The 288,358-nt window shown below is 37.2% G+C and overlaps 3 protein-coding genes and 2 long non-coding RNA genes across 16 annotated transcripts in view; 3 read left to right on the forward strand and 2 right to left on the reverse strand.

Moving 5' to 3' along the window:
* Positions 1-36,120: 36,120 nt before the first annotated feature.
* Positions 36,121-38,828, forward strand: LOC140848714 (uncharacterized). Its single transcript, XR_012129825.1, has 3 exons — positions 36,121-36,191; positions 37,510-37,579; positions 38,719-38,828. It is a non-coding gene; the product is annotated as an uncharacterized lncRNA (long non-coding RNA).
* Positions 38,829-74,609: 35,781 nt separating this feature from the next.
* EXTL2 (exostosin like glycosyltransferase 2) lies at positions 74,610-112,537 on the reverse strand. Of its 9 annotated transcripts, none has more exons than XM_073234368.1 (6): positions 112,408-112,537; positions 111,139-111,224; positions 110,709-110,859; positions 79,813-80,240; positions 79,108-79,178; positions 74,610-76,582 (listed from the first exon to the last, which is right to left on the reverse strand). In XM_073234368.1, the coding sequence occupies exons 3-6, from the start codon at positions 110,768-110,770 to the stop codon at positions 76,094-76,096; spliced, it is 1,050 nt and encodes a 349-aa protein (XP_073090469.1). In that variant the 5' UTR covers positions 110,771-110,859; positions 111,139-111,224; positions 112,408-112,537; the 3' UTR covers positions 74,610-76,093. The 9 variants fall into 9 exon arrangements, with proteins under 9 accessions (XP_073090469.1, XP_036874646.2, XP_036874639.2 ...); XM_037018751.2 differs by having other exon boundaries at positions 111,124-111,224; XM_037018744.2 differs by having other exon boundaries at positions 111,139-111,284; positions 112,408-112,536.
* Positions 111,959-198,351, forward strand: SLC30A7 (solute carrier family 30 member 7). Of its 2 annotated transcripts, XR_012130256.1 has the most exons (12): positions 111,959-112,208; positions 112,427-112,528; positions 125,082-125,195; positions 129,319-129,406; positions 130,078-130,204; positions 139,656-139,799; positions 143,295-143,345; positions 147,404-147,539; positions 165,282-165,354; positions 166,155-166,245; positions 182,183-182,332; positions 192,309-198,351. XR_012130256.1 is itself a non-coding variant. In XM_017668570.3 (11 exons), the coding sequence occupies exons 1-11, from the start codon at positions 112,129-112,131 to the stop codon at positions 192,354-192,356; spliced, it is 1,131 nt and encodes a 376-aa protein (XP_017524059.1). In that variant the 5' UTR covers positions 111,962-112,128; the 3' UTR covers positions 192,357-198,351. The 2 variants fall into 2 exon arrangements, 1 of the variants encoding a protein (XP_017524059.1); XM_017668570.3 differs by lacking the exon at positions 165,282-165,354 and having other exon boundaries at positions 111,962-112,208.
* Positions 198,352-203,032: 4,681 nt separating this feature from the next.
* On the reverse strand, positions 203,033-238,792 carry DPH5 (diphthamide biosynthesis 5). Of its 3 annotated transcripts, none has more exons than XM_017668572.3 (8): positions 238,628-238,757; positions 238,275-238,432; positions 231,693-231,817; positions 224,595-224,703; positions 214,950-215,070; positions 212,213-212,252; positions 210,690-210,793; positions 203,034-209,168 (listed from the first exon to the last, which is right to left on the reverse strand). In XM_017668572.3, the coding sequence occupies exons 2-8, from the start codon at positions 238,407-238,409 to the stop codon at positions 208,945-208,947; spliced, it is 858 nt and encodes a 285-aa protein (XP_017524061.2). In that variant the 5' UTR covers positions 238,410-238,432; positions 238,628-238,757; the 3' UTR covers positions 203,034-208,944. The 3 variants fall into 3 exon arrangements, with proteins under 3 accessions (XP_017524062.2, XP_017524061.2, XP_017524060.2); XM_017668571.3 differs by having other exon boundaries at positions 203,035-209,168; positions 238,646-238,791; XM_017668573.3 differs by lacking the exons at positions 210,690-210,793; positions 212,213-212,252 and having other exon boundaries at positions 203,033-209,168; positions 238,646-238,792.
* Positions 238,793-238,841: 49 nt separating this feature from the next.
* LOC108402214 (uncharacterized) overlaps positions 238,842-288,358 on the forward strand; it is a 158,448-nt gene continuing 108,931 nt past the window's right edge. The window contains exon 1 of the long non-coding RNA XR_012130259.1: positions 238,842-238,991. This is a non-coding gene — a long non-coding RNA (uncharacterized lncRNA). The remainder of the gene's footprint in view (positions 238,992-288,358) is intronic.

The raw sequence follows: 288,358 nt of genomic DNA on the forward strand, positions 1-288,358 counted from the left end.
GGGAAATCATTTTCATCTTTTCATATAATGTCCTTTGTATCTTGTGTTTTTTTTTTAATAGTAAGCATTTATTACTTTGGCAGTTCAAAAGTACATAGCAAATTTTAAAATATGTTTCCCCCAGCCAGTTGTCTTCTTTTTAAACTTCCTTTTTATTTTTTTGATGTGTTTTTTATATTGAACTATAGTAATAAACTTGCTTTTTATTTATAGAAGTCTTTTATGTGGTATTTTTACTTTTATTTGTCATTTCTTCATTGCATTTAAGTGCCCCCTATCCACTGATTGGATTATTAGTATGTATTTATGTCTATGTGGTCAGGTCTCCACTCTATGTGGAACAAAAACTGCAGTAAAATACCATCTGGGGTCTGTCAAACAATGTGTTTAAAAGCCCTGTTAGCAAAACAGGATAAAATGACAAAGAATTTAAGAAATGGATGTTTGTGATTATAACTGATGGTTTTGCCCGTGCACCAGTGACCACAGAGCTCCAGCATGCAGTGAGGAGCCAGTGCTCCCCAGAGGAAGGGACTGTTTTAAGGGCATTCTCTGAAAGTCCTCTGCCACACATACCAGGAGCCTCCTTGGGAAATGTCCTGTCACTTGCCCAAGCTGCCGTTAAAAATTGGAACTTAGGGCACACAAATCTACTGATAATTGCTTCTTAATCTCCTCCCAACTCAAATTCTTTTATTACCTAGAGTAGAAATCAAAGAGGACAGCAGAACTCAGAAGTCAGCATTAGAACATGAGAAAAACAACTTTGTTCCAACTATACATTCTGCAGAGTGACCTCTTGTTTCATTGTAAAATTTCTGAGACTTCCCAGATCTAGGGTCAAGCATTTTCCTGCTACTGTTATAACCCTCCTTATCCTGATTCTCTTGCCTTTTATCTTCCTTTCCCATAGTTTCCTTTCCACTATTCTGTGTTTTGCTTTTTCAGTTTGGAGTTCTTTTTGTCCTCTCCACTCTGACCTTCTATCCCCAAGTCACTCTTCCTTTCCTGATTTTCTCTCCATGCCTTATTTTTATTCTGGTTCTTACCTACCAAGTCCCATCACCATCATCCTCACTCTTTTTATATAAATTTCCTCCTCCAATATTCAAATGTATTATCAGTGTTTATATTATTGACCTACTGTTAAAATCAAAGCTCTGTGGTTATTGGATTGTAGGTTTGACCATATCAGGCACTTTTCACCATCAAATGAAAGCACTTCTAGTCATAACTGGGAAGCAATTTCAGCGCCCATAAAGTCAGCAGAGCTGAATTTCTTCCACTCATCAGCTGAAAGATCTGATGTTTCTTTAGAATTATGAGAACTTCTGGTTTTGAGAAGTAGGCCTAATCATCCCACAGAAACTGACAGTCCCACTAGGTAATTAGTTTTGTTTTGCCTGATAATATACAAAGTAGAACTGTGTTTGATATATGTCGATTTATTGATATTTAATTTGTGCCTAAATCTTCAGGGAAAAAAAATTTCACTAATTAATCAAAACAGTCATTGGTTAAAAAAGGTGAAGTTTGTTCTTTAACAATTTCGTTATTTGACCTGTTTTTGCATGCAGGCTACTCCATTCAGTCTCTATCTGTGTATGCATTCAGACCAACCCAGTTACTACCCGCCTTGCCTTGTCTATTTTAAGAGTTTCCATAGATCATATCTAGTAGATTTATTCTTTTTTTCATGTGATATTCCTTTTACCTTAAAGATAGCAGTGATGGGTTTTATAAGGAGGGAGTCCCTCTATTTCTACCTATCCTTCCTTCCTCAAGACACCATTTTGTCTTATTTTATCCATAATACCCAGATAAAACTCTACCTTCTCACTTCTCCCTTTGAAGCCAACCTTAGCACCCTGATGTAATCAAAAGGTCACAAGGACTATCACTCAGACAACCCCTGTGGCAGAATAATATTGAAATATCACACTAACTTTTATTTTGCTTTTACTCCTCTTTCCCTTCCCTCCATTCAGTCTGAGACTTCATACATCTTTGCGCCAGAGGAAGTTTTTGATTGGCAGTTTCTTTCTTACTTCCTAAACCTGATCTCAAAGCAGAGACCTCAGATTTGGTCCACAGATATGTTTTATTGGGTTCACACTGGATTTTTAAAAACCTGAGCTAAGATTTGATACTTTGACTCATTTCACATAGCAATTTGAATACATTTCTGAAAATGATGACCAAGGGCAAGAAAATGAAATTCTTGCACAAAATACAAAATCAGAGCAAGTCTCTGTTTTTAACCCATCACTCCAAGAAATCTTAGTGAGTAGAAAAAATTCTCGGAATACTTACTAATGCCTTCAAATACGTAGAGAAATGAACAGAGTTGAATGTCTTTATCATTTTCCTCTTCTGATTAAGAAATAGTGGAAACAGCTTTCTGGGGATAAATGATTGAAATGGGGAAATGAACATCAGGCAACGAAGAGCTTCATAGCTCTTCCCGAGTCCCAAAGCATGAAGGCCGACCAAGGCGAGACGCTTGTGTCCGTCGCGTTTCCGCTGCCGGGGTGTGTTTAAGCATGGGCGTTTGGTATCACCCTGACCAGACAGAGGCAAGGGAGGGGATTTAAGGAAGATTTCTTAACACAAGAGACAGAAGAACCAAGAAGCCAATAGGCTGGTGAGGCATCCCAGAGGTTAGTAACAGAGGAAAGCCACTGTTGTCCCCGCTGCTGGAGGGATGAAGTGAGCAAGTGACACCATCTAGCCCAGAAGCTGGGACGTGGAGGGCCTGTCCACTGGCAGGCCGGAGGCGCCATTACAGAAGCTCACCCCCAGAAGGAGGGAAGGACCCTGGCTTCTCTTTTCTTTCCCAGCAGAGGAAAGGTAAGGATTGGACTGGAGGGTGAACAGGGAAAGACTTAGCATAAGGAGAATAAGGGAAAGAGAGGAATCAAGTTTGGCTCCTAAGGCTTGGACTCTCTGAGGAAGTGCCATTTTCTGAGATGGGGAGCACTGAAGTAGCAGTTTGAGGAACTAAACTCAGAAACTTTGATTTGTATGTATGAAGACTGAGATGTCTGTTGCATACCTGAGTGAGGCTCTCGAGTGGGCTCTTGTCTGTCCAGTCACAGCAGAAGATTCCCTGAGCCAGGGAGAAAGGAGGCAAAGAGAAAAAGGTAAGAAAAGAGAAAGACAGGGTAGCCAGAGAAAGAGGGTCAAGTGGAGAGAGAGAGAGAGAGAGCAGGCAAGGGAGAGCGGCTTGTTTGTCCTGGAGCAGGCTGACCTAAATATGAGCACTTAAACAGACTCATTTCCAGCAATGCCACAGGAAGATGGCAAGCCCCTACTGAGAGAAATCAGAGCACAGGCAGCTTAACAAAATATTTGTTTCCCAGAACTGAAGCATGGAATCGGGAGACACCTGAAGGGTTCATACCAAAAGGGGTGGATACTCAGGAATCACTTGAGTGGACAAATGACCAGACACCAAAGAGACTCTCCTCTCCACATACTCTCTGGGCACGATAGCACTCCACACATCTGAGGTTATGGGGTTTAGAAGGAAGGCACACAGAAAGGACTAAGGTTAACCTGTCTGCCACCCAAACTATATGGCAATTCAGAGCCAGAAATTTAGCTGCCTCAGAATTCACCTCCTTTCCCCAGGAGACGATTTGTGGACTATAAAATCCCTCACAATGCAATTTTCAAAGATTTATTTATTTGGTGTACCTTAACTCATTGGCAAAGCTCTAACAGGATGGTTCAGAGGAGCTCTGGCTCTCTGAGTATGATCCCCTTTGAAATCTCCCCAAGAGTGTGGGATCCAGAAAAGAAAAAGCCATCTGGTCATCCAGTCCAAGTCAATGAATCAGATACACATGCAGGCAAAAACACCTGCCAAAGACAGATGTTTATTCTTGGAGACAGTATAACCTAGCTCCATGCAGTAAAGAAGGAACATTTTCCTTACATGCAACTGAATCTGTGCAGACCCCTGCCTACAAAAGGAACAGCCCCCTATAGCATAAGCAAAGGTGTTAGTTGCTCCCACTTGCTCCTCATTTTGTTCATCTTCTGGTTTTTAAGCTGTGTCCAGAGATAAGACTGAAAAAAGAAGTGAGCTCCTGTTTCAAATCCATCTGCCATCAAAACCCTGGCAGAAACTGTGAAGTTACCAGTTTTCACCACTTTGGGCCAAATAACATTTCTAAGCAGAGCATATTTGTACTCTGTGAGTTGAAGGGAGAGAGTATGCATTTAGGACCCTGTACATGCAACACCCCCAGGGTAAGTCAGAAGGAATTCCGTTCTTCCAGTTACATGTGTATGCATGCAATTTTACTAATTCAATGGCAAAATGAAGAAGGAGGAGGGGGAGGAGAAGAAGAGGAAGAGAAAAGAAGAGGAGGAGGAGAAAGTGGAGGAGGGCAAACAGAGGGTTCAATCCCCTCACTTTAGGTTAAGAAAGTAATTTTAAAAAGCTCAAGATTAAAAAAATGTTGCTATCTAATTTTCCTGGATTTGTAAGGTAAGCATGCTGACTCCTAGTCCACTACTATTCTACTTTTAATATGTAAATGTTTCAGCAATGCAGCTCTGATAATTCAAACTATATATATAGTAAGATCTACTAAGAATTATTATCAGACAAAAGACACTAACCATATCGTCCATTTTTTAAGAATACACATAAACATATAAAAGCACATATATATTTATATGTATCTTAAAAGGGAAAAAAATATCATCTCCTAATTTTACTTAGCAGGCAACTCTAGCTGTAGTTGTATGCATGAATGTTGTAACATTAAAATGCTGATGAGTCAGCCCAGTTTGGGGGCACATTTTTATATGCTGAATTGATTAAATGACCTCCAAATCATGCTTGCTCTCTAAAACTGAGTGTAGGAATGAAGAGACATAAACATAAAATAAGCCATAATAGCTGTTAGAATTGTGATAATACTTTGTTCTCAAATAGTCTCACCATGTGTGCAGAGGCTATAATCAGCTATCTAATTTTAAGGTTTAATTAGCTAAGTTAAGGCAAACTGTTGATTCTGAACTGCTACAGCAAAATGAGTCAGTCCATATGTCCTCTGTCACTGGAATATGAGCATTTAAACAGACTCATCTACAAAGGGAAATCTCACAGATGACTGATAAATGGATTTTGGCAGTGCACATTCTCATAATTGGCCATCACTGGGGAAATATTGATGATACTAAGTTTTAAACCCCTGATAAGAGTGACTCGGAGTCTACCTCGTACAACTGTAGTTGGGCAGTGGAGGAACTTCTCTGGGCAGATAGATTTCAAATGGGGTCATTATGGATGGGAAAGGATAATAAATGGAAGCAAACTTTTCTAGGACTGTGTCCAAATGACTGTAGATGTGTGTGGTTGTGCGTTCTTGCTGTATGTTTCTTTTTCTAAACAGAGATCGTGTGAGTGTTGATGTTAATGAATATTCATGCACCAAGGAAGAAAAGTGTTCTGTTAATTTAGAGTTATGAAGCTTATATCTCAAAATCTTGTGAGAGGACTATGCCATCTGTGTTCATTTGCCTTGAATCAGGACAATTCACACAATACAGAGGGCCTGCTCCGAGGGCAGTGGGTGACAAGAAGACAGCAGTGGAGCTCAGAGCTTTAATTCCTAAGGCTTCAGGGCCAGCACAGAGCTCATTCTGCAAATGCTCTGGAGGCAAGTGGGAGATGACAAGGTGCCCAAAATAGCAGTGCTGCTTACCTAGGTATTTGTGTCAAAATGCTGCTGCTCGAGAACTGCCTGTTTTGTGACAGTGGACCGCTTGCTAAAATTCAGTTATCAGAAGCTGTAGTTATTGCTATGGGACCACTCTGTCTGCTTCTTATGACTGAGTTATCATTTTGGACTGGCAATTTATACTCTCTCCTTTCTTTCAGCAAACATTTTTGAGCATCTACAGTGTGTCAAGCACTATGCAAGTCGCAGGAACAACACATAAGCTATTCTAGACACTGTTCCCCATTTGGTAGAAAAGAGGGACATAAGAGGGGATAAGTTAGAGCACAGTGAAGTTCATGTCGTGAATGGAAACAAAGTGTTTTGCTCCTTCCCATGAAGAGAGCCATGAACTTTGCCTGGGGCAACTGGGAAAGGCTTTACCAAAGAGCTGACTTTTGAACGGGGTTTAAAGAGTAAGTACAAGTTTTCTAGATAGAAAAGTCAAAGATAATGAACTCCAGCTTGGTTCTCAAATTCATAGACCCCGAAAAATCATGAGATTCTCTGGGAAGAGGGTGAGATTCTGTGATTAACTTGCCATGTTTTGGGGTGGGGGGAATAGGAACAGGGAAAGGAAAGGGGTTTGGAATGGAGTGTCAGGAAAAAATGATCAAGAAGAAATCTGGGACTGGACTGTTAAGAGTCTTCTGTATCAGACTTGATTATTTCCTCCCTGCTGGCAACATAAAAGGCAACAATTTTACAGCATTGGGTATGCACCCTCCTGACTGTACAGCCCTAGCACTTCTCCAGTCTGTGCTCTAAATAGTGTTTCATAGTGTCCAAGCTTCTCCAGTTGCCTGCTTATGTTTTATGGACCTAATGAAGTTAGAAGAAATAATCATCTGCAAAGCAAGATGAAGTGATACTAAAATATTCTTATATGATTACACTCTTCATCTCAGGTACAAGCCAAGTAAATGGGAAGAAAAGATTTAAAGATGCTGAATACAGAGAGGATCATGGGTGGATGCAAAAGCAGCTGAGGTCCAGTGCACAGAAGGAGAGATGCAGATACCTGACCCTCCATCAGTGTGTAATAACTGCTTGTTCAATAAGGTTATTGACTACCCATACCACTGAATGGATGCTATGGTCAGAACAGTGGGGAAAATCTCAGAGGAATCATTTTTACAAAAGGAAATTATTGGCTATGTTTGTTTAGCTTTGCCAGAAGTTTTCACCATTTCATATCAGGAAATGTCTGTGTTAGTCATTTTCCCAACAGATGCAAAATTCCTAACAAGCATAATCCCTCCCCAGCACCTGCCACAGTGCTGACCTGGATATGAATCCCCTATCTGCTCCTAGGCAGTGTGTGTCTTTGGAAAACTTAACTCTGAGTCTCAGCTTCCTTTTCGTGGACTTGCTGTGGTAGATGAATAAGTCAATATATCTGAAGCACCTAGCATAGTATTGTGCACATAAAAATAATAAATTGCCAACATCTCCAGTTCATGAAGATTGTGATGCTTGTCCCATAAGGTCTTAAGGATTCACTGAGAAAATGTTTTAAGTCCATAGCACAATATACTCAGAAAAATAAGTGGATTGTTTTTTACCCACAAGTTTGAGCTCTTGAGTATAAAGATGTATCTTACATGATGTTTGTCTCCACCACGTGCTGAGTGTGATGAATTAAATTTAGAAACTGCAGAAAGTTCACTTCAAGGCATTGGCATATTTTAACCACATTATTTTTAGGCCTTTCTGTTATCTCTGCATAGAGCCCTACTGGGAAGCTGTCTGAGAGGCATGCTGTTAGTGACACACTTAGCCCTGGAGTATGCCTCTATTAAAGGAATCTAAATGCCAGTTTGAGCAAGTAAAGATTACGAAAGTAAAGATTGTAAAGAGCAATGGCCACAATCTCTATGGTCAGATATGCTCCACCTCAAGGTATTTTCCTTCTGTTATATTGCAACTCTGGAGGAAAATCCCGGGGCAAAATACCTTTGAAACTGAAATCAGTCAAAGGGAGAAATAAAGTTAAGAAAACTGTTTATTTCTTACAAGCAGTTGTCCCATCTCTCTCTTGACCAGGCTGCAGCAGAAGAGAGCTCCACCCAAACTCTCCCGTCCAGATAAACCCTCACACGTCCTCGTAATTACCTATTGATATGGGAATGAACTAATTCTCTCCATCTCTTGGAAACAACTATTGATATGCAGATACACTAAAGCTAGGCGAGAGATTCTGGAAATACTGCAATTTTACCCACATACATCCAACTAGTAATTTATAACTTTACTTTTCTATGAGCATAGACATCAGTGGAGGTAGGTTAGAATGACCTGGAGTAACAATCAACCCCAAAAGATCAGTGGCTGACATTAACAAATATTCATTCCTTGCTCATGTTTCATATCCATTTGGGGGCAGTGGGGTCAAGGTGGGGGGGATTCAGTTCACCCTATTCCCTCAGTGATCCAAATTGATGGAACAGTCATTATTTGTATGTTTAAATTATCAGTCACCATGCAGAGGTAAAGAGAAAGATCTGAAAGGTCTCACCATGAAAACCAAGTGTTCTAACCCAGAAATGACACATATCATTTTGCTCTTAACTCTTTGGGCAACATGGTTCCTGGTCACATGGTTCTTTTCTTAGTAATAAGGAGCATGGAAGTGTAAGCCTGCCATGTGCTAGAATGGAGCAGAAACAGGAATATTTGCTAAATAGCACTAATGACGACTGCTACTATTAGGCCTTGGAATAATGAAATAAGTTTGGCCAGTTAGTAGAATCTGTATCTTAAACTAGTTTGCATGATTCTATATGTTTCTCACATTGATTAATCAAACAGACTTTTGAAAAACTTTAAGGCAGAGAGAAATGAGGCCCACCTAAGATAAACAGACCAGTAACTACTTAGCCATGCTCTCCCAGTGCCCCATTAATGGTGACATATTGCAGGGAACAACAATATTTCCCTGAGGAACAATTCTGCAGATAACAGGCCTGGAAATAAAATACTATATGCTGTGCATTTACTGAATACAATGCATCAAGAAAAATCTCTCTGATTACTCTAGATAATTTCCATTGCCTCCAACACCTTAACAGTAGTTTCCACAGCTTTCCATATTCCTAAGTATTAAACCTATGAATACTCCTCGAGGATCTACCAAACAACCACAGTAAAGCAAACAGAACACATGCTGCTAGGAGAAATATGAGAGAATGAGCAGTACCATAGAGGCAACCTGGTATTTCATTAGAAAGACAAAGTCTGTGTTTATAACAGCTATTGGAAAATGAGGGAATGCTGAAGTTCATCTGGTGTTTGCAGCTAATCTGGTTTCTATTTCCCCTATTCCTCTTATTCCAGGTTAGAAACAGAAATTTTTCCATTGGAATTACTATTAGCTACAGTCACTTTAAAGTTTTTTCCAATTCTGCTGAAGGAGCAATTTGTAAAAAAGAACTGATAGCTCCAGGAGCATTCTCAGTGTAGCACCAAGAAAGAGGATGGGCCCACCTCTGCTGCCCAATATCTATGTTCCTTTCAATAGTTCAGTCCAAAGGGGAATGTATCCAGTGAAGACATATCAGATTAGTCACTGTTATTAGAGTGTTCTTGCTTACTTGGTGTCTGGTGACTTTCTTGTAAGATAATTTGATACCATTGACATACTATACTTGCCCAAGAAGATTTTTCTCAGAGACCCTCAGACCTTTATTGCTTTAAAATAATTACGGTAATATCTTTTTTACTTTTATTATTGAAATGACCTAATAAAGTGACTGAATCTGGTATAGACTTTTGGGGGTAAGAGTGTGAAGTTTTTATTGAACTGCAATATTTGTGAATGTTTGCATTCACAGTGTCACTTAGACATGACTTTATTTTTTTATACTGGTATAGCACATGATTTGGTGGGGGAAAAGCAGTTATAAGTTGGGAGAGGGTGAAGAATATTTGACTATGTAAAGAGAGAATAGACTAAAATGTGCAGATAAATTATATGTAATCTGGTTTTTGAAGTATCAAGTATTCTGTAATACGTTTAGCACCTTTTGCTTTCAGAAATGTAAGCCTTGATTAAATTACTTGACTTTAAAACATTCCTGTAGTTTTATTGTTATTTTCAACATGTATTCTGACTCCAAACTGTGTATGATGTAGTCTGTCAACTACAGTCATAGCATGTTTTTTGTTCTGATAACAGTGACCAAGAGTTAATCAAATATGGTTCAGCTGCATACAGTTGTGTGCTTGAAAGGTATTTAAATCACTCTAAATTTCCATGGCCCAAACAGTGGAGGTCTGGCATTTTTTTTCTATTTCAAGTTGGAGTAAATTTGTATTTTTAATCATTTGAGTCATTTGGGGAGCTTGTTCTTTTATACTTTGCTTTATTAACAAAGGAACTTGTAGAAATAATTATTTTTTAAGTGTGAAATATTTTATTCAACTAAATTTTTTTGAAGGAGCCACTAAGATGTTATAACTGGTTTGAAGGAGAATTCAAAGAGTAGATACATTTATGGGCAATCAAGAATGTTGAAGTGAATTTGTTAAACTGATGTAGAATTGATCAATAGCAAGAGGCAATCATAAACAGACAAACACATATTTTACTATGGTTTTTCTACAGGTAACAGAGGTGGGGTTTTTTAATAGTAAATATTTTTTCATTTCATTGAAAAAAACTTTTTAAATTCTGAATTAATACATACTGCACATTTATGAATAGTAATTTCAATGGAAAATAAGCTTTATAAATAACACAAACCAGGCAATGTAAATGTCTCATTATAGAATGAATTTGTTCAAATGCAGAAGGAAATGCCAGCTTCTTGTCTCCTCATTTCATAAGGGAATGTACATGCTTTTATTCAAAAGTTAGCACCTATGAACACTTCAGAAACAAACTACCATGGCAGCTAGTATAGAAATGGTCACTGTGGCCCTTCATGCAGATGCTCTCAGATCCCTTTTATGGTATCCATCTCTGTTTCTGCATACTTTATTCCTAAAGGCTGGCACATGCAACCTTCTTCAGAGAACTATCCTTGGGCTGCTGGAAACTTTTGCCCAGCTTTTCTGAGAACAGAAAGTACCCAGCACCTGTAGTCAATGACTGCCTGGTTCAGGACTCTTTTGCTCAAAGTGATCAATTAGTTCTGGCCACTGGAAGATAAGAGAAGTGATGAGACACAACGCCAGTCATGGCAGGGCAGGTGGAGGCAGGCATGGCCAAGGATTGATTCAGAAGGGAGGGAAATGTCTAGCAAAGTACACTGTTTTACCTCTCCTTCCCAAATGACTTATGGTATCTGTATAATCACTAAAAATGAAGTATCAAGTTAGAGCCATGTTTTCTCAGAAACAGAGGAATCAGATAGATTTTTTAAGTTCCTGAAGAGTCATGCAAGTTGTAGACCTGCAGTTATCACAATATTCAGAAGATCTACTGTCCAAAGAAAAGATTGTAGAAAAGGATTATTGACAAGATCAGGTAATCCACATTAACACACACCACACGCATGCACACACACACACATGCATGCACATTGATAACTGTCAGGTATTGGGGTGCAGAGAGGCAAAAGTTTTGAAAAATCAGAAAGACATGCAATTCAAATCAAAAACACTATGAAACAAACCTTATTTTGAACATATCATCCATGTGGTTATCCTTAGATACTTGACTACCACAGCAGGACAGGTGGGCAGGCCTGTATCACAAACCTGGAGCTCAACCATTGAGATGATGCCTCAGCAAGATGTTACACAATCTCCTACCTTTGAATTCATGAAGATTTGAATAATCACTGAATTGCTAGATACAAGGGGAGCTCTGCAGAGCCAGGACTGCCATGGAGTTTCAGTAATTGTTGATACTTCAAACTTCAGTTGTGTGACACAGTGCATTATGTGGGAGCCAGTATAATATACTGCTTGTGACTGGATTTGTAGAACTGTATTTTTATTCAAATATATTATTTATATTTATAGATTAAATTTTTTTTTTTCTCCTGAGCAAACATGTTAGTCCCGAGCATCATAAAGACCAGATGACCAGATAGTTACTGGTGAGAATCATATTACTTGAGATAATGAACTAATTCCTATTTGAAATAATCTCATACTTATAGCGGGCCTGAACACAAAGATACCAGCACAGGCAGTGTTTAGAAACTAACATCCTCTTCTAGGTGGAAGATACATATGTAAGGGGTAAATATAACCAAGTTTATGGTTTATACAGTTCAAATGAATAGAAGAAAACAAATAAAAATAGACTAACAGAAAGATAAAATGAAAGAAAAGAAACAGAAGGGAGGATATATGCTCAGCAAAGTCATTACCATTGCTACAGTGAGGGTAACTGAGTAGAAAAATAAGACATTTTTAAGTCATATATATAATTGTAATAAAGAAAAAAAACTCATAGGAGCTTACTAATATATATTAAAAATAGGAGTAGGCTATTTCTGTAACACATAAATAGGTTTAGAATAAATCAACTAGTATTCACTGAATCAATTTTTAAATGAGTGGATTCAAATAAATTTGGTAACAACGTAGACTCTGTACAAAGCAGAAATGAAAATCATATTTGTGGCAGATTTTATTGCTTTGTGATATTTCATACTAGTTAAATAAGAAAAAGTAATGATCTGCTAACTAAATCAAGTCAATACAAAATAAACTAGCAAATAAACCAAATATATTTCAAATATGCAGTCCATTATGAAGAAAATTTAGAATCCAGGGAAGAAAATATTAAGACAAATGTTGAGGCTGCCAGGTTAATTTCAAAGAAATGTAATGTCAGAATTTATATCTTTTAGCCATACCATTCAAAATGAGCAATATAATTTAAATGAAGAAATAAGTACTTTATGATCTATGCTTGATTTTTTATTTTGATATTGCTTTCATCTTATTTCATCCTACTAATTCTTCATAGCGTACATTTCTATAGAAGAGATACAAAAAATGAGCTCTCCTGAGTAGAAGAAAAAAGATAATAATCCTTGAGATTTTTGTCTCAAAATACTTTTACAGAATTATAGTATTTACCCATTAAGGACACCAACTGTACTGCCCATGACATTTATATTATCAGAGAAGATTTGGGACAAGATGCCACAATTCCCCATTTATGTACGACACAGGGACCAGCTCTCAAACTGTGAGTTTGCTTTCTCTTCTCACCTCTAATTGGATGCCACATTACATTCTCCCTCTTAGAATCAGAATCCCACCTCTCTGGTATTACTCTATTCAAACTGAGTTAACTAAAAGTCTAAACATTTCATAATTTATGTTCTAAATTGTGAATAGTTTTCATTTTTGTAGTGCATGCTGTCTTAGTAAGCAAAAATAGAGTCTATAATGGGGCAAGTCTTGTTTTTTCCAGAAGTGGTGATGAGCTAATTCTAATCCAGCCCTACCTCCTTACCCAATTCATAGAGTATCAAAGGCTCAGATATCCAAGAGGCCTGAGGTCTAGGGTATAACCTTAATGCAGAGCAGAAGGAAGCTCTAGGGGTTTTAAGAGCAGTGAGGCATTAGTCCACAAGCAGAACTTCACAAATACTGTTCTTTGACCAACAGACTGAAAGGAGACAGACTGGGAGTGGCAATGATGATCATAAATATGCCATTACCACTTTTGGAAAGTAGTGTGTTTAGAAAGCAGTAGAAATATTAATGAAAACACACCAGACTAATCCTATCACCCACATTCTAAATTAATGAAATCTTTAAGAAAGTTCTTTTGTGCAATCATTAAACCTACACCACGAGGGCTGCCTTATCTCACACTCTGTTCCTCATTCCTCTGTCTTTCCTTATTTATCCTCTGCTCTCACTTTCTTCTGTTTTCTTATCCTAATTTCCTTTCTCCTTCCTTCTTCCCCTTTTCTCTGAAACACAAATGTTTCCCCCATTTGGTTTTTGAGAATGCTGCAGCGTCTTTGTAGAGGTGAAATGTGGCAGGTAGTCTGTTAGCCCCTCGTGTCACAGCCTCACACTCACTCTCGGGGGTCGGGAGGACAGGACTTTCTCACCCAGAGGGTGGACCCAGATGGCAGCAGCTTTCACAGAGCTTGTCTTCGGTCTGAAATTCTACTATTCCCTCAACTTCCTCAGCCACAACGTCTTCCCCAGCCATACTCTTGAGGCACAGGTGGTACTTAAAATTAACAGGACATATCTGAACACATGCAGCTCCACAAGATACACATGCCGCTTCACAGAACGTATCTGTTCAGCATTGCCTTTATCTGAATTTTTACCACTATCCTTGCCTTCTCTTGTTTTTCCTGCTTATTTTCTCTCTGTCTATAATTAGGCCATTTTCTGTTTTCATTGTTCTACCAGTGCATTTGAGATGGCTGTTTTCACTGGGACACATACAGTGTTGTAGTTGAGAAGATGGACCAGCTCCATCACTTATCACTATGTGATCTCAGGCAAGTACTTTGATGATACCTGTTTCATACGGCTGTGAGTTAATGTGGGTAAAGTTTTAACATAATACTCAGCACACAGGAAGCAAGCCCTTCATATGTATTGTTAACATTATTGGGACAAAAATTTTGAATTAAGAGACTTAAAGGACTTTGATACTGTAATAAACATGTATACTAGGAAAGGACTGTTCAGATGTAACCCCATGTAAACTGAGTTCAATAAGCAAGACTAAGACTTCAATACCCAGAAGACAGTCTCTACAAGCCAAAGAGAGAGGCCTCAGGAGAAACCAAACCTGCGACACCTGAATCTTGAACTTCTAGCTTCCAGAACTGTGATATAATAAATTTCTGTTGTTTAAGCCAACAAATCTGTGGTACTTTATGGCAGCTCTAGAAAATTAATACAATTCCTTATAAAAATTAATTGAGGATAAAAAAGGAGAGACAAAAAAAGATACAAAATCTTTAGCTGTACTGTCTTAGATCATTAGCCCCACCCATTGAGCTAACAAATAAATTTTAAAAGATACAAAAAAAAAAAAAAGACTTCAATACACAATTTAGAAAAGGAAGCAGAGCCCAGAGGACCATGGAAGGACCCGATTCTAGAACGTGGCATAGATGTGAGGGACCAGGCAGACAGTTTAAAGAGTTACGGAATGTGCAATAAAAGATACTGAAAAAAACATGTGGGGGACACATCCAGATTTTGGAGCTAAACAAAATCCAAGTGAAGAGTCATTCTGGAAAAGTCAGGTAGGGAGACAGAACTAGCCTCAGACCAGCAGAGAACAACCAACAGCATTAAGACCAGCAAGAAGTGAGAGCAAGGTTGAAACTTTGAGGAATTGCTTGAGACCCTGGAAGAATAGCTTCAGCCTCACCTATTGAAGAGGAAGTGGCTGGAAAGGACTCTGAGTTCAGAAACAGTGTTCTTTACAGCATTCCAGCTCTGATACTGCTGTTAATTAGCTACAAGACTATGAGCAATACAAGCAATCATCCTGTGACCCAGTCTCATTATGGGTAAAGTCTCTTCCAAGTGCAGTGTCAGTCATTCACTCAACAATCATGGGTAGAGTGAACCAGGCAGTGAGCTGGGCACTAGGAACATAGCCGTGAACAAGACAAACATTGCCCCTGCTTCCCTAAAGCTCATGGTCCACTGGGAGGGACAGGGCTCCACTTTCAAAGAAGAGTCTGTGATGGGGGGGTGAATGGCCATCGTCCGAGGAAGTTTTCCCTGAGGAAGTGACATTTAAGCTGAGAATGGAAAGCGAGTAGCTTTTAAAGCAATAAAATAGCACCAGGTAGAAAGAGCAACAAATAAAAAGGCCCTGAGACAGAAGGAGCTTGGGATATTTAAGAAATAAAGAAAGCTAGCAAAGAGGGAGCAAAGAAGTGAGGCCTGGAAACAGAGGCAAACAAAGGGATGCCATTAGTTCCTAAAGCTATTCCACCTAAACAGGAAAAGCAGTGGGCTGCTAATCACAGCTTCTAGAAGTGTTTCCTGGCCTCACTTTCCAAATAACTGCCCCAATAGAACTCTAGGAACACCACTGTTAGACAGGTAAGCTGAGGACATGTCTGCAGGATCTCAAAGGCTCCCTAAGTATTTTAGTCTTTATCCTAAGAGCAATGAACATCCATTAAAGTGGTTTAAGCAGGGGTATGAAGTGATCATATTTTCATTTCAGTATCACTTAATTGCCCTGTAGAGCATACAGTAGAAGAGACATAAGACCAATGAGCAGTGCTGCAGAGAAATAAATGATAGTGGTGTAGACAACGATGGTGGCGGTACAACTGGAGAGAAGTAGATGGATTATAAATGGACATAATTCAAGAGGTAAGAGGTTAACTGATTGGGCATGGAAGATATGGGATATAGATGATTCTTAAATACTTTCTGAAGCTTCTGCAAAATAAGAACTTATGTTTTATGAAATTTTTTGTCCATATTAACTCATTCATCACTTTTGAGTGTTCCATATATCTAAGGCATGGTTCTGTAATAGCACACTGATATTAGGTTGGCTGGACTTCAGAGTTAGCTAAACTTAAACTGACCTAGTTTGAGTTTAACATCGGATCACCAAGGAGTAACATTAAGTCCCATAACCTAGGGCTAGAAGGGGGTGGAAGTGCAAAAGCAGGTCTACCTACTATACCAGTCTGACTGAGGTTCAGCATGGCAAGCAGCAGATGGATAGATTCTGCTGCACAGATATTTTAAAAATGAAATATGCCTTCTTAAAATAAAAATTTTTAAAAAGGTCAGTGACTTTGTCTTTGGTCTCATTAATATCCTGATCAAACCAAAATGAGTTAATTAGTCACACCAAGGACTGATTTCAATTTGGACAGTTTCCATTTTAGTGAGCAAGACTCAGCAATGTTTTATTTGGTGAAGACTATCAGGCTAAATCTTAATTTTTAACAGGGAAGATTAAAATAAATGTCTCTAACATCTGACTATCAAATGCAAATCAAAACTTTCAAGTATAAATCCAGCATAATAGCATGGTCTTGTGAAGGGTTTCTAAAGGAGCCTCTGTGATCTTCCTCAATTGATTTTCTTGCTTCCAAGTTGATTCCAAGTGACTGATGGTCTCTTCCAGGGATGAGGCTCCATATGGGGCTCACTTGCTGTCAGGCTGAACCTTTGAGAGTGGCAGTAGCTACATTAGCTGCAACAAGTGGGAGTCCACATAAGCCAGCACACAAGCCTGCATCACTGACAATATATTTACTCCATCTGTGAGTCCACTGCGCCAGCATCAGAGGTTGGATGATATCAACTGGCTGAGTCATTCTGTACCCTTGATAGGTGATCTCTTCTGGGTGTTAATATATGATACAAAGATGTCCATATGTCATGTCCAGTCCCTTAGGTCATCCACATGCTTCTTCCCCAGACTTTTTTATCCTTGATCTTTAAGTATTTCTCTTTCCAGGCCCTTAAATATGCAGCAAAGCCATTCAGCATTACTCATGAGTCTCTCTGTACCCTTATTTCTGGCCACTTCTACACAAACAAAAAATACACACTTCACAAACCTCTGCTTATTGGGGGGATTTCCCCTCACTGCTGATCTTTGGGGCCACCCTTTAATAGGACTACAGTGCTGCAGGAGGCCTTCCTTAGCTTGTACCCACATATGGAGCCAACCCATCCCTAAACTAAGCTTGGCCCTTTTTCTCCTCTATTAGCTCCTTATAAAGGGAACCCTGCCCCTTTCCCTCATCCACCATGACTATAGGTGGAAGGTACAGACGAGGGCCCATACAAGTGTTTACTCATCCCTACTTCCAGATGTTACCACCTTACAGTGACTTGTGCTGGACCCACTTGATCTTATAGGTCTGACAAAATACAGCTTATGATGAGCAATTCGAGTCATTTGGTTACTTGTTGCCCCATAGTCAGGTGCTCCGTCCCTACCCGCATGATTGGTAGTGTGCCTGGAGCTGTTAGTTCTCACTGCCATGGCATGATCTTGCTCTAGGACCCTACAGCTCTATATTAAGGTTCACCTAGCTTTAGTGGAACAACTCATCAGAATAGCCGTAAGGAATATTTACAAACATCTCCTTTGAACCAAAGATACATTAAGTGGTGAGCTTTTTCAAATGTGGATCTCATATTTTACACTTGCATAAGAGCATAGGAACTGGCCACTTTACAGTTAGTAGCATTTCAATGCCTGGAGAGCCTCAGTTAACATGACTTTTAACCTTTGCACAATTAAATTCTTTTTACATACATTTATCTCTTCCAATCTCTGCTTTCCAATCCCATCACTATTACCCACACTACCACCATCACCAGTATACTTAATTTGCTATAAGAGATCTGAAAGTATGGTTTTATCTTGATTTTATGATTCAGTAGTTAGAAACTGGCTTGTCATTTTGTCTTTAACATAGCAATTGTCATGACAATTTGATGTTACTGGTTAGGTGGTGTTCTTTTCTTTGTATATATCTATGGTATGATGGTTGCTATAACAACAGAACAAGGAGCAGAAACCATGGATTTTTAACAAACTGCTGATGCTTATGAAAAGGACTTACAGGGCAAACTTTCACAAAAGAGCTCATAGACTTAATTATTTAAATTGTTGGGTATTTGTAGAAATATACACTGTGACTCTGTTCCAGAAACGTGAAGGCAGTAATCAGTCTGTCACTGAGGGTTGAGAACTCATAGCTCTATTCTAGGCTTATAATTTCAGTTATTTTGTATGATTTGATGGAGTTCCAGTGTTTCAGTACAGGTTGGTCCCTGTTCGTGTGGCGTAGTTTGGATTTTCCTAAGTGATCTTTGAGGATTCTAACAAGATGAAATGAGAAGAGGAATTTTATTGTAAGTAGCTTTCAAAAGAAATGATTCTTCTAGTAAAGTAGGAAGATAGAGAAGCTAAAAGAAAAAGTCACAACATAAGGAAGTGTTTTTTGTTTTATGATGACTCTGATACTCTGTTCTGTGCTAATTTCCCTATACAATGTTTAAAGCATGAAAAGATATATAGAATTTGCCTATTTGAAGAAAACATGATTTTTCAAGGAAATAAATGGGTGTTGGTTACTGATGTATCAGCAAGATCTCTCATTTATGAGGCAGATCACAATTTCTCAAGAGACTACTTTATGTCCTTTTCATGTCACTTGGAGTTCACAATCATTTATCCCTTTTTTCCATCAATTACTGATGACAGAAGTATGGATTTGCTATGTATTGCAAAGTGTGTTAGGTATATGATGTCTTAATTTGGTCAGTAATACCATGGTTCTTAATGTAAATTTTACTAGACAATCAAGTATCTCTGGGAAATACTCCAGAGACATCAAAATTCCATCATTGATTTCCTATAGAAAAACTATGAAGCCCTTATCTTCTATATTCCATAGTGGCTGGCACACACCAAAAAAAGAAGAGAAGAAGAAGAAGAAGCAAAATAAAAAGTTGATGAATTACTGTTTAAGTTAGTAAGAGTTATTATTATGATACTAAAATCATTACAAGTTATTTTAGCACCTAGTAACTCCTTGTTACTGACTGCAGAAGGTTAACCTTGTGATCTGGTGATAGATATGAGATATAGTTTACTGATAACAAAGTAAGGAGACATTCTGTAATTTTTATATCATATCTTAAGATCAAATGAATATAGAGCCTGGAGCCAAGATGGCGGCATGAGTAGAGCAGTGGAAATCTCCTCCCAAAAACACATAGAGCTATGAAAATATAACAAAGAAAAATCTTCCTAAAATAGAGACCACAGGACACAGGACAACATCCAGACCACATCCACACCTGCAAGAACCCAGCGCCTTGCGAAGGGGTAAGATACAAGCCCCGGCCCGGCGGGACCCGAGCGCCCCTCCTCCTGGCTCCCAGTGGGTGGAAAGAAACCGGAGCGGTTCTTTTTCTTTTTTTGGCGAGTGCTTTTTGGAAGCCTTAAAGGGACAGGGACCCCGTTGCTAGGGAGGCAGGGTGGCGGGACAGGTGAGCGGGTGCCTGGGACCAGCGCCTGAGGACAAAGAATATCCTGCATTTTTCCCTGCGGGACCGGTGGGCGGGTGCCTGAGACCGGCGCCTGACAACAGAGGAAATCGCACGTTTTTTCCCTTTTTTTTTTTTCTTTTTTTGGCGAATGCTTTTTGGAAACCTTAAAGGGACAGGGACCCCGGTGCTAGGGAGGCAGGGTGGCAGGACTGGTGAGCGGGTGCCTGGGACAGGCGCCTGAGGACAAAGAATATCGAGCATTTTTCCCTGTGGGACCGGTGGGCGGGTGCCTGAGACCGGCACCTGAGGACGGAGGAAATCGTGCATTTTTCCCCTTTTTTTTCCTCTTTTTGGTGAGTGCTTTTTGGAAGCCTTAAAGGGACAGGGACCCCGGTGCTAGGGAGGCAGAGTGGCGGGACTGGTGAGCGGGTGCCCCGGACCGGCACCTGAGGACAAAGAATATCGCGCGTTTTTCCCTGTGGGACCAGTGGGTGGGTGCCTGAGACCGGCACCTGAGGACGGAGGAAATCGTGCATTTTTCCCCTTTTTTTTCCTCTTTTTGGTGAGTGCTTTTTGGAAGCCTTAAAGGGACAGGGACCCCGGTGCTAGGGAGGCAGGGTGGCGGGACTGGTGAGCAGGTGCCTGGGACCGGCGCCTGAGGAGAAAGAATATCGCGTGTTTTTCCCTGCAGGACCAGTGGACGGGTTCTTTTTGGAAGCCTTGAAGGGACAGGGACCCTGGTGCTAGGGAGACAGGGCAGCAGGACCAGTGAGCAGGTGCCTGGGACTGGCGCCTGAGGACAAAAAAAAAAATCGCGTGTTTTCTCCTTTTTTTTTTTTTTTTCCTGTTCCCTCTCATTGTTGCTGTTGTTGTTTTGGTTTGGAGAGTGCTTTTTGGAAGTCTTAAAGGGGCAGGACAGGACACTTAGACCAGAGGCAGGGAATCTGGGGATCGCTGGGCACTCTAACCCCCTGGGCAGCAGGGAGCACAGAGGCCCCTTACGGAGATAAATAGCCTCCTGGCCACTCCCCCCCCAACGGGGCTCCACCATTTTGGAGCAGCGGCCCGAGCCAAGCCGCGCCCACAGCAACAGCGGAGATAAACTCCATAGCAACTGGGCAGGAAGCAGAAGCCCAGTCTGCACACAGCTGCCCAGCACAAGCCACTAGAGGTCACTATTCTCCCAGGAGAGGAAGGCCACAAACCAACAAGAAGGGAAGCTCTTCCAGCGGTCACGTGTACCAGCTCTGCAAACTATCTCTATCACCATGAAAAGGCAAAACTACAGGCAGACAAAGATCACAGAGACAACACCTGAGAAGGAGACAGACCTAACCAGTCCTCCTGAAAAAGAATTCAAAATAAAAATCATGAACATGCTGACAGAGATGCAGAGAAAAATGCAAGAGCAATGGGATGAGATGCAGAGAAAAATGCAAGAGCAGTGGGATGAAGTCCGGAGGGAGATCACAGATGTCAGGAAGGAGATCACAGAAGTGAAACAATCCCTGGAAGGATTTATACGCAGAATGGATAAGATGCAAGAGGCCATTGAAGGAATAGAAGCCAGAGAACAGGAACGTATAGAAGCTGACATAGAGAGAGATAAAAGGTTCTCCAGGAATGAAACAACACTAAGAGAACTATGTGACCAAGCCAAAAGGAATAATATTCGTATTATAGGGATACCAGAAGAAGAAGAAAGAGGAAAAGGGATAGAAAGTCTCTTTGAAGAAATAATTGCTGAAAACTTCCCCAAACTGGGGGAGGAAATAATCGAACAGACCATGGAATTACACAGAACCCCCAACAGAAAGGATCCAAGGAGGACAACACCAAGACACATAGTAATTAAAATGGCAAGAATCAAGGACAAGGAAAGAGTTTTAAAGGCAGCTAGAGAGAAAAAGGTCACCTATAAAGGAAAACCCATCAGGCTAACATCAGACTTCTCAACAGAAACCCTACAGGCCAGAAGAGAATGGCATGATATACTTAATGCAATGAAACAGAAGGGTCTTGAACCAAGGACACTGTATCCAGCACGACTATCATTTAAATATGATGGTGGGATTAAACAATTCCCAGACAAGCAAAAGCTGAGGGAATTTGCTTCCCACAAACCACCTCTACAGGGCATCCTACAGGGACTGCTCAAGATGGGAGCACCCCTAAAAAGAGCACAGAACAAAACACACAACATATGAAGAATGGAGGAGGAGGAATAAGAAGGGAGAGAAGAAAAGAATCTCCAGACAATGTATATAACAGCTCAATAAGCGAGCGAAGTTAGGCAGTAAGATACTAAAGAAGATAACCTTGAACCTTTGGTAACCACGAATCTAAAGCCTGCAATGGCAGTAAGTACATATCTCTCAATAGTCACCCTAAATGTAAATGGACTTAATGCACCAATCAAAAGACACAGAGTAATAGAATGGATAAAAAAGCAAGACCCATCTATATGCTGCTTACAAGAAACTCACCTTAAACCCAAAGATAAGCATAGACTAAAAGTCAAGGGATGGAAAAACATATTTCAGGCAAACAACAGTGAGAAGAAAGCAGGGGTTGCAGTACTAATATCAGACAAAATAGACTTCAAAACAAAGAAAGTAACAATAGATAAAGAAGGACACTACATAATGATAAAGGGCTCAGTCCAACAAGAGGATATAACCATTCTAAATATATATGCACCCAATACAGGAGCACCAGCATATGTGAACCAAATACTAACAGAACTAAAGAGGGAAATAGACGGCAATGCATTCATTTTAGGAGACTTCAACACACCACTCACCCCAAAGGATAGATCCACCGGGCAGAAAATAAGTAAGGACACACAGGCACTGAACAACACACTAGAACAGATGGACCTAATAGACATCTATAGAACTCTACATCCAAAAGCAACAGGATATACATTCTTCTCAAGTGCACATGGAACATTCTCCAGAATAGACCACATACTAGCTCACAAAAAGAGCCTCAGTAAACTCCAAAATATTGAAATTCTACCAACCAATTTTTCAGACCACAAAGGTATGAAAGTGGAAATAAATTCTACAAAGAAAACAAAAAGGCTCACAAACACATGGAGGCTTAACAACATGCTACTAAATAATCAATGGATCAATGAACAAATCAAAATAGAGATCAAGGAATATATAGAAACAAATGACAACAACAACACTAAGCCCCAACTTCTGTGGGACGCAGCGAAAGCAGTCTTAAGAGGAAAGTATATAGCAATCCAGGCACACTTGAAGAAGGAAGAACAATCCCAAATGAATAGTCTAACATCACAATTATCAAAATTGGAAAAAGAAGAACAAATGAGGCCTAAAGTCAGCAGAAGGAGGGTCATAATAAAGATCAGAGAAGAAATAAACAAAATTGAGAAGAATAAAACAATAGCAAAAATCAACGAAACCAAGAGCTGGTTCTTTGAGAAAATAAACAAAATAGATAAGCCTCTAGCCCAACTTATTAAGAGAAAAAGAGAATCAACACAAATCAACATAATCAGAAATGAGAATGGAAAAATCATGACAGACTCCACAGATATACAAAGAATTATTAAAGACTACTATGAAAACCTATATGCCAACAAGCTGGAAAACCTAGAAGAAGTGGACAACTTCCTAGAAAAATACAACCTCCCAAGACTGACCAAGGAAGAAACACAAAAGTTAAACAAACCAATTACGAGCAAAGAAATTGAAACGGTAATCAAAAAACTACCCAAGAACAAAACCCCGGGGCCAGACGGATTTACCTCGGAATTTTATCAGACTCACAGAGAAGACATAATACCCATTCTCCTTAAAGTGTTCCAAAAAATAGAAGAGGGAATACTCCCAAACTCATTCTATGAAGCCAACATCACCCTAATACCAAAACCAGGCAAAGACCCCACCAAAAAAGAAAATTACAGACCAATATCCCTGATGAATGTAGATGCAAAAATACTCAATAAAATATTAGCAAACAGAATTCAACAGTATATCAAAAGCATCATACACCATGACCAAGTGGGGTTCATCCCAGGGATGCAAGGATGATACAACATTCGAAAATCCATCAACATCATCCACCACATCAACAAAAAGAAAGACAAAAACCACATGATCATCTCCATAGATGCTGAAAAAGCATTTGACAAAATTCAACATCCATTCATGATAAAAACTCTCAGCAAAATGGGAATAGAGGGCAAGTACCTCAACATAATAAAGGCCATATATGATAAGCCCACAGCCAGCATTATACTGAACAGCGAGAAGCTGAAAGCATTTCCTCTGAGATCGGGAACCAGACAGGGATGCCCACTCTCCCCACTGTTATTTAACATAGTACTGGAGGTCCTAGCCATGGCAATCAGACAAAACAAACAAATACAAGGAATCCAGATTGGTAAAGAAGAAGTTAAACTGCCACTATTTGCAGATGATATGATACTGTACATAAAAAAACCCTAAAGACTCCACTCCAAAACTACTGGAACTGATATCGGAATACAGCAAAGTTGCAGGATACAAAATTAACACACAGAAATCTGTAGCTTTCCTATACACTAACAATGAATCAATAGAAAGAGAAATCAGGAAAACAATTCCATTCACCATTGCATCAAAAAGAATAAAATACCTAGGAATAAACCTAACCAAAGAAGTGAAAGACTTATACTCTGAAAACTACAAGTCACTCTTAAGAGAAATTAAAGGGGACACTAATAAATGGAAACTCATCCCATGCTCATGGCTAGGAAGAATTAATATCGTCAAAATGGCCATCCTGCCCAAAGCAATATACAGATTTGATGCAATCCCTCTCAAATTACCAGCAACATTCTTCAATGAATTGGAACAAATAATTCAAAAATTCATATGGAAACACCAAAGACCCCGAATAGCCAAAGCAATCCTGAAAAAGAAGAATAAAGTAGGGGGGATCTCACTCCCCAACTTCAAGCTCTACTACAAAGCCATAGTAATCAAGGCAATTTGGTACTGGCACAAGAACAGAGCCACAGACCAGTGGAACAGATTAGAGACTCCAGAAATTAACCCAAACATATATGGTCAATTAATATTTGATAAAGGAGCCATGGACATACAATGGCAAAATGACAGTCTCTTCAACAGATGGTGCTGGCAAAACTGGACAGCTACATGTAGGAGAATGAAACTGGACCATTGTCTAACCCCATATACAAAGGTAAACTCAAAATGGATCAAAGACCTGAATGTAAGTCATGAAACCATTAAACTCTTGGAAAAAAACATAGGCAAAAACCTCTTAGACATAAACATGAGTGACCTCTTCTTAAACATATCTCCCCAGGCAAGGAAAACAACAGCAAAAATGAGCAAGTGGGACTACACTAAGCTGAAAAGCTTCTGTACAGTGAAAGACACCATCAATAGAACAAAAAGAAACCCTACAGTATGGGAGAATATATTTGAAAATGACAGATCCGATAAAGGCTTGACGTCCAGAATATATAAAGAGCTCACACACCTCAACAAACAAAAACAAATAACCCAATTAAAAAATGGGCAGAAGAACTGAACAGACAGTTCTCTAACAAAGAAATACAGATGGCCAACAGACACATGAAAAGATGCTCCACATCGCTAATTATCAGAGAAATGCAAAGTAAGGATAGCTGCCATCCAAAAGACAAACAACAACAAATGTTGGCAAGGCTGTGGAGAAAGGGGAACCCTCCTACACTGCTGGTGGGAATGTAAATTAGTTCAACCATTGTGGAAAGCAGTATGGAGGTTCATCAAAATGCTCAAAACAGACCTACCATTTGACCCAGGAATTCCACTCCTAGGAATTTACCCTAAGAACGCAGCAATCAAGTTTGAGAAAGACAGATGCACCCCTATGTTTATTGCAGCACTATTTACAATTGCCAAGAATTGGAAGCAACCTAAATGTCCTTCGGTAGATGAATGGATAAAGAAGATGTGGTACATATACACAATGGAATACTACTCAGCCATAAGAAGTGGAAAAATCCAACCATTTGCAGCAACATGGATGGAGCTGGAGAGTATTATGCTCAGTGAAATAAGCCAAGCGGAGAAAGAGAAATACCAATGATTCCACTCATCTGAGGAGTATAGGAACAAAGGAAAAACTGAAGGAACAAAACAGCAGCGGAATTACAGAACCCAAAAATGGACTAACAGGTACCAAAGGGAAAGGAACTGGGGAGGATGGGTGGGCAGGGAGGGATAAGGCGGGGGTAAGAAGAAGGGGGGTATTAAGATTTGCATGCATGGGGGGGAGGGAGAAAGGGGAGGGTGGGCTGCACAATACAGAGAGGACAAGTAGTGACTCTACAACATATTGCTAAGCTGATTGATGGACAGTAACCGTAATGTGGTTGTTAGGGGGGACCTGATATAGGGGAAAGCATAGTAAACATAGTATTCTTCATGTAAGTGTAGATTAAAAATTAAAAAAAAAAAAGAAAAAGAAAGAAAGAAAGAAAGAAAAGGGGGATTACTCCTTGATAGGATAAAACTATTGGTAAATCAAAGATCAACGCATGCTTTAAATATCCTTAATGTTGATCACTTAAAGGGTGTCAGATGATCAGCTATGGAGGTACTCTTTTCTGATAATATTCCTTTCTCTTAATAAAAAGAAAAAAAAAGCAGTTACTGTGTGTTGACCTCCAATGAGTTCTGCACAGTGGTATAGAGGGCATGTCAAAGTGTGGGCAAAGGGTCTGTTTGTTTCTATGCAGAATATCAAGGCCTAGCTTGGATACCCAGAAAATGAACTAAGATATGATATGAGGAGGAGCTTCCGGCATCAGCACTCTCTGGAGGACTTGTGCCAGGGGGGTGATCATCAAAAAGCCTCCACAGGTATCCGGACGATGCTGCGGTTGTGGCTGCATCCAGCCCACTGTCTCCTGGACTTGCCATAGGAATGAGGAGGGAGATGTCTAGGCTGGCATGTGCATACAGTGAGACAACAAATTTGACCGGATCTGTACTGTTGGAACTCAACCAGGAGTTGGGAGGGGTGCAAGTTGTAGCACTCCAAAATCTTATGACTATAGACTATCTACGGTTAAAAGAACATATGGGATGTGAACAGATCCCAGAAATGGGCTGCTTTAATTTGTCTGATTTCTCTCAGACTGTTCAAGTACAGTTGGACAATATCCATCATATCATAGACAAATTTTCACAAATGCCTAGGGTGCCTAAATGGTTTTCTTGGCTTCACTGGAGATGGATGGTAATTATAGATTTGCTTTGTTTATGTCACCGTATTCCTGTTATGTTAATATGTGTGTGCAAATTAGTTAGTAGTTTAAAACCTATACATACTTAAGGTACTCTACAAGAAGATATGTCAAAGAAATAATCAATCCTCCCATGTTTCATTCCATATGCTACCTCTATAGCTTTTCTTCTTCCTTCCTAATTACAACTCTTAAATAGAATTCGTGCCTCATATCGAATTTACCGAGCATCATAATTCCTCCAGGTGGTAAAGATACCTCGAGACAAGTGCTGGGCATAGAAGCCACAGGGCATAAATCTGCAAAGAAGTAGAAAGCGAACCTTTTCAAACAATATGGCTTCTCTCTCACTTACCAACTTTACATTTCCCTGTATGGCCCCGGAAGATGACTGGTTAGCCAGAGACGGGTAAGATTCCTCAAGGGAGGAACAACCTAAGACAGGCACAGTCGCAGGGGGGCCATCAGGTGAGAATTTGGGGATCAACAGAGGTGAGGCTCAGAACCTCACCCCCCCTGCTTTGAGAGAAATCTTCTGCATCCGTGGATGTTTTGCTGCCCTTGTCTAGCCTGGATTAATACTTAGTCCATAGGCACACACCTCATCATCTGATCATCTACATTTGCCCTCTTACAGCACTAAACTATGTTTCCTACCTTTATCTTGCATCTACCTACCACTTCAGCATTTTATTAAAAATAAAAATAATAATAATAATAAAGGGAGAAATGTGGGATCAACATATAAATCAAGTACAAAAATCAAACAAATATTCATATTTGACCTGATTGTTTATAGGTCATAATGCGTGATCAAAACCAAAAGTTTCTGTGATGAATGCCCTTGTACTGTTCACCATGTATGAATTTATTCACTATGTAAGAATTCGTTCACCAAGTAAGAACTTGTTCGTTATGCTTCAGAAGATTGGAGACTGATGAGAATTAGACTTGAGATGGATTAATGATTGTACATTGAGCATTGACCCCCCTATACTGAATTTTATTGTTGTTAACAACCATTTGATCAATAAATATGAGAGATGCCCTCTCAAAAAAAAAAAAAAGATCAAATGAATATAATGTCTAACTTAGCTGGTCATATAATAGGTGATAAAGAGATACCTTTTACTAACTCACTAAATAACTAATAATGTTTCGAAATTTCTCAGTTCAGTCTTTTTTTTGAACATTGGAAAAGATACCTTTTATCTCTTTAGAATCTCCAAATACCTGTCAGCAAGGGAATGCTATACAGTTAGAGAACACTGGAGTTTTAAGCAAGGGGATAGCGTGATCAGATATGTACTTGTGAGAGGAACGTAGAAAATAGATTGGGGAGAAGGTCAGAGACAAAGCAACCAGATAAGAGCCTACTCAAAATGAAAGAGGTTCCAAACTAAAGGGTGGCAGTAATACTGCAGATGAGCAAGTCAAGTAGGGTAAATAAGAGGGCTAAAAAAAAAAAAAGATAAAATGTTGATGAAAACTGCCAGAAAAATGAAATCAGCAACAAGTCTCATAAATCCAGCTTAGGCACAAATGTACAGAAGAATGTCATTGACAAAGGTGGAGTAAACATAGGAAGGAGATGTTTCAGGAAATAAGTTTAAGGCATTTATGAGATATTGTAATAGAAATGCCAAAAGTAGGTACAAAATGCAGGTCTAGAGCTCAGAAGGCATCACAATCAAAGATATAGAGGATGGAGGAGGAGTGGTAGGTGAGGTCAGGCAATCAAGATGTGCACAGTTGTGCCCCAAGGATAAAATGTGGAAGGAAGACCACAATTTTAGTGATATTCAGAATATGGGAGTCTATAAAAAAGACTGAAAATATGTTAAGAGAGAGGTAAGAGGAGAATCAGAAGAGGATGGTGCCATGGAGGCCAAGTAAGAGAGAGGATCAAGCAGACATGATCCATGGTGTCAAATTATGTGAGTAATTTACTTAAGAAAAAAATACTGAAAAATATCCTTTGGATTAACAGCTAAAAGTTTACTGGTCACTGACAGAAGTCAAATTGCATTTCATTTGAACAGTAAAAGGGAAATGAAAAAAGTATGAGCTACTTTTTAAAGAAGTTCAATGTAGAAATAAGGAAGATATAGAACAATGTCCAGAACAGGGCCCAGCAAACATTTTGTAAAAAGCAGGTTGTAGTTTACAATGGTTCATTGCTCATATGGAAATTCTTGATTTTTGTGGGGTTTTTCAAAATTGATTGATTTAAACAATACATTGACCTTTTCTCTTGCAACCTTGCTGAATTCATTAATTCTAATAGGTTTTATTAATTAATTTATTTATGGTAAATTCTTTAATAATACATAGGCAATGATGTTTTTTGAAAATAGAGTTTACTTTTTTCTTATTAATCTACTAATTTTCCTAATCTACCAGTGTAGATGACTATAAAAAGCCATGTAGATTTCATTTCTTTACTTGCTTTATTGTATTGGCTAGGGCTGATAGTACAATGTCACAAAAAAAATTGCTAAAGGCAAACATCTTTGCCTTGTTCCTGAGCTTAAAGGGAAAGCACTCTGCTTTCAGCACCAAGTATGTTATTACCTGTAGGTTTGTAGTAGATGAACTTTTTCAGGATAAGAAAATTGTCTTTAATTACTAGTTTAATGCAAGTGTTTTAAAAATCATAACAGATGTCATACACATTTTTTTCATCTATTAAGATGATTTTATCTTTTTTCCATGTATTAATATGGTGAATTGATTTATTATTTTTTTAATGTGAATACAATCTGCCATTTCCAGGATGAAACCCACTTAATCATGGAGCATTATCCCCAAATATATTTCTAGTTTTGATTTGCCAAAATATGGCTAGGAATTTTTGCATCTATTTTCATAATTAATATTTTTCTATAACTTTATTTCTCATTTTTTCTCTGGTTTTAGATTCAAGGTCTTGTAGGCCTCATAAGGTGAGCTGGGAAGTGTTCTATTTTCTGGAAAAGTTTGTGTAAAATTCATGTGATTTCTTCCTTAGAGATTTGGTAGAATTCACATATGGTGTGAAGTTGTTCATAATATTCCCTTATTTCCTGCTAAAGTCTGTAGGATCTGTTGGATGTCTCTGTTTATTCATTTATTGGTAATTGTGAGCAGTTTGGCTAGGGAAATGTTTCTTAACAGCAGCTCTAGTGACATTTTTGGGGCACTAGTGACATTCTTTGCTGTGGGGGGCTTTCCTGAGCATCATAGGACGTTTAGAATAACTCCTGAACTCTACGGGCCAGTATCATCTCCCCAGACGAGCAAACCAAAGTGCCTCCAGACATGGGTGCATGCCCTATAGGAAGCAAAATTCCATCTGTTTGAAAACCACTGACCCAGAGAATTATCTTTATTGTTTACAAAGAAGCTCTGGCTTCATTACTCTTTATTGTTTACAAAATGAAGCTCCTGCTTCATTACTCTTTATTGTTACTCTTGTCTTTTATTTCAGGATTTCTGTCCTTAAGATTTTTTTCTTTTTCTTCCTTTGGGTTTAAGGTGTCTTTTTTGGAAGTGTAAGAAAAGTGGAAACTTTTATCATTGATTTTTAGATTTTTTTTTCTAATATAAACATTAAATGATGACTTTAGGCTAAGCACTGATTTAGCAGCATCCCACAGATTTTGTGCTTTTGTCTTCTATCAGTTGAAAATATTTTACAATTTCCTTTGTGACTTCTTCTTTGACCAATGGGTTATTTAAAGTATATTGTTTAGTTTCTCAATGTTTGGGGGCAGTTCTCAAGTATCTTATTATCTTCTGATTTAATTCTGTTGTGTCACAGTTTTGTGATTTCAATCTTCTTAAACTTGAGACTTTACTGCCCTGAGTATGGTCTACCTTGCTAAATTCCTGTGTTAACTTGAACAAAAATGTATGCTACTGTTCTAGAAACATTGGAACAACATTCCAGATATGTGAGGTAGGTCAAGTTGGTTAATACTTTTGTTCAAGTCTTTTACATCCTCACTGATTTTCTGTCTAGTAAGAGAAGAGCCTTGAAATCTACAACTGTAATTACGGATTTACGGATTTCTTCCTTTAGCTCTAAAAATATGGCCTGTTTACCATGTAGAATTATTACAGTTTCTTGAAGATTTGACTCTATATCATAATAAAATATTCCTCATTAAATATTCCTTTCTTAAAGTCCACTTTGATATTAATAAAGCCACTCCAGAATTCTTACTAGTGTTTGCATAATATAGGATTTTCATCTATTTTCCATCATTTTAATTTTAACCTATGTATGGCTTTATGTTTAAGCTGATTTCTTTCAGATAGCATATAATTAGCTCTTGCTTTTTTAATCCAATCTAGTAATTTCTGCCTTTTAATTAGCCTTTTACAAATACGAATGTATACAAATGTATACATGTTTAATGTAATCATTTGTATGATTGGTTTTAAGTCTATCTCTTCATTCTATCTGCTCTTTGTCTCTTTTTTTTCCTCTTTTTCTGCTTATTTTGGATTAATTGGTTATCTTTTATGACTTCATTTTATCCACATCTTTAGCTTATTAGCTCTACTGTCTCCTTTTTAGTGACTGATCAGTGGTTTATGATACATTTTTTTAACTTCTCATATTCTACCTCCATATGTAGGTGTAAGAACCTGAGAGCAGCATACATCTATTTTCCTTCTTCAATATTTATGCTATTGTTATCATATATTTTACTTCTACATATACTATAAGTCTCGCAAAGAATTATTGGCCCAATAACTTTTTCTTTAAGCAGTTATCTTTCAAAGATTAAACATTAGAAAAATACATCTATAATATTTACCAAAATATACCATTCTGACACTCTTTAGTCCCTTACATAGATCCAAATTTCCATCTTGTATCATTTTCCTACTGCCTAAAGAACTTCCTATAGTATACATGTGTCTTTACATTGAAAGTGAGCTTCTAATTATTCCATTGCACATACCCTAAAATGAGCCACACTATATATGAAGCCACACTTCATGATTCTAAAACATATCACAAACATTAATGACCAGTGTTCAAATAGAGTTCTTTATATATAGGCAAGTAATAACTTACTAACATTTCCTGATATTAATAATTAAACAAAGGAAGAGTAATTAAATTTTTAAAAGCTGTTTTTTGAGTAAAAGTCACTAAGTTGTGATGAGCAGTTAAAGAATTGTGGTCTAAATGTCAGGGAACAGCTGTGTAACCAGCTGGCCTTGAGCCTTAATTTTCAGGAAAGAGCACTATAGGCCCATTTCTGCAACCTAATTCCTCAGATTCCACTCTCTCTACCCACCCACCTACCCACCCACCTCCACCAACACCACCACACATACAAATGCATTCTAGTAGAACTGGAGTAGAGGTTAGAAAATTCTTTATTCAAGAGAATAGAACCATGGATAAATGAATGAATAGACTCTAATCCAAAGTTAAGAAATAATGAGATGGGAACCCTATTTTCTACCTTCCTGCTCACTCAGAAGAGCTGAGGTCCTGCTTTCTCATGTAGGATGCTAACTTGCCCCTCCATAGAGCAAGGGAGGTAAGCATGGATCTGGGTAGGGGCTAAACCTGAATGGTATTCAGCTAGTTGGTCTACTCATCAACCAAGCCGTCATACAAAAGTATGGAAAGAAGAAGAAAACAGTATCTCCAGAGACAGTATCAACAGGAAAGGAAAAGAAGTTACAGCAATCATTGTTCAGGAAATTAAGGTCCTGATTCTAGTGGCCTTTGTGCATAGAGGCAAGACTGATTCCAATATATGTTAACTAGGAATTCTTACAAGGACACACTGAAGAAATGCAAAAGTACTTACGGCTTGTGCCTGCAGAGATCCTAGAAGAGTAGTCAAAAGAATATTAGTTATTGCTAAGAAAGAGGAGATTTGAGGAGACAATTCTCCTTCAAACCAATTTGTAGATGCTTTACTCATAAGCATTTGTAAAAGGTTATGGGCATCTGTCTCCTGAAAACTAAGTGCACACATATGCACAAGCACACACATGGACACACACTAGTTTGTTTGTCATTTTAGAGGATACATGGAATTCTAGAGGCTCCCTTTCACCAGTGGATCTGGGTTTAGATGCTGAACTGTTCTTCTGGGACATAAAATGGTTTAGGCTTAGTGACTGTTCCCTTAAAACTCAGTTTCTCATCTTAATATTCTTTGCTTTTATCTATCTCTATTCTCATCTATGCTGAAGAGCTAAATTTGGCACACTGTTTCCCTAACTGTAACAATAAACCATGGAAAGAACATAAGAAAAACCTTTCATCTATCTTACTGTGCAGAGTACATTAGCTGGCAGTAATAATAACTCCATACTCTCACAGTCAGGATTGGCTTTCATCTTAAAACTACTACATTACAAAGGAGTAGAGGCATATAAGAACAAAGAAAAGTAGACATGCTGAGTACCACCAGACCACATACAAGGAAGGGCACAGAAGTGAATGGAGAGAATTGCTAAAGATAAAGCTTTAAATTTAACAGTAAGATGTGGGAAAGGTTTTTACGATGTTCATTAAGGTAAAAGGTTTAACACATGTTATGTTGTTTCTCATATCTAACCTGTGGTTCATTGCCATTCATAATACATATTTGCTAGTACACTAATAACTAAAATAACTAAACTAAAAAATAACACTATGACTCAAACTGGTCATAATATGACATGGCTTATCTCCCAAGAGTTAGGGCTTTTATTGTGTTGTGTGGGCTGGCTGATTATTCAAAGAAATGTACACTCATAGAGGACTGATAATGGAAGGCTACACAACAGACATCAGATTCCTGGGAAGAATTTTTAAAATATAGTTGCTTGGGAACCCCTACTCCAGTTAAATTAGAATCACTGTGGGTGGGGCCCATGTGGCAGTGTTTATTTACAGTTCCTCAGGTGATTCTAATGAGTAGCCAGAACTGAACCCCTGTTGTATACCCCTCATATCAACTTTGGATTTAAATGCAGTCATATTAATGGTCTCTGACTGAAGCCAGTTGTTCACCATTAGGAAAATGGTGAAAACTAAATCTAACATCTGATGTTTTCACAATAATTTCTTTAAATTGTAGAGAGATGCTGTGGGCCATCTTACAACTATGTCCTATCCTATCTTCAACAAAGCATGGAGTTTAGAACCCATATGCAAAAATCAGTCTATTTGCATGTGAAGTTTTATCTACTTGAGAGAGGTCTCAAACCCTATCTGCCAATGGGCTGGATTTTGCATATGAGAAGTAATCTGTAAATGAGCTGGTATTCAAACAACTCTTTTGGCTTTCTCTACTTTTCTCTTTCCTGCTTTGATTCTATCTACCACCTAATAAAGTCTTACCATAGGATCTGTATCCTATCATTTTTCATGACATATATTTTCCCTTACATTTAGAAAAAATAATTGTGTTCAATCTCTGTTCATTATTTAGAGTCTATTTCCCTAAAACTCTTTTTTTTTTTTCCCTGAGAGGCTTCACCTACCTCCTTTCTCAACTTAGGTCATTGACATTGTTTGAGTTTTTCTTTATAGATTCTACCTCAAAAACTTCCTATAGGTTAGAGTTAAACATCTCTTATGTACTTGATATCTAATATAATTAATGGAAAAAAATATTTTTGTTCAATTTGTGAAGGCCAAAGGAGTCTATGCTTTAGAGATATTCAGCTTGTTTAAGTGAAAAATAAGTTTTAAATTAGAAAGAAGCCATTACTCTCCAGAATATCAGTCACTGAATGAACCAATAGTTTGCTGTAAACCAAGTTTATAGCCTGATATTGATAATAGGTATAATTGAGATGTCTGTGTCACTAATTCAGGAGAGGCACTATGATACAAAAAAGCATCAGACTGGAGTTGTGTGATTGATTTCCAATTCCCAGAGATTTGCTAGATGTGTGACCTTGGACAAATTATTAACCTTCCTGGGTGCAATTCTTTGAAACAATGAATAGAAATAGGTCTAGATTCAAAGGCAAGTGATTGGGCTCAAGCCATATCTCTTGTTGCAAGCTTTGTGACTTAGATCATGTTACTTAACCTCTCTGTGCTTGTGAAGGATAATACCAATCTTACCTCACTGAGTTGTGAAAAAACTAAATGATATAATAAAGAACTGAGTAGGAATTCAGTAAATGTTTGGGGTTATTTTAAAACATAACTTTGTGGCAACATGTAATAATAAAAAAGGACAGTTTTGGAGTCAAGGAGAACTGAACAGTTTATGATTCTTGGTAAGTTAATTTCTCTGAATCTCTTCTGTCATGAAGATTAAATAAATGTATTATGTGTATAGATCATTTTCCTTGGTCTTAGGTATGTGGGAATGAATGAAGTCAAATTAAGATTGAATTTCACTAGTTTTTGTCCCCACCTGCTTGCTCCTCACGGAACCCAGCCTTTATGGCAGCAGAAACACCACCCGCTCCCCATATTCCCTAGCCCACTTGCAGTTAGGCAAGGCTATGGACTTCTGGTTGTTGACTTGTAAGCAGAAGAGACACAATTGTTATGACCACCTACCGTCTCCTGACTAAAACACACATCTTTTGCCTCCAAACTTTCTAGAAGTAGTAGTGATTTCTAAGAGCACTAATTAATATATCCAGTCAGTTATCATGGGACATCTGGCAGATGCCTTTGCTACTTCATGAGCACCTGCTACCTTCCACCAGAGAGCTATAAACTATTTGTTGGATTGTGATAAATAAGGGGCATGCCCATTTTGGGTTACTCTGCATTAGAGAACCACTGATCCTTTACTGAGTTTTCCTGAAAGTGCTCTTTTAACACATACTCTCTCACTCTCACTTGGCCCTCTCTCCCTGGCACAGAGAGGTTCAACGTCAAGGCATGAACACAATGACACAGGAGTCACTTGAGGAGTGAGTAAACTCAGAATCTCTCCTCTCTTCTCTGGTCTGAAGACTAAGGCGTCGGTATTGGGTTAGGCTCTTGATAGCCGGCTCTTTCTTCCCTTTAGATAAGTTAGTTGCTTTCCAGGAAGATCCTCAGCGCCTTCATGAAAATAGATTTGTCCAAAGCTAGTCAGACACACCTGAGCACCGTAAATGGATGCACTTAGCCTCTAGCTGAGCAATCCAATTCATGCACATAAAGTGTTGTGTATATAAAATACCCACAGGAACATTGGGAAAATGAAGCTCCATAAATGGTGGTGTCACTGGTGGTGAAGTTGGTCACAAGCACGGTAAGTTTATTTCTTCTTGTTTCTAGGATTTAGAAGCTTCTTTTCTTCCTCACCTTCTCTATTTTCCATTCTTTTGTTTCATTAGTCAGAGATGAGTAGCTTTTATTTTTATGCAGAGAAGTACAGCCCTTCCTGGCTACTGCGTCGCATTTATTTTTATATCTGATAAGGATCAGGTCAAAGAAGATAGTTTCAGAAAGTCTCACATCCGGTCCAACTTACCCACTAAGATTTTAAACTTTGTTCTTTCAAAATGTTGATAAACACAATTGTTAGGGGATTTTTCATGAAATCTAAATCTTCAGACTTTTTGAATTTCATGAATGAGGGGAACTTCCCAAGAAAAATGGGAGCTTTTGATGCTGTAAGGATTTTAAAAGAGATTTGATCTTTCTTTCAAAGAACTCATCAAGGTGTGTGGTGTGTTACACTTCCACTTAGCTAATTTATTACTATTAAAGGTGAATTGTTTCATTTCTTTTAGACAATCACCAGGGAAACTTTTTCTGCTGCTTTTAAGTGATAAAAATCTAAAGGCAACATGTCCCAGTATAATAAACTTCTGGGTGTTACTTTTTCCTGTTAACATAATAAACAACTCCATTCACAAACTGCCATTAAATTAAACTATTAATGCCAATGGAATTTGAAACTCAGCAACAGTAATAATTTAATTGATGCTCTTTTCCCTGACATTTTCTGGAATTCTTTGTTAACTGGAAGTTTTATTGCAAAATGGAAGTCTAAATAACAGAAATTTTTAATTAGAAGGAAATTTATGTAACCAAATACCTTATTATATAAGTATTTATATAATATTCTCCATTAAATAAATGGAGAAGCTGAAACCCAGAGAGTTTACATTACACAATAGAAAACTAGTTAATAAAAGACCTGATTTCACAGTTTCTATTTAATAGTATAAAAATAGCTGTTGGCTACAGGCACTGGTTTATGTTGTAAATATTTCTATTCAAGCAAAACATAAGCAAGAATTTTACAAACATTGTACACACACCATGACTATGACTAAGCCCAGTTTAGTTTTTTTGTCACCATTTTGTCACAGCCACAAAAATCCCTTCCTCTTGATAAGAAAGGAAGAGAGATGAAAGTTATAAAAAAAAATACAGTGTTAACACCTGTATTTATGAAAGAAGTGCTGGGAAACTGTCCAGAAAACAAGAAAGACATCCTAAATTTAGAGACTCCAAAAGGTCTCCTGCTGTTGATTTTATGGACTTGGTGGTTTACATTACTAAACTAAAAACATTTCAATTCATTCCAACTTCACATTGACAAGATGTGCTTTTTATAGAAGCAGAAGCATTGGCCTCCTTAACCAAATATGGATATTCAATTGAAACCTGAAATAATCCAAGACTGAGGTAAGGAACAAGCTTTAATGATGAGAAGAGGATGTTACTAACATTTCTTTGAGGACATTGTTCTGCAAAGTTAGAGAACCCCGACTCCTTCCCTTGATATCCCTTCCCTCAATTTATTGGACACTTCCCTAGCATCCAAGACACATTTTTATTACAGAATGAGTTGTCAGACACCTCTCATGTACCACTTTAAATCCTTTCAGTCTCACCTCTTACTCCAGCCACTGTAGCCACTGCCCAGCCAAAATCTGCTCCAGCTAGTTTTGCAAAGGAGCAAATTGACCGTTTCCCCCGTGTACATCTTCCTTCCTGCCTTGCCCTCTGATATGGACCACCTATGGAAACCTGCTCAATATTTGTATCAGCAGGGTTCAATCAGAGGAGTTGAACCATTAGGAGGTTTTACAGACAGTTCTGTTACAAGGGTTTGATCTTAACACAACTGTGGGTGCCGGTAAGCTGCTAGATGGCACATAACACACAGGGCTGCTGTCTGCATGCCAATGGCTTTTATTACTGCCTTTCTGCCTCACTGGGCTGTAGGCTCAACAAAGGCAAGGTCTTCATCACATTTTTGATGTATGCATTTATGTATCACCACCACCAAGAAAGGTATCTGGTAAATAAATATTTGTTAACTAAACACATTAAAATGTTTGAATTGATTAACTGATCTGAAGATCACAACTTAAGGTAGAAACAAACACCAATTTGAGAAGAGCATATACAGTGGTTTTTCAAGGATAAAAATTGGAATTGCTCTTCTTAACATTTTAAGCAGTGATCTGGAAAAAAGAGAACATAGTGAAATGTTCAGAAGACATTTAGCTCTTCCTACTAAAAAATTTAAAAAACAAACAAATAAGTGAAAATGTTAAGGCTGTATATACAAGAAAATTAGCACAATTTTTCCTTATGGACAGATTCCAGATAATGCAATAGAGAAAAACAATCCAAACATAAAGGATCACTGGCCACCAAGGAGGGACCCAGAGTTGCTACAGACTGAACAAATAATACATCATTCCAGTGGACTCTGCGGCCAGAAGGGCAAACTGAAAGCTAAACTTGGTTAGGAAGGAAGTGGGAAACCGTGATGTCATTGATAGGTTACTTGAATTGTTCTGCTTTCTCTCCAGAACAGATGCTTAGTCACAGAGAGGTGAGCCACTTGGCACCATTCTCCAGACCTTGCGGCACATTCAGCAGAGAGGTATGCTTGGCCAGAGGATAAGGCCTGAGATATGGACAGACCTGATGATTCCAATCTCTCCCACCTGTGTGCTGGCTTGCCCTCTCTGGATGATGATGCATATATAGTACCTCATTTGTAATACATTTGAAACAACTTTTCCTTCAATTATGGTGGTCTGGAAATAGCCTTGCAGTTATTGATACCAGATATGAACTTGCTGGTTGGGTATATGCATGACTAGTGGCTGAAAATTTGCTGGGTAATGAAGCTGAAGGAAGAGACAGGAGTAAGAGGAGGAGAAGAAATTTTACATTTATTAAGCTTTTTTCTAGGTGCCAGAAGCTCTGCGAAAAACTTAATAGTTTTTGTTTCACAGTGTTCTCTATGATGGGGGTCACTCTTACACCAGTTTGCAGATGAGGGAGGCAAACCTTAACCTAAATAAACTTGCTTAAGGTGACACACTGATAATCATGGAATAGAGAGACTCAAGCACACAGTCTGTTTCCAAAACGATTTTTAATATCGAAAATTTTAAAATTAAGTAAAAATGCACATGGACATAACAAATACCTGTATGGCTATCATCCATAAGGAACATGCGATAGTTCATCATTTTGGGAGCATTTTAGGCCATGCTTTCCTCAAACATTGTCTGTGTTTCCTTATCTCTCTCCTTCCTTTCTGGGACTCCAATGACCCTGTATGCTAGACATTCTGATATTATTCCATATTATGCCACATTTCCTTATACTTTGCTCATTTTCTAAAATCGTTTTTTTCTCTCTCTTTCTCAGTTTAGATCATTTCTATTAACTTGTTCCTTCACATATAGCTACATCCTAACTGGAGGTCTCCTCAATGAGCTTCCTAACACAATACTATCAGCAGCTACTACAGATTGCTCTTCACTGGATCTGAGATTAAATCCATTTGCCATCTCAGACACATGTCGGAGAATTGTGGCTACAATTCAGAATATTTCCAAGAGGTACTGAAAACTTCTCAAATCAATTTTCACTCTATCAACTAATTATGTGATTCTGAGATGCCTGATTATTTACATATACTCAATCTTGCTTCAGAAAGAATTTAAGATATTAATATATGAATAAGAATGCTATCATTTATTGAACTTATGAGTCAGACACTGCACAAGTTTCTTTATATATTTTTTTAAATTTGTGTAATTCTTTTAATAATATTGTCTCAGTATTATTATAACCATTTCTTACAGATGAGAAATTTTTAAATAGATTTCAATTAGTTTCCTTACAGCTACACAGAGCTCAGATTTTAACTTCCATCTGTTTATTCTAACCTCTAAAGTTAGGAGATATAGCAGTGATGGTCCCAGCTCACTCCTTCAGGGCTTACATGCCCATTTTCCAGCTGCTGGATCAGTCAGCTACTGATGGCTCCTAAACTGCATCTCTCTCTTTCTCTAGGTACTGTCTTACCCAGGGTTATGCCCCTCAGGGAGTGGCCTGACCACTAACTTTGCCCTTGCCTGAATTCAGTACATCTCTGAAGGGCTGTCCCAGCTCCACAGCTCCTCGTAAGATTGACTGAGGAGGCAGTTATAGCTGTATTCCTGGTCAGTTTTTCCTTCTACCATGTTCTGACTTACCGCTTTCTTGTAAGTACATCTCCTGAGAACGCTCCGCAATGAAACTTCTGCAGTGTCTGTTATGGACTGAATGATTGTGTCTCACAAAACTCACATGCTGAAGGTTTAACCCTCGATATGACAGTATTTGCAGATGGGACCTTTGGGCAGGAATTAGGTTTATTTAGATACAGTCATGAAGGGTGGGACCCTCATAACGGCACCAGTGGTGACTCTTCTAAGAGGAAACACCAGTTAGTGCTCGCTCGCTCTCACTGTTGCTCTCTCTCTCCCTCTCTCCCTCTGTCTATCTTTCTCTGCCCTGTGAGTCCACAGTGAGAACTATCCGTACGCCAGCAAGAGGGCCCTCATCAGAACCTGACCAATGCTGTCATCCTATCTCAGACTTACAGCTTCCAGGACTGTGAGAAATTAATGTCTGCTGTTTAAAGCACCCAAACTATGGCATTTTGTCATGGTGACTAATATAGGATCTGTTCTTAGGCAGCCCAATTTAGGACATAGCGATTTGGTATTATAAGTCTTGCTTTTCTACATAGAATAAACTATTAAAAATCGTACAAAAGTAATACAACTATACCTTATATGAAATAAAATAGCAATGTAAAGGAATAATAGAAGTCTTTCTGAACCATTTTATAATTACATGGGTTAACTTCCTTGTCCTTTGCCCTACCTTATTTTTTTTTAAATGTATTCCTTCATTTAAAAAAACTTACGATGTGATATTTTATTGCACAAAAGAAATTGTTACTTGAATTTAAATTGTAAAGTAAAATAATAAAACCAATACCTGTTAATCCCTTATCCAGCCTCAGAATTTCAATATCACCAATATCATTGAAGCCACCTATTTTTTCTCTCCTGATCCCATTTGAAACATTGAAACATTTCCAGAATATCTCGCCTGGCTTTGGTGCATCTGCATATCAATAGGCGTCCAGAGGTGTAAACAAGTAGGCTTTAGTACATTTGCATCTTTCCTCAGGGGTGGGGAAGTTCATCTCCATATCAATGGGTAATTACCTGTGCAATAGAGGGCTTATCTGTACCTGAGAGGTGAGGGGGAGGGCCGGTGATCTGGCTGCTTGAGCTGGAGAGATGGGTCGGACTGCAGTTTTGTAAGCAATAAACGGGTTTTAAACTTTATTTCTCCCTTTGACTGATTTTGGTTTTTAGAGGTATTTTGCCCCAGGATTTCTTTTCTCCGGACTTACACCATTGCTCTCTCTTCCTTCTTTAGAGTTAACCATTATCTTGAGGTTTGGGTTTACTTAGTCCTTCTATGGTTTCACCACAAAATAAACAATGTCTTTTTGTTTTTGAAATTCATAAAGGTGACCTATCACACTATATGAAATTCTATCAACATATCCTCGCTAGAATGGAACTCCATGAGAGCAAGGACTTCCACCCATTTTGTTCAGACGTATCCCAAATGCCTACAACAGGGCATGGCACACGGTAGGAGCTCAACAAATGTTTGTGAATTGAATGAATGAAAATCTGAGTCTCTAAATATGTATTGTCCTCTTCAGATCTGAAGTTTGACAGTTAAGCTTAGCTGCTTAACTGAGTGAGAGCTGATTGTCAAACACTATTTTTGATAGCTTACTCTAGTGCCTGCTACAGATGCTTCACTGGTCAATGCATGAACTAAGCTGCTGTAAATAAACCCATTTCAATAAATATGACTTTCTTACTGCTTATTTGTACTGTCTCAATATAATTAACCCAAGCCAGAAATAATTCTTCTATACAACGAATTTTGCCCCACTCATAGAAGTTCTAGAATAAGACAAAACTATGAATTTCCTTCCTTCTACTACTAAATGTCAATTCTCCTATGCAAAAATATTTATTTAACCCAAAACAGCTCTGGGGCTTATAGGTATGACCAAATATTAGAATTATTACAGTTTTTTAATAAACACCTATGCTGTTTTTCCATGCACCATTCCCGGCATACTTCATGGATGTTTTATGTAATTTACATTGCCTCATTTCCTTGAGTCAAATGATTTACTTACACAGAGAGCTCCTTCAAATATTTTTTTTGTTAATGCTCATTTCCTATGTTTACTATTTCCTTATATGTTTATTATACATATCTTTTCTATTCCTGGCATGGAGTCTTTGTTAGAAGACCTATGTGATAAATCCTCCACGATATGGAATGTTATCAACAGTTGCTTAGGAACTTAATCTTAAAGGCATTTGGAGACAATGTGAAGTTTTTTCATGAGAAAGCTGTGCAGTGGAGGAGAGAAGGCTGCTTTGTGATTGCAGCAGCTCTTTGGCTGAAATAGGGGAGAGAATCTTTGGTGTTTTGTTGTGTTGTCATGGACTTCTATTCATTGACAAGGCATTCTTCTACATTCCGTTTTGCAAAACTGGAAATTCCCTGAGAAATCTCCAAGAAAACTGAATGCCATATAGAAGAAAAGAAACTGAAACCAGGGAATATACTTGTGGGAAAAGAACCTAACGAAGTAGAGCTCTAAAGGCTAACATGAGTTTGAAAGACATAACAATGTTAACTCTTGGACATATTGTTTGCCTTCAATGTCGCTTTTTCTTAGTCTATAGTCAGTGATCAAGCAGCTATGGAATACCCGTATTTGCTTAACACTGCTTGAGACATGGTGGGGTAGCCCAAGGAATAATCTATATAGTCCCTGATCTTCAAGAGCCAACAATTGAGTAGGAGGAATAAATTAACACACTTAAACCACAAGACAAAGTAAGATGGTACTTAATTACCGTGAGTGCTAAATTATGAGGTACGGACTATTAGTGCTGTGAAATTGACTGGGAAGGGACACATGGGAGCAGGGGGCGGGCTTCCAGGGTTCCAGTAATAGTCTGCTTCCCAGCTAAGTGGGTGATTACCTAGGTGTTCTACTTACAGCCTTCTGTTAAACTGTAAGCATAAATTTACTTACTTTTGTTTATAATTCACAATAAAAAATGATAAAGGAGAGAAAGGGGAGGAGACGAATAAAGCCTGAAATAATTGGGACAAAGATGTGGGGAGAAAATAAGGCTTAAAATGGGCTTTAGAATTGAACCAGAGTTGAGAACAGATCATACAAATGCAAACGTAGCAAGGTCGTGGGTGGGCTGTGGGGCAGGCAGGCCAATCAGCGAGGACCTGGAGTTTGTAGGGGTGGGTGTTGAATGGGAAGGTGCAGTCGCTAAACTGAAGCTGGACAGTTTAAAAATCAGGGCTTGAGCATGTTGAAGGAGAGGACCTTGAAATGGAAGCAGAGGAGTTTAGCTTCTGATGCAGTAAGACATTGATACATTGTGGGTTTTAAATTAGGTGACAGACTGATGACAGAGGAGTTTAAGGAAAATTTAGTGTAGCTGTGATATATCTTTTGGATTAAAATGGCATAGAAGCCTGAGTGAGGAAGGGAAGCAGAAATTTAATCAACCAGCAATGAGGGCACCTGTCAGTATCACTGTAGAGGGAGAAGTAGATGTGAGAGGCACTGAAGAGGAGAAATGTGCATTGCTGGGGAGCTGACAGGATGAGGGGATGACCATGAGAAGTTAAGTCAAGTCTCCTAGTCTACAAAGCCTGGGGGAATAATAGTGCCAATGATAGTGGTTGGTAGAAAAGAAGGTGATTTGGTCTTTTCACACATAGAACTTGAGGTGACAAAGACAACTAGGCAGTAGCAATATGGGGACAGATCAAAAGCACTCAGAGAAATTTTGATAAGCATTTTCTAATACAAGCAGAATTGAACCCTTCTCTGGTGTTGTATGACATATGCCATAAAGTACCTAAGGAATACTTCACTCACAGTGAAGATAAGGCTAAAACTGGTCGATTTCCCTTCCTTAACTGTAGTACAAAACCCACCAGTATTTCTGTCCTTTTTCATTTCTGACATTTGTGTGAATACTCGAGTTCAAAAGCAAGACCCGAATATTTTATTGGAGTGAAAAAGCAGACATTCCAGCTGATGGTGATTTCTATGCAAGATGAACCAATCATCTTTACCCCTTTTTAAACCTCTTTGATATTTGCGCCTTTTGAAAAAATTTGGAGAATTATACTATAGAAATGTAAATCTACAAAACTCCAAAGGGCAGATAGAGTCAAGGAGGAAGATTTTGATTCAATTAAAAGAAGCACTTTCTAAAAATGTGAACTACCCATAAATGGAAAAAGTTAATTATATTCCCTCTTCTGGAAATATTTTAGCAAAAGCCTGACTCCCTGTAGAGATTCTATATATAGGATTCTTACTTTGAATCAGTGATTGGACTAAAAGACCCCTGCAAACTTTTCATGCTTATTCCCTTCCTCTCATGTATTGAAGGTAGGTGAGGAAAGGTTCGAATAATACCGATGGATTTGTTCATTTATTCATCCAAGGAGTTCTTGTACTTTTCCTATGAGCCAGGCACTGGGGATGCAACAGTGATATAAACACTGACCCTGACATCACTGGGCTTGTAGTTTAATAAGAGATATAGAGTTAAATGCTACCATAAATGTTAAGTGCCTGGAACTCTAGGAGTGCAGAGCTCACTCTTAAGAGGTCAAAGAAGATGTCTGGGAGAAAATAATATATAATCTGAAACATCAAAAATTACACCAAATCATACTGTTGAAGACAGAAGAGGCTCATTACCTCCATGAGTTTACTTGCCCAATATGCACTCTCTGAACACAATAATTAGATAGTAAAATCTGTTGTCATAAAATAAAGCCTGAATAGAAGGCCTTTTAATATGACACTGTGAATTACAGTCTGAGAAATGTACTTTGGGTTTCCAGAAAACCTAAATCCAGTTGAGACTAAAATATCTCAAAATCAAATAAAAGCTCTACATCATGGGATGATATTGTCAAGTATTATTTTCCCCCATATTACTTTACCCTGAACCTCCCCTACGCAGACTACTAGGCTAGATTGTTCCACTACGCCAAGAAAATGGGTGAGGAAGAAGGGATGGGGAAGGGGTTTCAGCACAACTGGAAAATAAAGATATAAAATTCTTGGCTTTTCAATTAAAAATGCAGAGTTATATGATACAAAGATTAAATGAGTATTTGCTAGGCATTTTCCCTCCCAGCAAGAGATAGATTAAACCTTTTTGGGGTTAAGGAAAGAAAAGGGTTGGAATGGAGATGGAAAACAGGATTGTTAAGACACTGGAGAAGATGTCTAGGAGGGAATCCCTGGACACTAGTTCCCCTTACCTCCCCTGTAGTAATTAGCTTTATAGGGAGAGGAGGGCAATCAAACTCTTGGATAAAGTCAGGGTTCTGAGAATAAATTGTCCTGTATCTCACAGGTGGCTGCTTCACAAATTGTAACGTGTGTGAATCACCTGGGGATTTCATGAAAATGCATTTTTGATTGATTGAGTAGTTCTGGAATGGAGCCAAGATTCTGCAAATTCTAACAAGCTCTCAGATGATCCTAACCCTGCTGGTCTGCAGTCCACACTTTGAATAGCAAGATCATAGAGGATTCCTAGAGGCAAAATTATCCCCAGGAATCCCCTTTACTACCATGAATCAGGCTCACCAGCATAGGTAGTCGTGTAAATGGGTAAGGACAGTTTGAGCCTGAGATGGTTCTACTAAATTTCCTTTAGCCCAATAGCAATGCATGAGGGGAGTTAATTTTCTTATGCCCTAGAACAGGGTGCAAAAACTGGTCAGGAAACTGGTGAGATCCTTGAGAAGAAACAGGCACCACACACCACTGTGGTGCAGGGGCAAACAGGGACACGTCTGTGGATGCCAGCATGGAGGTATGTGCGTGTCTCAGTGTACTAGCACATCTCCATGGAAGCCAATACGAAGGACAGCTGACAATGACAGGATAGATACCCTTTAACCATTCCTATCTGAAGCCATAATACCACAAGCCACTGGAAATTAAATTCTATTTCAGAGACAAGAGAAAGGAGAGAAGACCCTAACTTGACTGAGTTTCTTCACAATTGATAAGATTATTTTATTGGCTACTGAAAAGAAAGAGGATGTTTTGGAGATGGAAACTTAACTTTTGCTACAGAAAAATTAAAGTATTTTCTTAAATTCTCAGATTTGTGATCTGAGAACTCCACACTCATATATATAAGAAATTTGATGGTTAATGCTCCCAAGAAATAATTTTAAAGCATATTATTATAGGTTTATTTTCAGGAAAGAACTAATATTATATAGAGTTTTGTATTCTATGTAGTCCCTAGCATACTCCTTCAAAGAGGGTGTAAGATTTAAAACTTCTTTAAGTTCTTTTGGAAAATGAAAATTTGAAATACTGTGAAAAAGATGGGTCAAAGTTTGTCAGTCCTCCAAAGAAAGAAATTAATTCCTCAGAAAACTTAAAATAGAAATACCCTCAACCCAGTAAGTCCACTTCAAGGAATTTACCCAAAGAAAACAAAATCCCTGATTCAAAAGATATATATTCACCCCTAAACTTATCACCAGATTATTTATAATAGCCAAGCTATGGAAGCAACCTAAGTGTCCATCAATAGATGAGCAGATAAGGAAAATGTGGTACATACACACAATGGAATATTATTTAGCCATTAAAAAAAAGAAATCCTGCCACTTGCAACAACATGGATGGATGTAGAGAGTATTAGGCTAAGTGAAATAAGCTAGGCAGAGAAAGGCAAATACCCTATGATTTCACTTATTTGTGAAATATAAAAACAAAGCAAAACAAAATGAATGAAACAGCAGTAAATTCACAGACACTGAGAAGTGACTGGTGGTTACCATGGGGAAGGAGTCAGGTTGGATGGGTGGGGATCAGGAGGGGGATAAAGGGGCACAAAAATTTTGAATCATAATGTAAGTTGACCATGGAGATAGTTGTTCAACATGGAAAATACAGCCAATGATTCTGTAACATCTTTCCTTGTTGACAGATAGTAACTGCACTAATGGTGGTGAGGATTTAATAATGTGGGTAACTGTTGAACCACTGTGTTGTATATTTGAAAACAGCATTAAATTGTATATCAATGATACTTCAATTTAAAAAGAGAAATAAATTAATGCAGAAAAATGAAAAATGAGGGAAATGAGTTCATGGAGAGAAGGAACTAATATATTCTGATCACCCACTAAGTGCTAAGCATTATAGTGGGTATACAACATGTAATTGCCCTAATCCTCTCCACAGCCCTGTAAAATAGATGAAATTATCCTCTTCTTACAGATAGCAAAAAAAGACTGTGGTGATTAAGTGACAGAGCCAAGGTTTAAATTCAGGTTTATCTGATTACAGAGTCAATGTTTTCTTGTAAAAGATGAAAGAGGCAAAGAATAATAGATGTCTTGGGATCAAAATTGTGGGATTACTGATACCAAGAAATTATTCAAATGCGATAATGAGAATAGCAGTTGTCCGAAAGAGACATGGGAGGACACAGTAGGTCAGGGGAGGAAAGGGATGCCTACCCTGTGTCAGGACCTGAACTAGAGCTTTAACGTTCATGTTAACCTCACTGCAGTAAGGACCTCACTGAGCAATCATTCTGTGTAGATCACACTGGACTAATAGTTTTAGAAAAGAAGTATATGCAAAATATTGAAAGAAAACTGCTCTATTTTGACGTAGCTATTCCAAGTGATACTATCTAATAGTAATTAAATGCTTATTATGTGTTGAATACTTATGTGTATTAATTTATTTAATGCTCACTAAAATCCTGTGAGGAGAATATAATTTTTATCCCCAGTTATGGAATGAGAAATTGGGGCTCAGATAGTTTACATCCTTTGCTCAAGATCACACAGCTAGGGAGTAATGGAGCCAGAGTGTAACTGCAAGAAGTGGCTTCAGAGTATAGGTGTACTGCTGATATCCACGCCCCTTTTACTCATTCATCCAAGTATGGATTATCTACTATAGCCACAAGTCTGCATGAGGGCCTCTGAGACATATGGAAAAGCTGATATATTCTGTGCTCCAGCTTATAAATTAAACTATATTGGTTTAGGTTGCTTTTAAAATTTGTGTGTGTGTGTGTGTGTGTATAATCATTCTGAAGTATGAAAATTTCAGTTGTGATTACCTAAGGCTAAAATTTTAATGGTGTTGGTGAAACAAGACCAGTGTAGCAGGTACCAACACAAGGCTGAATAGGTTAGTTGTAGCAATTAAGATCCATTGAATTATTTATTTTGGACCTATTCAATATGGTTTTATAAGAAGAATCATGTGAATCATAATAAATGGTCAAGTTTATTTACTTATGTTCACAACCAAACTTATTAGCAAAAAATAGACACTTGAAAAAGAATAATTTTTCCAAATATTATAAAATAATAGTAAATAAAATAAGTAGAATGTATCAGATTCACCAGTCTAGCTGTCCTTAATTTTAATATAGTAAGGGACTTTGTGTACATATTTACCAATCCATTTGAAATGAGTTTTGAAAATCACTGAGAACTGGGCTTAATCTAGATCATTAGAAAAAGTAGTACAGCTTCTTAAAAAAGAAAGAAAATATCCTTGGTAATTACTAATCCTCTTTGGATGCTACTGTATTTGGGTTTTGTCATTGAAAACAAAAATAAATATAAGCAGCTAACTGGATGGAAACATGAACAACATAAGCAAAGTGTTATCTCTTAAAGCCCAGGTCTAATGATGGTTTAATGGCCTCAATATTCTTCACAAAGGAGAAAGAGAAGTTCTTTTCTGTTAGTAAGTGGAGAATAAATAAACAGAAGGCCTGAGTAGAAAAATGAAGCTTCTGGGCAGTTTCTGAAGAAAAATGAGAAGCACAGCTAACTCTGACTCCAACAAGGAATATTTTGCTAAGCAGAATTGAGTGCCCAATAAATTTAGGGAACATAACCTTACAGAGGTGACAATTGTATTACAGGGAAACTTTTTTTCCTTAGAATTTAGCTATGTCAATAGAACAGCAGCTGAAGTATTTTTTTAGGGTTTCAGGATTAGGGATTTCTCAGGGAGGGGACGGTCCATGGCAAAGAGGTAAATTAAGACAATATTTCAAATAATTAATGATAAAATTATTCAGGCTGAGAATGAAAGGTCAAGTAGGAATGGATGGACTAGAATACAATGATGGGAACTTTGAAGACCCGGAGGATTCTATGAAGTCAAAAAAAATTCTTTCACTTCTCATCCTCTTAGCAGTTCAAATATAGAGGTCACATAAATTCCCTCTTGTGCCAAAAAAAACCCACCAATGCCCTTTGATATCAAACCAAATTCCTACCACAAATTACCATAGTTTGTAATGGATGCTAAGTGAGTTTATCAAAATGGCAATTTATTTATGCAATATTCAGTGAAAGCTTTGCTACATCAATAGAACACACAGCAAAACTGAAGAAATAATCTGGCTAAAGTCACCATACAAAGATACCTAAATGGAAAAAGCAGAACTATGTGTAAGAAAGGAAGTAGAAAATTTTTCTAATAATCAAGAAAAGTGTCTCAGTATGCCATTTCTTTTTCCAAGTCTGGTAGAAGAAGACTGATCTTTAATGTCAGGCATTTTGGAAATAGTGACCAATAGTGGTCAGTTTTTCATTTCTCTAAGCATAAGTGACCTTATAGGATATACAAGTTAATGTCTGTAGAACACTTTGCCTCATGCGTGTCATATGTTAGGCTCAATAAATATTCTGCCAAATTCCTACTTTAATCTGGTGAAGGAAACTTGATCATAGATTATTCTAGTGACTTTTTAAAAACACAGATCATGCTACACAATTAACCACTTCTTTTTTAATTTTAAAATTATAAATTACAAGGTAAAAAAATTGTAGATGCTGATCACCAAATGAGTAACAAAGTAGTGCTTCTCAAAAGTTTTCTTGCAAAATTTGCATGAATTCAGATGGAAAAAAACACAGTAAAAGAAAATAAAACTGTATACAGTGGCAGGCTTAGTCAATATATTTTAAGGACAAAAGTCAGATATGAAGTTCTTTTTGTAGTTTTCTTTCATTTTAACTCCTCCATTCTGCCAGGTGATAAAACATTTTAACCAGAGTCAGGCGTATTTTGAAACTTTGGGTTTAAATTCAAACAACACTTTTTGTTTTGCCTTCTTAAATATTCTTCGGGATAATATCAAATTTCCAAGTAAGAATTCTCCTGATGAATGACATTCTAGAATTTTCTAACGTTATATCAGTCTTACATTCTTGAAATATTCAACTGGATGATGATATATCATAATCATTTTGTACATTGCACATTGCCAGTTTCATTTTGTTAATATTTATTTTGGATTTTTAAATCTATATGCATAAATAAATTGATCTGTAGTTTTCCTTCCTCATACATTTCCTACCTGGTTGTTATCAAGGATATATTGGACTCAGAATAAGGTAGGGAATATTCTCTCTTTTTCTATTTTCTGAAAGACTTTACAAATGATTCTATCTCTTCCTTGCAAATTTGGTAGAACACATCCCAATAAAACCATCTAAGACTGGGAAGATGTTGTATTACTTTGATGGTGTTTTCAATGGTTATTGAACTATTTCTAATGGTTTGTACATATTTTATTAATTTCAATTTATTGACATAAAATTAACCAAGCATTATTTTATTATCTTTAATAAATTTTGCTAGATATGAAGTTACTTTTCTTTTCCATTAATAACATTATTATTTGTGTTATCTGTAATTTTCTTTATCAATCTTGCAACAGCTTTGTCTATTTTAGTACTCTTCAAAGAAGCAACTTTTGACTTTAAATCCTGTTTATTATATTTTCTGTTTCCTGTCCCATTAATTTTCCTTTTGTTATATTCATTCTTAAAGTGTTTGTTTTTATTCTATTTTTTTCCTAACATTTTAGGTTGCATATACAGTTCATTTATTCTTCCTAAAACAAGAATTTAAGGTTATGTATATTTTTATTTCTAAAGACTACTTTTTCTGGATCCTTTGTTTTGGTATATAATATTTTTATCATTTTTAATTATAAATATTTGTGGTATACATCATAATTTCTCCTTCCCGGGTATATGAGTTGTTTTTTTTTGCTTGTATTTTATTACTGACTTTCCAATTAGTCAATAATGTTCCAGAGAACATGTTTTGTGTGAAAATAATTTGAAATTTGTCTACCTTTGCTTCAAGGCCCAGATGGTAGTCAGTTTTTGTAAATGATCGTTGAGAAATATTTAAGCAGAGTTGTCTAGCAAATTCAAAGTTATGAAAGTTACCTTACTTTCTAGCGAAACACAGTTGCATAATAGGTAAAATATATGTTATATCTGATCACAACGTCCTAAGCATAAATATAGAGCAGAGTAAGGGGCCAGCAGGTTCAGGGATGGCCTCCTGGTAAGGTAACATATGGACAGAGCCCTGAGCAATAAAGAGGATGCCAGCTATGCCAATATCTGAGGGAAAAAGAGACTTCCAGGGAGAGGAAACAGCTACAGAACAGTCCAGATACTGTACCACTAAGGCAGGGTAAACAAGGCCATGAGTGGGAGGCGATGAGATAGGGAGGGGAAGAAAAGGACCAGATCACTTTGGGACTTGCAGGTCACCCTAAGGATTTTGCCTTTTAAGTGAGCCGGGAAGACTCTGGGGAACTGTGAGAAGAAACATGATGTCTTATTTAACATTTTGAAAGCTCCCTCTGGAGGTCATGGCTAGAGGTTTGATGAGAGAAAGGTGAGAATGCTGTATTTAGTTCATTTAGTTTCATCTGGTGCCTTTAGCAAGTGGTACTAGGTGTTAGGAGTTGTGCTAGCTACTTTGCATACATTATTTCATTTAATATTCAACTGTTCTATGAGGGAGATAAAATGAATAATAGCGACATTAACAGTGACCACAACAGCCATCATAGTAACAGTAACAGTTATCAACCAATTATAATGTGCCAGGAACTATTCTATGTACTTCAGTCCTTTAATCTACCTTAAACCAAAAAGATAGGTAAAATTATTGTGCCCATTTCACAAATTTGAGAAACTAAGGAATAGAGAGATTAAATAACTTGTCCAAGGTCACTTGGCTGCATATAGGCAGCTGACCCGCAGAGCTTTGCCTCTTAGCCTCTGCACAATATTGCCTCCCTTTCAATAAGCTTGACTTTAAGGATGAAGAAATTGGGGCTCAATGAGGTTAACAGACTTGCCAAGTTCACATCCTACTGAGTGATGGGTGAATTTGAATTCACTTCCTTCTGACTCCTGAGCCCGGATTCCCTGGTGGTAGATGGTATTAGCCAATGGCCTCTCTGCAAAACCCTATTGGTCATGAGGGGTCAGAGTGAGAGATGGTCAGTGGCATCATCTTAGAATGGAAAAGCCAGAGCATTCTGTAGGTTGTGTGTTTTTTTCCTTTTGTTCCCCTCTACCCTTCAGAGAGAGCTATTTTACCCTCTGTAACATTTGAAATACTTGTCTCTTTCCATTCCTTAAGTACAGTAACCATTTCCTATCCTTCTTTGTATCTTGAGCACCTAACACGGTACTAGGCAGAAGGTGCTTAATAAATGTTTGGGGAAAGCTAAATGACTGCTTAAACTCTTTCCTAGGGAGGAAGAACCAAATTCCTAAGAACTTAAGCTTCAGCATATAAAACAGAGATACTAACTTGCTCAGTGTCCAGTGGTGTGTTCCATCCTAGCCAATGTATTTCATAATGACTGATAAGGTGAGGAAATATGCGGTGAGAACACATAAATTGCTTGAAAGGAGGTCCCCCCCCACCTCAAATAAGTAAATGGTGCTACAGTGCTGAGCTGTAACTGATCTTTCACAAGTATTTAAACAAAGGTGTCAAGAGAGTTAAAAGTTATTTTTAAAAACAGCTTTTAATAACAGGGCAGCATTAGGATGGTTCATGACAAGTGGTTGGTAAATATTACTGAAACAGAGATGCCGAATAAACCCAACTTTCCATATGCTGTACTACTATAGCAATAATGATGCATGTGAAACCATCAAATCTAGCAATTGTCCAGTTCTGTCTTCATCCCCCCCTTCCCACTATCCCTGCAAAAAATAAATAAATAAAAGAAAAACAACAGGTCTTATGTTTTTGTAATTGTTGGAATGAGGGGAGTAAAGAGCATGGCTGACAGCTCTTTAAAATGAAGGAGACTCAGTGGAACATTTTGCTTTGGTGATTCTGACTAGGAGGACCTGTCATATTTTGCATTTCATCTATAGCTCTGCAGTCATGTCAGGAACCACACCGCTGCCAAGAAGCGTAGCCAGCTGAACATGCAGTGGGAGCCAGATTACAAAGGAAAATCTCCATTCTCTCCAAATAATCTCTTGAGGTCTTAAATAACTTCTTTCTCAACCCTCATATCTCCATTTCAACCAAAGCCTGGGAGCTGGGGGAGAAGTAGAATATTTCCTTGGTAGAACCAATTTTGGTCCCTTTTTTAGAATTCCAGACTATTCCGCTGGGGGTTGGAGGCCGAGGGTAAATCACACCCTGTACCTTCTTCTCTCTCCAGCATCTTATTCCTCTCCATATGCCCTCCTCTAGCCTATTTGGATAAACAGGTAAAATTGGATTTGAGTAAGCATCAAGGAGAACTGAAAGAGAGAAATCACAGAGCAATAAATTATAGCAACCAATTATATGCGTTTTTAATTGACCTTAGGTGATAAATTTTTTTCAACACTACCTCCATTTACTCCCACCACTCCTCTTGGAGGTAGAGGCATCTTTGCCTTCTCAAAAGAGCAGGGAAATTCCAAAGTCTTGGGCAGGGCAGTGTTTTTCATTAGCCAAGGTCTGAGTAGGATATAAAATACAAGTTAAGACTATGAGCTTTGGAGTTGACTGACACAGGTTTGAGTACTGTCCTTTTACTGTGTGTTCTTAAACAAATTACCTAATTTCTCTGAGCCCTAATTTCTTGATCAGTTAATTAAGGATTATAATGCCTATCACTTAGGGTTGTTTAAGAGTATGTATATATAGAGAGAGGAAGAGAGAGAAAAAGAGAGAGAGTATTCTGTAAAAGATGATGGATGCTATATTATAAATGATCAAGAAATGGTAAATGTTAATATTATTGTTATTATATCATTTAATTCATTTAATAAAGTTATTTACTATGAATCCATAGTACTGAGTGGGCTCACTCTAAATTTGTGACTACAAATCTTAAATCTCTTCATAACATTCTCTCTTCTCAAATCTCCAGTATCTCCCACATACACACACACACTCACTCACACTCAACTGATACTTATGCACAGACCTTAGTTCATAGAGACAATAAGGCAATTAGATGGGAATTGCCCTCCTTCCCACGACAGACCCATCCACCTGCCTGTATCTCTGCTCATGAACTTTACCTTCCCTCCTTTCCCAGTGGTAGAAGTGTCCCTGCTTCTCACGCCACTATCCCCTGAGCTTGGAGCCCAGGGCCTTCCCCAGTGCCTCATTCTTTCTCATGTGTTGGCTACTTCTTTAATAGGATTTCCCATGTTAGAACTTCCAGTTTCCCAGGGCTCTGCCCAGCCTTTTTTCCCCCTATTTACATTATCCCCCTGAATGATTTCACCCAGTGTCATGGCTTTAAATATTACCTACGCTCTCATGACTAATCTCCAGCATTCCTCATCTCAGTAAATATTACCATCATCTACCTCATTGCTCAGGCCCCAAACCTAGAAGCCCACATCCAATCTGTCCACAAGCCTGTACAGCTTACTGGCAACCTCCAAATATAGCTCAAGTCTAACTACTTCTCACAACCTCCGTTACTACCACCCTGGTCAAATGACCATCATTTCTCTTCAGATCAGGGTTCTCAGCCTTGGCACTCATGACATTTTGGCCAATAATTCTTTGTCATGAGGGACATTGAGGCTGTGCTTTGTTCTATGCATTGAGGCTGTTTAATAGCACCCCTGACCTCTACCAACTACATGCCAATAGCACTCCCCCTCCACAGCTGTGAAAACCAAAAATCTCTCCAGTATTGCCAAATGTCCTTTGGGGGTTAGGAGTACAAAGTTGCCCTTGATTAAGAACCATTGGTCTACATTATTGCTAACAGTCTCTTCTCTAGTCTCCCAGCTCCACCATTGCCCTTCTAAAATCTATACCCCGCACAGAAGCCAAAATGATCTTATTAAGACATAAATCATATTGTATCCAGCCTTGGCTGAAAACATTTCAGTGGCTTCCTTTGCATTTAGAGAACAGTTCAGGATTCTGACATTATTTCCTTCTATTCTCACAGTCAGTCACTGCCCTATAGGCACATGGGCATTCTTGCTGTCCCTTAAACTAGTCAAGGCCATTCGCATCTCAGGGCCATTGCCTTTGATGTTCCCTCTGCTTGAAATTCTTCTCTTCCCACAGGTCCTACATGGTTACATCTCATTTTTCAAGTCACAACTCAAATGTCAACTCCAGCTATCCTTGAACCCCCTGTCAAAGAAGCCCCCTAAAGCTGCTGTCCATCAATTATTCTATTACATTTTCTTTATCTGTGCCAACATTACTTAATTAATTTATTTACTTTTGGGCTGCCTACTGAAATGTCAGTCCCATGAGAGGAGGGGCTTTATTTGGTCTTGTTCAACACTATCTTTAATTTCTTGAAAAGTACCTGACTAAAATAAGCTTTCAGAAAATATTAACCAACAAATTGTTAGCTGACTAATTAATTGGCTGATTAAATACCTATGTGATCCTGTAGCTAGAAAAATGAAAAATGAGACATGGTTCCTGCCCCCAAAAAGCTTTGTCCAAAGGAGGTTTCAGAGAAGTAAAAAGTCACAACATAGGATGGGAAGTGCCGTAACAGGGAGTCAGGGGCCGTAACAGTACTGATGGAAGAGACCCTTACCTGAGACCTGGGGAAGCCAGAGAAGACTGCCCCGGAGGCTGGCATGAATGAACGAGTTGAGAGGGGCGAGAGTTAGCTGGGTGAGTTGGTGTTATGGGCTGAATTGTGTCCTCTTCCCAATTCACATGTTAAGCCCTAACCCCCAATAATCAGAATGTGACTCTTTGGAGACAGCACTGTTTAAGAAGTGATTAAGTTAAAATGAGGCCTTTAGTGTGGGCCCTAATCTAACCTGACTGTTTTACTTATAAGATAGAAGAGGAGATTTGGACACACAGAGACAGCAGAGATTATATGTGCAGAGATAAGACCACGTGAGGACACGGTGAGCAGGTGACCGTCTGCAAGCCAGGGAGAGGCTACAGAATAAACAGCCCTGCCCACACATTGATCTGGGACTTTTAGACTCTGGAACTGTGATAAAATAAATTTCTGTTGTTTAAAGCCCCCAAGTCCGTGGCACTTTGTTGTGGTGGCCTGAGCCGACTAATACCATGGGGTAGAAAGGTGACATGTGCCCAGGAGATGAGAAGCACCTGAGTGTGGAGGACAAGCTGGGCGGCAGCAGGAGGAGAGGCTGGAGACCAGCAGGGGGAGCTCTTGAAGCCCGGGCGTGAGATTTGAGACCAGGGTGAAGGGTCTCCAGAGCACTGAAAGATCACAGGCAGCGGAGTACCGTGATGAGATTTGCTTCTGAAAGAAAGAACTTCAGTGGTACCATAGTGAATAGATTTCGGGAGGGCAGTCTGAGACCCTGAGTGAAAGGAAAGGAGCGACACACAACAGTAATTTACCGGAGAGTTCCGCTTTATTAGGGAAAGGTGCTAGGTTATATAGGATGGGGCATAGGGTGATTGTGGTGTTACTTCTACGGGGCTGTTGGCTGTTGGCTAGGTGCTGGGATTGGGAGGGGGGCGAGAGGTGATTGGGCTTCAGGTGGCGCCGGCGGGAACCGAGGACCCCAAAAAGAAGCCGGAAGTTCGCCATCTTACTGGTGGGGACCCTTCATTCCCCCCTTTCTCCTCTATGGGTTTGTGGATGTTGTTTCCTCTCTGACTGCTTCCTGCTGAACAGGGGCGGAGAAGGGTGTGAGGGTTTGAGGATTGGGAGGAAAGGGTTGATAGGACTCCCCACAGTAAGGATAAGTAGATGTGGACTTCTTCAGGTTGGAAATCAATGAAGGTTCCCTGTAACCATAGGTTGAGGACCTGTTGATTCTAATGATGCCAAGAGGATATGGGTGTCAGGAGCCAGGTGTCTGCGGCCATTGTTTCCAGGAACAGTTTCCAGCGGAGAGAGGGGTCCATCTCAGCATGTGGTGAGGAGGTCACATGAGGGTGAGGGGTCTTCCGTGGCCAGAAGCTGGTAGTTCCTGAGTAAAAGCTGGTTGAAAGCTTGATTAGAGATTTTTCCGACTTGGGATTTGATGAACTTTATTATACAGGGTAAGAAGAGACAGACGAGAAGAATGACTATTATGGGGCCTGCAATGGGCCAGAGCCAGGTGAGAAGGGGGTTTGTTAGTATTGAAGAGAATGGGTTGGAATTGGAAGCAGAGTGGAGGCTGGAGGCAAGGTCAGTGAGTTTGGTGATGTCAGTTTCTACAATGCCGGATTCGTTGATGTAATAGCAGCACTCTTCCTGGAGGAAGACGCAGGTGCCGCCCTTCTCGGCTGTAAGCAGATCTAGGGCCCGCCGGTTTTGAAGGGTGACTTTAGCTAGCGAAGTGACCTGTCTTTGGAGAGAGGCTAGGGAATCGGCAGTGGATGTCAGGGCTCCCTAAGGTTTGGCGTCGAGATCTCTAACTGCCCATAGAGAGTGACCCAAGGCTCCTCCCGAAAACCCCACCCCAATGGCTGAGGTGATTAAAGAGATACCGACCATGATGGGAAGGAAAGCAGCCCTTTTTGTGTGCGAGTGCAAGGGAGGTTGGAGCTCAAGGAATTCTGCCATGCTGTAAAGTGTAAGCTGTGGGATTAGGGTGACGAGAATGCAGGGTGTATCGGAGTTGAGAGGTAGTGAGTTGAAAAGGCTGCCATTACACCAAAAGAAGTGTCCTGGTTGCGTAAAAGTCTTAGAGCCGGAGGTAGGGGTGTAGATAGAGAGGCAGTGAAGTGCACTGGAGGGGGGTGGAGTTGGGCCTACACAGTGGTGGATGGTGAGATTATCTGGGTATTCTGGTTCCCACAGGGGTATGTCTGCCAGGGGACGGAGGGGTTGTCCTTCTGGATGGAAGGAGTAGTTGGAAATATTGAGGGGCACGGCGGCCATCAGTGGGCGCTGTAGTGATGCGCACAAGAAACAATTGGCGGTGTTGAGGGTGTGGTTGAGAAAGATGGTGGTGTCTTGAATGAGCTGTAACCAAGAGTAGGAGGAATAAGAAGATGAAGAGGCGCCGTCAAGAGTTTGGATAATGACTTTTTCGGAATGTCTGCTATCTGATGCAACTTGAGAGATCTGGGAGCGAGAGGGAACATACTCTCGAGAGATATGAAGGGTACCATGGGGGGGTCGAGGACCCCTTGTAGTAAACTGAGGCTGTTACTCCAGCAGCCCATCGAGAGTCCCAGGGATCTGGGATTAATAAGGAGAATGAGCCGTTGGGATATTTCATGAAACGGTTGGAGGAGTAATACTGTGGGTACTGGAAGTCACCCATGTAGTGAATGGTGCAAGACCAGTAGGGGCATCCCCCGTAGGTGTCTTGCCATCGCCTGCAATAGGCTTGTCTTTGGTCATAGAGGAAGCAGAGGTAGGGAGAATAAAGGTAGCTGTAAATGAATACTTCAGTGGAGGGAGGAAAGTGGAGGTACAAAGGCTCAGAGCAGCCTTTCAGAGGGCAGTCTGATGTGGCAATGAGGGCAGTAACTTTTGTTTGATGCTGTGTGTAAGTCTGCTTGACTTTGAATCGCCATACAAAGGAGGGTGGGGCGGCAGGGAAGACAATAGGAATGAGGGAAAAAAGCGAGAGAGCAGTAAAGGAGGAAAAAGTCATGATTCAGGTATGGATGGCAAAGAGGGTGCACGGGAGATGCGGAGCTTCAAGGGATCAGAGGGATGAGGCATGGTAGAGTAGACAGCGTCTTGGGCTGTATCCGAAGGACTCTGGATTGTGACTGATGGGTCTTGGGTGTCCAGAGAAGGTGAGTCTTGGGTATTTGGTTTCAACCTGGAGATATGAATCCAAGGGGTGACAGAGTTATCAGGCAGTGAGAGCTTGGCGGCTGAGGGGGTGCAGAGAATAACTGGGTGTGGACCTTCCCATTTCGGGGTGAGAGAGGGCTGATTTTCTGGTGGCTTATAAAACACTAGTTGGCCGGGCTGTAAGACAGGAGGATTTTGGGAGGCGGATGGATCAGGAAGGAGCCAATCCTGATATTTCCACAATTCAGTGCGGAGGAGAGAGAGTAGTGGAAGGGCTATATTGGGAGGAATTGGTCCTTTGTGGGAAGGGAGCCCCGGGGGTAGAATCGGGCGGTCGTACATGATTTCAAAGGGTGACAAGGAAGGTTTCTTTGGGAGGGCTCAAATGCGGAGTAGAGCTAAGGGAAGTAAGCAAACCCAGTCAAGGTGTAGTTCTAGAGATAGTTTGGTCAGGATGTCTTTTAGAGTCCTATTGGCTCTTTCTACTTTTCCTGAAGCTTGTGGTCAATAAGGACAATGTAAATGCCAGGGGAGCGGGAGCGACTTGGAGAGGTTCTGGATAATTTGGGCAGTGAACTCAGGGCCGTTATCTGATTGGAGGGAAGTGGGCATCCCGAACCTAGGAAAGATCTGGGTGAGGAGGATAGAGGCAACTACGGATGCTCGTTTGTTAGTGGTGGGGAAAGCTTCGACCCATCCTGAAAATGTATCTACTAGCACGAGTAGGTATCTGGTACATCGTATAGGGGGCATGTTAGTGAAGTCTATTTGCCAATCTGCAGCGGGGACATTACCCCTTGCTTGATAAGCTGGGAAGGGTCGGGCTTTGAGGGGGGTATTAGGGTTAGTGCATTGGCAGATGGTGCACTTGCAGGTGATTTGGTTAAGTAGGGTTTTGTCTTCAGGAGAAAGAGGAAAAAAGATTGCAAAAAGTGGATTAAGGATTGGGGGCTGGGATGGAACAGGTCATGTAAGAGGCGGAAGAGAGACTCTTTGTCCTGAGAGCAGAGGGCGTCTTGTGATAAGGCTAAAACTGCAAGGGCAGACGGATTGTTGTCTGGTGCGTTTTCTGATAGGGCAACTGACCGGGCTACTCTGTCGGCCTTGTTGTTACCTCTCGCAATGGGGGAGTCATCTTTTTGATGTGATTTGCAGTGGACTATGCCTAGTCGGTGTGGGAGTTGTGAAGCCTCTAAAAGTTTAGTAATTAAGGCTGAATTAGTTATGGAATTCCCTTTTGTGGTGAGGAGGCCTCGTTCTTTCCATACTGCCGCGTGGGACAGGAGAATGTGGAATACGTACTTGGAGTCAGTGTACAATGTGAGAGACGTGTCCCGGGCCAGAGTGCAAGCTCTGGTGGCTGCAATGAGTTCAGCCTGCTGATTGGTTGTACCAGGGGGTAGGGCTCGTGCTTCAATGACATCTTCGAGGGAGACTACTGCATATCTTGAGTAGTGGATGCCCTCATGTTTAAAGGAGGACCCATCAGTAAACCAGATGAGGTCGGAGTGTGAGAGGGCTCCTTCGGAGATCGTGGAGTGGCACGGAAGGAAGTTGTGAAGGGCTTCCAGGCAATCATGCGAGGGAGTATGAGGAGAGTAGGGCAGAGGAAGAAGAGTGGCCGGATTTAGGGGCGGGCAGGGGAGGAAAGAAATGTTTGGATTTTGGAGGAAAGAGGACAGTAAGGTCAGGAGTCTGGAGAGGGGGAGAGTCTGTAAACTTTTGTAGGTTAAGAGATCTTTTAGGTGATGTGGGGACAGAATGGTAAGGGGCGCTCCGAATGTTAGTTTGTGAGCTTCTTTCTGCAAGAGCTGTCCAGCGGCTAATGCCCGTAGGCAGGGGGCCCATCCCCGAACTGTGGGGTCTAATTGCTTGAAGAGATAAGCTACTGGGGCAAAGGATGGGCCATAATATTGGCCTAGGACTCCTAGAGCTTGACTGGACCTCTCATGAATGTATAATGAGAAGGGTTTTGACAAATCAGGGAGATGGAGAGCTGGAGCTTTTACAAGGGCTTGACGGAGCTTAATGAAGGAGTGTCGGGGTGAGGATGATAATGGTTCTTCAGGGGGGCCCTTGCTGAGGTCGTATAGGGGTCGTGCCAACAGGGAGAAGTTAGGGATCCACGCTCTAAAATACCCAGCCAAGCCTAGAAAGGAAAGGATTTCTGTCTTGGTTTTGGGAACGGGCAGGTCAGAGAGGAGTCGTTTTCTGTCTAAGGTAATGGACTTTCTTTGCTGAGACAGAAGGAATCCAAGGTAAGTGACAGAAGGGGAAGAGATTTGAGCTTTGACAGGGGATACTCGGTAACCTCTGGAAGCTAGAAGGTTAAGTAGAGACGCAGTGTCAAGTTGAGACTGTTCCCACGAGGGACTGCAGAGCAGAAGATCATCTACATATTGTAATAAAGTGGACTCGGGGTGATCATGGTGAAACTGTTTGAGGTCTTGAGCTAGGACTTGTCCAAAAATATGGGGACTATCTCGGAAGCCTTGTGGTAAAACTGTCCAAGTAAGCTGTACAGAATGTCTGGTGTATGGTGGGTCCGTCCAGGTGAAGGCAAAAAAATTTTGGGAGGAGGGGTCTAGAGGAATAGAAAAAAATGCGTCCTTGAGATCTAGGACTGAGAAGTGGGATGCAGAAGCAGGGATCTGCGATAAAAGGGTGTATGGATTTGGAACTAAGGGATGGATAGGGACAACGGCTATGTTGATGAGGCGAAGGTCTTGGACAAGGCGGAAAGATCCGTTGTTTTTTTTCACAGCTAATATGGGGGTATTAAATGGGGAGTGAGTGGGTCTGAGGTAGTTTTTGTTTAAGAGATCTTGAATGATGGGTTGGAGGCCTATGAGGGCTGAAGTGGTTAGGGGGTATTGGGCCTGACAGATATACTGAGAGGGGTCACGTAAATTTGATAGAGGCAGGGGGACATAGGGCCATGGAGGGGCTTGTAATGTCCCAAACTTTGGGATTTACAGGGTGTATAAGGGCAGAACTGGAGCTTTCATTGGGTAGAGGGGGGTTGTCGGCTATGAGGGCCATCAGAAAGGGTGTACTGGGGGCTGTGAGATTGGATATAGTTATGGAAACGTGGAGGAGGGAAAGGATGTCTCGTCCTAGTAAAGGGATGGGACACTGGGGCATAACCAGGAAGGAGTGGGAGAAAGGTATGGGATTGTCTAGGATTGTACATAAAAGGGGGGGGATTTTAATGGGAAAATCTGTTTACCTCCTACCCCGACTATAGGAGTAATGGCTGGCGTGGTAGGGCCCCGGTATTCTCGCAAGACTGAGAAGGTGGCTCCTGTATCTAGGAGGAAGGAGATGGGGTGACCGTCTACTGTTAAAGTAACCCTGGGCTCCTGTTTGGTGATGGAAATGGTCGGGCGAGAAGCTCCCGGGCCCTGTCAATCTTCTTCTGCCAGCCCCAGTAGGGTGGGCTTAGGATGGGGGTTGTTCGTCCAGCCTCCCCTTCGGGTGGTTGGGCAATCAGACCCCCAGTGGCCCTTTTTGTGGCATCTGGGGCATGGGGTGGTAGGAGATCTGGGGGAGGGGCACACCCTTGACCAATGTCCCTCTTTTCCGCACTTGAAACAAGCTCCTGGGGGGGGCTTGTCTGTAGAGGGGCGCCCAGGTTGTGGTTTTATCAGCTGGGCCAACATCTGGAAATTGGCCTGATCAGCTTTTTGTTTACGGCGTTCTTTCTCCTCCTCCCGGTTGTGGAAGACTTTAAAGGCCACTGTTAGGATCTCAGTCTGTGGGGTAGCGGGGCCCTGTTCTAACTTTTTGAGTTTAGCTTTGAGCTAGGAAGTATGTCATAAGGACATGTCTTCCTTCAGGTGTTTCTGGGTCCAGGCTGGTATACTGTAATAGGGCTTGAGTGAGTCTATCTAAGAACTCGGAGGGGGTTTCGTCTCTCTTTTGAATTATGTCTTGGAGCTTTTGAAAATTGACTACTTTACGAGCTGCCTTTTTTAGACCTGCTATTAAGCAGGAGGCAAAAATATCTCGAGAGTGGAGACTCACAGCGGTGTTATAATCCCAGTGTGGGTCCTGTTCGGGGACAGCAGTGGGACCAGGGGGACAGGTGGGGTCAGTCCTGTGGGTTTCGGTAGCATGCATTTGGGCGAAGTCCCAAGCTCGTCTACGCTCCTCAGGGAGGAGAGTATTGGCCAGGAGCATGAAAATGTCATGATGCGTGAGGCTGTAAGACTGGAGGGTCCATTGAAACTCCCTGATGTAGGTCGTGGGATCAGTGGAAAAGGAACCTAGGCGTTTCTCTAGTTGGGCTAAATCTCCTAAGGAGAAAGGTATGTGAACGCGCAAGATGCCTTTGGATCCTGCTACCTCCCGGAGCGGGGCGATAATTTTGGGAGGCCCTCGGGACCGAGTCTGAGGGGAACTGAAGGGTTCTGGCTCAGTCTGTGCAGGGGAAACAGGTAATGGGGGCAAAGCCGTGATAATTTTGGGAGGCTCTCGGGACCGAATCTGAGGGAGCAAAGACGGACAAGGCTCTTGGAACTTAGTTAGAGGGGGGCTGAAAGGCTCAGGCTCCATTTGCGGGAGGGGGGAAGGTGAGGGGGACGGAGGAGGAGGTGGTGAGGTGCAGGAGGAGATGGTGGAGGAGGGGGAAGGGAGAGGGGGGGAGACTTCTGCGGGGGGGTAGGGGGTGGCGGCGATAGAGGAAGGGGGAGGGGCTGTTGTAGGAGAAGAAGGGGAAGGGAGAGGATGGGAAGCTTCTGTCGTGGGGAAAGCGGCAGCGGTGGCGGCGGTAGAGGAAGGGGGAGGGGCTGTTGTAGGAGGAGAAGGGGAAGGGAGGGGAGGGGAAGCTGCTGGCGGGGGGAAAGGGGCAGCAGGGGCGGCGGTAGAGGAAGGGGGAGGGGCTGTTGTAGGAGGAGAAGGGGAAGGGAGAGGGTGGGAAGCTTCTGCCCCGGGGAAAGCGGCAGCGGTGGCGGCGGTAGAGGAAGGGGGAGGGGCTGTTGTAGGAGAAGAAGGGGAAGGGAGAGGACGGGAGGCTTCTGCCATGGGGAAAGAGGCGGCAGCGGCAGCGGAGGGTGGAGGGGTTGTAGGAGGGGGAGGGGCTGAAGGGGGAAGTCTGTATGGCGGAGGCTCGTCCGGGTCAAAGGTAATTGAAGAGGGACTGGGAGTGTGTGGAGGGGAGGGAGACGGCTTGCAGGCTAGGAGAACTTGGGGCGGGGAGCAGGTGGTGCAGAGGCTGGGATTTTGAGCTAGGAGGTGAAAAGCTTCGATATAGGGAATCTCCTTCCATTTTTTCAGGCGCTGGCAGTAGTTAAAGAGATTGCGAGTGATGTTAGGATCAAGAGTTCCCCCTGCGTGCCATTGGTTGTTATTGTCTAGGGGGTATGTTGGCCAATCTTGGGAGCAATATTTACGGAGAAGTTTTGGTTTTATATCAGGCGTCAGGGAGAGGGTAGCTAGATGCTTAAGCAGGCATTCAAGAGGTGAACTTTCAGGGAGGGATGAGGAGGCTCCCATGGCTAAAGGACAGAGAAGGAGACAAACAGGGGAAGACAAACGGGGATCCTTGGACTGGAGGCAGACCACAAGGAGACAAAATGGCTAAAGGACAGAGAAGGAGACAAACAGGGGAAGACGAACGGGGATCCTCGGACTGGAGGCAGACCACAAGGAGACAAAGGGCGTCCCCGATGATCCTTGGTGGTCTGCGGAAACTCGTATACGAGTCGGAATTTCTTGGGAAGTGTGGGTCGTCACCCAGACTTCCCTAAGAAGGCAGAGCGCCGGAGTCACGAGGTACCTAGCGCTAGGCGTTTTCGGCAGACCGAACAGGTTTCGGCGGATGGAACAGAAGGAGGGGGGGCGGGAAAGGGAGCGTTCTCATCCGCAAAGGAGTCACCTCATTTATGGCTGTTGGAGGGGGAGGGGGCAGAGAGTCTGCTGCAGCTGTGAAGGCCTGAGGCGGGGATTTATGGCTGTCGGGGGAGGGGCCTGAGGGTCTGCCGCAGCCGTGAAGGCCTGAGGCGGGGAGCGTTCCCTCCTCGTCCCCAAGCGTCAGGGCCTTGCCGGACGATCACGGTCAATGGCACTGCGATAGCTCAGGGAAGAGTGGCCCACCCCGGGGAAATTTTGCTTAAAAAGTTTCAGCTGAGGCGGGGGTTTATGGCTTTTGGAGGAGGGGCCTGAGGGTCCGCCACAGCCGTGAAGGCCTGAGGCGGGGAGCGTTCCCTCCTCGTCCCCAAGCGTCAGGGCCTTGCCGGACGATCACGGTTAATGGCACTGTGATAGCTCAGGGAAGAGTGGCCCACCCCGGGGAAATTTTGCTTAAAAAGTTTCAGCTGAGGCAGGGGTTTATGGCTTTTGGAGGAGGGGCCTGAGGGTCCGCCGCAGCCATGAAGGCCTGAGGCGGGGAGCGTTCCCTCCTCGTCCCCAAGTGTCAGGGCCTTGCCGGACGATCACGGTCAATGGCACTGCGATAGCTCAGGGAAGAGTGGCCCACCCCGGGGTGGGGGGGGGGACTTACCTAAAGGCCAGAGAGGAGTGGTGAGTGTGATGAGCCAGCGCCGGAAAAAGAGGAAGAGGGCAAGCTGCTGCTGGTGTTGGGGAAAGACGGGGCCCAGTTGGGGTGTCCCGTCTCCTGGGTTTCGGCACCAATGAAAGGAAAGGAGCGACACACAACAGCAATTCACCAGAGAGTTCCGCTTTATTAGGGAAAGGTGCTGGGTTATATAGGATGGGGCATAGGGTGATTGTGGTGTTACTTCTACGGGGCTGGTGGCTGTTGGCTAGGTGCTGGGATTGGGAGGGGGGCGAGAGGTGATTGGGCTTCAGGTGGCGCCGGCGGGAACCGAGGACCCCGAAAAGAAGCCGGAAGTTCGCCATCTTACTGGTGGGGACCCTTCACTGAGAGCAGCAAGGAGGCATACGGCTTTGGAGTCCAACAGACCAATGCTCTGATCCTGACTGCTGTTTAAAAGCCCCATGAACTCGGGCAAGTTCTTCCCCACCGTTGCTTCAATTTCCTCATTTGTAATTTTTGGCATAATAATTCCTACCCCAAGGGGTGATTTGAGGATTAAATAAACAGTATACTTTAAGCACTTGTCATAGGACCTGGCACATCATAAGCTATGAGTGGATGGTAGCAATTAAAATGTCTAAGGCAGTAGTAGATCTGGAAAGAAGGGACAAGCTTAAGATATCTTAAAGCTAGGTAATCTGGAGAACTCAGCAATTAGTTTTATGTTTGAGGGCAAGGGGGAAGACAAAATCAAGAAGAGCTTCCAAATTTCTGACTTGGGAAGCTTTGGATTGCAGTGTCATTCCCCCAGACAGGGCACAAGGAGAAGAAGCAGGGAGGGGAAGCAGGTGAACTTAATTTGGGGTCCATTGGGTTTGAGGGCTACCTGATACATTTAACAGAGTTGTGTCACAGGTAGTCGGATACAGGGTCTTGGGTTTAGGTAAAAGGCTTGGGCTAGAGACACAGACTAGAGCCCTGAGACCATCCAGAGAAAGCGCACAGAGTGAGGAGAGGAGCAGAAGGCAGGGAGAACACTAGAGACACATCCACAGGCAGAAGAAGAGAGAGGACAGGAAGCCCAAAAGAGGTATGAGCGAAGAGGAATGAGTACAAGAAAGAGTTAAACCAAAAGAGGAAATAAATTTTGAAAAGTGCAGTCAACAGTCCAAAAGCCAAAGAGAAATCAACGATGTACTCATTGGCTCTGCTGTGCCTCACCAGCAGGCTTCATGGAGCCTCGGGGGGTACACACCCTGCTGTAATGCAGCACAGATTAAAAGAGCTGAGGAAGCAAGTACTGTGAGCTTTCTGAAGGAAAAACGGAGAGTACCAGTAGAGGGAAAATCCTTTTCTTCCTGCATTCTTCCCAACTCCTTATTTTCCACTACCTACTTCCTTTGGCCCAGGGTTTCTTAACCTTGGGTACACAGACCCTCTCAAGTAGATCATGAACAGAATTTAAGGGATATATATATTTAGAAAGGAGAAAAAAATTACAACTTTAAATTCACTAGCCTGAAATTTAGCATTTTCATCAATTATGAATGTAGGCAAAAACTACAAAAGATTAGCAGTAACTGTGTCAAAAATATATTTTCATATCACATTACAGTTGTCACGGATTTCTCAAAATACCATTTCCACTTACCACTTTTATGAAATTAGTTGTCAAACCTATTGCTAGATCTTACTAACAAATTGTTTAAACGTGTTGAAAACTATATTTAAATGTAATTAGTTTTCTTTGAAATCCTATGTGATTTATTTTTTAAAAAACATCATTCTGAGAAGGCTACTCCAGATGTCAAAAGGATCTTTGGTGCAAAAGAGTCAAGACTTCCTGTTAGTCCATTAAATAAGCCATGTACCTGCTGCATTATCCTCAATTTTTTGGTTTCTGTATGCTGCCATCCTGATTTTGCTAAGCCACCATTATTCCAAATGTTCCTTAAGGGAAAGCAGCAATGTGTCTCCATGTGCTTTTCTGTTGATCAGACCACCTTATTGGTCTTTTCACTCTCCACTGGTCATGGAAACACCACCTGTTTTCAGATGGGAAAATTGTTTCAAGTCCTCATTCACTTATTTGCTCACCACAAATATTGTTGAGCACAAGGCGCTATGCTAATACTTGGGGATGCAGCACGGGCATCTCCTAGAAATTTATAGTTTGTGAAGTGGCCAAAGAGAGGAGAGACAGACCTGTACATAGACATTTAAGGACAACGTGAAAGTTGTTTTATTAGGATATGTGGAGTTTTATGGTATATGAGATGCCAGAAAGGCTCCATGCAGGGGTGACATGGAGAATAAAGAGAATGCCATTAAATGAGCTTTCCAAGACTGGGTAAGGAATGTTCATGAAGTCAGCTCTGTTCTCTAAGAATCTTTGTCCATTGAACATAATGGAGTAAAAGATTTCTTTTCTGTCTTTCATCTATGTATATTTAATTATCATGCTTGATTAACTGAAAAAACAATTGAGGAAAGATAAAATATTTAGGGCATTACCTTCCTCTAAGCATTCACATAGAGAAACAATGCTCATAACAACTACGGATGAAAATATTAGTCAAATATTAATTTAAAAAGCATTCTGCTAGGGAAGACTTGTCATTTCTTCATAGATGAGCGCATGACACCTGCTGGCCAAATTATATAATTTCCCTTTCCAAAGGAATTGTGAATAATAAAGCTAATATTACTAGCTCCGCGTCCCTATTAAAGGAACTGCACATTAGATCTGAACTCCCCCTTAGTGACCAGTAGGGGGAGATCTTTCAGAATGGTGACTCTGGTCCTTTTTTTTGTTTTGCTGGCTTAAGAAGTTCAAGAAGGTTAAAGAATTTAAATATTTAATGCAATTTCTTTAACAGTAAATTAACTGAGATTGGGGGAGAAGTAATGCCTCATTCAAGGTCACACAGAGGTGGGTTGGCCAGCTAATACTAGAGCCCTGGCTTCTCTTCTCCTACATTCCCAAATTAGATATTCTTCGTCACTGGTATATACACAGGCTGTTAACATCTCTTCCATGCCTTGTTATTTGACTCAACTATTCATAACTGTTACTACAAATGACATTAATACTTTGTATGTGTCATTTCTTTCTTCCTCTTGCCTCATTTCTGTGGCTAGGACTTTCAATACTGTGTTGAATAAAGTGGGGAGAGTGGGCATCCTTGTCTTGTTCCTGATCTTAGAGGAAAAGCTTTCAACTTTTTGCTGTTGAGTATGTTATTAGCTTGTCATATATGGTTTTTATTATGTTGAGGTACGTTCCCTTTATACCCACTTCGCTGAGAATTTTTATGATAAATGGAGGGTGAATTTTGTCAAACGTCTTTCACTTTCTTAAAAAGTCTGGTTTACTGAGGTAAAATGTACATAAAATTCACTAATCTAAATGTATGGTTCTATACATTTTGATAAATGCACATCACCACCACCACCACAAGCAAGATCTAGATATTTCTATCAACCCCAGTTTCCTCCATGCCTTTTTGTAGTCAATTCTGTCCTCCTACTGTTAGGCCCTGGCAACCACTGATGAGTTTTTTGTCTCTACAGTTTTGCTTTTTCCGGAATGTCATATATCTGGAATCAAAATGTATGTAGGCTTTTGTGTCTGTCTTCTTCTACTTGGCTTACTGATTTCAGATTCAACCATGCTATTCAGTAGTTTGTTCCTTTTAATTGTTGAATAGCGTTCTACTGTATGAATAAACCACAGTATGTTTATTCTTTAGTAGATGAAAATTTGAGATGTTTTCAGCTTTTGATGATTATGAATAAAGTTTCAGTAAATATTTGTGTATAGGCCTTTGTGTGGATCTATTTTTGTATGTCTTGGGTAAATGCCCAGGCATGAAATTGCTAGGTTATATAGTATGTATTTAACTGTAAGAAACTGGCTTGTGCTTTTTAAAAGTAAGTTTACACATATTTCTTTATTTTGTCCTAGTTCTAATTGTATCCCATATCATTGTAGAAAATATAGCCTGAATTCTAAGTATGGTGAAAAAGTAATGAGAAGCTTCTTCAATACAAACTCATAAAATAACATTCTTAGAGGAATGGAGTATTGCATAAAGAATAGAGTACAGCCTTAGAATCACTTGCTTTCTGTCACTTTGACTTGCTGTGTAACCTTTATTTATTAGGCAGATCACCTACCTTCCCTCTCTGAATCCTCAGATGTGGGTGATAAAGGTATCTACATTGCCGGGCTGTTACAAAGATTATAGAGGATAATGTAAGTAACTGTTCCTCATGTAATATGCACTCCTGTTACTGTCATTAGATTAACAACTTTTGCTAAACGCAAAAGGCTACATTCTAGAAAACAAATTATATCACACTATAGATATTTTAGGATTCATTAGGAATTAATGTGTTTCTTTAGGAGTTGTAAATATGTCACCTGAGGCAAATGAATTTTGTTTGGCTTTTGTGTCTATGATGTGTGAGTTTTAAAAATGCTGTTATTCTTACATTTTACCACAGATTAGCATTTGCAACTTAATCAAGATCACGTCTTTTATGTAAGAAATCCTATTGTCAGATAAATTATTTTCATAATAACAATGTGTTATAACTTATGTGGTATGATTTACTTAGGCCAGGGCCCATTTTAACTTAATAGTGTTTGAAGGGTTGATATTTTTCTAGAGCTCCACTTAAGAAGATATTCTTAATCAAAAACATTGACAAGTTTTTAACTGCTATTTTAAGATTTTCACCCAGTTTACTGGGAGGTATTTAATCTGCCAAACAGGTTAACTAGGCTGCACTGACATCTGCTGGTAAAACAGTAAATCCACAAAAATTGTGCTTGATAAATTTCAGTAGAATCAAACAGTTAAATTTAGTTTTTACAACTTGTATTTGCATTCTGGGTTTAACAAATCAGCAGCTGTATCTGATCATTTCTGATTCATAGTTCAGTCTCATCCAGTGGTTACTCAGCCTGTTGCATCTCCCTTTGGGATTTTCATAAAGGCCAGTGGCAACAGAGGCTGGTTAGGAAGTATAACATCTTTTAAATCAAAACCTCTTCCATTCAGTGTTTACCATTGAATAATGACATCATTATCTTCTTCGTCGCATCATCTTTGTTGCATTTCTGGTCCTATTTCAGCACAAAGGTAGTGTATTTATTAGATTAATATTCACTTTGAGAAAAGACTCATAGGGAGGTAAGCTGAGGGTGTAGGGAAGGTGGTAAACTCCGACAGAGCTAAACTCTTTGGGATTATTTTTTCTTGTCAGCAAGTGTAACATGGCTCCCTTAAAGCCTATCCAATTCTATGCTCTGACTTAGGATCATGGACATTTACATCTGGAAAGAAATTTACTAATCATTTAGTTCACCTTTCTTTTTTGTAGATATGGAAACTGAAAACGATAAATTTACATAAGTTATTACCTAGCTGATATGACAAAAAATATTTCCTAGTCCTCTCATTCCAGGATTCCTTCCTATATAGTCTTTACTAGCTGTTTATTAACTTTACTGTTTAAATAAAAATTACTTGAATACATATAAGTATATACACATAAATGTGATTGAGAATTTATATTTAGCCTACTTTAACTCAACCATCCTGACTCTAACTAGAGATGTTATTAAAATACACATTGCATTACATAATACTGCTCTGTAGTGCTTTAGAAATACATATTTTTTCATAGGTCCTTCTCAGAAACTGAAGCTCAATTGTCTATTTTTTCAGATGAGAAAACAGAAGGAGGCATATGGATCGGAAGAAAAAAAAAACAACCAAAAATAAACCTTAACCAAAGAAATGTCTGGCTCTTTCATCAGATTTGGGGGTCACGACTTCTGCACTAGATATCTCATCAGTAATATAAACACATTTCCCCCCCACCTTTATTTTTTGTTCTAATAGGTGCTGTTTATATAGGATAACATTTCAGCAATGAAACTTGCTTTGTGATAAACTGTGTGATATATAAATTACCAATCAAATGTTCTATAATATAAAGTCTAGTGTATTTCTTTTCAATGTCAACACTATTGACATTGGGACCCTTAATCTTCGTGGTGGGGGTCTGCAGCGTCTTCACCAGATGCCAGGAGCATACCCCCCAAGTGAAACAATCAAATATGTCTGCAGACATTGCCAAAGGACCCCTGGGAGGCAAAATTAGCCCAAGTTAAGAACCACTGCTGTAAGTTAAAGCTGCTTCCCTCAGATTTATATTTTTTAATATTTAAAGTGTTCTGATTAAGAATTTGATGTTTTTTCAAGTAAGAGAAATGTTCACATATGAAAAGAGAAAGAGCCTTGAGTCATCTCTAGTTTAAATACTTCATTGAAATACTCCATTCTGAGCTGAAGCTAATCAAGTGAGTTCCTTAAATTGTTTTCTGTACTTGCATATTTATCCTCTCTTCTTTTTAGGACACAGCTCAGCTAATAATTCACAAACAAGTTTCTTTAACTCTTGGCCAAGCTTCTCTCTCTTATCTGTAATGGCTTTTTAAGAATTCTTGCATTTTCTTGATACTACAAGTTTTCTCTACACATGATGCCCATTGAACCCCAAACTGCCAGTGAAATTTGGGGGCAGGCGTTTTCATCCTTATCCTGCAGATAAGGGGATTAAGTGTAGCCAGGACTTGGTGCCTGCTTCTAAGGTATCAAATGTTCTTTGCATTTCATCCAAAGCTAGTATATTTTTGAAAATATTGGGATTTTATATTGAAAGAGACTTTATGAAAGGAGAAAAGGAGGGAAGAGAGAAGGAATGGGGTTAAAGAAAATGAAAAATTGGAAGAACCTCAGCAAAACAGTAAAATCTGTTTTTTGAAACAGTATGGGATTGAGGATGATCGGATCTCACCATTTAAGCCCTACCATCCAGAACAGAAAGATCTGGCATTTCCATATTCCTCTTCCATCACAGCATTATCCTTCCTTTTCTCCATCCTCCTCCTCCCACTTCCTCCTGCCTCTGCATTAAGTGCATGTAGGTGCACACATGGGAACATGCACACACACACACACATCCACTCCAGAACTTGAGCCACACACACACACACACACACACACATCCACTCCAGAACTCGAGGCCGAAGCCCTAGGTCTTTCCAAATTTTTTATTCCTAGGACCAGCAACACACACACACACACACACACACACACACACACACACACACACACACACACACGCGCGTGCACACACACACACACACACACACATCCACTCCAGAACTCGAGGCCGAAGCCCTAGTCTTTCCAAATTTTTTATTCCTAGGACCAGCAAAGGGTCAGCAACTCATCGCCTGTACTCAAGCCTGGGAACAAAGAGGTTCTAGAAGCACTTCAGAAGCTTCCTGAAGCTTACACTGTCCTCAAATATTTTATTTGACTGTCTATTCAGCCTTCTTAACAGAGTTCTTAGCATAGCTCGAGTCTCTCCAAGTCCTGTAGTATTCAAGTATTTTGTACGTTGAAAAAGAAAGAAAAATTTAAATAACATGTGATGTTGGTTAAGTCTGATGGGAAATGGGTGCCAAGATGTGGTAATAGTGTAGATATGGCAATACTTTTGGAAATATATAATTATGCCTCCAAAAATCTAAAATCATGCATTCTACTAGATAGATCCAGGTATTGAACTTCTTGGGCTTGATTTTAAATCACTATAGATATGACGCCCCAAGATGTCTGTTCAGGGCAAGAATGCTTACCCAAATGTTGTTATAATAGCAATAAATTATCAAATAAAATGGTAATGTTACTGGCTATATAAATAATGTTTTATCCATCAGTGAAATTATGTTATTAAAATATATGTCTAGAAAAGTCAGGAGGAAGAGACACAAAAGTGTTTAGCCATAGTTAATGTGGTGGTAGACTCTATGTTTCTTCTTTATATTGTTCTGAATATGTCAAAATTTAGAATGAATATGTAGCATTTTAATAATAAGATAAAGGGCATCTGAAATAAAGGAAATGAGATGAAAGTTGCCATGGTTCTTTGCCCATTTTTGTGTAGAAACAATATCTAAATATTTTAGCTGGTGCATCCAGAAGCCTTTCTAAAACCTTGGTGACAAGTTGTAGAATTACTTGCACTTACCCATGACACACCCCAACAGCTTTCATTTGACCATTTAAAGTGGGCAATATACTGTGCTCTACTTATACAGGCTATCTCCTTTATTACTTAAAACAAGCCCCTAGGTAAACATTTTTCTCATTTTTGCAGATGAGGAAGCTGAGGCTCCAAGAGGTTAAGTAGGTATGTGATCTAGGAAGGATTTGAGCCCAAGTACTCTACTGGCACACTTAACCCCTAAGCTACCTTGCTTTCTTACACAGTGTAAGCTTGAACATCATCTCTTCTCTGGATTATTTGGAGCAAGAATGAGAGGCATGTAGGAAAAAAGTTTTAGCAGAATTCTAGCCACAAAGCAAGAGTTTTTGTAAAACAGATTCTACTTCACTTTTTTATATTTGCTCTATAATGTCTGAAAATCTTGGTATGTTTACCTTATGGGATACTTAACTTTAAGACCACAAAAATGAGAAATAAAATCTGGGAATAGTTTCCTACCAGAAAATTCCCCTTTATGTAGTTAATGATTCTGACTTACCTTGAGCAAGGTATTATTAACCCATTTAGAAATATGTAAAAATCCTGACCCCAAAATGTGTCTGATTAAATTAACATAGAACACCTGGATGGTAAAAGTTTATTTTATTTATCTGCCAATGGAATCCCAAGAGGCAAAAAATCACTACTAAGGTTGAACAAAGCAGATAATTAACACAGATTTTTAGTGAAGTTCCAAGTTCTATTGGTTTTATCTGACTCCGTTAAGACACATACACATACCAATGTAAAGAACTAACGGCACAGAGACCTCACTGCTGGAACATTAACCGTTATTATTATAGTATTTTCACAGCTTTGCAATTGTGAGAATATAATGCCATTATTGGAGGAGGAGGAGTGGAAAGAGAAGAGACAGAGACCTAAATAAGTATTCCTTGTTACCAGTAGTAAACAAGGACCACAGATAGTGTTATTAGACAGATAGATACCAATTCACATAACAGAGGTGGGCAACTTAATTAGCTGATGCAGACTCCCTATAGAATTCCTCAGCTATGACTCAGTTCTAATTTTTTCTTGTTGTCTGTATAACTGAAATTTCATCATGAATAGCTCTTTTCATCTTTTTTGAAAAGAAAAAAGAAAAAAAAGAAGCTCTGAATACAAGAGATTGACTTTTGTATAATACCCACCACTCTTTAGTACCTATGAGATAACTTATTCTCTAACGATGAAGATCTCTTGATACGAACGGTTTTAACTTCTGCCAGTTCTTTCGGCAGAGTTATTTTACGCATTTCTTAAACAACACATACATTATGTAAAATGTAAGAATTCATGTACAATCTCAAGGTCAGATTCAGTGACAAAATGCACTACCTGAACCCAGTAACACATTTGCTCCTTGCTGTATGTGAGTTGTATGTAAGAAACATAGGCAGATTTTTTGTGATCCATGCAATTTCACAAAAATCAAGCAAACAACTAGATATCCTTCTAAAATCGACCCTCCCAGTTGCAAAGGGCTTATCAACAAAAATAAAAGCACTGATGGCTGCATGCCAGACTCTCAGTCCTGGAAAGGGCTGGTTGGAAGGATTGCAAGGGAAGCGCTGATAGTCACGCATTGCCCACATTTTGTGTGAGATTGAGACGATTCTCTCCTCACATGGTTCTTCCCTACACCACAGACTTGCCACAGAGGCATTTCAGGCCTCAAATGAAAACAATCAACCTTTAATTAAAAAGCTGAGAAATAAGAGTTTCTGTTCCTGGAAACGGACTGCTTTAGGTCCTTAAGGCATATGCCAGGAGTCAAAGAAACTGTAGACAGTCTGAGTGTAAACAATAAAATCACTGACTAAGGAGTTACATCCATGGATGAAAACTCTTCACAAGACCTGTCTGCATAACACTGCCTTCTTGGTTTTTTGAAGTTCATGTGAATTTTATATCCTAGAAGCATTATAGATTTTTTTCCCTTTGTTGAGACTTCTGAATGGATAAATGATCATATTGCTTAAGAAAAACAAACAAACAAACAACCCAACCATAGCATGGAGAAGCTACTCAAATACTAAGCAGTTCTGAGATTTGTTTATTTTACTTTCACATTTTACTTTTGTGGTTGGCATATGGAAAACCAAACTGAGAAATCATAATGTTGGAGTATTTTAAGGGTATGCCATCATAGATACTAACAAGCTTATTTATACAGTAAGACCTCTGCAGAAAGTGCTCAGCTCGATGCCACATCCCAGAATAGCCACTGTTGGTTTCTTTTTCTAAATTACCGATGTTTACAGGTTTCACAAATATCCCTGACGTTTTCCCAATGTGCTTGGCAATGATAAAATTCATGGCAATATCGTCACAGTTTTGCATTTCATCTATTAAAGCATGGACAGCTGCAGGTTGCCTCTGAAAGAGTTCAAGGTATTTGCTATTGAAGAATGAGGCTCCGATCAGCACCATCGAGTACTGGTCACCATTTTCAAACCCTGGTGTTTGCAGTTCAAAACCTCCATAGCTGTAGATACCTGATGAAGTAGAGACATGCTTTCTAGGAACAAATCCTACGATTTGATCAGGAAATTGCTAGAAAAATGGAAAAAGAACAATTAAGTGTGGCATTTCTGTACAGCAGACATAGTGAAAATGGCAAAGATTCATTACAGAGAATTAAAATGATTTGTCAACTGGATTTTGTCTTGGCTTCTACATCGCAATTTCATCTTACTTCAGGCAACTTCATAAATCTATGTCCTGGTATGTTTTAGGGTCAAATTCCATCACAACCCAAATCTCTTAACAAAATTTCTGACCTTACAAATGTTCTCTTAATTCAAATATTGTCTGATATTAAAGATAGAATGTGATAGTTGTGAAAATTGCTTTACTCTCTGATGAGTATATAAAATTATGGATCTACACATATGATTTTACTGTTTCTCCATGTTGATTTTACAGTTCTTAAAAGTCACTGCAGATTTAAAATTTTAAGGTTCTTGAAAGTCGCTGTAGATTTTAAACAATGTTGTATTTTTACCTCCTCTCAGCTTGGTTGTTTCCTTTTTTAAAATCTGAGTGTTTCCTTCTTTAAAATGAGATGTGTTACGATCTTTGAAGAAAGGCTAGTGGTAAAACAATAATATTAAGATGGGAGTAACTAAAAAAATGAAAGAAAAAACCCACCAAAACCTACAAACAAAAGAAAACCAGTGAAGTATGGGAAAGAGGTAAGAACTTGAAAAATTAAATGGTTTAGTTCAATCTCATAAATTTGAGTTTCACTCACTGAATAGGCACTCAACTAAGGACGGACACACACACACACACACTGAATAGGCACTCAACTAAGGACGGACACACACAGCACACACAATGGTTTAGTTCAATCTCATAAATTTGAGTTTCACTCACTGAATAGGCACTCAACTAAGGACGGACACACACACACACACACACACACACACACACACTGAATAGGCACTCAACTAAGGACGGACACACACACACACACACACACCACACACAATGGTTTAGTTCAATCTCATAATTTGAGTTTCACTCACTGAATAGGCACTCAACTAAGGACGCGCGCACACACACACACACACACACACACACACCCCAGAACACCAGAACTTGGTTAAACCCCATTTCAAAGAATTCATAGTCTACAGAGGGTATGACTCAGATATGCAAACATACAATTACCATACTGCCATACTGTGAGAAAGCTGTAAGTGCAGTTGGGTAAATCTCATGAGAGCCTGAGGACAGAAGGGCAACTGTGTTGCTGGAGGTTAAAGGGGAAGGTCAGAGGATGGGGAAGTAAAGGTTGAGAGGATTCAGGGAAGATGCACCATTCATTACATAATCTAGGAGGATGAAAGAAGTTTCCCAGATGGCTAGAGCAGGAAGAGGGAAGGCCCTAATTAGGGAGTGTGTGCAAAGGCACAGAAAAATGTCTGCTCTAATCTTGCTTGCCTCTACACCCCAAATCATTACACTCTGCAGGACAATAGCGAGCCCAGACTTTAGGGGTCAGGTTATATTGGCAAAAGACTGAAATTGTTATGTTTATGAATAAAACTTAAAATTGTATTTATCCATTTGTAATTATGGTTTATTCTGATTGTTCTAATTAAGTTCACCCCTGACATTTCAGGTAAATGATTTTTCACCTGAAACAGAAGTCTCACAGCTGGAGTATTACATTAGAACGTTTTGCCTAAGAAGCTTTTATTTATAGGGCTGGAAAACTGCTGCTATGTTGAATATGTTGATCAGGAGGCATGAAGGTAAAAACTAAGTTTTGAGACTGTTGTATGTGCAGAATACTTATATCTGCAGAATACTTTGACCACTTACGATTAATATCTAATGTTGTTATATCCCCAGTAGTTAATGAAGGAGAGTTGCTATAGTGCAAATTAGACCGTTTCTTGCGCAGTAGAGCGTTAATTATTTGACAGGACTTCAGAATATGTGTATGCAGTTCTGGTGGTAGGTCACTGTAGTGTGGCTTGTGAAAGCCAGCTACGATTAACTCATATTCAATAGGAAAGAGTTGTTTTCATAGAATAGTGAATAATTTATGCCTATTTATCCCAGCTAGAATTTGGGGGTGGGGGAAGGCGAGGGACAACTGCCATCATAATGATGAATGTAGAATTATTAATTTCTAAACAATGTTTTTCAGAATCAGGATTAAATTTTGTAGGTGTAATAAATGCTTTCTTTTAGTGAGAGTTACATACAATATTTATATAAAAATACACTTCTCATTTGAGACACAGGTCTGTAGCCTTGTGGAAAATATTTCTAGATTCTAATCTTTGCTGTACCAAATTATTTCCTCATTGTCCTTTGGGAGGTACATCTATCTCGTCTCCCCAGTACACCAAATATAAATCAAATACAGATAAAAGATGCCGTAACTTTCAGCTTGGCCTGAGCAGAGAAAATCTTGACTACCATATAACAAATGTATCCACCTTATAGATAAATATTATCTACACTGTTTTGGGGGATTCCTGTGGTAAGCCATGCTGTCTCGGCTAACCACTAGGTAAGAATTTATACTGATGATTGGATAAAAGACATAGCAACGTTACCTGCCACACTGAGAAAGCAAAAACAAGGTCTTGGGCGCTAATTAGCATGTCATCATCTACCATTAACACCGCTGTAATGAAAGGAAAAAAATTTAAATCCACCAGTTCAGAAATGAAAACAAAACTAGGTAAGATACAATGGTGTCTACATAGCTCATTCCAATGAAGTACTTTCTGAACAAAATGAGTAAATAAGAAATGTATTTTTGGAGACCTTTGTCTAGCTGAAAATGTTTCTGGTTGAATTGTGATAGATTCTATAACTGCTTGAAGGGAAAATTACCATGTAGTTATCATCCATCATTCTAGAAACTAATGAACCTAAACATGAATAAAACTGAGGATCTTTTAAGCAAATTACAATCTCATGAAACTACTGTGAACAAGAAAGAAAAGGAGGTGGCAGAAGATACATTTAGCATAAGCTAAATGGCATTTTGCTACCTTCTGTGGTGCAAACGCATAATTTTAGCTTATCTTTTTTCACATTAACCTCTGTCACCGATGCACAATGTTATGTGATTTCTTCCCCAGGAAACTGCTTCTTGGAAACTGCCCCTTAAGTTTTTCAAAGTACTTTCATATGACTAAATTTCCCTCTTTTCTCAACAGAGTTAAGACAAGTAGCAGGCCAGAAATCACACCCCCGCCCCCAGCTGTGGTTGGCCACAGCGCTGCCTGCTGAGGGACCCAGAGGCAACTCACCATTGGTTTCCAGCTCAGGAAAGACCTGGAGTCGATTTCTCATCCTGTTTGCTGTCTGTGGCTTGAAGATCACAGGGACAGGGTGAGGCCCTAGAGAATGCCAGAGTTCACCTGGTCCCTTCTCCCCAATATTGTTCCATACCACAATCACCTTGTGCAGCTGTGGCACTGCCTGATAATGATTTAAAAGTCTCAATAAGAGATCCGTTCTGTTGTATGTCTGCATTATGAGAGTAAAGGAGTGCAGGGTGGACTTGCCCTGGGACTTTATCTCCCTACGCAGAGTGAGCATCTTATCTTCTTTGATATTAGGAAGTAAAGTGGTCAGAGCCCCAGCTACCAGAAGTAGCACAAGGATGACCACCAAAGAGAAACGAAGCACTCGAATCCCCATCATTCTTCCAGGAAGTTTGCAGATGTGACAAGACCTGGAGTAGAAATGGAAATAAAATATAGACTAATAGCATTCTCACCATGTTTTAGTTTTTGCTTTTTTGAGGAGGAGAAAGGTGAATCCTATTTTAGTTGACTCAAATTCATTTCTTCCTTCCTCTTTGATAAGGTGATTTGTTGACCTTGGATAAAAAGTACCGTGAAAATAGACTCCAAGAAGAGACTAGGGTTACCAAAGGGGAGGGGTGGGGGATGGTGGGTGGGGAGGAGGTAGAAGGGGATTGTGGGGTATCATGATTAGTGCACATGGTGTGTGTGGGGTCTCGGGGAAGACAGTGTAGCACAGAGAAGACAAGTAGCGACTCTGTGGCATCTTACTACACTGATGGACAGTGACTGCAATGGAGTATGGGGGCATTCGATAATAAGGGTGAATGTAGTAACCACATTGTTTTTCTTGTGAAACCTTCATAAGAGTGTATATTAATGATATCTTAATAATAATAATAATAATAATAGTAATAATAATAATAAAGTACCATGAATAAACTTTCCCTTCTGGACCTGCTTGCTTTGTAGTTGCAGACAAAAAATCATCTACACACTAAATGGGAAGAATTAAGCAATGCGTTTAAAAACCTGTCTTTGTCTTACTACTAAAAATTTGAAACTGAGGTTATTTCTTCAAATGAGATTTTATTTCTCTTAGTAGTGTACTTGCTTTTTAAATAATTTTATTATGATTGATATACACAAATTGTACATATATAAGGTGTACACCTCAATATTCTGATATGTGTATACTTCAGTATACTAACTTTAAACTTGCTTTCTGGTAGCCAGCTTTTTTCCAAATGAAATCATATGCAAAGCCCTAATACATGAGACAAGTAATAATGGTGGCAACAGCAGAGGCTGTAGGGGATAATTACAGTATGTTTATTACTTACTAGGCCCTGTACTGTTCTTTGCATGTCATAGTGTGTACTTATTTACTCAATAAATTAAACAAATAGTTACTGAACATCTATTGAACCTGGCACTGTTCTAGGTTCTGCGACCACAGCAATGAATAAGATGGACAAAGTCTCTGTTGTCAGCTGCAGAGAAAATAGTATGGAAAGACAGATAACAAAGCAAACAAACTCAAAGATAATTTAAGATAGTGTTAATGAAGAGAATAAATCAGAGTGATAGGATAAGCAAGGGCCCAATGATGGGGATCTTGTCAGCCTTGAACAGAGTATGGATTTATTCTCAGATGGGAAGCATTGGAGGGTTTTAATCAGGGGACAGACAGCATGTATTTTACCTTTTACTACTGTTACTCCTATTTAATAGTATGGATGCTTACCAAGGTTAAATATCTTTCTCAAGATTAATCTTGAGTAACTTAAGTAACTTAAGTAAATGGATCTAGGATTTTACATCCAGGAAAATGTGCTGCCACAGGTCAGGCTGTTCATGAACTGGGAGTGTAATGCTGGATTCAAATCCAGGTTGAACTGCATCAGGGCTCTCCAGTTGCCAAAGCAGCCTCTCTAACATCTCTAACAGTACACAAGGATCACAACTTTGGTAATTGGCTATGTACTCTTTTATTCCTCTCTATGCACACTACAGGGTCTGCCTGAGACAGCTAGAGAACAGTCAGTGAACAAATGGCTGGGGATTGTGGCTTGGACATTCACTGTTCAAAAAGTTTTAGCTGATCAAAACTCTCAGTCATGTATGTAAGGAAAGGTTAAATCTCACAGACAGTTTTACAGAGACCCAGAACTCTTCCTGGCTTCCAATAGTTTCATCACCACCCCTGCTGCCACCTTCTGGAGCATGGTTGGCTTTCCATTGTTGCTGTTTTTGCATTCTGCTATTTCTGTTTCTGATTCCAGACTTTCCCTTATTCCTCCTCAAGCCTCCACAAGCTTCTCAGGAATGTCCTGATTTTGTATTTGGGCAGTTGAGCACTCATACACATCTTAGCATACATTCTAGTTCTATTCTACTACTCAGGTACAAAAGTCAGACAGGAGGAGAAAGAATGTTCAAGAAACCTACTTATAAGAAGTCTGAAAACAAAATCACCCAGGAGTTTCTAAACAATATCGTACAAATAATTTTGAGAAATAGAGCTCTTAGAATCACAAAGAATGAGATATTATTCCTGATGACTTTTATTGATCCAGTCTATTCTTTTTTTGATATAATTTCTCTTCTTAAGCTATACAAGAAACAGATATTCTCATCTACTCCTTAACACAGACAAATATGATAAAGCTGGAACAGACTTCTTACCATGAACTCACAGCTGTAGTATGCTAACTGTACAGAGCCACCGCCACTGTTCTTTGTATAGCATTGCCTCTCTGCAGTTTATTTGTGGTTGTCTCCATCTTCTTTAAAAAGCTTGTGTGTGTTTATCTAAGCTCTTGATCCTGCACCTTGTGGTTCAAGATGGGCATTTCAGTTAGGCCATCATTCCACAGGCAGTCCTAAAACTATAGTCTAAAACTTCCTGTCCAGCTGATTAGATTCCAAATGACATCTCACTTTGTTTTCCAAATGACATCCAATCAATCTTTTGTTTTCCACTGATGAGGCTTGGCAGTGGTGGAGCTAAAGTGACAATTACATTCTTGTCCTCTTGTTTCATGCTGTGGGGTGTGTTTTATAATTATATAAACTGTTTCTCTCTGTTTAATTCAGCAAGGACACAGACCATGCCTTTAACGTCTCCCTTTGAAGTTTACGAGAGTGGGGAATGGAGAATTCCACGGGGGCCAGAGGCATTCACTCCATGATGTGATGGCATGCTGAGGCATATGCAAGTAAAGGAAGAGCTTATCCATAAGGGCCAGGGAATGATCATTGCCATTCAGCAGCTCCCACTTTTCAAAAGTCCAGATTTGAAAAGCAATGTTACCTTGTAGAGCTTTCAAGGATATTCTCTCCTGACTTTCTCTGCAGTTTGCTGTGTTAAGAAGGGCAATTTTGTGTTTCCCTTTTCATCACGGCCTCACTCCAAGATGAATAAAATGAATTATTTTTGAAGTAACCTCAGCTTTACCATGCTTATTTTTCAAGAACAGTAACTTTAGGTTTTGGAGTACAATGTTTTCCTTGTATGCACCCTTTTCCTAAAACAACACGTACTGTTAATGTAGTTAACCAAAGACAAACCATTATGAATTAATAATCTTGGTTCAGTAGCTTTGAATATCTTGCTAATACTGAATCCAAAGCAGGCCCTATAAAACATATTTTTCAGTTCTGTATAAAAATGGCTAGTTGTAAGTACTCAGAGTAAAGAATCAACTGACAATTACATTAAAGTATACTCTGATTAAAACCTTTATGTTCATTTTCTACAGCTGAGAGAAAGAGTGTATTGTAAAACAGAAATCTTTCTAGTTCTAAAGCAGATAACTATCTAGTATTTTTAGTCTAGAAAAAGTAATGAAGAGTAATTACTACAGACAACCATAAATATACATTATCAAAGACACTCATGAGTGATGGTTTGTTTTAGCTGTACTTTAAGTAGGAGTTTATCCCCATATTCATCATTGAAATTTCTTTCAGAGATAGCTTCTAATCCTTTATTTCACCCATATCAAGTACATTTCAGGAGATATGAATAATTCATGTCTTTAGAAACAGTATAAATATTTCACGTGTTATTTATTAAATAATGCAGCCCAACAAACTATGTAAGATTTTTAATCTGTATAGAAAAGTATGAAGAGCAAGAAGTTTACAGACTGCAATGCAAGCGGTGCATTATACTCTGAGAACAGGGGAAGCCTGGGACTCCACTGCAGGCCCATTAGAAACAGTTTCGGAGCACTTTGGAGGATAAGGATGACTGCCTGGCTATCTGGATTTCAGTTTATAGCTTTCTTTGGTTCTTTCTCTAGAGAAAAATTTATCATATCATTCACAGTTCTGAGCTTTGAACAGGAGATATGAGAAAGAACAAATCTGGATAACCTATGTCTACCTTGGAAAGAACTAAAAGGTAAACGTAGGCACCTCCCAGTTATCTTGCCCTCAATTACTGAACCTTCCTCTTAGGTTTTGTTTTTTTCCTTATTTCTTTTTTAAAATTATGCTTGTATATATTTAATGACACCCTGTCTCACTCCAAAGAGAACCCAACAGCTCTTAGTGTATCCCCTTTTCTGCTCATCTTCTATTCATGACTACAGATAAAATAGGGATCTGATTAATATAGTAAATGTTAGCAAAACAATTCTTCTAATCATCTGCAAAATCAAAGATACCCCAAATGATATTTTTTGCACATGTTAACTTATTAGTTCTTCATAGGTAGAGAGCACATAGTTTTAGTTATTTCCAAACTGTTATTCTAGCATCTTCTACACTCATGGGTTTTAAACCGTGGACAATTCTGTTCTGCAGGAAACATTTGGCAAAACCTGGAGACATTTTTGACTGTCGGCTACTGCTGGCTAATGGGTAGATGTAAGAATGCTGCTTCACACCACAGACAGGGCAGCCACCACAGTGAAGAATTGTCCAGCCTAACACGCAGTAATGCCAAGGTTCAGAAACCCTGCTCTGCAGACACTTTACTTAACAAGACATACTTGGACATGACCGGGGATGGACTGCCAGCCAGGTGGCCCCTGAACTCCAGATCTAGGCATAAGGAACCTGGACAAGCTCATGCAGCCAGCCAGCAGCAGAGCTGGCACACCAACCTCCTAAGTGCACAGCCTATGACTCTCGCTACTGTTATGGTAACTTCTGCAAGAAAGTGTCAAAAAAATTAGTACATGAACAGGCACTAAGGTATCTCTAAGAGACTGTAAAGATTCATACTTGGGTTTGCTGGTTGTTTTTTTTTTGTTTGTTTGTTTTACAACTTCATTGAGATTTATTTCATATACCACAAATTTCACCCAAAGTATACGTTAGGTAGCTTTTACTATATTCACAGAATTAGGCAACCACCACCATAAGTAATTTTAAAACATTTCAACACCTCAAGGAGAAACCTCAGGCCCATTCCTTAGCAGTCACGCTCCATTCCCGTTTCCCCGACCCTCTATCCCAGCACCAGACAACCACTAATCAACTTACTGTCTCCATTATTTTGCTTATTCTGGACATTTCATGCAAATGGAATCACAAAATACGTGGCCTTTGTGTCTGGCTTTTATCACTTAGCAAATGTCTTTGAGGTTCATCCATGTCATAGTGTTTACCACTACCTCATTCTTCTTTTTAATTGCCAAATAAATTTCCATTTTACAGATGTACTGCATTTTGTTTATCTGCTCACCAGTTGCAGGACATTTGGGTTGTCTCCATATTTTGCTGCTATGAATAATGCTGCCATGAACATTCATGACCAGTGTTTGTGTGAACATATGTTTTCATTCCTCTTGGGTATATACCTAGGAGTGGAATAGCTGGAATTTTTAAATATCTGAGAATTAAAGTAGCTTTTAGAAGATTATTATTTGAAATTTTAAGACATTTTCTTGAATGTGGACACAAAGTAAGAAAACAAGTAATACATAGTCTAATGCATGTTTTTACATGGATCAGGCAATTTGAATTTTCAGACACCTGTTATTCAGTAATTCACTACATCATCTATCAAAGTTCCCTCAAAGCAACAGTGTTGAATGAAGAATTCTTTTCTCTGAGCTAGTTTCTTCTGACTGAAAAAGCAATAATTATTGAGCCAGAAGGTGAAAACAAATATGCCAGAGCATAGTATGAACAAAGATTAGCTCTGTCCTCTGACTCATCAGGCAGAAAAGCAATGAGCAGCTTGACGGCATACACTGAGAAGCTGTCATTTTCTTTTTGATGCCACAGATGGTGGAAAAACAATAACTCTGCCACTTCACTACTAGATTTGCCTCATATTATACAGACTGTTTTCTCCTCTGTACATCCTCCAAAATATGTACTTGTCTCAAAACTGATTATTATAGACTTTAGATACTCAGAAAAGGGCTCTTAGCTGCCAAGACATAAAATCATTTCCAAGGTGGAACAGAGAAGCTAATTCAGAACCTGGGCTTTCCTTCCATGAACAAGCAAGAAGAGTGGGAAGAGACAGCTTTATAACTGAGGGGCTGTTTCCGGCCAGGTTCATGGCAGGCAGATGACACACACTGCTCAATCTGCAAATGGCCATTTGGTGCCAAATTCCAAAAGGACTTTCCTTTTCTGGTACCTGTAGCCAAGATGCCGATCCATGTCTCCATCGGCTGGTATGTGCTATTTTCTGCACCTACAAAGCCCTTCCCTCTCTTCCCCTGACAAAATTCATCAACATCATCCACCACATCAACAAAAAGAAGGACAAAAACCACATGATCATCTCCATAGATGCTGAAAAAGCATTCGACAAAATTCAACATCCATTCATGATAAAAACTCTCAACAAAATGGGCATAGAGGGCAAGTACCTCAACATAATAAAGGCCATATATGATAAACCCACAGCCAACATCATACTGAACAGTGAGAGGCTGAAAGCTTTTCCTCTGAGATTGGGAATTAGACAGGGATGCCCACTCTCCCCACTATTATTCAACATAGTACTGGAGGTCCTAGCCACGGCAATCAGACAAAACAAAGAAATACAAGGAATCCAGATTGGTAAAGAAGAAGTCAAACTGTCACTATTTGCAGATGACATGATATTATACTTAAAAAACCCTAAAGACTCCACTGCAAAACTACTAGAACTAATATCGGAATTCAGCAAAGTTGCAGGATACAAAATTAACACACAGAAATCTGTAGCTTTCCTATATACTAAGAATGAACTAATAGAAAGAGAAATCAGGAAAACAATTCCATTCACAATAGCATTAAAAAGAATAAAATACCGAGGAATAAACCTAACCAAGGAAGTGAAAGACCTATACCCTGAAAACTACAAGACACTCTTAAGAGAAATTAAAGAGGTCACTAACAAATGGAAACTCATCCCATGCTCCTGGCTAGGAAGAATTAATGCCGTCAAAATGGCCATTCTGTCCAAAGCAATATACAGATTCAGTGCAATCCCTATCAAATTACCAATAGCATTCTTCAATGAACTGGAAAAAATAGCTCAAAAATTCATATGGAACCGCCAAAGACCCCGAATAGCCAAAGCAATCCTGAGAAGGAAGAATAAAGTGGATCTCGCTTCGCAACTTCAAACTCTACTACAAAGCCACAGTAATCAAGACAATTTGGTACTGGCACAAGAACAGAGCCACAGACCAATGGAACAGAATAGAGACTCCAGACATTAACCCAAACATATATGGCCAATTAATATACGATAAAGGAGCCGTGGACATACAATGGGGAAATGACAGTCTCTTCAACAGATGGTGCTGGCAAAACTGGACAGCTACATGTAAGAGAATGAAACTCGATCACTGTATAACCCTATACACAAAAGTAAATTCGAAATGGATCAAAGACCTGAATGTAAGTCATGAAACCATAAAACTCTTAGAAAAAAACATAGGCAAAAATCTCATGGGCATAAACATGAGTGACTTCTTCATGAACATATCTCCCTGGGCAAGGGAAACATAGGCGAAAATGAACAAGTGGGACTATATTAAGCTAAAAAGCTTCTGCACAGCAAAGGACACCATCAATAGAACAAAAAGGTATCCTACAGTATGGGAGAATATATTCATAAATGACAGATCCGATAAAGGATTGACATCCAAAATACATAAAGAGCTCATACACCTCAACAAACTAAAAGCAAATAATCCAATTAAAAAATGGGTAGAGGAGCTGAACAGACAGTTCTCTAAAGAAGAAATCCAGATGGCCAACAAGCACATGAAAAGATGCTCCACATCACTAATCATCAGAGAAATGCAAATTAAAACCACAATGAGATATCACCTCATACCAGTAAGGATCGCCATCATCGAAAAGACAAACAAAAACAAATGTTGGCGAGGTTGTGGAGAAAGAGGAACTCTCCTACACTGCTGGTGGGAATGTAAATTAGTTCAACCATTGTGGAAAGCAGTATGGAGGTTCCTCAGAATGCTCAAAATAGAAATACCATTTGACCCAGGAATTCCACTTCTAGGAATTTACCCTAAGAATGCAGCACTCCAGTTTGAAAAAGACAGATGCACCCCTATGTTTATCGCTGCACTATTTACAATAGCCAAGATATGGAAGCAACCTAAATTTCCATCAGTAGATGAATGGATAAAGAAGACGTGGTACATATACACAATGGAATATCACTCAGCCATAAGAAAAAAACAGATTCTACCATTCTCAACAACATGGATGAAGCTAGAGGGTATTATGCTCAGTGAAATAAGCCAGGTGGAGAAAGACAAGTACCAAATGATTTCACTCATATGTGGAGTATAAGAACAAAGAAAAACTGAAGGAACAAAACAGCAGCAGAATCACAGAACCCAAGAATGGACTAACAGTTACCAAAGGGAAAGGGACTGGGGAGGATGAGTGGGAAGGGAGGGATAAGGGCAGGGAAAAAGAAAGAGGGCATTACGATTAGCATGTATAGTGCGTCAGGGGGCACGGGGAGGGCTGTGCAAAACAGAGAAGAGAAGGAGTGATTTTACAGCATCTTACTACACAGATGGACAGTGACTGTGAAGGGGTATGTGGTGGAGACTTGGTGAAGGGGGGAGCCTAGTAAACCTAATGTTCTTCATGTAATTGTAGGTTAATGATACCAAAAAACAAAACAAAACAGGGATAGCAGACACTGAGCACCGGTGTCTGCATTTCCCTACTCAACCCCACCCGATTATCCAAAGCAAAGGGTGCTGGTCAGTCCTGGCATTTTGTTTCCTCCTAAGCCTGTGTGAAGTTACTATATTCTTTCTCAATACTTCTGCAGGCAGCTACTATTATCAATTATTAGATTTGTTTTGCTACCATTGATTTAAGAGGAGATAAGAACTAAATATCATGTGTAAAGTCTTTTTAAAGCACTGCCTCCTTCAATCTAGCCATTTGGAACTACCCTCCAAGTGCATGGGTCTCAAGTACGCTAGATATAAGTTCCTTTTTGCCTTGCCTCGCCTCTTTCTCCTGGAATGGCCAAGTAATTGTTATTATAATGATAATGACGATGCTGTTTGCAGATGACCCATCCCACGACATGTATTAAGGTAGGAGTAGGAATGGCCTCATTCCTAAGAGGAACATTCCATGACTTGTAAGAATCCAAGGAGTCAATGCATCCTAAGGAGAAAGCCTAGAAATAGAAAGGCATTTTTAGCTCAGTACAGTGCTATGCAAAATTAGTTCCAAAAATGGGTTAAAAAGAAATCAAGTACATTTGCAAATATATTATTTTTACCATTCCAGGATACTGAAGCTTTTCATTTGAATTCCTCTGCCTTAGTCACAGGAAACTAGAGGGAAGGTAAGATTGTTAGCCAACAGATGCCTGGAATACCCTATGGAAAGATCTTTCTTCTACATAATACTGGTTTTCAGCAATAAACTCACATTCCAAAATTGCTTCTCTAAAAAAAACAGATTTCATACATACAAATTATGACTTACAGTTTTGACATTAAACCTAACATAGAAGCAATCCGAATTCATATGAGCTTCTTAACTTTATTAGAAGAAGGTCAAAATAACCATGGTAGATATCTGAACAGCAACAAATAATTAGAGGTGGTGTGCCCTGTACTGGCAGGCACTAGGGATGGTAATGAGCAGGACCACACACTTACTGCCTTCGCAGAGCTTAGCAATACTAATGGCAGTTGTCAGACCCCTTTCCCCTTTATGTTACATAATATCACATAAAACTGGCAATCTTCCTAATCTTTAGAGAGAGGGGAATTAAAATATATCCACCCCGTTTTGTAGACAGTGTAATGGAGATTGAGAATATTAATTATTTTTCCTGTGCCACAGAAAAAATGTCATGACAAACTCCTGAGTCGCACACTTGGGCCACTTTGTATTTTCAGGGTCTTCTGCACAATCTCTATTTTCAACTTTGTTCTAGTCTACAAGAATATTTCACCTTTATGGGTATTGACTTTATTCTATAATCTGAACTACTATTTCAATAGATAAGACTTAAAAGAGGCCTTACAGCATGTTTTAAACAGACCCTGGCTCAAGTTAAGAACCTTTATTTCCAAGGAAACAAAACACCATTGTAGGAAATAATTTTTCTCAGATATAATTATTGGTACTATACCTTCATTCACAGCAGCATTTGTCACAATAGCCAAAAGCTGAAAGCAACCCAAATGTCATATATATATATATATATATGAAATGAAATATTATTCAGCCTTTAAAAGGAAATACTGATACATGTTACTGCATGGATGAAGCTTGAGGATATTATGCTAAGTGAAATAAGTGACTAACAAAAAGTCAAATACTATATGATTTCACTTATGTGAGGTATCTAGAGTACAAATTCACAGGACAAAAAAATAGCATGGTGGTTGCCAAGGGCTATGGAAAGGGGAAAATGAAGAGTTGTTCAATGGGTACCGAGTTTCAGTTTTGCAAGATGGAAAAGCTCTAGGGATTGGTTGCTCAACAATTGTAAATATACTTAAGACTAGTGAACTGTATACTTAGAAATGGTTAACACTGCAAGTATTATGTTATGTGTATTTTACCACACATTTTAAAAAGCGAAAAAAAAATACTCGTACTTACCTCATTATGGCAAAATTTTAATTTTTAAAAATATTTTCCTTATGGCTTCTGTAACTGATAGTGACAGGGTCTCTTGGCACTAGTAAGGGAAATCAAAGAATTTTCTGTGATATTTTTGTCAATCAGTAGGAAATTTCTAAAAATGCTTTTAATGCCATTGACCATAGGCTTTGAATTATTTTTAAAAATGAAAAATTTTTACTCTTGTTCTAAAAATTACATTTACACAAAGAGGTAGATGTCTTCCTATGAGACTGGAGCTAACACTGCTATATTTTTGTTTTCTTAAGTATTCAGAGGCAGAATAAGCTCACATCATTCCAACTATCTAATGAGTTTACACACTTGAAACCAGAACATACACTCCATGAAGCAAAACCTCTGAATGCATTAGCAATTTGCACATGTTCAATTTCTAGACTTTGAAATCTCTTTTGCTTTATCCACCATCACAACTCCTTTTTACATTAAAAGTTCACTGGACATTCAATTTGAAGCATCTTAAAAAACACAGGGTCTAAAATAGGGTTGAAGATAAATGCCAGAGTTGATTATGAGGAATGACAGATGGCATCCCTCCTATTCCTCCCTGACTATTGCCCAAAAAGAGCTGGAACCTTGACTGGAGATAAGTTTCTGCCCCATAAATGCCTCATTCCTTACAGTCCTCAATCACATGTCTGAAAACCTGGGGTTTTCTTCCTTTTTATTGTCTGTATAGTTAACCTAAGGCAATTATAGGAGATGATCTAAAGAAATCTTAAGAGGTTCAGGGTAGAAATCTATTTATTAGTTTAGAAATATTCATTACCTATTTTATAATCTTAAAAACTCATTTAGAGGATGGCGGTGTGAGTAGAGCAGTGGAAATCTCCTCCCAAAAACACATAGAGCTATGAAAATATAACAAAGAAAAATCTTCCTAAAATAGAGACCACAGGACACAGGACAACATCCAGACCACATCCACACCTGCAAGGAACCAGCGCCTTGCGAAGGGGGTAAGATACAAGCCCCGGCCCGGCGGGACCCGAGCGCCCCTCCCCCCGGCTCCCGGCGGGTGGAGAGAAACCGGAGCGGTTTTTTTTTTTTTTTTTGGCGAGCGCTTTTTGGAAGCCTTAGAGGGACGGGCTCCCGTTGCTGGGGAGGTAGGGTGGCGGGACCGGTGAGCAGGTGCCTGGGAACGGCGCTGGAGGACAAAGAACACCCCGCGTTTCTCCCTGCGGGACCGGCGGGCGGGTGCCTGAGACCGGCACTTGAGGACAGAGGAAATCGCACGTTTTTCCCCTTTTTTTTTTTCTGTTTTCTGCGAGTGCTTTTTGGAAGCCTAAAAGGGACAGAGACCCCGGTGCTAGGGAGGCAGGGCAGCGGGACTGGTGAGCGGGTGCCTGGGACCGGCACCTGAGGACAAAGAATATCCCGCGTTTTTCCCTGTGGGACCGGTGGGTGGGTGCCTGAGACCGGCACCTGAGGACAGAAGAAATCGCGCGTTTTTCCCCTTTTTTTTTCTCTCTTTTTGGCGAGTGCTTTTTGGAAGCCTTGAAGGGACAGGGACCCCGGTGCTAGGGAGGCAGGGCGGCGGGACTGGTGAGCGGGTGCGTGGGACCAGTGCCTGAGGACAAAGAATATCGAGCGTTCCTTCCCTGCGGGACCGGTGGGTGGGTGCTTTTTGGAAGCCTTGAAAGGACAGGGACCCTGGTGCTAGGGAGACAGGGCAGCAGGACCAGTGAGCGGGTGCCTGGGACCGGCACCTGAGGACAAAAAAAAAAAAATCGCTTGTTTTTTCCTTTTTGTTGCTGTTGTTGTTTTGGTTTGGAGAGTGCTTTTTGGAAGTCTTAAAGGGGCAGGACAGGTCACTTAGACCAGAGGCAGGGAATCTGGGGATCTCTGGGCACTCTAACCCCCTGGGCAGCAGGGAGCACAGAGGCCCCTTACGGAGATAAATAGACTCCTGGCCGCTCCCCCTCCAACGGGGCTCCACCATTTTGGAGGAACAGCCCCAGCCAGGCCAAGCCCACAGGAACAGCGGAGATAAACCCCAAAGCAACTGGGCGGGAAGCAGAAGCCCTGTCTGCGCACAGCTGCCCAGCACAAGCCACTAGAGGTCGCTATTCTCCCAGGAAAAGGCTACAAACCAACAAGAAGGGAAGCTCTTCCAGGGGTCACTTGTACCAGCTCTGCAAACTATCTCTATCACCATGAAAAGGCAAAACTACAGGCAGACAAAGATCACAGAGACAACACCTGAGAAGGAGACAGACCTAACTAGTCCTCCTGAAAAAGAATTCAAAATAAAAATCATGAACATGCTGACAGAGATGCAGAAAAAAATGCAAGAGCAATGGGATGAGATGCAGAGAAAAATGCAAGAGCAGTGGGATGAAGTCCGGAAGGAGATCACAGATGTCAGGAAAGAGATCACAGAAGTGAAACAATCCCTGGAAGGATTTATAAGCAGAATGGATAAGATGCAAGAGGCCATTGAAGGAATAGAAGCCAGAGAACAGGAACGTATAGAAGCTGACATAGAGAGAGATAAAAGGATCTCCAGGAATGAAACAACACTAAGAGAAATATGTGACCAATACAAAAGGAAAAACATTCGTATTATAGGGATACCAGAAGAGGAAGAAAGAGGAAAAGGGATAGAAAGTGTCTTTGAAGAAATAATTGCTGAAAACTTCCCCAAACTGGGGGAGGAAATAATCGAACAGACCATGGAATTATACAGAACCCCCAACAGAAAGGATCCAAGGAGGACAACACCAAGACACATAATAATTAAAATGGCAAGGATCAAGGACAAGGAAAGAGTTTTAAAGGCAGCTAGAGAGAAAAAGGTCACCTATAAAGGAAAACCAATCAGGCTAACATCAGACTTCTCAACAGAAACCCTACAGGCCAGAAGAGAATGGCATGATATACTTAATGCAATGAAACAGAAGGGCCTTGAACCAAGGATACTGTATCCAGCACGACTATCATTTAAATATGATGGTGGGATCAAACAATTCCCAGACAAGCAAAAGCTGAGGGAATTTGCTTCCCACAAACCACCTCTACAGGGCATCCTACAGGGACTGCTCTAGATGGGAGCACCCCTAAAAAGAGCACAGAACAAAACACACAACATATGAAGAATGGAGGAGGAGGAATAAGAAGGGAGAGAAGAAAAGAATCTCCAGACAGTGTATATAACAGCTCAATAAGCGAGCTAAGTTAGGCAGTAAGATACTAAAGAAGCTAACCTTGAACCTTTGGTAACCACGAATCTAAAGCCTGCAATGGCAATAAGTACATATCTTTCAATAGTCACCCTAAATGTAAATGGACTTAATGCACCAATCAAAAGACATAGAGTAATAGAATGGATAAAAAAGCAAGACCCATCTATATGCTGCTTACAAGAAACTCACCTTAAACCCAAAGATAAGCATAGACTAAAAGTCAAGGGATGGAAAAACATATTTCAGGCAAACAACAGTGAGAAGAAAGCAGGGGTTGCAGTACTAATATCAGACAAAATAGACTTCAAAACAAAGAAAGTAACAAGAGATAAAGAAGGCCACTACATAATGATAAAGGGCTCAGTCCAACAAGAGGATATAACCATTCTAAATATATATGCACCCAATACAGGAGCACCAGCATATGTGAAGCAAATACTAACAGAACTAAAGAGGGAAATAGACTGCAATGCATTCATTGTAGGAGACTTCAACACACCACTCACCCCAAAGGATAGATCCACTGGGCAGAAAATAAGTAAAGACACACAGGCACTGAACAACACACTAGAACAGATGGACCTAATAGACATCTATAGAACTTTACATCCAAAAGCAACAGGATATACATTCTTCTCAAGTGCACATGGAACATTCTCCAGAATAGACCACATACTAGCTCACAAAAAGAGCCTCAGTAAATTCCACAATATTGAAATCCTACCAACCAATTTTTCAGACCACAAAGGTATGAAAGTAGAAATAAATTCTACAAAGAAAACAAAAAGGCTCACAAACACATGGAGGCTTAACAACATGCTATTAAATAATCAATGGATCAATGAACAAATCAAAATAGAGATCAAGGAATATATAGAAACAAATGACAACAACAACACTAAGCCCCAACTTCTGTGGGATGCAGCGAAAGCAGTCTTAAGAGGAAAGTATATAGCAATCCAGGCACACTTGAAGAAGGAAGAACAATCCCAAATGAATAGTCTAACATCACAATTATTAAAACTGGAAAAAGAAGAACAAATGAGGCCTAAAGTCAGCAGAAGGAGGGACATAATAAAGATCAGAGAAGAAATAAACAAAATTGAGAAGAATAAAACAATAGCAAAAATCAACGAAACCAAGAGCTGGTTCTTTGAGAAAATAAACAAAATAGATAAGCCTCTAGCCCAACTTATTAAGAGAAAAGGAGAGTCAACACAAATCAACATAATCAGAAATGAGAATGGAAAAATCACGACAGACTCCACAGAAATACAAAGAATTATTAAAGACTACTATGAAAACCTATATGCCAACAAGCTGGAAAACCTAGAAGAAATGGACAACTTCCTAGAAAAATACAACCTCCCAAGACTGACCAAGGAAGAAACACAAAAGTTAAACAAACCAATTACAAGCAAAGAAATTGAAACAGTAATCAAAAAACTACCCAAGAACAAAACCCCGGGGCCGGATGGATTTACCTCGGAATTTTATCAGACACACAGAGAAGACATAATACCCATTCTCCTTAAAGTGTTCCACAAAATAGAAGAAGAGGGAATACTCCCAAACTCATTCTATGAAGCCAACATCACCCTAATACCAAAACCAGGAAAAGACCCCACCAAAAAAGAAAATTACAGACCAATATCCCTGATGAATGTAGATGCAAAAATACTCAATAAAATATTAGCAAACAGAATTCAACAGTATATCAAAAGCATCATACACCATGACCAAGTGGGGTTCATCCCAGGGATGCAAGGATGGTACAACATTCGAAAATCCATCAACATCATCCACCACATCAACAAAAAGAAAGACAAAAACCACATGATCATCTCCATAGATGCTGAAAAAGCATTTGACAAAATTCAACATCCATTCATGATAAAAACTCTCAGCAAAATGGGAATAGAGGGCAAGTACCTCAACATAATAAAGGCCATATATGATAAGCCCACAGCCAGCATTATACTGAACAGCGAGAAGCTGAAAGCATTTCCACTGAGATCGGGAACCAGACAGGGATGCCCACTCTCCCCACTGTTATTTAACATAGTACTGGAGGTCCTAGCCACGGCAATCAGACAAAACAAAGAAATACAAGGAATCCAGATTGGTAAAGAAGAAGTTAAACTGTCACTATTTGCAGATGATATGATACTGTACATAAAAAACCCTAAAGACTCCACTCCAAAACTACTAGAACTGATATCGGAATACAGCAAAGTTGCAGGATACAAAATCAACACACAGAAATCTGTAGCTTTCCTATACACTAACAACGAATCAATAGAAAGAGAAATCAGGAAAACAATTCCATTCACCATTGCATCAAAAAGAATAAAATACCTAGGAATAAACCTAACCAAGGAAGTGAAAGACTTATACTCTGAAAACTACAAGTCACTCTTAAGAGAAATTAAAGGGGACACTAATAAATGGAAACTCATCCCATGCTCATGGCTAGGAAGAATTAATATCGTCAAAATGGCCATCCTGCCCAAAGCAATATACAGATTTGATGCAATCCCTCTCAAATTACCAGCAACATTCTTCAATGAATTGGAACAAATAATTCAAAAATTCATATGGAAACACCAAAGACCCCGAATAGCCAAAGCAATCCTGAAAAAGAAGAATAAAGTAGGGGGGATCTCACTCCCCAACTTCAAGCTCTACTACAAAGCCATAGTAATCAAGACAATTTGGTACTGGCACAAGAACAGAGCCACAGACCAGTGGAACAGATTAGAGACCCCAGAAATTAACCCAAATATATATGGTCAATTAATATTTGATAAAGGAGCCATGGACATACAATGGCAAAATGACAGTCTCTTCAACAGATGGTGCTGGCAAAACTGGACAGCTACATGTAGGAGAATGAAACTGGACCATTGTCTAACCCCATATACAAAGGTAAACTCAAAATGGATCAAAGACCTGAATGTAAGGCATGAAACCATTAAACTCTTGGAAAAAAACATAGGCAAAAACCTCTTAGACATAAACATGAGTGATCTCTTCTTGAACATATCTCCCCGGGCAAGGAAAACAACAGCAAAAATGAGCAAGTGGGACTACATTAAGCTGAAAAGCTTCTGTACAGCGAAAGACACCATCAATAGAACAAAAAGGAACCCTACAGTATGGGAGAATATATTTGAAAATGACAGATCCGATAAAGGCTTGACGTCCAGAATATATAAAGAGCTCACACGCCTCAACAAACAAAAAACAAATAACCCAATTAAAAAATGGGCAGAGGAACTGAACAGACAGTTCTCCAAAAAAGAAATACAGATGGCCAAGAGACACATGAAAAGATGCTCCACATCGCTAATTATCAGAGAAATGCAAATTAAAACTACAATGAGGTATCACCTCACACCAGTAAGGATAGCTGCCATCCAAAAGACAAACAACAACAAATGTTGGCGAGGCTGTGGAGAAAGGGGAACCCTCCTACACTGCTGGTGGGAATGTAAATTAGTTCAACCATTGTGGAAAGCAGTTTGGAGGTTCATCAAAATGCTCAAAACAGACCTACCTTTTGACCCAGGAATCCCACTCCTAGGAATTTACCCTAAGAACGCAGCAATCAAGTTTGAGAAAGACAGATGCACCCCTATGTTTATCGCAGCACTATTTACAATAGCCAAGAATTGGAAGCAACCTAAATGTCCATCGGTAGATGAATGGATAAAGAAGATGTGGTACATATACACAATGGAATACTACTCAGCCATAAGAAGTGGAAAAATCCAACCATTTGCAGCAACATGGATGGAGCTGGAGAGTATTATGCTCAGTGAAATAAGCCAAGCGGAGAAAGAGAAATACCAAATGATGTCACTCATCTGAGGAGTATAGGAACAAAGGAAAAACTGAAGGAACAAAACAGCAGTGAAGTTACAGAACCCAAAAATGGACTTACAGTACCAAAGGGAAAGGAACTGGGGAGGATGGGTGGGCAGGGAGGGATAAGGGGGGGGAAGAAAAAGGGGGGTATTAAGATTAGCATGCATGGGGGGGAGGGAGTAAGGGGAGGGTGGGCTGCACAACACAGAGAGGACAAGTAGTGACTCTACAACATTTTGCTAAGCTGATGGACAGTAACCGTAATGTGGTTGTTAGGGGGGACCTGATACAGGGGAGAGCATAGTAAACATAGTATTCTTCATGTAAGTGTAGATTAAAAATTTAAAAAAAAAAAAAAAAAAAAAAAAAGAAAGAAGGAAAAGGGGGATTACTCCTTAACAGGATAAAACTATTGGTAAATCAAAGATCAACGCATGCTTTAAATATCCTTAATGTTGATCACTTAAAGGGTGTCAGATGATCAGCTATGGAGGTACTCTTTTCTGATAATATTCCTTTCTCTTAATTTAAAAAAAAAAAAAAAGCAGTTACTGTGTGCTGACCTCCAATGAGTTCTGCACAGTGGTATAGAGGGCATGTCAAAGTGTGGGCAAAGGGTCTGTTTGTTTCTATGCAGGAGATCAAGGCCTAGCTTGGATACCCAGAAAATGAACTAAGATACGATATGAGGAGGAGCTTCCGGCATCAGCACTCTCTGGAGGACTTGTGCCGGGGGATGATCATCAAAAAGCCTCCACAGGGATCTGGACGATGCTGCGGTTGTGGCTGCATCCAGCCCACCGTCTCCTGGACTTGCCATAAGAATGAGGAGGGAGATGTCTAGGCTGGCATGTGCATACAGTGAGACAACGAATTTGACCGGATCTGTACTGTTGGAACTCAACCAGGAGTTGGGAGGGGTGCAAGTTGTAGCACTCCAAAATCTCATTACTATAGACTATCTATGGTTAAAAGAACATATGGGATGTGAACAGATCCCAGAAATGGGCTGCTTTAATTTGTCTGATGGTTCAAGTACAGTTGGACAATATCCATCATATCATAGATAAATTTTCACAAATGCCTAGGGTGCCTAAATGGTTTTCTTGGCTTCACTGGAGATGGATGGTAATTATAGATTTGCTTTGTTTATGTCACCGTATTCCTATTATGTTAATATATGTGTGCAAATTAGTTAGTAGTTTAAAACCTATACATACTTAAGGTACTATACAAGAAGATATGTCAAAGAAATAATCAATCCTCCCAAGTTTCCTTCGTATGCTACATCTATAGCTTTTCTTCTTCCTTCCTAATTACAACCCTTAAATAGAATTCGTGCCTCATATCGAATTTACCGAGTATCATAATTCCTCCAGGTGGTAAAGATACCTTGAGACAAGTGCTGGGCATAGAAGCCACAGGGCATAAATCTGCAAAGAAGTAAAAAGCTAACCTTTGCAAACAATATGGCTTCTCTCTCACTTACCAACTTTACATTTCCCTGTATGGCCCCGGAAGATGACTGGTTAGCCAGAGACGGGTAAGATTCCTCAAGGGAGGAACAACCTAAGACAGGCACAGTCGCAGGGGGGCCATCAGGTGAGAATTTGGGGATCAACAGAGGTGAGGCTCAGAACCTCACCCCCCCTGCTTTGAGAGAAATCTTCTGCATCCGTGGATGTCTTGATGCCCTTGTCTAGCCTGGATTAATACTTAGTCCATAGGCACACACCTGATCATCTGATCATCTACATTTGCCTTCTTACAGCACTAAACTATGTTTTCTACCTTTATCTTGCATCTACCTACCACTTCAGCATTTTATTAAAAATAAAAATAATAATAATAGTAGGAGAAATGGGGGATCAACATATAGATCAAGTACAAAAATCAAACGAATATTCATATTTGACCTGATTGTTTATAGGTCATATTGCATGATCAAAACCGAAAGTTTCTGTGATGACTGTCCTTGTACTGTTCACCATGTAAGAATTTATTCACTATGTAAGAATTCGTTCACCATGTAAGAACTTGTTCGTTATGCTTCAGAAGATTGGAGACTGACGAGAATTAGGCTTGAGATGGATTAATGATTGTACATTGAGCGTTGACCCCCCTATACTGAATTTTACTGTTGTTAACAACCATTTGATCAATAAATATGAGAGATGCCCTCTCAAAAAAAAAAAAAAAAAAAAACTCATTTAATCTTATACCATATGAAGGGATTAAGAATTCTGATTGAAGTCTTTTAATAATACTACATCTGTAATGGTTATCTGAATAGAGTTGAAGAATTATTTTTGATTTTCCAAAATAATATTCTTTCATGATGTAAATTGTTAAAGGAGCAACAGGATGGCTGGAGCAGAAGGATGGCTTAGTATATATATCAAAGGACTCACTGAGTGACAGCTATAGAATCCTTCTGCACATTTTTTTTTTTGTAGATAATTATTTCTTATTGAAGGGTAGTTGACACACAGTATTACATTAGTTTCAGGTGAGGTGTTACAACACAGTGATTCAACATTTATATACATGATAATTCTAGCTACCAGCTATCACCATACAAAGTTGTTACAATATTTTGACTATATTCCTTATGCTATACATTACATCCCGGTTACTTATTTATTTTACAATTGGAAGTCTGTACTTTTTTTTTTTTTTGAGAGGGCATCTCTCATATTTATTGATCAAATGGTTGTTAACAACAATAAAATTCTGTATAGGGGACTCAATGCTCAATGTATAATCATTAATCCACCCCAAGCCTAATTTTCGTCAGTCTCTAATCTTCTGAAGCATAACGAACAAGTTCTTACATGGAGAACAAATTCTTACATAGTGAATAAGTTACATGGTGAATAGTAAAAGGGCAGTCATCACAGAAACTTTCGGTTTTGATCATGCATTATGAACTATAAACAGTCAGTTCAAATATGAATATTTGTTCGATTTTTATACTTGATTTATATGTGGATACCACATTTCTCTCTTTATTATAATTATTTTTAATAAAATGCTGAAGTGGTAGGTAGATGCAAGATAAAGGTAGAAAACATAGTTTAGTGTTGTAAGAGAGCAAATGTAGATGATCAGGTGTGTGCCTGTAGACTATGTGTTAATCCAAGCTAGACAAGGGCAATAAAACATCCACGGATGCAGAAGATTTCTCTCAGAACAGAGGGGGTGAGGTTCTAAGCCTCACTTCTGTTGATCCCCAATTTCTCACCTGATGGCCCCCCCCTTCTGCACATTTTAAACATCACATAGCTCTAAAATCCTGGACTAATTTGCCTGTCACTAACCTCTCCTCGCATCAGCTGCTGCTTCTCATAAAACTCCTCCAGGGAAAGAACTTTGACTTATCAGGTTTTGCAACCCATTCTCACTAACCTGGTGCCCAAAACAGAGCCTGGCACATCCTAGATAATCACTACATGATTGTTGAATAAATGAAAATAATTTCAAACTTTAATATGACAATATATATTGGTTAACATATATGGGACAGATATTATTTGAAGATGACAGAAGATGACTATGAGACATAGTCAAGTATTTCCACTCATAGAACTTTTCCTGATGTCCAATTCATGTTTTCAGTAAAAATGTCTTTGGTATTGAAGTTGGTAATTATGCTGCCCAAGACTGAAAGATGCAGAGTGACACTGCCACCTTTTGAAAGGAGAGGGCCTTCTTGGTAGTATCTGCATGTGGGAACAGGCACTATTTGCTTGTAATCTTTTGTCCCAGAATAATCATGTGTCCAGACAGGCCACTCATTGGACAGTATGTTGACCACCCAGGCCAAATGCAGGCCTGCCTTATCTATGGAAATATCTTACTGAGAAGTGAACAACTCTGGCGAAGGCTTTGTTCCTTGGAGTACTGATGACACAAGAATGATCCCTTCTTGCAAAGCACATAGTCTTTTTCCCCTCACCCCGGCACACACATAGTGTTTGTTTACTTCTCCATACAGCGGTGCAACCTCCTCCAGCCAGCTGCTCCTGGACTCCCTGTAATAAGTCCCAATAAACCCTCATGTCTCATATGGCATCTCCGGGTCTTTTCTTGGGTCTTTCATGACATTTCCCATCACAACTCACTCACTTGGGCATGCATTCGGACTTGTGATCACACACTGTATCTCTGCGGGTAGGGAGCTGGGGAATTTGGGAATCCCAGGAAACCAATATAACTGAAATTGAACTTAAATTTCTCCAATTTATTTCAAAATTATTTGAAAAGGGTAATGAAATGAAGATTTCTCCATAAACCAGCTGAGCAACTTCTCATGTACAGCAATACAGGATAAAATGCAGAATTTATTTTCAAAGGCACAATACAAAAATACAGACTCAAGCTGCAGATGACCTTGATGAGTTAAGAAAACGCTGGAAATCAGTTGCTGAAATTTGCTTATTTCTATATAACTGCACCCCTCCCCCCCAAAGTTACATCATATTGAAATAAAGCAGTTTTGGAGAAGAGTCCAATTGCCATGGAAATATTTGTCTTAAACCTAGTTTGCACCCACTTAATGTTTCCTCAGCAGTGCAGTAAAATTCAGTCTATGGCTAATGTAAAAGTTTCCTAAAAAATATAAGTAAATACTACTAATTGAAAATACGTCTATGTTGAAGTTAAAATAATGAAATGTATGCCAAGACAGCAAAGACAAAATACCACTGATAAGGAAAATATTCAACACAGCCATCAAGGTCAGCAAACCGCTTTTTTTCCTCCAGTTGACAAAGCACTCCCAGCTCCCTCCTCCCCTCCTCCAGGCTCCTCTTTTGCCCTGTGCAAGCCGAAATGCCACATATCAAAATAATGTAAATTGCTCCCTGTGCTTGTGCTCAGGGCTCAGACTTTGGGGAGATTACTCCCCTCTGAGCCCATGGGTGTGAAAACCCTCAACACTCCAAGACCTCCGAGTGCTGCATGGTTCTTCCACCAGTGATCCAGTCCCGGCTTTCCAGTATTTTCCATAACATTTAGTTCCCTGACCGGGAAACCTGACAGTGCTGGCCCACTGTTGCCACTGGTTTGGGGCAACTGCGGGGCAGTGATGAAACAGGAGATAGCAACGGAGAAGGCGCGCCCTGCCTGATCTCTCAGCAGTCTCCGGCCCTGTCACCCTGGGCCAGCCCTGCTCCACTGTTCCTACTGGACTCAAGGAGGCTTGGCAGGTGAGGATCTGGTTCCGACATCGAATCCAGTAATGCTCTGGGGCCCCTGACCCAGGCAGTCCTACCTGTTCGGGTGGAAGAGGAGCCTGATCACCTCCCAGAGACTTCTTAGAAGTCTCATAGGTAGACATTCCCAGGGGGGGAATATTTAAACTCTGGTCTGAGTGTGTGTGAGTGAGTGTGCAAGGTGGCTGAAGTCATTCAGTCTGCACTGAATCTGTGATTCCAGGGCCTGCACTATGGAATCTGAGTGGGCCCTCATCTGCATTCGCGGTCGGCTGCCATGACATAACAGTGATTCAGCTTTGGCTGACCTGGCCCGGGACTTATACGGGTGCACCTTAGTCACGGCTGACAAAGTCTCTGAGAGGAGTGCAAACGGACAAGCATCTGACTGGTCTCCTCTCTAGAGGAGGCACCCCTCCCTTGTCTGTTGTCACGGCACCATACAGGGACACATCATGGGGTCAAGGCACAGTAAACCCACAGTCCTTGACACTATGATCAAGAATTTCAGGAAGGGATTTTCAGAAAACTACAGAGTAAAATTAACTCCCAGCAGGTTGAAAACCCTGTGTGAATCTGTATTGCCCACCTTTAGTGTAGGGTGGCCTCCAGAAGAAAACCTAGATGTCCCAACAATCCGCTGAGTCTGGTGGGTCATCCCTAATCAGTTCCCATACTTTAACTCCTGGTTAGAAGTTGCCCAGGCTCTTCCCCCTTGGGTGCGATTGGTTTGCAACAAGCAGGGAAAAAGTAAGGTCTTAGTTGTCTCAACAAAACAGCCCACAAAGAATCAACAGAAGCCTGAGCCTCTGCAAATTCTTGCTGGTGATCCAGAGGAAGAGCCAATATTGTCCCCACCTTGTGTGCCCCCAACGTCAGCAGCACCCAGACCCTGGTCCCAGACACCCTGCCGCCGTCAGCCTCCCTGCCAACTCCAGAACCAGTGGACTCACTCTCCCCTGGACCAGCAGCCAGACTGAGCTCTCGGCAAGGAGCAGGCACCCTTCAGATGCCAGTGCAAGAGACACGGGAGCCTGAAAGGCATCCAGCCCAGCCGGTCCATGCTTTACTATCAACCCTTCTCTGCAACTAACTTTCTCAATTAAAAACATAACACCCTGTCAGAAAGGCCACAAGCCCTGGTTGATCTCATGAAATCCCTCTTCCAAACCCATTGGACAACCTGAAAAGACTGCCAACAGCTTCTCCACACCCTGTTCACAACAGAAGAGAAGAGGCAGCCAGGGTCCTTGATCGGGGTGCATGGGCTGAAATCGCTGTCCCCGAGAAGCGCCCCGAGTGGGACTTCACCACCCCTGAGGGACAGCACCAGAGCCACCGATATCAGGCTGCCCTCCTCCAGGGGAATCAAAGCCAGGTCAAAAAAGCCTGTTTACATGACCGAAGTATATTCAGTCACTCAACAACCAAGAGAGTCTCCTGAGGATTATTATGAAAGACTGTGTGAAGCTTATGGCATCTACACCCCCTTCAATCCTTAGTCACCAGGAGCCAACAAATGGTCAACACCTCATTGGTAGCTCAAGCTTCCCAAACTGGAAGGTTTTGCCGGGACAAATATCACTCAACTGATTAAAACTGGCAACAAAGTATATCTAAACAGAGAAGTTCAGGCCGACAGAGAGGCTGAAAGAAAAATGAAGAAGGTGGCCAGCTTCCTGGTAGCTGCCCTCAAAGAAAGATAGATGACGAAAAGGCAGAGAAAAGCCAGCCATCAAGTGGGGGGAAGCCTAGGACGCCCCTAGCCAGGGACCAGTGTGCTTACTGTGAGGAGAAGGGGCATTGGAAGAATGAATGCCTCAACGGAGGCAAAGCCCCAAAGCCGGGTCGCTGCTGGGAGGAGCCTCACAGGGAAAGGCTCACTGGCCTGGCAGGAACAGACTCCGACTGACAAGGACTGGGCTCTCTCACTCTTGGCCCCCATGAGCCCATAGTCAAAATGAAAGTGGGGGGACAACAGAAGACTTTTATGGTTGACACAGGGGCAGAACACTCTATGATCACCCTCCCTGTAACCCCCTTCAGTAAAAAGACTGCAACTATTCTCAGAGCCACTGAGACATAAGCAGTCCAGCAACACTTTTTCCAAGCCCGCCAATGTGAACTTGGAAACCACAAAGCCTAACATAAGTTTCTCTGCCTGCCTGAGTGCCCTGTTCCCCTCCTCAGCTGAGATATACCCTCAAAGCTCAGAGACCAAATAACTTTTGAACCAACTGGATGCACCAGCATCAAACTAAACCCAGGCCAAAAAGTGCCAGGGTCCCTTGTACTGGCAATAACCACACCTAGAGAAGAGGAGTGGAGGCTATTCTGTGCCAGACACTCTCAAGTAGCCCACCAAATTCAGAGTTGCCTTCCCCTCAGTATGGGCTGAAGACAACCCAGCTGGACTTGCTTATAACTGAGCCCCTGTCATTGTAAAATTGACTCCAGGGGCCCAGCCACAAAGACAGCAGCAGTACCCCCTCTCACAAGAGGAGAGAGCAGGCATCCAGAAACACCTGATCAGACTCAGAGAGGCAGGCATTCTAACCGAGTGTCAGTTGCTCTAGAACACCCCACTTCTACCAGTCAAAAAGCCAGGAGGAGAGCACCGGCCTGTTCAAGACCTGTGAGCCATTAACAGAGTGACTGTTTCTTTACACCCCACAGTCCCAAATCTGTATACCCCCTCAGCCAGATCCCAGGGTCTGCCAAATGGTTCACTTGCCTAGACTTAAAAGATGCCTTTTTCTGCCTCCAGCTGGCCCCCACCAAAGCCAGCTCGTTTGCCTTTGAATGGACTGAACTGGATATGGGGTGGCAGATGCAATCAACATGGACATGGCTTCCGCAAGAGTTCAAGAACTCACCCACTCTCTTTGGAGAGGCACTGGCTGCAGACCTTGCCAGCTTCCCGAGGGAAGCCATGTGTTGCACCCCTCTGCAGTATGTAGATGACCTCCTTCTTGCCAGTAACACCCAGGAGAATTGTGCAAAAGGCACAAAAGCCCTCCTGCAACTCCTGTCAGACTCAGGAAAAAGGCACAAATCTGCCACCACAAGTCTGGTACATGGGCTTCCTCCTCACCCAGGGAAAAAAGGCACTAGGGCCGAAGAAAAAGGTCATCATTATCTCCTTAGCCCAGCTCCAGATGAAGAAAGGCATATGGAAGTTCCTGGGGGATGCTGGGTTCTGCAAAATCTGGATTCCTGGTTTCTCAGCAATGGCAAAACCCCTCTACAGCCTCCTGGGGTGGGGCACACTGAGAACCCCCTGTCTAGACAGAAGAGGCAAGAGCCTCCTTCCTGGAAATAAAGGCTGCTTCAGAACCTGCACCAGCCCTAGGCCTGCCAGATACAAAAAAGCCCTTCAGTCTCTTCATACATGAAAAAAAGCCCCCGAAATTCTCACATTGCTGGGAGCCATGCTACTCAAGCTGTGTAGCAAAGCCCAGGCTGGAGGAAGACCCCCGCAAAGTGGGGGCCTTTGCAGCTGGCTCCCCGTTACCCACCTTGCTTTTGTTTTTCTCCATTATACTATTGGCTTTGCTTTTGCTTGCATTTTTGCCAAAGGCTAAGCTAACCTTTGATAAGCAGCATGGAAAGGAGGAGAACATAAACTTCCCAGGAGCTTTTCAGGCCAGTGCTCCTGAAGAATGGAACACGCAGGGGTCAGATGGCAATCTTGGCATAGAATACCAAAACCTGCAGTTAGTTAATCAAACAATGACAACCCCATCTCCACCTAAGTGGGAATGCCCCCCTTATTTGCAATGATAGTGAAACTAGTGATGAAGAGTTTTATAGGAAAATTCAAGAAATAGAGTTATGGGGGAATACTGAATGGAATAACCCTATCTGACACTTAATCAATCTTCTCATGTTTTCTTCCATCTGCTACTTCCATAGCTTCTCTTCTTCCTTCCTAATTACAGCCCTTTACTAGAATTTGTGCCTCATATGTGAAATTACCAAGTACCATAATTCTTCCAAGTGGTAAAGATACCTCAAGACAAGTGCTGGGCATAGAAGCCATGGAGCATAAATCTGCAAAGAAGTGAAAAACTAACCTTTTCAAAGAACATTACTTCTCTCTCACTTACCAGCTTTACCTCTCCCTGTATGGTTCTGGAAGATGGCTGGTTAGCCAGAGACAGGTAAGATTCCTCAAGGGAGGAACAACCTAAGACAGGCATAGTCGCAGGGGGGTCATCAGGTGAGAAAGTGGTGGCCAACAGAGGTGAGGCTTAGAACCTCACCCCCCCAGTTTTGAGAGAAATTGTTTACACCCGTGGATGTTTTGTTGCCCTTATCTAACTTGGATTAATACCTAGTCAATAGGCACAGACCTGATCACCTACTTACACCTACGATCACCTGATCGGCCTTCTTACAACACTAAATCATGCTTGCTGTTTTTATCTTGCGTCTTTGCATTGTTCACCATGTAAAAACTTGTTTAGTCCCTACAGTAATAGAGCCATGGGGATCTGCACATTATATATCAGGGAAATTTTGGTATCTGCCCAGAGGAAAGAAAAATATGGATAAGATAAGGCAACTTATTTTGTTGCCTACTGTGCCCTATGAAGAGGTGTATAATGAAGATATAAATTTTTGGTTTTAGATTGATTATAAATTTATTAAAGCCTCAAGAACATCTTTGTGGGAAAAGATCCTAGCTAACTATGGCAGTAAGTGACCTGTATTTCACCCTGAGCTGATAGACTCCATAGTCACTGCTACATGCTGCATGCTTCTACGGTCACATGCATTACTTAGAAACCACTTGCATAGAAACCAGAGACACAATAGAGTACATGTTGCTAAGAAAAGTTTAGGTCAAGGAACAGAGAAAAATCACCTCTCTAACTCCTGGCTAATCATGTATATAGATTAAAAGGAAATAGAAAGAAAAACCTCGCCTATAATCAAAAGAATAAAAAATAATCATATCCTTGTGCAGAATGGTATAAATAAAGCTGTCATCAGCATTTTGTTGAGAGACTCCCTCCAACTGACTCTCTGTCCTGCACCTTCAGGCATCCCACCCCTCAGCTGGAGCTGGACTCTAGCATCACATAAACTGTTAGGCCCGGGCAGTGGCCGGTTGCATACCTGTCAGGAAAAAAAAACTAAACCCAATTGAGGCAGGATGGCCACCCTGCCTCAGGACACTGGCAGCCAGTTCTATTCATTAAAAAAGCAGATAAACATACTCTGGGACAAAAAAAAATAAATGTCAAGGTCCCCCATACTGTTGTGTCCCTCTTAAACATACAGGGACACCAATTCCTCTCACTCTCAGCAGGCACAATACTAAACCTCCTCAAGGCTGTCTGGCTCCCAGAAAAAGTAGCAATTCTGCATTGCAAAGAACACCAAAAAGAAAACAATCCTATAACACAGGGGAACCAGCTGGCAGATAAGGCAGCTAAAACAGCAGCCAATAAGAACAGATAAAGCTCCTTCCCTCACCATTGCCCTAACGACCCTAGTGGAGGCCCCTCCACCCAAGTACACTGAAAAAGAGAAAGACTGGGCCATGGCTGAAGGAGCCACCCTAAAAAAAAAAATGATGGTTGCTGCCTGACAGACACATCTTTGTCCCAACTGCAACCGGAAGGCATCTAGTCAGCAAATATCATCAGCTCACCCAACTAAGAAAAACTGCACTAGAAGCTCTCCTCAAAAAGCAATATTAACCTGTCTTTGTAGCAGATGCAGTACAGATTTTAACTAAATCTCTCAACATTACCTGAAAACTCCACACTGCATACAGGCCACAAAGTTCAGGTAAAGTGGAGCAAATAAATCGCACCCTCAAAGGAACCCTAGCTAAGTTTTGCCAAGAAACTGGCCTTCCGTGGCCAGATCTCTCCTGCATGCTCGCTGCACACCTGGGACTCAAGGCTTTTCCCCTTTTGAATTAGTGCATAGACACCCTCCCCCGTGTCTAGGAAGCCTCCCAGGGAACCTACACCAGATACGAAACAAGAGAGTAACAGCTCCCAGCCTTAAAAGCCACCCTAAATAAGCTGCAGCAATATACCATAGAAAGAGCCCTGATCTCCTTAGGGACCCCAGCACATTCCTTCCAGGCTGGGGACTCAGTCCGAGTCAAAAATTGAAAAAAAGGGAGCCCCCCCCACCAAACCTCAGTGAACTGGGCCCCACATTGTTGTCCTAACCACTCCTACTGCCGTCAAAGTTACAGGCATCACTTGATGGGTCCATCATTCCAGAGTGAGAAGAGCCCATACTCTGTACAAAGATACATCAGTAGAAAGCCCAGCCAGACCTCCAGATCCTCTCCACCTCCGCATCTGATGATTACCCTCTGACTAATAGACACCTGCATGCAGTGAATTCTGGCCCTCGCTGGAAAAGAATCTCTCATCCTGGGCATTAAACTCTCTGCTGCTGCCCCCTCTGACTAAACTGTTCCTCAGAAAGTTGCCCTTTCTATTGTCTATTGGATAATCATAAAGTTGTTTTAGCTGTGCTTACCTGTCTCTCCTAGCTGAACTCAAGTCTCAGCCTGAATTTCCAAAGTACCTCTCTATAATGTTTCGAAAGTTATAAAGTGCATGGTCATCATCTAAGAGAGCTGCCTTCAGTGGCCCTCCACCTTTAGCACTTGTCCTCACACTCAAATAAACGAGCCTGAGTGTAATGCTCAGCTGCATAGAAACAAATTAGGACTCAAAACAACTGAATATTTTTGTTAAGCACAGGCTTATAAAAATCTGAAGGACTTATTTCAACCTATAATACATAAAAACATTATTTATGTTCTTCATAAAGTACTCAGGTCTTTAATGAAAAAGTCATAAGGAAAAAAGTCCTAGCTCAAGCAATTAAAAGTATAAACACAAGCCATTATAACCCTATTATAAACCAAAAAGATGATGCCCCCTAAAACTAAGTGTTTAAAGGGGCATCAGAGGGAAAAGTGATAAGGAAAATATTCAACACAGCCGTCAAGGTCAGCAAACCGCTTTTTTCCTCCAGTTGGCAAAGCACTCCCAGCTCCCTCCTCTCGGCTCCTCTTTTGCCCTGCGCATGCTGAAATGCCACATATCAAAATAATACAGATTGCTCCCCTTGCTTGTGCTCAGGGCTTAGACTTTTGGGAGATTACTTCCCTCTGAGCCCGCAGGTGTGAAATACAGCCTCAACACTCCAAGACCTCCAAGTGCCATTTGGTTCTTCCGTCAGTGATCCAGTTCAGGCTTTCCAGTATTTTCCATAACACTATTTCCAGAACTTAATTTCAGTAATCAAGGTGTTTTTACACAGCAGTTTTAATTAACATGAACATTTTTATAAACTGTAGAATAAGTAAATTGTATTTTCAAAAATAAAACTACCGAATCACAATCCCGCGACACAGACACGAAGTTCCAAGAACGAGAACAAAATATGCATATATCCTCACCGCAAAATTTTTTTTACATACTACAGCATTTTGCTATTTGCTCACCTCGAGTGCATAAGATTGCAGTGCAGCCAGACGATTTTATTAGCTTGCAGTTTGGTTATCATAAAAAGGATGGATCGTGTCGCTTGCTCATTTGTTTTTTTCTAAACTCAGCAGCGTGCATCCACGCTGCCTCATTCACTGGACTGATAATCTGGAAAAAAAAAAAGCCTCCCGCAAAGTGAGCGCCTGAAGCGGGGTACCGATCCTGGGCGGCCGCCCCTCCCTTTCGATGATGCTCTACTTCCTGTTAGAATAAAAGGCAGTTCCCAAGAAGCTCGGTTTTGTAGTTTTTAGCCCACCTCCAAAAGCCAATCTTCCTTTCCCTCGATTTCTTCCCCAACGTAACAACTTTTAATGACTCACGTGATAGACCATCTGACTTCACCCAAATAATTTCCCGGAAAGAAGCCCTTACGCGTGTTCCACAGACCCTGGATGTCCTGGCCAGTCCGTCTCGGCCCTCGTCCCTGCTGTCCGTGCGGCCTCCCATCTCACCGAGTCAGCTTCTGCAATTCCCTGAAATGGGCAGTGAGGTTCCGACAAGAATCATAGCCGCAGCTGCGGTCCCAACATGACCTGGAAGTGAAGATGAGTAGGAACTCGAGAGTTTTGGGGTGTCACAGTATTGTCTGGGAAGCAATGCCTTAACAAAACCTTAATTCCAGTACTACCTCGTAGGTGCTCGCTTTAAAGGACTTCTTTTAAATACATTTAACATTCTTTCGAAACAGATTTATTGACTGCCTCCTGCGTGTTAGTATAGAAGGGCCAAACACTGTTTTGGATTAAGAGTTGGGGTGGATTACTAGCATTTGGGTGCCCGTAGAGTTCACTCAGCAAAGCCATCACTTGAGCTTTCTCCGGACTAGCGGCAGGAAAACCCAAAGCGGTCTGAATTCCTAAACATTGTTACCTAATGCACCTGGATTTATTGGTAGTGGGAGAGTGGCGAAAGGGTAGGCGCTGAGCGCATCCGGGAACATCAGTAGTAGGCAGTTTGGGTGGGTATCGAGAGGGTGCTACACTTCCCAGCCACCGAGTTTGCGAGTCGCCTCTTCAGGATTTCCTTGCTGAGTCCAGGGGGCGGGACTCCACTGTAAACCAGCGTCTTAGAACTCCCAGCCGTTGCCACCTCCTGCCCCTAACGCTGCTCCCACTGAGCCCCGCCCTCGACCCCGCCCTCTGCCGTGTAGGCCCCGCCCTCGGCCCCGCCTTCCCCTTTCGCGTCCCAGGACGCGTTGCGCGGCCCGGGCCGGAAGTCGGCGAGTTCTCCAGTGTGTGTCTGTCTGTGTCCCCAAGTGGCGCGCGGCCGGAGACAAGCGCTGGGGATTCCCATCTGAGGCGTCACTACTGTCACTACCATCACCCACGGAGCCACTTCTAGAGGGGAGTAGACCTGGCCTTTAGCCGGGCAGAGAAGATGTTGCCCCTGTCCATCAAGGACGATGAATACAAACCACCCAAGTTCAATCTGTTCGGCAAGATCTCAGGCTGGTTTAGGTGCGGGGTGCTGTGTTTGCGGGGAAGGGGGTGTTCGGCAGGAGGGGAGAAGGCCCAGACCTATGGATGGCCCGAGGTCCAGGCGGGAGCGTCACGAACACCCTCGTTCGCTGTGAGGAAAGCGTGTGGGTTGGGAGGGTCTTGAAAGGGGAACCCAGTCCCCGGGTCCCGGCACCCCTTTGAGTCTCCCGAATCTTACCCACTTGTGTCATGCCCAGGTCTATCCTGTCGGACAAGACGTCCCGGAACCTGTTTTTCTTCCTGTGCCTGAACCTCTCTTTCGCTTTTGTTGAACTACTCTACGGCATCTGGAGCAACTGGTAACCAAAGGGGAAAAGGTTGGGGCGGAAGCAGGGGTGGGAGAGACGAAGCACAGTTTGCATAGTGCCACGTAGCTTCTCACCAGGAGGTTCAGGTCTTGGTTTTGCCACCACCTCTGCTGCTGAGCCGCTTTCTCATACCCGCACCAACCTGGTGTGGCTGCATTTCTTAAGATCTGGGGCCCATCATAGGTATCAGTTCTTAAGATTTGGGGCTCCGCCTCTCCACCCCACCTCCCCCAACTATGTCAAACAGGAGTGACAAATCCCCTTCTCATTTTGACAGAGGAAGAGAGTCTTTCATCTCTACAGGTCTTACCTTTGCCCACTTTCTTGGAATTGGAAGAAACTTGTTCCCTGCCTCTTTTTGGGGGAGTGTTCTTTGCCTCTCTGTGGAGGAGTGGCAATTTGGATTTCACCCTGAAGATTCTGAGAGGGAGTATCTAACATACTCTACTTAACTTTTGTAAGCAGGTCTTGGAATGGGGACGAGGTTTATAAAGGGGATGTCCAGAGAAAAACTGCCATTCTCTTGTCGAATTTTATGCTGAACCTGTCTCATGATTTCGTCTGGTCTTGACTGTGGTAGAAAAATCGCAGTTTTCTAAAAAACTTGTACCTCTTGAGTAATGGGTTTTGGTGTCACCTTTTCGTTTTCCTTTTTTTTAAATTTTGGGAAACTGCTGTAACTGTGGAAATGAAGTACTATTATTCAGGCTTTTGCTATTGAATAACTAAAGGTCTTGTAAAATTGTTCAACAGTAAGACCATCATACTTCTAGGTGTCATTCCTCTTTAAATCCCATACTTATTTGAGAGTCTGATAGAAACCAACACTCAAAACTTTATAGAAAATTTCAGGTGTGTTCTTGGGTTCCTTGAAATGGATCTTGGACTCCAGATTAAGGGCTTATACCATCTATGCTTTATTGTCTATTAGTTAAATAGATTTAGTCTCTGTCCTTTCATGTCCGTTCTCAGAAAGAATTGCTGTCCTTGATCTTTATCTCTGTTGAGATTGAACAGTGACATTAGATGTTATCAGTTGTTTTCATGACATGTATACTTTTATATGAAAGAGTGGACTTCTTTTCAATTCAAACATCGATTCAGTTTTATCAGAATACTCAGCAGATTGTGAAGGTTATTAGTCACCACATGGGTGTAAAGGCTTCTTGAAACAATAAAACCTCAATATATGTAATAACTATTTTTAGTCCTTTGGAAATCAGATATGTACAACTTTAACACCCTTCAATGTGGTGTACATGTTAAAAGAACTATATTGTCTTAACTTGTATTAGCATAATCATACTTTATTATAAATGTGCAATATTTGTATTTTATATTTTCCTCCTTCTAAATTATGCCATATGGTGGCTTATGTGCTCACTGTGTCAAGACTATATCTTGGTTTGCATATGTACAGTTTAGCTATAGTTACTTTATATTACATTGCATTAATTATGCCCTTCCATTGCATAAATTACTACGTGAAATGTCTAATTCAAAGTGCCTAAACCACCTCTTTCTGGAAAGTTGGGTATGTTGTAATTCTTCTAAGCCATAGAGATTTATTGAGGAAATTACTTAAACCATTGTTTTCCAAGCCTTTTGTCAATATTCATCAGTACATAGGGGAAACATCAGTGGTACCTGACTTGTTCTTCTGCCCTTAGGTGGCTTGTTTTTCTGATGTTAGGCTCTCTTTTCCTGTTTACTCTCTTTGATTGTGTTGTATCTTTCAGATTTGAAATCTAGCTCTGAATTAGTGTTTGTCATATCTAGATCATTTAGCAGGTTTTCATCATTATGTTAATCTCCATATCCACAACCATTTACTGCCCAATGTTAATTTTTATTAGTGGATTGGGAATGCAAATGAGTTCCTGTTGAAACCTTGCCTGATTTAGAAATTGCTCAGGCCTTTTCATAATCTGGCTTTCTATGTCTTATTTAGACACCACATTTTTAGTCTTCTTTGTTGACTGATAAACAAATTTTTTTATGTGACTGGATTATTTCTGTTACTGAAGGTTCAATTTGATTTTAATCTCCTTGAGTAAAGTTCTCACCAAAATTTACTTTGTCATAGTCATTTCTATGTTCATTTTCATTTTGTAAAAGTTGTTTTAAGATGTTAGGAACATGAAATATCAAGAATTTTTTTTCCATTATAGGATTAAAAGATGGAAAAAACATACTCTTCACAAATAAAGGTTCATAGAAACCATTGTTTTAGATTGCAACAAAAGTTAAATCATTCTGGTTCTTCATTTTAAAGGAAGAACTTAACAATAGTTGGTTTATATTTTGATGGTGAGATATGTCATCAGAACAGTAGCTAAGATCTTTGTGTATTTCCCCCATTAAATATCCACTGCCTTTTACTTTTCCCCTAGAACGTAAACTTTATTAAAGTAGGAATCTATTCTTTCTTATTCAGGCACCTCAGTGCATGGTACATAGTAGCTTAATACATATTTCCTGACTGAAGGAATGAAGGAATATATATACATGCATATTTCAGTGTGTGGAATTAATCTACCTACATGCTAACTATCCCTGTTAGGTGGGGAAAACATCAAACTCCCCTTTTCTCTTACTCGTAGAAGTTAGTAGGAATACCAATTATGATCTGTCTTTCTTTTCTTTGTAGCATTTTATTTTTATTTACTTATTTATTGTTAAATAGCTGTTTAACCTCAGGGTAACATTGGGTAAGAAGGTGGTTTTGTACCATTTCGGTTTAACTTCTATTTCAACTTACAGGAAAACCCCCAAATAATAATTGCTAACCATAAACTCTATTTCTAAGGTGACTGTTAGATTTCTAGCTATCCCCAGCAGCGGAATGTCCGGGATGGAGAGAAAAAGAGTTAAAAAGTTTGTATAGTGTCTTTAAACGACATTAAAAAAAGATTCATCTGGACACTAGCACATAGCACTTTGACTTATATTTCACTGGCTTAACCTTTATCAAATGGTCATGCCTAGTTGCAAATGTCATCTCTGTTCCAGTCAACCAGGTATTCTGTTGACTGTTAAGGAATTTTTACTGCGGAAGAAAAGGGGATATATGGACCCTATAGGCTCAGGAGTGGGACTAAAGTGAGAAATAAACTAATCCAACTTCTTTGTAGATGGAAAATCGAGGCCCAGGAAGTTTTTTACTTCCTAGAGTACCAATGGAGCCTACTACCTGTTATCCAAGTTTTTATCCTCTGTCACATCATGATTTTTTCTAGCATCTTAATATAGTTCACTTTGTTTTGTGCTCTTCTATTTAAGTTTACATCACTGTCTGTTAAAAAATTTAGTTTCAGTAATATTTTTTATCAAAGTTGTTACAATTATTTCTCCCTTAGACCTAGAGGAAATTCATCTAACTGTAAAGGTAAATGTCTCTGTATTAGCAAAGTAAATATTTGTTCAAGAAATGCTTTAAGCAATACTGGATATTGCTTTAATCCTATTTCTATATAATATGTCATAGCATGTTTGTAAAGTAATTCCTTGGTAAAGAAAGATCCTTCCGTTAGTCATACATTTTTCTGTAAATTTAAAACTATATGTCTTAGTCTTTCTATTAATTTTGCCTTCTCAAAAGACATTACTTACCAGCTTGTGATGATTTCTGTTTTCCTCTAATTTTATTTTTAACTTAAAAATGTAGATAAGTACTCTATTTTGCTGAGATTTTTTTTTTTAAGTAAGGGATATATAATATAATATAATGGAGTTGTGGGGTTTTCCACTGTACCTTTTGTTAGTTTAACAACTTTTAGAAATGTGACAGTTCTAAGGATTTTCTAATCTTTTGTTATCAAATTGATAGTTAATAGTTTCTTTACCCCGTTCCATCTCATGGAAACCTATCTTAATGATTCCCTATCTTCAATTTTGAATTAATCTTTGACAACCATTATATACTGTTAGCTTAGTTAAAATAGATGTTTTTGAAAATTTTTTATTATGGAATTTAAACATATGTAAAAATAGAGAATTTAATGGACTTCATGTCTCCATCACCCATTGTTGATAAATGTTGATTTAACATTTATCAACAAGTGGCCTATTTTGTTTCATTTGTTTGACCTGCATTAGATTGTTTTAATGCAGATAACAAATATAATGTAATTTCTTTCATACCTACTTCATTTGTGAGTCTCTAAAAGATAAGAGCCACCCTTTTTTTATGTAACCCAATGACTTTCTCACCTATAAAAATTAATAATTTATTATTAAATGTTCAGCAAATGAGTGTTCAGATGTCCCTTATTATCTCATAAATTCTCTTTTGCAGTTGGTTTTACAAATCAGAATCCAAACAACAAGATCTATAGTATTTAGTTGATATGCCTCTTAGTCTCTTTTCCCATTTCTTTATTTTTCCCATTGTTTGTGCCTCCAGTAGACCCTAAATAAAATCCTTTTCAAAAATTTCTTTTGCCATATGATCTGTTCACATTTATTATATTTTGCTTTAGTGATCAGGTTTCTCTTTTAAATGCCTAAGAAGTTTTTCTTATTAAAATATCTTTAGAGAGTAGCCATTTTAAAGTTTAAAGTATATCTTGGAGAAACTGACAGGGCTTAAAGATAGGAGCCTAAGACAAGTATGCTGCTTTTAGCAGTTAATTTTTCTTTATCAAGTTACATTTTATACATAAGTCATATAACCTGAAATACTCTCTATGCTCTGCTTACTTACACAGATACTTATGTCTTATAGTTTAAATGATAATCATAATCAGAAACATTTGCTAGTATTGAAGATGGGCAATAAAATTGATATTCCTCATGAGCAGTATTTTGATTTATGACTAAACAGAGAGAGAACTATAAGTAGATTTTTTTCACAAGAGTTTAACTACATGGTTGTAGTTGAGTAATTTTCAAATCATGATACCAGATATAAATAAAAAGATCTAATGTCACAATGTTTCAAGAGAGCCTGATGTACTTCCACTTAAGAGGAGGCTGTAATTTTCAGGTAGAATAATTTATGATATACTAAAAATATACAAAAACATTTTAATGACAAAGTAAAATTTAAATTTCATTTTGATGAGTATTAAAATTGCCATGTTATATCTAAACCTCTTTAAAAGAGAACTTGATTGCTGTAGTATACAGAAGAGATTTACCATTTTTTTCTCCCTTTAAGGCAGTGTTTGGTATCCATTGAAATGTACACATTTCTCAAAAAAAAGATAGTGTGTAATAATTTGCTAGAGCTGCTATAAGGAAGCACTGCAACCGAGTGACTTAAACAACATAAATAATACTGTCTTGTAGTTCTGGATGTTAAAACTCTGAGATCAGGTGTTGGCCTGGATGGTTGGTTCCTTCTGAGGTCTATAAGGAAGAATTTGTTGCATGCTTCTACCTTAGTTTCAGTTGCTGTGCTGGCGATCGCTACATTCCTCAGCGTGTAGAAGCATCAGCTGATCTCTGTCTTGTCTTTACTTGGTGTCTCCCTGTGTGCATGTCTGTCTCCAAATTTCCCCTTTTTATAAGGACTCTGGTCATACTGGAAGAGGGTCCACCTTAATGACCTAATCTTTACAAGTTATGTCTGCAACGACCTTATTTCCAAGTAATGTCACATTCTTTGGTTCCAGAAATGTGGGACTTCAACTTAGGAATTTGGAGGAGGTCACAATTCAACTCATAACAGGTTTTACTAAATACATGCTTGCATCAATAAACCAGTAAATACTTTTTTCTTTATGTTTATTTAAAATGAATATGCTGTCTTCTTCTACAACTAATTTATGGCCATTTAAAATGAAAGTCATACTTAGAATGAAACCCTTGCATTAAGAAATAAAAACATTAAAAACCATGTATAGAGAGGAAAAAAATAAACCTATTAAATATGTAGACTACCATAGTTACTGAAATTGGCTCTTAAATTAGTTATAAAATACTGTAATGTTACTGCAAGGTGGGTTAAAGTTATCATTGTTAGGTTTTATTACAGCAACACAATTATATTTTATCAGAATAGTTTTCTGAAACCAAATTTTTAAAGTAACTTTCCATATTAGTCCTTTATAACAGCACAAGCAATGTCTTAATTAGTGGTTTTATAACAGTAGAAAAATATTCATCAAATTGATCTTTCATACTCAACATATAATAAATTATCTTCAGTATTATATAGCTATTAATGTCCAAGGGTATACTGTGTTATGGTGATCTAACTCTCCAAGGAAAAGTCGTAACAAATCTGAGAGATTTGCGTGAATAACAAGACCCTTACCTCATATATCAGTTTTCTCCTTCAGCCTTTTCATTTTTCCACTTATTCTCGTTCTGCTTTAAGTTGGGTATCAGATGAGTACAGACAATACTGATATGCATCTATATTTGAATGAGATATACAAGGTTCATGATAAAATTTAAGACATTTTCCAAACTACTTTGTAATGATTTGAGATTTGTAAGTTACTGTACTTTTTTGTGTGGATAAATAATGTTTTGTACTTCATTTCTAATTTTATAATTATTCCAAATTAGGAAATTTAAAAACTGCTTTTTCTACTTAGGTGAAAAATACTTTTGACTTTAAGTTTGTAGCATTTACAATTGTAGAAAGCTCTAGCATCTAGCCAAATGTTAAGAGGGTCTTGCTGGGAGCACAAGATACTATCACATATTAATAATAATTAATGTATCATTTATTACATGAATAGGAATAATAGGAATATTGATAAGGCTTTAATATGGCAAGCACTATGATACTGTTTCACATACATTAACTCAATTATTAGAATGTTTTATGACACTTTTTGCTATTATTCTATTTAAGTGGTGGCTAAATTGAGGTAAAAAGTTGTTAGGCAACTTGAGAGTCACAGCACTAGTAAGTTGTGAAGATGGGTTTTGACTTCAGAAGTAGTGCTCTTAACCACTCTGACACTTCCTGTTTCTAAAGATTGAGCTGCTGATATGTTTGCTTTCAGAATATTCCCATTAACATGTCTTCAAGTTTACTGATTTCTTTCTTCAGCTGTGTCCAGTCTCCTGATGAACCAGTTGGGATAATTCTTCATCATTGATACCTTATTTTTTTGTTTCCAGCATTTCTGTTCAGTCTTGTTCAAATATTTCCCATTTCTCTGCTGAAATTCCCCATTGATTCATATATTTTGTTCACTGTTTCCATAGATACTTTAACATATTAATTAGAGCTATGCTAGTTCCAATATCTGGGCTAGTATCTTGGTCTTGTTCTTTAACTGCTTTATCCTTTCAGTGAGTTACTTTTCTTGCTCTTTTTTGTGTATCTTGAATTTTTCATCAAAGTCTGGACATTGCAAGTAAAAAGGAGCAGAGGTGATAGTACTTATGACTAGAAATAGGTATGCCTCTTCTGTAAGGCTATCAGTTGGTTGGGCCTTTTGCTTAGAGTATTCTCTGTGTGTGTGTGTGTGTCATAGAAGCTCTCCTTCATGTTCATGCTTGCCCCAGAATGCACACAAGCTGTAGACTGCTATTTCTTGTTTGTTAGTACTAGGTTTGTGATGAGAGAAGAGGGGCATTCCCACAGTTTTAGGCAGGTCCTGTGAATGAATCTTGGCCTTGGGAGTATGTTTTTTTCAACATTTCTGTCCATCCTTCCACAACAGCCAAAGTCTGTCATGTATGTGTGGATGGTTTTCGGTGAGAGTGAGTTTCCTCTTCCTCCAGTGGTAACAGGACATCTGCTTTGTGTTGGTGTAACATCCTATGCCCAGTAGGATTTTGTAACCTGCCTTTAGTGGCTATTGTGTATGTGTGTGGTTGTTCTAGCATGAATCTTTAACTTACCACAAATAATATGTCACTTTTATATCATGTAAGAGCCTTACAATTATACACTTTCATTTCCTTCTTCTATCTTGTGTGATATTATTGTCATACATTTCACTTTTACATGTTATAAACTCCATAGTGCAGTATTCCTATTTTTGCTTTATATCAAAGGTTAGCCAACTGTAAACAACAGAGTAAATATATTAGGCTTAAGGGCCATAAGGTCTGTGTTACAACTTTCCATTCTACTGTTGGAGCACAGTAGTAGCCATAGACAGTATATTAACAGTTGAGTTTAACTGTGTTCCAGTAAAAAGTTATTTACAGACATGGATGGTAGTCCAAATTTGGCCTGTGAGCCATAGCTTGCTGACTTCCTCTTTAATTAGTCAGTTATCATTTTTTGAAATAGCATCCCTGAGGTATAATTCATATACCATACAATTCACCCATTTAAGGTGAACAATTGAATGACTTTTAGTATATTCACTGAGTTGTAAAACTACTGCAATCAATATTAGAATATTTTTATTACAGTAGGAAGCCTTATATCCCTAGCTATCACCCTGCAATTCCCTCATTCCCTGATCTGCCCCAGTTCTAAACATCTACTAGTCTACTTTCTGTCTGTATGTATTAGTCCACTCTGAACAATCCATATACATGGAATTACATAGATCCTTTCTGACTGGTATATTTTACCTAACATGATGTTTTAAAGGGTCATCCATGTTCTACATGTATCAGTATTGTATGGGAAGGTTCCTCTTCATAGCCTCGCCAACACTTACTATAGGTCTTTTTAATTTAGACATCGTAGTAGGTGTGAAGTTGTTTCTTGTGGTTTTGATTTGCATTTCTTTGCAGTGTAGTTAATGATGTTGAATATCTTTTCATGTGCTTATTGGTCATTTGTATATTTTCTTTGCAGAAATGTCTATTCAGATCCTTTGCTCATTTTAAAAATTGTTTATTTTAAAAAGTCTTTTGGAGAATTTAGGAGTTTTTCATTTATTTTGGATATAAGCTCCTTGTCAGATATATTGGCAAATATTTTCTGCTAGTACATTGTTATCTTTTCACTTTCTTGATAGTGTCCTTTGAAACACAGTTTTAAAATTTCAATGATGTCCAGTCTGTGTCACCCATTTTTAATTTTGTTGCTTGTGTTATTGTTGATATATATCATATATTGATATATCTATTACATATTTGTTTTTATATATATATTTATTTGTTGAAAACACTATTCATCTATTCCACCATTACTGTCTTGGTATTCTTGTGAAAAACAATTGACTACAATTGTGAGGATTTATTTCTGGACTGGGATGTCTATTCCATTGATCTATATGTTTATTCTTCTATCAATACCACAGTATTTTGATTACTATAGCTCTGTAATAAGTTTTGAAATTGGGAAGGTATGAGTCCTCTAACTTAATCTTTTTTTTTTTTTCAGTATTTTTTGGTTCTTCTAGGTCTTTGCTTTTCCATATTAATTTTAAGATCAACTTGTCAATTTCTCCAGAGAAGTCAGCTGAGATTTTGATGGAGAATGAGTTGAATCTGTATGTAGCTCAGTTAAGGAGGTATTGCCATCTTAACAGTATTGTCTTCTGATCCATGAAAGTGGATACCTTTCCATTTATTTCTTATTTTCTTAAACAATAATTTTTAGTTTTCAAAATATAAATTTTGTACTTTTTATTAAATTTATTACTCAGTATTCTTTTTGACGCTACTGTAAATGGGATTTTTTTCTTCATTTTTGTTCATCACTATATTCCTACTATATAAGGGTACAGTTCATATTTATATGTAGATCATTATATCCTGTAAGGACTCTTTTTTAGAGTCCTTAAGATTTTGTGTATACAAGAGCTCTTTATCTGTAAGTAGAGATAGTTTTACTCCTTCCTTTCCAATCTGGGTGCCTTTTATTTCCTTTTCTGCCCAAATTGACCTTGTTAGGCCCTCTAGCAAGAAGTGGCATCCTTATCTTGTATCTGATCTTAGGGGAAAGCAGTAAGTCTTTGGCCATTAATGATGCTGATGTTAGCTGTGGATTTTTTGTATATGTCATTTATCAGTTAAGGAAGTTATCTATATTTCAAGTTTGTTGAGTGTTTTTATCTTAAAAGCATGATGTTGGATTTTGTCGAATGCTTTTCTGCATCTATTGAGATGATTATGTTAGACCAGCCATCTGTTGTTGGGATAAATCCCACTTGGTTGTAGTGTACTCTATTTTATTGCTAGGTTCAGTTTGCTAGTATTTTGTTGAAGATTTTTGCATGTGTGTTTACGAAAGATACTGGCACATAGTTTCTTTTCTTGTGATAACTTTTGTCTGATTTTGGTATCAGGGTAATGCTGGTCTTACCCTGATGCTGGTCACAACAATGAGTTGTGAGGTACTCATCTTCTATATTTTGAAGAGTTTGTAAGGAGTTAATATTTATTGTTTTTTAAATGTTTGGTAGAATTTACTCGTGAAGCTGTCTGGGTCTGAGATTTCCTATTCTGGAAGTTTTAAAATTATTAGTTCAATATGTTTCCTTGTTATAAACCACTCAGGTGTTTTTTGAGTCAGTTTTGCTAGATTGTTTTGTTTCTAGGAATTTGTCTATTTTATCAAAGTTATCTAATTTATTGGCCTATAGTTATTGTTCATAGTATTTCCTTATAATCTTTTTTATTTCTGTAGTCAGTAATAATGTCTCTTCTTCATTCCTGATTTTAGTAATTTGATGCTTTTTTTTCTTTGTCAGTGTAATTAGAAGTTGTGAATTTTGTTGACATTTCAAAGAACTAACTTTTTGTTTGTTGATTTTTCCTCTTATTTTTCTATTCTCAATGTTCTTTTAAAGATATTAAGAGTAGGAAAAATTATCTTTGTATTTACTCCCATGTTTATCATTTTCAATGGTCTTCATATTTATTTATACAAATCTCTTTCCATCTGGTACCATGTTCCCACTTGAAGAACTTACTCTTTTAACTCAGGTCTTCTGTAAATGAATTTTGTCGGTTTTTATTTACTGAAAAAGTTTTTATATTTGCCTTCCCTTTTGAAAGATATTTTGCTAGATTAATGAATTTAGGTTGATACTCTTTTTTTTCAATATTAAAAACATTACTCCTGGAGGTGGGGAGCCAAGTCCATTTTGAAGAACAAGTAGAGGATCACAAGAGCCTTGTCCCCTCTCCTCACCTCCAGGTACCAAGAATTATTACAATGCTGTAGTCATGATGCCTGTGGTGTTGGCTTGGGAACAGGTCAGTGGAAGGTAACTGAGCACTCAGGAACAGACCTGCATTTAAAGGAGGTCTTGCCCTGTGACAATACACACCTGTAGATCAGGGTTGGCAAACTTTTTCGGTAGAGGGCCACATGGTATATATTTTCACATTTTGAGGGCCATACGACATGTGCTACAACTTCCCAACTCTGCCATTGTAGAGCAAAAGCAGCCATATACATTGTGATACGTTAATGCACAAATGTGGCTGTGTTCCAATGAAACTACAAAAATAACAGGTGGGCTAGATTTTGCCTATAGGCTGTAGTTTGCAACTCCTGCTGTAGATGAGTGCGGAAAGGACAGGCTAAAAAAAAAAAACATCACTCCATTGTATTCTGCCTTGAGTATTTTCTGATGGAAAATATACTATTAATCTTATCTTTGTTCTTACCCAGTTTTTCTTTTTCCTGGCAGTTTTCAAGATTTTCCCTTTTTCTTTGATATTCAGCAATTTGTGAGGTGTATAGGTTTTTTTCCTTGCTTGGGATTCATTCATTAAGCTTCTTGGATATGTGCTTTGTTTTCTTTTATTAATTTTGGAAAACTTTTAAATATTTTGTCCTTAAATACTTTTTCTACCCTGTTCTTTCTTTCATCTCCATTACTGAGAAGCTAAACACATGTATTTTAGTCTGTTTGATATTCTGATAGGTTTTGAACACTGTTTTCTGTCTTTTCACTTCTTTTCTTCTTTGTGTTTTACTTTGGATAATTTCTGTTGACCTAATTTATTCTTTTTCTTTTTGTCCTGTCTGCTTAGAAACCCATGTATGTTACTCGTTTTCTTCAACAGTGTGATTTTTTTTTTAAAGTTCTTATCATTTCCAATTTGATTCTTCTGTACTCTCTAACTCTATGGAAAATCTTCATTGGTTCATGAATTTTCTCCAGCTTTATACCCCATCCTTTAAGATGTTAATTTTATTTGTTTTAAAGTCCCCTCATAACCCATTATTAATATTTCTGCCCCTTTTTCCTCCCATCCCCACAACCTTGTATTATGAGAAGGAGCAAGTATCCTGTTCCACTTCCAATAATAGTTGACCTTTGCTTTGTATCAGTGTTAAGATCCTGGACCCAAGCTGGCTTTATCCTTGCCCCCAGTATAGATGGCTGTTTTTTCTCTCTTTCCTTCAGTGGCATCTGACCTTTGTCAGTGACCAGAGGGCAAGCAAAGTCCTGCCCCTCACCCAGCAGCAGACAGCTTTGTTTCTACCCCTCTTTAAGTATCAGCTGGGCTATTCCTTGGGCAGAGGCTGTGAGGGATTCCTTCTTAGATGTTTAAAAATTATACTTAATATCTTTCTGTATATCATATTTCAGCTGTCATTTTAAAAGATTAGTTCCTGTTGAGCAGAGGGTGAATCTTAGAGATTTTTAGAGAAGCATGCCTACTATTTGGTTATTGTAATATGCTAATGTGTTTGTTCTTTTTCCAGCTTAGGCTTGATTTCCGACTCTTTTCACATGTTTTTCGATAGCACTGCTATTTTGGCTGGATTGGCAGCATCTGTTATTTCAAAATGGAGAGATAATGATGCTTTCTCTTATGGGTAAGACTTTTTAAAAACCTTATTATTGAATAAGAAACACAGAAAAATACACAAATCTCATGCTCAGTGAGTTTTCACAAATTGAACACACTTGTGTAACTTGAACCCTTAAAAACCCTATCATGCCTCCATCTAATTCCTTTCCCCACATTTCCCCAAGGGTAACCATTTCCCTAATTCCATGGATTAGTTTTATCCTATTTTTGAATAGTATGTAATTGGAACCTACAATATGTACCTATTTTTTATGCCTAAGTTCTATTGTTTATCGGTAGGCATCTTGATTTTACCAAAAATTTTTATGTAAGATTGTTATTAGATTAGTTATTGATAAAAGATTGTTATTACACTTTCTTTTTATTCTTCAAAAAGAAGTTTCAGTATATGAAAATGGTGATGTTTCTTCTTTTTCTTTTTTGGAGGATATTTTGCCATTAATTTACTTAAAATCATTGGTTCTTAATATGGCTTTGTATTGGTTATGCTCTTCAGCTCTGCTTTTATGTAAAATACTTGTCAAATTCTTGCTGAATTTGGATTCTTAATAAAATATTGGACAGTGTTTTTATATGCTGATGGGACTATTTTGGAACATCTGGTGTCACTTCTGAACTTAGTACCCTTAGAGGGAAAGTTTGTTTTTTTACCATCTCCGATTAGGGGAAGCAGTGGAGTTTCCATTTATTTGGTTTACTCTGCCTTTGTTTTGGTTTTGAGCTCATAGACTATTTTGCAGTGCGATTATTAGTTCTGAGAGCTGCTTACACATAAATATGTCTTCTTTCTCTCCCCACCCACTTTGTTCTTCCTGGGCACCCCCTCACCAACTTACTTGCTAACGCTTTCCTACTTTTCCTCCCTCTGCCTCCTTCTCCCTGTGAGTATTCTCTGGCGTTCCCTCCTTCCTTCACTGCCTTTCCTGTTTTCTCTCCGTCTCTTACTCTCATCCCCATGCTCACACTCATTCTCTCTCTCATCTCTCCTGAACTCCCATCCCCTCTCTCTTATTCTCTCTCAGTAGTAACTTGGGCCTCTGCTCATGGTCTTTCCCTCTCTCTCTTCCTTCTGCTCTCCTGTTCCTCTTTTTCTCCTGCCCTCTTATCTTTTCTCCTCCCTTTCTTTTCTCCTGCTCTCTCCCTCTGCCATTTACCAACTGTATCTATCAGGCTCTTTCTTATTCTCCCATTCCCTTTCTTTTAACCTCTTCAGCCCTGGTTCTTGTTTCTCTCCCTTTCCCATCCTTTCTTTCACCAGTTCTCCTTCCCTGAGCACCCCCTTTCCTGTATAGGCTTTTCCTTTCTCCCTGTTGTGTTCACATCCACCCTCTTATATGCATTGTCTTTGTTATGCCCGTTGTTCTCTGTTATTCTTGCTGCCTCACCACTTACTCTTTCTCTCCAGCTTTGCTTTTGTTCTTGAACAAGCACTCTGTTTCTTGCACATGCTCTCGTTCTCTTCAGATATTTAGTGAGGGCCCACTCTGAGTCAAATACTTTGTAACTTCTAATGATATAAAAATGAATAAGATATGGCTTTTGTTTGAGGGAACTTGTGAACTGAGGGGGAAGCAGTTCTGTAAAAATACCATGATAAACTGTATGTTGTGATAAGCGTTGAGAGAGAGATATGTGAAATTCTCTTATAAAACTTGCTGATTTGGGGTATTACCAAAGTCATAGGGTTATTTTTACAATTATAAAAAGTAAGACAAAGAACACTAAAATTACTATTTTTATAGTATAGAGCAAGAGATCCTATGTATCTAAAAATCCAAACAGCTTAGAAAAGAACATTTTCCATGGGAGTATATAGCCATAAGATTCTTAAGTGTATTTTTAATCATTAAAGATAGGTTGTATGTAAAGTTAAAATTTTAAAATGTAGTGTTGGAAAATTAGTAATTCATATATATTATATATATAGAATGTCTAATTAGAATATCCTATTCAGTAATCTTTTTGGATAAACAGTAGCTGACTCTAAAAATTCTCCATTCCTTAAATGTTAAGGTCTCTACTGTTTTCCATTTAGAATACATAGTCTCCTGCTGTAAGGTGGTTTTTAAGAATAGCTTTGAATACCTTCAGTACTATAGCAACTATTCAACTTTCAGTAGTTGATATAAGAGAGTTATTCTTGTCACTTTAATCTCTTATCCTGTCTTCTTTTTTTTTTCTTTTGAAGGAAAAATTTAAGGAATAAAAACTGATACAGCATTTGAAACTCTTGATAATTACTCTAGTAGTAAGAAGCAGTAGTAGAACAGCTTCCAGTACATCAAAGTCGTACTGAGTAGGCTGAGCCTGCGGATGAATCCCAAACCCCCAGTTCAGTAGGATCACAAGCGCACTGACTGCAAATGAAGAAACAATAGGAGGAATGTGAGATGCAGCAGACTTTGCAGTATTTCTTTACATAAACATTATCTTTGTGTCTTGACATACTCTTGTTTTTGAAATAGCAAAGGCAGCATAAAAGTAATATACATCTGATAGGTAGACAGATGCCTTATGTACTTGCCTTATACATATGTACAAATACTTGTATCCTTTTTGCCATGGCTGAAGAGCCCAGATACCACCATACTTAATTAGGCAGTAGTGCATTCATGAATTGTAAGTTTTAATTACAAGACTCACTCTGTTCAAGTAAACATAGTCATTTGTAAAGGCAAACATGTCTCCTTTTTCACAGCTTTTTTGCTTTAATCCTGCAACCAAATTTAGCAAATACATTAAACCTAATTAAATCACTTTAGTCCAACAATTTATTAGAATTTATGGGTCGTCTACTAAGCTAAGCTTAGAGGGACGAAAAGGTACCTGAAAAACATTCTTGCCTTTGATCTTGAAATCTAGTAGAACTAAGGACAAAATGGCTTTTAATCAAAGCATTAGCTATGGGACTAGAAGGATAGGTTAAAAGAAAGGGATTTTTACTTTGGGTCAGTGACCCTGCTGATACATTGGATAAATTTCCTAAGTGTGAGTTATTGAAAGGAGGCTGAATTTAGTGAATTTTATCTCCTGGGAAAAAGGTATATGCTTTGACAAATAATACACTAATTTAATTCTTTGTATGTGTCAGAAGGTAGAAATGTACATTATTTCTGAGTATAAAATATATGCTATGGTGTAAGGTACTTGACAGGACAAACTCCAACCTAACTGGACAGAGCACATTTTAAAGGGTTTGTTCTCTTTGCTTTAAAAATATTTTTATATTAAAAATTGTATTATCTAGATGTAACATAGAAACCTAGAAAAAGCAGTATTTTTTAATGCTCCTATTATATTATTTAAGGGCCAGAATAATTAAGTGTTATCATCACCCTTTGGGTAATGTTTGAACATGTGAAACTGCCAAGTTAAAGTTTTTCTAATGACTTTAACTAAGCAAATATACCTTATGGAAAAATAAAATCTTTCCCCAATGCCTCATGCAGGTAGGAAGCAGAAAGTTTCAGAAGTCCATGGAGAAAAAGACAGGTATTTTAAAAATAGTTTAATTAGAATTATCTGAAGCTAGAATTGATCCTAAATATAGGTAATTGAAAAGATTTTGCTAAATTTATTAATCTTAGAAAATGAGTGATAGAAATATAAATCTCAAGTTGTCTCTGGGATAATTCAGAAATAATTTTATTTTCCTTCAAATCAAAGCTCCAAAGATTTGAAAGCTGAAAGGTACAAAACAGAAAACATTAGGAGTCCTTAGAAAAGAAGGATTTATTAAGTTATAAAAATTCCTCTCAAGTCCTTTTCTTCTATCTTTGGATCCTCCCTCTTGCCTACTTACCTGGTCCTGTTCTTCCTTCTTCAGTAGCAACTTGAGGTTTATGTTTCTGTGTAAGATCTTTCTAAACCTACTTACTCAAAAATGGTATTTTGATTGGTTTGGAGAAATCTATGTATTTTATAGCGTTCTGTTACATGTAATTCATAATAATTAAATTCATTTCCTTATTTCTACAATATGTATAAAATAAACACTATAAATTCTGGGACTTTGCTGGCCTCTTTGAACCGTATAAGCCATATGGTTTAGGCTGGATGGGTATACATTTGTTGTTTGATTTTTAAGAAATAATGATAATTCAGTTGTTTACTTTGCTCTTCCTTAGGTATGTTAGAGCGGAAGTTCTGGCTGGCTTTGTCAATGGCCTATTTTTGATCTTCACTGCTTTTTTTATTTTCTCGGAAGGAGTTGAGGTATTGTAGATAATGATTAGAGTCCATATATTATGTTTATGTAATGAAAATATTCATTAACTAAAGATACATGTAATAGAACTGTTTTTCACACTATCATTAAGTATTTATTGAGGACAGTCTTGGACTAACTAAAGTATATATGTACAAGAGGAGCTTAAGAAATACTTGAAAAAATTAAGTATATGTGAAACTACATAAAATTGAAAACAAATGATAGTGCTTTATAAGTTATGAGTGAAGTGTTGACACTATGAAAATTAAAGACACAATCTAGGTAGTGATGTCTGTTGGAAATAGTTCTTAAAATAGAACCTGAGAGTTTTGCCAATGAATTCTTTATACCTAGTGTATTAAAAAAAAAGAAATGAGAAAATTTAAAGTTTAATGAACTTGAGGATGAATGGCAATACTTTGAGATACCAAAGAGGGATGGGTTTTAGACCAAATATTCACACTTTTAGATATTTGTATTTATTTTAAAATGTAATTGTTATCTTTTCTACAGTATGTGAGTGCTGAGTTTATTTCTGTAAACTTTTGAGATATATTTTTGGAGTGCTTTTAATTCCGAAAATAACTAAAAATGTCTTCAAATTGCTTTTTGTTTTTACCACTTGATCAATGAGAAATTTTATCAATGCTGTTTGTTTGTATTATGTATTTTCTAGAGAGCATTAGCCCCTCCAGATGTACATCATGAGAGACTGCTTCTTGTTTCAATTCTTGGGTTTGTGGTAAACCTAATAGGAATATTTGTTTTCAAGCATGGAGGTCATGGACATTCTCATGGCTCTGGTATGATGGTTAGAACCTTTTGTTTCTTCATTTTCTGCTTTTTTGTCATAATTACTCAGTTTTGAAAATTAATATTTAAATTCTATATTGACTTTTCTTAACAAAAGTAATACATTAATAGAGTTTTATTAATGTCTTCCTGAATCATCTCTCCCAGTTCTCCATGCCCATCTCTTTTAGAACCATCTTAGAGTTATACATGTTATTAGTTTGGTGTGGATCCTTCCAGACCTCTGTTTGTAGCTCATCTGTTCAGTGTAAAACCATTTATATAAAACAAACAAATAAACATCAGAAACCACAAAACAAATCTAGTTACTAAAAAATTATAGTGTATGTGGGTGTAAAATTTACAATGCAGTCTGTCTTTGAGATCCTTCCATTTGTTATATGTTAGTCTACCTTCTCTTGCTAACAGATGTTTAAAACTCCATGGTGTGGGATACCATAATTTATTTAATCAGTCCTCTATGTATAGACTTTAAGTCATTTCCAGTTTTTCACTATTGTATATGAAGTATATCCATGTGAACACATGCAAGTGTTTTTCTAGTGCTGTATTGTCCTGTATGGTAACCATTAGTCATATGTAGCTATTCAAATTTAAATTATAGTTAATTAGATTTAATATAATTAAAAGTTCAGTTCCTCAGTTACACTAGTAACATTTCACACAGACTACCATATTGGATAGCAGATAGAAAACATTTCCATCATTACAGAAAGTTCTTCGAATTGTACTGTGCTAGAGTACAAGTAGAATAGCTGGAACACAGGATATATAGTTTTTAGTTTCCATGGGCATTAGCAAATTAGACTTCAAAAGGACTATCATTTACATTTACCCCAGCAATAAATGCCATTACTAATTCCCTTCTACCCACATCAAAACTTATTATGGGTTTATAACTGTTTTGCTAATACATTGATAAAAATAATGTCTCATTTTATTTGGTATTCCTGTGATTAGTAGTGAGGTTGAAAATCTTTCTGTATATTTTTAGGTCATTCAAATTTTTCCTCTTCTACAATTTTTTTTTGTTGCTGTTTTTCTATTGTTTTGTTAATGGATTCATAAGCATTTTTATATATTTTGTATACTAACTATGTGTTGCAAATATCTTTTTCTAGTCTATGGCTTGTCTTTAAAGTTTTATATAAGGGTTCTTAACTTTGGTATAGTCTAGTTTTTCTGTCTTATTTTTTCTGGCATGTTTTCTTCTTTGTTTAAGGAGTTTCTTATCTCTGAGTCATAAACATATTCTCTTATATTTTAATACTGTTAAATTTTGGTTTGATGTTTTTTCCCCATCCATTTTGTTCCCTCTTCTATATGTAATTTATTTTTGTAATGTGGTGAGTTAGGACTTAACTTTTTTCCTCATTATAAATAAGCAGCTTTCCAAGCACCAATTACCTTTCACTTCATTGATGTAAAAAGACACTTTTGTCCTGTATTGAATTGCCTTATATATCAGGTGTTGTCTGCTTATCTTTGCCTATCCAACTGTCACACTGGAATAATTGATGTAGACTTTATGTTTTACTATTTTGCAGGGTTAAGTTCTGTCTCTGTTGTTTGTTTTTTCTTTCTCCAGGTTGTTTGTGCCTATCTTGCTCATTTGGTCGTTTTTACCAGCTTGTCAAATTTTATGAGAAATCTTTTTGGGATTTTGATTAGGAATGCATTGTCTTTATGTTTAATTGTGGAGAACTGACATTGTATTCTTATTACATTTTATGTCCTTTATTAAGTTGTTTAGGTATTGTAGTAAAGATCTTTATATTTTTCATTTGGTTCATTTTTAGGTAGTTGAAAGTTATTTTTAAAAATAAAGAGTTTTATTCCTGCTTGTCTTATTGCATATCCAGAACTTCCAGCACAGTGTCAGTTAGAAATACTTATAAGCTTATATTCTTGGGTCATCAACCTGGTAATCACCTGGGTAACTTTAAAAACACTGATGCCCAGGTTTAATCCCAGAACATTTACATCAGAATCTTTGGAGGAAGACATTCAAACATCAGCATGTTTTAAAGTTCTCTAGCTGACTGTAACATGCAGTCAAGGTTGAAAACAATTGCTTTAACAATGCTACTAAAGCTTTACCATTTGGTCTGTGGTTTGCGGTCTGGTTTTGACAAAACTGCTTTATCAGGTTAAGGATATTCCTTTTTTCTTCCTGCATCTATGGAATTAGTTATGTTCTGTCCTCCTTAAGGTAATTTAAAACTAGTTATATTTATATATTTTCTCATGAGGAACCATCCTTAAATTTTGTGGTTAAGATGTATTCATTTAGGTCTCCATTAGGTCTGTGATCCATTTTGAATCAGTTTTGGTGTATGTTGAGAGGTACGGGTCCAGTATCATTTTCTTGTATAGAGATACCCAGTTGCCTCAGCACAATTTGTTAAAAAAATTATTTCCTCCCACTGAATTGTCTTGACACCCTTATCAACAATCAGTTGACCATCAATGTGAGAGTTTAGCCCTGGACTCTCAATTCTGTTTCACTGATCTATATGTCTATCCTTAGGTCTTGATTAATGTAGCTTTGAAGTAGGTTTTGAAGTTGGAATATGAATTGCCCAACTTTCTTCCTCTTTTTTAAGGTTGTTCTGGTTATTCTTGATTCTTGCATTTACTTGTACATTTTAGAATCAGCTTGCTAATTTCTGCAAAAAAAAAAGGTAGCTGGGATTTTGATAGGAATTGCACTGAATCTGTAAATCAATTTGGGAAGTACTATTATCTTAACAATGTTAAGTCTTCTGATCCATGAACACAGGATGCCTTTCCATTCATTTGGAGCTTCTATAATTTCAACAGTGTTTTATAGTTATTAATGTTCATTTTTGTTAAGTTTATTCCTAGATCCTAGTCTTCTTCTTTCCTCCCTCCCTCCTTCTACCCTTCCTACCCCCCCTCCCTCCTTCTACCTTCCCTATCTCCCTCCCTTCCTTCCTCCCTCCCTCCCTCCCTTTCCCACTGCCCTTTCTGTGATAAGTAGGATTGTTTGCTTAATTTCATTTTTGGATTGCTCATTGCCAAGGTAAGGATATAATTCATTTTTGTATGTTGATCCTGTGTCTTGCCACGTTGCTGAAATTGTTCATTATTCTCATATGTTTTTAGTGGGTTCTTTAGAATGTTCTAGTATCATGCCATCTGCAAATAGAGAGTTTTACCTCATCCTTTTCAATGTGAATATCATCGTTTTGTTTTGTTTGTTTGATTGCCCTTGCCAGATCCTCCAGTATTGAAGCGCTGAGAGGGTACAGACTTGTCTTTTTTCTGATTATAGGGTGAAAGCATTCAGTTTTTCTGCATTAAACATGATGTTAGTTATGTTATCTGTGTTTTTAGGAAGTGTCCTTTATCAGATTGAGGAAATTTCTTTCTATTTCTAATTTCCTGGGTGTTTTTACCATGAAAGGGTATTGGATTTTGTCAATAACTTTTTTCTTCATTTTTTGAGATGATAAGTTGGTTTTTATCCTTTATGCTATTAATATGGTGTATTACATTGCTTGGTTTTGGGTACTAAACCATCTTTGCACTTAAGAAAAATCCCATTTGGCCATAGTTAGTAATCCTTTTTATGTGTTGCTAGATTGGTTTGTTAGTATTTTTTGAAGACTTGTGTATCTATATTCTGGAATATTGGTATGTACTTTTCTTTTGATGTCTTTGTATGGTATTACCAACTTATGTAATGAGTTGGAAAGTATTTTGTTCTGTTCTACTTATTTCTTCAGTGGGGCAGTGATGGAGAAGAGTTTGTGAAGTACAGGTGTTCTCTAAATATTTGGCAGAATTCACTAGCAGAGCCATCTGGGCCTGAATTTTTCTTTGTTGGTAGTTTTTAAATGATTAATTCAGTGGATTTGTTTGTAACAGGTCTACTCAGATTTCTATTTCTTCTTGAGTCAGTTTCAGCAGTTTGTGTGTTTCTAGGAATTTGTACATTTCATCTGAATTATCTAGTTTGTTAACTTATTTTTGTTTATAGTATACCTTCTTAAATCAATTTTTAAAATTTTATTTCCATAAGGGCAGCAAGGATATCCTCTTTCTCCTAAATTTACTAATTTGTGCCTTCTCATTTTTCCTTGTCAGTTTAGTTAAAGGTTTGTCAATTATGTTGATATTTTTCAACTAAATCAGTCTTTTTCAAAAGAATTCTCTTTTGGTCTTAATTGATTTTTCTCTATTTAATTTTATTTCTACTCTAATATTTATTATGTCTTTTCTCCTTTTTACTTTGGATTTAGTTTGCTCTTCCTTTTCTAATTTCTTGAAGAATATTAAGTTATGTATTTGAGGTCTTCCTTTTGTAAGCACAGGCATATCCAGCTATAAATTATTTTCTAACCATTTCTATCATGTAACCTGTAGCTTTTGCTGTTGTGTTTTCATTTTTACTAATCTTAAAGTATTTTTCAGTTTTTCTTGTGATTTCTGCTTTGACCCATTAGAGTGTACTTTTTAATTTTCTCATATTTGTAAATTTCCCTAATTTTTTCTATTTTTGATATCTTATTCCATTGTGATCAGATGACATACTTTTTAAAATTATTATTAAAGTATCATTGATATACAATCTTAGGAAGGTTTCACATGAGCAACATTGTGGTTTCAACATTCACCCATATTAACAAGTCCTCACCCACATTATTGCAGTTACTGTCTATCAGTGTAGTAAGACGCTGTAGAATCATTATGGGTCTTTCCCATGCTGTACTGCCTTCCCTGTGACCTACCTATATTGTGATTGTGAATTATAGTGCCCCTTAATCCCTTCTCCCTCCCCACTCACCCACCTCATCCCCTGCCCTTTCGTAACCACTAGTCCATTCTTGGAGTGTGTGAGTCTGCTGCTATTTCATTCCTTCAGTTTTGCTTTGTTTTTATACTCCACAAATGAGTGAAGTCAATTGGTACTTGTCTTTCTCAGCCTGGCTTATTTCACTGAGCATGATATCCTTTAGCTCCATGCATGTTGTTACAAATTGCAGGATTTGCTTTCTTTTTATGGCTGAATAACATTCCATTGTATATATGTACCACCTCTTCTTTATCCATTCATCTACTGATGGACACTTAGGTTGCTTCCAGGTCTTGGCTATTATAAATAGTGCTGCAACAAACATAGGGATGCATATATCTTTTCAAATCAGTGATCTTGTTCTCTTCGGGTAAATTCCTAGGAGTGGAATTACTGGGTCAATCATATTTCTATTTTTAATTTTTTGAGGAACCTCCATACTGCTTTCCACAATGTTTGAAATAATTACATTTCCACCAACAGTGTAGGAGGGTTCCCCTTTTTCCACATTCTTGCCAGCATTTATTGTTTCTTGTCTTTTGGATGTTGGCCATCCTAACTGGTGTGAGGTGATACCTCATCATGGTTTTAATTTGCATTTCCTTGGTGATCAGCAATGTGGAGTTTCTTTTCATGTCCCTGTTGGCCATCTGAATTTTTTTTTTGGAGAAGTGTCTGTTCAGAGCCTTCACCCATTTTTTAATCAGGTTGTTTTTTTGGGTGTTGATGTGTGTGAGCTCTTTATATATTTTGGGTGTTAACCCCTTATCGCATAAGTCATTTATGAATAAATTCTCTGTAGGATGCCTTTTTGTTCTGTTGATGGTGTCCTTTGCTGTACAGAAGCTTTTTAGTTTGATGTAGTCCCATTTGTTCATTTTGATTTTGTTTCCCTTGCCTGAGGAGATGTGTTCAAGAAAAAAATTGCTCATGTTTTTATTCAAGAGATTTTTGCCTGTTTTCTTCTATGAGTTTTATGTTTTCATGACTTAACATTCAGGTCCTTGATCTATTTTGAGTTTACTTTTGTGTTTGGAGTTAGACAATAACCAGTTTCATTCTCTTACATGTAGCTGCCAGTTTTGCCAACACCAGGAGTTGAAGAGACTGTCTTTTCCCTATTGTATATTCATGGCTCTTTTATCATTTATTAATTGGCCATATATGTGTGGGTTTCTATCTGGGCTCTCTATTCTGTTCCATTGATCTGTGGGTCTGTTCTTGTGCCAGTACCAAATTGTCTTGATTACTGTGGCTTTGTAATAGACCTTGAAGTAAGGGAACATAATCCCCCCAGCTTTATTCTTCCCTCTCAGGATTGCTTTTGCCATTCGAGGTCTTTTTATGATTTTTTTCCTTTAAAATTTTTGAGTTTTATTTTATGACCTGAAATTTAGTCTGTACTAGAGGATGTTTCATGTGTACTTGAGAAGAATATGTATTCAGTTGTTGGATGGGGTGTTCTATAGATGTCTATTAGGTCTGACTTGTTCATAGTTGTTAAATTTTCTGTTTCCTTGTTGATCTTCTACCTTATTGTCCATCCAGTATTAAAAGTAGGTGTTGAAGTCTCTTACTATATATGTATATATTACTGAATTGCTTATTTTTCCCGTCAATTCTTTTTGGTTATGCTTACGTATTTTGAAGCTTTCCTGTTCAGTGCATGTATGGTTTTAATCATTGTATCTTCCTGACAGACTGAGCCTGTCTGTTCTTCTTTTCCTCTTATAATTTTTGGCTTATAGTCTACTTTGTCTGATATTATGATAGTTCTCTCTCTTTTTTTAACTTCTTTCTATCCTTTTACTTTCTATCTATATGTATATTTGGATCTAAATTTATCTCTTGTAGACAGAATATAGCTGGATCATAGTTTTTTTCATCCATTCTGACAATCTCTGCCTTTTTATTGGTGTGTTTAAATAATTTATATTTATGTTGTTTAAACAATTTAATGTAATTAGTACTAAGATACATCTGCCATTTTCATTTTTTTCTATATCTGTCATTTTTGTTACTCTGTTCCTCTAATCTTGTCTTTTAAATTAAATAGGTATTTTCTAATGTACCTTTTTAATTCTTTTGTTTCTTTTACTATATACTTTTAAATTATTTTCTTAATGTTGCCCTGGGGATTACAAAAAGCATCTTAATTTAAAACTGTCTAGTTCAGATTAATAGTAACTTAATAATACACAAAACCTTTGCCCCAGTATATCTCCATTCCCACTTCCCTCCTTTGTACTATTATTATCAGACAAATTACATGTTTTTATGATATACATTCCTCAATTCAGTTTTATAACTATTTTTGCAATTGTCTTAAAATATATAAAAGAAACAAGGTACAAATGAAAAAGTATATTTATAAAAAAGTAAGTGTCATGCTTACCTTTATGGTGCTCTTTTTGGTGCTCTTTATTTCTTTGTGTAGATTTGAATTGCTATTTTGTGTCCTTTCATTTTATTTGCAGGGAGTGTTTTATGTGGAAATGTCTTATTTCTTCTTTATTTTTAAGGGAAGTTTTGTTGAATTTAGAATTCTTAGTTGAGTCTTTTTCTAACATATTAATTTTGTTATCCCACTGTCTTTTGGTCTCCATGTTTTTTTTTGTGGAGAAGTAAACAGTATTCTTATTAAGGTTCCCTTGTCATTTTTATCTTCCTGTACGACTTTCAAAATTTTTTTGATGCTTATCAATTTGACTATGACATCACTAGATATGGTCCTTTTTTAGTTTATTCTAGTTAACATTTCCTTTTCTTGAATATAAAGATTAGTATTTTTCATCAAACTGGGGGAGGTTCCAGTCATTATTTCTTCATATACGTTTTCTATCTCTTTTTGCTTTTTCTTCTCTTTTTGGATTCCTGTTATACTTGATTTGTTACACTTGGTATTTCTGTAGGTGTCTAAGGCTCTGTTTATTTCTCTTAATTTTCATTTTTTCCTGCTCTGCAGAGTGGATAATCTCTGTTGATACTTCTTCACATTTTCCACTAATTATAGCTCACATCTGTTGTTGAGCCCATATAGTAGATGTTTTATTTCAGTTATTGTATTTTTGTAACTCCAGAATTTCTGGTTCTTTCTTATAATTTCTATCTCATTATTGATACACACTATTTGGTGAGTCATCATTGTTACACTTTAATTCCTTAGACATGGTTTTCTTTAATTAATTTGAATATATTTATAATAGCTGAAATAAAGTCTTTGTCTACTAAGTCCAAAATCTGGGTCCCCTTGCAGAACATTTTCTGTTGGTTGCCTTTTTTCCCCTGTGTATGTGGCATACTTCCCTCTTTCTTTGCACATCTTATTATGTTTTTGTTGAAAACTGGACATTTTATATTATAATGACTCTGGCTTCAGATTACTGTTTTTTTCCAAAGCTGTTTTTTCCAATATTTTTTCTTTTTTGTATTACTTCCTTGAATTATTTCATTTCCTGCAGTGTGTGGCCAGTGAATTTTTAGAGCTGAGCTCTCTGTCTAATAGTCAACCACATTGAGAATAGAGATTTTTCCAGTGAACTGAAAGTTTGGATGGAATATTGTCTGTTTTGGAGATGGTGCTTTTCGCCATCTAGCTTCAGAAGAAATTACGTTTGTCCTTTATCTGCAATGCTTCTGACTTTTAGCTACTTTCAGCTAAGCTGGGGCAGGAAGTGGAATGGTAATAACTCCATGTAGAAACAACAAAGACCCTGCTATCTAATTGAGGTTTGGTAATTTCTCTTGGATAGTTACTTTTTGTTCATTTTGTGGTTTTAGTTACTTGCCAGAATTCTGAAGTGATTAATTTTTTGGTGTGTTCTCTGTAGTTTTGTTGTTTTAGAGAGAGAGCTAGTTTGTCATCATACCCTCTCCACCATTCCAGAAGTTGATTTCCTTCCTCATTATTCAGATTGGATTTTTTTTAGATTTGATTTATTGGTATTTAGGATTTTAGAATGTAAGTGATATTTTTGAATTGGGTAACATGCAGTCTTTTTCTGTGGTTTGTAATAGCTTGTATAAGATCTTTCTTTGATGGTTTAATAGTTTCTAGGTCTGCTATAGAGGATTCTATATTGTTTTGTTTTCGTTTTTTTTCAAAGGATTCTACCTGTTTTAATATCACTTTAATTACCCTTTTGCCAAATGCAGCAGCTTCCCTGCCTTTGCCTCAATGTGACTATATACACACATCTTGTTTTATTTTTGTTAGTATGTGTAATAGTACTTTACAAGTTTTGGCCAAGATTTCTGTCTGTGTTGTTCATTGCTCTATCCCCAGTGCCTAAAATGTTGCTATAACATAGTATGTTCCAAAAAAGTATTTCTTGAATGAATAGCATCATCTAATCTCTTTAAATATTTCTGTGTGCTTCTCACTTATTTTCATTTGTAGTAAAGATTACCACTTCCCTCCATGCTTTCATTTCCTTCCTGTACTCCATAGTAAGAACTCAGTTAGTATTGTTTTAATGAATTAATAATACTTTTTACAAGTCAGTGTTTATTGAATTGAATCTGGTTTTAGAGCCAGTTCTTTTCACAAGTGTCAGTATTATTGTAAACATTTATATAATATATTTTTACATACTTTTTGTTCTAACACTGTTTTTTAGGCCATGGACATAGTCATTCCCTCTTTAATGGTGCTCTAGATCAGGTACATGGACATGGAGATCATTGCCATAGTCATGAACTGAAACATGGTGCTGCACATAGCCATGATCATGCTCATGGCCATGGACACTTTCATTCTCACGGTGAGTACAGTCTAAAGACTTTCAGATGGACGACCTTCCAAATAAGTAGAAATTCTATACGGATTACTTTTTCTAGTTGAAGTAGTCTGTTAAAAAGGTATTGCAGTCAACTTCCTTTCTAATGAATTGGATTAAATGGTTCCCAGGGCTAGTTTATTTTTAGTATAAAATGAAATTAGCAGTATAAGGCAGGGGCTTAGCTTTAATTTAGTGAGTGTATCTTACTAAATGCTATTTTAAATGAATGTCAGTGAATGAGAAACAATTGGAATTTAGCAAATGCATGTCATGATTTTTTTAAGTATAATGAGGCCTTTTGTGCTATGTAAAGGCTTATAAAAATATGATAGGGGTTTTCAGTTTTTCACATTTTCAGTGTAATTTTTTGATGACTATCACCTGATATTTATCTCCATATTTCTTTAGAAATCTTTATATGCTAACTTACATATATAGCATTGGGTTCTACATTATAAGTTACTTATTAACTACTGTCTTACTTTAAAATTATATTTTAAATAGCTTATTCATGAAATAGAGATTAATAGAATCTGCTTAGGTGACACAATTTATCTTTAAACAAATTATATGCTTAAATATTATGTGTACTTGCCACAATGACTGAATCCTAAAACTTTAGATTTGAGAATATGAAAGGAACATTAGCGATTTTTGAGTCCTTAATTTTTAATTTTCTAAAATTTGTTATGTATTTGTAAGTATTACACTGTTATGTTTTAAAACCTTGCTTTTGCTCATATGCATTCTCAAATAATTTTGAAATACTGTGTATCCCTCACACATTTTTAAGATCATTTCTAAAATGTATCATAATGTATTATAAATTGTGACACATAATATATCAATGATTTCTAAAAATGTATTGTAATATATGATAAATTATATTTCTTCAATTATTTAAATAATTTTTTTAGAAATCCTTTTTTTAGAAAAATTAGAATATTTTTCATTTAGAGTGAGACTTCTGTATTACTCTATGAAATAGTCAGTGGACTCTAATTGAGACCCATTCTCACCTATTCAAAAACATAGAAGTAATTATAAATTTCACAGCATCCTGTTTCTCCTTGAATTCCTATTTCTGTTCCCTTTCCTTTCCAGAATTTTATAATGGAGTTTATTTGTGTTGTCTAACTGATTATATATTATGCTTTTTGGCAGTAAAATATGTGTATACATTTAATTTTTTTTTATTTCCTAGAAACATAAGACCTAAAACATTTCTTTGGGATGAAGTTATTACTACTACAAAGTCAATTAAAATGTATTTTCAAATTTTGATGTATATAATCATAAAAAGCAATATTTTATTTGAAATATATGTCTTAATGAGATGACTGGAGCTCTTTTCTCAGTTTGTGGGTAAATAACACTTAATAGCCTAGAACAGATTTTGGCATCAATTCTGTTCCTATTTTTTATCTTTATAATGTTAAGTACTAAGAAACTTTAAGTAGAAGGAACTCCGTTATAACAGTTTCAGTCAATTCTTGGAATACCTTCAGAATTACATCCCAGAAATTACATAGTGATCAGTCATCACAAATTATTTTTAATGATATATAAATTGGCAGTCATTTACTAATCCCTACATTTTATTAAAAGCAAAAAAGTAGAAACCGTGTTGATTACAAAAGGATTTCTAGCCAGTCATTAGAGTCATTAGTTTTCTAACACTAACACCAATATTTTCAGTTGATCTCTTGTTTGTTGCCCTAGAATTATTTTTATACCTTGAGCAATGCACTTTAGTAAGATTCTAAGTAGGTGAAAGGCCTTTTTTGGCCAAGGGGAGAAGGGTGAGAAAAAAGAACTGATAAGACATCGGGGCGTAAAGAGATCATAGTAAGTAAGAAGAAGAAATGCTAGGCTTTGAACACAGGGAACTTGACTCCAAAACCTGATCTTAACTGTCATTCTGCCTTCGGTATTACATAAGTCAGTCTTAGGTTATGAAAGTAATAGGGCCATGATTCCATTTTGCCCATAAAAGATGTTTTAGTCTCCCTGGGAAATACTGTGAGCTTTGTATTTATTAGAATGCTTGACTGTGATTAAAACTGGCTGGTTTTTGCTTGCTTTAACTGCTCATATCTCAGTGACTTAAGTATTAAAGTTTTATGTTTGACTCTTGGGTTGATGGGGTGTTGGGTGGGGGCTCTGTTCCTGTGGTAATTCAGGAATCTAGCCTCCTTTCTTGGCTTGTTGGGATTCTTAACCTTGGAATCTTCCACTGGATTCTCTGCTTCTAACTGGAGATCAAGTACATAGCAAATCATGTGAAACATTCTTAGGAGCCTGGAAGTGGTTTACCTCTCATATCCGCTTTCAAGTCAGTCACATACACCACCTAACTCAAGAGAGCCTGGGTAATGTAGTTTAGTTGTTTACCAAAGATGACGAAGAAATGGGCTTGGTAAGCAACAAACCACAGCTAACAAATTTTATATCCAGGAGGACTTTTAGATTTTACCTAAATGGGAATTATGTTTTATATGGCCACTATAGCAGTATAGCAGAATATACATTTCATATAATTATGTCAAAAATATCTATCTGGATCTGCTCCCTACAGATAGAAATCTCAAGAGATCGGAAACTGAGTTTCTAGAACAGTTGTGCTTTTGACTATGAGCAGGATTTTCAAGGTGGCTACATCTTTCTCCCCATACCACAATGTCATATCCGATAGAAATTGCTGTTCATCCTCAGGCTTTTATACCTCTTCTGGCATTTGTCACAGTTTCTAGCAAAGCTGCAGTAAGCTGTTTGGTACTGTGGGCCAAGGACCATGACCCCAGACAGGCTGTCTGTCAGTGTTGATCAGAGAGCTGGTCAGCGCCCCTGATGACCCCTTTCAGTGAATGTTGCTGATCTTCTACACTGTCTACCTGTATTTTCTGCTTTGATGTTAAAGCTGATTAGTACCTTGAGAGTACTTAAGTGTAGAAATTGCAGTATTTTTTCACCATAAAGGCAAAATAAAAATATATTTTTATCTTTTCTGTGTAAAAGGCTTGCCACAGCCATGTAGAAGCTATTGGAGAACCATTATTTGCTATAGTTCAGTTGTCCTAGATGCTACCCTGGCTTCATTTCTTGGACTTCTTATAACTTCAGGCAAAAAACTTTGTTTTTTCTGAGTTTTCCAATTGTAAAATTAGTATAGCAGGATGTATCATAGGTATGTAATGAATAGTTAAGACTTTCAATGTTTCTGATTTACTATTTTTTAGCAGGTTGCTTAATACAATTATTTCCTAAGTACTCTGTACCACTGACACATTTTGAAATTCCCCGTATCTATACCCATTAAATCATTATATTAAATCTAAAAAATAATTTTGTAGGTCTGATGTGCCTATGTAGTCATGCATCCTTCACAATACATTTGAATGAAAAGTACTCTGATTGCAAAAATTGAATCAAGAATTGAAGACATGTTTTAAAATAATTTAACTTAACTCTCTACAGATGGTCCCTCCTTTAAAGAAACAGCAGGACCCAGCAGACAGATTTTACAAGGTATGACAAGCAATTTGTATATTTCTCAGTTTTATGAAACTTGTTTCATAGATTTGAGCTATCTGAAATTTCCTTTAAGACAAATACATAATATAGTATTTTGTGTTTAAAATGTTAGCCTTCCTAGTCATATTTTTAATATATTATTAGTTATATTAGCAAATACCCTTTTAATTGTCATTGGCTATTTTCTCAGATTTAATAGGAAGATTAAAATGTTCAGAAACTACTGCTTAAATATAAATAATATCCATGCCTATGACTAGAGTAACCATAGTAGCATGTTTGCCTTTGTAGGATTATTAAATAATTTTTCAAAGAATAATATCCAGTATGTATGTATGTTGTAGAAAATTTAGAGCTAAAAATGTAATGCATCTAATCCCATAGAATGTATAATACCGGGAATGAACCCTAATGTAAACTATTGGTTTTGGGATAACAGTGATTGTGTCAGTGTAGTTTCATCAGTTGTAACAAATATACCACTCTGGTGAGGGATTTTGACAATTTGGGAGACTGCATGAGTGGGGACAAAAGATATATGGGAAATTCCTGTACCTTCTGCTCAGCTTATGCTGTGAACCTAAAACTTCTCTAAAAAGTAAAATCTATTATGCATTTTTTTAAAATGTCATGCAAAGTGTGGTCTTTGTCATATCCATAGACATCAAATATTTATACTTAAACAGGGAACTTATGTGTCATGTAAATGATATATTACAAAATTGTACAAATCAAAGATTAGTCTTATCTGAACTATTACACATCACATTTTTTGGGATGTGAGCTGATCTTTGGCTCAGAATTTCCATTTAGACTTTATAGTTAAAGTTTCCTAATTCCCAGCACCCCATCTCCCTGCTTTAATTAACTTCTGACTTCAGTCTGACTTTCTCAGTAGCTTGTGATCCAATCTGTACTGCATCTAGTTTGATATACTATTCCTTGATACAGTTCTTGCTTTTCATTTTTTCACTGTGAATATGTTCCTTCATACTGAGGGGTTTATTTCAGGAGGATTAAATGTGTCTTCCAGTCACTAGTTTTCCATTTGTAAATTATATAGAATTGGTTTAGAATGGCACTTCCTGAGATAGCTTGTAATTATGCATATGTAATGCATTTATATCCAATGCTATAAATTCACCTTGATAATAATAGTTTATTTTTAGTTTTGGAAGTCATCACAAGATGAGGGAAGAGAGGTTAGATTTGCCTTCCTAATTATCTTTTATACAAGCTGTTGAGATAATTTGTTTATATTTTCTGAGTATCCATTAATTTGCAGTGGCTGTAGCAGCCAAGTAGATAGCTAACTGTCTGGTATTAAAACTTTTGCATGTTAGATATGCAATAAGAAAAACGGAGTTAATTGAATTTTTTAGTTATTTGTTACATCTCCAATATGACCCCTGGCTTTCTAGCTTCTTGGGTACTTAAAATATTAGTATCTATCAAGTCTTCAAAGGCTTTCAACTTTTATGTAGTTAAATATGTTAGTTTCTATTTTTTTCTTCATTTTTCTTCTTAAATCAGTTACTAGAAAGTAGAAAGCGCTTAGATAATTCATGACATTTACCAATAAAACCAATTTTTACGACAGCAAGTAAGATGTAGCCAGAGACTTTTCAATCAAAGAAAAATCAAGAAAGTATGATTATTTTCTTTTTCCTTTTAGTGTTTAGATATTTTCATTTCTGGTTCTACTAAGACACAGACTGAAGAATATGAAGATTTAAAATCACATGTCACTTAAGACATTTGAAGTTCAGAAACATTAATCCACTTTGATGTGCATTTTTCTTCAGTTTTATTTTAAAAATTTAATGTAGTCCTAATACTTGTTAACCTATTTAATTATTAGCTATTTGAAATACCCCAGAGAAACAGAATTTTTTCCTTTAAGTATATATACTCTTGTCATAGTATTTTTATATGGGAAAAAGAGCCATTAACTTTTTGAAGAATTGTTATAAAGAGGAATACTGTATACAAATGAAAAAGTGTTTTCATTAAGGGGTGAATTATACTTGGTATAATACTTTTACAGAAAATATTAAGATTACTTGATTAATAAGATTCTAATAATTTAAAAATTATTAGAAAGTATTTTCAAGTTTCAGTAGTAAATGGTTTGTTTGATTGTCCAGTCAATAATAAAAAGGAAAATAAGTATTTCTAAAGTAGACACATGCTTTTTATACATTAGGTATTTCTTTTCAGATAGAGTAGTTGATGCTTTTGAAGAATATTGTTTTTAGCAATGTATGGTTCACATCTGTCTGACAGTGTTTTGCTATACAATAAATTTCACTTATTAAAAATCTAGATGTTGAATGATTTATTGTCTTAGTTAAGTCTTTTTAAAAGTAATATATTTTAAACTTATGTCTTGGCATTTTCCAGTCAAGTGTCAATTATTAAATGTTAATATTTAATGGGTTCTGGCTGTGATCCCACTTCTGATCACCAGCTAAGATTCTGCACCCAGTTCTGATGAGGAAGGGATGTTCCCTCATACCACCAACCAATTCTACAACACCTGGAGGTCAGAGGTCAGGGGGTTGGGACTGAAAGTTTCCAATCCTCTAAATCAAATGGTTGGTTCTCCTGTCAGTCAGCCCCCAACCTTATGTGTAGTTCAAAAGTAACCTCCTTAACATCAAGAGATACCTTTGCAGCTCTTATCATTTAGGAAATTCCAAGGGTTTTAAGAGCTCTGCACCAGAAAAAGGGATGAAGATCAAATATATATTTATTATTATAAATTACAAATATCAAAGTATTATATCTAGGTTTGGACGGTTTGAATATTAGTATACTACCAAGTTAATATTGATTATTAAAAGTTCAAAACATATTTATGTCATTTTAAAATATTCAAATCTCTAATTGGGGATCAACAGAGGTGAGGCTTAGAATCCCACCCCCGCTGTTTTGAGAGAAATCTTCTGCATCTGTGGATGTTTTGTTGCCCTTGTGTAGCTTGGATTAATACTTAGCCTATAGGCACACACTTGATCATCTACATTTGCCCTCTTACAGCACTAAACTATGTTTTCTACCTTTATCTTGCATCTACCTACCACTTCAGCATTTTATTAAAAATAATAATAATAATAACAATAATAATAAGGGAGAAATGTGGGATTCACATATAAATCAAGTACAAAAATCATACGAATATTCATATTTGACCTGATTGTTTATAGTTCATAATGCGTGATCAAAACCAAAAGTTTCTGTGATGACTGCCCTTGCACTGTTCACCATGTAAGAACTTATTCACTATGTAAGAATTTGTTCACCATGTAAGAACTTGTTCGTTATGCTTCAGAAGATTGGAGACTGTTGAGAAACTAGGCTTGGGGTTGATTAATGATTGTGCATTGAGTCCCCTATACAGTATTTTATTGTTGTTAACAACCATTTGAACAATAAATATGTGAGATGCCCTCTCAAAAAAAAATTCAAATCTCTGCTTTCTTTCATATTAAGTTTGAGCTTAGAATGTAATTTAGATAATAAAACCTTCAATATAATTTCATAAGTATATCAGGATTAGAAGAGTTAGGGCCCATAGGAAATTGTAGTCTCAAGTGGTAATAATTTTAATTACCAGCAGAGGGCTCTGTGTGTACATATATTTGTAGTTAACAATGTTTCCTGGAGCTGTTCTTCCAGGCTAAAGTAGTTTTCTTCGAGCAAAGTTATTTGTTGACTTCTGTACTCTAGTAATTGGAGATGAATGTGCTCAAACAATTTTTAAAATTAGCTTATTTCTGTATTTCATAGTGTCTATTATATGAAAATGTTAAGGCTCATTAAGAATAAGTATAATTTGCTATTTTAACCCCTTTTGGTTTGAAAAAGGAAAGATTATTTCAGTTCCCAAAGGTACTAGTCCTATGTTACTAAACAGTGCATCTACATTCTTTCCAGTTTTCATGTTGGTATTAGTTTTTTATATATAAAACCAAGAATATAGTTTTAAGAAGTACTTACATTTTCAGTGGTTCAGAAGATATTTTGATCTGATTATGCTTTTTTTCTAGGTGTATTTTTACACATTCTGGCAGATACACTTGGGAGTATTGGTGTAATTGCCTCTGCCATCATGATGCAAAATTTTGGTTTAATGATAGCAGATCCTATTTGTTCAATCCTGATAGCCATGCTAATAGTTATAAGGTAAGTGTTAGTTACTTTCAAGTATTAAAATTAGAAGAGATAAATATGCTACTTAAATTACAGATCTAAATACAAATCATTATTATGTTGTTTTTCCTTTGGTCTTTAACAAATTCCTGTGTAGATTATTTCTCTTTTCATCTTACTATTTTTTTCTGTGTTTATCGTTTATTTCTTGTCTAAGTTTTAATGTTTCTTTTTGGCATTCAGCAATTAAAATTTTTGGTCTACAATTTATTTTCTTGAATCCAGTGGTCTGTCTATAGAATGGAACATTGGAAATATAGAATGTTTTAACTGTAATTAGATTCTTATTCTAAATCATTGCTCTATCAAATGCAGAATAATACTGAAGTCCCTTCTTCTAAAGCTATTTAATTATAAAATCATTATCATTTTGGAAGTCTTATAAAAATGCTTACTGATATGTATTCATGTCTGTCTCTCTATCTAGGTTATAAAACTCTTGAGAAACACTGTCTCTTAGCTCTTTCTCTCTCTCTTTTACCTACTATGGTGCCAGTGTGTGTATAAAAGTGTGAGTGTATATAAATTCTCAATAAATACTTGTTGAATTAGATTGTATATTATCTCTTTGTTGAATTAGATTGTAATTATCTCTTAAATTTATCTCACCCTGAGGTACATTTTAATACTGGTTTAATTTTTATCAGAATAATGGAATAATATGGGCCTTTATTTCAGTCTTGAATTATTTAGTGTTATTTATATATATATATATATGTATATATTTATCTGTATGATTTTATTATCAGTAAAACTTTCTTTGCAATAACAGAGCTAGAGGGCAGATTATGATGATTTTCATAGCTTGTAGTTGAATAGGATAGACCTAATTACAATGAAATTATAATCTTATAAATTAGTCATAAATACAGATTTTTTGTCTAAAAAATGGGATATAAATTTTAAACAGATTATTTTTTATATTTCTTTAAATTGTTTGTACTAGTAAGCAACTCACAGAAACAGTATCTTACTTTAAATTTTTTAATGACTCTTTCTTACTGTCTAAAGTCTGAACTCTTAGTGAGGCTGCATATGTTAACCATTTACCTCTCTCACGCTCTCTCAATTTATGTTCTGTGCTCCAGCCAAAGTAAATTACTTTTAGTTTCCTGGCAATATGTTATAAGCTGTCTGGGTTCTAGGCATTGATCATATTTCCTCTCTCCAAAATACTCTGACACTGAGTGCCCTTCTCCCTTCCCACAAGTACATACATCACAGCTAGTCATCCTTCAGATTAGGTTTTGGCTTAAATGGCACTTCCTTCAGGAAGCATTTCCTGACTCAGGCTGGGTGAGGTGTGCCTATTACACCTTTTACTATACCTCTCCCAACATTTACTTACTTTATTGTAATAGCCTTACTTTATTTTATTCTTTCTTAAGCTCCAGGAGGGAAAACTGTTTTTTCATTGTTGTAAAGTTAGCACCGGACTCCTCCAGGCAAAGAGTTGGTATACTTTGGATCTGAATCAAAATAAATCCATGTTTTTACAGCCTTAGAGAATTACTTTCCCTAATCCAAATAGAGAATTCCTTCTTAGTTCCCATTCAGTTATTCCACAAACATGAATAATTAAATAAACACACATATACACACAACTTTTTTACTGAAGTACAACACATTTAAAAATTACACATCATTTTCAACAAGTATTTATTATATAGACCCTCTCATCAGGGTGGTAAAAAGATAAGATACTGTTCTAATCTTACATGATAGCAGGGGAGAAACAACAAATAAATTAATAAATAAACCACTCAAATATCAGGGTGATATTTGTATGTACAGAGAATTAGGATAGGATGATAATGACTGAGTTGGCACTTTAGACTGAGTGATAAGGGAAGTCTTCTGAAGAGGGGCCATTTACACTGACATCTGAGTATCACAAGAGAGCCTGTGAGAGGAAGAGTTTTCTAGTCTAAGGATCAGCTAGTGTCAAAGCCCTATAGTGAAAACAGTGTTGGCTGATACAACTGAAGCATAGGGAAGAAGGGGTGAGTGGTTTGAAATAAAGATGGAGAGACAGGCCTGGGAAACTGGGAAAAACAGCCAGAATTAGGAGTTTGGGTTTATTTTAAGTGCAGTGGAAAACTGTGGGGAATGACATTATTTGATTTGTCTTTTAAAAATCATTTTGGCTGCTATATAGGTAATGAATTATAAGGGAGCAAGACTATGAAAAGGTGGGCCAGCTAGAATGCTCTTCTAGTGGACCAAATGAGAGGCCATAGTGGCTTTATCTAAGGTGCTAATATAGGAGGTAGAGAGACACAGATAAAGTTAGAAAATGCTTTGGGTGTAGAGCTAATAAAATTTGCTCATGGATATGACTATTTAGTTCAGGTTTGAGTGACAGAAGGGAATCAAGGATAATTCCTAAATTTTACATGAGCAATAAGGTGAATGAAGGCATTAAAAGAAAAAAGACTAGGGGAAGAATAATATTTGTTTTTTAAGAGCACTGCAGGTCAAAAGTTCTGTTCTGGTTGTTTGAGATCTCTTAGTAGACATTTATATAGAGCTGGCAAGTAGGTGGTGGATGTGCCAATGTGGAATTCTTGGGAGCACTTAGCCGAAAAGAAAGGATTGGTAATTGTATACATGTAGGTTTCAAGTCATGCAGTGGCATTTATCTGGCATGAATGCCACAATTCTACCCCTTCCATTTTCCTGGAAAACATTCCTCTTTTCTAATCAACCCAGTGTAGCCTCAGAGTCCCTTTCAATACAGTGTTTCCGGCAGCCACAACCAATCAACTACAGTTGGCTTCCAAAATAACAGCAATATGTCATCTCTGTCTAAATCTGACTGTCTTATTTATATAACTTTTTCTCAATAGTTTACATAAATATATGGTCTCAAATTCATATACTTTGATTCTTTTTCATTACTGTTAAGCTTTAACATTTTTATTTTTTGTTCTTTTCCTTTGTTATGGTTATAAAAGTGACACATTTGATTGTAAAAAACCCAAACATTACTTAAGTGTACACCTTATCTATTGAAATGTTCTCATAAGCCCACATCTTGGAGATAAACACAAAACTTTAACATATCTTAAAATCATTCAATAAATGTTTTAGTCCCTACTCTGTGCTAGACAGTAAGTAAGGATTTATATAGCTTTATAATCTCATGAAGCTTATATTCTGATAAGATATAAAGTCAAAGCAGATGAACATGTAAATATATAATGTAATGTCATATGGTGATAAATGCTATAAAGCAGGGGGAAAGGGTACTATTTTAAAAGGGCTTGAAAAGAAGATAATTCCTGGTAGAGGAACTTAAGGTAAACACTGAGGCAGGGGCATGCCTGGCAGGAGTCAGGAGCAGGGAGAAGGGCAATGTGGCTGTAGTGTCATGTGCAGGGCAGAGAGCAGTAGATAACATGTATCTAGAGTTCAGGAAAGAGGTTGGGTGGAAGATACAAATTTCAATGTTATCAGTTCATGTATGCTATTTAAAGCCATGAGACTTGATAGCTTTTCTCAGAGAATGAGTACTGATAAAGAGAAGAGGTCTAAAGACTGAGCCCAGGGAAGGTGGGGCATAGAGGCAACCCCAGCAAAGGGGAGTTAAGTGGAACAGCCAGTGAGGGGGTGGGGGTAGTGGAATGCAAGCACAGGTTGTTTAAGGAGCCATTCAAAGAAAGTGTTTCAAACAAGGAGCAGTCAACTCAGTTAAATGCTGCTGGACTGATAATTGGTAGCTTAAATGAGATACTCTAAAGAGTGATGAGAATGAAAGCCTGTTCAGAGTAGCTTCAAAAGAGAATGAGAAGGGAAGAAACGGAGACAGCAGCTATAGTCAGTTCCTTTTTAGGGCCTTCAGAGGTAAGGGAAGCAGTGTGATAGCCTGGCAGCACTGAGGACCCACTTTGAAGTTTGTGGTGATGAATTTAAAGTAAAAACAACCAGTATACTTGTATGTGTGTTTTTCTCTAATTTTGTTCTGCTACCTGGTAAAAAGTATGGCATAGACAGAGAGTTGGATTTAACAGGTCTGTGGTTTTGTCAGGTAAGTAAGAAGGAAAGTAAGAAAGGAATAAGGCCTGGATACTAGTGGTGTGAATTTAACATTTAAAGGTAGTGATAGATGCCAAAAAAGAAAAAGAAGTGATAGAGTTAGTAGGTTGGATTTCTGGGAGACATGTTAGAGTGGAAGAATGAGAAGAGCTCGAGAAGTAGGAAGAGTTTTCAGGTTGTAAGACACTTGAGATTGAGAGCTTAAGATCTAAGATATGATCACAGGTGGATCCATGATTACATTGCCATAGAGAGGCCGCATGTATTGGATGGATTGTCCACATGGATATTTACACTGAGTAATGAAAGGGTCGAGGTGGAGAGATTGTAAGCCCATTGCTGAACTCTAGTAATGGAAGGGGCACTATCACCAATTGTAATACTGGTACTCAGGATGGGAAGAGAGTGGAATATTCTCATGGCATAGGCCTTAAAGGAACTGTGTTTTGGGGGGAAGTAGGAGAAGCAATGATCTGGAAATAGTGATAAACAGGGAGGGATTTATGTTATCACAACTCCCAATATTACATGGGGTGTAGTAGAGAAAATACCATCCTTAAAGCACTGTAGGAAAAAAAGTGTCCTCGGGTGACAGCCAGTTTTCAGGTAGAGCTTGAACATGCTATGGCTATTCATAGAATTGGCAGAGAATTTAATGACAACTGCATTTTTTAAGAGTAATTTTTCTTCATTTTTTAATTATGGAAATAATTATGTTACAAACCTGGTAAAGAATAGAAAAAGATAAAGAAAAAAACTACTCATAGTTCCACCAGCTAAGAACCATATTTTATAGATTTTCTTTTGACTTTTTTCTTTTATTCTGAGCCTCTTTTTGGGTATTACATATACAAAATTATATTCTGAGTTAGAACATTTTTTAGCCTTCTCTCATCATTATAGAAAACTTGGGGAATGATCAAAATCATTAAGAAATAAGAAAAAATCAGTCAGGATCACAGAAACTAAAGGTCAGGTCACATTACCACTGTTAATATTTTCTTCACAGTCATTTTTTTTTTTACATTATGGAGTTTCTACTACTAGCTTTACAGCATACACAGATTCTAGATGACAGATAAAAGTAACAGTTACTATTTTAAGTGAATAAGGTTTGGGGATCATTTATTAGGTGGCAAGTTGTTAATTCAATGACAATAAATGACAAGGTACAGGGTAACACATAATAGAATGGTTTGTAGTTGTAGAGTCTATACCTAAAGCAATGTTTCTCTTTACATGTGTGAGGGGAAAATATATTTAAAAATATGTTTATGTATCTCCATCCTTGAATGTTGTTTGGGTCTCTCTGGGTGGTATAATTTTAAAATTATGCTTCTTTCCTGATGTCTCAAGGTAAACCAATGTTTCTTTCACCTTTAAGAAGTATAATTTTTATAAATGGAGGGCAGTACAAGAAAAGTAGCTCCAAAATACAAAATAAAGACATTCCAGTTGTGTATTTTTCTGTTAAGAAAGAAGACTTAATTTACTTAAATGATGATGAAATATTTGCAAGGAGATCATTTTAGGATGTTTTTCAAATTGGTAAAGAGTTTGCCTGGTTAATCAAAGCTGATTTTAGGAAATCGATGAAAATTCCTACAGACTTAACAAATTAAGAGTATAAAGAAGTAATTTTCCTTACCCTTAATTTTTATTTATTTATTTGCAAATCACCTAGAGCATGGGAAATAACAGGACTCTTTATAGACTCTTTATAGATTCTCTGGATCCAAATGTTCCTCCACTGAGAACAGGCCACGGAAATAGACGTCTCTCCTTTGCAGGCTGCCCAGTGTTCCATTTTCACTTTCACAGTGAAAGTGGTTTCTTAGAAAAAGAATTTTCTCTCAAAATTTTATAATAAAACACAGGCAAAGGGTGTGTTACTTCTGGGTAAAACTGGGTTCTACTATGATGAATTCTGTTTCCCAGTGAAAAGCAGGAGATTGAATATAATGGAGTGTAATTTTTTATCTTCTGAAAATACACTTCTTGAAAGAGATTTCAGAGTCATTTTGCTTCTTTTTTTCCCATTAGTAGCTGAGTTGGAATGCAAAGAGAATTCATAACTTTAAGTACAGAAATCCAAACAATTAGCTGTAGCTTTAAATGAAAATGTGAATTAAAAGTGATGCCCTTTATATAGATCTGCAGATTGATTTTTTATTCTCTTCAAAGGGGTACCTATGCATTATGGGAAAATATAAACAGGATACAGATAGCAGCTTTGCTACTGGTGTGGTATTTCTGAAGCTTTGCTAGAATTTTTTTTTAATTAGTTTTCTGCAACTCACCAGTTATCACCTTGTGGTGCTTTTTGTACTACAAAAACATAGAGCATATGTTTTTCTTTTTGTACCTTTTATCATAATCATTTGTAAATAGAAAGAAAAGCTCTTCAAACAAAAGAAATTATCTTTTTGTTACATGCAAAAGTTTAAAAAGACAAATACAGCTCAGCTTTTATAAGCAAATTAAGGGACGGGCTTCAGGAAAAGAACATGTACTAATTAAAACAAAACATAAACTTGAAATTCTAAATCATAGATGATCATCATTGGTGATGAATACAGGATTTGGACCAGATAGTGATTTTGATAAATTTTGTTGATCCTGTATTTAAATAGATAATTATTTGTGGCCAAATTAAGTAAAAAGAACTGTTTTCTAAAAGCATTTGAGCAGCCATATCTTCAAGTAGTTGTATATGAGAAATTACGGAGGTTTTTTTTTTCTCTTTTTCAAAAATGGTTTTGGGTGGTGCCTAATAGTTTCCTTTGTGGTTTGCCTTTGTGGTTATAATTTATGAACTATACTTTTGGGGACTAAGATAAAGATAAACAGTTTCTTAATATTTTAATTTAGTATTTGTATATGTTATCTACATTGTAAAATTGAACATATGGGAACATTATTGCACAATTGTATTTTTGAATCATATATAAAACCCATCATAGTGAGAGCATTTATAAATACTGATTGGCCTAACATCCTTTCTCAACAAGCATTCCCAGAGAGAATGCCCTAAGGCATCTATTATATGTAATTATTAACTTTTTAATCTGTGCATCTTTTGAAAAGTATTGGTTAGGTTACTATCCTTGGGAGACTTGAGAAATAGTCATTTGAGTTATTTGTGTGTTCAGTGGTTCAGATGAGGAAGCCTAGTTAAGAAAGGCTGCAGACAGTCTTAGAAATATTAAAAGGAATACAGCAAGTTTGGTAATGTATTAGTGATCATTAGCCAATAACTTTAGACAGGAAAAGGTATTTGCAGCTTAGAGATTGGAAAGAAGAGGTTACACTTGACCCCTGAACAACACAGGTTTGAACTGCATGGGTACAATTATATGCAAAATTTTGTCAATAAAGTTAATGGAAAAGATTTGGGAGATTTGCGACAATTTGAAAAAAATTGTAGACAAACCACGTAGCCTAGAAACATCAAAAAAATTAAGAAAAAGATATGTCATGAATGCATAAAATGTGTGTAGATACTAGGGTCTGCTTTCATTTACTACCATAAAATCAACAGGAGTCAATTAGTAGTTTAGGTTTTGGGGAGGCAAAAATACAGATTTTTGACTGTACAGGAGGATGATGCCCCTACCCCTAACCCCCACATTGTTCAAAGGTCAACTATTCTTTTATGTAAAATACATGATTGTGTTTCTCTAAAACCCATGAGAATCAATGCAAAGCTATGACAAATAGATAATTTAGTAAAGTTATGGATATAAAATTGATGTACAAAATTAAGTGCCTTCTACATATAAGCAAAATCCAGTTGAATTATATTATTAAAAGCAGATACCTTTTCAGTAGCAAAAAAAAAAAGACACAAAAATATGTAAAATTTCTATGAGAAGACCTTAAACACTTCTAAAAAACACAAAAGTAAATGAGAGCAGTGCCTTTTTGTCAACTGTTTTTTCAAAGAATCAACATACTAAACATGTCAACTTATGTTTACTTATAAATTTAAAACTATCCTAGTAAAAATACCAACATATTTTTTTTCTGGAGAGGGTAATAAAAGATGATTTTAGAACTTATAAGGAAAGACAAGGAGGAAGTTCCAAGAAAAGTGAGGGAAAAAAAGATAAACAATGTAAAGTCTTTATTATTAAAATAGTGAGAGATGCCTGGAAATGCAAACAGATGAATGGATCATATTAGAAAGTATAGAAATAGAGTTATGTACAAACAGCAATTAGTTAGGAATGAAGCAGCATTTTGAATCAGTGGGAAAAGATGGGCTTTCTAATAGCTGGATAACCAGTTGGAGGAAGATGTATTTGGAACTGTATCCAGATAAATTCCAGATGGTTAGAACTATAAAAGTGAAACATGCTAATACCATGAGAAAGTATGTATAAATTATTTTACAACATGAGAATATTGGGGTAATAACTATGGCTCAAAACCTAAAATCAGTAGGTGAAAAGATAGATGGATTAAGTTACATAAAAAAAGAACTTTGGCATAGAAAAGAAATACCAGAAGGGAAGTCAAAAGGCGTAATAAACTGGTATAAATATTTGCCACTTAGATCGTGAAGGGCTAACCTCCTTAATACAGAGAGAGCTCCTAAAAATAAAAGACTAACATCCTAATAGGAAAATGGGCAAAAGTATAAGTTCATTTAGTTCACAGGATAAGAAATAAAAATGACTTTTAAACATATAAGCAGCACATATAAAAGTAGTTTAGCCTCACATAAAAAAGGAATGTAAATTAAAACTACATTGAGACACCACTTCTTACTAGGTAGATAAATATCCAAAAGTTTGAATAATCTTTTGGCAAGGATATAGGTAAAATAGGCACTCTCAGACATTGCTAATAGAAATGAGAATGGTACTATTTCTGATGAGAGAACTTTGACAATATCTAGCATATTTGTATCTGCATTTACCTTTGATTAAGCAGTCCCACTTCTAGGAATGTACCCTAAAGGTAAACTGGCAATAAAAGGATATATTTGTAAGGTCGTTCTTTATGGCTTTATTTGTTATAAGCAAAGAATGGAAAGGACACAAATGCCCACTAATAAGGAGTTCTATGCAGCCCTAAAAAAGAAAGAGAATAAGGAAGGGATGACATCAGCAAGATGGCAGAACATGAATCCCTAGAATCTGTTTCCTCCATGGAACAGATTTAACACAACAAATAAACAAAATAACCTCTGTGAGAAAAAGGTTCCTGTTCCCAGGCTGCTGGGAAGCGAACTGCATGGGAGCTTGGTAGGAAATCTGTGGCACTCTCCACATTCTCATATTAGAGCCACTCCCACCCTTTATCTCTACACAGGGTGGAGTGTTTGGGAGGAAACCCTAACTCTCATTTTCTCACTGGGGAAAGGAGTTTAACATCCTTCCAGTTGACTTTGAGGGAAGCTGCTTGAGAAACTGTTGTCTTTCTTGTTTGTGTCCAAGTATTGACAGAAATGGTAGACAGGTTGGGTATGCCTGAGAATATCAGCTGTGCATTAGAGTCTGCAGTACCACAGACAGACACTAGGTGGAACCGCAGGACCGTGACTTACTACAGCTCCAGCAGGCCACAATATTGCACACAGACACCAGGAGGAACTCCTTAATAGAAGTCAGCAAACCTCTTCAAATAGGAGATTACTTGTACAAGCCCAGTGAAGACACATACCCTGAAACTACTTGACAGTTTCTGGAATTCTGGAGAAAGTCCTCCCTTGACAAAGCCTGACCACAAAGTATGGAGAGTTGGCTGATTCGTCAGATGCCAAAATCCCAACAGCAACAAAAAATAAGATATAAAGAAACAGTAAACCATGACACATTTAAAGAAACAAGTTAGATCTCAAAAAAACTAAACCTAAAATAAGGAGACATTGAAATGCCAAATAAAGAATTCAAAATTACCATCATAAGGATGCTTGCCCAATTAAATGAAAGCACAGATAAGACAACTAAACAAAATCAGGAAAATGATGCATGAACAAAATGGCAATATCAACAGAGACAGTAATTATGAAGAAGAGCCAAAGAGAAATTCTGAAACTGAAGAATAACAGTAACTGAATTGAAAATTTCACTGGAGGGACTCAACAGTCAATTGGACCAGGCAGAAGAATCAGTCAGTTCAATCACAGGACTTTCAAAATTACTGAGGCAGAAGAGTCCCCCTGCCCCCTCCCCCACCCCACCCACCCAATAAAAAGAGAAATGAAAATAAATGAGAGACTGAGGGATTACAAACAAGGAAAATAACATATGCATTATGGGAGTCCTAGAAAGTGAGAAAGGGGAGAAAGGGGCAGAGAACCTGTTTGAGGAAACAGTGGCCATAACTTTCTCAACTCTGAGAAGAGAAATGAATATACAAATTCAATAAAGTTCACTCCAATCAGGATATATCTAAAGAGACCTACACTGAGACACATAATAGTAAAACTTAAATGTCACATAAAGTGAGAATCTTGAAAGCAGCAAAAGAAAAGCAACTTATCACATGAAATGATAACCACAAAGAAAATATAGAATATACACAAAGAGAAAGAAAAAGGGTATCAAAATGCATCACTACAAAAATAACAATGAGACATAAAGGAAGATGGCAAAAGAGGAGAAGAAGGGCAAAAACTCCAAGACAGAAAACAATGGACAAAATAGCAATAATAAGTCCTTCTATACCAGTAATTTCTGTGAATGTAAACCACTTAGAAACACCAATTTAAAAACATAGACTGAATGGATAAAACAGAAACAAGATCTAACTTTATTCTGCCTACAGGAGATCCACTTTAGATCCAAGAACTCATATAGACTAAAAGTGAAAGGGGGAAAAAGATATTCCAGGCAAACAGGAACCTAGAGAGATCAGGGGTGGCCATACTTCTTTTAGACAAAAACTGTGGCCATACTTATATAAGACAAAAACTGTCACACAAGAAAAAGAAGGACATTATATAAGAATAAAAGGATCAATTCACCAAGAAGATAAAACAATTATAAATATATATGCTACTAACATTAGAGCACCCAAGTATATGAAGCAAATATTTATAGAAAGAAAGGGAGAAACAGCAACAGTAATACTACAGACTTTAAATTATGGATAGAACAGCCAGATAGAGGAACAATAAGGAAAGAAGATTTGAACAACCTATGTACCAATTGGATTTATATACATATACAGACCACACCACTCAACAATAGCAAAGTGTACATTCTTTTCAATCACACATGGAACATTATCCTAGATAGATTACCTGTTAAGTAAAAGAAGTCCTAACAAATTTTAGAAGATTAAAGTTATACAAAGTATCTGACCACAATGAAATGAAATTAGAAATCAGTAGCAGAAGGAAAACCCAAAAACCTGAAAAATATGTAAAAATTAAGTAAAACACTCTTTCAACAACAAATGGGCCAGGAAGAAATCAAAACAGAAACAAAACTAACCATAACTTATGGGACACAGCAAAAGCAATACAAAGAGAGAAATTTATAGCAATATATGCCTACATTAAAAAAAAAATCTCAAATCAGCAACCTAACCTTGCCTTAAGGAACTAGAAAAAGAACAAATTAAACTGAAAATCAAAAAGAAGATAATAAACATTGAAGCAGAGCTAAATGAAATAGAGAAAATAGATAAATAGAAAAAAAAATAGAAAAAAAGTCAACAAAACCCAGAGTTGGTGTTTTGAAAAGATCAACAAAATTGACAAACCCTTAGCTAGATTTAGAAGAAAATACAGAAGAATGAAATACCTAACATTAGAAGTGAAAGAGGAGACATTGCAACTGATATTGTAGAAATAAATCATTAAGGACTATGAATAATTACATGCCAATAAATTGGATAACCTAGAATAAATGGATGTGTTTCTAAAAATATTCACCTACCAGGGCTTAATTATGAAGAAATTAAAAAATTTGAACAAATTTGTAACTGGTAAGGAGATTGAAGCAGTAATCAAAAATATCTCAACAAAGAAATCCATAACCAGATGAATTTACTGGTGAATTCTACCAAACAGTTAAAGAAGAATTAATACCAATTCTTTTCAAACTCTTCCAACAAACTGAAGAAGAGAGGAGACTCCCAAACTCATTCTATGAGGCAAGCATTACCCTGATACCAAAACTAGACAAAGACACAACAGGAAACAAAAACTATAGACCAATATCCCTGATGAGTATTGACACAAAAATCCTAAACAAAGCACTAGACAAATAGCATTTAGCAGCACATTAAAAGGATCATACATTATGACCTGGTGGGACTTACACTTGGAATGTGAGCATGGTTCAACATATGAAAATCTGTATGAACAAATGAAGGAAAACAAGACATGATGGTCTCAATGCAGAAAAAGCATGTGACAAAATTCACTATTTTATGATAAAAATACTCAACAATCTACGAACAGAAAGAAACTACCTCAACATAAGAGCCTGGGTTTCTAGGTGATGGTTCACTGTTATGAAATAATTGTGTTTATGCAGATATGACTACATATTTTCAGTTTGCTGTAGGACTACCATGCCTAAACATAGAGTACATTACAGTATTGGGTCAATTTTCTTTGGCTTTTTTGTCAACTAAACATTTTCAAGTATATGACATATATCAGATTTTCAAATTTTGGGGTGCTTTTAAAAAGTACAGCTATCTTTATGTTTGTAGACCATAAAAACCTCTGGAAATACACAGGTGGACTTAGCCCATAAGCTGAGTCAGTTAAATCAGTAATTATGTTTCATTTATTAGATGTTTATTCTCAGATCTAATAGTTTTAGCTTTCTGAAATTTTTTATTAAGCATTATTATTACCACTAGTCTGATTATTCTTCATGTTTTCATGATGTATATCATTTTCTTTGGTTTTGATTATAATTACTGCTAGATAATTTTATTTACTGTTGAAATGGTGAGACTCACTAAAAGTTGCTTCTGAAGTAAGATTTGAATATATTTTAACTTGCAAAGTTATTGGCAGTAAAGAGTAGTAGCTGTTGCTGTTTAATCTGTTAGCATTTAAACATTTACATTAATTTTATGTTTATTATTATATGACTAAATTTGATTTAACTTCAGCTTTGGAAAAATAAAACCATGACCCTGTTTAACTGGTAAACTAATGTACCTAATGACTCATTCCTTTTTATATATGCTAGGAAAAGGGTATTTCATTGTTAAAGTTAGAATTGAGTTAGTCAACCAGAAATGAGCCTCTAATTGTTTCCAAATGCTTACATTTTGGGTTTGGATGCAGCTCTAAGTCTTAGCTAAAGTAGGAATTTGCCAAGCTGGTCTTTTTCCCCATATCCTTTCATTATGGTTAGATAGATAGATCCATGCTAAAATCTGTTTTATGATTCCCCATTATCATAGTTAATCAGAAAAATATGGACACAAGCTCCTGAGCTAAATGCAGTTTTGGATGGCAAAACTAGAGTTGCTACAGGTTTCTTTTACACTTTTTATGACCTTTGAAATTATTACAGAAATTGACCTTGATTCTAGTAACTAAATTGCATACCACAAGGTGGTTTAGCAGGCACCTTTTCTCCCTCACGATTGTTTCATGACCTAATTATATAGCTCCTACTGCTGAAATTCTTACATTATTTTAAAATTACTACCAGAGAAAATGAGTGTGACATACCCATGTGCTTTGGTGAAATGCTTGCTGTTACTGAATGTAAACATTTTAGTAAAATTTTATCTAAGTAGGTAACCATTCCAAATTTTATACTATGGCAAAATCAGTAAAAACCTCCTGGCTCCTTAACTAAAAAAAAAATGCGCTCATGTTATTTACTTATATCAGTAATGATGTCTTTTATTTAGTTATTTTAAAATAAATGTTTACCTGTAACATTAACTTTATTAAAATGTTTATCTACATTATGGTTCTTGAATGTTAAAATGAGTTATCTCTTAATTTCCTCTTAAGTCTAATAATGTGTTACCTGTGATCATGGAACGTCTTCACCATCTGTAGAATCCTCAAACATGTGAAAGTGAATTTTAGAAGAAAAAGGGAAGTGCTAGTTTTGTTTTGTTTTTACAAGTGAGTGGCAGGGAGTAGCAGACTTTGGGAGGAAACACACTTGAAGTATACACATAAAAATTTAAACAAAGGTTTGGATAAATTGATAGATGGTTCTGGTGACTTAATGGAGAGGCTGTATTAAGGGAATGTCCTTAATGTTTTAAGGCTCATCTCAAAGATTATTGTAGATTAGGCTCAGTCATCTCTTACTGTGTTTTAACTCTCTGGGAGAAAATTAGAGTAGATATAGGCATTCTAAAACATTAAATATTGAAATAGTTTAATAGTTGTTTGCATTAAGTTATTTGACACCTATTGCTTAAGTAATACCATTGCTTATATTGTATGCCTTCTGTTGCTGTTGAGTCCATGTTCTGTTCTATTCCTTTTTTTCCATACTTTATTTTTAAAAGTATGTTTAGAAGTAGGTTATCAACATGCTGATAAAACTTCACCAAAAGTTCATGGGAAATGAAAATGGATATAGGCATAAACTAGTTATTTTGAGCTCAAATGTGCCTTCTTCCAAATAATCGGTCCTGAAAAAGTGTTTATTGCTTCATTTCATTGACTTCTCTGTAAGCTTTTTCAGAAGTTATGAATTCCTTTGAAGTAAGGTATTGTATACTATTTATCTATTTCCAGTGCCTCTCCCATGCTTGGCACACAGGAGGCATATAATACATGTTTGTTGACTTGAACTTCTCAAAACTGAATTTGAGATCAAAAGACTTGGTCTTATTATCATAGTTGTGACACTTGAGATTTTAAAGGCCTAGAAGCCAGACTAAAGTGTAGTTCTGGGACATTATAGGCAAAGGTTATAGCATGAGCCAACATATGGGAGGAAGAAAAAGAAAAAAGTGAACTGCAAGTATGTTTACTCTACTCTCTAGCTGTGCATTTGTGTGTATGCAAGTTACTGTGGAATTCTAAGCCTCCACTTCCACAATTCTAGAGTTAGGTTCTGTTCTGATTTAGGAAAATCTGATGCCAAGCAAAGTATACTTAATACTTGTTTATTTGTATTGATTAAATAAAATTAATTTGTTGGATTACCTAATGATGATGGAGTAAACTGGTTTGCCTTCTAAATATATTTCCTCTCTAGTATTATACTTTGACCCTTTTTTCCCTTTTTGAGTGAAAAATGGAGAAATTGCCTTGACTTTTAATCCACTCTCTCATTTTATAGATGAGAAAACTGAGGCCATGGAAGGTTGTATGATTTGTCCAAAGCTATTTCATGGCAGAATTAGAGCCCAGCTATTATGATTTCCATGTGAGTGCATTTTCCACCTCAAATATCTCCAGGCATTATTAGCAGTTCCTTGGGATAAAGATTGAAGAAATTATCAAAGTAGCTAAACTTAGGAGACACATAGAAAAAAAACTTATTCTCAGTTATTCTAAGGGATCCATTTTTATGCCTCATTTTCTGAGAACAGTAAGGAAGGTAGGAAGACATAAGCATTGTAAATGAGGTATATAAAAACATTCTATGACTAATCCTTTTTCTTGAGAAATGAAGATGGAGAGAGGAAAGAAAAATGTCTGAATGGCTGAATTATACCTACTTAGACTACCATTATGTTTTTCTTTGTCTTTTTTTTAAAGCCTGGGAATCCTCACCTACTTGTTAACAGCATAGCAGACAGAAACAGACACTACAGGAATAACCAATATTCTTTCATTGACAAAATCCTTTACCCCACTTCAGTTGCTTTCCACCCATTTTTTCTTCTAACCTTACCATAGATGTCACAGATTTTTTTTTTATAGAGGCACAGAGGATATTTCATACAGTTTAGATGACATTCAGGGATCAGGAAATATACCATAAACGTGGTGACACTTGAGATTTTAAAGGCCTAGAAGCCAGACTAAAGGGTAGTTCTGGAACATTATAGGCAAAAGTTATGGCATTGGCCAACATATGGGAGGAGGAAAAAGAAAAAAGTGAACTGCAAGTATGTTTATGTTTAGAGAGCTTAAAATGATGGATAGGAGATGAAGCTGGAGGGGGCCAGGTCCAAAAATATACCATGTTAAAGAGCTTACACTTAATCCCCTAGGCAATGGGGAGCTTTTAACAAATTTTTAATGGAGATTTTTTAATGGTCAGATACAGATTTTAGGTGGATTAATCTAATAGCTGTATAAAGAATGGTTTTATTAGTTATCTAGGGATGCATAACAAAAACCTAGGAGCTAAAATAACACACATTAGGATCTTACAGTTTACCTTGGTTCAGGAACCTGGGTGTGACTAACTGGGCTCTCCTGCCCAGGGTCTCTCACAAGGTGGCCAAGTCTCAGCCAGGGCTACAGTCATACCAAGGTTCATTCGGAGGAGAATCCACTTCTAAGCCCACTAAAGTGGTTGTGGACAGTATTGAGTTTCTTTTGGGCATTGGACTGAGGGTCTCAGTTCCTCTCCACAGGTATCTCTAAGTTCCTCGCAATTTGGGCCTCTTAGGACCACTCACAACATGGCAGCTATGAGCAAGCAAGCAGGAGAGCAAGAGAGCGTGCTGAACAGCATGAAAGCCAGTCTTTAACCTAATCCGAGGAGTGGCAAGTCATCACTTTTGCCATACTCTGTTCATGAGCCGCAAGTCAGTGTGTCCACCCCTTGCTCAAGGGGAGGGGATTATACAAGAGCATGAATACTAGGCAGACAGAGGTCTGGAATCCATCTTTGACACTGCCTGTCACAGAGGACTTGAGAAATAAGACCAGAGGCAAAGGGACAACTTAGGCGGCTGTAACAATATCCAGCTGAAGATACGGGTATTACTGTAGACATGTATAGTCAAGTGAAGGGGTGGGGATGGAGTCAAGAAAGATTTAGGATGTTAAATCTTGAGAACTTGGTGATTTATAGTATGGGAGGGCTTAAGAGAAGAAGGAATCAAGGGTGACATGTAATTATTCTTGGCTCTTAAATTACTATCTGACTAAAGTATATCACCATTTGAATGTGACTTAAACTTCTCTCCACAGTGAGCTTTTCATCTTCATTCCTGCCATCTCCTCCACACTTTTAGTCTTCTAAGCCTATCTTTGATGTTACTTCATTATTTCTATACTATATCCAGTTAGACACCAGTTTATTTCTCTCAATATCTGTTTAATTTTCCAAGATGTCTCTGGTCCTGTTGTTACTCTCCTCCTCCAAGTACACTTAAAGTATGGGAACAGTCTCCCAATTTCTTCCCTATGGCTGTTAGCTATCTTTTAACTTAGATGCTAAGACATCTAATATGTATTTATCTATCATTCATTTAGCCAACAAGTATTTATTGTGGGCCCACTTTGTAACCAGCACTTTACTAGGCCAACTTAGGAAAAAAGTAGTGAACAAGACAGGCATTGCATCTGTTCCTTTGGGTCTTCATTAATACCTTCTCTTTCCTTTCTTTATGTGAGAAGTACCAGTAATCTTTTAAGGTACACTTCAACTTCTACCTTCCTTGAAAAGTATATGTTTCTTTTATCTCCGTCTCATAAAGCTATAACCAGGAGTGATTTTACTTTGGAAATTTTGAGGTTCTATAGTTTAAAAGAGAGCACTGATTTAAGCTATTAAGTGTAATGAAGCTATTTCTGATCTCCTCTCTTAGTCTGCCTCAAGCAGTAGAGCAATGCCTTAACCATGCTGACTCAGTGGAATCACCTGGCAAGCTTTTAAAAAATGTGGGTACCTTGACCTTCCCTCAAGGATTCTGATTCAGTGTCAGAAATGAACACAAAGTAGACTCTCAAGTGAATTTGATGTGTAGCTAGTGTAGAAAACTTGCATTAGAATCACCCTCACATTACAGTATTGTTTTTGTAAGGGAGAGGGTGATTTTAATGCAATAGTTTAATTTAATCATCCACATAGTATAAAGTGGTGATTTCCAAGTACTGGCTGAGGGCTAGCTGCATCAATACATACAGACGTTTTAGCCCTATCATTAGAGGTGCTAATTCACTAGATCTGTGGTTATATCCAGGCTTTTTTATTTTTTAAATAATGAAAAAAAACCCTGATATATAATCAAGTTGGAAAAATATTGGACAAATGAACTAATGTGCCATATTATTTTTTTTGTATTTTCCTTAACAGTACTATCCAGATAAATGCATGGAAATATTTGATAACTGTCAAGTACCAGTCAGCCATGATAAGCTTTATAAATTGTGTTGGAGGATTTTGGCCATTTGAAGTTGTATTTTAAATAACAGTTGAACATCTGTGCCTTGAGTTTCAGATGTTCCAATACTTTTCAGTAGTATAAGTTTAGCTTTTCATACATTGATACACTTTATCTAGCCCTTAACTTTTACTTTGGATAATAACTTACTGATCACGTGAAAAATTTAGAACAATGATTGGATTCTTTTTCCTCAAATCTTACTATATTCTACAGGAAGGTATTTTATCACTTTCTTAGAGGATGAGATTGTCAGAATGTGGCTTTAAGTGAATTTGTTGTCTTCCTTTTCTTTAGTGTTATTCCTCTTTTAAAAGAGTCTGCTGGGATATTAATGCAGAGAACTCCTCCCTTGTTGGAAAATACTCTGCCTCAGTGCTATCAGAGGGTAAGTTTCAAAGCTTCCAAACCGTTGAATTTTATGTTGTTTCTAAGCCGTTAGGGTTTTTAACTTTTACAAATATGGGTGGCATGTGTGTATAATTTAGTATTTCTTCCAAGATTGAATGCTGACCATGAATGCCACTTATACAAACCAGAATAAAATCATTGGAAAATGTTGAACATTTCTAAAGAAAATATGGTAGAAATTGCCCTTGTCTAGAAATTGAACACTTCTTTTAAAATGTAGATAAAAGTAGCAGATGATATAAGCATTTATGCAACATATATTTTTTTTTTTTTTTTTTTTTTTTTTTTTGAGAGGGCATCTCTCATATTTATTGATCAAATGGTTGTTAACAACAATAAAATTCAGTATAGGGGGGTCAATGCTCAATGTACAATCATTAATCCATCTCAAGCCTAATTCTCGTCAGTCTCCAATCTTCTGAAGCATAACGAACAAGTTCTTACATGGTGAACGAATTCTTACAGAGTGAATAAATTCTTACATGGTGAACAGTACAAGGGCATTCATCACAGAAACTTTCGGTTTAGATCATGCAATATGACCTATAAACCATCAGGTCAAATATGAATATTCATTTGATTTTTGTACTTGATTTATATGTTGATCCCACATTTCTCCTATTATTATCATTATTTTTATTTTTAATAAAATGCTGAAGTGGTAGGTAGATGCAAGATAAAGGTAGAAAACATAGTTTAGTGCTGTAAGAAGGCAAATGTAGATGATCAGATGATCAGGTGTGTGCCTATGGACTAAGTATTAATCCAGGCTAGACAAGGGCAGCAAGACATCCACGGATGCAGAAGATTTCTCTCAAAGCAGGGGGGGTGAGGTTCTGAGCCTCACCTCTGTTGATCCCCAAATTCTCACCCGATGGCCCCCCTGCGACTGTGCCTGTCTTAGGTTGTTCCTCCCTTGAGGAATCTTACCCGTCTCTGGCTAACCAGTCATCTTCCGGGGCCATACAGGGAAATGTAAAGTTGGTAAGTGAGAGAGAAGCCATATTGTTTGCAAAGGTTAGCTTTTTACTTCTTTGCAGATTTATGCCCTGTGGCTTCTATGCCCAGCACTTGTCTCGAGGTATCTTTACCACCTGGAGGAATTATGATACTCGGTAAATTCGATATGAGGCACGAATTCTATTTAAGGTTTGTAATTAGGAAGGAAGAAGAAAAGCTATAGATGTAGCATATGAAGGAAACTTGGGAGGATTGATTATTTCTTTGACATATCTTCTTGTATAGTACCTTAAGTATGTATAGGTTTTAAACTACTAACTAATTTGCACACACATATTAACATAATAGGAATACGGTGACATAAACAAAGCAAATCTATAATTACCAGCCATCTCCAGTGAAGCCAAGAAAACCATTTAGGCACCCTAGGCATTTGTGAAAATTTATCTATGATATGATGGATATTTTCCAACTGTACTTGAACCATCAGACAAATTAAAGCAGCCCATTTCTGGGATCTGTTCACATCCCATATGTTCTTTTAACCATAGATAGTCTATAGTCATGAGATTTTGGGGTGCTACAACTTGCACTCCTCCCAACTCCTGGTTGAGTTCCAACAGTACAGATCCGGTCAAATTCGTTGTCTCACTGTATACACATGCCAGCCTAGACATCTCCCTCCTCATTCCTATGGCAAGTCCAGGAGACGGTGGGCTGGATGCAGCCACAACCGCAGCATCGTCCGGATCCCTGTGGAGGCTTTTTGATGATCATCCCCCGGCACGAGTCCTCCAGAGAGTGCTGATGCCGGAAGCTCCTCCTCATATCGTATCTTAGTTCATTTTCTGGGTATCCAAGCTAGGCCTTGATCTTCTGCATAGAAACAAACAGACCCTTTGCCCACACTTTGACATGCCCTCTATACCACTGTGCAGAACTCATTGGAAGTCAGCACACAGTAACTGCTTTTTTTTTTTTTTTTTTTTAATTAAGAGAAAGGAATATTATCAGAAAAGAGTACCTCCATAGCTGATCATCTGACACCCTTTAAGTGATCAACATTAAGGATATTTAAAACATGCGTTGATCTTTGATTTACCAATAGTTTTATCCTGTTAAGGAGTAATCCCCCTTTTCTTTCTTTCTTTTTTTTTTTTAAATTTTTAATCTACACTTACCTGAAGAATACTATGTTTACTATGCTCTCCCCTATATCAGGTCCCCCCTAACAACCACATTACGGTTACTGTCCATCAGCTTAGCAAAATGTGGTAGAGTCACTACTTGTCCTCTCTGTGTTGTGCAGCCCACCCTCCCCTTTCTCCCTCCCCCCCATGCATGCTAATCTTAATACCCCCCTTCTTCTTCCCCCCCCTTATCCCTCCCTGCCCACCCATCCTCCCCAGTTCCTTTCCCTTTGGTACCTGTTAGTCCATTTTTGGGTTCTGTAATTCTGCTGCTGTTTTGTTCCTTCAGTTTTTCCTTTGTTCCTATACTCCTGAGATGAGTGAAATCATTTGGTATTTCTCTTTCTCCGCCTGGCTTATTTCACTAGGCATAATACTCTCCAGCTCCATCCATGTTGCTGCAAATGGTTGGATTTTTCCACTTCTTATGGCTGAGTAGTATTCCATTGTGTATATGTACCACATCTTCTTTATCCATTCATCTACAGATGGACATTTAGGTTGCTTCCAATTCTTGGCTATTGTAAATAGTGCTGCGATAAACATAGGAGTGCATCTGTCTTTCTCAAACTTGATTGCTGCGTTCTTAGGGTAAATTCCTAGGAGTGGAATTCCTGGGTCAAATGGTAGGTCTGTTTTGAGCATTTTGATGCACCTCCATACTGCTTTCCACAACGGTTGAACTAATTTACATTCCCACCAGCAGTGTAGGAGGGTTCCCTTTTCTCCACAGCCTCGCCAACATTTGTTGTTGTCTGTCTTTTGGATGGCAGCTATCCTTACTGGTGTGAGGTGATACCTCATTGTAGTTTTAATTTGCATTTCTCTGATAATTAGCGATGTGGAGCATCTTTTCATGTGTCTCTTGGCCATCTGTATTTCTTTTTTGGAGAACTGTCTGTTCAGTTCCTCTGCCCATTTTTTAATTGGGTTATTTGTTTTTTGTTTGTTGAGGCGTGTGAGCTCTTTATATATTCTGGACGTCAAGCCTTTATCGGATCTGTCATTTTCAAATATATTCTCCCATACTGTAGGGTTCCTTTTTGTTCTATTGATGGTGTCTTTCGCTGTACAGAAGCTTTTCAGCTTAATGTAGTCCCACTTGCTCATTTTTGCTGTTGTTTTCCTTGCCCGGGGAGATATGTTCAAGAAGAGATCACTCATGTTTATGTCTAAGAGGTTTTTGCCTATGTTTTTTTCCAAGAGTTTAATGGTTTCGTGACTTACATTCAGGTCTTTGATCCATTTTGAGTTTACCTTTGTATATGGGGTTAGACAATGGTCCAGTTTCATTCTCCTACATGTAGCTGTCCAGTTTTGCCAGCACCATCTGTTGAAGAGACTGTCATTTTGCCATTGTATGTCCATGGCTCCTTTATCAAATATTAATTGACCATATATGTTTGGGTTAATTTCTGGGGTCTCTAATCTGTTCCACTGGTCTGTGGCTCTGTTCTTGTGCCAGTACCAAATTGTCTTGATTACTATGGCTTTGTAGTAGAGCTTGAAGTTGGGGAGTGAGATCCCCCCTACTTTATTCTTCTTTTTCAGGATTGCTTTGGCTATTCGGGGTCTTTGGTGTTTCCATATGAATTTTTGAATTATTTGTTCCAATTCATTGAAGAATGTTGCTGGTAATTTGAGAGGGATTGCATCAAATCTGTATATTGCTTTGGGCAGGATGGCCATTTTGACGATATTAATTCTTCCTAGCCATGAGCATGGGATGAGTTTCCATTTATTAGTGTCCCCTTTAATTTCTCTTAAGAGTGACTTGTAGTTTTCAGAGTATAAGTCTTTCACTTCCTTGGTTAGGTTTATTCCTAGGTATTTTATTCTTTTTGATGCAATGGTGAATGGAATTGTTTTCCTGATTTCTCTTTCTATTGATTCGTTGTTAGTGTATAGGAAAGCTACAGATTTCTGTGTGTTAATTTTGTATCCTGCAACTTTGCTGTATTCCGATATCAGTTCTAGTAGTTTTGGAGTGGAGTCTTTAGGGTTTTTTATGTACAGTATCATATCATCTGCAAATAGTGACAGTTTAACTTCTTCTTTACCAATCTGGATTCCTTGTATTTCTTTGTTTTGTCTGATTGCCGTGGCCAGGACCTCCAGTACTATGTTAAATAACAGTGGGGAGAGTGGGCATCCCTGTCTGGTTCCCGATCTCAGTGGAAATGCTTTCAGCTTCTCGCTGTTCAGTATAATGTTGGCTGTGGGTTTATCATATATGGCCTTTATTATGTTGAGGTACTTGCCCTCTATTCCCATTTTGCTGAGAGTTTTTATCATGAATGGATGTTGAATTTTGTCAAATGCTTTTTCAGCATCTATGGAGATGATCATGTGGTTTTTGTCTTTCTTTTTGTTGATGTGGTGGATGATGTTGATGGATTTTCGAATGTTGTACCATCCTTGCATCCCTGGGATGAACCCCACTTGGTCATGGTGTATGATCCTTTTGATATACTGTTGAATTCTGTTTGCTAATATTTTATTGAGTATTTTTGCATCTACATTCATCAGGGATATTGGTCTGTAATTTTCTTTTTTGGTGGGGTCTTTTCCTGGTTTTGGTATTAGGGTGATGTTGGCTTCATAGAATGAGTTTGGGAGTATTCCCTCTTCTTCTATTTTGTGGAACACTTTAAGGAGAATGGGTATTATGTCTTCTCTGTGTGTCTGATAAAATTCCGAGGTAAATCCGTCCGGCCCCGGGGTTTTGTTCTTGGGTAGTTTTTTGATTACTATTTCAATTTCTTTGCTTGTAATTGGTTTGTTTAACTTTTGTGTTTCTTCCTTGGTCAGTCTTGGGAGGTTGTATTTTTCTAGGAAGTTGTCCATTTCTTCTAGGTTTTCCAGCTTGTTGGCATATAGGTTTTCATAGTAGTCTTTAATAATTCTTTGTATTTCTGTGGAGTCTGTCGTGATTTTTCCGTTCTCATTTCTGATTATGTTGATTTGTGTTGACTCTCTTTTTCTCTTAATAAGTTGGGCTAGAGGCTTATCTATTTTGTTTATTTTCTCAAAGAACCAGCTCTTGGTTTCGTTGATTTTTGCTATTGTTTTATTCTTCTCAATTTTGTTTATTTCTTCTCTGATCTTTATTATGTCCCTCCTTCTGCTGACTTTAGGCCTCATTTGTTCTTCTTTTTCCACTTTTAATAATTGTGATGTTAGACTATTCATTTGGGATTGTTCTTCCTTCTTCAAGTGTGCCTGGATTGCTATATACTTTCCTCTTAAGACTGCTTTCGCTGCATCCCACAGAAGTTGGGGCTTAGTGTTGTTGTTGTCATTTGTTTCTATATATTCCTTGATCTCTATTTTGATTTGTTCATTGATCCATTGATTATTTAGTAGCATGTTGTTAAGCCTCCATGTGTTTGTGAGCCTTTTTGTTTTCTTTGTAGAATTTATTTCTACTTTCATACCTTTGTGGTCTGAAAAATTGGTTGGTAGAATTTCAATATTGTGGAATTTACTGAGGCTCTTTTTGTGAGCTAGTATGTGGTCTATTCTGGAGAATGTTCCATGTGCACTTGAGAAGAATGTATATCCTGTTGCTTTTGGATGTAAAGTTCTATAGATGTCTATTAGGTCCATCTGTTCTAGTGTGTTGTTCAGTGCCTGTGTGTCTTTACTTATTTTCTGCCCGGTGGATCTATCCTTTGGGGTGAATGGTGTGTTGAAGTCTCCTACAATGAATGCATTGCAGTCTATTTCCCTCTTTAGTTCTGTTAGTATTTGCTTCACATATGCTGGTGCTCCTGTATTGGGTGCATATATATTTAGAATGGTTATATCCTCTTGTTGGACTAAGCCCTTTATCATTATGTAGTGGCCTTCTTTATCTCTTGTTACTTTCTTTGTTTTGAAGTCTATTTTGTCTGATATTAGTACTGCAACCCCTGCTTTCTTCTCACTGTTGTTTGCCTGAAATATGTTTTTCCATCCCTTGACTTTTAGTCTATGCTTATCTTTGGGTTTAAGGTGAGTTTCTTGTAAGCAGCATATAGATGGGTCTTGCTTTTTTATCCATTCTATTACTCTATGTCTTTTGATTGGTGCATTAAGTCCATTTACATTTAGGGTGACTATTGAAAGATATGTACTTATTGCCATTGCAGGCTTTAGATTCGTGGTTACCAAAGGTTCAAGGTTAGCTTCTTTAGTATCTTACTGCCTAACTTAGCTCGCTTATTGAGCTGTTATATACACTGTCTGGAGAGTCTTTTCTTCTCTCCCTTCTTATTCCTCCTCCTCCATTCTTCATATGTTGTGTGTTTTGTTCTGTGCTCTTTTTAGGGGTGCTCCCATCTAGAGCAGTCCCTGTAGGATGCCCTGTAGAGGTGGTTTGTGGGAAGCAAATTCCCTCAGCTTTTGCTTGTCTGGGAATTGTTTGATCCCACCATCATATTTAAATGATAGTCGTGCTGGATACAGTATCCTTGGTTCAAGGCCCTTCTGTTTCATTGCATTAAGTATATCATGCCATTCTCTTCTGGCCTGTAGGGTTTCTGTTGAGAAGTCTGATGTTAGCCTGATTGGTTTTCCTTTATAGGTGACCTTTTTCTCTCTAGCTGCCTTTAAAACTCTTTTCTTGTCCTTGATCCTTGCCATTTTAATTATTATGTGTCTTGGTGTTGTCCTCCTTGGATCCTTTCTGTTGGGGGTTCTGTATAATTCCATGGTCTGTTCGATTATTTCCTCCCCCAGTTTGGGGAAGTTTTCAGCAATTATTTCTTCAAAGACACTTTCTATCCCTTTTCCTCTTTCTTCCTCTTCTGGTATCCCTATAATACGAATGTTTTTCCTTTTGTATTGGTCACATATTTCTCTTAGGGTTGTTTCATTCCTGGAGATCCTTTTATCTCTCTCTATGTCAGCTTCTATACGTTCCTGTTCTCTGGCTTCTATTCCTTCAATGGCCTCTTGCATCTTATCCATTCTGCTTATAAATCCTTCCAGGGATTGTTTCACTTCTGTGATCTCTTTCCTGACATCTGTGATCTCCTTCCGGACTTCATCCCACTGCTCTTGCATTTTTCTCTGCATCTCATCCCACTGCTCTTGCATTTTTCTCTGCATCTCATCCCATTGCTCTTGCATTTTTTTCTGCATCTCTGTCAGCATGTTCATGATTTTTATTTTGAATTCTTTTTCAGGAGGACTAGTTAGGTCTGTCTCCTTCTCAGGTGTTGTCTCTGTGATCTTTGTCTGCCTGTAGTTTTGCCTTTTCATGGTGATAGAGATAGTTTGCAGAGCTGGTACAAGTGACCGCTGGAAGAGCTTCCCTTCTTGTTGGTTTGTAGCCTTTTCCTGGGAGAATAGCGACCTCTAGTGGCTTGTGCTGGGCAGCTGTGCGCAGACAGGGCTTCTGCTTCCTGCCCAGTTGCTTTGGGGTTTATCTCCGCTGTTGCTGTGGGCTTGGCCTGGCTGGGGCTGTTCCTCCAAAATGGTGGAGCCCCCCTTCACTAGGCGCTGGGTTCTTGCAGGTGTGGATGTGGTCTGGATGTTGTCCTGTGTCCTGTGGTCTCTATTTTAGGAAGATTTTTCTTTGTTATATTTTCATAGCTCTATGTGTTTTTGGGAGGAGATTTCCACTGCTCTACTCACGCCGCCATCTTCTATGCCAGCCGCAACATATATTTTTTGAGCTCCCACTTTATGCCAGATAAGGCACTAGGGATGTAATGATAAACAAGACAGTGTCTCTGTTCTCAAAGAGTTTATAGTCCAGGGGGCAAACAAATGCACTAAACAATAAATTGATAAATAAGAAAATACCAGTGATCACTACTATAATAGAAACAAAACATAGTCATGTGGTAGACATGGGTGCCTATGTGAGATTCACTCAGAAAGTCATATTGAAGAAGACTGAAACCTTGATGACAAGAAGGAACCAGCTTATGGAAATCGTGGAGAAGAGTGGTCCAGGCAAAGGAACACTTTATGCTAATGTAAAAGTCCTGTGGCTGCAGCTAATTTAGAGCATTTGAAGAACAGAAAAAAGGCCACTATGGCTGAAGCATAATAAATAAAGGGAAAAGTGGCTGAAAAGTTTGGAGAGAATAGCAGGGGCCAGATCATATAGAGGTTTACTTCTAGTTCAGTGAGAAGCATTAGAAAGCTTTTAGGCAGGGAGAACATAATTAAGCTTATGTTTTAAAAGCTCACTCTGCTTGCTATTAGAGAACAGCTGAGTGAAAGCAAAGAAAACCAGATATGAAGCTATTGTCATCTAAGTAGGAAAAAAATCATGGCTGGGATTACAGGGGCAGCAGTGAGATGGAAGTGTGTAAACATTCGGGATAAGTTTTTGGAGATGGATTCTATTAGTGGAGGGGAGAAAAAGTGTTGACTCAAAACTAAATAGATGCTAAGGCCATTTGTTGAGATTGAGGCTGTATTAATGCAAATCTGAGGATAGAAAATCCCCCAACATCAAGAGTTCTATTCTGGATATGTTAAAATTGAAATGCCTATTATCCTTCTAAGAGAAATGTCAGTTAAGTAACAGATATACAGATCTGGTGCTTTAGGGACTGATTAGGACTAAGAAGAGTTTTGAGTCATCAATACATGAATAATATTTAAAACATGAGGATTATATGAGGTTACCTTGGAAGAATTATGCTCTGTTCTTTTAGCTCTTCTTTCAACAGCAGATTGAGAGAACAGCTGGAAAGATAGGAAAGGAGTGGTAGTAAGGGAGCCGGGAAAACCAGAAGAGTGTAGTGTCCCAGAATGGAAGAAGGAAGGAGTAACCAGCTGCCCCAGATATTTCTGTGGCACACTGAGGTAGGAGTATAGCATGAACATCTTTAATGACATTGATAAGAGTGGTTTCATTAGAGTTCGGAGAGGAGAGCATGATATGAGTAGATTAAGGAGAAAATGATTTGGAAAAGTGGAGGTAGTGGCTGCAGGTAATTGTTCTAAGAAATGTTGTTAAAGGGAACAAAGAAGTGAGTCAGTGGCCTCCATATGAATGTAGGATCAGGGGCGAGGGTATTTGTTTGTTTTCAAAATAGGATATTTTAGAATAGTGCCATCCTGTAAACTTTCCCCAATAACAGGAATGTTCCGTGATCCTCACTATCCAGTATGGCAACCACAAGCAACATGTGCCTAGTGAGCACTTGAAGTGTGATGAGCACCACCAATCTTTTAATCTAATTTCACTTTCATGTGTTTGAATAGCCACATGTGTCTAGTGACTTTTGTATTACACAGCACAGTTCTGGAGTGTATTTGTTATTGATAGAAACAGTCCAGCCAAGAGGAAGAAATTGATGATATGGTAGTGAAGGAAGTTATTGAAGGAGTGAAGTTCTTGAGAAGGTGAAAAAGGATAGGATCCGAAGCACTGTGGAGGAATTAATGTAGATGGGATCCAGGGGTGCTGTATCCTCAGGGGGAATGCAGAGAGTGCTGACATAGTTGAGAATTTGGTGCTCTGGGCTAAGGGTTGTCTGTGTGCTTCTGTTTTCTCTGTGATTTACAAGGCAATGAAATGTAGAGAGATCAGAAGATCAGAGGGAAAAGGAGGTGTAAAATAGTCTTTTTTTTGAGAGAGAGAAAGTGAAGTGTCGCCCATTTGATATTCATGGTTATGGTTTTAAGGTGGGCCAGTCAGCATAACTGTGGAGGAGAAAGGGGCCGTTTATTGAATGTCTACTATAATCTGGTCCATAAATTATGTGTTTGTTTACATATATTGCTTTTGTTCTGAACACTAACCATACAGGGTTAAGTTTCATCTGCCTTCCCATAGGAAAAATTGAGGCTCAGGGAATTTAAGTATCTCATCCAAGGTCACAAATGCTAGTAGCTGACCCAGGATCCCTATCACTCTGACTCTAAAGCTCATGTGCTTCCTTCTATCACACTATCATAATAGAAAAAGCAACACAGATTTTCATCTATAAATGCATTTTACTCACATTTTAAAATTAATCAGTTTCTGTAGGCATCACTCCTTAGTCTGTTCTTCAGGATAACTACAAGAATGTACTTGTTCTGCTATTTCTATGCAGGTAGAAGAAATCTATTCAGTTAGGTTGTTTCATCAACAGTGGACCATTCTGTGAGGATGCCATTTAGAAAAATGTGGAGGGATACTGAGTTCAAGGCACTGTGTCATCTGTCTACCTGTCTATCTGTCTGTCAGCCATAAAAAAAAAAGAATGAAATCTTGCCATTTGCAACAACATGGATGGACCTTGAAGGCATTATGTTAAGTGAAGTAAGTCAAACTGAGAAAGACAAATACCATATGATCTCACTTACATATGGTCTCTAAAACAAAGCAAAACAAAAAAACCCAAACTCATAGATGTACAGAGAATAGATTGGTGGTTGCCAAAGGCCGGGGGTAGAGGTAGGCGAAATGGTTCAAGGGAAACAAAAGGTACAAATTTCCAGTTATAAGATAAGTAAGTCATGGGCCTGTAATGTACAGCATGCCAACTATAATTAATAATACTGTAGTGCATATTTGAAAGTTTCTGAGAGAATAGATCTTAAAAATTCTAATCACCAGAAAACAAAGTTCTGTAACTATATGTAGTGATGATTATTAACTAGACTTGTGGTGATCATTTTACAGTATATACAATTATTAAATCATTATGTTGTATACTTGAAACTAATATATCAATTATACCTCAATTTTTAAAATAGAAAAAATAATTTTTTAACGGTAACAATTAAAAAAATTGAAAAGGTAATAAAAGTTCTCTTAAAGCCCAGTCCCAGAGGGCAAACTTTCAGGGAATAAACCTTTTAGTTTTTCCAGAAGATAGTAGATGCTACCTCCTATCAGTAAAAAATAATCTTGACCCCTAACCAGATAAAGATAGCAAATCATAAGCTAGGTTTTCTTATGAATTAAGTAAGTTATATCCAACACTATATTAAAAAATAACATCATGACTAGGTTGGGTTTATCATAAGAGGGAAAGAATAAACATAAAAAATTCTATTGCTGTTACTCTTCAAGTAATAAGAAGAAAGAACAGTTATTCCAATAAAAGCATTACAATTACTAAATACAATTCAGCATATGATGAGAGGAAAAAAACGATTAGACGGCCACTCCCTTAACTTAATAAAAGCTATCTACCAAAAATATACAGAAAATATGTAAGGAAGAAACATTAGATGTATTCCCTTGAAAATCAGAAAAAAAGACAAACATGCCCAAGTCAGTGTTATTGTTTAATGTCTCTGAACAGATCTGAAGAACTTAAAGACAGGCTCATTAAGAAAGGTTTTTGTAACAGTTAATGCAGTTTAAAAAGAGATTGCTTCAAGAAGGAGTTAACTGTTGATTCCTGGAAATGGTCAGAAAGCTGGATGACCAACTGAATATCGTAGAAGGAATTCTTGCAATAAATAGAAGTCTGGACCAAATGTACAAACTCTTTTTCAATTCTGAGATTCTCTGATGTTTAAGTAATCATTAATTAAGAAAAAGTTGAACTTACATCTATCAGAAATATTTATTTTTATCAGAATTTGGTGAAGGTAGGCATTATTTTCTATAACTTCAAAACAGTTGGTAGGAAAGTTGAGACAATATCCACTGTGCCATTTTAAAAAACTGCTTGTACTGGAGAAAGAGGTTATGGTAGCCTTTGTCTTCCTCTTCTAGGGTTCTGACGACACAGTGGCTTGAACTCCGTATCCCTCCACATTTTTCTAAATGGCATCCTCACGGAATGGTCTACTGTTAGTAGAAGAGCAACCTAACTGAATAGATTTCTTCTACCTGCATAGAAACAGCAGTACAAATACATTCTTTTTTTTTTTTTTGAGAGGGCATCTCTCATATTTATTGATCATATGGTTGTTAACAACAATAAAATTCTGTATAGGGGACTCAATGCACAATCATTAATCAACCCCAAGCCTAATTCTCAACAGTCTCCAATCTTCTGAAGCATAATGAACAAGTTCTTACATGGTGAACAAGTTCTTACATAGTGAATAAGTTCTTACATGGTGAACAGTGCAAGGGCAGTCATCACAGAAACTTTCGGTTTTGATCACACATCATGAATTATAAACAGTCAGGTCAAATATGATTATTCATTTGATTTTTATACTTGATTTATATGTGAATCCCACATTTCTCCCTTATTATTATTATTATTATTTTTTTTTTTAAATAAAATGCTGAAGTGGTAGGTAGATGCAAGATAAAGGTAGAAAACATAGTTTAGTGCTGTAAGAGGGCTAATGTAGATGATCAGGTGTGTGCCTGTAGACTAAGTATTAATCCAAGCTAGACAAGGGAAACAAAACATCCACGGATGCAGAAGATTTCTCTCAAGACAGGGGGGGTGAGGTTCTAAGCCTCACCTCTGTTGATCCCCAATTTCTCACCTGATGGCCCCCCTGCGACTGTGCCTGTCTTAGGTTGTTCCTCCTTGAGGAATCTTACCCGTCTCTGGCTAACCAGTCATCTTCCAGGGCCATACAGGGAAATGTAAACAAGTACGTTTTTATAGTTATCCTAAAGAACAGATGAGGGAGTGATGCCTGCAGAAACTGACTAATCCAAAAATGTGGATAAAGTGTGTCTATAGATGTGTAGATCTACACTGACATAAACACGCAGGCCACGTTTTAGCATCTGATGGACAGTTAGGTTCTTTTCATGTCTTGGCCATTGTAAATCATGCTGCAGTGAACATGGGGGTGCATGTCTTTTTGGCTAGTGTTTTCTTTTTCTTCAGATGAATACCCAGAAGTGGAATTTGCTGGATCATGTGGTAAATCTATTTTTATTTTTTGAGGGACCTCCATCCTTTTTTCATAGTGTCTGTACCAATTTACATTCCCACCAGCAATGCACAAGAGTTCTGTTTTCTCCACCTCCTCACCAATACTTATCTGTCTTTTTGATAATAGCCATTTTAATAGATGTCAGGTGATATCTCATTGTGGTTTTGATTCACATTTCCCTGACGATCAGTGAGTTGAGTATATTTTCATGTGCCAGTTGGCCATCTCTGTATCTTTGGAAAAATGTCTATTAAGATTCTCTGCCCAGTTTTAAATCACTTTTTTTTTGCTATTACATTGTATGAGTTGTTTATATATTTTGGATATTAACACCTACCTTTTAAATTGTTAATGGTCCTTTCACATTTTCTACTTTGTTCTCATATTATAGCATTTTCTGTATTTCCAGAAATTTATCCATTTTGTCTAGGTTTTTTAAATTGTGTTTTTATTCATTTTACCCACATACACAGCTTACTGAGCACTTACTTGGGCCAGGCACTGTTTTAAGTGCTGAGGATACAAAACTTAAAAACAACAAATATAAGTTTCTGCCCTTTCTAAGTTCTGTCCTTCAGTTCTGCTGGAGGAGACAGGCAGTAAAACATATAAATGTATAAATAAATGATAGAATATGTGATATTATATGTTGAACAAAGTAGAGAAATGTAAAAATGAAACATTGAGATTTTAGATAGTAACAGGAGACTTAGGCCACAGGAGTAACAGTAACTTACTCAGAAAGTGACATCTGAGTAAAGACCCAGAGGGGACCACGCAGAAATCTGGAAGGAAGTTACACTCTAGGCAGAGGGAATGGCAGCTACTCTGAGACAGAAGTGTGCCTGACTTTTCAAAGAATGGTGAGAAGGCTGGAGTAGCTGAGGAAGAGGTGGCAAGGGGAAATGTAGTGGGAATGAGGTAAATAAGGTGACAAGGGGGGCACATGACATGGGTCCATGTAAATCATTGTGAAAGCACTGGTTTTTAGTCAGAGTGATATGGGAAGCTGTTGGAGGGTACTGTAAAGTGGACTCGAAGCATCTGACCTAAAGTAACAGGATCTTGCTCGGGTTACTTTGTTGAGAGTAGATGGAAGAGGCTGGAAACAGACCAGTTAATAGGCTATTACAACAATCCAGACTAGAGTTAATGCTGTCTTCAACTAGGCTGATAGCCACAGAGACATTGAGAAGTGTTTGGATTCTACTTAGCTGTAACATTTTGAATATTCACATGCTGATAGTATTCCCTTCTTAGGGTGTTTTGAATCTGCTGTTTGAAGTTCTTTTCATTGTGTGTGTGTGTGTAACCTCCATCAGCATGTGTCTTGCCAGTGGTTCTCAACTTAAGGCTGTGGAAACCTTAAGGACCCACTGGAAAAGCTTAGAGACATCCTCCCATTTTTGTTGACATATGATTCAGATATGGTGTATGTTGAAATTTAATTCCCTGTAGCCTGGGGATGCAAAAGATCCTGTAGTTTCTGACACAGTGAAGAATTGTCCTGTCTAAAATATGTCCCATTAAGAAACACTGACTCCTTAGTTCATTAATGTTTTCAAAGAAATGTTTTGATATTTTTTAATTTTATCAGTTTCTAAATCTCTGGATCATTGAATTTTTAAAAAGAAATTTGTAATATTTGATGTAATATTTTAGTTTCAGGGGTACAAGATAGGGATTTGACATCTGCCTACCATCTGTCGCATACAAAGTTATTACAATATTATTGACTATATTCACTATGCTATAGTTGTAATTGCCATGACTAATTTATTTTATAACTGGAAGTTTGTTATAAACTTCCTCTTGATTCCCTTCACCTATTTCACCTGTCCTCGCTTATCTGACAACCACCAGTTGTTCTCTGAATTTATGAGTCTGTTTCTGAGTTTGTTTTGTCTTGTTGCTTGTTTGTTCATTTGTTTTGCTTTTTAGATTTTTATAAATTGTATTATCTGTTTTTTGGATATATCATTTGCAAATGTCTTCTCCCATTCAGTTGGTTGCCTTTTCATTTTGTTGACAGTTTCCTTTGCTGTGCAAAGACCTTTTAGTTTGATGTAATCCCACGTGTTTATTTTTGCTTTTGTTTCCCTTGCCTAGGGAGACATATCCAGAAAAAAATTGCTAGGGCCACTGTCCAAGAACTTACTATGTTTTCTTTTAGGAGTTTTATGATATCAGGTGTTACATTTAGGTCCTTAATCCATTTTTAGTTTAATTTTTTTGTTGGTGTAAGAAAGGGTTTTGTTTCATTCTTTTGCATGTAGTTGTCCAGTTTTCCCAACACTATTTATTGAAAAGACTCTTGCCTCTTTTGTTGTAGATTAGTTGACCATGTAAGTATGGGTTTATTCCTGGGCTGTATGTACTATTCTATTAATCTATGTGTTTATTTTTGTTCCGGTATCATACTGTTTTGATTACTGTAGCTTTGTAACATAGTTTGAAGTCAGGAGGTGTGATACCTCCAGCTTTGTTTTTCTTTCTCAAGATTACTATTCAGGCTCTTTGGTGGTTGCATACAAATTTTAGGATTATTTGTCCTAATTCTATGAAAAATGCCATTAGTATTTTAATTATGAATCATTGGTTTTTATCTTTTATTTCCTTCTTTCTTATTTCTTTGAGTTTATTGTTCTTCTTCTAGTTCTTAGCTCATTTGTGTTCATACTTTTTCTCTGATTGCTATATTTGAAAATGTGAATTTTCCTCTCAGGGCTCTCTCATCTGTGCCCTGTGAATTTTGATATGTGTTTGTGCGTATTTCCTGAACACCTGATACGGTACCTGATGCATAATGAGTGCTTAATAGATATTTGTTAATAATTCAAGTAGCTCCAACCTCTATTTTAAACTAGAGGGTAGATCATGTTTACTGATATGTTGCATAATAATTGCAGTGGAGGGGTGCTATACTTGATGATGATATTAATAACTCCCTTTATATTTTAGGTGCAGCAGTTACAAGGAGTTTACAATTTACAAGAACAGCACTTCTGGACCTTATGTTCTGACGTTTATGTTGGGACCTTGAAATTAGTAGTAGCACCTGATGCTGATGCCAGGTGGATTTTAAGCCAAACACATAATATTTTTACACAGGTATGACTTCTTTACTAACTTCTTAAGGATCTTAGAATTTATCTACTAGTTTTACATAAAGGTATGTACCACAAAATGTATTATTTAACATATTAAATATATATGTATACTATACTATAAGGTAAGCATATAAGTACTTTTTTTCAACCACAAATTTTGGAATCCCTAGTTCAGTTTATGTTCTTAAGGAAGATAATCCTATTTACTCATCATTGTCCTGATTTTAATTTCTTTAAGAAAAAGTAGATTCTCCATTAGTGTATACCTTTATAAGACATGTTAGGTGTTGTTTGAAGCCAAAAATTCTAAGTAGCATTTGGAATAAGAATAATGCTTTAACTAAAAATCGACTATGTTAATGTTTTTGTGTGCTAGCAAAGCCAAAGATAATTCTGTGAATTTAATAACTTAATATTTCTCTTTTTATTATACAGTATGTTAACATTGTATTTGGAATCATGTGTTAGTGAGTGCATGCCTGCAACCAAATTATTTCAGTTAATGCGTATGCCATCATTAATTGACATAGTCATGAGACTAATCAAAGTAAAAGTGATTACTATGTTATTCCATATATATTAGGAGAATAAGAACATCATGTCAAAAACATCTAAGGAGAGAGAGAGAGGACACAAATTCTTTTTCTATCTAGTTTACTGGGAATATTTGGTAAAAAAATCTACATGTTGACACTGCTGCCATATAGATTTAATGAGGAAACTGTTTCTATGCTTTGAAAATCTGTGCTTAAAAACTGACTTGCTTTTGATGTAATGCAATGGGAAGAACAAAACATGACCTGTATAGTGCTTTTGCCTGAAATGGTTAGTGTGAATCTAATCACTAGCAAACAACTAGACAAATCCAGCTGGTAGAAACTTCTGCATACTGTTAGCCTCGATTCTTAAAGTGTCAATGTCATGAAAGAAAAAAGAAAATAAGAGGGCAGAGGGATTATTCTAGATTGGAGGAGATTTCACAATTAAATGCAATGTGTGATCCTTGATTGGATCTTGGATGGGGAAAAATAGCCACAAAGGAAATTATTGGGTTATTAGAAAATTTGAATATGGACTGTATAATAATAGTTAATAAAATTGTGTAAGTGTTCAATTTATTGGGTGTGAGAATGTTATTGTGGTTATAGAAGAATATTCTTATTCTTAGGAGATATATACAAAAGGATTTAGAGGCAAAGTATCAGTATGTCTAACTAACATTGGTGATTATAGGTGATGGAAAATAGGTATTTATTATATACTATTCTTTGACTTAAAATTTTTCCAAAATGAAAAACTAAAAACAAAAACATTGGAGGCTCCTCAGTTGCCACCAGGACAAAATCTAAACATTCTAGCATGGCCCAGTTAACTTTTCTCTTTTTAAAAATTAATTAATTAATTTTTATTAAGGTGTCATTGACACTAATCTTACGAAGATTTCACATAAGCAACATTGTGTTCACTACATTCACCCATATAATCGAGTCCCCCTTCACACCCCACCACAGTCACTGTCCATCAGTGTAGCAAAATGCCACAGAGCCACTACTTTTCTTCTCTGTGTCACACTATCTTCCCATTACCCCCACACACCATGTGTGCCAATCATAATGCCCCTCAATCCACTTCTCCCTCCCTCCTCACTTATCCTCTCCAACCCCTCTCCTTTGGTAACTGCTAGTCCCTTCTTGGAGTCTGTGAATCTGTTGCTATTTTGTTCCTTCAGTTTTGCTTTGTAGTTATACTCCACAAATGAGTGAAATCATTTGGAACTTGTCTTTCTCTGCCTGGCTTATTTCACTGAGCATACCCTCCAGCTCCATCCATGTTGTTGGAAATGGTAGTATTTGTTTTCTTTTAATGGCTGAATAGTATTCCATTGTGTATATGTACCACATCTTCTTTATCCATTCATCTACTGATGGACACTTAGGTAGCTTCCATATCTTGGCTATTGTAAACAGTGCTGTGATAAACATAGAGATGCATATGTCTTTTTGAATCTGAGGTCTTGTTTTCTTTGGGTAAATTCCTAGGAGTGGAATTCCTGGGTCAAATGGTATTTCTTCTTTCAGTTTTTGGATAAACCTCCAGATTGCTTCCACAGTGGTTGAACTAATTTACATTCCCACCAACAGTGTAGGAGGGTTCCCCTTTCTCCACTTCCTCACCAGCATTTGTTGTTCCTTGTCTTTTGGATGTTGGCCATATTTGTCTGCAAGTTCTTCATAAACATCATGATTTTACATTCCAAATACATAGAAGAATATACATATATAATGAATTTGTTGAATAAACAAATTCTTAAAACTGTATTTGACCAAAACCCATCTTTACATATGCTAAGTATAGAAAAAATATTGTTGTGTTCCCATTGGTCTTTTTAACCACAAGCACCAAAAGATGGTAGAGATGTATATATATAGAGAGAAATAGAGAAAGACAGACAGATATATCATTTCTTCAGACATGGACCACAGAACATATTTGCAGTTTGGTTAAATTCACGACCTTAGCATAAATTAAACAATCTCTCTTCTCTAAAAAGAAAAATACACAGTTATGTTTCTTCGTGAATAATTAATGACGTAATCTTATATGAGGTGACAGCAAGAATTACTCTACTACAAAACCATATGCTGGTATCACTCCAGAATTTTAAGAACTAGATCTCTTTTTAACAGACACTATAATAAGTCTGTAACATTATGACATTCAAAACGAAGCGTGCAAGACCTTCGCAGGATGTCTGAATCCTTCTCACGCCTTCTCCCTGTTTTTGAGGCAACAGGAGAATGGGGCTCATAAATACCCTTGTTGTGCATTGCAGCTCCTAGATCACTAATCTCTCCTTTAAGTTTTCTCCTGGTTCTACTGTGTCCTTCACATTCATGGTGCGAGCTTCTGTTGATCTCTGGGACATCTCCTAATAGTCTCCTAAGATGTTGGCACTTAGTCACAATTTTCCCTTTGGAAGAAATGCAAAGTCTAGGTCTAGAAATGCATGAGCAGCTGTGTCTGTGCTCAGGAGCTGCCGAAGTTGTAACTGCAGTAGGTGGAGGGAGGTGCTTCTGGTAACCTTAGAAGTCTTGGCTTTTAACATGGCTGACTTTGAAAGTTTATACAGCTGCTTCTTTAGTTATGGAAATTGTATTTTGGTTTTGAAAATTTTAAGTTCTGAAAAATATTTTAAGCCTTTTTATCAACCAAGGTCAAGCCAGCTTTATTTCATTCTTTGCGGAGACTGGGGACTCCGAGGTGTGCAGTGAAGAAGCCTTTTTATCAACCAAGGTCAAGCCAGCTTTATTTCATTCTTTGCGGAGACTGGGGACTCCGAGGTGCAGTGACGATGGCTCAACAGATGTTTTTCCAGTACGGAGAGGGGAGTCACCCTACGTATTTTCATTCCATACATTTAATGATTTAGAAATTTTTTGTTATCATTGTTTTAATTCTGACATATGCAGAATTGAAATATTTTCTTAATGTATTTTCCTTCTTTGCTTATACCCTAGTAATGCATATCCGTATGCTATGGGTATATACCAAAGCTTGTAGTAACATTTTCATTATATGAAGTGAAATTAAATTTTTTTACATTAAAAACTTTTAAATTAACAAATTATTTATAGATTTTATTTATCAAAGGTAATAAATCTCAAATTGCTCTATTTTTGAGAAAAGTATGACATTAATGCTTTTGATGCCTTAGTTCCAAAAATCCCAAAGAAGGATTTTCCCAGCAATAATTATACTTTCTGATTTTATGACATATTTAGGTGTCTCTCTTATATATCTGATCTTAAATCAGAATTTATGTAATAGTTTTTGGTTTGTCAGGATCCCAGATTCAAAAAGACATATGCACCCCTAAGTTTATTGCAGCACTATTTACAATAGCCAAGAAATAGAAGCAACTTAAGTGTCCATCAGTAGATGAATGGATAAAGAAGAGGTGGTATATATACACAATGGAATATTATTCAGCCATAAGAAGAAAACAAATCCTACCATTTGCAACAACAAGGATGGAGCTAGAGGGTATTATGCTCGGTGAAATGAACAGGATGGAGAAAGACAAGTATCAAGTGATTTCACTCATCTGTGGAGTATAAGAACAAAGCAAAAACCGAAGGAGCAAAACAGCAGCAGACTCACAGAACCCAAGAGTGGACTCACAGTTACCAAAGGGAAAGGGACTGGGGAGGGTGGGTGGGAAGGGGGGTGATAAGGGGATTAAGGGATATTATGATAAGTGCACATTATATAGGGGGTCACGGGGAGGGCTGTGCAACAGAGAAGACAAGTACTGGCTCTGTAGCATCTTACTATGCTGATGGACAGTGACTTAATGGGGTATGTAGTGGGGACTTGATAATAGAAGGGAATATGGTACCCACAATGTTGCTCATGTGAAACCTGAGCATAAGATGGTATATCAATGGTACCTTAATAAAGAAAAAATAGTTTAGGTTTGTTAAAATTTATATGAGGATAACTGTAAATTGAAAAGACCAACATCAAAGTTTGTGAATTATAGCTTCCTATTTTGTTTATAAAACTAAGCGTAATGACTATTTTAGAATTGCATATTAGGCGTGTCCTTTTTATTCTCATTTTGTGTAATCCTCATTTAATATTTAATGGCTAAAGAAGTTGGATTGCTGCGCATGAATATAGAGTAATACAAGAGAATTGGTGAAGTCTTCAGTATTTATATTCCTTTGGGATTATTAAGTGATAATCCAATTTTTAAACTACAAGGTTTTGTGTTGGCACAGAAGAATCCTCTCTCCCATTCTCATGTTGCATTATTTTAAAAATATGAGTTATCATCTAGGAATTGTGGAAATATATAAGCTTATTTTTTATGTTTAGTATATGAACAGAAAGAGAAACTGGGATACTGGGTTTAAACATGTATATAAAACATTTTATATTTCTTGTTTTAAACTGGCTGTTATGATCTGTTAAGTTTTAAAATACACTTGTTAGAAATAATGTTTGGAGAAAAATCTAGAATGTGCTTGGGGTTCATTACCCTCCCCCGTTCCCCAAAGCACAGAAGACAATCAAGCCTAAATACATGCTGTTTACTCCCTGATAGAACTTCTACCTAGATTTCTTCTATCGTTTCTACTCTTTGCCTGTTTCTGTTATACCTGTTAAGTCCTAAACCCCCAGCTTCCTGCTTCAGCTTTTTGTGTACTGTTCCCAAGCCTCAAAATAGAAGTTGACACTGATATGCAGGAAGGAACCAAAAAGCCTTCTCACAGCCCAAATGGAAGTTCCCCAAGTGTCAGAAACCTCCACCTTCACCTCCACCTCCTCCACGCTCCTGGGCCCCTAATCCCTTCCTGTCTGTCCACAGCACCCACCCAACATTGTCATGGCCGCTGGAGGGGGAGAGTAGGGAATGAGAGAAGCTGTTAGCCCCTTTCTGGGTAGCTAGTTATCTTTCCAACCTTTCTGTTGTTTTTCCAGTTTGTAGGGGATTTGATTTTTTTTGTATAAGTATTGGTTTTGCTTGCCAGCTCTGCATTTTTGGCCTTATCCACCCCATAATCTTCATCATATGTACTTGATGTCCACCAGAACCCAACCTCCAGCAGAGGTTGGAGTGAATGGCCATAGGCTGTGAAGCAAACAAATCCCTAGGTTTGTTGTTTTTAATTAATGCACAAGGTTTAAGTGCTCATTGGTTGGTTGAGTAGTGGGAACAATTAACAGAAGGAGCATCTAGCTTTTACTGAGAGATCACCATGTACCAGACGCTAACATACTCAGCGGTCCTCACAGGACAGGTGGGATTATGCCCAGGTTGTGCAAAAGGAACCCAGGCCCAAATCACTGTTCATGGCTTGTAGTTTTGCCATATTCACTCACTGTGTCACTAATTCTGAGATGATTCAGTTTTCATATTGAAGAGTAAGGCAGTTTTTTAATACTTCATTTTAAAGGGATGAAGATTAATATCATGTGTTCAGTTAAAAGTAAAGTAGAAAGTTTCTATAGTTTTGATGAATAGGTAGGAATACAAAGAAACTAATAATTTTTATAGCCATATTCCTATTTATTTTTCTAAATGTTTTACTTCTGATTTGTTTTCTTTTCTGCAAGAAACTAATAATTTTTATAGCCATATTCCTGTTTATTTTTCTAAATGGTCTATTTTTGATTTGTTTTTCTTTCTGCAACAAATGAATATTTATTGAGGATATTCTAAGTCTGTGACATCAGGTTAACATTTATATTCTCAGGAGCACATGTGTTAAATATAACTAACTGTCTCTCCAATTTAAAGAAGTATAGATTGAATTATGGTTTATACATTATTCTCAAGATATAAGACACAGTGAATATTATATGATTTACACTATTTAAAAACAACCCCTCAGTCTGCCTCTGACTCCTGGTGTCACCCCACTGGCAGAATATTTGATGGAATCGAATCCTGTTTTGATCTGCTGGAGTATTTTTCAGATCTTTGTGGTGCAAATAGACTGTATAGCAAACCTAGTTTGCATTCATTAAGTAGATGACTTACTATAGGATCCTTTGGAAATCCTGCTTTTCTCTTTACATTGAGGAGATTTAGAAAGGGAAATGGGAAGCTGGAAAACTGAAAGCTGTCCCCACCAGGACAGATGGATGAGACAAAATGATTTTGTTAGTCTGAGATTTGTGTAAAGCTGTAGCCCCTCAGGGGAATGATATCAGCTTGAGTGATTAACTCATGATTATGCAAAGATCAATTTATCTAGCCTCTTTGTTTTTCCTTTTTCTTATTGCCAGGGGCAACCTCATTTCTTATTACCATCTTAAGGGCATTAGAGTCGTGGGTTAGGAAAGTGGCAGATCACTAATAGCCCAACTTTGCCTGTTTTACTCTCGTTAACAATTTTGTTAAACAAGAGAAGAAATTAAGCCAGTTTATTGGGCAATAGTTGTTTTCTCATAAGGTTAGATATACAAGTATTTTGCAGAAGAGTTTCTCAGTACAGTTCTTTCAGAGGTCATCTTGGTTGAGTAAATGAAATATAATTGTAATCAGTCATAATTATTTGTTTTACTAGTCTTTTTTAGCTTATTAAATCCATTCTTTTTCACATACAACCCTTGTAATAGTGCCTGGTATGTAGCAAGGATTTATTAAATATTTGTTAAATATTGGATGAGCATATGACAGTTTTGTGAGATAAGTATGGTTGGTATTTATCAACACATTAAAAATGATAAAATGGATTCGTTTTAATTTTAGCTCATGATGATACAGGTATTCTGTCTCTTTTCTACCACAAGCATCTTTGAGGGTGCTAGTAAATGTATTGTTTGTAAATTTGAATAGCAGCTTTAACTTTTAGCATGGATTTTTTTCTTTTTTTAATGAGGTAAAAAAGCTAAAAACTCTTCTGTGTTGGTGTCTTGCCAAAGGGATTCAGCCCTGGGCAAGTTCGCTATGGATTCAATGTGTCCAAAGAAATTGACAGCAAAAGGTTCTTTGGGGTGAAAGGGTTTATTACCCAGTTTGTTCTCCCGGAGGTAGGCCGAGCACTAGCGTCTCTTCCTCCACCCAGAGCACTGGGCCGAGCTCTCTATATAGCACAATAATAGCTTATTGCCTAAAGGTGTGGAGGTGGTAGCCTAGCAACAGGCCAGTTACATCCTCAGGTGGTTTAAGTTCAGTGAGGATCCTGGCCGTAGGAACCCCAACCTCCCCACAGTTGGTAAGTTTCTAAGGTCAGTGCAGCCTTCTAGTTCATTAGAGTCGGTCCTGACTCCCTGCAAGAGTTCATTAGTGCTGTGCAGAGCCCTCCCACTTGAGTGGAAAAAAAAAAGCCATGCCAGAAATTACTGTAAGAAGGTAGTATTAATAGATTTTAGCTCCCACTCTGTGTTTTCCCTTTCTAGAAGATATTCTGATTTACCTCTCATTCTGTGGTACTGAGAAGAAAGTGCTTATAACTGATGGTATGTTTTAATTTTTAAAAAATCATTTTTATTTGAAAGAAGGCATTTAGTAGAATTTCAGTTCATCCAACAAATATTTGTTGATCACTCACTGTGTGCCAGGCACTACTTGTTCTGGGAGTCAGCAATGAAAAAAAAAGACAATATCCTTTATCTTGGATAGATTACATTGTAGTGGCACAGTGACGATAATCACAGCAATGTAGCAAATAGGTTTTATGTGAGAAGGTAATAAGTGTTATGGGTAGAGAGAACAGCACAGGAAGAACGGGAATAATGAGGCCTTTACTGTTTCTGGTACCAAGTTTTTTTTCCTATAGCATGTATATCATCATCTGACATATTATATTTACTTTTTACCATCTCCCCTCCTCTCTAGCACCCAATAGCATATAAACTCCATGAGAGCAAGGATTTTTTTTTAGAATCTATTTTGTTCACTGTGTATTCCCAGGGGATGGAACAGTGCCAGAGAATACTAGAGTCACAGTAAATGTTGGATGAATGAATTGAATGAATATTATATAGGATGGTCAGGGTAGGCCTCACTGACAGCTGAGCAGAGATACGACAAGAGGGGGAGTATGCCACATGGCTGTCTCGAGGAACATTGTTCCAGGCAGACTGGCCAGTGTGGCTAGAGCTGAGTGAACAGGAGAGGAGTAAGACATCAGAGCAGGGGCCAGGTCATGGGTGGGCTTTGTAGGCCTTTGGGAGGACTAAGGAAGATAAAATACTACAGGTTTTGAGTGATGGAGTGACATCATTGTAGTTGCTCTACTATTAAAGTACAAAAACTGTATCAGAGGCCATTGCAAAATCTAGGCAAGAGACAGTGGATTCTGGGTTTGAGTTATTTTGAAGGTAAGGCTAACAGGTTTTGCTCATGGGTTGGCTGTGAGAGAAAAATAGGTCTTTAAGTTGCATCATTAGGGTGGAACTGAGCTATAGGAGATAAAAATAAGATCAACAGGTTTAAGGGGAGGAAACTGTTCAATTTGGCTGTGTGATGTTTGTCAGACTGTTAAGCAAATGGTAGGTAGGTTCCATCTGGGAATACAAATCTGGGAGGTGCGAGCATAGAGATGGTACTGGAAGTCTGGATACTACATGAGATCATCTAGCGAACAAGTATAGAAAAAGAAGGGATCTGAGGCCTGAGCCTTTTGATATTTCAGTGTTTAGTGTTCAAAGATAAGAGAATAATTGGAAGCAGCAGCAACGGGGATTGAGAAAGACTGATAGATAAGCTAAAGGGGCAACCAATGAGTATTGTCTGGAAGCCAAGAAGGGAAAAAGTGTTTCAGTAGAAAGCAGTGGTCACCTGTGTCCTTGCTGGTAGATAAAGCAGTTAAAATGAGGACTGAGAGATGAGTACTGGTCTTAACAGCTTGGAGGTGCCCTTGACAAACAGCTCTGCGAAGAGCTGTAGGCAACAAAGGTTTGTATGAAATGGTTCAAGAGAAAAGGGAGAACAAGAATTGTAGAGAGCAAATACAGTAAGTAATACAGGAGAGCTGGGGGCAATTTTGAGAGCGTAACATTGATTAGTGAGGTCATATTCAAAATTGAAGAGCGGATTTGGAATGAAAATAACTAAATAACTAGTAGATGGCTATACTTAAGTGTTTACTCATCAGTGATCATGGGAAGATTTAGACTAGATTAATTTATGATTTTGGTAGCCAACTAGTAAAGCACTGTGGTGTCCTTTAGCAGAGTAATGGTGGATGGGTAACCTCATTTTTCCAAAATTCACTTGGACAGGGTATGCAGTCAATAGCATGGATTTCTTTTGTAGAAGTAAATGGAGAATCTTCATTGCAGCTGATGAATATTCCTATTTCTAAAATAAAATTACAGGCACTTCATGATGAAAAATGGACAATCATTTCCCAGAAGGAGAAGAGAAAAACAGTTCTTTCCTTTTTCAAAAAAAATGAGTTTTCAACATGAGTTTTGTTTGATTTTCTAATTTTTTTTTTTTTTCCTTAACTTTTCAGGCTGGAGTGAGACAGCTTTATGTACAGATTGACTTTGCAGCCATGTAATGAATGAAAAGAAATTATGCTTTTCGGGGGACCTAGTTTTTGGATTGGTACTGCACAATCCAAAACATTGTACCTAACTTTTTAAAATAGAGAAATCATCACTGCACCTTCCCAGCACCAGGTAGACCGGGCAGTCAGCCGTTTGTGCTCTGACGCGAGTTCACAGCTAAGGGATCAGAATTAAGAGGATCTCTCCTGGACTTTTGGTCTTGTATTTTGTGCTCTTCCCTCCAAACCATTTTGATTTCTGAGGTTTTTGCTTTTATTCCAAGAGGTTGTTTTTCTTTTTTTGTCCATATTTCAAATGCCCTTACTCCTAACCAGTAAAAAAATCAGATAGTAGGCCTCTGTTTATCTGGAATGTCATCACTGAAGCTGCTGGAAACCACTGCTTTCATTCCCACAAAACTAGTGTTATTAAAAAAAAAAAAAAGAAATGGGAATCTGTTTTATATGTAATGTCACAATTGTTGACGTTCTTCAGTATAATCATATGTTTGTAAAATTGTTTGTACCTTGCAAACTTATGAACCAAACCATATTGGGTTTTCAAAGTGCCTTTGTATCTGAAAATGTATTTGCTAGCATAGAAATGTACCATCAAAGGTCATATATGTTTTTTTTAATGGATATTCTGTAATTTGTACAAAATAAGATTCACATTAATGTATACAGATTGTCTTTTTATGTACTTCCAGCTTAGGTTTAAGTATATGATAATTTTCCTTTTAGTGCTTTATCATAAAAAAATTAAAGGTATCATTTTGCTTTTTAAATCAAATTCAATTATCACATTAAATTCTTTTGTGGCCTATGTTTTCAAACCTTTGCAAATTCATCTGATAAAGACAGTTGTTTTGATTTCCTTGAAATTCCAAATTTCTATAAAAACTACTGTATCTAAGGTAAACATATAACTCTTCTTGCCATTTATGGATTTTATTAATGAAAGGAAAAAACAAAGTAGAGTGAAGGCAGACATGGTTGTGACAATGTTATTTTACTTTTTCATTCTTCAAAATGCCAAGTCATCTGGTTTGTTTTCTGGTACAAGCATTGCACAAATACAGTTGCTTTCAGGAATCTTAAAGCAGCATTTTATTGAATTTGAACTATGAAAGGTATAGAGAAAATGTGGTAATACGGAACTCTTCCTAACCCAGGTATCTTAGAAGTTAGTAAATAAGTTTATTTTTAGGTTCTTCTTTATTTGAAAAATAAAATTGCATTTTGAGATGACAGGTGCTTGAACACTGAAATATTCTCTGTGTTCTATGAAAAAATAGGGATCTGGATAGACATTTTTCCATTGTACTTCATTTTATCACAATGGATCTTATAATCCCTTTTAACTTTAAAAAATTGAAATTGCTAGGGAAAAAAACCTGCAGAATGGAAATGTTTAGATTGTAGATCAATAGTCAGTTGTTCACTGATGTGGAAGAAATTGCTGTTGATTTTATCTAAGTTTTAGATAATTTTTCCCCCTATTTCTAATCTACAATTTATGAACTGTCCTCTATTAGGAAAACTAGACTACTTTCTTAATGCTTTTCTAAATTGTGACAGATTGCCCTGAATTGTTCCTAGGACCCTTTTTGCAGATTAAGTAGTATTTTCATGTTTACTTACTGCCAGGCAGTTCTAAAGCTAAGAATTCTTGCATTTGAATGTGCTTAACTGAAACGGTGGTTGAGAGGTTTTTAGGAGGAAAAATATAAAAGGAAATGTCCTGATAATGGTACAGGTTTTTTCATTATAAATGTTAAGTAGTCATTTGGAAATTTGCATCCACTAACCAAGCCTGATAGAAGCCTGGGTTCTGTGTTTTTTGGCATATGATGGAAAATGGCACATCTAGAGGAATGCAGGGATTTTGGCGTGTGCCTTTAATAACTAGTTACATGTAATTGTACTGATATTTCCCATATGGGGCTCGTATTTGCACGGTCTTACAAAATTTGCCAGTGCATCTTGAAGATCCAGTTCTACCCTTCCCTGAACCCTCCATTCCAAGTGACGTTTTGTCAAAATGTGTGTCACTTTATTTCTGAATACATTAAGTGCATGAGTATGTTTTTTCCTTGATAAGATAGAGTATACAGAGTATTAGACTGGTAGGTAACCTAATTTTGCACCTGTTACAATAGAGTGTAGCTCCTATCATTTAGAAGGTTGTCATTTATGTTCTAATTCAGTGTCCTCAACCTACATGTGCTGCAGTAAAAAATCAGTGTGAGGAAAAAGCAACCTTTTCTCACTCTGAGTAATGTGTCTTATCAGTGTTCTTAGCACAGAGGTATTGCAAAAGCAGGTAATTTCATTGAGAAATACTACCTGATTATTGTCATAAAATAAATGTAAGATGTCCCTTTTGTTGAGTTAATTTTTTTGGGAAAAAATCTCTCTGCTAGTATTTTGAAAACCAAAATATTCCTAGAGAACAAGCTTGTATTACTCAGGGAAAGTTTACTTTGCAGGTAAACTTACCCAAGCAGAAATATACCTGTACTAATTTTGTGTTTTTAAATTTAGAGTTTACTGATCAAGATGACGGGCATAACATATGTATGACTTCCTTATTTTGCCGATTCCTGTGTCCCTTTGGAAGGGCAGTATCTAGTTTATCTGTAGCTCAGTGCTCCTCCCACTGTCATCCTACCCTGTCTTCTGCAGAGACACAGGAAGCAGGGGCAGATGATACTGGCATTGTGATTTCCCTTGTATCCAGAAGGCTTCAGCATTCTTTAAATTAAGCTCACACATAAACACCAGTAACCAAAATACTGTGACTTTTGTGCACCTTTGTGAAGCAGCCAAAGGTAGTTGATCAGAGTTCTATAATATTTTTACCATATACTATGGAATAATCAATTTTATAGTGATTATTAATATGATCACATCCTCTTATATAATGTTGGGATTCAAGAACAAAAATATTTCGTGGCTTAACATGGAATTTTAAATCAAAGGGGAGTGTCCTAAGAAAGAGTCTCATTCTGCCTCTCATTTTACAGAAGAGAAAATTGGAAGCTCAGAAAAACTCTCATTTACTCAAGGTCACAGAGATAGTGGTAAAGCCGAGGCTAGAATCCAGGTCTTCTGACTCCAAGTCTAGAGAGAATTCTTTCGACCCCGTCGTGCTGCCTGTCCCTCCTTGGAAGATCTGCCTTTCTGTACACGTGATGAAAAGCATCTGTAAATAAGGGACATCTGACCTCCATTTTTGGTACATTAAGGCACTTTATAAATGGAGTTTTGTTTTATTTTTCATATCTAATTATGAGGTTTAGAATATTATTTCCATAGTATTCATTATGGAAGCTATAATTAATTTTTTTACCCTTTTTTACTTTTTTACTCTTGTGAAACTAGTTCCTGATTTTTAGAAAGTAACATCTGTACATTGGATACTTATAACTTGAGAGTGAAGTTTTCTGTTAATTGCCCTAGGATAAATCAAAGTCCTATTTAAGGATTGCTTAGTTTCTTGTTTCATTTATATTTTGTGAACAGGTACTTTTTTAGAAACGAGGCTAATTCACAGGTTGTATCATTTCAGTCTTGTTACTTTAGTTTTCAGTCACTGGAGACCTTTTGAATTTTTAATATTATTCCAAAAGCCACCCCAAATTGGGCATTGAATGTTACATAGAGCAAATCTTTTAATTCGATAGGATGAAAATTTAAGAATCTCAGAACAAAACTGCTACTTTCAATTCTTCATTAAAAGCATTCATTACATTGTTTTCTGTTGCTGTCTTTGAAACACATTATTTTCCAATTCACAAGAACTTTGGCAAAAAAGGGAAATTATTTTATTCTTTGAAGAACATTCATTAGAAGTTTTATTAATGAAAGAGGATTGTTTTAATGCAATGATTCCCTCAGAAGCTTCAGTGATCCACATCACCATAGGATGGGGAGATGTAATACAATGAAAATTTAGGTATCAAAAAAATATTTGCAGAAAAATATAGTTCTGGAAGACCAAACAGATGTGAATCTTTTTGATAAGGGCACTTTTGGTTTATGTTTAAGCATTTCCTAACCACAAATTATACACAAAGGGTGGGGTTTAATTTTTATTTAGTATTTGTCAGGTTCTTTGTGTAGCCTTTTTCATGTTACCACATTTAAAATCATCACATTTCTATAAAGAAAGAATTTGCATTATTTTATGATGGACAGAGCATTTTCAAATATATTTTTCTCTTCTGATTCTCCTAACATCTTTGGAAGGAATTCTTAACCCCATTTTATGGATGAGGAAGCTAAATCCAGTGCTTTTTCTGAAGACTACTCTGTTGTTTTGTTTTGCTTTTTAATGTCATTAGAGATCCAAGAAGTTTTAGCAGATCTAAACATTCTCCTGTAAAACCAGTAAACAATTATCATGACAAGATTGTTATGGGGGACCGTTGTTATATATACTTTGTTTCTACCCTGCTTGTTCCTTCTTTCACTGCTCTCATACCGCTTCCTACCTTTGCCATTGAACGTAAACTGAGCAGGCTAATGAGCAATAAATAGGAGCTCCTGTAAAGCACTTTTAAGACCTTTACAAAAAGTTTTACTGACACAGAGTAAGCTGCTTAAAAGGAACTGAAAAAGGCTTTAAAAATTTGGTATTTGTAGTGTTTTGTGTTGTTGGAAGTCTGCAAAAAAGAAGAATGTCATTGTCTCATAAATGCTATTATCCCCAAACTTAGAATGAATTTACACTTACATGCTTAGTACATATTTGGTTAACTAGTGAGTAAATACTGCTGATAGTAGTGGATACAAAAGTAAGAATTGGGGACAGGTAAAGCCAATAATTTACTGTTTATTGCAGGAGACACCTCAGCTTTTCTTTGGCATTTTTGCACAAGTAAGTGGCTTTATATTCACTTTGGCCATTTTTTTTCAAGTAGCCTGTGAGCTGCTCATTCATTTTAATACAGGAACAGCGGAGGTATAGCAATGTTATTCATTTTGCATGTTGTTGGACAGGAATTTGCAGAATTGGGACTGTGGAACCTGGGTCACTTGAATTTTCCTATTTTGTATTGCCAAATGAGAAACCACATTGTCTCCTTTGTTTTTATGGAGAATTGCCATATTCATATTACTTTAAGGACCTGTGTATGTTTTCTATTTCACTTATCCCTAGATATATTATCAATCAAAACTCAGAGGTGTATCTTGAGGGTGCTTCTATAAAAACAACACTACATGTAGTCATTAGTGATTTAAATATTCTTAGGATAGCTGTTTTCTTTTTCCTCTCTACTAAATTTTAGCAGAGCTCCTCTGTATTTCACTTTCTTTCATCTCTTGTCATTGCTGGTGCCACCATAAAACTTACATTTTTTACTAGTGAAAAAAAGCTTCATTTTGAATTTCAGTATTTGAATTTTAGGTATCACATATCATGCATTAGTTAGCCTCAGTGAAGATTCTATTTTGAACTAGATGCATTCTGTCAAGAGTTTGCTAGTAATCCCAATGCTTCCTCTAATAGCAAATTCAGTGCTGTTTCTTCCCAAATGATATTTTGCCCCAACGTTTATGAGTTTGATCAGTAAACAAAATGGATCTTTTATATGGGAAATACTGTGAATAAAAAATTGCCAAATCCCTACTTAGTATATTCTAAACACCATGACACTTAACTCCCTGTCTTTAATGGGTTCTAAACATATGGCCAAGTTTGAGATTAGGTTTGATTTCATTGGTGAAGATTATGGCATCAAAACATTTCTAAACAAGTTTGAGTACATGGCTAGGTTATAATGTCAAATTTCAAAGACTGTGTTGTAATTTGGTTTGAATATGCTAAAGTGAACAGTTATGATTTGCCTAAGTATAGTACAATAAATCCATCATGTGTATTTCACTTTTTTCTACTTGAAGACATTAATGTATATATTTTGTTTAATCTCAGATGTATTTAAAAAGAAAACAACTGTATCAGAATTCTTCCAATAAAATTTAAAAATCTTTACCTGAACTGTGTTTATCAGTTTGATGAACTAACAACACTGTGAACCTAACAGTTAATTGGAAATGATTCCAGAGAACTTAAGGAACGAAAGGGAAAGATGAATGATATTCTCGGCCAGGAAACACAAAACTCATCAGGAGAAAAGTGCTAGGAGATTGGAAATGTCTCAACATTGTGAAGATCCTCACTGTGGCTCTTACTCTTTATTTCACCTCATAAACACATCTCGAAGGATTTATTTCCAGGTATTTCCGACTAACCCCAAATTATTGTTTCACCTCATTCTCTATGGATGACCTCAGCTTATAGGAAATAAATACCCAAAGCATCTGACATTATCAAATCTCCATCATCCTTCCAAATTTTTTCCCCTCTAATCAGAAGCAATTCTTTTTTAAATGCTCCACGAAACCCCAAATCCCACTCATATCACCTTCTCAAATATATTATCAAAGCAGCCTCTTTGCTTTCAGTCTCTGCCGCACTGGATAAGGGCTTTATCCTCTGTGTGCTGTCAAACACCTTTCATGTGGTCTATGTGTGCTTCTAACACTTCCTTTCTAACCATATTCCTACTAATGTGTCTCCCCTCTGGTTTGCAGGAGTTAATCACCGGTCATCAGCGTCTTGCTTCTTGTTACATCCATGGCAGAACTCCTAGCATCTCAGATTCAACAAAGAAAAAACAATATATTTATTTTTTCCACTCGTCTCTCATCCCAACTACCAATTTCTGTCAGAACTCCTTATGGAATTCTTAGAAGTCTAAACATTGCCTTTGCCACCTCTTATTCCTGAATCCCTATCACAAAAATCCTTCCCTTCATTCCTTTGGAATCTTAACCAATTCACCTTTTCCATTCCCGCTGCCCTATTTCAGGACGTCATTGATGAGATGACTGCATATAGTCACTATGAGGAACTGGCTTCCCATCTATTCCACACCCAGCTCTAGCCACCTCCATTTTACGTTCCCCACACCCTCCCCCCCAACACAGAAACAATTCTGGGTTTAGGAAGTATAAGGGATTTCTGCTGAATCAGACTTTAGTCAGGCCCTTTTAAAACATCTCCCCAACGCTGGTTTCCTGATTACCTTCTGCTGGCCCTTCAGCACACTGGACTTTGACCCACTGGGTCTAGAGCACCTGCCAGGGACTATGTTGTCCGGAGTTAGCCTCTGGCCTCAGCAAAGTCTACATTGGCCTATCAATGCCCCCTCAGAGCTGCCTCTTCTGTTTACACAAAGGTTTAGGCAAGTTATTTACTACAATACTTCACTACACAATCTTTCTTTAAAGTCTTTGCTTCCTTCCCCACAGGAGCCACCCTGTTACAGTGACAAAGTAATCTTCCCAGTTTCCCCTTTGTCCTCCAGTTTAGGTATCTTGAGTGGCTCCCTAATGCTCATCATACACAACTCTGAGTAACTTCAGAAACTCATTATGCTTTTCTTTCCCTCCTTAATTAATCTCATCACCCACAATATGGCAATAAGGAAACTTGGCATTATTCTAGACTAGAGAAACAGACTGAGGAGCAGGCCAGTGCAATAGATGTAGAGAGAATGACAGCAATTTAGTATTTTTCATTCTATAGGAAAAAAACAACTTTAATGGGATTCTTCATTCAAACAATCCATCTGTTCATCCAGTTCCACTTCCAGGCTAAAAAAAAAAAAAATCTACCATTTAGTTCAGGCTTAGTACCTCTACCAACTTTTAAATGTACATTTCAACTTTATCTGCTAAATTCCTTTAACCAGGAGGAGTAATAATGGTAACAATAGGATAATAAACAAATGTATTGAGTGAGTCTGGGATAGTTTAGCCGATCTAAATTTATTGGAAAAATTTAGTATGAAGTTTAACTTCTTTTGGAAAATGATTCTGTATGGACTGTTGAAGTGAACTGTATTCTTTTTGTAAGGCAAACACTACTAAAGCCAAAGGATTAACAAAAAAAATACAAAAACAAAAGCTTTCAAAAGCATAAATGTAGAGTAGGCATCTAATAGTGTTTTAAATGGGTAACATTGTACAACTAAGTTCAGATTCACATCTAAGCATAATATAGTTTCATGTCAATTAAAACCCTACATTTGGCTTAGACATTTGAATGTATCATAGTCACTTTGAAAATGATAAAATAAGGTCTGTGTGATTAGCCATCATGTTTCCCCACCCCAGGCTCATTAAGTTAGATCAGATCGTTGTTCAGCTTCACAGGGATTATCTGTCTTATGGATCATACTACTTCCTCTTGAACAATAATTTGTACACAGGTCATACTGACTTTTATAGAACTTAAAAAACAGAGCAAAGATACTACTTGTAACAAAGACTTCTCACTGGCTTCCAAAGACACCCCCAGGTAATCCTGTAGTGGTGGCCAATAGCTATAAAAACCCATAAAAGCTAAAGTTCAGGGGAACTTTTCTGTTTGGCAGAGTTTATAATCTCCACATGGTCAGGATTAATCGTGAAGGTATGAGAGAGCAATGGAGTACAGTAACTAGAACCCCAGGTTTCTACCCAGAGGCCCAAAGGGGAGTCTAAGGAACCAGGAAGTTAACAGGGAAGCACCCTAGAGCAGGGGCATGGGAAAGCAAACTCATAAAGTTGTTTATGAACACTAAGGATCACCCTCAAGTCACTAGTGTTTGGATCTGAGCCTACTTAGCATACCAAAAGACCTTTAGAACTAATCTATCTAATTGGCTAAGCCCCAGACTGGCACTAGGCTGAGCTAGGTCTGAAGAGAACTGCAGTCCTTGAAACCTGAACTGACATTGGAACCATAGCCCACAGAAGGCAGATACGTCATGGCATCCTGAACCTAACCAGGCTGACTGACTGGTAGAATGAAAAGATTGCCATTCTCCACAGAATTTAAACAAGACCAAAATCTCAATATTCAAAATGTCCAAGCTACAATCCAAAATTATTTGACAGAGTGCCATAAAAATTTCAACTTGCAGAAGAAAAACACCAGATGCCAAGGCTAGCATGACATTAATATTGAAATTATCTGACAGACTTTAAAGTAGCTATTATAATAATGCTTGAACAAGCAATCACAAATCTTGCAACAGATGTTAAATGTTAAAACAGAAAATAGAAGATATAAAAAAGAACCAAATAGTAACTTTATAACAATAACCAAATTAAAAAACAAACAGAATGGACTCAACAGCAGGATGGAGCAGAGGAAAGAGTCATTGAAATGGAAGATAGATCAATTAAAATTATCTACTCTGAATAACAAAGACAATAAACTTAAAAAAAGAAAAAGACCCAGGGAACCTGTGAGACAATAAGAAATGTCTAACATTTTTGTTACCGAAGTCGCAAGGACTGCATATAGTACTGAAGAATACAGTGCTGAAAAAATATTTGAAATAATGGCTGAAAACTTTCCAACTCTGCTGATCCATTCAAGAAGCTGAACAAACACCAATAAGGATAAACCTCAAGGCATCATAAACAAAATGAAAGTCTCACAAGCTTTACTACAAGTTCATTCTAACACTTAACATGAAAAGGCACAGGAACTAGGATAAAACAAGTTAGAAAAAAGAATAATAAAATTAGAGGAATCATACTACCTGTTTTTTTAGACATACCATAACGCTAAAATAATCAAGATTGTTAACACAGAAGGGCAAGAGACATACATGAACAGAACAGCAAAAAGAGTCAAAAATCCCCACAAAGACTGTCAACGAATTTTTGACAATGATGTATAAACAGCTCAATGGAGAAAGGATAGTCTTTTTAGAAACAAATAATGTTAGAGACTCTGGACATCTATATGAAAAATAATGGACCTTTACATACACTCACACTTCATACAAAAATTAACTCAAAATGTATCACAAATCTAAAGGAAAATTCAAAACTATAATAATTTTAGAAGAAACCATAGGATAAAATTTACATGCCCTTCATTTGATGATGGGTTCTTGGAAGTATTAACACACAAGGAAAAACTGATAAACTGTATTTCATCAAAACGAAAGACTTTTGCTGTGCCAAAGACATGGTTAGGGAATAAAAAGACAAGCTATAGAATGGGAGAAAATATTTGCAAATTACATATCTGAGAGCTTGGATAGAGAAAATTATATAAAGAATGCTCAAAACTTAACCATAAGAAAACAATCCAAATGAAAGGTGGGCAAAAAACATGAATGGATGCTTCATTAAAAAGGAAATAAAAATGGTAAATAATCACGTGAAAAGATGTTTAACATCATTAGCCATGAAGGAAATGGGAATTTGAACTACCAGGAGATACCACCATACACCTATCATAATAGCTAAAATGCAAAATACTGCCAGTATGAAGTGCTCAAAGATACAGAGCAATGGGAACTCTTACAACCCAAGTGAGAATGCAAAATGATGCAGCCATTCTGCCATCATTTTGGCAGTTTCTTATACAATTAAATGTACATATACTATATGACTAAGCAATCCCACTCCTAGGTATACACTTGAAAGAAATAACATATATATTTACATAAAACCTGTTTGTGAATGTTTTAACAACTCTATAGATTGTAGCTAAAAAATAGAAACTCAAATCTCTCTGAAATAGTAAATGGACAAATTGTAGTATCTCTATAAAATAGAACACTAAGCAATAAAAAGGAACCAACTTTTGACACATACAATAACTTGGATGAATCTTAGAGGCATTGTGTTGAAAGAAGCCAGTCCCATTTATACGATATTCTCAAAAAGACAAAGCTGTAAAGATCAGATCCTTGGTCACCAAGGGTTATGGGGTGGGTAAGGGGTGAATATTAAGGATAATGGGAGGGAGTTTCTTTGAGTGATGGAACTGTTCTGTGTCTAGTTTATAGGGGTGGTTTCACTGTATGGTAATATAAAATAGCACTAAAAAATAATAGCATTGAAGAGCTAAAAACTACTAAATAAGCAAATGTATGTAAAGTTCATGTGTTTCTACTTTAATTGCCCAACACTGGGATTTCATGATAGTAGACCAAAAACAATATTGTTCATCCTTTTTCTGATGAATAATGCACATTTTTAATTTCACAATTTCATTTAAATTGAGGCTAAATTACATACAGAATAAGGTTGCCAGATACAGCAAATAAAAGAACCCAGTTAAATTTCCATTTCAAATAATCATTTTTTTAATAGTCTGACCCCCACCCCCAGTCAAAACTTCATGTATATCTTTTAACTTGCCAAAAACTTACTACCAATAGCCTATGTCGACCAGAGGCCTCAACCATAACATAATCAACATATATTTTTGTAGTTATATTATACACTATACTCTTAGAACAAAGGTAGAAAAATGGATCTTCAAATTGTCACATATCTCCAAAAGAAATTCCGATACGTCTGTTGAAAAAGATCCACATATACAGACTCATGCAATTCAAACCTGTGTTGTTCAAGGGTCAACTGTATAAATATGTCCCAAATATTGAATGGGATATGCTTGTATTAAAAAAAAAACTTACCTAAAGTTCAATTTAACTGGGTATCCTATATTATCTGGTAATCCTGACACAGAAAAATACACAGATCCTAAATCTATATACAATTGAATGAACTTCGGTAAATGTAAATACATGTACAACCAACACCCCTACCAAGAAACAGAACATTTCCCTTATCCCAGGTTCCTTTCTAGCCCCTTCCAGCCACTCTTCTCTCCAGAGGCAACCACTGTTTTCTTTTGATTAGTTTTGCCAGTTCCTAAACTTCATATAAATAGAATTGTACTCTTATGTGTTCTGGCTTCTTTGACTTAACATATTTTTGAAATTCATTCATGTTGTTAGTCAATAGTTCATTTTGTTTTATTGCGAAATCATATTCCATTGTAAAACATACCACAATTTTTAAATCCATTCTCCTGTTGTTGGACACATGGCTTGGTTCCTGTTTGGGACTATGAGTGAATATATAAAGTTATGAACATCCATGTACAATTTTGTATGTTCTCATTTCTTTTGGGTAAATACCTAGGAATGGTTTTTGGTAGTTCATGAGGTTTTAGAAGAAACAGTAAACTATACTCCAAAGTACTTGTGCCACCTTATATTACTACCAACATACAAATTTCAGTTACTCCATATTCTGCAACTTTTTACTGTTAGCCATTAGAACTTTTTACGTTCTATTGGCTTTGTTAATTTTATTTTCTTCATTTTGTTTCACTGATTTCTGCTCTCATGTTCAGTGTTTCCTTCCACTTACTGTTTAATATGCTCTTCTTTTTCTAGTATTCTAGGAACATTGATTTTACAACTGTTTCTAATACAGGCTTCTAAAACGATAAATTTCTCTTTTAGCTCTACTTTTTCTGCATCCCACAAGTTCTCACCTTTTATGTTTTGATTTTGGGATTCTTCTAGACATCTTTTTGTTAGTAATTTTTAATTTCATTGTTAGTGGCCAAGTGTATGTTCTACTTGAATGTTTTACACATGCTTGAAAATAATGTCTCTTCTACCACTGTTTGGTGCAGTGATGAATCACTATCAATTTGATCCGAACAGTTGGTGGTGTTCAAATCTTCAAATTGTCACTGATGTTTTGCCTGTGTCTATCATTTGCTGAAAGGTTGCAAAAATCCTCAACTTTGTGGGTTTCTCTACATGTCCCTTTAGTTCTGCCGATCTTTGCCTGATGTATTTTGAAGCTGTTACTCAATGCAAATGCACTGTCCCTTTTTTATGAAAAGTCCTTTATCTCCAGTATACTTTTTCTTTCTTAAGGCTGTTTTGCTTATTAAAGCCAGTTGTTTTTTTATACTGTTTGTATGGTCTTTTTTTCCCCCATTACTTTCATCCTGTGTCTTTAAAGCTTAATTCTTAAAGACAATACAGTTGGGACTTAAAAAAAAAAAATCTAGTCCTTTTAATTGGAGTGTTTAGTTGTATACTTTTAGATAATTATTGATTCCATTGAATTTAGGTCTACCATTTTGCTATATTTTCTATTTGCCCTATGTTTCTTGCCCTATATTTCCTTTCCTGCTTTCTTTAATTGTATATCCTTCAGTGTTCAATTTAAATTCCTCTAAAATACATTAAAAAAATTTTTTTTCTCCTGCCATGTTTTTGGTAGTGTCTGTCAAGGGATTACAATACATATACTCAATTTATCACAGACTACTTTAGTTATTATTCAACTACTTCAAATAAAATATAAGAACTCTGCAACTATAAAATTCCTTTAACCACTCCAAGTTGTGCTACTGTTGACATATATGTTGCATCTAAATATATGCCAGGATACCATGATTGTCAGTTGTCTTTTAAAAACACAACACACACAAAAAAATTGATAGGCTTTTATATTTTCATATTATTTCCTTCTATCCGATGTCATTTACCTTCAGCCTAAAAAAACTCCCTCTACTTCCCTTGAGGCACAGGTCTACTTGTGACAAATTCTGTTATGAAGATTATTTTGCTTTCGTTCTTAAAGTATGTTTTCACTGGATATAGAACTCTGGGTTGACAGGGTTTGGATTTATTTTGCTTATTTTCATTAAAGATGGCCCCCCCATTGTCTTATGACCTCCATTTGGTTCTGATGAGAAGCACTCGACATTTACTGCTCCCACGTATGTAATGGTTTCCCCATTACACTCTTGGTGGCTTTTAAGATTTTCTCTTCTTTGGTTTTCAACAGTTTTAACTATGATGTGTTAGGTGTTATGGGTTTCTTTTATATAGTTATCCCGCTTGAAGTTCACTGAGCTTATTGGGTTGTGTATTGACAGTTTTACCAAACTTAGAAACATTTGGCCTTTACTCATTTTTCTGCTCTATTTTTTCTCTTCTCCTGAGAATTCAATTATATATGTGTTGAACTGCTTGATATTGCCCCACATGGGACTGAGACTTTTTTTTTCCTTCCCTCTTTTTCCTTTATTCCTTAGACAAGATAATTTCTATTCGTCATCAGCACTCTGCTGTTATGCCCAACCATTTGGATTTTGTTTCCATTTCTTTGCTGAGAGTACCCTCTCTAGTCATTTATTACAAGTTTGAACATACTTCTAAAAGCTACTTTAAAATTCTTGTCTGCTAATTCTACTATCTGGATTGTTAAAATCTCTTTCTAATGTGGGTTTTTGGCTTTTGTTTTTACTCTAAATTGTATATTCCTGTTTATTTGCATGCCTTGTATTGTATTTTGGTCATTGTTGATATGCTAAAGAGACTTATTTTGTTATCATGCTATGGAAGTGTTAACTTTTGTTCTACCACGCAATTAAATTATTGGTTAATCACCTTGATTTTATGGAGGCTTGATTTTACATTATGTTAAAGGTTTTGTCTTTTACTTTAGCCCAAATTCTTAGTCTTGGTCATAGTTTTTAGCTAATACATGACCATTCGAGGGATTTGATGAAAAGCCTAAGGTGCTTATCAAGCCATCAGACTTGTCAGGATTAAAACTTGAAACTGTTTTTTCTTGCAGTAGAGTTAACAATCTCTGTTTAGTTTTTACAGCCTTCCAGCTATGGCTTTCCACCAGGTTTGATGGGAGTCTTCTCTGCATATGCACAGTTCAGGAGTTAGCCAAAGATTTAAAAGGGGATTATATGCAGGTTGGAAGACTCCTCCCTCAGTGCCATCTTCTCTTTTAGGATTTCCTGCTTCAATTATAGCTCTTCTGGCAGTCTACAATTCCTTTAACACTTCAAATCAGTAAAGCTGCAATTTTCTCTTCAGTTCTAGCCACCCCTCACCAGACAGACTGGAGATTGCCCTGAGGGGAAAAGTCATTAAGTATAGTTCTCAGCCTGCTTTTGCTCACTTCCCAGTGCCTTTATACAGTTACTATATTTTGTCCAGAGTTTATAAGTTTATAATTGGTGGTGGTGGTGGTGGGGGGTTTGTATATTACAAGCTATTCCACCATTACCAAAACCAGAAGTCAGTCCTTCATTTTATAATCCACCAATGTTTGGTTTAATGTCTCAGAGGAAAACAATACAGAATTGGTACTTAAACATCTTTTGCTCTCTTTCCTTTTGTATCCAATAGATTAAAAAATGTAATGTTTCATATATATTAAAATATCTTTTATCTCAAATGAAATGTCAAAACAGTCTCTTGTTAATTGATGTTCCCAGGAAGTAGAGATGTATTTGTTCAACTTCCAATTAATTTGTTGAGCAAAGAAGTCAGGTGAGTTGATTAGACCATGGAAATACTGAGTTCGACCAATTACTAACATGTAGCAACACTACTTCTGTTGCGAAATAACCAAAAGTATAAAATTCTGTTATCATGACATATAATAAATGGAGTGTTATTTATAACTAGTAAGAAGAGTATGACTTTCGTACATACAGTGGCATATTAAATGAGTTAAAGTGATATATGACAAATCTCCATTGTGATATATCACAAATCTCCATTGTCTTTTGTAAGAATAGAAATAAGTTAGCATAAGCATAGCCATCTTAAAGGCCTAGAAGCCATTTTCTGAGTATGTGACTTAGAAAGAAAAACTAGAACTGGGTAAGGCCTTGAAAAACAAGTTAATCATGAGCACCGGGTGGTGGGCAGCTGTGACCCTTGCTCAGTTAATCTTACATACCAAGCTTATCGTGCAGAACCTCCCTAACCATTGAGGAGTAGTCTTATCCTGCCCTTGCTTAACCCCAGGATGTATGTCTTGCAAGAATAATGTATAGTTGTGGAAAATTACTATGAGTTAAGTGCTTTGAAAATGCTATATAAACCCTTGGCTCTGAGTGCTCGGGGTCCTTGTTGAGACCCGCTGTGACGGGCTGACTTGGACCCCAGCTAGCTGGCTGAATAAAGACTTTGCTTGAATTTACATCTCTATGCCTGTGTAGTTTGTTCTCTGGAGAAGCCTTGGAAGCCCGGACCCTAACACTTTAAACTTAAAAAATTTTTTAATTGTATTTTGTGGTCAGCAAGTTTTCCATTTGTCAGCTTGGATGTGAAAGATGCTATTTAAAACTGAACAGTAACTGTACATGGCTGGCTGAACAATATAACCTCTAAAATACAGCAGAATATGAGCCATATAATTAGGATGTCAGCTGAACAAGACAAGGCCACTCAGAAGGATGTCATTTTGTGGCATGTGCTCAGCAGGGCTTAAGTAAGTAGAACTGTTGGGTGGGGACTTATTCTTCCCACCTCTGTTTACATGTACTAATACCAACTGCTGTCAGTACAGCTCACCTTGCAGTTAGAACAGCTGACTTTTTTAAGACAGAAGAATATTCCACCTTGTATGAACTGGTTTCATAAGTAAAAACTGTTCTTACTCAACTCTGTTCTAAGGATGTCTGTAAGTTTTCAGGGTTAGTCTGCTAAATGTGTGTATATCCTGAGAAACTGCTGAAGGAGCAACAAAAATCAATGATATCATAGGGAAAAAACTCATAGCCACAGGAAACCAAGCACTGTTGAGTCAACATTTTTCTTCTTGGTCACTTGTTTTACACTTACTAGGTAAACCAAAAGACCTTTTCATTTGTTATACAAATATGTGTGTATACATGCATAAATGACCAAAATTAACATCTGATAATATAAAACGTTTATGTTCAGAGTTCATCAATGCTTTGGGATCCTGAGCTTTTTTCCGGTATAGAAAACAGACTTAACATCTCCATTTCCAGTGGATGCATGTTGTCTCCTGTTATAATTAAGGAATGTAATGGGCCTCCCAAGTCCACAGTACACATCTGCTGCAAAGTGCCTGCTGCAATTTTCTGGTCCTCAGCTCCAACCCTGGCTAAGCCAACACAGAGTGTCTCCTCCGTGACTGCTATTAAAAAAAAAAAAACCGTACTATAATTCAATAAAGGAAGTACATTATGTTATCCAACATTCAAACTAACATTAGTACCAAAGTATATTTAAAGAAGCTACAAATGTCTTATATTTCCTTGGTCACTCATTATGAACTAATGAACTGATTATCTATTGATTTATCTAAGGCTTTTCTAAGTTATTTGCACTATCTGACATATAAAGTAGTAACTTCCTAATGTACCCTCTCAGAATTCTAAAGGCCTACCTCACTTTTTTAAAATTTAGGCTTACCTCAATTTTTAGGAATTGATAGACAATTGTATCCCATACCCTTTACAAATGCATTGCATTTGTCTTTAGATTAAATGAACCATGTTTATTAGATGCTTGTATTTTCAATAAATTGCTCAAAATATGTTCACATTGATCAAGATATACTGGAAAAAATAGGATTATGAGACACATACACAGGTTTCTTTTTCTGTTTGGCCACCTAATCTACTATATGACAAAATTCAGCTTTTTCATTTTTAAAATGGAATACTATCTCTCTTAAATGGTAGTTTTTAGAGCTAAGATAATAGATATGAAAGTACTTAGTAAACTACAGAGCCCTTAACAAGTAACTAACAGTCATTATGACATTACTTATGCTTTTAAGTTCAAAATGACCAACATTAGTGAATTTCAGCATTATTTACTCGGATAGAATAGCCTTAGGGCTGTTTCATGGTTTTATTTAATTGGGAAGGCTGTCCTGATCGAACACTGACCAAAACAGGGGAAATGATTTCTACAGGAACAAGTAAGGATACAAGGAACTCTGTACAAAGTTATGGATATAGAACACCCTTGAAGACTGTTTTATGAGTTTAAAAGGGTCTTTCAATGAAAAATAAATAATAGTTATTCAAGACTCACTTCATGTATTTTTTTCTATCAAGAGATAGGTGCTCATAGGCAGTCACCACCTTATAACAAAATCCATCCATTTAAAACCTCTCAATAAAGATTTACTAACAATAAACATTTTATTATATACCACATACTGTATCTAGATATTAGTAATATAATATACTAATTACAGGAATATGCTAACAGGAATATAAATTCTCTTGTCTTTACCCTGAAGAAAACTAATTCTGGTCTTAGTGTTGAACATGAGAAAAAGCAGAATAAGTGCCTCTTTACAGGATAGATCTCATCATGGATTTTGGCTAAAATCCAAGTTCTGTATTTTACCGAAATATTTATATCAGTATTTAAATAAAATCTGATTTATATTTAATGTGTGAAACATCCTCACTTTGGAATGGTAATGGTCTTTATTTTCTAGAAAGAACTCCATAATTTTTCTTCCTCGTATAACTTTCAGCTTTGAGAGTTAAGTGAAAGGTGAAAAAAATCAATGACGATGCAAACACAAGCGCACTGTGGTCGTGGTGCCTGTGTGTGTGTGTGTTACAGATGTGTATCAGACACACAGCTCAGCGCAGGGGCCAGGAATATGAGAGCCTTTTAGGGTCTTGAGTACCTGGTTCTTCTCCTCGTATCCTTTGATTCTGAACAATCTCTAGAAATTGCTGGGCTGCTTGGTTTACGCTCATAAACCGAGGAGGTTCATAGATTTTTCTTCCCCTGTGGGTATAAAACTAGATGCCATTGTTCTTAGCCATGAAAGTACATCACACATTAGTAATGCGTTATCCCCCACCCCCCAAGTATACTCAAGCACCACAGTCTACACTCAATTGGAAGCTTTCACGTGTCGCCCACTTCACCTACACACCAGAGCATGGATACAGTCACTGCTCAGCTTTAGCTTTTTTCATTGTTCTACTTCAACTGCCCGCGATCTCACTGAAATGTTGGCAGAAATAAAAGTCCAACAACTTAAAGATAAATGTCTAAATGAAAGTTACTCTTATTCAAAGTGATACATTAGGTAAAAATAATTCAAAGTAAGTGGGAATTTGTTATATATCCTAGTTTAATCAGGTTCTGTAGTATGCATTTTTATTACCATGTTTAAACCACATATTCCTCTCATCGCTTCATCCTCTAAAAGAATATTAAAGTGGTAACTATCTGAAAATCTTGGGGAGTAAGATACGTTTACTTCAGTATGCCTCAAAAGCCTACCTTGTTTGCCCAATCATTATAATAAAAATACCATTTTTGTAGCTTACATAATTTTCTGACTCTCAAAACAGTTCTCTAAGTCAGCACTACTCAAGAGAAATAGCATGCAAGCCACAAACATAATTTTAGATTTTCTAGTAGCTACATTAATAAAAGTAAAAAACAGCAAAATTAGTTTCAATAATATAGTTTATTTAATCTAATATATCCAAAATATTAATTTTAACATTTACTCCTATAAAAATTATTAAGGAAATTGTTTTGTACTAAATCTTTGAAATCTGATATTTTATTTATGATACATCAATTAAAATGTTAAATTTTCATTGGAAATACTTGATCAGTTCATACTAAGTATTTATAAAATTGGATTTATATGCTTAAGTTGTTTTAAATATACTTAAAAGTTTTTCAATAACAAAGTTGAGTATTCATTTTAAATTAATTAAAATTAAAATATAAATTCAGTTCCTCAGTTATATTAGCCATATTTCAAGCATTCATGTGGATAATAGCTTATTAAACATTGCTTCCATATGCAAAAAGGATTACTCTTATTACACATATGAGGAAAATGGCTCAGAAATGGAAGTAAATTACCCAAGAGCACACATCTAAAAATAGACTCAGGACTCAAACTCATGTCTTCTGATTCCCAATTCATAATTCATTCCAATTCATAATATTTACTGAGTGCCTATTAGGTGCCAATCAGTGTTGTCAGTATCAAATCTGTGAAATCCATTGCTACTTCCACTCTGTCACACTGCTTATTATTTCAGAAGATTACATGTTTAATTTTTAACTGTTAATGAAAGCTGATTTTCAACAATCTTTAAAACCCATGTCATTTATGTGGAATTTATTGTTCAAGGAATTAAAATAGATGTAAGCATTTTCAGAATAAGAACTTACTTAATTAGGTTTTCCAAAGATTGCTCCTTTACTTTGATGTCTATAGAAAGCAAAAAAACAATTCTCTTTTAATGTAATTAACTACTTTATCTAAAACCCCATACGTAAATTTCAGTTGAGTCACCTAAATTTTAGGGAAACACTCTTCTCAAGTCTCCAAAATGCCAATGTGGGAATCTGTGATGGTCTTCCCTCACTTGTATCTAGCCACATTTTTATGAAGATATAGAGAAGAATGGAAGCTTATGGTTGTGTAAAGGTCATTAGTTAGAAAACAAACATCAGACTGTCCCTGAGATCATCCTGAAAGGACCTAACTTAATTTCCTCTTGGAAAACAAGACACAGGAAAGAGTTAGATAAATATTGGCATATATACTACTTAACAGTCAATCAAAATCTTAGTGTTCATTTCTACTAGCTATTAACTAACTACACATACCCAACTGAAGTCTTCTTAGGTTCCTAGTGTTACCTGCTTTTCAGACACTAGAATGTAAGCTTTAATGCACATAATATAAATAGAAGAAAATTCTTACCATATTTTGAAAGGAGATTTTGCTTTCTTGTGAATGATAAGACATACCTAAATACTTACAAATAAACACGCTTTAATACCTACAGTCAGGGCTCTCCTGAGCACTGACTGCAAGTGATGGGGCCAGAGTACACAATCTCTGCTCTCATGAAGCTTGACAATCCAAGTTCACAGATATTTGATTCTTTACACTTTTTTAATCACTGGTGCTCAGCTGAACGATTTGGTAGAAGGTAAAGAAGCAGAATCACCCTACATCCTCACGGGAACTCAGGACACAACAGCAAGAGAACAGCTGCTTCCTGTTCTACATGCTCAAAACAAATGGTTCAGCCAAAGTTTGTTTTTGCAAAAATAAATATAGTGTAACTGAGGGGTCTTTTTGACAGGCTTGTACAGCTTTCCTGAATGATTATAAAAGTTTTTCTTATAAAGCATATTAGAGAGTTTCCTTGGAAAATACAGCAGTGATTAATTCCTTATATGTATTCTAAATGTTCTTGGAAACAGCAGTGAATGTATTTTTCAGGTCCAAAATGTTATTTAATAATCTACTTGTCTGCCACATATAGGAAAAAGTGTCTTATCTGCTATTGAAAATGTGGCCTACAATACAAATAATGGTATAAGTCAACTTAGATTTCCTTTACAAGATTTTTCTAAGATTTTAAAAAATTCAACACATGTATTAATTTATTCACCTTGAGGTACTGAGAAGTTATTTATAAGGTTTAAATTTAGTATTTTCAATTCTTTTACTTTTTTAATGACATGCTTTATAGAATCTGATTTTTAAAATGAAAAGGGTTGGGGAGAATTTTTATAGGCAAATGCTTTTTAATTGAACATAAGACTGAATTAGTGAATTAATCTCAAGCCAAACCAGTCTTAATACTTTTCCCTTGTCTTCACACAGGCCCTAATTACTTCTTTCTACTTCTACTTGCGAGAACATAAGCATCTCCTATTCATTTTGGTATCAACACCTAGCATACTGCAAGTACTCAAAAAATATCTCTGGAATAAATCTGTTCACGTGGCTCTACCGCCACCCACCCACCTACACTATCTATCTTTTGAGTAAGTCCCAATTCCTTCATAAAGCCTTTGTTGACTTCCCCTCAAATGGTTTTTGTTCTGTGAAGTATCTATACAATTAATACTATATTTTACTAATTTCTAACTATATCATATACATTGGTCTTGTCTTTCCAAGTAAATTTTAAATTCCCTGTAATTTCTTATCATGGTATATTCTCACTAATACCTACAGGGCTTGGCCCATAGCAGGCATTCAATAGACACACACTAATTTAAAAGATGAGAATTCCAGGTGATTAAATGGTGAGATCTAAGGTATGAGGGTTTGGAATCATGATTATCTTATTCTTCACACCTTGTTCCTGCTTTTGTTAACAGAGCAAGGAAGACATATTGTTTAACCTTGTTTGTCTTTTCCCAGGAAAGCTAAGAAAAGAGGCAGCTCTTAGAGAGTTCAAGAGCCAAAATTCTGGTTTATCCTTCCTGCTTCTCCATACAATAGAACTTAACTGTTCTTTAAACTTTCATGTCCATGGCATGTTAGTTCCAACTAGACTTTAAAACCCTGAGGGCAGGACCCATGTCCAATACTTCCTTAGTTTTTCAAAAGAACCTAACTCCATATCGGGCAGAGTACACCACAATACAGTGAAAAGAGCTGTGAACAATAGGCTATTTGGATTCTATCAATTCTGCCACCAATAAGCTAGGTGACAGTGAGAGAATGATTCAGTATCTCTGGGCCTCAACTTCAACAGATTCTTTCAGGTCTGTAATTCTGTGATTCTGACAGCATCAATATTCAAAGACATAGGATGTGCTTGGTAAGAATTTGTACTCACTAAGTCTACTGAATTGCAGTAAATTGACAAGAACAGGGCCTTGATGGACAGATGGGCAAGATACAGAATGCTGCAGAGGCTCTATTAGGCATAAGAGGTAGGCAGCAGGAACTATCACGTGTACACAGAGATAGCCATGTGGTATTTGGAGCAGAAAATGCATGTCACCCTGAGAGCGTATGGGAAAGAAAGTGGCACGCACAGGGTTAGACTGGGTCCCTTCTTACCTCTAGCTTAGTTACCCCACAGAGCAGCTTCACCTTAACACAAAATCAAAACAAGAACAAGACAACTCCATACTGTGTAATAGGCCTTACCGAGTAAGCATAACGTATGCATGCTGTTCTGCCTGTTCTTCTTCACTTTGTCAAAGAAGCTTTCTGGTCTCCAAGTGTCTGTCCAAAAAACAACAGAAACGGTCTCGCCAAACTTATACAACTAGGAAAAAAAAAACCATTAATTAACTATAGAACAGTTCACTGACTGTATTTCATAGATAACTACCAAAATAAAAAGTGAGAACCAGACTTGAGATGGATTGAGGATCAAATGTGTCACAAAAAAGGTAGTAAGAGTTCTGTGGCCCACAGCAAAGTCAGTGTCTTTCTGATGCCCTTTCAGGAGGAGGCTTCTAGTATTTCTGCATTCAGCACAGGGACATATGTAACTAGTTCATGATTTAGCTATGTAGCTGCTAAAAACACTGAAATACAAAGAACCCAGAAGGAAGCTGAAAAAGACACCGTGGAGCAGTCAGAGCAGGGTTCACAAGGCTAATATTAGTATCTGCTTTCCACATGAGACCACCAAGGCTCAGAAAAAGCAAGCTGACTTGCCTAAGGTCAGGGGTTTTTAGTAATGAAAAAGAAATTCAAACCTAGGTCCAAGGAAGTACACCTTTGCACCATGCCATCCCAGTAAAAATCACACGGTATACGCACTCCAACCATTTCCCTAAACCTAACCCATTATTTTAGCCACTATTTGCTTCCTCACTCTAGAGTTAGATGAGGGCCTTTCCCAAACTCCCCCTCTCCCTGCATGCAGCCCACCCACCCTGTCTGACTGATACAACCAAGAAGCCTGCCTGGTTTGAGGCTGGCTGTGCAGTTAAGTGAGTCCAACTCCAAATCTAGTTTTGAATTCCGGTTCTGCAACTTGTTAGTTGTGTGACATTACTCTTTCTAAGTCTTTATCTCCAAAATAAGAACAGTGATAACACTGTCTTTCCTACCATAGGAATGTGATGATCAAATAATAGAGAAAGTTATTCAAACTGTGAAGTGATATGCTAATATTAGTTCTTATCTAGGCACTGTACAAAGGACAATTATTTTCAAAGACAATGTACAGTAAAACATAACACTACAGTTGTTATGTAAAGATTTAATTACCCAATTTAAATAGTGTTTGAAAGAATTTATAATAAACCTGGAAAGCACTAGCTGGGTAGAAATCACATCGAGTTGCTGCCACAAAATTAACTGTGTCACCAGAATTGCTGTGTGACTTCAGGAAATCACCCAACTTTTCCAAGCCTAAGGTTCTTTATTTTGAAAAATGAAAATGGTCTGGAGAAACGATTGTCATCCTAAGGCTTCTCAGATCAGTTTTCAGAAGCTGCTCCAAGATGTAAGGGGGAAACAGAAAGGAAGGAAACAGAGAAGCTGAGACATTCAAGATCCTCGATCCCTACATCCCTAGAGAAGCTCAACTTTTCTTGATTTCTATATACTGAGGTCCTAAAAACTATAACCAATACTTATAATGGTGACTTCGCATTCCCAAGGTTCATCATATTTCCTCACACAGCCACAACCTCAACTTACCTACCCATGGGCTTTAGTCCCAAAGTCCTTCTGAAAATTGCCCCAAATTAATTTCCCCATAGAAGCCATGCTACTCAGTGGCAATCATATTCACAGATCAGTGTACAAAATCCTATGTAACTCCAAATATTCAGTCAAATTTTTCTGCCACATGTAATGAGATTTTCCTGTAAAAAATGCATTTAGTGTTCTAATGTGAGATTCCTGGAATACATTCACCCAAGTTACAAAGACTGGGCTCTGTCACTGTTATTATTCTATGAGAGACAAATTTATCAAAGAAATATAACAGATCATCCACTCTGTACTATGCTACGCACAGATTAAATTGGGAAACAAAGTAGAACTCTGGCCCTCATGAAGTACATGGTCTCACTTGCACCTCACAAAGTTCTGGGGTCATGGCCCTGGTTGTTCTGGCCATTTGGGCGATCACGGACAAGTCAAATAACCTTCCTGACTTTCAGGAGGAACTCCCCTGCAAAATGGGTATAATAACTATAAACCTAACAATATGGTTGTTAGCAATGAAATGACATAAACTATGTAGAGTGTCTAGTATCTTACATAAAGTAAGACTCAATAAATGTTTGGGATTTGGTGATGTAATGATGATGATGTTTATAATGATAATGTGAAGATGTTGTAAAATGCTGTGTCCTGCTATAATCTAACCACTTTCCTTATTTGGGGTGAGCTCAAAAATATTACCTAATATTTTAAACTATGCTTATGATTTAACTCTGAAAGTTAAACTGTTTACATTCTAAAAAGGATTTTTGGCATCTCTGATCAGATTTTGAAACATTAGTATTATTCTACTCAAAAACTTTAAGGGAGAATAATTAAAGCTAAAGAAAACTATATATGTAACCATACACAAATACTTTAAGTGGATCTTCAATACTTCTAATAGTCATAAAAATATAGTCATGGAGATAAATTCTTCATTCAAAATAAAAGGGATAGACCATTTAAAAGAGAAATGAAATGCTAGTCACGTATAAACACCAGTGAAGCATTCTGTGAAAAAGCGTCTTTGAATTGTCTAATTTGGAGGATTAAAGAAAACCTCACATAAGCACTGCTTTCTAGGACCCTGATTTATAGACTGCAACCATTCCCATGGCAGTGGTGCAACCTTCTTCAATGAATTCTGGAACATTATGCAAACAGTTGCACCACTTAGATGTCAGTACCTCAAAGAACAGAAAGACCAGTCCTTTGTGTTTCATAATCCAAGGAGTTACCAGTAAACTATAAATAGAAACTGGAGCAAAATCATACAGTGACGAGAACATACAGGGACGAGGTTGCAAAAGCCTAGTACGTGCTTGTATTTAGAAAGCCTTACAAATTTTAACTTTTGTGCCATGATCACTTTTCCCCAAAGAGATTATTGATGGAAATCTAAATTTAAAAACTACAAAAAGGAGCTGTTTTTTAGGAGTAGTAAGTAAATACAGGCCTTTTTGTTTTAACCTGGAGTAAGTTAGAGAGAAAGATTATCAAACTTGATATTGGATGTTCTTATCTACTGAAGACAAACAAAAATTCAACTCAAATAATCCACTTAATTATAAGTAAGGCACTATTTACAGTGAGAAGATACATAAGAAAGACAAATAGCAGGTAATAAATAATTATCAAAAGTGAGATAAAGACCAAGTATTGTAAGAGTTCAGAATTTCGCCCACCTGAAGGCAGCTTCTGAAGAGACAGAATATAAGCTCTGATCTTGAAGGATGGGTAAGATTTAGAATGGGGAAGCTGAACATGTGGCAAGAATGAGATGTTATAAAGAAAGTAACAGAGGTGGCAAATCTTGGGCAATATTTCGAATGGCATTAAGCAATTTTCAGAAATAGCTGTTGCCTGATTTGCCACTCACAAGTATCTCTAATTCCTGCCAGTTTACCCAGTGCCAATTTCTGGTCAATTCCAGCTCTATAATTCATATAGTTTCCAACTACCTTGCCTGAATGACCTTAATAGTCTTCTAATTCATCTCTCTGGCCACCAAATTTGCTTCCTTTCAGAAGCACAGATATCTTGTTGACTCCATTATATAATTAGGGTTTAATGCTTTTGTCATTTTACATTCAAATAAAAATATTTTGTGATTTTTAAGTTACAAAATATCTTCTCTGGACATGCAAAAGTTAGAAAATTTAAGTTGCTCAGGATTCTATTAAGCCGCACATGTACCTGTTGTACATATATATCCTAAGTCAGATGAGATAAATCTGTGAACTACAAGAAAGCTAAGCCAGCAGAGCTGTCAAAAAAACCCACCACAAAACCACATAATCAAGTTACTAGTTTTCTCTTCTATACAGAACACTGGTCTTGGACTTTTTTTTTTTAATCTTCACATGCATTTTAACATTGATGTAATGCTGATATCTGCTGACCCATAAGAAAGATTATCACATAGCCGCCTACTAGATACATAAATTTGAATGACTATGTAGACAAAAGAACTGTAAGTTTTAATATGCACACATAAATGAGAGAATCTACATATGAGTTAAATGAAAGAATTACAATTTAAAGTACTTAATTCCAAAGACAAGATCCAACTTGTGGGTGGGGGGAGTATAAGTAAATAAGTAATTCAACTCAGCAAGTATTTGTATATATTGATTATATGCATGGCATTGTGATAAAGTGCAATGGAAGATGTGAAAATGAGTAAATCAAGGAGTTTATAATATGGTAAAAACATAAAATAATACAAGTAACTGATCATTCTGTATAGGAAGGGGATTTACCAGGATGTTGGAATAGAAGAATGGCAAAATCAGATATAAAAAGAAAACTATGAAATGGGAGAGAATGATGGTAAAGTTGCTACTAAAACAGTGATTAGAAACAGTTACAGTGAAAATAGGAAGGAAAACAATGTTAGTAAGCCATGATTTAGCAGGTGATCAAAAATAATTCTGAAGTGACTAAAAGAATAAAGAGCTTTTTAAATGAATTATTTTAAGGTTGCATAGCAATGTCCTGCTCTGGTATACTTATTCCTAGTTTAGTGTTCTCTGCCTTAGGTTAGGCTTTATCATTTCTGCATTAGTCCCTGGACAACAATAAAGCAAACTAACAGTAAGAACTATTGTAAGGTCAACAATGCTGATAATCACAGTAAGTGTTGTGTTATGAGAAAAAGGAAGGAAATGAGTTGTTACTTCCAAAAGAGCAATACACATTTTTTTTCCAAAGCAGAAACATATTATATAAACAGAGGAACATATGGCAATAATCAAGGTCACTCATGCAACAGCCAGAGAAAGTGGAAGCATTTCATAATGATGAAAAAATGATACCTTTTCCCTGAAGTCAGCCACAATTGATAATGCACTTTTATGCAGAAATCATTGCTCTGTGGTTTCATCAAACTGTCTCATTTACCTGTCCTTTTAAATGTCTCAAAATCATTTCAGTCACCAAAGTTTTACAAAAAAATTAATATATTCAATCACATAAATCATTAACAATAAATGACAAATACCAAACAAAAAACATACTTTAGAATTTGTAATTTCTTCTTTTATTTAGCCTATCAGATTCAGGTCAATGGACATAAGTGCTAAATAAAAAGACTGCAAGAAAATATATCGAACTGGTAACAATGGTTATCTCTAGGTGGTGGGACTATGGATGCTTTTATTTTTTATATTACATATATGCTTTTACTTTATGTATGCTTTTATTTTATTCTTAATACTTACTGTATTTTCCTAATTTTCTATCAGTATATGTGTCATTTATTATGAAGGAGAAAAGGTTTTTAAAAAACGGTTCTTCTAAAGTAGAAGCAATGGTAAATGAAAGCAGTTCTGCTTCTACATGATTAAGCTGCTAAATGCTTAACTTAAAATTCAAGAAAGGATTTTGTTCCTCTTGTCTTGTGTATCAAGAAAAACCCCTGACTTTTTTCATTACCGGGAAAGTCTAAATAGAAACAACTTACCCAGCTCTAGACAAATAAATGGAAATTTTCTTGATTAGAAAAATCTTCAAAATATTAAGTGTTAGAAATGTTACTTAGGAATTTCAAATAATATGATTTTAAGGTATACGTGTACATGGCTAATATAACTGCGAAAAACCCCAAAATTTATTCAATGAAAATTTGAGTATCTAATGTATTTTGGTCAAGGTAATCTTTGCCTAATGTTGGAACATAGGCCAGCTTTTTAGCTTACAAATCTATAGGATATTAGAGCTTCTCTAGTTCAGCAGTCTTCATACTTTTTAATGCTAAGTATTTTTTCCAAATAAATTCTTAAACAGAATATCAAGAGAGTCAAAGATAATGACTGGGCTCCTCTAGGATTTATTCTTTGTTGTTTGGTGTCAATTACTTCATTATCTTCAGATTCTCTGAAGCATCTTCATAAATCCTGGTGCACTTTGGAATCCACTGACCTTGTCCAACATTGCTCCCTGTCCTCACCTCATCCCTTTGTAGTTATGAAACCTAAGATCTGGAGAAGTTAGATGACTCCTTAGTCACTGCCTGAGCAAAAAATACATTCATTTTTGTGTGTGCTTCTGTAATATCTTACAGATTCCCCAAAGTGCTTCCATGACTTCCTTCTTTAAATATACATTTCTCTCTGTTGGGAATGTCTTTTATCTTCTTGTTCATCTAAAAAAACAGCTTATCATTCATTTTTTAAATGACATATTGAGGTATAATTTACACGCCATAACATTCACCCACTTCAAGTGTACATTCACAGATTTTTAGTAAATTTACCAAGTTGTGCAACCATCACCATATCCAGTTGTAGAAAATTTTCATAATTCCAATCAGATCCCTTATGTACATTTATGGTTAATAACATCACCCCAGCCCCAGCCAAACAATTACTTTCTGACTCTAATAGATTTGCTTTTCCTGGACATTTCCTATAAATGGAATCACAAAATATATGGTTTTCTGTGTCTTGCTTCTTTCAGTTAACATGCATAAACTTAATACCTCTGCCAGGACTAACTCTTCACAAAACAAAAGGAGAGACTTCAGGGCAACGTCCATGCCTTCAAGAGACTGGGAATAAATTAAACCTAAGCACACTCTTGTAGTAATCAATTCTGAGATTGACAGTAGTCCTGAAAGCATATGAATGAAGACTGACACAGGGTTCTTAGGAAAGGAAGCAACAGCTCTAAAAATGACAAGTTAATATAACCAACCAAAATAAGAAACCAACTGAGCAATGGTGACAGAAAGGTCCAGTTCCATAGACAAGTCTATGCGGTAAGAACAATAATAACTGTGGTAGTGAATGTGGTGGGAAGGGATCCCTTAGCATACAGAGTCTATTTCTTTTCCTAGGCCTTTAAGTAGGCAGAAATGGCTCTCTACATCTCCCTAAATCTTGTTCTCTTAATAGACTTTGCTCTTACAACTCCCTTCTGATTTTCTCTTACATTCCACCCCTGGCTATGCAGTCTAAGCCCCCATCACCTCTCCTCTAAAGGATGGCAACAGCCTCCTAATAATTTCCTTGAGTCCAATCTTTCCTAGCAGCAATTCAATCTCCACACACGAGCCACAGATATCTTTAAAAACACTTACCATATCAAGTATTTGCACTACTTAAACCGCTTTAAAGGCAGTCAATCTGCATTATCTAGAATAAAATCCAAACTCTTGACTCTGGATTAGAAGGCCTAGCTAGCCAACCCTTCCCTCTAGAGACCCCAGATCACTGTTCTCCCTGCTTGCTGCTCTCCAACAAGCCTTTCTTTAGTTCTTTCAACAAGCCAAGCTCATTTCCACTTTAGGGTCTCTGCTGAACTGTTCCCTCTGACTGGAATACACTAGTTCCTTCTTGGTTCATATTAATTTAAATGTTACCACCTTAGAGTCTCTTCTGACCACCCAATTATAGTAATGACCCAGTCACTTTCTACACTGTTTCAGTTCGCTTGAATTTCTTATACTTAATCACTACCTGACATCTATTTTATTTGTTATTTCCTCACCCTCCTACTAGAATGTAAGCTCTTTGACAACAGGGACCTTCCTGGTTAGGTTTATCACTGTAGCAAAGGTACTTAGTAGGCAAACAATTAAAGAGACAAACAGTATCTGTTGAATAAATGGATCACTATTCCTTTCAATGATGTCTAATTGTTGGAAATGCATTCTCAGCTCCCCACTCCAGATCTACTCTATAGAAAATGTGAGAGGAAGGCCCAGGAATCTCTCTTAAAAGCCTTCTAGGTGATTCTGATAAGTAAGCATTAAGATATGAGAACCACTGGTGTAGGTTATTGGTTTTTTCCATAAATGCTAGTCCAAATGATGAAGAGCAAAAGACTAGCTATTATACGGAAAGAAACTTGGCCAAAGTTTTGCAGGCGGACTATCCATATATTTATTTTAAAATTTAAAAGTGCCATGCCTATAATGATTAATTTTTTAGAGCCTTATCTCAGAAAACTGTTCAAAAGGAAATCAATAATTACCTCTTTCCCCTGGGATATAATTTGGGTGGCCCAAGAAGTATACTTTAACAGAGATTTCATCAATACATAAGACAGACTTCGAAAGTCACTTCCTGTTTTCCCACAAGTAGTAAGTCATTTTCGTATCCAGATTAGAGAACAGGGAAACAATGCTTTGTGGCTGCTAGAGAAATCCCATATAAAATTGAAAGCTAAATACTTTTTTAAAAATAACATATGTAAATGTGGATATGACCTTAAGGGTTTATATGGAGACTGTCAATACAGTAAATTCTCTCTCAATACCTTTATCCTCTGTAAACATGAGAAATATTATACTGTACCTCTCCATCACTCTAGAGGATCAGTAGGACAGGGCCACCCAGGTTTAGCTTGAGCTAGCTCTGGATAACAGAATCACATGTGATGAAGACAAAGATCTTCAAAACAAATATTTTTTTATTCTAAAATTTTTATGCTTAAAAAAATGAAAATTTAAATGATAATAGTTATGATAATTTAGAGCAAAATATGATGGGAAAGGGCTAGCTCACTACAAATAAAAATAAAATCAATAAGAAAAAATATATTACATTAGCTAAGGTTTATAAATCTTTGTCACATGATAATTCATTCTCGTTTTTTCTTTCTCTTGGCAACCATCAATTCTTAAAAGGTAGCATTGTGTATAGAAAATACTGGACTGAGAATCAAGAGACTGACTGCAGTCAACTCACTGACTGCAATGTTAGAAAGGCTTTAAAGGATAGAAAAGACTTGAATTGGCAGGTTTATCATTGCAGAGGATCAGGAGGACAGGGTCATGTGAAGCTCTAGCCAGGTCTGGATAACAGATTTACATGTGATGAAGAAAAATATCTCTTAAAATACACTTAAAAAAAAAAAAAAAAACCAAAACTTTAAATTACATATTGTGGAATACCTCGTTGCACAGATTCTAAGATAGACATTTTTTTCCTATTAGAATGTATCTGAAATAGGAATATGCTTTAATCAGTGAAGTCTTAAAACCACTGTTGACCATGAGTAGTCATAGTTATCATGGATTATATGTGTGTCCACATCAGAGCACAAAATCAGACTTGGAATAATGAATGTTGGCAACTTAGGAGAAAATCTTGGAAACTCTTAGCCCCTCAGAATCAAGATTGCTGTGCTAAAAATAACTAACTTTATACAACAATAATCACAAAGCTGGCTTAGAAGCCTGTTATCACTGGCTTTGGCTCCTTCAGATTCTTTTAAAAACTTCTATGTCACAATGCTGTATAGAAATAACAATAATACTATATGGAAAAACATGGGCTTCAGCAATGCAGTGTAAGTCACCTGGAAAATTTTTAAGATGTTTTAGGACTACTGAACCAATGTAATTAAATTACATTTCCTTTTTTGTATGCATAAGTTGGATATAAAATTAAAATCTTTCTCTAGCTAAATTTCAATGGTCTATTCCAATGAAGGGAGGAAAAATCTAAACTAAACAATGTTTTAAAAATTAGTATTAAAAAACCTAGTATACACTAATGTAGCATAAAATGTCTTAGAGTTCATGAAATATAATAAAGTCAACATGCAATCTGTAGAAAAAAAAAAGATTTTTGCCAAATACCATGACCAAAAACTCCTTCTTTGTGGTATTACCTGTAAACCACAGCAGCCGACAGCATTTATTATGGAGGCATTATGAATAACTCGATAAGGGATACCCAGTTTTGTTGCTCTCAAAATAAGATCACTGTGTGTTGTGGCCCTGTAGTGAGAAAAAATCAGATTAAAGTAACCAACACTAACTTTTTAGGACAGTAAAAATATAAAGACATAATATTTCATGAATTCAAGTCAATCAAAGGGTTGAAGAAACTATTTTTCCTCAATTTCTGGGCTTTCTGGCAAGAAAAGTTTAAGTTTACACATGCCCTTCACAATGGCGAATCGTACCAGCAACACTCCCAAAGCAGCTACAGAAAAAAGGGACATTTCACCTGGTCCTTTGTCCTGCTAATACCTGCAACAACTTATGTGGAATATAAGCTCAGCAACTGAACTCCTGAGCAGCGATTCTTAAACTTTTTGGTCTAAAGACCCCTTTTAAACTCTTAAAATGACTGCTCTAGCGTTCTAAATTATGGTACAACTGGACATACTCCTTAATTTCTGCTCTATTTTGAAGTTTTGTCTTTACATTTTGAAATACAAGGCAGAATACACAGAACATTTTCAGAGCCTGTCGTCTGTCTTTATACTGGGTTCTACCTGATACAATCCTAGCTGGATTTTACATCTGGATTTTAGTTATTTTACTTAAAACTGTTTTCAATGTGATTACTACGTATAATTAGTATGTGTATATATGTGTGCATATTCTGCCTGTTGCCTTTTCTTTTTTGAGATAAATGTAATGACTATAACTAGAGAGCTTGTGAAGGGGAGAGAATATATGTAAATATAAATATGCACACTGTGAAATGTAGCCCCACATCAATTTAGAATTGAATTATTAAAGGCCTTTTCTCCCTTGATGAGAACTTCAGACCCTGCTGGGGAAAGCAACATTAGCATGTTTGAGAAACTACATACAAACAAGCAGAACCTGTCAACTGGTCAATGCATACCAAGCAGGAAGATCAAGGGCTTTCACCCCATGAGGCAGTCAGAAACAGATTAACAAATGTTCACCTGGGATGCCTGCTTTTAATCACACATAAAATATAAAATAGTATGAATAACAACCATTAATCTGATTTAGAGTAAGCTTTTTAAAAATATTAAGAATGCCAGTTGTAAAGAATGTCTTTAATAAACTACCTTCAATAGAATTTTACTATTTAACACTAAGATTAAGGAAAACTGAATTAGTTACTTGGTGAGTTATTTAAATAGATGAGCAGAAAGAAAAACTGCTTTAAAATTTATCTCTTTACCACATGTTCATTTAAAATGACCAGATGTGGCTGGTGTACTATGAAGATTTAATGACCTAGCAGTGATTTGATTTTGTGAAGCTGCCATAAATGTGATTAAGCTCCTCAGATTTCTGCTATGAAAAATTGTGATAAAATTGCTATTTTATCATCACAGTTACCTGGACTATATGCTTCATGAAAAAGAAAAAAATTTGTTTGAAACATAGGCTTACACCATTATATTAAGCATTCCTTCCAGTCTGAGGCTCATGAAAATGCTTCATTTACAGTGACTGGATAAGACAGAGAAAGACAGAGAAAGAGTATATGTGTGTATGATTTTGCATAGAGCCTCATGATCCAAAACAGTAATAAACTGGTCTTAATAATATGCAAGTTACTTGGAATTGCACTGAAGGTAATTTCAAAAGGAGATCGAAGAATGTTTTGACCAATGGAATCAATAAAATAAAGAACACAAAGGTGACCAATTTGAATGTGTAAGACTTGGTATGTTTATTTTAAAATTTATTTTATAATAACATTAGTTTGTATATAACGTGCTACCATATTTGACAGAGGTATGACTGGTGATCTGAATATCACTAATATTTACATTCTTATGTCAAAACTGATGTTCTCATGAACTACTGGAAACACTATCAATTGATACAGTAATTTTGAAGAGCAATCTGACAAGATATGCTTGAAAATACCCATGTTCAAAACTTGATTTTTTGGTATTATAAACCTATTTGGGGATAAAACAATACAAAATGTGGACATGGGAAAGTAGGAAGAGGGGAAAAGGATCATACACATTAAAATCCACACATGGCAGCTTTGTTTATTGAGAAATAAATGGACTAATGATAATAATGCTGATGTTTATTGTCTAGGTGCCAAGCACTGTTACTACTAGGTACTAAGCACTGTTCAAATGCATTAGGTGGAATGGAAACAATCAAATGACCTACATCAGGGCACCTAGGAGTGAATAAAGGAATAGTGGTGTATTTTTGTGTATGCATATCCCACGAAGGAAGAGGCACACAAAAAATGATGTGTTCATTTATTATGAAACATATATACAGAGCATATTAAAATAAAGAGTGGAATAACAAAATCAAACCATCACTAGAATTGAATGATGACCCTGTTCAGTTGCTCTTTTTGGGGACAGGAAAGCTTAAGACTCAACTCTCACGTGACTGAGGCAGATCTATTGATGTACTGTTTTTTGAGTCATTTACATTGTTACATGACTATCTTCCACATTCACTAACCTGAATACAAGGAGAGATGAGAACTACATCAGCTGACTTAACTGACTCTCAATAACCTTCAAGAATTTAAAATTGTTGGACATGGATGGTGGTTATGTTTGCACAAAGATGTGAATGTACTTACTGCCATTGAACTGTACATTTAAAAATGGGTAAAATGGTAAATACTATGTTATACATACTTTTCTACAACTTAAAAACTATTAGAACAATTTAAGACTGACTAAACAATTTTCCCTTCTTTTTGAATTTTTTATTCAAATAAGTAGAAATGGGCTTAAACATGACTTTTTGCTGTTGTTGTGTATAAGGAAAAATTTCAGTGCCTTGTTGTATTTTGTATTCCCTTCCTGGTTTATTCATTTAATTCACTCAAATTCTAATTCTTCAAGGCCCAATTAAAATTTACATATTTTCTACTATCCTGTCTCCAACTACTAACTCCTCCAAAACTATATCCCAGTAGGAATCTAGTGAGTAAATAAAAAATAACTATAGTACAGTAATTATTACATAAATCTGAATACAAAGGTATACATGATTGATCACTGACACAGGGCAAATTAATTGCTTAGGAGTTTAAAAAGAAAAAGACACTTATTCCTGAATAAGGGAGGATTCATGGAAGGGAGGACTTAGGGAAAAGGTCCATCTGAGCTGGGTCTTAAAGAATCTATTTTACTAAATAAAAACTGAGGATGACTATAATTAACCCTATTGTAAGGCATATTTGAAAGTTGCTAAAAGAGTCGGACCTGAGAGTTCTCATCACAAGGAAAAAGAATTTATTTTTTTTTGCATCTATGAGACAATGGGTGTTAACTGATTATAATAATTTCACAATATACATATGTCAAGTCACTATGCTGTACACCTTAGACTTACATAGTGCTGTGTCAACTATTGTTCAGCAAAACTTGGAATAAATAAAAGAAACTGGGGAGAACAGTCAGTAATATATACAAAGTATGAACAAAGACATTTATGAAATGGCAAAGTTGTATAATTTGGCTCTGGTATAGTCAAAAAGAAGAGCAGCCAAAGGAAAAAGAGTAGAGTGTTAAAAGATGTAAGGCCATGAAAAGTCACTGAAAGCTTTCAAGAATGTAGTAACAGTACTAAGGCACTTTTTCTGGGCCTCAGTATCTTCATGTACATGAAATTTCCCCTTCCATTCCACCTCACAACTCAAAACTCCATAACGTCCACCTATTGACTCTTATTCAGACCCAGCTCTAGCACTAACTCCTCCATAAAGCCACCACTGATTAACTCCATAAACACTGTGCCTTCAAATTTATACACACTTCTCTATCCTAATCTTCTATTCAACCTTTCAATAGTATATCAAAATAAACCACTCGTTCCTTTCTGAAGCATTCTCTTTTCTCAGCTTCTGAGACTACACATGCTCTTGGCTTTCCTCTTCCTCTGGGTCTTGGCAGACAATGAAACACTTAAAAGTTTCCCCAGGCTTGATCTTAGGTCCTCTTCTCTTCCCCTTGTTCTTTTCTCAATTTCTCTGGCTTTAAATACAATCTATACACTAATGACTTAAAAAGCCATATATCCAGGATAACCCCTCCCTTGAGCTCCAGCAGCAGATTCCAAATTGTCTACATGACATCTCAAACTTAAAACATTTCTAGAACCAATTCTTGTTTCCCCCATTTTCCCTATTGGTTTTCACCATTTCAAGAACTGGTGGCACCACCAACTACTCAATTAAAGCCAGAATCCTGGAGGACTTAATTTCATTTTCAACTACTATAAACATACTGACATTCTTCCTTCTAAAATTTCCCAATATGCCTCCTTCTTTTTCCACCAGAGCCACTCCTGCCTCCCTAAAATCCATTCATCCAACCATTTAGAGGTATCTTTTAAGAATGTTAATCAGATATGATTCTTTCCTGCTTAAAATCCTCCAAAGGATTACCAGAATAATCCGAACAATATCCCTACTCCTCCAAGGTCTACATGGTTTGGCTCCTGCTTACCCCTTTTCCTCACTTACTATGCTCCAGCCCCAATGGCTTTCAGTTCCTTGAATACATTATTGCTGTTCCCTCTGCTTAGAATGTTCTTCTCCTCTGCTACTTATTTTATTTTTCAGATACCCACTTAACTATCACCTTAACAGAAAGGATTTTCTGTATTATCCTGCATAAATAAGCCGATTTCTATTAGTCCCTATTTTTTTCCTTTATAAACCTATCAGATTATAAACTTATTATTTTTTTCTTCAGTTGCTATGAGTCTTCCCTACTAAATTTACAAAGCCCATGTTTTATCATCTAATATATACCCAGCATGTAGAAGTGCCCGTCATGAAGAAGGTGTTCAAAAGTATCTGTTGAATGGATTAAGTGTCACTGTGAGATGTGCCTGGTTTTCTTTTGTTGCGACTTCAAGTAATATATTCAGCAATTCCTTCAATTAATATTTAACTGAAATTTACTATATTATGAAGGAAGTTAGGGAGATAAAAAATGTGAAGGGCAGCCTACAAATCTAAAGAGTACATGTACATATTCATAAAAAAAAATACACTGTGAGGCAATATATGAAAACTAATATGAGTAATTTGTATCAATTAGTTAGAGATATACATAACTTCTGGTCAGGGTCATGAGAATCTACATCATAGAAAATGTGTTATCTGAGTCTGGCTTTGAAAGATGGGTAGGCTTCTGACAGAAATAGGGCAAAGGGCATTACAGATGAAGGAAAGAGTTTAAAAAATGTATGATGATGAAAACACAAGGTGATCAGGGAGGCACATGCTGGTTGGCAGGGTGTGGGCTTCACTGTAAGAGATGGAGGGCATAGGCAGAAGGGCAGACCGGACGGTACTCTAATGTCTGGCCAGTGATAGAGCTAACAATGCTCTCATTTTAAGCTCAGGTAAGATTTTCAAATTGTGGTTTCGCAAATATGAATTTGCCCACAGCACAGATAATGAATTAACAGTCTGTGCCTGGACCAGGCATAATGCTATACTATATTGAACTCTGGATGGACAAGATATGAAAAGCTTGGCAAAACAAAGGCAACAGCAGTGCTTCTCAAACTAACTGGTGAAAGGCCAATAATTTTTTAAGTTCTAAATTGTCATGGAACAATAGTTTTATAAAATGTAATAAAAATTAATGATTAGGAACATATAATACAAAGTACAAGCTCCAAATTTTATTTTTTATTCAGCAGAGAGAAAATCATCTTTAAAAATTACTTTAAAATTGCTATAGAAGTGTCTAAATGCTTACTCTCAATTACTGTAGTTATCTCATAATGGCCTAGTAAGTTTGTGGGCTGGCACCAGTCTCCAAACATCACATTGAGTAGAAATGGTTTATAGGATTTTGTCAGGGACTGGATGCCATGAAAGTCAAAAGTGACTCTGAGATTACTCATGTTAGGTGATGACAAGAATTGTGGTACCATCAAGTTGGGAGTGTGGTGAGTCCAGAAGGTGCCACTATAAAAAACATGGGATTTTAGTAGCAGTCAGTGTGTTAATGAGAAACTTCTATAAGAGTTCCAAGAACTCTTTTATATTTATATGTATAATTTATATGTAGGATTTTTCATTACCCTTATTTTATTTTACTATTTTGTGGCTGAAAAAAACAGGAACCACTAATTTAGAGGCCTTACTTTTACAGAAAACAATGTCAGAAGCAATTTAAGTATTTTTAAATGTATGATTATATAATGTCATTTGCAACTAACTATAATGATGATACACAATCTCTGGAACATCATATTAATATAAATTACTTTTTTTTTTTTTGACATACACATGCACATGTAACTCCGTTCTTTTGAAAAAACATCCTTGGTGGTAGGCTCACAGTGATTTAATTGTCCTTATGTTCTTTAAATCTGTGATATACATCTTGGATCACCAGCTGGAGACAAAAAACCTTTCTGTTTGGCTTGACATTAGAGATTGATGATGCTTGACTAGACAAGTAGAAGCCCATCTTTTTAGTAATGGGAAGCACAGACCTTCCAATGGATGTTAAGAAATTGAAATCTGAGACTTGAGAGATGATATTCAAAGCAAGTAAAGTGACAGCAATAGTGCTAAACATTAGGTGATCAGAAAAGAAAAAACAAAGTCTAGGACAAAGGAAGCAAAAGATGCTTGCAATTTACCTGAAAAACAAATGGCAGGTATGACTTAATAATCGAATACACATATTGAATAATGATACCTGGGACACCCTAGTGACCTTCTAAAAGAATTGCAGAAGCAGTGATACAAACTTCAGTGTTGATGCTTGATAAGCAATTTAGGTGATATATATATTGATGACATCCTTACCTATTAACATCAACCTATTAGCATTACCTTAGCATATTTTCTTCATTAATCTCAAAGACAACGGAAGTATAAACTACAGAATTTTAGATATAGCTTAGGTAAAAAGAGTCTCTTATCAGGACCTGACAGGTAAAAGTTTTAAAATATAACAGAATAATTCTTACTGATTAGAAAAAAAGTAAGTTAATTAAAACTCAAAATATCTGCTTTGACTTACCCAAATGGATCACCAACTACAAGGAATGCAACATCACTGTTACCAGCATCCTTTAAAATATTATCTGCTTCTTGTTCCACTTCTTCTCTATCAGCAAGAATCACTTTTCTTCCATAAAACTCTTCCTACAGATTTAAGTCCAGTATCAAAATGAAACAGCAGGTGACAATTTACACACACACATATACCAGTCTTTGTCTGGGGCTGGTGAAAATCTTGGCAGCCACACAAACACAGATCACTGGATACAACTCATCAATGAGCTAGCACTCTAAATCATGTTATAGTTAAACTCTGTCTTTAGGGTTATCTTAATATCCCAGGAGACAGACCTTTGAACATCTAAGGATCTCTGAATTTTAAATTTGCCTGTAAATTTGGGTTTAATAGAGTAGGAAGAACACTGTAGGGTGAACAGAGAACATGTAGGCATGAGCCTTATTTCAGAAATATAGTAATACAAAATAAATATACTAAATAATAATTATACATACATGGTAGTTTGGTTTTTAAGTTTTCCACAGGAAAACCTATAGAATCCTTACTAAAATAACAAGTAACTTCAATGAGAAGTAATAGAAAATTAAGACTTAGGTGTTTATAGAACCAGCAAACATTCCTATATAATTGCAGGAAAAACTAATTTAAAACTATATTCCTGCTAAGAAGCAAGAGTTGCAGGTGAAAAGAATTCTAAATATATAGAAAGTCTCCATACAAACTGCTTCGTGAATTAACCCCCTGGAGTTCAACTCTAGAGAACAAACCCAGGAGACTCACCTCAACTGGAGCAGCACCTAAGTAAGGAGAGTGAGCTAGTGACCTAGTGGTCACGTGGCAGGGGTTACAAGTTACGATGCAACGTCACCAATCTTATAACTGATTTCCTGTGGAGTAATACGTAATTCAAATAGAGTGAAAGTAGATGCACAGATAAATTATTACTATTTCCTATATACTGAGAAGTTTGTTTAAATTTAAAGATTGTATCATAAGTTAAAAGTTATAAGGATTGAGGTAATGGAAGTGTATCTGGTACTATTTGTCAAGCAAATGAGTAAATGAACAAATGATTAAATATTTTGAGATAAAGGCTATAGTTTCAACTCTCATAATTATTTCCTAATATTTGACTAGAAACTGTTCCTCAAGTGTGACTTTCCTTTTCTCTGCATATCTGCTTAGAGATAATGCTTTTCCCAATGACAATATGTTTTATGGACGAAAAATGTTCTGTTTATGTTCACTTTTACCATGGGGTTTTTCCTAATCACTAATTTCTATATATCTTTCTTTAATTTTATGAGCCCAGAAACTTAGTAGCTGCAGAACACTTATATTCACATATCTAAGAGAACATAGGAAATCATTTTTTTCTGAACTTCTGACATTTCTTAAAGATCAAAAAGTCACACGCTACTAGCTTAATGCTAGCAGTAATCCTAAATCCTATCCTTTAAAAATAATGTAACAGAAAACCCCACTCTCTCAAAACTTCTATCATGCAGTACTCCACATTTACATCTCAACATAAGAAACATTTCATTACCAAATTGAGTCAACAGAAAGTGTACAAAAAATTCTCTAAAGAAATACAGATACACACCAACACCAAATATAATCAAATGACTGATCCTCTTGAAAAAAACAAAATGTTTAAAAAAGGGAAGAGATTTTTAACAAAATGTTAAAAAAGCAGTTAAGAGAAACTGGTATTATTTTAAATTTACCTACTTACTAAAAATTTATTCACTCACTTGGGTATTATCACTTGAAAAATATTTCTTATGTACAACCTCCATGCCAAACTCTATACTTGATACTGGCAACAGTGGTGAATGAGACATACATGGCTCACCCTATGGAACATAATGTCACATGGGGAACTAACTACCACATTGTATGTGCTACAGGAGCAAGGAATCTAGTAAGGGTCAGGGAAGGAACATTAAAAATTAAAAAGAAAAACAAGTAATATTATTTAACAAACGATTTTTAATTTATATTATATATTGCCCAATGACTTATCAACCAGTTTTTGTACAGTCTCAGTCCTAATCTTCTCCATTCATGAAGATGAAGGTAAAACTCAAAATTCATTGTTGCTTTAAGTTGGCAGGTTTTGTACATGAGGACAGGGTAAAAACTAAGTTAAAATTACTTTTGGGTATTTCTGGAAGGACAGATAAGCAATTAATGATTGCCTACAGGAAGGAAAACTGAGAAAAAAATCTTTCAATGTAAGTATCTTTTGACTTTCAAACTAGTGTATTGCCTAAAGAAAAAGTAGAAGAATAGAGGCTTAAAGTAGTATATGGAAACAAATGAGAAAAAAAAGTCTTAAAACCACTAATATTTAAAGAGGAAACAGAAATAAGGAGCTTACGAAGGGGACTGAAAAACAGAAAAGTAGGAATGAAACCAAAACAAAGTCAATCAAGTCTTGAAAGCCAGTTTCAAGGAGTAGTCATCTATGTCAAAAGTAGGAAAACAGGTAACACTGAAAACTACCCTCTGGAGTTTTCAGCCACTAAGTAACTGCTCAACAAACAAATATTTCAGAGGAATGGAAGCCTGCTTGCAGGAGTATGAGACATGAGTGGATGTGGGGATAATGAAAGTACACTGCTTTTTCAAAAAGCTTTGGATAAAGGAGAAAAAGAATAATGTCTATGGGGAAAAGAAGTTTAAAAGAGGAGAGTTCTCAGAATGGACATTACTTGAATATGGTTTCAGGCTGTGGGGAGAAGGATGTTAATATAGATAAAACATAAAGAAGAAAGGATAACTGATGGGGGTAAAGTTCCAGAGCAAGAAGAAAGCACACACCTAATTGGAGTTAGTCTTGAATAGGAAGAGAATCCCAGACTGGGGTCATCTCAGACTGGGGAAGACAGATTCAGGTCTAGGGTAAGGACGGATGGCAAGTTAATACAGGTCATGGTTGACAGCCTCATTTTTCCCAGTGCAAAGTCCTTTACTGTCCTTTCCTCTATCCCTCTATCAGTGCAGAGCAGTTCAACAGGAGGACAAGAAAACAAGTGAGGTGATATTCACATGAAGAGAGGGAATAGATACACTGGGAGAAAATCATTACTGATGCCCAAAGACCAAATATACCAAATACTTGGGCTTTTCTCCTCTATGCTTTTGCTCACACTTTCTTCAGTAAGGAACACTTTCGCTTCCCCTTATCAAACCTTATCTCTAATAATGTGTCCTTTTCTTCCCCTTGTCAAATCTAATCTATAATAGCAATATTTATAATAATACACTTACATTGAACTCATTTTGTGGTCAGGCACTATTCTAAGAACTTATACCTATGAATTCATTTAATCTTTACTATAATCTATGAGATAAGCACTATTTCTATATCTGTTTGACAGATAAGAAAAAGAGCATAGAGAAGTTAAGCAACTGCCCAAGATCACAGTAATGTGGTAGACTGCAGAACTTCGTATGTACTACAAACGGGGCAGCGGGGCATGGAGAGGCAGAGCTTAGTGATCTCCTCTGCTTTTTACAGGATAGCTGGGCACCCAAAGTTAGTCCCCTTTGCACACAGCAGCTTCCTCCATTTACTTGCAGAGCTGTACAAATATTACCATTTTAAATTTGGACCATGAGGTAAACAAAAGAAACAAAATAAAAAGACTAGATACATTATTTTAAAAGAGCTTAAATTCCTCACTGAGAAGTGACTGGTGGTAACCACGGGGAAGGAGTTGGGATAGGTGCGTGAGGAGGGAAAGGGGAATAAAAGGGCACAAAAATTCTCAATCATAATATAAGTTGGTCATGGGGATAGCAGTACAGCATGGAGAATACAGCCAATAACTCTATAACATCTTCCTATGTTGACAGATAGTAACTGTACGAGTTGGGGTGAGAATTTAATGTGGATAACTGGTGAACCTCTGTGCTGTATACTTGAAACTAACATAAGATTTTATATATATTTCAATTAAAAAAAATCCTGTCTATCTCATAGTATTCCTGGACCACCAGAGCCTGAAGTGATCTTCTCTTACATGTATTCCAGTTGAAATAACTAGTAATTACTTAACATTTTAGACTTCTACTTAATTGGTGACAAGACTGTTGGCTTAAATAAAGTCATCTAAGTTCTTTCCAGTACTATAATTTTAGGTTTTTATTTCAACTGTTGTCATGAATTGTTACTTAAATCTTCCATTTTTATTTCAGTGTTCCTGGGGGTAAGGCAGATGGATTATGAACCACTTGAGAACAAAGATCATAGCTTATACCTTTTTGTATAATGAACAGAGGTGAATAATATCAAATCAGTATAGAAGACCTTAATTTATCCACAAAAAGTTCCTAAAGAAATTCAAGTTGTATATACCAAAACTTCCTGGATTCACTGTCTCTAGTTTTTTTTCTGAGTAATAGAGAATACTGTGTAATAATTATCTAAAGTTATGGAAACTGGGTTGTATATGTAGGTATGAGTACAGATCAACAATTTTTAAAAACCAGTTTGTTTCAAAAAAGAAAGAAAAGGTAGCAATAAAAGGAAGAAGGAAGTGGTTGAAGAGAAAGTGGCTCTGATATTTCACTGGGCAATATAAGACATGTATTTATTTGTACCTTACTTCATTCTAAAAATGATTCATTTACAGTGATTAATGTCATATGGCAAGTTGCTCGGGGAAGAACATGACTGAGGACCTGGAGGACGTCATGGAGTGCAGATCAATAGAATTTTGTGACAAGGAGGGATCCAGGATTGACCATTTGTTTGAATCCTACCTTGTCTGTAGGTATTCTCTGAAGTCACTGTTTTGTGAAGATATTATCTATCCCTAAGAATACACAATGATATAAAGATATATAAAGAGAGACACAATGATATAAAGGTCAAGAGTGGTGGAACTCAACTTAGGACTGCCTTGGCTCATATTCTGGCTATATTACTCACAGTCTATGACTGGGGGCAAGTTTCTCTGTGCCTGTAAAATGTGAACAGTAATTATAAAGTAGTAATTCTGTTCTATATGTTCTGTATTTAGAAAAGTGAATATAAATATTCTGTAAATACTAGCACATATTACTGTGGAGGAACACTACTCTAACACCTTAATAAAGTAGACATAATTTACCTGCAGGTGTGGTTGAGTCCAGCCCCAGATCCTGACTTTTTAAATAATCACTCTACAAGTATGTTTTTGTAAAAAAAAAGTTTTTAAAAATGGTAGCAACCAAAATTAAAATTTAGCTAGCACTTAAAATTTACAAAGCACTTTCAAATACATCAGGATTAATACTTCCAAATACACATAGGATTAGTAAAACCCTACATAACCCTCCAGTTGGTTATACTCTTCATTATTTGAATGAAGAAAATGAGGTTTAGAGAAGTTTGGAAATGTGTCCATTAACTACCATTTAAGAATGCTTTATGAAAGGCACTATACAAAGAACCTATAAGGTAGGCATTTTTGTCCTCATTTTACATAGTAAGAAATTATAGTTAAAGGACTTGACCAAGATCACATGTTAACATGTGACAAAGCAAAGACTTAAAAACCGGGTCCAAGCTTACCTCTATGCTATGCTCTGACACCTTATTCCATAAAACTGCTGACTAGTATTTATCCATATTAGATGGTTTTCAGTTCATTCCAATTTTCCTTGATCTTTGATTAAAGGAATATTTCTACCACTTTGAGCTCAGATATTTTGGTCTTATCCTAATAAATCAGAGCCAACAAGTCAAAGCTGGTCATTAGACACAACTTTCATATCAATTCATGGCCAATTCAAGTAGAAGCCTTTAAATTCTTCCTTAAGATTTTTCAAGTAACTCTAAGACCTTCAGAATTCTCTGAGCTGTGAATGTGAGAGGACAGAAGACCTGAAATTCTCTAGGTCACCTTTTTTGTTTGGAAGCCTTAATATACAAACAATTCTGAAATCCTCTCTCTTCTTAAAACATGTCCATTTGGAGTTTGACAACGAACCTGAACTTAACCCCTCGTCCAAAATTTACTGAGCCCTTAACAAGAGCCAGCTAAATGTATGATACACTAACAAATCCTATGGTTACCAAGTCCCAAGTTCGCTCAAAATATACAAGTGTTACGGGTATTGTTACTTGGAGATGTCTATATAAGGGTAAAATCTCTTTGAATATGCTAGGAAGGTGATTATCAATCCCTATGGAAACACTTCAAAGGGGGAAACCTTCAGTTTGGTTTCTGAATATATAACCTGCTCATTACGGCAGTGTCAGCATCTCATTAGCACTCAACTCAGAAAGGATTTCTTGGCTATCCCCTGAAACAAGGGATTTTAATACCTATCTCCAGGAGTGTAAAATAACTTTCCTATTTTGCCACAAAATTAGACTTGTAAAGTAAGACAAAGCACCCTTTCATTTTCCAAGGCAATTGGTTGGTGTATGATTTCCACTTTTGTATTCCTTCTATCTTTAATGCACAGGGAATATGTTTTAAAGGATTTAAACAGACCTGAAAACCGGATTCAGCTTAATATAATGAAAATCAGCTGATGGAAAGATTTCCTCCCAGGGACTGGAGAACCTTTGGCACCTACCAGGACCTCCTTCCCTACAGTCAGGACTGAGGTATAGGCTTCCAGATACACTCGATTGCAGCGTCTTACAACTTCCAGGCCCTTGACTGTGATGTCCTTGGCATCTCCCAGACCCAAGCCGATCAAGTAAAGCATTTCAAAGTCCCGGGAGAGGGAGACTGCAGGACAAAGTGAACAAGAAAAAACGCGTCAGCTGCATCGAGGATACCCCAAACCTGATGATGAAAACCTAAACAGAACGAGGAGGGACGGCACGTCGCAGGTTTGAGAGCCTTACTTTACGCCTTTTAAATAACGACTGTAGTAAGTGTTTTTAAACAACCCTACCCCGCCTTCTCTCCTGTTACACAAACCTAGGAGCAGCCAATTACCCGCTGAGAGAATCGTAGTTGGGTCCCTGTTCTCTTTAAACCGCTAAACTGCCGCCTTTCCGAAGAAGCTGGGACACAGGCAGAAGACTGGCGCCGACCGAGGATCCACGCCGCCAGCCTCCAGCACGGTGCCGCAAAAAGCCGCGCCTTCACGGCACTTTACGACTAGCTGGAAGGGGTGGGCGGGGTGGGAGAGATTTGGTCCCTTCTCTCCTGTGAGTGAACTACCGCTGCTGGGCGGGGGAGGCAAAAGGCTTGGCGGCCGAGGGCGTGGCCCCTGGGCAAGGACGAGGTGTGGTCACGATCCCTGTAGCCTGTGGCTTAAACAGCCCCGTCCTAGGACCGGGTAAGTGCCGGAGCTTTCCTCCCGGGGAGAGCCTGACTCCAGGTTGGGCCGCGGAGTTCCCGCGCCCTGAGCCTCTTGACCTGCAGGCGGCCGAGGGTGGCGAGTGGGAGGGACTTCCGTCGTTGGCCCGGGAATAACCGAGTGCTGAGAGTCCCGTCCTCGCGTTTTCATTCAGTTGTAGTTGAACCATCTACCTCCCTGGTGAGGTGTCAGCTTGCCAGACCTGGCCTTGAAATTGATTCTGATTTCCCCGCGGAGCTGTGATTCCTCAGGTTTGGGTCCTTGACCTCATTCCGGAGTGTCCCTAGGGGCGTGACTAAGATCTGCCTTAACCATCAGTGTGGGACAGCCCAGACCCTCCAGTGCCTAGAGGAGTGACCTTTAGCTCAGGGATTTCAGACTTCATTACAATTGCTTCCACACGGGGAATTCCTATAAAGTGGTTGATTAACTGTAGTTCCCGTGTCGGAAAGGTTTGACCGTAAACGGTCTTCGAAGGGTCATTAGTGACCTCATCCAAGTTAAAAAGACAGTTTACATTGTTTATCTTAGTGTTGAGTTTTCAGAATTAGTGGTGCTTCTCAGATAATGCCTTATGTCTTTTCTCCGCAACTCCACTTCCCTAAGTCATCACTTTGTTTTTTTTTCCTGGGTTCCATCTAGCCTTTGCATTTCTTGTTTGATACACTATTCAAGAGTGATTCTATCCATCCTCGTTACGTGGATAATGACCATAAACAAAAAATAATTCAAAATGGATAATAGACGTAGATGGAAAATCTAAAACTATAAAACTTCCAGAAGAGAACACAGAGGAAATATTTGTGGCCTTATTTAGACAAGTAGTTTTTAGGAGCAACACCAAAAGCATGATGCAGAAAAGAAAAACAAAGAAAAATTGAATTTCAACAAAATAAAAATGTAGGCTCCAAAAGACCCTGTGAAGACACACACTGGGAGAAAATATTTGCAAAGCATATCTGCAAAAGTAGTTGTATCAACAATACATAATGAACTCTCAAAATTCAATAGTAAGACCGAGCTTGGGAAACCTTCCCAGTGATCCTAGAGCTAGGCTAGGTACCTACTTTTATTCCAGTGATGCTCTGGGTATATACCTATCAGTTAAATGTGTTTTGTAATTGTCCACTTTTATGGCATCTTTACCAAACCATCAATTTTATGAAATCAGGGCCTATATATTATTCATCTTCTCATCCCTAAGATTTAGGATGGAGTCTGGCACATAATAGATATTCAATAAATGTTTGTTAAGTAGATCATTATGTATCCACTAGTAGCTGAACAATTTCTGTGAGTTATGATATGTTTTTCTATCTTTATGAAATGTAGGGTATTATATATTTTAGATGACTACCAAAAAGTCATTGATGGAATATCAAGCACAGACATGCCTTGCTTGTGTTGAAAGGCTTATGACACATATCACATATACTTAATAGGCATAGGTATGTTTTCCAATGTACTGGTCATATTTTATATGTTTTTATTTACATACTTTCATTGAGTAATTTCAGGTAGATTTACAGTGAAAGGACAGTACCAAAGGATAAGTAATCCAAAGGATTTTATTTCCTTTCAGGAAATCTTTATTGAAGAAATAAATATTTCTTCAATGTAGGGTAGGGAAGAAAAATACTGTATTTTTAGATACAGAAGTAATTACAGTTTTTACTCTTCAGAAGTCAGTCAAAGGAACTTACATTCGCTATAGAATTCTTAAACCTTTTAACCTTTAATTTCTCAGTAGGAGTGTAAATTTTCAGTACTTTTCTGGAGGAGATAAAATGAAGGTGTTATTAACAGTCTTTTTTCTTCCCAACTCAACAAATATAACTAGGAAAGTCTTAACTGATCTTTGCAGAATTGTTCTGTATGATTTAGACGTTTCTCCCTTACTGTTTAAAACAGGTTTCAAACATGATTGCATTTTCCCCAGTAACTTATTATTAAAAATTTCAAACACATGGAAAAGTTGAAACAATTTTACAGTAAATATCCTATAGCTGCCTCCTAGGCTCTACAGTTTTTAACATTCTGCCATATTTGCTTTATTGTATGCTTATCCTTCTGCCCAGCCATCAACCCTTATTTTTTTATGCATTTCCAAGGGAGATGCAAACATAGTTTGTGTATGATTGCATTTTGTTTAAAAGATAAACTCTTCACCTAGGCAACAGATTAACAAAACACACCTATTATAGTGACTAAATAATGCCATTTCTTCACCTATTTAGACAGGCTTTGAGAGTTTTACTTTTAAAAAGTCTCAAACAGTATTTAACAACAGTGTAGCATCATTTTGATGATAATGAAAGCAGTCACAATACATATTTATAGTATCATAGCAAATTTGAAATCTCTTATCTAGCAGAAAAGAGGGGGATGGCTATAGAGAACTGTGATTCTAGGGGGAAAAAAGGGTAAAGTAAAAGCTTTTGTAGTTTAAAGAATAAATAGGCTAGATGAGGCCTAAAGAGTTTTCTTTATAATCCTGCTTTTGGGTAGGATAATACCAATCCTCGAGGGTGAACATTTTGCTCTTCTTGAGAAATCTTTAAGATGTTTTTGTAATCTTCATCAGTAACTCATTTTTAGTACCCTCACTGTCAGAAGTTGTTCCTTATATCTAATCTAAGACCTTCATGCAGAAATCATAAAATGTGTAAGAGAGATGCTGATAGTCATGAGAAGTTAATACTGGTGGCTTTTCTATTCCATTGTCATAGCACATCATACAGTAATTACATTTTAAAGTGATAACAACATAGTTGAGACACTGCATTACATTATGAACAAATTATAATTACCTTATATCCAAAGGAAGTCATCCTTCAGTTTTCCTATTTCAGCTCATTGTTTATGATTGAAAAGAATATGTTAGGGCTACTGGGTAAACTCCATCTGACCTTATTGTGAATAGAGAATATTATTTTACTCTGAAGCTGGCCTTTTAACCTACATGTTCCCAGAGATTGCCTTTTTGTTAGAGGAAATCTTGATTAATATTCATAGACCTTAGGAACCCTGAATTGATTGATTGTCATTATTTTTTATCAATTCACAAGTGGTAATTAAAGCTAGGATTGCTTTAGAAAGCTATATTTACTAAGATTAAGAAAAGATTTGAAATTATTGTGCCTTGGCTTACTTATGAAGAAAGTCACTTTTCCTTTATTCAATGATTTTATTTACTCATCTACACATTTTATATTTTGTGGTCATATAAAATGCGTAATACTAAAAAAGTGAGAAACAAACCCTGCACATCCAGAGCAATTTTCAGTGAAAAATATGGGAATTTTTATTGCTGTCATTAACCCTACCTTAATAGATTTAGAGAGTGTGGACTGATAGTAAGTCAGTCACCTAAAGCACTATGTTTTTGTGTAAGATAGCTCCCCACAATGTTTATTTGTCTGTGTATTTCTTTGTTTTTAACCCATTCTTATACTTGGCAAGTCCTCTAAAGTCTATTGCTAAAAAGGTAGAATTGGATACATGATTTCACTCTTTTTTATGCTTAAAATATATACAGTGCCCTTTGAAGGTTTAGGGAAATATATCTAAAATTAGCCAAGATATGGTGGGAGAAAAGGGATGGTTTCCCTTTTTATCAATAGCCAAATTTCTTGGAAGTGGCATTTATAGACTTTATATTAATACATATATTAATACTATATAGAAATACAGACTTTGTTAGTCACATACCTCTACTCAATATAGTACTCCCCTACTTCTCTGACCTCACTTCCTGATTCTACCCACTCCCACTTCCCACAGTATCTGTGTAGCTCTGGCCCCATTTCCTTGAAGTCATTGCCCAAAGTTCCCCTCCTCAATGAGGCCTAACCTGTATAAAACTAACCCACTCCAATTACTTCATCTGCTCTTTTCCCCCATAACTGTTCACCTTCTGACATAACCATATAATTATGTATTATGTGTATTTTTGCTGTCCGTGTCCTCCTACTAGAATATAAGCATCACAGAGGCAGGAATTTTTTTGGTCCATTTGAGCTAACAAACATGAAACAAAAAACTTAGAATGATGTGTGGCATATGCTCAGTAGTTATATGTTGAATGAATGAATAAAATCTACATATGGTAATAAATTATAAATAAATTCTTTATAAGGGAAGAATTGTGCAGAGGGAAGTTTACTTAATGGTTATGAACTGAGATTTTAGCGTCGTTCAGACATTGTTTTAAGTCCAGGCATTTGCCTTCAGTAGTTCTCTGCATTCGCTTTCTAAATCGCAACTGCCTCTCTGTGAAATAGAGATAATAGTACCATCCCTCAGGATTATTGTGAGGATAAATGAAAGAATACATATAAAGGGCCTAGCATAGTGCCAGGCAATTGGTGGCATATAAATTTTGGCAGATATAGTTTGAAGTTAATTTTATAATTATGTACAGTGTCCCTCAGGTTAAAAGAATAAGCCTCTTCCATCCCACCTCAGTTGGTTTTCATTCTTTTTTCCGTTCACAAAAGCTCTATGAAATAATTACATGAGTTCATAGTTTTATTGATTCATGAAGGGTTATCTTAAGCAAACATACTCTGATGTATTCTTTCGGACCAAAACTCTTTCAATCATTCTGTGAGTTTCGCACTGTAGATTTAGTTGGCACCATATGTGTTACCTGGCAATTTGTTAATACATGAAATAGAAGATGGCTAATATGCAAATGTATTTTATTTCTTAGCATTTTAGTAATAAACAATCCAGTGAATAAAGAAAATGTTTGGGATCTAAAAATCAACTTAATTGTTTTTTTTTAAATTTTTTATTAAGGTATTACTGATATACACTCTTATGAAGGTTTCACATGAAAAAACAATGTGGTTACTACATTTACTTATTTTATCAAGTCCCCACCCATACCCCAATGCAGTCACTGTCCATCAGTCTAGTAAGATGCCATATATTCACTATTTGCCTTCTCTGTGCTACACTGTTTTCCCCATGACACCCCACACCATGTGTACTAAACATACTACCCCTCAATCCCCTTCTCCTTCCCTACCCACCCGCTCTCCTACACCCCTCCCCTTTGGTAACCACTAGTCCCTTCTTGGAGTCTGTGAGTCTGCTGCTATTTTGTTCCTTCAGTTTTGCTTTGTGGTTATACTCCACAAATGCGTGAAATCATTTGGAACTCGTCTTTCTCTGCCTGGCTTATTTCACTGAGCATAATACCCTCCAGCTCCATCCATGTTGTTGGAAATGGTAGGATTTGTTTTCTTCTTATGGTTGAATAATATTCCATTGTGTATATGTACCATACCTTCTTTATCCATTCATCTACTGATGGACACTTATGTTGCTTCCATATCTTGGCTATTGTAAATAGTGCTGCAATAAACATATGGGTGCCTATGTCTTTTTTAGTCTGAGAAGTTGTATTCTTTGGGTAAATTCCAAGGAGTGGGATTCCCGGGTCAAATGGTATTTCTATTTTTAGTTTTTTGAGGAACCTCCATATTGTTTTCCACAATGGTTGAACTAGCTTACATTCCCACCAGCAGTGTAGGAGGGCTCCCCTTTCTCCACATCCTTGCCAGCATTTGCTGTTCTTAGTCTTTTCCATGCTGGCCATCCTTACTGGTATAAGGTGATATCTCATTGTGGTTTTAGTTTGCATTTCCCTCATGATTAATGATGTGGAGCATCTTTTTATGTGTCTGTTGGCCATCCGAATTTCTTCTTTGGAGAATTGTCTCTTCATATCCTCTGCCCATTTTTTAATCGGGTTATTTGCTTTGTGGGTGTTGAGGCATGTGAGCACGGGATGTGTTTCCATTTATTGGTATCTTCTTTAATTTCTCTCATGAGTGTCTTGTAGTTTTCAGAGTATAGGTCTTTCAATTCCTTGGTTAGGTTTATTCCTAGGTATTTTATTCTTTTTGGTTCAACTGTGAATGGAATTGTTTTCCTGATTTCTCTTTCTGCTGGTTCATAGTTAGTGTATAGGAATGCAACAGATTTCTGTGTATTAATTTTGTATCCTGCAACTTTGCTGAATTCAGATATTAGATCTAGTAGTTTTGGAGTGGATTCTTTAGGGTTTCTTACATACAGTATCATGTTATCTGCAAACAGGGAAAGTTTAACTTCCTACTTGCCAATCTGGATGCCTTTTATTTCTTTGTGTTGTCTGATTGCCGTTGCTAGAAGTGGGGAGAGTGGGCATCCTTGTCTTGTTCCCGATCTTAAAGGAAAAGCTTTCAGCTTCTCGCTGTTAAGTATAATGTTGGCTGTGGATTTGTCATATGTGGCCTTTATTATGTTCAGTACTTGCCCTCTATACCCATTTTGTTGAGAGTTTTTATCATGAATGGATGTTGAATTTTGTCAAATGCTTTTTCAGCATCTGTGGAGATAAACATGTGGTTTTTGTCCTTCTTTTGTGGATGTGGTGGATGATGTTGATGGATTTTCGAATGTTGTACCATCCTTGCATCCCTGGAAGAAATCCTACTTGATCCTGATGGATGATCTTTTTGATGTGTTTTTGAATTCGGTTTGCTAATATTTTGTTGAGTATTTTTGCATCTATGTTCATAAGGGATATTGGTTTGTAATTTTGTTTTTTTGTGGTGTCTTTGCCTGGTTTTGGTATTAGAGTGATGCTGGCCTCATAGAATGAGTTTAGAAGTATTCCCTCTTCTTCTACTCTTTGGAAAACTTTAAGGAAAATGGGTATTAGGTCTTCACTAAATGTTTGATAAAATTCAGCGGTGATGCCATCTGGTCCAGGTGTTTTGTTCTTAGGTAGTTTTTTGATTACCAGTTCAATTTCTTTGCTGGTAATTGGTCTGTTCAGATTTACTGTTTCTTTCTGGCTCAGCCTTGGAAGGTTGTATTTTTCTAGAAAGTTGTCCATTTCTTCTAGGTTATTCAGTTTGTTGGTGTATACTTTTTCATAGTATCCTCTTATAATTCTTTGTATTTCTGTGGTGTTTGTACTGATTTTTCCTTTCTCATTTCTGACTCTGTGTCTGTGTGTAGACTCTCTTTTTTGCTTGGTAAGTCTGGCTATGGGTTTGCCTATTTTGTTTATTTTCTCAGAGAACCAGCTCTTGCTTTCATTGATTCTTTCTATTGTTTTATTCTTCTCAATTTAATTTATTTATGCTCTAATCTTTATTATGTCCCTCCTTCTCCTGACTTTGGGCCTCCTTTGTTCTTCTTTTTCTAGTTTCATTAATTGTGAGTTTAGAGTGTTCATATGGGATTGTTCTTTTTTCCTGAGGTAGGTCTGTATTGCAGTATGTTTTCCTCTTAGCACAGCCTTCGCTGCATTGCACAGATTTTGCTGTGTTGAATTATTGTTGTCATTTATCTCTATATATTGCTTGATCTCTGTTTTTATTTGGTCATTGATCTATTGGTTATTTAGGAGCATGTTGTGAAGCCTCCATATGTTTGTGGGATTTTTTCATGTTCTTTGCGTAATTTATTTCTAGTTTCATACATTTGTGGTCTGAGAAACTGGTTGGTACAATTTTAATCTTTTTGAATTTACTGAGGCTTTTTTTGTGGCCTAGTATATGATCTATTCTTGAAAATGTTCCATGTGCACTTGAGAAGAATGTGTTCTGCTGCTTTTGGGTATAGAGTTCTGTAGATGTCTGCTAGGTCCGTCTGTTCTAATGTGTTCAGTGCCTCTGTCTCCTTATTTTTTGTCTGGTTGATTTGTCATTCAGAGTGAGTGGAGTGTTGATGTCTCCTAGAATGAATGCATTGCATTCTATTTCCCCTTTTAATTCTGTTAGTATTTGTTGCACGTATGTAGGTGTTCTTGTGTTGTGTGCACAGATATTTACAATGGTTATATCTTCTTGTTAGATTGACCCCATAATCATATGTAATGTCCTTCTTTGTCTCTTATGACTTTCTTTTGTTTTGAAGTCTATTTTGTCTGATACAAGTACTGCAACTTCTGCTTTTTTCTCCCTGTTAGTTGCATGAAATATCTTTTTCCATCGCTTCACTTTTAGTCTGTCTATGTCTTTGTGTTTAAAGTGAGTCTCTTGTAGGCAACATATAGATGGGTCTTGAATTTTTATCCATTCAGTGACTCTGTGTCTTTTGATTGGTGCATTCAGTCCATTTACATTTAGGGTAATTATTGATAGGTATGTACTTATTGACATTGCAGGCTTTAGATTTGTGGTTACCAAAGGTTCAAGCATAATTTCCTTACTATCTTAGAGTCTAACTTAACTCACTTAATATGCTGTTACAAACACAATCCAAAGGTTCTTTTTTTCTCCTCCTTTTTCTTCCTCCTCCATTCTTTATATATTAGGTATAGTATTCTGTACTCTTTGTGTATCCTTTGATTGACTTTGGGGGTAGTTGATTTAATTTTGCATTTGCTTAGTAATTAACTGTTGTACTTTCTTTACTGTGGTTTTATTACCTCTGGTGACAGCTGTTAAACCTTAGGAACACCTCTGTCTATAGCAATCCCTCTAAAACAGACTGTAGAGATGGTTTGTGGGAGGTAAATTCTCTCAGCTTTTGCTTATATGGAAATTGTTTAATCCCTCCTTCAAATTTAAATGATAATCTTGCCAGATAAAGTATTCTTGGTTCTAGGCCCTTCTGCTTCATTACATTAAACACATCATGCCACTCCCTTCTGGCCAGTAAGGTTACTGCTGTAAGTCTGATGATAGCCTGGTGAGCTTTCCTTTGTATGTGATCTTATTTCTCTTTCTGGCTGCTTTTAATAGTCTGTCCTTATCCTTGTTCTTTGCCATTTTAATTACTGTATGTCTTGGTATTGCTTTCTTGGGACCCTTGTGTTGGGAGATCTGTGCACCTCCATGGCCTGAGAGACTATCTCCTTCCCCAGATTAGGGGAATTTTCAGCAATTACCTCCTGAAAGACACTTTCTATCCCTTTTTCTCTCTCTTTTTCTTCTAGTACCTCTATAATGTGAATATTGTTCCATTTGCATTGGTCACACAGTTCTCTTAATATTCTTGCATTCTTAGAGATCCTTTTTTCTCTCTGTGCCTCAGCTTCTTTGTGTTCCTCTTTTCTAATTTCTGTTTCATTTATCATCTCCTCCTCCGTATCTTATCTGCTTTTAGTACCCTCCACTGTGCTCTTCAACAATTGGATCTCTATCCAGAATTCATTTCTGAGTTCTTGAATATTTTTCTGTACCTCCATGAGCATGTTAATGATTTTTATTTTGAAATCCCTTTCTGGAAGATTCATGAGGTTGATTTCATTTGAATCTTTCTCAGGTGTTGTGTTCATAATTTTACTTTGAACCAGGTTTCTTTGGTGTTTCATATTTGTATATGGCACCCTCTCGTGCCCAGAAGCTCTACTCTCTGGAGCTGCTCAGCCCTGAAGCAATATCCGGGTCGTAGTGAAGCGGTATTGGTGCCTGGGGTGAGGAAAGAGCTGTTCCTGTTTCCTGGTTGCTATGCCTGCCTCCAATGCCAGAACCAGTGGGCCGAGCACACACGTATAAGCCTCTATGCTTTGCGCTTGTAGTTGCTGTAGATGGGGCTTTCCTCTGGCTGGCTAATGCCAGGGTAGGGTTTGCCGGTGTGCAAGGCATGTGGGGCTAGCCGGGAGAAAGGCACTGTGGGCTGCGTATCACAAGGGGGGGTCCTTTGAGCTGTGTAGCCAGGCAGAGAGCTGGAGCACGTGAAGATTGAGAAAGTTCCTAACCTGCTGGGCAGAGTACACCCAGGCAATTTTGTCTGCTTGTCCTTTCTCCTGAGCAGTAAGCTCTGTGCAGTCCTTGCTCCTTTAGCGGCCCTCTGGATGTTAGGCAGTCTCTTAGACTGCCTGCCTTTCTTTTTTCCCAGAGCAGCCGGATATGGATCTCTGCTTTCCACAAGCTGCTGAAATCTCAGTCTCTCCAGGTATTCTGTCTGTCTTAGCTTTCCAAACCCCTAATCATGAGAGTACCATGCAAGCACCATGAAATATATGATTGTGCTCCCAGAGCAGATCTCTGCAGTTAGGTATTCAGCAGTCCCAAGCCTTCCACTCCCTCCCTGCTCTGTTTCTCTTCCTCCCACTGGTGAGCTGGTGTGGGGGAAGGGCTTGGGTCCCGCCAGACCACGGCTTTGGTACTTTACCCTGTTCTGTGAGGTTTATTCTTTTCTCCAGGTGTATGCAATTTGGCGCAGCCCTCTTTCCTGTGGCTCTTTCAGGATTAGTCATATTAATTGTATTTTTGTATTGTATGTGGTTTTAGGAGGAAGCCTCTGTCTCACCTCTCATGCCGCCATCTTTAATCCTCAATGTCAAATTAATTGTTCTTTAAAAACTTCTTAGCTGCTCAACAATGATGAAAAGGTTAATTGTGAGTACATTCATCCAATACTGTACAGCAATGAAAAAGAATGAACTGCTACATGAAGCAACATGGAAGAATCTCACAGAAAGAAAATTGAGTGGATGAGTACCTTGGAGATGGGGTATAGCTTGCTTACATATAGTAGAGTCCACAAATGTTAATTATATGATCTGATTTTTTTTATTATGGTATCATTAATATACAATCACATGAGCAACATTGTGGTTACTAGATTCCCCCCTTATCCAGTCCCCATCACATACCCCATTAAAGTCACTGTCCATCATCATAGTAAGATGCTATAGAGTCACTACAATTTGATGAATTTTTTATATTTGTGTACATGATATACCCATCACTTAGATCAAGATGTGGAACTTTTCCAGCATTCCATAAGGCTCCCATGTCCCCTCCCAGAAAATACCTTCACCTCCCCAAAGTAACAGTTTTTCAACCTCTGGTACCATAAGTACTATTGCTTGCTTGCTTTTATAAATGAAATCATGTATTATATATGCTTTCATGCCCGGCTTCTTTGGCTCAACTGTATTTCTGTGAGATTCATACATGTGGTTTTGTGTATCAGTAGTTGATTCTGTTTCCCTGCTTGATAGTAGCCCTTGGTATGAATGTTTCACATTCTATTTATCTTTTTTATTGCTGATGAGCATTTAAATTGTTTTAGTTTTAAGCCAGTATGAATAAATCGGTGAACATTGTTATGTCTGTCTTTTGTTGGACATAAGCACTAATTTCAATTGGAACATATATCCAGGACTTGAAATTGTTAGGTTATATAATATATATAGACAGTGCCAAGCAATTTTCCAAAGTGTTGGTACAATTTACATTACTACCAACCACTGGGTTTCAGTTTCTCCATATCCTTTCCAACGCTTGGTGTTAAGTCCATTGTATTTCAGAGGGGGGGTTAGTGATAGCTCATTGTGGTTTTAATTTGCAGTTCCCGGATGAGTAATGGTGTTAATCACCTCATGTATTTTTTTGAGTTACTCTTTAATATCTTTCTTATTAATGTTAAGACAAAATCACTTTTTGTGTTGAATTAAAATGTTTTTTAAAGACGGTATTAATTGAAAACAATTTTAAGTAAACATATTCATTTCTTAAAGGCAAAAGTATTTCTTTCCTATACTACAGTGTTATTTAAGTGCTGAATCTGTGCTTGGAAGTGAGTAAATCTATTTACTAATAAGATAATCTCTTTAAATGGGCAATAATATGTGTGTACCAACTATACCCATGATGTAAAGGCTATAGTTTGCCTTGAGAGAATACCTATGGTCACGTTGCCCCTTTTTTCTGGCTCTGCTGCCAGTAACTATGTAAATTTGAACTTTTTGGTATCAGAAAAACAAATGCTTTAAGCCAGGTGGCTTTTAAGACACACTCTGTGCTAGAAATAGGCAAGTGATTTGGTAAACTATTGTAGTAGTTTATAGATGCACTGGTAATTAGCCTTGAATATACTCAATGGCAAAAATAAGTTGAGATATGTTGATTTTATAAATCAGTGTAGATGACCATGAACATAATTAAATGGGGGAAGAAGGCAGGGAATAATTAAAACCTGAGATTGATTCAAACTAGACCCTGACTGTTCCTTATTTTTAGAAGTATATGTCAAATGTCAGAAAAATAATAATTTCATATGTAAGTTAACAGCACTCTACATTCAGTTTAATATTGTTAAAACCACAAAGAAATGAATCCTAGAAAATCTCTCATTTATTCTTTCTAGGGCTGACATTTCACTTGATTATTATAAACATATGCTCCATTTTATGGTGAAATTTCAACAAAATCAGAATGAACTGTGGGTTTTTTTTCTTGCCTTTGTAATCAGCTGGACACAGAAGTAAATAGGCATAGAGAAAGTTGAAATTATTACTCATTTCTGCAAATCACTGGAAATACTTTTAAACCCCTCTCCCAAAAAAGCCTCCTGGGAGCTAGATTTATTTCTGAAAGATCATGTTTTTGACAGATTCTTACACATTCATGAGTGTTCATCACATGCAGAGATTTAGCCTAATTCTTTCCACAACTAATTTGAAGCCCTATGATACCTAATTGTCCTTAACTGTGCGTGGCTCAATACAAAAATTATTTATTGAGTGTCGTGCATAAAACTGTGTATTCTGTACTCTGAGGGATAAAGAGAAGCGTTAGTTACCATCTGTACCCTTTAGAGATTGTATTCAAGTAGGAAAAATAGCATAAATAGCTGTGTTCCATAGGGATAATTTGATAAAATATGGCAATGCATGCTATAATACAGGTATAAGCTTTTTCTGAAATTTTGACTGGTCACCAGATTACCAAAGTTTATTTATGTCACACTTTGGAGGGACTGTTCTGGTGGGGTGCTGTCCAGGGAACCCAGTTTGTTGTGGGAAAGCATTGCAGATGGACTTCAGTCTTACCAACATTTTTCAGATTACCCAGAATACCAGTTTCTTAGCAGTGGACTAGTATAACTGCATTTACCTGTTTCTGATATATAAAAATCTGGCTGCCATTTTGTCAACTTCCCTAGTGTTTGGGGAGAGGAATGTTTATTCCTGCTTATGACATCCCTTCTTTTAGATACCAATTTGACGGTTACTTAATGAGCATAAAAACCAAATAGGTGAGTGGGTATAATTACCTAGATTATGGGAAGACATAGAAAATACCCCTCTTCTACACAACATACTACTTAATGGAATATTGTGAGCCACATAGCCATGTTTCCTTTCTGAGTCCTATTTTCTGGGCTGACCCTTTCATAGTGACAGATGCTATCTGTGAGTTAGAAGCACTGATTAAGCTGCAGTCCAGTTGCTGTTCCTTACTGCCTGGAAAAGTTCAGCCTTATCCCTTTTTATGTGGTTATACCAGCTCTTAGTCCTCCTAAGCTCATCCCTTTATTGCAGTTTATGTTTTAAGTATTAATACATGTATTTAAAGTCTCATTTAGTCTTTTCTGATAGTGCTGAATAACTGCATTTTTAATATTTACTAATATGAAAAGATTCCAGCTATTATATGGGGCCCAATCAAAAAATTTTTCAAGTTGGTTGGTGAGCTAGAGCTACAGGCACGTTAAAATAATACTTGTTTTTTCACATATGATCTCTCCTCGAGTTAATCCCACAAAGATGTATATAGTTATCCAAACCAGAGATTCTGGAGTTCTGAGTGCTCTCTCTTACTCCCTGATTAGTAGGTCTCCATGTCGTGTCAGTTCTATCTCCTCAGTAACTCTTGAATCTTTCTAGTACACTCCATGGGTACTACTCAAGCTTTAATTCTAGCTTTTGTCATTTCTCACTCCTTCTGTGAAGGAGCCTCCTAACTGGTCTCACCACTTCTCGTATGGCCCCTTTTACACTGCCATAGTGTTTTCTCTAGAAAGAAATCTCATTATAATATCCTTTAAATTTTTCAGTCCTCTGATAGCTACATATAAAAGTCCAAATTCCTTAGAATAACATGCAGACCTTATTTAGATTTTGCCTATTTTTCAATTCTTTCTCAATTCTATTTTATGTCCTTTATTGCAGCCATGCCATGCCTGCTCTCCATAAGTTAAGTTTTCCTTGCTGTCAATTTTGCACATGCTGTCCCCACTCTCTGGAGAACCCCCACAGCTGTCACCCAGGTAGAATCCTATTCATTTTCAAGAGTCAGTTTTAAATTGTCTTTGCTTGAAGAAACCTTTCATATACTTTCAGACATAAAGACGTGCCTTTTCCATATTCTCATTCCTCTGCCTAGTAGCACATACCCTCTTACAGCAATTCCTTGTTTTTAGGTTCCCCAATGGAGTTTGTACTCCTGGAGGGTAGAGGCAATGTTCTCTTCATTTTTGCAAATGGACTTACTTATAATATGTATTAAATGAATGAAATAGACACTTGGTATTCTGGATTTGACTTCCTATTTTGCAAGCAACCTTGAAGGTCCCCATCACATGAAGTAATTTGTAATTTGCAGAGACATAAACTTAAATCAGGTGTGCAGTAGTGCTGGCGGGCAGGAACGAATCACTCACTTTGTGAGGGTTCTAGCCAGCTGCTTAACACCATCATTTCAGAGTGGCTTTATTTTTTCTTCATGAAAATTGCCAAGGTTCTATTGTAAAATTTAAGTTATAAGATGAATCCAATCAATTTTTTGGGATAATTTTATGAAACCATTTTCATAGAAAAATAGTGATTATTTTTAGTTTAAAATGTTATAAATACACCACTGCAGTACGGCCGTGCCTTTTGTGTACTCAGCAGAAACAGAATCTCCACTTCTGTGTCAGTTTGAGTAGTTAATTTCTGGCTTCCTTAGGTAAAAGTAGCATGATATGGAAATACTTCTTATTCTTTGGGCCTGATATTTCACATGGTATTCACCTGTAGAGAATGTGCATATATTGTTGCTCGTTTTGTAGCATTTTCTTTTTAAAAAATTGTTATTTTATTGATTAGTTTGCTCTGTCACTGGTTAATATGTAGTTGGACTCTGTCAAAAGGAATTTTTTTTCCTTTTTTATAGCAAATTTTTGTATTGAGGTACACACAGTAAAATACACAAATCTTAGTGTACAGCTTGATGAACTTTGACATGTGTATACACTCATGTAACCATCAGCCAGATCAAGATATCAAACATTCTCACTTATTTTCTTGACCCCTTCACCTATTTCAGCCATTCCTCTACCTCTTTCCCTGTGGCAACCACCAGTCTGTTCTCTTTGTTTTTGAGTGTTTCTATTTTATTTTGTTTTGTTGCTTTTTCGATTTCACATATAGGTGAAATCATATGATATTTGTCTTTTCTTGTCTCACTTATTTCCCTTAGCATAATGCCTTCTATATCCATCCATGTTTTGTATCATTTTCAAAGATTAACAGGCTTTCCTGCTAATTAGTAGAATTTTCATGTCTCAATTCCCTGTCCCTATAATTAGTTTAAGTTGTAACTTGTTTTCTTTGTAGTGATTCCCCTACAATTTTTTTTGTTTTTCTTAGAATACATTATTTCTCATGTTGATTGATAAGCATGTATCCCTCTACCCCTTCTTTGAGACCCCACATTCACAGAGACCTTGCTTCATCTATTATCCTCTTCAATAATTTCAGCTTTGCCATCCCTGCTGACTTTCCCTTCAGCATATCAGAAAGTACCCATCTTAAAAATAACCAGAATAGCACTCCTCTGAGAGTTGCCCCTATCTAGCTACTTCTCAATACTTTTCCTTCCTTTCACACACAAGCAATTTAAAAATATAGTCAGAGGTCATCTCAAATTCCTCATCCCCACTATTTTCTTAATGCATTTAATCTGACTTCCATCCCTACTTCAGTGAAACTTTTCTTGCCATGGTATCTAATGACATGTGCATTATTAAACCAGGGGACATCCTGTCACTGAATATCGGAACCTATTGACTCTTCATCAGTCCTTCCTCGGTTTGTCTGGCACCATCTTCTCTTGAATTCCCAAATGTTCTAATTTTATCTACTTCTTAAATCTTGTTCTCTGGATTCCTTTCTTGTTCTTACTCTTTACTTACTCTACAAACTTCTACTTGATGACCTTTTCACTCCCGTGGCTCCAAAATCACTTTTAAAGTTATGATTTTCATACCTGTTTGTTCTCTTGCAGTTTATTTACTGAACTATCATCCCGTTTATTCAATACATGTCTGGTTACTTAGTTGTTCCACAGCATCTCAGTATGTGCAAAACTGAGCTCTACTGTTATAAAGACTTTCCTCCTGAATGCCTTTTACTGAAAACCCTGATGGCCTCCCAAGTACTTATCCCCTCAAGTTCAGTTGAATCCAACCCAATTTTACCTTCTTATATCTCTTAATTCTTACTCCTTCTTTCTGTCCTAATTCCAAGGTCTTGCTGTTGCTCCTGCAGAATTACTTCATCACTTTCTAAGACTAATGACAATCTTACCTGTTACATACTTTACTTATAATATTGCTCTAAATTTGTTTATATGAAACACATCTCTATTGTTTTATTCTTCTGCTTGAAATCCTTCAATGCTTACCCACTAAATTTAATATAGAATTCAGATTTCTTAGCATGGAGAATATAGGCATTTTATGTTCTGGCCCTAGTGTTTCTGTAACTGCAACTCTTACCTTTCCTATGTACAGTTCAGCTTTGTCTCAGGTCCCAGGCAGCCCTCCACTCACCACCTTCCATTTACCCTCTTTTCCTCTTCTTACCCCTTCCACCTGGCTATTCCCTTCTCAGCTCTCAAACTTCAGTCCTGGTGTCACTTCTTCCAAGTCTCTGCTTCTCTTCCTCATCTGCTCATTTAGCATTGCCATACTTAATATTTCATGTGTCTTTTATAGCACTGATTGATTCTACTGTAATGGTTTGTAGCTTTTCCAGACTGTAAGCTTCCCGGCAGTAGGAATTATATATTTTATCTTTGTATCCTGCCAACTAGAATGTACCTATGAAATATACTTAATAAAAGTTTGTTGGATAAAAATGTTTGCTACCTAATTTACTTAGAAATAATCACTGTCTACAATTACAGTGCTTTTTTAAAAAGTCATTCAGTTCACTTTTTTAAAATGGTCACAATTCTTTGGACGAAAGAATTCAGAGATGTAGTAAAGTTGCTCAGGATTACAAATGACAGTAAATATGGTAAAGCCTTTGCAATGCAATTCTGACACTATCTAGAGTTAGGCCAATTTCATAGGTTGAGGGCACAGTCCTTCACAAGACTGCCTTCATTTGAGACAGTAGCTGCAAGCTTGGGATTTCTCAGAGCTACCCTCATTTCTGACTAGCTAGTTCCAAATTTGGGAGGCTCCCATGACCCCTGGGTTTAACTATCACTATAATAACTCACAGAACTCAGGAGATCATTATACTTAGATTTTATCTGCAAATGAGAACCAGCCAGAAGAAGAGACACATAGAGTGAAGTCTAAGAGAGTCCCAGATGTAATGTTTCTGTGTTGCCTTCCCCATGGAGTCAGAACATTCCCCCACCTGCACATTGATGTGTGACAATGCATAGAGTAGTACTAACAGGGGAGCTCACCTTAGCATCAGTGTCCATAGTTTTTATTGGTATTTCATTATGTAGGCATTACTGACTGGATCACTGGCCATGAGGTTAAACTCAATCTCCATCTCCATCTCCCTCTCCCTCTCCACTTCCCAGAAATGGGGCTATCTTTTGGGTCAAGTCCCAACCTTCTAATCACATGATTCGCATTTCAGGCATGTCTAGTCCCATCCCGATTCATTAACGTAAACTGTCTAGGAGCCCACCATAAATAACAAAGATGCTCCTATCGCTGGGGGAATTACAAGGATTTAGAGGCTAGGGACAAAAGCCAGCCACATTCTTAATCAAACAACCTTAGAACATCTAAAATAAAAGACAATCCTGGCCACTAAAACTGAAGCATGTGCAAAACCTAAATTATGTTGATACCAGAATTTGTGTCTACTTTAATCATATCAAGAAAGGACCATGATCCAAAGGAAATGAAAACAATATTGAAGAGGTATTTGCATTAATGCTCAATGCAGCATCATTCATAATAGCAAGGATACTGGAAAACAACCTAAGTGTCCATCAATGGATTAAGGGATAAAGAAATACAGCCTTTTTATATACAATGGGATATTATTCAGCCATGAGAAGGAAGGAAATCCTGCCATTTCCAACAACATAGATGATGGACCTTGAGGGAATTTTGCTAAATGAAACAGCCAGCCAGACGTATATTGCATGGTATCACAATCTAAAAAATACATGGTATTAAGTGCAATCTAAAAAATACTGTCACAGAAACAGAGTAGAAAAGAGGTTGTCAGGGTCTGAGGGGTGGGAGAAAATAGGAAAGGGTTGCAAAAGGGTACAAACTTAGCCAAAAGATGAATAAAGTGGATCTAATAAAGTGATGATCTAATTAACATGGTGACTGCATAAAACTATATTATATAATTGAAATTTGCTGAAAGATAAACTTAAATGTTCTCACCAAAAAAAAAAAAAGGCCAAGGAATTTAGAATTCATATACAGATGAAATCTGAATGACACTTAACTAAGTTTACAATATAAGTCCATTTGGCAATCTGTTAGAGGTAGTCCATACAAGAAAAAGTTATCAGAATCAGGAAATACTTCTGAATTAGATTATACACTTCATTTAGAGAATATGCTTCAGAAATTGTGCTAATGTGGACAGTGAAGAGCTATAAACAAAACCTGAACAATCCTTCTTGAAAAGCTGATGGTCTGTGAAATCCTTTTGACTACACTTTTTGTAGGTGCAATTCTTTTACCTGAGTCAAACAATTTAGACTGAATAGACAAAGTAATCTTTATTCCTTAGGAATGTTATTTCCTCCATTTGGCATTTCTTGAGAGTTAAAAATTCTATTTGCCATTTATAATTGACCTAGGTTTTGTTTACAAAGGTACCTCAAGTAGCAAATGATATTAAATCCATTTTACCAATATTGATTCTCTTTCTTATTAAGAATGTTAGCCTGGAGTGAAGTATAACTCCTAGGAAGAAATCCAGAAATGTCCCCAAGACTTTAACCTCCATCCAATACTTGGAAAAATTATAAATAAGGAAAAAGGGTAAAGTGATAACAGGCTTTTAGGTAACATGAATAAAAATTACTTGTGATTAGAGGACCTCTGTGCAGAATGACAAAATACCCTACATAATCCTCCTACTGAAAATGGCAATAGATAGATAAAATATATGACTGAGCTGACAAGAAATTTTAAAAATTCAGAGTCCAAAAACAAAATACAGAAACCCAGAGAGAGAGGCACTCAACCTGCCTTTTGACTTGGGAATTTTTGCAAAAGCATTTGGACCCTGAGCTCCATTTGTAAAACTCAGGTTATCAAGAACAGGTAACAAATTATAGCCTACCAAAGCTGGGTAGTCTAATAAGAGACTTGTGTTACAAGGAGATTATACTCAGAGAGCTTCACCTTCAGTGGGTTGGTGAACTAAACTAGACATAAACCTGTCCCACAAAAAGGGACAGTGGGGAATGTTAACAAAAACAGAACCTTATCCTTTGCCCAGGGATTGGCAAAATACCGACCTCAGGCCAAATCTGCTTGCTGCCTGTTTTTCTGCCTATGAGCTGAGAATGGTTTTCACTTTTTTTAAATGGCTAAGGAAAATCAAGAGAATATTTTGTGATATGTGAAAATTACATATGAAATTCGAATTTCATTGTCCATAAATAAAGTTTTATTGGAATACAGCCTATACTGATTTCTTTACATACTATCTATGGCTGTTTTCCCACCAGGATAGTAGAGTTGAGTAGTTGCAGTAGAGATTATGCAAGGCCTGCAAAACCTAAAGTATTTACTATGTGGTCCTTTACACAAAAGTTTGCCAATCCTTGGTTTAGGATTTATAATAGTAAGAAATCATTTGAGCTTTGAGCTTTCTTCAGGTGCAGCTCATCTCTAATCCATGTGCTACTATGCAGCCCGTTGTTTAAATAGATTTGAAATAAGTCATAGTTGTGATTTAAAAGCAAAGAAATAACATTTAAGATACTTCAGTTCTGCCATTTTCTGTGACTGCTTTGAGCTTTTATTTGTGTTTAAATATGAAAATAATGGAACTGCAAATTTTATAGTATTTTACTGAACTTCAATATCTATAAAATTGAAATATAATATTATTCATTAACTTAATTTTTTTAAACTAAGGAAAAATCAAGAAAGTAATTTATTAAAGGCACAAAAACACACTAACCCTAAAGAAAATGTTGATAAATTGGACTTCATCAAAATTAAACCACTCATCAAAGACATTGTTAAGAAAATGAAAAGTCAAGTCACAGACTGTGAGAAAGTATGCAAAATACATATATTTGACAAACTATCTGAATAATTAATTCCCATTTATAGGGACAACTCCCTATTTCTCCTTTACTCTCACACAACTACCACATTACCTCTGACACCAGATGTATTTTTCCCACAAAAAACAATTCTCCAACACCATCTGAATAGACTACAATTCTGACACTAACTGGAATTAGCACAGACTCCACAGATTAGGGGCTCAGTCCCAAAAGACTGTGCCTCACTTAAGATGCTAATCACAAGTAATAGGTTCCCAGGTATGATGTATGTTTTCCCCAGTACTAAGCAGTTCTCCAGTTCTCAGCAGATAATGACTGGATGTCCTACTGTTTAACTCAATTCTGATGCTTTCTGCCTGGAAGCAGTGTCCAATCCCACAGACTGACCCCACTTCAGATGCCAATCTCATGTGTTGGTTGTTACCTGTGCTCTGGCTACAGATTGGAGATTCCCACCAACCCCTTTTGGGTTCAATTAATTTGCTAAAGCAGCCCATAGAACTCAGAGAATCATATTACTAGATTACTGGTTTATTATTAAAAGATATAACTCAGTAACAGCCAGATGAAAGAGATTCCTAGGGAAGGGTATAGAGCTTCCGTGCTGTCTGAGCTCATCAGTCTTCCACCGTCTACAGGTGTTCACGAATCTAGGTGCTCCCTAAAGTCCCTCCTTTGGGGCTTTTATGAAGATTCTATTACATAGGCATGACTGGTCAAATCATTGGTCATTATGATTGATTCAACCTCTAGAGCCTCTCTCCCCTCTCTGGAGTTTGGGGATGTGGCGGGTGGGGGGGGGGAATTAAAAGCTCCAGCCCTAGCAAGCAGTCCATCTTTGGGATTTCCAAAAGTCAACACATTAACATAAACTCAGGTGTGGTTGAAAGGGGCTTGTGAATAACAAGATGCTCCTTTCATCTTCATGACCACAGCTATTTCAGAAGCTGATGACAAAAGGCTAAATAGTATAACAAAAGATGCCCCTGTGGATCACAGATAGGAAATTACATGGTTTTTGGAGCTCTATGGCAGCAACAGTGGATGAAGACCAAATATTTATTTCTAATTGTGAATTACAATATCACACCAGGGTACCTACAACTTCTGGCTACAAATCAGAGGTTTCCCATGACTCCCTCCGTGGATTCAATCGTTTGCTAGAAAAGCTCACGTAAGTCCAGAAAACATTTATGTTTACTAGTTTATTGCATAATAAGAATAGGATAAAGGATGCACATAAACAGTTAGGTGAAGAGATACATAGGGCAAGGTCTAGAATAGTCCTTGAACAAGTTTCTGCCCCTGTGGAGCTGGGGTGCACCACCTTCTAGTATATATGTTCACCAGCCTGAAAGCTCCCCAAAGCCCAAACTGTTGGGATTTCTATGCAGGCTTCGTCACATAGGCATGATTAGTTATTAACTCCACTTCCAGCTCCTTCCCTTCTCCAGATGTCGGGAGTTGGGACTAAAAGTTCCAAACTTCTAATCATGGCTTGGTCTTTCTGGAGACCAGCCCCCATCCAGAAGCCAACTAAGAGTCATCTCATTAAAATAAAAGATACTTCTATCATCCAGGAAAGCTATCCATAAGGGATTTATGAGTGTTAGATTTCCTGTCACTCAGGAAATTTAAAAGTCTTAGGTGCTCTGTCAGGAACCCCAAAGACTAAATATTAGAACAAGAAATTCTCCTAGCACTCTTCTTGTTTACAAAGGTTTTAGGAGCTCTGTGTCAGGGTCAGTGATCAGTTTATGTATTTATTACCTTACACTACAACTAAAAAATAAGCCAACTCAATTTTTCAAATGACTTGAATGACTCTTCACCAGAGAAGACTTATAAATGGCTAGAAGGCACAGGAAAAGGTACTCAGCATTATTAGTCATTAGAGAAATGCTGATTATTAACAGTGAGATACCACTTTACACCCATCAGAACGACTAAAGTTAAAAAGATTACCACCACCAAATGCTGACAAGGATGTGGAGCACCTGAATTCTCTTTCATTGTTTGTAGAGTGTGGTATAGTAGAGGACTTTGGAGACCTGTTTGGCAGTTAAACATGTACCTACCCTATGACCTAACCCATTAGATTCCTAGTATTTATTCAAGAGAAATGAATACATAAGCCCACAAAAAGACTTACACAACAGTTTTAGTATCAGTTTCAGTTTTATTCATAATACGCCCACAGTGGAAACAACCCAAATGTCCATCAGAAGGACAATTGATTAAAAAAATTGTGATACAATCATGCAGCAGAATACTATAAGCAATTTTAAAATGAATGGCTGATACTAATAGCAGTTGGGTGAATATCAGAAACATTGACCAAAAGAAGCCATACATGAAGGAATACATACAGCTTGATCCCATTTATGTGACATTTTCAAACAGGCAAAATAAATCTGTGGTGACTGTTGTAGGTGGTTGCCTATGAGGGGTGGGGCTTGACTAGAAAGGTGCTTTAGGGAATTTTCTGGGGTGCTGCCTTAACTGGTTGGTGTTTACATGGGTGTATACATTTGTCAAAACCAATCTAATTTTACATGTAAGATCTGTATATTTAATTGTACATAGATATACTAAGCAAAACAAAAAGCACACACATACAACTTAACAATGAAAACATTCCTAGAACTGACTCAAAGGAAATATCTTGCTTAATGCTTTAGTTACTAGTACCTCTGTATACCATTATACATACTGCACTGTTTTTCAAAATGACATTATTTTATGTGATAAGATCTAAAACTGTTTCTTTTCCAAATTGGAAAACCCCCAGTCTAACATCAACTCAATCATGTTTTCTCCAGTATACCTTCATCATAAATGCCTATCTTTATGTGAGTAATAAAAAATAAGGAATAAAGGAGATGTGCATCAGATTGTTGAGTTAAAATCAAGATCAAAGGAGGAGTCTTGCTAAGAGCTTGCTGTAAGTTAAATGTTTTATGTTCATTATTTCAGTTAAACCTTACTCTAATCCTGGTAAATAGGTATGAGGTCCATTTTACAGATGAGTACATTAAGCTTTAGAAACTTAAAGACACAAAGCCAGTAAATCGTAGAACTCAACTTTGAACTTAGTCAATTGACTCTGAAACTTAAGCTTTTCTCACAGTTCCCACTGTTTCAGAGATCAGTGAGGAAGGGATGGAAAAGCAGCACAGTTAAGATTTATAGGCTGGAATGCAACATCATCATTCCAGTGAGACCTAAGCATCTTGACTACTTGGCTGCCACTTTAGATGTCTCTTCCACTGCCCAACCCAGTCCTCCAAGTAATCTCTGTAGCTCATCTGTTTCCTTTGGGTGCTATAAAAATCAAGGGTTGGTCCATAGACAGTAGTTCGGTTACAGCCCTACCATTGTGAATCATCAGTACTGAAAATAGAAAATAGCAAAGGGGAAGAGAGAAGGTTAGTTGGTACAATATATTCTTCAAAAGCAGGTTAAAGAGCTGCACCCTTATGTTGTAGTAAAGAATAGCAGAGAAGAAAGGGCAAAAGAGAAAGTAAACTCAAAGACAACTGTAAGCGTACTGAAACAGGTCTATTTTCCTATAAAGCTTGTGAACTTAGTGAAAAGCAAAGGAAAGAATTAGGATAGTTGCTGGCACTGAAACAGAAAATTGATATTTGTGCAGGTCTTGAAAAGGCAGTAAAGAAAATTGTGGCTATTATTGTAGCAAAAGTCTTGTCATCTAATTAAAATTTTTGAGTGCTTAGATTCTTATAAAATATATGAAAACTACCTTAGCACACTTTCTGGAAATACTTAGTTTTCAAAGTGAAGTCTGGTTTTCTGGGTTAAAACATTCTGGGTTTTAGCCCTAATTTGTCTGATGACTAGTTTTAGACAGCTTTTCTGCTCACTAGCCTTAGACAATCTTTTGGTGTCTCAGTGTTTCCATCTATTAAATGAGAGATTTACACTAGATGTCTTAGTAACAATAATCACTGTCTTTTAAAAATCTTCTATTAAATGCTAGGAACCCTACTAGATGCTTTGAAATAAGTTCTCTTACTAAATTGGCCTAACATGCTTATGAGATCCATATAATATTGCCCTGTCCTATAAATAAGGAAACTGAAATTCCAAGTGTTTCATCTGGGATTGGGCCCTCACTACATTTGATTCCAAAGGTTTAAACCACTATGTTATCCTGCCTATCCGTGGGTCCTTCAGCTTTAACATGCAATATTTTATTCCCTTGTATCAAATCAACAAACATGTTAAGTGGAATCCTTGAAAGCCAGAGGACTTGATTAGGGTCTTGCTTTTTCTCTTTATTTCCAATGCCAAACACATTTTAGGCCTGCTTGAATTCAATCAAAAGGAGCAAAATAAATTAGTAATCTTCTTAAGGCCAAAGGTTGCATTTTACTTTTTCACTCTGTGGACCTACCACTCTGCCCTCTCTCCACCATATTTAGCATGGTATTTTATATATGACACACATTCAGTTAACACTTTACTCACTAAAAGTAGAAAAGGTTCACAGTGATCAATTCTGTTTGGTAAAAAAAACAAACAAACAGAAACTGTACTCAAAGCTTTCATTTAAACACATCTGTTTAACACGGAGGACCTGATTATAACCAAGAGTTTGAGGTTAAGAGTGACCTTTCAGTAGCCTACTGCTGCTGGGAAGAACATCGGCGCTGCTGCCAGTATACAGGGCTGCAGTAAAAACAAATTGAATGTACCTCCTTCAGAGGCCAGGTTCTAGGCTCTCTGCTGGTGAAACCTTCAAATACTTTGAGCTATGATTAAGAAGCCTTCCCTGTGTTACACTCTGGCTTTCTCTTTGATACAGTGTCTTGTTCTTTATAACTGGGGCACTTGCCCTGGGTTGTGTTTCTGGGTAGTGTTTGTTTTCACTGATGCCTTTAAAAACTATTTCTCTTCTTTTTTCAGTATTTTTATTTATTTAGCCTTTTTCCTTTTACTTTTAAATGGAAAACAGCTCACTTACCAAAGTATGTGCCCATATTTGTTGATGTAAAATGATATATAAAATCTTCAACAATAAAACCATATTGACTATGATCAGTCTACAAATTAAGGGTAGGTCTTCTACCCCAATACCAGTGTTAAAAAGAAATATTTTGTAAAATTTTGGTTTTAATTCATAGATCCAATGACCTTTCTCCTGAATGCTGGAGAAAGGCCTTCAGAAAGTAGTTTTACCCTTGGAGAGGCCCAAATAATTTATGTATAAATGGTTATTGAAGAAACACATGTATTTTATCAAATAAATATTAAGATTATTTGCCAAAAAATTTCTCCCAATTGTGACATTCAGTTACTTTAGATGGCATTTTCATTCCTAGCAATCCTTTTCCTTGACTTCATTAGAGACAAACTAAGACTCACCTTGGTAACAACTAGCTTAAGTTCTATTTAACTATAATGATGAAATAATTCTATGCACTTATTTCTCTTTAAATGCGCTCTTTATTAACTCTGCTCATCTTTAGCCAGCCAAACTTTTACGTATGACCACTTAACAAAACAGGATGTATAAAAGATTGTTTGAATCTTCTCTGATACCAGAAAAATATGTAAATTACCAATGATTTTTTAAAGTAATATTTATTAATGAATACATTTGCATTTCTTTCTAAAAAGAATTTAAAGGTTTTCCAGGTATTCTCATATCTCTTTTTTAAGAGATATTACCAGAATTATCAGTATTATCAGAATCTCCTCTGTAACATCTAATTTGTCATCTGTGACATGAAGCTAATTTCCATAATGCTTGGCATCTAAACAGCGGTGACAGCAGCTGTTACTGGGGTGGCCCCTCAGGGTGTGCTTCCAGCCTTGGGGAAGACCCAGATAATTCCATAGTGGGGAGGCCCCTTCAGAGAACAGGGAAGATATCTTTGGAACACTTCAATTATTATTCCTACTAATATATTGCAATCAAGCCTTTATTTCCTCAACTCCCTTTCATTTTCAGTTCTCTGCAATCTTTTCCCCCTTCCCTCAACTCCCCTTGCTGTGGTTGCAATTAACTACTAAATGTCAGATTCTGTGAACAGAGTTCAGTTCTTATCTCATGTGACCCCTGCATAGCAGTTGAAACTTTTGATCATTTTTTGATGATCCTTGATTTTGGTTTCTGTGATCCCTTTCTTCAAGTCTCTGCCTCTCTGAGTACATGTCGGTATTTGCAGACTTGTTTTCCCACTGATCATTGAATGCTCTCTTCACTTCTGTGACAGTCAGTTGTACCTGTGAACTGGGTGAGGCTGTAGTATCCAGTTATTTAATCAAATAATCTAGGTGCCACTGTGAAAGCATTTTGTAGATATGGCCAACATTTATAATCAATTGACTTTAAGGAGATAATGTAGATGGGCCTCATCCAATGTTAGAAGGCCGTAAGAGCAAAAACAGGTTTCCTGGATAAAAAGAAGTTCTGTTTCAAGACTGTAGCATCAACATCTGCCTGAGTTTCCAACCTGTTGGCCAGCCCATCCCAAACATTTCAGACTTGCCTGCCCTTCAAGCTCCAGAATGCCAAGCCCCCACAGTTACATGAGCCAATTCTTGAAATAAATATTTTTAGGACATACACACACACAGCACATACACATCTCCTACTGGTTCTGTTTCCCTAGAGAACTCTGATTACAGATTCCTTTGCCATTGTATTCATCATTCTTTATGATTTATACTTTTCATTTCTTCAACTACTTCATTTCTTCAACTACGTCCAAATATATCTGTGATTCTAGAGTATTCACCTGTCTCTCATCTGAACTCTTAATCATATTTCCAGCTACTGGACATATCTACATTGGTTTCTCAATCCAATCTTAAACCCAGCATGTCCACATGGAATATTTTTCTCCCTACCTCAACTCTCTTCTCTCCTTATTTCCTGTCTCTACTAATGGCATCTCTTCTCGCAATCGTCATATTTAAAAACCTCAGAATTGCTCTTAATTTCTATCTCATCTTGTACATCTAATTGGCCCCTAACCTGGACAGCTTTTTCCTCCTTAGTAACCCTTCAGTCTATTCCTTTCTTACTAATGAGAAAGATTATTTCCACTACCTTAGTTTGAATCTCACTAATCCTCTTTCTCATGGATTTTTTTTTAACTACGTTTTTTTACCTGATCTTGTTCACTGTTCTTTTCATTTATTACTCTCCACAGATCCAGAAAAGTTATTGTTCCTGTGATAACATCGCATTATATTTTAATTAGTTGTTTACTGCTTTGTCTTCTCTTCTAGACAGGGAATCATTCATTACATTTGGGTTGAAATAATGAGCTTGATGTTCACCATTTTCTTTATGATAAACATCTACTAATTTGCTGCCTGTAGCAGAAATGATATTTTCCTAGTGAATCAAATTAGGCTATTGAATCAAGTTATTTTTTATTAGTAGTACATTTGTAGTGATTCCATTCTTTCTAATGCACATGTCCTTAATTTGAGATCCACAAATGTACTTCTAAGAAATGCATGAAACCTCTAAAATTTTATGGGAAACTTTTTGCTTTTTTTTTTTTTTGAGAGGCATCTCTCATATTTATTGATCAAATGGTTGTTAACAACACTAAAATTCAGTATAGGAGAGTCAGTGCTCAATGCACAATCATTAATCCACCCCAAGCCTAATTCTCGTCAGTCTCCAATCTTCTGAAGCATAAAGAACAAGTTCTTACATGGTGAACAAATTCTTACATAGTGAATAAGTTCTTACATGGTGAACAGTACAAGGGCAGTCATCACAGAAACTTTCGGTTTTGATCATGCATTATGAACTATAAACAATCAGGTCACATATGAATATTCGTTTGATTTTTATACTTGATTTATATGTGGATCCCACATTTCTCCCTTTATTATTATTATTATATTTTTTTTAAAATAAAATGCCTAAGTGGTAGGTAGATGCAAGATAAAGGTAGAAAGCAGTTTAGTGTTGTAAGAGAGCAAATGTAGATATCAGGTGTGTGCCTGTAGACTATGTGTTAATCCAAGCTAGACAAGGGCAATAAAACATCCACGGATGCAGAAGATTTCTCTCAACACAGGGGGGGTGAGGTTCTAAGCCTCACCTCTGTTGATCCCCAATTTCTCACCTGATGGCCCCCCTGTGACTGTGCCTGTCTTAGGTTGTTCCTCCGTTGAGGAATCTTACCCATCTCTGGCTAACCAGTCATCTTCCGGGGCCATACAGGGAAATGTAAAGTTGGTAAGTGAGAGAGAAGCCATATTGTTTGAAAAGGTTAGCTTTTTACTTCTTTGCAGATTTATGCCCTGTGGCTTCTATGCCTAGCATTTGTCTTGAGGTATTTTTACCACTTGGAGGAATTATGATACTCAGTATATTCGATATGAGGCATGAATTCTATTTAAGGGTTGTAATTAGGAAGGAATAAGAAAAGCTATAGAAGTAGCAGGCGGAAGAAAACATGGGAAGATTGATTATTTCTTTGACATATCTTCTTGTAGAGTAACTTAAGCATGTATAGGTTTTAAACTACTAATTAAATTGCACACACACATTAACATAATAGGAATACAGTTACATAACCAAAGCAGATCTATAATTACCAGCCATCTCCAGTGAAGCCAAGAAAACCAGTTAGGCACCCTAGGCATTTGTGAAAATTTGTCTGTGATATGATGGCTATTGTCCAACTGTACTTGAGCAGTCTGAGAGAAATCAGACAAATTAAAACAACCCATTACTGGGAACTGTTCACATCCCATATGTTCTTTTAACAGTAGATAGTCTGTGGTTGTAAGATTTTGGAGCGCTACAACTTGCACTTCTCCTAATTCTTGGTTGAGTTCCAACAGTATAGATCCAGTCAAATTTGTTGTTTTACTGTATGCAGAGGCCAGCTTAGATATCTCCTCCTTCATTCCAATGGCAAGTCCAGGAACCGGTGGGATGAATGCAGCTACTACTGCAGCATCCCCTGGATATTTGTTGAGGTTTTTTGATGATCATCAAAAGAGGTATCTTTTGATGATCTGAAAGAGGTATGACTCTTTCAGAGAGTGCTGATGTTGGAAGTTCTTCTTCATATCGTATCTTAGTTCATTTTCTGGGTAGCCAAATTAGGCTTGGATCCTCTGTATAAACACAAACAGACCCTTTGCTCACACTTTGATATGCCCTTTATACCATTGTGTAGAACTCATTGGAGGTCACCACACAGGAACAGCTTTTTTTTTTTTTTAAGAGAAAGAAATATTATCAGAAAAGTGTACCTCCATAGCCGATCATCTGACACCCTTTAAGTGATCAAAATTAAGGATATTTAAAGCATGCATTAATCGTTGATTTACAGTTAGTTTTATCCTATCAGGGAGTAATCCCTCTTTTCTTTCTTTCTTTCTTTTTTTTTTTTGTTATCTGTAGTCTACACTTACATGAAGAATATTATGTTTACTAGGCTCTCCCCTATACCAGGTCCCTGTTATAAACTCCTTTGCAGTCACTGTCCATCAGCATAGCAAAATGTTGTAGAATCACTACTTGTCCTCTCTGTGTTGTACAGCCCTCCCCTTTCTCCCACCCCCCCATGCATGCTAATCTTAATACCCCCTTCTTCTCCCCCCCCTTCTCCCTCCCTACCCACCCATCCTCCCCAGTCCCTTTCCCTTTGGTACCTGTTAGTCCATTCTTGGGTTCTGTGATTCCACTGCTGTTTTGTTCCTTCAGTTTTTCCTTTGTTCTTATACTGCACAGATGAGTGGAATCATTTGGTATTTCTCTTTCTCCACTTGGCTTATTTCACTTAGCATAATGCCCTCCAGCTCCATCCATGTTTCTGCAAATGGTAAGATTTGCCCTTTTCTTATGGCTGAGTAGTATTCCATTGTGTATATGTGCCACATCTTCTTTATCCATTCATCTATCGATGGACATTTAGGTTGCTTCCAATTACTGCGATAAACATAGGGGTGCATCTGTCTTTCTCAAACTTGATGGCAGCGTTCTTAGGGTAAATTCCTAGGAGTGGAATTCCTGGGTCAAATGGTAAGTCTGTTTTGAGCATTTTGATGAACCTCCATACTGCTTTCCACAATGGTTGAACTAATTTACATTCCCACCAGCAGTGTAGGAGGATTCCCCTTTCTCCACAGCCTCGCCAACATTTGTTGTTGTTTGTCTTTTGGATGGCAGCCATCCTTACTGGTGTGAGGTGATACCTCATTGTAGTTTTAATTTGCATTTCTCTGATAATTAGTGATGTGGAGCATCTTTTCATGTGTCTGTTGGCTATCTGTGTTTCTTTTTTGGAGAACTGTCTGTTCAGTTCCTCTGCCCAATTTTTAATTGGATTGTTTGATTTTTGTTGAGGCGTGTGAGCTCTTTATGTATTTTGGACATCAAGCTTTTATCGGATCTGTCATTTACAAATATATTCTCCCATACTGTAGGGTTCCTTTTTGTTCTATTGATGGTGTCTTTTGCTGTAAAGAAGCTTTTCAGCTTAATATAGTCCCACTTGTTCATTTTTGCTCTTGTTTTCCTTGCCTAGGGAGATATGTTCAAGAGGAGGTCACTCATGTTTATGTCTAAGAGGTTTTTGCCTATGTTTTTTTCCACAAGTTTAGTGGTTTCATGACTTACATTCAGGTCTTTGATCCATTTTGAATTTACTTTTGTGTATGGGGTTAGACAATGGTCCAGTTTCATTCTCCTACATGTAGCTGTCCAGTTTTGCCAGCACCATCTGTTGAAGAGACTGTCATTTCATCATTGTATGTCCATGGCTCCTTTATCAAATATTAATTGACCATATATGTTTGGGTTAATGTCTGGAGTCTCTAGTCTGTTCCACTGGTCTGTGGCTCTGTTCTTGTGCCAGTACCAAATTGTCTTGATTAATATGGCTTTATAGTAGAGCTTGAAGTTGGGGAGTGAGATCCCCCGTACTTTATTCTTCTTTCTCAGGATTGCTTTGGCTATTTGGGGTCTTTGGTGTTTCCATGTGAATTTTTGAATTATTTGTTCCAGTTCATTGAAGAATGTTGCTGGTAATTTGATAGGGATTGCCTCAAATCTGTATATTGCTTTGGGCAGGACGGCCATTTTGACGACATAAATTCTTCCTAGCCAAGAGCATGGGATGAGTTTCCATTTGTTAGTGTCTCCTTTAATTTCTATTAAGAGTGACTTGTAGTTCTCAGAGTATAGGTCATTCACTTCCTTGGTTAGATTTATTCCTAGGTATTTTATTCTTTTTGATGCAATTGTGAATGAAATTGTTTTCCTGGTTTCTCTTTCTATTGGTTCATTGTTAGTGTATAGGAAAGCTACAGATTTCTGTGTGTTAATTTTGTATCCTGCAACTTTTCTGTATTCCGATATCAGTTCTGGTAGTTTTGGGGTGGAGTCTTTAGGGTTTTTTATGTACAGTATCATGTCATCTGCAAATAGTGACAGTTTAACTTCTTCTTTACCAATCTGGATTCCTTGTATTTCTTTGTTTTGTCTGATTGCCGTGGCTAGGACCTCCAGTACTATGTTAAATAGCAGTGGGGAGAGTGGGCATCCCTGTCTTGTTCCTGATCTCAGAGGAAAAGCTTTCAGCTTCTCGCTGTTCAGTATAATGTTGGCTGTGGGTTTATGATATATGGCCTTTATTATGTTGAGGTACTTGCCCTCTATTCCCATTTTGCTGAGAGTTTTTATCATGAATGGATGTTGAATTTTGTCAAATGCTTTTTCAGCATCTATGGAGATGATCATGTGGTTTTTGTCTTTCTTTTTGTTGATGTGGTGGATGATGTTCACGGATTTTCGAATGTTGTACCATCCTTGCATCCCTGGGGTGAGTCCCACTTGGTCATGGTGTATGATTCTTCTGATGTATTTTTTAATTCTGTTTGCTAATATTTTGTTGAGTATTTTTGCTTCTACATTTATCATGGATATTTGTCTGTAGTTTTCTTTTTCGGTGTGGTCTTTGCCTGGTTTTGGTATTAGAGTGATGTTGGCTTCATAGAATGAGTTTGGGAGTATTCCCTTGTCTTGTATTTTTTGGAAAACTTTAAGGAGAATGGGTATTATGTCTTCTCTGTGTGTCTGATAAAATTCCGAGGTAAATCCGTCCGGCCCGGGTGCTTTGTTCTTGTGTAGTTTTTTGATTATCGTTTCAATTTCTTTGCTCGTAATTGGTTTGTTTAATTTTTGTGTTTCTGCCTTGGTCAGTCTTGGGAGGTTGTATTTTTCTAGGAAGTTGTCCATTTCTTCTAGGTTTTCCAGATTGTTGGCATATAGGTTTTCATAAGTAGTCTTTAATAATTCTTTGTATTTCTGTGGAGTCTGTCGTGATTTTTCTGTTGTCATTTCTGATTCTGTTGATTTGTGTTGATTCTCTTTTTCTCTTAATAAGTTTGGCTAGAGGCTTATCTATTTTGTTTATTTTCTTGAAGAACCAGCTCTTGGTTTCATTGATTTTTGCTATTGTTTTATTCTTCTCAATTTTGTTTATTTCTTCTCTGATCTTTATTATGTCCTCCTTCTGCTGACTATAGGCCTCATTTGTTCTTCTTTTTCCAATTTCAATAATTGTGATGTTCGACTATTCATGTGGGATTGTTCTTGCTTCTTCAAGTGTGCCTGGATTGCTATATACTTTCCTCTTAAGACTGCTTTTGCTGCGTCCCACAGAAGTTGGGGCTTAGTGTTGTTGTTGTCATTTGTTTCTATATATTCCTTGATCTCTATTTTGATTTGTTCATTGATCCATTGATTATTTAGTAGCATGTTGTTAAGCCTCCATGTGTTTGTGAGCCTTTTTGTTTTCTTTGTAGAATTTATTTCTACTTTTATACCTTTGTGGTCTGAAAAATTGGTTGGTAGAATTTCAATCTTTTGGAATTTACAGAGGCTCTTTTTGTGAGCTAGTATGTTGTCTATTCTGGAGAATGTTCCATGTGCACTTGAGAAGAATGTATATCCTGTTGCTTTTGGATGTAGAGTTCTATAGATGTCTATTAGGTCCATCTGTTCTAGTGTGTTGTTCAGTGCCTGTGTGTCCTTACCTATTTTCTCTCTGGTGGATCTATCCTTTGGGGTGAGTGGTGTGTTGAAGTCTCCTAAAATGAATGCATTGCAGTCTATTTCCCCCTTTAGTTCTGTTAGTATTTGTTTCACATATGCTGGTGCTCCTGTGTTGGATGCATATATATTTAGAATGGTTATATCCTCTTGTTGGACTGAGCCATTTATCATTATGTAGTGTCCTTCTTTATCTCTTGTTACTTTCTTTGTTTTGAATTCTATTTTGTCTGATATTAGTACTGCAACCCCTGCTTTCTTCTCACTGTTGTTCGCCTGAAATGTGTTTTTCCATCCCTTGACTTTTAGTCTGTGCATGTCTGGGTTTGAGGTGAGTTTCTTGTAAACAGCATATAGATGGGTCTTGCTTTTTTATCCATTCTATTACTCTATGTCTTTTGATTGGTGCATTCAGTCCATTTACATTTAGGGTGACTATTGAAAGATATGTACTTATTGCCATTGCAGGCTTTAAATTCGTGGGTACCAAAGGTTCAAGGTTAGCCTCTTTAGTATCTTACTGCCTAACTTAGCTCGCTTATTGAGCTGTTATATACACTGTCTGGAGATTCTTTTCTTCTTTCCCTTCTTATTCCTCCTCCTCCATTCTTCATATGTTGGGTGTTTTGTTCTGTGCTCTTTCTAGGAGTGCTCCCATCTAGAGCAGTCCCTGTAAGATGCCCTGTATAGGTGGTTTGTGGGAAGCAAATTCCGTCAGCTTTTGCTTGTCTGGGAATTGTTTAATCCCACCATCATATTTAAATGATAGTCGTGCTGGATACAGTATCCTTGGTTCAAGGCCCTTCTGTTTCATTGCATTAAGTATATCATGCCATTCTCTTCTGGCCTGTAGGGTTTCTGTCGAGAAGTCTGAAGTTAACCTGATGGGTTTTCCTTTATAGGTGACCTTTTTCTCTCTAGCTGCCTTTAAAACTCTTTCCTTGTCCTTGATCCTTGCCATTTCAATTACTATGTGTCTTGGTGTTGTCCTACTTGGATCCTTTCTGTTGGGGGTTCTGTGTAATTCCATGGTCTGTTCGATTATTTCCTCCCCCAGTTTGGGGAAGTTTTCAGCAATCATTTCTTCCAAGATACTTTCCGTCCCTTTTCCTCTCTCTTCTTCTTCTGGTACCCCTATAATACAGATATTGTTCCTTTTTGATTGGTCACACAGTTCTCTTAATATTGTTTCATTCCTGGAGATCCTTTTATCTCTCTCTGTGTCAGCTTCTATGCATTCCTGTTCTCTGGTTTCAATTCCATCAATGGCCTCTTGCATCTTATCCATTTTGCTTGTAAATCCTTCCAGAGTTTCTTTCATTTCTGTGATCTCCTTTCTGGCTTCTGTGATCTCCCTCCGGACTTCATCCCATTTCTCTTGTGTATTTCTCTGCATCTCTGTCAGCATGTTTATGGTTTTTATTTTGAATTCTTTGTCAGGAAGACTGGTTAGGTCTGTCTCCTTCTCTGGTGTCTCTGCGATCTTGGTTTGCCTGTAATTTTGTCTTTTCATGGTGATAGGAATAGCTTGCAGAGCTGGGACGAGTGACGGCTGGAAGAACTTCCCTTCTTGTTGGTTTGTGGCCTTCCTCTCCTGGGAGACAGCGACCTCTAGTGACTTGTGCTGGGTAGCTGCACGCAGACAGGGCTTCTGGTTCCTGCCGGGCTGCCATGGAGTTGATCTCCACTGTTGCTGTGGGCATGGCCTGGTTCAGGCTGCCCCTTTGTGAGGCGCTGGGTTCTCGCAGGTGTGGATGTGGTCTGGATGTTGTCCTGTGTCCTCTGGTCTTTATTCTAGGAAGAATTATCTTTGTTATATTTTCATAGATACATGTCGTTTTGGGAGGAGATTTCTACTGCTGTACTCATGCCACCATCTTGGCTCTGCCCCCCACTTTTTGCTTATTTTTCTCTGGGGAATGACCACATTTTCCCCCAAATTCTCAAAGAAGTCTGAGTTGCCTAAATGCTTAAGACTCAGTGCACTGAGTGAATTGTGTAGGATTGTATCCCAGCTCCACAACTTGCTGACTATGGGCTTTGGACAAGTTATTGACCACTCAGTGCCTCTACAGAATTCTCTTCTTTAAAATGGGCTATAATAATAGTAATGACTTCATAAGGTTTTGTGAATAGTAGCAAGTTAATCTATATAAAGTGCTTAGCACATGTAAATTACTCTGTGACTCTTACTAGAAAAATGCCTGTAAAAATAAAAATAAAATAAAATGCAGAATTTAAAAATTACTGTTGTTGAGATTGTAGGATTTAAAGCTCAAGAGATAGGTAAGAGCTGAAGATTGAGGTTTGGAAGTTATCTACACAAAAGCAGTAGTTGAAATCACAATAACAAGGAGTGGGCCTATGGTAGAAAGAATGAAAAGAAGGGCATGGTTTTTGGAGTAAGCCCACAATAAGGTGAAAAAGGACAGGAATGAGCTTATGAAGATGTTAGTGGAGTCTTCAAATCTGGTGAAGGAATTTTACTATAAAAAGTACAATTAAATTACTTAAACCAAGGAAAACAAGAAATAAGAAGGGACTATAAGATTTTGTGATTAGGAGGATATATTGGTCTCCTAGTAACAAATTACCATAATGTGGGTGGCTTAACACTACAAATTTGTTCTCCTATGGTTTTGGAGGGCAGAAGCCCAAAATCAAGGTGTCAGCACCACCATGCTCCCTCCAGAGTCTGAAGGGGAAGAATCCTTCCTTGCCTCTCTGGTTGCTCGTGGTCACTGGTAAAGCTCCAGCATTCCTTGGCTCACAGCTGCATCACTACAACTTCTAGATCCTTTTTACATGGCCATTTTCCTGCTGAGTGTCTGTGTCTTATGTCTAGATCTAGATTTCTCTCCTATTACAGCATCAGTCATTGGATTTAGGACCCACTCTAATCAACTATTATCTCATCTTAACTCGATTTCATCTGCCGAGATCCTATTTCCAAATACGGTTACATTCCCAGGTCCTGGGTGGGTATGAATTTCTGGGGTTGAAATATTCAACCCAGTTCAAAGGATTTTAGTTACTCCAGAGATGTAGTGAGGTAGGAAGCTGTATGGCAAGGCACTAAGGAATGAGTTAGCACTTTAACTATAAACCACTTTTTTTTTGGAAATGTGTTAGCAAAAAGAATAGAATTACAGTTAGAGGCAAAGCTGCATTGAGAAAGATAGATATGGTGATAATTATGTGGAGATAGATATGGATTCAGAAATAGAGATATAGACAAATTCACACATTCAGTTATAAACAAATATTGAATTTAGGCAAAAGTGGAGGTGACAGATGGGAAGGTTATCAAGTATAGTGGTGAGAGGTTATTTGGAAAGGAGACAGGACAACTGTTCCTCTGAGATAAGAGGACAGATCCTATTTTGCAATTCCAGTAACAGCCTGAGAAGCAAATGACTGTTATTAATCATACATTCTTTAAAAGTGTATCCACTACTTTGTATTGTTTTTTGTTTTGTATGATTTCATATTGTATGTGTGAGTTGTATATTTCTCAACATATTTTTTTTCCAAAACAAATCCTGAATTGCCAATAGTTAATATAACCAACAAGTTTGAATTTACATTGTGTTTTATAGTTGATAGAGATTACCTTTTGAGGCACAACAGTGTTGTGACCTATAATTTCCTACTATGTTAAGAGTAAGCATACTAAAAAATGATTCTTTCGATAAAAGTACTTGAAGGGTTGAATCCTAGCCATAGCAAGGTGTGTATGTCTATAATGCATGTGTAGTTCAAAACTTGGACAGTGTTAAAGCATTGTTTCTGATTCTTCCTTTGCTTGGTTAGATTCAGTATGACATCACTTTCTGTGGCAATCTTCTGGAGATGGAGGAGAGCTTAAATAAGTGAAGGTTCTGATAATAAAATGACTTTGTTTCTGTGGGCCTTGTTTTAATTTTATTTCATTTTGCATAGCAGTGAATAAACAACCATCAATGGAGACTGTATGTATTCATATGTTTATTTGTTAAAACTTCTTTCTAGCTTTTTATTTTATATATTTGCCCACCTTTGCTTTTTTAATGATTAGAATTTAATAAAATACTACTTCTCAACTAGAGAGAATATTTTTACACAGCTTTACTCTGTTGTTGGGCTTTGTTAAGTAATAATAGATTTAAATAAAATTTTTACAGAATAGGTTGCTTGAGAAAATATATGGTTTATATTTTATAAGAAGGCTCATAACCATTGACATTTAGAATTGTAATGAACCCTAGAGGCCATCTATTTGCGCCCTTTTTCAGATTAAGAAATAATGGCTAGGAACAATTTAATGGATTACTCAGAGACAACAATAGTAATAATAGTTATTTACTTTATGGTGGATCCTTTGTGACAGGCTCTTTTCCACAGAGATTAGATGCATTTTTATATATTAATAAAATATTTTAATTTCATCTTTATTGAAGTATCATAAGCATATAAAACTATACTATATTTAAAGTGCACATGTGGTAATTTGATATACATATACATTGTAGTGATTACCCCCATCTTGTTTATTAACATATCCATAACTTCACATAATTATCTTTTAAAATGTTTTTGGTGAGAACACTTAAATTCTACTCTCCTACCAAATTTCAGTTATACAATAGTGTTATCAACTTTAGTCACCATGTTGTAATTAGATCCTTAGACCTTTTTTATCTTATACCTGAAAGTTTGTACCCTTTTGCCATCCCCTGGAAACCACTTTTCTACTCTGTGTTTCATGAGTTTGACTTATTTTACAGGTTCCATGTATAAGTGATACCATGAAATTTTTGTATTCCTCTGGCTTATTTCACTTGACATAATGCCCTCCTGATCCATCCATGTTATTTCAACTGGGAGGAATACCTTCTTTCTCATGATTGAATAATGTTCCATTGTATGTACATACTACATCCTCTTTATCCATTTATCCATTGATGGACATGTAGGTTGTTTCCATATCTTGGCCGTTGCAAATGATGCTACAATGAACAGGAAGTGCAGATATCTCTTTAAGATCCCGTTTTTATTTCCTTTAGATATATACCCAGAAATGGGATTGCTGGATCATATGGTAGTTCTATTTTAAAAATTTTTTAGGAAACTCGAAATTGTTTTCCACAGTGGCTGCACCAATTTACAATCCCACCAATAGTGCATAAAGGTTCCCTTTTCTCCTCATCCCCATCAACACTTGTTATCTCTTGGTTTTTTTTTTGATGACAGCCATTCTAACAGGTGTGACATGATATCTCTTGTGATTTTAATGTGCATTTCCCTCATGGTTAGTGATGCTGAGCACATATTCATGTACCTGTTGGCTATTTGTACATCTTCAGGAAAGTGTCTATTCAGTTCCTCAATCCCATTTTTGATCAGATTGCCTTTATACTATTGAGTGGTATGAGCTGTTATGTAGCTTTGATACTAACCCCTTATCAGATGTATGATTTGCAAATATGTTCTCCCATCCAGAAGTTGCCTTTTCATTTTGCTGATGGTTTCCTTTGCTGTACAGAAGCTTTTTACTTCAATGTAATCCCATTTGTTTATTTTTTTGCTTTTGTTGCCTTTGCTTTTCATGTCAAATCTGAAAAATCATTGCCAAGACCAATTCAAGGAGCATTCTTTCTTGGAGAAACCTTTCATAGTTTTAGGTCTTAAATTCAATTCCTTAATCCATTTTGAGTTGATTTAGTGTACGGTGTAAGATAGAGGTCCATCTTTTATTCTTTTGCATGCTGCTGTCCAGGTTTTCCAACACCATGTATTAAAGAGACTATACTTTAACTCCTTTATAGCAAATTAATTAACCATATGTGGAGAAAATTGTAGTTCCTTTGGCCAGGATCCTAACCTGACCCTAAACTACTACTGCTAGGCTACTGCTTCCACACCCATAGGCAATAAGCTATTATTGACTGAGTCACTATATGAAGAGCTCTGCCCAGTGCTCTGGGCAGAGACAGAGATGAAGGAGGATTATAGACATGCAGACTGTTCGATGCAGGTGTAATTCTAGTGCTCGACCTAGTGCCAGAAGAACAAGCTGGCTAATAAACCATTTTACCCCAAGAATGTTTCATTCCTCGGTCTTCCTTCCTTCCTTCCTTCCTTCCTTCCTTCCTTCCTTCCTTCCTTCCTTCCTTCCTTCCTTCCTTCCTTCCTTCCTCCCTCCCTCCCTCCCTCCCTTCTTTCCTTCCTTCCTTCCTTCCTCCCTCCCTCCCTCTCTCTCTCTCTCTCTCTCTCTCTCTCTCTTTCTTTTCTTTTCTTTTCTTTTCTTTTCTTTTCTTTTCTTTTCTTTTCTTTTCTTTCACCATTGAGTATGATTTTAGCTGTGGACTTCATATGTATGTTCAATTTTGTCAAATACTTTTTCTGTATCTATTGAAATGATCATATGATTTTTATCTTCATTTTGTTAATGTAGTATATCACATTGACTGATTTTGAGCATGTTGAACAATGGTTGCATCACTGGAATAAAATTCGTTTGATCATGGTGCATGATACTTTTATTGTGTTGTTGAATTCAGTTTGCTAATGTGTTAATTGAGGATTTTTGCATATATGTTCATCAGGGATATTGGCCTGTAATTTTCTTTTCTTACTGTGTCCTTGTCTGATTTTGGTATCAAGGTAATGTGAGCTTTATAAAAAGAGTTTGAAAGTGTTCCCTCCTTTCTGTTTTTGGTAAGAGTTTGAGAGAGATTGGTAATAAATTCTTTAAATGTTTGGTAGAATTCACAATAAAGCTTCTGTTTCTGGAATTTTCTTTGTTTAGAGGTTTTTTTGTTACTAATTCAATGCCTTGTAACTATTTGTTCAGATTTTCTATTTCTTCATAATTCAGTCTTGGTAGGTTATACATTTCTAGGAATTTATCCATTTCTTCTAGGTCACCCATTGTTACCATATAATTGTTTATAGTCTCTTATGATGCTATATATTTCTGTGATATCAGTTGTAATGTCTCCTCTTTCATTTTTTTTATTTGAGTACTCTCTTTTCCTAAGGTTAAATTAAGATTTGTCTATATTCTTTTTGTTTTAAAAAACAGCTCTTTGTTTCATTGATTTTTAATTGTCTTTTTAGTCTCTGTTTCCTTTATTTCTGCTTTTATCTTTGTTATTTACTTCCCTCTACTAATTTTAGGCTTAATTTTTTTCTAGTTCCTTGAAGTGTACAGTTGTTTTATTTAAGTTTTTTTTTAAATGTAGGTGTTTATTGCTAACAACTTCCCTCTCAGAACTGCTTTTGCTGCAATCCATAAATTTTGGTATGTTGTATTTCAATTTTCATTTGCCTCAAGATATTTTAATGTCTCTTTTGATTTCTGCTTTGAACATTGGCTATTCAGTTGTATGTTGTTTAATCTCTACATATTTGCCAGATTTCTTCTTGTAATTGATTTCTATTTTCATACCATTGTGATCAGAAAATATGCTTGATATGATTTTAGTCTTCTTAAATATTTATTAAGACTTGTTTTGTTGCCTAATATATGATCTGTCCTGGAGAATTTTCCAAGCACTTTGAACAATGTGTATCCTGGTGCCATTGGTTAGGATGTTCTGTAAATGTCCATGTCCATTGATCTAACATGTACTTTTAAGTCCAATTATCTTTACTGATTTTATGTCTGGATAATCTGTCCTTTGTTGGAAGTGTGGCATTGAAGTCCCCTACTATTATTGTATTGCTATTTATTTCCCAAGTCAGTTAATATTTGTTTTATATATTTAGGTGTTCCTATGTTTAGGTACATAATTATTTACAAATGTTAATCCTATTTTTGGATGGGCCCCCTTATCATTATATAATGACTTCTTTGTCTCTTATTATACTCTTTGGCTTAACATCTATTTTTTCTGATATTTGTACAGCTACCCCAGCTTTATTTTGGTTTCCATTTCCATGGACTATCTTTTTCCATCCCTTCACTTTCAGTGTGTATGTGTTCTTAAAGCTGAAGTGAAAATCTCTTGTAGTTAGTGTATACTAGGGTCTTGTTTTGTTTTGTTTTGTCCATTCAGTGACTTCATGTCTTTTGATAGGAAAATGTAGTCATTTATTTTTAAAATAATTATTGCTAGGTATGGACTTCCTATTGCCCTATTGTTCATTGTGTTTTAGCTGTTTCTTAAGTCTTTTGTTCCATCCTTCTATTCTTGCTCTCTTTCTTTTGATTTGATGCTTTTTAGTAGTGGTATGCTTAAGAGTCTTTTTTCTTTACCTTCTGTGTATTTACTATAGGTTTTTGCTTTACAGTTACCATGAAGCTTACATAAGACATCACAATCTCTTTTAAGTTCATATCAGTGTGTTTGAACACATTCTAAAGTTCTGCATTTTTATTCTCCTCTGCCATGTTTTATGTTTTTGATGCGATATATTTCATATATCCGTTAACAAGTTACTGTAGTTTTAGTTAGTTTTACTGCTTTGTCTTTTAACCTTCATACTATAAGTGATTAAACCAGGTAGAGAAAGACAAGTACTGCATGACATCACTTATATGGAGAATCTAAAAAACAACCAGAACTCATAGATACAGAAAACAGATTGGTGGTTGTCAGAGGAGAGATGTGGGGAGTAGGCAAAATTGGTAAGATGGTCAGAGGTACAAACCTCCAGTTATAAGATAAATAAGTTCTAAGCATGTAATATGCAGCGTGATGACTGTAATTAATTAACAGTACTGTATTATGTACTTGGTAGTTGCTAAGGAGTTTAAAAAGTCTCATCATAAGAAAAAAATTTATAACTATGTTGTGATGGATGTTAACTAACCTAATTGTGGTAGTCATTTCTCTCTTCTTCTCTCTCTCCCTCATGTCAATTATGTATCAATTAAAATGTTTTTGAAAATCTTTATTTGCTATAGTCTGTGTATCTCATGGACACACACTCCTTTGGCTTTCAAAGCTAGGTGTTTTGGGGACCCATCACTCAGGTAGAAGTCTTAAAAACTTGGGTACTAGATAATGGGTCCAAACCCTTTGCTCCTAGAGAGCATTTGGGAGTTGTAAGTTTCCTCCTTTTTCATATGTTGTTATGAACATATGGTGGGTCTTATAGTGAGGTCTTTCCTAACCATTTTGATGTGGATGTTTTCTCATTCACTTGATATGTAAGAGCTACTCAGCTAGCTTCTGCTCTTCTCAGAGGAAATTGTTCCATATGTAGCTGAAGATTCTGTGCATGTGAGGAAGTGAGTTTAGTGATCTCCCATGTCATCATCTTTGACTGGAACTCCACTTACTTGATTCTTAAAATCACCATTTTAAAGCTAAGAAAATAGATGCTCAGGTTAAGTTGCTCAAGAGCACCCACCTAGTAAGTGATGTCACAGAGCTTTGAACCCAGAGTCTTTGAGCCAGTGTACTTAACTATGCTCCCAGTTTCTGGAAAGTTCAGTTTTGAGACATGAAAAATTTAACCCTTTTTAAAGCAACCCAGTGAGAACAAAAGTTCTGTCATTTTCACATTCCAGTGAAACTAAGTAGGGAGCATAGAAAAGAAGCTCTTTGGTCTGTGCCGTATGCTGGAACTATTTCAGGCATTTGATGTAAATATGAGCGAGGCAGAAATCATTCATATTTTCTAACAAAATTGAGCTGGTTAGGCTATCAACTCTTTCCCAGGGACTATAGGAATCCTTTGTACAGTTATTTCTTTGGCCAGGTACACACTTAACTAAATGAAGATCTGTTTTTTTACTTGTGAGTTGGTTTTATGTGGTATTATGCAGATTTCACTGCCATAGTTTTTTAGAAAGAAGTCCTTGATGTAAGGAATAATTAACAAATGTAATTCTCTTAGGAATACTAAATGATTATATAAATGTGAAAATGGGTAACTTTTAGCAAATCAAGTGATGTTGCTCATAAGTTACTAATGATCTATTGTCTATATACCCTTGTTTTGTATAAAACCTTCTGCTGATGCAAAACTTTTGAAGTATATGACATGTGTCAGAGACAAGAAAGAAGCATCTTGGGTGAATGGCAAGTAGTCCACTGCTTTTTTTGTTTTTTTTTAGTTTAAAATTTCTATAGGTCAATTTTTCTTAAACTTTAGCATGCTTGTTAAAACACAGATTGTCAGATTGCACCCCCAGGTTTCTGCTTCCATAGTGTGGGGTGGTGACTGTGAAATTACATTTCTACCAAGTCCCTCAGGGATGCCTCTGGTGGTACTACATTTTGAGAATAATCATGATAGGCAATAGGAAGCAGTGTAAACAAAGTCTTACAGGTATGTTAGACCCAGATTGTGGAGAAGTTTCAGCGCCAAGGTAAACATTAGGACTTTGTTCCACAGATAATGGGAAGTACAATACATACCTATAGTATACCATGGGAGAGTTCTAAGCCAGTGACAAAATACTTTGGGAAGTATGATAATACATAAAGGTCTATATCTGACCACTGTTAGATAACTCCATATGGATGTCCAAAGGTATCTGTCTCAACATGTTCGAAAGTGGATTCTTCCATAATTTCTTTCTCTTTTTATACTAATTTTTGTGTTAAGTGCTCCACTCTATTTGTATTTGGCCAAACCTGAAATCTGGGATTTCATCCTTCACTCTTTAACCTCTGACATTGACAGCACTTTGTTACCAAGTCTTGCTACTTTAAAAATGTCTCTTAAATCTGGCTTTTCGTTATTCCTGCTGCCTGTACCGTTTTCTTGGTTGGACCATTGTAGAAAGTATCCAACTTGCCTCATATTCTTTTTCCATCTCTAGTTTATATATATTTATCAATTCTTCTCTTTTAAAATCGCATTAGATCATGTCACTTTTTCACTTAATATTTTTTAATGGTTTCCCATTACTTACAGAACCAAGTTTGAATTCATATTCATACATACACATTTTCCAAAATCTGGCTCTTCCACCTCTTTACCCTCACCTTTTGCCCAGTGCCCTACAAACCCTACATTCCAGCCACATTATCCTCACTGTTTGCCATTCTTTGAACATCATACCAAGCTTTTCAAATGTTTATCTTTATGTTTTCCCTTTGCCTGACAATTACTTATTTTATAAAATGCAGCTTAAACATCATGACATCTCTGAATCTTTTCATGTCCCCCTCTTTCAGAGTTCATTACTTCTGTGTTTATCTTAAGTCTTATACATATCTGTAGTGTACTTACTATATGTCATTGTACTTACTTATGTAAATGTCAGTCTCTTTCACTAGCCTGAGAGCTTTGATAGCAGGAACCATAAAGAGTTTATTATCTTCACTCTCAGTAAAGAGTTTATTTGGTACATGGAAGATGCTGCATAATTTTTTTTGGGTAAATGAGTTAATTAATGCATGGAGGGATTTTAGGAAGGAGAGTCTAGAAGCAAGGAGAAAGTTAGAGGAGAGTAGTCCCTCTTTGGGAAGTAATACAATACAAAATTCAAGTATTGATAAGGGAAAAAACTGAACAGATTTAGAAAAAAAACATTGCAAAGATTGGACATGATGACTGATTGCTGAGAATGAGAGAGAAATCAAAACAATCATATGTCCTTGAACCATCATGGCTGTAGTAATGAAACAGAGGAATCCAGTAATGTCTTTAAGGTCTGTAATTATATCTCCTTTTTTCTTTCTGATATTGGTAATTTGTGTCTATTATTTACTTGTTTATCCTATCTTGAAGCTTATTACATCAATTTATCTTTTCAAAGCATTTGCTTTTATTGATTTAATCTTGTATTGTTTGTTCATTGTCTCTTTTTATTGACTTAAACCATTATCTTCTTATGTCCTTCCTTCTGCTTACTTTGGGTTTCATTTTTTCTTTTTTTCTTAGTTTCTTGAGGTGTATGCATAGGTCATTAATATTAGAGCTTTCTTCTTTTTTAATGTAGCATTTAGTGCTATGAATTCCCCTGTATATACTGCTTTAGCACCAGACAATAAGCTTTTGATATTTTTGTTTTCATTAGTTCAAAATTTTTATAAATGTGTTCATGATTTCATCTGTAAACCATCGTTATTTAGAATTATTTTGCTTCCTTTCCAGATATTTAAGGATTTTCTTCTAGATACAGCTACTGTTACTGATTTCTAGTTTAATTAACATTGTGGCTAGAGAAAATATTTGATTTCATTCTTTTTTAATTCACTGAAACTTGTTTTCGGGCCCAGAATATGGTTTTTCTTGGTGAATGTTCCATTGGCACTTGGATATTCCGTTGTGGGGTAGTATTCTGTATATGTCAACAAGGTCAAATTGATTGATAGTATTGTTTAGGAATTTCTGTATGTTTAGTGTCTTGTTTTTTTTCATTTACTAGGGAGGATTGTTAGAATATCCAACTATAACTCTAGATTTATATATTTTTTTCCTTCCAGTTCTTGTTTTAAGTTTATGTATTTTGAAACTGAGAGATACATACATGTTAAGGTTGTTACATGTTCTTGAATAATTGATTCCTTTACCACTGTGTCTGTTTCTGGTGTTTTCCTTGTTATTAAATCTACTTTAACTGATGTTAACAGAGCTATTCCACCTTTCTTTTGAGTAGTTTTTGCAGTGTATATATTTTTCTATCCTCTTACTTTTAATCTGTCTTTTTGTCTATATCTTTAAGGTAGATTTCTTGTAGATAGCATATAGTTGGATGCTCCTGGGTTTGTTTAATCTAATATGACATCTATGTTTTAAGTGATAGTGTCTACACCATTATATTTACTGTAATTATTGAAACTATCTGGTTTATGTCTACCATCTTACTATTTGTTTTGTATTTTTCTCATTTATGTTTTCTCCTTTTCTCTCTTTTCCTGCCTTTAAAAAAATTGTGGATTGGGCATTTGACTCCATTAATTGGCTGGTTTTGTTTATTTTTTTAGTTGCTGCTTTAGGTTTTTCAGTATATATCTTTAACTTACCACAGTCTACATTCAAATAATAAAATAATATTCTGGTTTATCCTTTGTACTCTTATTGTCACATTTTAATTCTATATACTTGTAAACCATATTGTATTTTATAATAAATATATACAGACAAATAATTATTTATAAAAGATATCAAAAATGAGGAAATGTGTCTTTTATATTTGCCCACATATATACCATTTCTGGTGCTCCTCATTCCTTGATGTACGTCCAAATTTCCATATGATATTTTTTTTGGCTGAAGAACTTTTATATTTATTTTTGTACTGTTTTACTAGTGATGAATTCTCCCCACTTTTGTTCATTTTAAAAAGTCTGTTTTGTTTACATTTTCAAAATGTATTTTTGCTGGGTTAGAATTGTAGATTGACAGTTTCTGTCAGCCTTCTGAAGAGGTCCTCTGGCCTGAATGGCTTCTGAGAAAAAATTGACTGCCAGCTTTCTCTTTGTCTCTCTGAATACAAATGTGTCTTTTTTCATCGGGGCATTTAAGATTTTCTCTTTACCACTAGTTTTCAGCAATTTGACTGTGATTTATCTTAGTGTGATTTTCTTTATGTTTCTTCTACTTTGACTCATTGAGATTCTTGGATCTGTGGGCTTATAGTTTTCATCAAATTTGGGCAAATTTCAGCCATTTATTTCTTCAAGTATTTTTATGTCCCATATCTTCCTTCTGAGATTATGATTTTCACTCAGAGTCCGTAGTTTACATTAGGGTTCACTCTTGGTGTTATACAGTCTGTAGGTTTGGACAAATATATAATGACATGTATACCATTTAGGGTAGTTTCACTGCCCTAAAAACCCTTTGTGTTCTACCTGTTCATCCCTCTCTAACCCCTTGTCCCTAGCAGCCATTGATGTTTTTACTAGATTCATAGTTTTGCCTTTTCTGGAATGTCATATAGTTGGAATAATTCAGTATGTAGCCTTTTCAGATTGGTTTCTTTTACTTAGTAATAGGCTTTAAGTGATAAGTATTAAGTAAATAATTTAGTGTCTTCTATATCTCTTCATGGCTTGATAACTCATTTCTTTTTAGTGTTGAACAATATATTCTGTTTTTTGGATATGCCACACTTTATTATCCATTCACCTACTAAAGGACATATTGGTTGCTTCCAGGTTTTGGCAATTATGAATAAAGCTGCAGTAAACACCTGTGTGCAAGTTTTCTTGTGGACATAAGTTTTTATCTATTAGGTGTGATTTTGCCAAGGAGCATGATTGCTGGATCACATGATAAGAGTATGTTTAGTTTTGTAAGAAACCTCTAAACTATCTTCTGAGTGGCTGTATCACTTTGCATTCCCACCTGGAATGAATGACAGTTCCTGTTGCTCCTCTTCCTCACCAGCATTTGGAATTGTAGTGTTCTTAATTTCAGCCATTCTAATAGATGCATAGTGATATCATTGTTTTAATTTGCATTTCCTTGATGATATATTATGTGACACATTTTTTCACATGCTTATTGTATATCTTATTTGACAAGATATCTGTTAAAATCTTCAGCCAATTTTTAAATTGAGTTGTTTGTGTTCTTATCATTGAATTTTAAGAGTTCTTTGTATATTTTGGATAACAGCCCTCCATCTGATAGGTCCTTTGCAAATATTTTCTTGCAGTCTGTTCTGTTTCTGGGCACATTTCTTATTTATTGATTTTTCTACTGGCTGAATTTCTCACTCCTTTGCATACCTAGTACTTCTGACAGGATGCTAGACCTTCTGAATTTTACTTTTGGGTACTTGATCTTATTGTTAGTTCCTGGATTTTGTTGCATTTCTTTAAAAAGTGTTAGATTTATTCTGGTAAACAGTTAAGCACATCAGTTTTATCCTTTCAAGGCTTCCCTTTAAGCTTTGCTATTCTAGTCCTTTATTTCGGAACTAATTTGGCCCCACTAGTAATTAATGAGTCTTCTTTCAGAGATAACAGTTCTGCACTGCCTTTGTGCATTATCTAAAAGCCACGTTTCATATAGCTTGTCTGGTTTCCTAGTTGTTTACAGTGGGGAAACAATACTCTTACCAGGTTAACCTTTTTTTTAAGTTTACAACTCATAAAACTTGTTGTGACTTCCAGATTTTTAAGATTGTTGTCTAATTTGAGAAAACCTCTTTCAAACTTCTTGACTTAGCTACAGACTTCCAGCACTAAGCATCATAAGACATATTTATACCATAATATGGCCTCTGGACTACACTTTTGATTCATCATTATGGATGAGTCAGTATACAGGGTGATGGGAATATTGCTGGAAGCCAGTCTTGAGCTTACTTGGCCAACTATAATTTAATTATACATAAAACTCTGCAGATCACATAAGCCTGTCCCGCTAAATCCAAGATAAATATATCCCTAACCCAACCTCTTCTTAGAATGATGCTAAAATGCAAATGCATGTGGTCATTGTGACACGCCTAATATGAGGAAAGTTTATGGAGAAGTCATAATGAAAGGAGACACTAATCTTGAATAATTATAGTTTTTATCTTTTACTTTTAAAATCGTACAAAAGTGTATTATCAATTGTAACTTGTGCTTCATTAGCTTCATGGTAATTCTACCTCTGGTTTTACATCAGTTTTTTAAATGCGTGAACATTCTATATGACATACAAACTATGAAGTTTTAGAATTATTCATTCAGAACTATAATCTTGAACTGGAAAAAAATCCTTTATTTTTGACACTGAAAATGGGAATCAGTAGACATATTTTTGGTGTGATTCTTACTTCATTTGCAATACAGAATCTTAATGATTACAAAAACAAACAAACAAAACAAAACAAGTAAGTGAAAATACTGATTCGAAAGTAGAAAGTATTTGTTTTTATAGTTACATTTAGTCAGTGGAATACTTCTTATATGTTTATTGTCTCACCAATTTTCTCAGTCCATCATTTAGAAATAATGAGGTCAAATATCTTGATTTTCACAACTAGGCTTGCTGCAACTCTCTAAAAGTAATTGGGCTTTTATTAGTTTTCACTGCAAGTATTGTATTTTTAAAGCATTGATATCAACTATATATCAATATTTTTATCTTTTAGAATATGCTTAGAGTATCTCTTAGAATGAAATGCT

This window comes from Manis javanica, chromosome 4, assembly GCF_040802235.1.
Source record: "Manis javanica isolate MJ-LG chromosome 4, MJ_LKY, whole genome shotgun sequence".
NCBI lineage: Eukaryota > Metazoa > Chordata > Mammalia > Pholidota > Manidae > Manis > Manis javanica.

Coding starts and splice junctions, on each gene's coding strand:
- SLC30A7 (XM_017668570.3), top strand. CDS start 112,129: ATGTTGCCCCTGTCCATCAAGGACGATGAATACAAACCACCCAAGTTC. Junction 112,529..125,081: donor TACGGCATCTGGAGCAACTG/GTAACCAAAGGG, acceptor TTCTTTTTCCAG/CTTAGGCTTGATTTCCGACT. Junction 182,333..192,308: donor CACATAATATTTTTACACAG/GTATGACTTCTT, acceptor TTAACTTTTCAG/GCTGGAGTGAGACAGCTTTA.
- EXTL2 (XM_073234368.1), bottom strand. CDS start 110,770: ATGATAACCAAACTGCAAGCTAATAAAATCGTCTGGCTGCACTGCAAT. Junction 80,241..110,708: donor TGCAATCTTATGCACTCGAG/GTGAGCAAATAG, acceptor TTTCTACTCCAG/GTCTTGTCACATCTGCAAAC. Junction 76,583..79,107: donor TTGCTTTCTCAGTGTGGCAG/GTAACGTTGCTA, acceptor CCATTTTTCTAG/CAATTTCCTGATCAAATCGT.
- DPH5 (XM_017668572.3), bottom strand. CDS start 238,409: ATGCTTTACTTGATCGGCTTGGGTCTGGGAGATGCCAAGGACATCACA. Junction 224,704..231,692: donor GTAGTTGGTGATCCATTTGG/GTAAGTCAAAGC, acceptor TTCTCACTACAG/GGCCACAACACACAGTGATC. Junction 209,169..210,689: donor GATACGAGGAGAAGAACCAG/GTACTCAAGACC, acceptor TTTTTTTAATAG/CAGTCACGGAGGAGACACTC.